The 242,629-nt window shown below is 38.9% G+C and overlaps 20 protein-coding genes and 1 long non-coding RNA gene across 24 annotated transcripts; 10 read left to right on the top strand and 11 right to left on the bottom strand.

The window, feature by feature from the left end:
* The first annotated feature begins 12,658 nt into the window (after nt 1-12,658).
* On the top strand, nt 12,659-18,092 carry LOC105381847 (bilin-binding protein). Its single transcript, XM_011551648.3, has 4 exons — nt 12,659-12,832; nt 15,025-15,238; nt 16,730-16,831; nt 17,660-18,092. The coding sequence occupies exons 1-4, from the start codon at nt 12,725-12,727 to the stop codon at nt 17,833-17,835; spliced, it is 600 nt and encodes a 199-aa protein (XP_011549950.3). The 5' UTR covers nt 12,659-12,724; the 3' UTR covers nt 17,836-18,092.
* On the bottom strand, nt 13,601-16,677 carry LOC125490552. The gene is made up of 3 exons (XR_007267741.1): nt 15,763-16,677; nt 14,165-15,402; nt 13,601-13,722 (listed from the first exon to the last, which is right to left on the bottom strand). It is a non-coding gene; the product is annotated as an uncharacterized LOC125490552 (long non-coding RNA).
* Nucleotides 18,043-20,688, bottom strand: LOC105381845 (lopap). Its single transcript, XM_011551647.3, has 4 exons — nt 20,489-20,688; nt 19,701-19,926; nt 18,862-18,966; nt 18,043-18,419 (listed from the first exon to the last, which is right to left on the bottom strand). The coding sequence occupies exons 1-4, from the start codon at nt 20,600-20,602 to the stop codon at nt 18,226-18,228; spliced, it is 639 nt and encodes a 212-aa protein (XP_011549949.3). The 5' UTR covers nt 20,603-20,688; the 3' UTR covers nt 18,043-18,225.
* Nucleotides 20,689-20,764: 76 nt separating this feature from the next.
* On the top strand, nt 20,765-23,823 carry LOC105381849 (insecticyanin-A). Its single transcript, XM_048630097.1, has 4 exons — nt 20,765-21,740; nt 21,938-22,169; nt 22,929-23,030; nt 23,466-23,823. The coding sequence occupies exons 1-4, from the start codon at nt 21,627-21,629 to the stop codon at nt 23,660-23,662; spliced, it is 645 nt and encodes a 214-aa protein (XP_048486054.1). The 5' UTR covers nt 20,765-21,626; the 3' UTR covers nt 23,663-23,823.
* Nucleotides 23,824-23,918: 95 nt separating this feature from the next.
* LOC105381848 (lopap) lies at nt 23,919-26,850 on the bottom strand. The gene is made up of 4 exons (XM_048630096.1): nt 26,625-26,850; nt 25,931-26,138; nt 25,117-25,215; nt 23,919-24,137 (listed from the first exon to the last, which is right to left on the bottom strand). The coding sequence occupies exons 1-4, from the start codon at nt 26,748-26,750 to the stop codon at nt 23,926-23,928; spliced, it is 645 nt and encodes a 214-aa protein (XP_048486053.1). The 5' UTR covers nt 26,751-26,850; the 3' UTR covers nt 23,919-23,925.
* A 1,098-nt stretch (nt 26,851-27,948) lies between these two features.
* LOC105381850 lies at nt 27,949-32,508 on the top strand. The gene is made up of 4 exons (XM_011551652.3): nt 27,949-28,158; nt 29,274-29,490; nt 29,946-30,044; nt 31,360-32,508. The coding sequence occupies exons 1-4, from the start codon at nt 28,051-28,053 to the stop codon at nt 31,572-31,574; spliced, it is 639 nt and encodes a 212-aa protein (XP_011549954.3). The 5' UTR covers nt 27,949-28,050; the 3' UTR covers nt 31,575-32,508.
* A 773-nt stretch (nt 32,509-33,281) lies between these two features.
* Nucleotides 33,282-61,453, top strand: LOC105381882. The gene is made up of 49 exons (XM_038107420.2): nt 33,282-33,474; nt 39,414-39,630; nt 40,461-40,544; nt 40,780-41,009; nt 41,425-41,647; nt 41,822-41,914; nt 42,531-42,766; nt 43,006-43,231; nt 43,526-43,624; nt 44,240-44,469; nt 44,851-45,055; nt 45,304-45,396; nt 45,646-45,875; nt 46,219-46,438; nt 46,782-46,880; nt 47,112-47,341; nt 47,629-47,854; nt 48,505-48,600; nt 48,809-49,038; nt 49,238-49,454; nt 49,780-49,872; nt 49,980-50,209; nt 50,494-50,707; nt 50,992-51,087; nt 51,346-51,575; nt 51,859-52,084; nt 52,254-52,364; nt 52,618-52,844; nt 52,926-53,151; nt 53,261-53,353; nt 53,478-53,707; nt 53,806-54,019; nt 54,224-54,322; nt 54,461-54,690; nt 54,897-55,104; nt 55,241-55,333; nt 55,484-55,707; nt 55,948-56,152; nt 56,338-56,433; nt 56,682-56,917; nt 57,126-57,342; nt 57,442-57,534; nt 57,729-57,955; nt 58,284-58,491; nt 58,675-58,755; nt 58,844-59,070; nt 59,422-59,656; nt 59,938-60,033; nt 61,037-61,453. Exons 1-49 carry the CDS (start codon nt 33,310-33,312, stop codon nt 61,249-61,251), a joined length of 8,829 nt encoding a protein of 2,942 aa, XP_037963348.2. The 5' UTR covers nt 33,282-33,309; the 3' UTR covers nt 61,252-61,453.
* Nucleotides 61,454-77,773: 16,320 nt separating this feature from the next.
* On the top strand, nt 77,774-84,325 carry LOC105381851 (serine/threonine-protein phosphatase 5; the record flags this gene model as incomplete). The annotated part of the gene is given in 9 exon segments (NM_001309144.1): nt 77,774-78,015; nt 78,161-78,402; nt 78,898-79,045; nt 79,621-79,742; nt 80,020-80,290; nt 80,728-80,958; nt 81,398-81,617; nt 83,278-83,359; nt 83,663-84,325. Coding segments are annotated over 9 exon segments (1,476 nt in total). The 3' UTR covers nt 83,726-84,325.
* A 1,577-nt stretch (nt 84,326-85,902) lies between these two features.
* Nucleotides 85,903-88,605, bottom strand: LOC105381883. Its single transcript, XM_048630055.1, has 5 exons — nt 88,017-88,605; nt 87,518-87,692; nt 87,002-87,164; nt 86,429-86,615; nt 85,903-86,056 (listed from the first exon to the last, which is right to left on the bottom strand). Exons 1-5 carry the CDS (start codon nt 88,091-88,093, stop codon nt 85,903-85,905), a joined length of 756 nt encoding a protein of 251 aa, XP_048486012.1. The 5' UTR covers nt 88,094-88,605.
* Nucleotides 88,606-94,677: 6,072 nt separating this feature from the next.
* LOC119691017 lies at nt 94,678-103,284 on the top strand. Its single transcript, XM_038107315.2, has 5 exons — nt 94,678-95,336; nt 95,562-95,639; nt 95,989-96,121; nt 102,205-102,364; nt 102,677-103,284. Exons 1-5 carry the CDS (start codon nt 95,184-95,186, stop codon nt 102,852-102,854), a joined length of 702 nt encoding a protein of 233 aa, XP_037963243.2. The 5' UTR covers nt 94,678-95,183; the 3' UTR covers nt 102,855-103,284.
* LOC105381853 (L-asparaginase) lies at nt 97,138-117,364 on the bottom strand. 3 transcript variants are annotated; one of them, XR_007267737.1, is made up of 18 exons: nt 117,309-117,364; nt 117,159-117,230; nt 116,268-116,661; nt 115,809-115,934; nt 115,530-115,642; nt 115,000-115,125; nt 114,330-114,454; nt 113,874-114,103; nt 106,059-106,216; nt 105,540-105,653; nt 104,953-105,009; nt 104,707-104,851; nt 104,185-104,314; nt 103,664-103,889; nt 103,235-103,426; nt 97,500-97,622; nt 97,307-97,377; nt 97,138-97,169 (listed from the first exon to the last, which is right to left on the bottom strand). XR_007267737.1 is itself a non-coding variant. In XM_011551656.3 (15 exons), exons 1-15 carry the CDS (start codon nt 117,318-117,320, stop codon nt 103,268-103,270), a joined length of 2,187 nt encoding a protein of 728 aa, XP_011549958.3. In that variant the 5' UTR covers nt 117,321-117,334; the 3' UTR covers nt 103,212-103,267. The 3 variants fall into 3 exon arrangements, 1 of the variants encoding a protein (XP_011549958.3); XR_007267738.1 differs by lacking the exon at nt 97,307-97,377 and having other exon boundaries at nt 117,309-117,334; XM_011551656.3 differs by lacking the exons at nt 97,138-97,169; nt 97,307-97,377; nt 97,500-97,622 and having other exon boundaries at nt 103,212-103,426; nt 117,309-117,334.
* Nucleotides 98,612-101,893, bottom strand: LOC105381852. The gene is made up of 2 exons (XM_011551654.3): nt 101,715-101,893; nt 98,612-101,088 (listed from the first exon to the last, which is right to left on the bottom strand). Exon 2 carries the CDS (start codon nt 101,083-101,085, stop codon nt 98,698-98,700), a length of 2,388 nt encoding a protein of 795 aa, XP_011549956.3. The 5' UTR covers nt 101,086-101,088; nt 101,715-101,893; the 3' UTR covers nt 98,612-98,697.
* LOC125490547 lies at nt 106,696-107,814 on the bottom strand. The gene has a single exon (XM_048630056.1). It carries the CDS (start codon nt 107,802-107,804, stop codon nt 106,824-106,826), a length of 981 nt encoding a protein of 326 aa, XP_048486013.1. The 5' UTR covers nt 107,805-107,814; the 3' UTR covers nt 106,696-106,823.
* Nucleotides 117,365-117,844: 480 nt separating the features above from the next.
* Nucleotides 117,845-121,507, bottom strand: LOC105381854 (N-acetylneuraminate lyase). Its single transcript, XM_048630057.1, has 7 exons — nt 121,391-121,507; nt 120,844-120,973; nt 120,286-120,431; nt 119,785-119,953; nt 119,096-119,241; nt 118,479-118,650; nt 117,845-118,124 (listed from the first exon to the last, which is right to left on the bottom strand). The coding sequence occupies exons 1-7, from the start codon at nt 121,391-121,393 to the stop codon at nt 117,976-117,978; spliced, it is 915 nt and encodes a 304-aa protein (XP_048486014.1). The 5' UTR covers nt 121,394-121,507; the 3' UTR covers nt 117,845-117,975.
* A 1,353-nt stretch (nt 121,508-122,860) lies between these two features.
* LOC105381855 (SAGA-associated factor 11 homolog) lies at nt 122,861-128,543 on the top strand. The gene is made up of 4 exons (XM_011551658.3): nt 122,861-123,279; nt 127,115-127,304; nt 127,490-127,636; nt 127,937-128,543. The coding sequence occupies exons 1-4, from the start codon at nt 122,919-122,921 to the stop codon at nt 128,175-128,177; spliced, it is 939 nt and encodes a 312-aa protein (XP_011549960.1). The 5' UTR covers nt 122,861-122,918; the 3' UTR covers nt 128,178-128,543.
* A 91-nt stretch (nt 128,544-128,634) lies between these two features.
* On the bottom strand, nt 128,635-148,070 carry LOC105381857 (adenylosuccinate synthetase). Its single transcript, XM_011551659.3, has 10 exons — nt 147,818-148,070; nt 145,794-145,896; nt 137,843-137,976; nt 135,613-135,758; nt 133,518-133,723; nt 132,965-133,119; nt 132,331-132,455; nt 131,787-131,913; nt 131,300-131,420; nt 128,635-130,802 (listed from the first exon to the last, which is right to left on the bottom strand). Exons 1-10 carry the CDS (start codon nt 147,980-147,982, stop codon nt 130,732-130,734), a joined length of 1,353 nt encoding a protein of 450 aa, XP_011549961.3. The 5' UTR covers nt 147,983-148,070; the 3' UTR covers nt 128,635-130,731.
* Nucleotides 148,071-150,002: 1,932 nt separating this feature from the next.
* Nucleotides 150,003-156,526, top strand: LOC105381859 (post-GPI attachment to proteins factor 6). The gene is made up of 4 exons (XM_011551661.3): nt 150,003-150,506; nt 150,930-151,178; nt 153,524-154,672; nt 154,848-156,526. The coding sequence occupies exons 1-4, from the start codon at nt 150,212-150,214 to the stop codon at nt 155,582-155,584; spliced, it is 2,430 nt and encodes an 809-aa protein (XP_011549963.3). The 5' UTR covers nt 150,003-150,211; the 3' UTR covers nt 155,585-156,526.
* A 1,517-nt stretch (nt 156,527-158,043) lies between these two features.
* Nucleotides 158,044-159,262, bottom strand: LOC105381858 (SAYSvFN domain-containing protein 1). The gene is made up of 2 exons (XM_011551660.3): nt 158,894-159,262; nt 158,044-158,690 (listed from the first exon to the last, which is right to left on the bottom strand). Exons 1-2 carry the CDS (start codon nt 159,056-159,058, stop codon nt 158,313-158,315), a joined length of 543 nt encoding a protein of 180 aa, XP_011549962.1. The 5' UTR covers nt 159,059-159,262; the 3' UTR covers nt 158,044-158,312.
* A 351-nt stretch (nt 159,263-159,613) lies between these two features.
* Nucleotides 159,614-173,122, top strand: LOC105395623 (FERM domain-containing protein 8). Of its 2 annotated transcripts, none has more exons than XM_048630323.1 (11): nt 159,614-159,809; nt 160,070-160,284; nt 160,594-160,728; nt 161,012-161,251; nt 162,247-162,412; nt 162,855-163,016; nt 163,540-163,725; nt 164,051-164,180; nt 164,367-164,510; nt 164,699-164,816; nt 172,619-173,122. In XM_048630323.1, exons 1-11 carry the CDS (start codon nt 159,679-159,681, stop codon nt 172,801-172,803), a joined length of 1,812 nt encoding a protein of 603 aa, XP_048486280.1. In that variant the 5' UTR covers nt 159,614-159,678; the 3' UTR covers nt 172,804-173,122. The 2 variants fall into 2 exon arrangements, with proteins under 2 accessions (XP_048486280.1, XP_048486281.1); XM_048630324.1 differs by having other exon boundaries at nt 160,594-160,719.
* LOC125490588 (uncharacterized protein K02A2.6-like) lies at nt 167,751-172,037 on the top strand. The gene is made up of 2 exons (XM_048630322.1): nt 167,751-168,165; nt 168,537-172,037. The coding sequence occupies exon 2, from the start codon at nt 168,685-168,687 to the stop codon at nt 171,376-171,378; it is 2,694 nt and encodes an 897-aa protein (XP_048486279.1). The 5' UTR covers nt 167,751-168,165; nt 168,537-168,684; the 3' UTR covers nt 171,379-172,037.
* Nucleotides 173,123-173,209: 87 nt separating the features above from the next.
* On the bottom strand, nt 173,210-182,480 carry LOC105381885 (dynein regulatory complex subunit 7). Its single transcript, XM_048630385.1, has 13 exons — nt 182,472-182,480; nt 181,830-182,024; nt 180,864-181,025; nt 180,350-180,535; nt 179,386-179,992; nt 179,094-179,241; nt 178,825-178,934; nt 177,014-177,167; nt 176,645-176,921; nt 176,244-176,465; nt 174,793-175,002; nt 174,576-174,667; nt 173,210-173,533 (listed from the first exon to the last, which is right to left on the bottom strand). Exons 1-13 carry the CDS (start codon nt 182,478-182,480, stop codon nt 173,380-173,382), a joined length of 2,526 nt encoding a protein of 841 aa, XP_048486342.1. The 3' UTR covers nt 173,210-173,379.
* Nucleotides 182,481-242,629: the final 60,149 nt, after the last annotated feature.

A 242,629-nucleotide genomic window follows, 5' to 3' on the forward strand; every position in this document is an offset into this window, starting at 1 on the left:
GATTGCACCACAGCTCTTGTTCGTTAGTTTTTCGTCAGTATTCTTTTATCTCGAATATTAAATTGACAACTGCAAATTTATGTCACAAGTTGAATATTATAAAATTGGTCATTAATATTTGAGAACTTGACAAAATTTGCATTTGTCAATTCAGTATCTGAGATAAAATAATAGACTATGACAATCTAGCGAACTTTATTCTTATGAAAAATTTGAATTTGGAATGAATTTAACACTAATTGCCTACTGCCTAAATATTTCGTCGTTTGAGTTGACAAAAGACCTTCTCTATGCTAATTTACCTCATGGAAGTAAGAGTTGTAACCTTTTTTTGAGCAATTCCAAATACGAATCGGCGCATCTATTTCCACAACCTTCTTCTGAGTTCATTGTATTTCTCTAGTTCGGGCCAGTGTCTCTTTCCGTCACGGAACTATTTGTATGGGGCACGCGGCCCGCCGTATAATTTTAATCAGTGAGACGGGTCACAGTACGTCTCCATGAGTGGTGTTATTGGTGTTTTGACAAAAACTGCAAAATTGGTTTTCGGTCTTGGAGCCCGATTCCGGACAATCCGGATTAGAACAACATATTTCAGTGTGCAACAACTTTGTTATGCCTTCTTCTTTTACAGAGCCAAAAGTTGCTTGCTCTCTGCTTAAAATTTAGATTTTAATAAGGAAAGGTTTTTGTTTGTGAAACCTCCAGCCTTAGCATTGGAAAGAGGTGTCGTAGTAAAAATATTTTACGTTCTTTCCAAAATAGATCCAATAAAAACATTAATTTTCCATAGCGCAATGCCGCTACACAGACGCTATAGCGCCGGCTTGCACGGAGATTTTTCGAGAACACCTTTAACAAATTCAAAATGGCGGCTTAAACTGCACTTAGTGACATTACCGATGCAAATCGAAACGGCTTGCCGTCATCTGCTCGATAATCATATTATGCTGGAAAAAGCTTTCCGATCGTGTTTTGTTCAGTGTACAGATGAGCTCTTTTGTCAATGAATTACTGATGACGTTTTCAGTTTAATCAGAGGGTCACTAAGTATAGGACGCGGCTGAAAGCCAGTGCCGCGTCAGGTGGGTGGATGCCTCCACACGTGTAACAATGTAAGCTGAGTTGCGAGCCTTTTCTCGACGACACACGTTGTTTTCGTGTAATAAATACCTACTAAAACGTATGTTAATTGTAAGTGCTTTTTATTTTGAATATTAACTTATCAGTGTTTGTTTTTGTATATGGTACTAGAAATTCGAATAGATTTATCCATGATATAAAGCCACATAATATACATATAATCAATGAATATCTCAGCCATTAGTAGTAATTGCATTACCAACAGAAGTTTATATTAATATCCCTTACAAGACCACCAGTCTAGACCATATAAATTCTAGATTTACGCTAAATTTTTACTTGAAATAGCTTTCACAGCTCTGGTTATTAAAACTTCGTTCCCTCGCGACTCATACGTCGACCTAACCGAGCTACAGCGTGTTGCTCCAAGCTGTTTATAACACCCTGTATACCAGCTGTTTATATCACCCTGTATAGAGCTATTACGTTACGAGCTTCAAACGTGTGAATTCAGAACGAAAATGTGCCACTGTTATAGTAGGTATAAACTTTGAGTGTTGAAGATACTCGTATTAAGCTTTTAAGCACTAACCAGATATTTTAATAGGTATAGATAATTATGTCTTCCATACTTATACTTTATAATTCGCTTGACAACCAACAAAGACAGAGAACCTTTCCCAAAAAGGTTTCACCAGCATGTAAAACTGGTAGGTTGCATTTTTGTTCTCTTTTTCGCTCGTTTGTTTGTCGACAAGCGCACGAGATGGACGTATAAACGTAACAGTTCGAAGTGATTTCAGGCGAAAACCTTTTGGCTGTCGTTTTTTTTTATCGCTCAGTAGAGCTATCCGGAAAAAACGCAGCACATTCTATTCGATAGTCTATTCGAAAGTGCTGTCAACCTGTCAACAACAAAATGGCGGTGTATAGATTTGCGAAAGTTTGACAGCTATCATTCCATAGGTCATTGTCAGAATAATATTATGTACTCTGTGGTCATTCTTTTTGAAACTCATTCGAAAGGTAAAAAGTGTTCGAAAGTGCTGTCAAGTTGACAATAGTCGCACTCGCATTCGATTCTATTCGTTAGCTCGAATTTTCGTGATACGGGTACAGATGTTAGGCGGAGTTTCGAAAATACACTATAGGTAGTGTAGGTATTCTTTTGTGAATCACTAACGCAGTAGGTTGGTCCCCAAAACTGGGGTGTTATGAACACACTTTCAATAGGTACATAACCTTCCCCTTAGTGACAATTAATAGTGTGGAATAGTGGTAGAGAAATATTATTTACAAATAATTTTTAATTTTTACGTCGAAGAAACATCATTTGATTTGAGATTTTTTATTTGATTTTTTCTAATATACGTTTTATACAATACAATACTCTTTATTTGCACCAAAATAGAACAACATACAAAATAAAACTTAAAAATAAAAACAGTACAAAAAGGCGGTCTTATTGCTTATAGCAATCTCTACCAGACAACCTTTTATCTTGCTGTATCGAGGCTAAAATGGGTGTGCTATACTAACAATCCTAACAGAACTTATGTTATGATTTTAATAATTGCTAATACTAGAATATTCAAAATACATCATTAATTTTTATTGATGTTTAAAAATAAATAGGCAAAAACATCCTTAGCGTTGGTACATGCTGAAATCCTCAATATATCAATTTGTTATTCTTTTTGTACACAGATTTGTGCCCTGTATGATACAACACACGCGTATGGCCTTTTTATGAGCTCGAAGCTGAATACATAACTGAAATATTTTCCCCGTATTTGCTTCGTTTCAAATATTTTATAACTGTTTCCAAATAAAATGGATAAAAATTCAGTAAAAGCTAGATAGAGGACAAAAAAATTCAAGTCAGAAGATCAAAATCGGAATTAATCGCATGAGGTTCAAATATCTTATGTACCTACATTACATCAAATAGATGATTACGGTGTTGCTTAAGCGGTACAGTGCGAAAAACTTATCTGTAGCGGTGAGAGCGACCACAAGGGCGAATTACCACTACTGGCAAACTTAAAATCTTATACAATGAAGAAATATTAGACATTTACGTGAGCTCTCACCGGAACAGATAAGTTTGTGGCACTGTACCTATAATGAGCCGATAAGGAGTGACTGAAGTCAGGGGGTCATTCTCATTCTAAATACTTTATTTTGTGTGTATGAAGAACAACGGGAGTACCACCACCAATCGACAATTTGCTTATCTGACGTAATTTGTATGGATTCGACAGGTGTTTGACAGATAAGCGATGCTGTGAAGCGATTGAATTGTCAATTGCTAATGTGTCGGTGGTGGTTGGAGGTACAGAGTAGCAGGTGAAAATTTAAAGAGAGGGGAGTGATTGACCCTTGTGATGGCAGGAGAAAGAAGGGGGGGGGGATGTCGTTAACCAAATTCCTGGACGCTTTCATGAGCAAGAGCTGTTAAATTTGAGTGCACTATCAACGGGTGAAATGAGTTCAAACTTACAAGGTTAGTGGCTTTAGTGTGAATAACTTATCTTACAGAATCGAAAACCTGGTATCGTAAAATTGAATTCAATGGACAACATTTCAAAAAACTAAAGCTGCTATAAATCGAAAACCATTTCGAGATTTAGCTCTCAAGGCCACCAAAAAAATGTTTTCGTATTTTTTGGATGTATCATTTTCGAGAAAATCATAAAATTGTAAAAAAGTGTGATGACGTCATGCATCAGGTGCGATGCATTTTGATGATCATAGCCTATAGATTTAAAAACAAAGTAACTGTCACTTTCATTTTTGATTGACGTTGACGTTTTATCGAGTCGTTGTTGTTTATTTGGGTCATTTTCATAAAATCAATGTTCTGACACTTTCTGACAATTTTTTTTAATTTATCATATAAAATGGTTAGTACTTATTAAGAGATGACCTCTATTTAATATGTCCCAGAGCATGCCACCGCCTACACAGCTGAAAAAATCCTTCTGCTTATTTTTTTTCATGATAAGTACCTACTTTGTATCATCAGAAATATCAATGTCATTTGAAAATGACCCATTTGTTGGTTGGCATGTAAACAAAGTTTAAATGTCACTTGTCATTGTCATTTATGTTTTTTTTCGAGACTAAGGCAATAGACAAAAATAAAAATTGAGCCTAATATGTGATGTCACTTCCGGTTTTAAAATAAATAACTTTAAAGTTAAAAATAACATGCAAAAATTAATGTATATACAAAATAAAAAAATACGGGTCCTCTAATTTTTTATAACCTTTCCGAATAGCTAATAAAAATATAGGGTAAAGAAAATGAAATGTTGTCCATTGTCGCGGTCAATGGCCTAAAGAATATACTTAAGAGGAAGTATACCACTTGCTCGTCCATACAAAAAGAGAAAACGTTTTACTACCTCTAAATAATATTATCCAATCTCCATGTTTTTTTAGTATGTTATCGACACAAGGAATTACTAGGTTTATAGCTTTTCCTTTTTTCAAAATTTTCTATGGATTCAAAATTATAGGCACCTCAAATAACGTATTTTTTGTGATAAAAACTTTGTTGAATAAAACCGTTGGTTGCACAATAACAAAGTAGGTATTTTTTAAAAAAAGCGAATGCTATAAACCTAGAATATGTTATGCTCAAGCGATTGACATCAAAATCAAAGAGATTGATTGATATTTAGTTAGTGTAAAACGTTTTCTCCCGAAACCAGAATTTGCATCAAGAAAAGTACCTATTGTCAGTCGCGAGCTGCAGTGCATCTCTATCGCACCCGTGCCAGGGGTATGAGAGTACAAGCGATAGCAAATGTTTTCCTAAATACCTATTTCGCTAGAATCGCGAAGGTATACTCTCCTCTTAAGAAACTAATATTTTTTTGGTAAGTACTTTATAATTTCGAGATTTATGGGTATTAGGTACCAGAGATTATGTCGGCTAAGGTAGCCTCACAAAGACTGTCCGTCAGATACTCAGATATCATTTCTAAAAACATGTGTATTGCGTTAAATATATTTTGCACTGTGATTACTTACAATATACCGTTAAGTATATATACATTTTGAAAAATTACTAAAATTTTACAGCAATGGATATTTCGGTAAGACTATCACACTTATTAACATTTTGTTAATTTTTGGTAAGAGTTCATAAGTTACAACATGCAACATGCATAAAAGAATTAGGTAGGTAGTTACAATTTTATATAAAGGCTTTGTAAAGGAGCAAATGCAGTCCGCCAGTAATTATTATGTAAAGCATTATTTATTTATTTAAACATTGCATACATTACACTTTTTTTAATTTATTCTAATTTGGCACGAGTTTCTAACCTATTCCCCATTCACGAAGCAAATCAGCAATCATAAATGCGGCACGATTGGTCCGCATCGGATCAATTTCCACGCAACATGCCCTCTCTATCAGTTACCATTGGTTCTCAACATACTTACAGAGAAACATACAGAGTGTCCCAGGTCAAAGTGCTGTTGCAAAAATCTGACACAACTCGTCATCGTAAACAACTTATGTAGTACCACTTATAGCAAAATCGAAAAATAAAACTAGTCGCACCATGTAAAAAAGTTACGTGACCAGCCGCAAGCAAAGTTACTATGAAGTAGGAAAAAAAATAGTTTTTTGATGTCTTTAGTTATTTTGAAATTTTATTTTCAGGATTCTTCTAAACGTTGACTAGATAATGTGCATTATTTGTGAACACAACAATTTTATTTATAATTATGGATACGGAAGTTAGACGCCATATTTGTTGTATTCACCACCTGACTGATTTTAAGTCCGCTAACTACCTAGCTGGACGTTTTACAATCAACGTTCGGCCTAGTCATACAATTGAATAGCGCCATCCAATGAACGCGCTAGTGATTCAACCAAAAAGGAGATTCAACCAGATGCCTCCGACATATTGTACATAGGTAACTTACGTAAGTTCCTCTAATATTTTGCAAATATTTTGGGAACCAACGATGTATATTATAAAAAACACTGGTGGTTGATCTGTATCGCCCCGCTGGGATGCTGAATGAGAATTCAGAACAATGGTTACAAATTAAATTTACAAATCGATATTTGTTTAATAAAGTTTGATATTTCTATCGAGTACCTACTTAGTGATATTATGTAGACAGATAAGGGAAAAATATACTTATTAAAAGTATCATTTCTAGAGAAATTCGCATAAGTGCGTCCACTTCATCGACATTGCCAATGCTGCTTCTCCATACATCTATGAGCATCCTACCTTTATAATATGTTTTTCATTAGATTAGATTAGATTAGATGTTAAAATTTACATTGCCAATAAATCTAATGAGACCATTATGTTGGTGCACTGCGGGTGGATGGACTTTCATTTGATCAGAATGGCTCCCCGAGTCCCCGCCGTTCGGCTAACTATACCGTTTTGCAACAGTGCAGCGATCACAGGATTCGATACTATTTTCGAGACAACACAAACATACAGTAAAATAGCAGTATCGTCAACTGTCACTGTCAAAATGTAAGGTAAATTTGTCAGTTTCATATGTGACATTTGTTTTTTTCCATATGTTTGTGTAGATTCGAAAATAGTATCGATTCCTGTGATAGCGCCTCTGTCTGTATAACGACGCGTTACAAACCTCATTCACGCATAATTTTTGCACGAAATATCGAGAAAACGGTCACATGTACCACTTTCATTTACCTACCACTACCTAAGTCCTGTGTACAGACATTCCCACTGGGCTAATTCTCTCAACCTTACTAGATACTTTTTAAGCCTGGAAACCGTTCACATCGCAAGTACCGCACTTAGAAAAGCTATAAAGGAAGCCACTGCTTACACGTTATTCAGCCGGGTTATACCCGTAAGAACCGGGCGTCCACCGATCCGGTTGCCCGGTTGCCGGGCCGGGCAACAGCCGTAAAAACACTCGTAAAACCGAACTGGTATATAAACTATTTGGAAGTTTAGTTGAGGGGTGGGAAGCTGGAAGAAAGGTGTGTGTTTTGAACGTTATACGTAGTAGACTCAGGATATAGGTTTTACTTACCTTGGGTTTTCTAACTTAACTTATCTTCCCTCTTACATATTTTATAGGTTAATTGTACCTACACTTAGGTACTTTATTACGTTTTTTAAATGTTTTTTTTTATATTTTGCAATAATAACTGTGTGTAGGTAGTACCTCTACCTACCTCATAGGGTCACAGGCATAACTTTATTCTTTCGGTATTATTTAGCACGATTCGTATTAACGCCATCTGTCCAATGAGTATTCTCTCTTTAGTGTAGTAAGTATGGAAAGATGTTGGTCTAAAACTCTAAAATATAAGTGCGATAGCGTAGGTGGTTTACACTTTTTCCAATAGGTAGCACTTGTCTAGGATTAGCCAATTTATAACAGTACAGCTTCTGCTTTTATAAGCTTTGGTCAAAGAAGAGAAGACTTTTCGGCCGGACATTTCTTTTCAATTTTCAGGATATCTACAGGATGTCCCTAGAGATACCACGTGTACCAGGGTACTTTCAGGCGAGTGTTAAGTATACTTAAGTACTCAAAAATATATAAAAAATAAGTAGCTGTTAGATCTACTTATGAACTCTCCACCAACGGAACGTCAGTTTAGCAAACACTGTAAATCAAAAAATATGCAAGGACTTTTTGTATTTTATAGTTATCGATTGATAACATTTTTGAACAAATAAAGGCATTACACACACAGCACACACAGTCTTTATAAAGCTAAATACAATAGAGAACCTCCCGATGAAGTCAACCATATATTCTACGCATCATTATTAGGTCGACCATTCTATGGCTGCTGACCTAATATCCATGACTGTTATTTTATAATGCAGGTAGTTAATCAGGTGACGATTGTGCCTGATCTCTTCATGCTCTATTTCAGCTGCGTACTATTGTATTGATTAGTCATGGTACATCAGGTGCATCCATGCCAGCCTTCGGTTCAAGGCTGTTGAATATGACATGATTCATGGCTATCCATAAGAAAGATTAGTACTTTATACTCTGTCCATTATATTATTGGTTTTTAGACATTCGAAATCCCATACATATTTGATCAAAACACAAATCTACATGTCATATAATAGTAGTAGCATAGAATAACAAGAACAGTATATAGTATCGTTATTCTATGGTAGTAGTCTGAGTCGTGAGCACAAGTTTCGATCCTCCGTTAACGTTGCGTATCTGTCACTGTCAAAATGTAAGGCAAAGTGGGCAAAGTTAGTTCCAAAAGTGACATTTGTTTTTTCCATATGTTAGGTGGAATTTCACCAAACGCTACACGTATTAAGTAGTTTAGTAGCCTGTCATACGTCTGTCAGTTAGTACAAAATGTATTTAAAATTTGATTTAATTACGTTTAGCGTTTGGTAAAAGTGACCCTTCGTGTAGATTCGATAATAGTATCGAATCCTATGTTCGCTACACTGCAAAAGAGACGTGTATAACCCCCATTGCAAATACTTTAATTTTAAGGTACTTAAGCGTCCAACTATCGGTATCGTTCGTCGGTCCAAATAAAACGGATTGTGATACATGAGTAATGGTCATAAAGTCCACCTTATATCTTATCATCTTGCATTGCATGACAAATAAACGATACACTTATCGTTTTGCACAAAAAACACACTCTCAACTGTCCAAATACTCCTCCCTAATCTGTAAATTAATATTTTATACTATGTGAGCATATTGAGCATAATAATTATGTAGCTGACACACGGCCATCTGACCCTAAACTAGGCAGAGCCTGTACTGTAATATGGATATCGGACAGCTTATAAATATAATATCTACTCAGATACAATATGTAGATAGAGACATATTATTAACATCCATTACACGAATACACGACTTGATAGACAAATTAATATACTTACCTACTTACTTATTAATTATGGCATATCTCTAAAACCGTAAAACACAAAACGTCACAGAAGACATATTATTAACATCCATTACACGAATACACGACTTGATAGACAAATTAATATACTTACCTACTTACTTATTAATTATGGCATATCTCTAAAACCGTAAAACACAAAACGTCACAGAAATCAGCTGAAACGGGACATAAAATACCTTCAAAAGCAAATCAGATTTTTCGCGATGCTTCTAAACTATACCAGACTGCAGCCAGCCAGTGGAAAGCTGGGAGGAAGTTGATAATACGATAATCTGGCGCATTCAATTGAGTAATACCACATAACCCGCCGACGACGCTTGAGGTCCGTTGCTAGGTCTTTCTAGAATACTGTAGGGGCTTACTATGAATTTACGAATCATGAATCTTAAAGGTAAGCGTCCACCTTTCAACATCGTTCGCAGCGGACGCATCGCATTCAGTACCTATTCTTTTATAGAGAAATTCACCCAAGTGCGTCCACTTCATCGGCAATGCCGACGCCGTTTCTCCATACATTTATGAAAATCCTTCAGTCCAAAAGTCGGAGTATCCCCCGTTGTCCCCTGCTGTCCAGTTGTCGCGTGGCATGCACGTGACCTGACTAGTGCTAGGAGGGTTTCTCTAGCATAAAAAAACGAAAGAAGAATAGCTGGATTGCAATGATTGCAATACAATGTAGATTCAAGGTGATAGAACGCGGCAGTACACACTAAAGCTTCGTTTTTCGTAGGGTAGTGACCCACCATGCTATGGCTTATTATGTCACTCGTACCTGCGTTTCGTCAGGAATCTAGTTTTTCGGGTGGCTAAATTCTACCTAATACTATTGTAGGTTACAAAATATGATGACAGTCATGATATGATAAATCCTGGCCACTTCCAAGAAACTAAAACTCCTTACTCCTAATTAAGTATGTCTTCTGACTTACTCGAACCTGTAATGTGAATATCGCAGGTGCATCAGGCTGGAGTGCCAGAGGTGGTTTAACGTATTTAGCTGTCAAGTTCAAGGTCATTTGGGCCCACACTCCATGCACTATTTAGGAGCTGAGGATACATGTTTTTCCCTCTATATATTTATACATAAATACGCTATAATCTTTTCACTCAAACATGGCGTTTCCGCCTAGCTCCAGAAGAAATTGCTAAAGTCTGCGTTTTAAGCGAAGATGTGAGCTGCGTGCGCCTTGAAGTACCAATAAGTAATATTCTATTACTTAAATACCGCTCTCCTGCTCTCCTACTCTCCGCAAAGCTCGGTGGATTTATCCAAGTCTAATCATCTTTATCTTATCTTTATCTTCTTCTTAGTCCAAACATCCCTTCTCGTCTCCTTCGGCTTTCGATACCTCTGCCTTGGTGGGCTCTGGACTAAAGTTTTTTAGGTATACTTATAGGTATTTTATTATCAGACAGTTAGCCACAACTTAGCTACATTAAGAACCGCAGTTACCAAAATAATATCGAATAATGCTAAAGTATCACCTTAATAATAACAAAAGAAAATATTTTCCTGTTACAATTTATTATAGGTAGGTACAAAATTTGTTTACTGTCAAATAAATGCTCATTTTTGTGGGTTTTTCCCATTTGGTCATTATGTATTTACTTAGCTACTCAAATAGGTAATGGACTACGGTGAAAAATGGCAAAAGCTATTATTATTACACTTAGCAACTCGGACACTGTTGTTATAGCTTTGTGTATTGTCAAATAAAAAAATCATACACACATAATAATTATGTAAAATACTTACCTGTAGATGTTTTATTTTCCTCGGCTGTTGCTACTTGCTAGCTAAACCAGTAAACATATAAATATTGATGAATGATGATTTTATGGCATAGAATATTTTGTTTGTTCATGCCAACGATCTATCTAATATAATTATCGTTAATCTAAGGTCCTTGCTGCGATATTTTACTTGAAGGGAAAGAGGATTTCACTTCTTGAGTGGTTGACATAATATCTTTGCTGTGCCCTTATATTTTCGTAAATTATAATTTACCAGCTGTTCCCGCGCGCTTCGCTTCGCCTTAAAAAGTTTTCCCGTGGAAATTCCGGGATAAAAAATATCCTATGTTCTTTCCCAGGGTCTAGACAGTATATATATATACCAAATTTCATTCAAATCCGATCAGTAGTTTTGGCGTGAAAGAGTAACAGACAGACAGACAGACAGACAGACACAGTTACTTTTGCTAGGATTAGGATTACCAGCAGTGGAAGTGATCATCATAGGTACCTACACGGTAGACACAGTCATTTACAATTCTCTATTTCGCATTAATAATTTATGGTTTATCTTATCATTTATCACGTAAAATGTAAGTTTGTTCTACTTTAAAGTATTATTAGCCGCCATAACGCCAGAGTTGCTAAGTTTTTTTTTAGTTTCTACTGATGTACTTTTTCACTTGCCCGTAGAACATAAACAAGTTAACCTGGAGCCAATTATTTAATCTAGATCTATAACTAAACTATTTACCTCTGCCAAGTTCAATGTCAATAAAATTGAAGATACCTACCACCCTGTGTTTAAAAATACAAGGTTTTTTTTTTGGTATCTTTTGATACTGTTGCGTGTGAAAACTTACTTTTACACCACTAGACACACTAGTCCAGTCCTAATTTTTGACACAGATAAGAGAGATACGTAGACGTGTTGATTATGTTGAAAAGCTAGCGTTGCCGGACCCTACAAGACAAAGAGGACTGTGCGTGGGACTCCCTTTCAGCTGAAAGTAGGTTTAGAAACGTAACTGGGAGGCCCATTTGAAAGAAAAAATAATTACAAAGTTTAAGAAAGTCGCTGCGCTAATCACTATTTTATACAGGGTGGCTCTGTGATCCGAACAAGACAGAGTGGACAGAGACAGATAGAGGACATAATCATATCATGAGTATACTTCGTATTTCGTCAACTAAGCGTAGTCCTATGAGATCCTAAAGTCACGAGCAACGAAAAAGTTCCATCTGCGATTGCCGTTCCATAATATATGTCACTGGAACTTTTTCACTTCTCGTGAGTGTATTTATTTAGTTGATTTGATAAGAAATCGGTTGGGTGCAGTTGTTTGGGAATTTGTCGTGGTTTCAGTTACTCATCTTTGCTGAGCCTATTTGATTTACGTAATCTAGAAATTGACAACCAGATAAGTCTGTACAAATTTATCAAAAACATCACAAGATAGTCAGGCATGACTATCTACATATATAGATATAATAAGATGATCACCTCAACAAAATAACAATTGATCTTGCGGCCTTTGATAATATAAACCAAAGAACCGATTTAATTACCGATTCGTATTTTAGTAACTCTTATAAACTAATCCCTGCCCTATACATTTGCTAGCAAGTACAGGCAAATGTTATTGCATGAATGATTTAGATTTAAACTGCACTTTGCTAAAGGCCCTTCAGCATCAATTGACTGCAATGAATCACTGGTCGCGGTTGACCAACAGAAGCGAACAAAACACAACAAAACTCTGGAAAACTCCACCGGGTTTGACCTCTACGGAGGCGATCGAATCGCCCAATCAATTAAATAATCCTGTGTTCGAAAATTGAATAAACCGCCCGTGACCTCAGCGGGCGCGTTGCTATAAATAGATGAGCCCCCACGGATCTGAGGCAGTATTTCAGTTGCTCTCAAACGTTACGGACACACAGAGAAAAACTATAAACATGCTCAGTCTATTCGTGTTGTCTCTGGTCGCGGCTGCATCAGCTGGCGTCGTCCACGATGGGAAGTGTCCAGAGCTGAAGGCTGTAGAAAATTTTAACCTGACAGGAGTGAGTAGTAATTTTTGGAATAGAGTTATATTCAGCTCATTTCTCTCTCTCTTCTACTTTTTCAGCATTTTTCTTCAGTGCTTGACAAAAAATTAAGTAACATACCTATACATAATTATATGCTCACTGTAGTCAGAGGTGACTAAAATCTAGCGTGCAAGTTTCCTCACGATCTTTTCATTCAATGACTATCACAGAGTTTAAGTCATACAATGGTATATGTATAAGTATTGTACCTACTATACAAATATAGGACATTGATTTTCAAGGAGCAGGCATCCAGGCTTGGTCCCTGACCGAGTTAGCAATAGCGCTTTTTCAGTAGTTAGTTGTGCCTGAAACAACAGGTGTGCGTCTGATTTTATTGAGACTAGCTCAATATCGGATATAACTCTAATTTTGTTATTGGTTTTGGTATAAAAGTATAACATATTAAAAACTATCCAAAAATCTCTGCTACTGTATAATATTGTTAATCGCACATTGATGGTTAACTTTCAAATTATTTAACACGTAAGTACCTACGGCTACGTCCTGAAAAAACCTTTATCACATTTCGTTTCTGAAATATTTTTTTCAAAATAACCGTATGATGGTTACTTCTTAAAAAATAAGAACAGACTTTCGAATGTTTTAAAGTTTTGTAGACCTTCCCGAACTGACCATTCAAAACTTAACACCCTGTATATTATCATTATCGTTATAGAGACAGATAAGAGGATCAATCGAGTGATAGAGTAAAAAAAATCAAGACAAGATCTTTGACAATAATAAACGAACAAGAGGTCTGTGTCGGTGTAAAAAAAAACATGTCGACAAATTTAATAACACCTCGCTTGGCAAGTGAGCTCTTATTTTGAATTAGTTCGTTTAGAAGATTAATTTGTGAACTAATTCGGTATGTTAAGTAAAAAAATTTGATGCTAATTCCAAAACCGTTTCGAGATATTATCTTCTTAATAAGTGTCTCATTCTTAAAAATATAAAATATTCAAGGATTCCGATTATTTTATCAAAAATGTAAATATAATTTGTCCTTCACGACGCTGCGCAAGGTTAAAGTTTCAACCAAAGAGAATAAAAATGTTCAGTTGTTAAATGTCACTTCTGTCAATCTAAAGTGTAAATATTCACAGAGTTACGATCTTGATGACGTCAGCGGCTGCATGGTAGCGAATGACGTCATAAAATCGTCGAAGAGCCGATCTTTAATTATTTTTTATTAAATTAACGAGAGCAGTAAAATAAAAAATATTCAAATTAGTGTCTCAAATTCCAACATACTTCAATTTAAAATTATAAAAACAATCACCATAAAATTACTTAACATACCGAATTCATGGTTGTTACAAGGTTGAACTTAAAATCTCAGTTTGATAGTCAACAAAATGGGGACATTATTTACCTTTGTTTTATCAAAGCTTAAGATTATAGCATGATCGCTTAACAAATCCACGATAAGTTCCGAACTATGCCATGTAAGTCCAAAGTCCTACTTTTACCTACCCATTGTAAGTTCTACTACAGTTTTTTTAAATCTTAGTAAATCGTGTAATGAACCTGGTTCTGAAGCTTGGACCGCGTATTCCAATCCCACCCAGGGCAAAAATTCAACTGATAGTATTTAAGTATAAATAAGATATTAACGACACTGAATTTCCGATCATCGGTTGGTTAAATCGGATTATATCTCAATTATATCCATAGATATTCAGCGTTCAACCGTGAAGGTTGCCGATCATTAACGTACAATGGTTCCGCATCCCATTCAAATCGAACTATTCTAGAGCATTCTATTCTTTGTAGGTATGTATGTGTAGTATTTGGTAATAACAAGTGTTTTTTTTAAATTGTACAGTTATTATAATGGTTAAAAAATATCGTACATATAGTTCACATTTTTTTTTACATATTTTTATAGTTAAGTATTACAATGGTTAAATAACAACAGTATGCAGCGATTGTAAGGTTCGAAACCTCCGTTTACGTTGCGTATCATCAACTATGTATCTTCAGTATGAAAATAAAACAGTTTTCCCTATGTACCTATCGCAAACTTGTTTTCACAACGATTTTCGCTAATTACTTCGTAAATGTTATTTCGTTTTGACTTCACTAAGGCCCTAGAGCATTGTATCACGAATCACGAAAGTCTTTACACTGACATAAACCCACAACCCTCTCTCTCCCAGTACGTCGGCACCTGGTACGAGATCTCCAAGTTCGCGACCCCTGACGAGAAGAACGGCAAGTGTGCCGCCGCAGAATACAACCTCGATGGGGAGGCTGTCAAGGTCAAGAACACGCACGTGGTGGACGGCGTCCAGGTCTACATCGAGGGCAGCGCCAAGCTGGCTCCAGATGCGAACAAAGCCGCCAAGCTCCTGGTTTCTCTGAATGTTGGAGGTATAGTATTTCAAAATCCCCGAAATTTCAACACTAAAAGTCGCATAACTGTTGAACGGCTAAGTTGATATGAAAATTGGCTCCCGGTTCAGCCGGGTGTGGCTGTGGTACGCTACGCAGACAGATACATACATTATAAGTTCTTTTTAAAATCATTCCTGATCCTTTACAATACAATACAATACAAAACACTTTATTTGCACCAAGAATAAAAAAAATTACAAAAAACAAAACTTAAAAATAAAACAGTACAAAAAGGCGGCCTTATTGCTTATAGCAATCTCTACCAGACAACCTTTGGATGGAAGAGAGTAATTCTATATGATTGTGAGGTAGTTGTGGTGCAAGTATATATATACATAAAATATATACTACTTAAACAGTACATACACTAAATAAATAAATAAAACAACAAATAAATATCTAATAACTATATATATTATATATATATATACCTATAATATACTTACATAAATAATACACATTACATAATATTATATTCAACTAGTTAGTCAGTGACTGACCTTTACCTACACCGTTAATAGCAATGAGATATGTACAAATGAAAATTTCAATAATTGTACAAATAGTAGTATGCAATACCTACTTCGATTTAATGTGTATAAATTGGCTCCTATTTTCTTTAAATATAACAATAGGTGAGCAATGCTATGATTGGTTCTAAATGACGAATCATTCCATAAAATTATCGTCAGAATTCGTAATAAAATATTACTCAGATTTTAAAGTCCCTAAATGATTTATATTACTCAGACACCAATAAAATTCACTGAAATAATCTACAATGCATACCTACAATGCTTTGGTATTCAATGAAAATAATCTCATATGATACGAGTAGAAAACCTATGTAAGATAACTAATCTTATCGATGCTTTCAATGTAGGATGTAGATATGTGCAGTATTTTTTGACCGTACAAAATTGATCAAGTTACATAATAGGGGAAAAACCACAAAAACATTTGCGTTGTCTCTGTAACGGAATTTACTTTCTAGGGCAAGTTGTAAGGCAAAAATGGATGCATAACAAGTACTCTACGCTTTTAAGCCTCAAACATGGGATTCTTGAATACCCATGTAATTATTATTTTACATGAAATATTTTAAGCCTGTTAGTCTTCTCTCAGAAGGAAGCTACTGAGAGATTTCCAGAGTACAGTTAAAACTTGGAGATACTTTTTAAATTACACTCCCGGGCAATGAAAAAGTTCCACTCACAAAATGCCGAATCCAAACGATCGCAATTTTTTCAAACATTTTATTTAAAATTTAACAAAATTGCCGTTATTAGTTGATAATATCATGATGCTCTGTTAAATGTACTTCAATGTTGCAGAAGGCGTCATTAAGCTAGCTTTTTCCGTTTAGGAGTAATTTGTTGTTTTTCTCAGTGGAACCTTTTCATTGCCCGTGAGTGTATTTATAAGGCAATTCAGATCTTTAATTTATTTTGCTCTTCATTGTTTCAGAGGTCCCCCGCGAGACCCCCCTGAGCGTGGTCGCCACCGACTACGAGCACTACGCCATCGCCTACAACTGCAAGTTTGACGAGGCCAAGAAGAGCCATTCAGGTATCAATTATACCATTTTTTATGTTCTCATCAAGTATAAACGTCTGTAGTCGAGCTGAAGCGTCCGTAGTAGAGCTAGCTTCAGATACCGCTAATCATTCAATCAAACGTCACAGGACTCGTTAGATTTATTTTACAAAGTATCATTTATTATGTTAAATTTTGCTAATAGATCGCTTCTACAAATCAAAAAAAAAAATAGTGGGGAGGTACCTAACGAGTTCTTGTTCTATTTTAGTTTTTTTGTATCTAAGTGCTAAAACTCCATCTTTATTAGTTTGACAAGCTAATCCACATTTTCGGACGTGTTTATCAGTGTTTAGATAGGCATACATTGAATGCTATGAAAAAATATAAGTCACCGCCATAATTGCAATTTATTGATAGGTTAGGATAAGCGATTGATTAAAAAGGTTTTATCGATAGCGATAAATTCTATTGATTATCCTTTTGTTTTGACACAATTGCAGGTTATATAACATTTTTATGAATCATTCATGAAATAAGGTGACTCAGGTGGTCATACTTTGCAACGAAATTGGAAAACATTGGAATCCATACTTACTTTTCTTATACACACTTTATTGGTAAAGTGACATTTTAGTATGGGGTTTGTGAATCTTTAAATATTTTCGTTATAGTTCGTTAAAATAATTGTTATAACATTTTAAGTAGATACTATTATTTTTAATAAAGCAACACAAACTAACAGCTCTGCATCACCGGAGTCCATCATCATCCCATGCTACCTACCTGATCCAGCTACCGTCCCCAACTAATTCTTTGTAGTAAAATCACACTTATCAAAAACTGCATCTGTCTTTGCAGATTCTCTATGGGTGCTGTCCAGGACAAAGAGGCTAGAAGGTGCTGCCAAGACCGCCGTTGAAGACTTCTTCAAGGCAAACAAGGAGCTTGATGCCACCAAACTGATCGAGACTGACTTCTCTGAAGACGCTTGCAAATTCACCCAATCCAAACCCTGGGCACCAGTGAAGGCTTAAAAACATCCGTCGACTCTACTTAATGAAGACTAAGCAATTCAGCCAGTACAAATTAAACACCTTGAAAATGATTGGAAAGACAATTTGAATGTATTTTTTATACTCAATGTAAAGTTGTTGTAACTTTTTGTTTTCAAGTAAAATTAAATTTCAACTTTGAACATGCTAAAACTGATACACCCATTGCGGTGATAAAGAACAACATAATTAATTTATAATAACTTTATTTAATAGATAATAAATACAATTTTGTGGTATGTTTACTTGTTTCAACTTTTATCGTTTTTTGGAATTGCCTTCAAAGTTTATGCGTCTATTCTTGAATATAAAATTAGTAAACTTTCACTACAATTTATAGTACCAATTTAAATATCCAATAACAACAATGATTTACCAAAAGTTATTGGTGAAAAAATTAGTTTCCATTTTATTGGTAAATCCGCAGCTGGTATCAGTGAAATCCTTGAAAACAAATGAAGTCCGGTGCTCAGCCAATTCTGTATACTTTGACAAGGCACTTTCTACCTTTTTCAAAACTTCCCCTCCAAGACTTTGTTTTACTCTTGACAGGACCCATGTGAACACTGAAAAATATTTTTGAATACAAAATATTGAATCGGATTTGATTCAAATGATTTTTAAGGATAACAGATTTACTAGTTATTTATAGCACACACAGTCATATCAGCGTGTGTTAAATACGCTTACATAAATTCAAAATAACTCATTTCTATACAATGCCAGGCACTGTAGCACAGGGCGCTATTAAAACGTGACAAGAGTTCTCTGTCGCGCTCGCTCTTAACGCTGCGCGATGCGAGTGAGCCCCGTACTAGCCCTTCTGGTTTTAACCCGCATAAAAAGTAGAGCGCTTATGAGATTAAGCTACCACCGTTCTTATGGTTAGCACTTTAGTCTCAGTAAGCTAAACACATTTACTTCGGCTCAGCATTTTCTTTCGGAGCTATTAACACAAAGAACACAAAATGAAGGAAACTAAACTAAGTTATTATTCTAATTACGTACCGTAATGTGTTCGCACTTTCTTCTTCAACGTCTTGCAGGTGTAGGCTATCGCGTAGCTGTCGTAGTCCGTCGACAGAATGTAGAATGGGAACTGCAGGACTTTATCTGTAAATAATTGAAAGAAACTGCAATAGCATCTCCCTCATCATCATCTTTGTACTTGTTCTTCCTCATGATTAGTTTTTTTTTGTTTGATTGTCGGTGCAGCGTGTTGGAGGGTATAAAACACTACGATAGCCTATTTGTGGTCATGAAAAATATGTATATTCTTTGGAGCTATGTCAGTAAACATAGTCTTCTCAGCTTTGGTGGAAAACCGGGCCTTGTCCTATTTTCTTTAGGACCAGAAATTGAACTTTCCGAGTCGAAGTATGCAAGTGGACGATGTGGGAAAGTAGACGAAGTGGGAAAGTGTACGAAGTGGGAAAGTGGACGAAACGGGAAAGTGGACGAAGTGGGAAAGTGGACGAAGTTGGAAAGTGGACGAAGTTGGATAGTGGACGAAATGGGAAAGTAGACGAGTAGAGAAGTAGACGAAGTCGGAAAGTAGGCGAAATAGGAAAGTAGACAAAGTGGGAAAGTGGACGAAGTAGTAAAGTGGCCGAAATAGGAAAGTGGACGAGGTGCCCCTGAAGGCATTTTTCGACCATTTTGAAAAATCAAAGACAAGACACAAGACAAAACTGTTTATCGTCGAGTTTTCACAATTTGCTAGTTTTTCACGTACGAAATTTGCGGCGTTGCGGCAGCAGTTTGCCTACTGGCAGCGCAGCCTTAATACTCTTTAAATTTCTAAGGCCGATAGATGCTTTTATAAATGCTATTCTAACATCACTTACCATTATCCTCGTAACTGACGATAAACTGCGCCCGTTTCTCCGCATCAAAGGTCGGGTCCACCCTAGCGAAGTAGGACTTCTGAGTGCGGTTGCCCTGGTCGAGATCCACATAGGTCTCCCTCATAGTGTACCCAAGGTTGTCTTCCTGGAAGTCCATGGTGGAACAGTCGTAGATGGGTCGGTTGTCGCTGGCGTAGCTTGCCGCATTGTACCAGACGCCTGAAAACTAGAAATAGGCGGCGTTTCAGAGAATATTGGTGTTGGATTTTTTTTTATTTCTAAGCCATTTTTATTTCCAACTTGGAAGTAAACCATTACTACAGTAACCATTACTTTGGATCTATGAATACATAAACATAAAATTGGTTTTATATTTTAATTTAATAATTGAAACGATTTTAAACGATCCACAGTATTAAGTATTCTTCAGCTAAGATAAATTATTTCTTCTACAATAGATGTAAATGTAATGAAATAGGTTAACTAATTATTATCTTGTGTGTTATGTAAATAAAAAATCGCTAGCTGCTATTATGATTAAAATAGCTTCCATAATGTACGATGATGATTAATGAGTACATGGTACAGATTTAGTACATAATGTGTAGGATCACGTAGTAGATCGAAATATGATAGCAGGTTAATCCGGATAAGTAGAAGATAAAACTTGGGATGGACAATATAATTATGCACTAACAAAAAAGTTACGTGACTCTCTTAATACATACAAATAATATAATATTATTTGTTTTTGCACATTATGTAAAAAAAAAAATTCTCAAAATTACCTTCGTAAAATCAAGATTTTCCTGTAGCTTCACAGTCGGACACTCTCCCGGCAAAGTGAATTCTGCAGCAAACGCAAAACTCACAAATAAACAAAATATCAATTTCACGAACATGTTTATATTTTTTAACTTGAACTACAGATGTACCTATCCCGTTCAGTTGTTTCTGTGGAGTGATACGAGCTGCGACCTACGCGGTAATTATCCAATAACATGACCTATGACTGAAATAACTCTATTTTTCTCGTGCGGCGAAGTTTTTTTATTTATTTAACTCGAGCCAAGGTTCTGTACCTGCTCCCGCTTGAATATTATTGAGATTCACTGTAAAGTTCTCTACTTTAACAAATAATTTTCAGAAAAATAAATTACAATCAAAGACCATGGTTAGTCAGATTAATTCCTAAATAGGTAGGTACTTTGAATTCGATAAAGTATCAGATGCGTTATAGGTTTTAGTATTTTACGATTTTTACGTACCCTTTATACAGCAATTTATTTTTAATCAACTCACGCATTTGTACTCTGAAGGTATGTAAAATAATTAATATCCTGAATTTCAAAATAGTTGTTTCAATGTTAATTCCGACGATAAACATTAAGTAATCTGAACAAACACATGTATTTAGTTTATGTATTTACATTTACATTGTCCACTGCAGCTCAATTGGAACACGGGTTTAAAATGGCACATTCTTAGATAAATGCATCCTTCAACAACATACTTGTATTAAGTACGCCATCGTCTATGGCACTTTAGATAATACTCCTGTTACAAACCTTAAATTTTATTACGTTCTTCTGCCAAAATGACTAAATGTTTATTGAAATTAATAAAAACTGTTTGTCGATCAAACTTGAAGAAATTATGAGTAATGTATATGGTGGCATTGTTGACTATTTAGGGCTGCATAAATCTATATCAACATAAGTACATACTGGAGGAAAATCATAAAACGAAGGAAGATCGCTCAAAGTAAACAATTCTTAGAATTATATCGGAGTTACCTCTAAAGGTTATTCATTGACCCATGTTTATAAACAAACAAGCCCAGTGACTCCAGAATTCTATCACTGTATATACTGATACAGTTGAGACGACACTAAATTTTGTGCTATTGTATCAAAACTATTTACAATGTTTAAGTTATTTCTGTTTTTAATTCTTGGAGCATCATGTCATTGTTATTTTACTTTGCCTGGAAAGTGTCCTGAGGGAGTAACTCTGCAACAAGATTTCAGACTAGCAGACGTAAGCAATTCTAGTGCATACTTGATTTTAGTGTACCTATGTATATTACTACTTAATTATAAATCTCTTGTTGATTTCAAACTACTACGACTGTAGGTTAGTAGCTAAGGTTTCATCTTGAATATCATAAAATCACCAAATAAAATCTTTTTCTTTTTTCTTTCTTTCTAAAACTAATTTTGATCCTATATTTTCAGTTCTTTGGGACTTGGCATCAAGCTTTCCATTACGCCAGCGATCATCAGCATCTCAGTAACTGCTCTACGCTAGAACTTCAGACTCAGAGCTCTGGCATATACCTGAACATATCGAGGGTAGACCGTGGTCTCTTCCACCGGTACAGCATCGGTGCACTCGAAATACCCACCAGTATGGATAATGCTGCTAAATTAGACGTCATTTTCACCTTCAAGGATGCTCCGAGACGATGTAAGTTTTCATTTGGTATTACGTCTGCTTCTTTAACATTTAAAGGGTTTCATTGGTCATATCAAGCTACTCTTGTTTGTAAAAAAACAGTAAAATGCTGCTGATTCGGAGAGCTGTCATGTTTCATTTTGTCAGCTCAACAGCGCTCCGTAATTTTTTATTTTACCCTAGAGCAAAATTTAGCACCTCCTTCTTTCATATAGGTCAATGTTCAATCACAAATTTTAAGATGAACATAATTAAATGTCCAGCCCCTAGTAATATATAAGTCAATGTCTAGCCCGTGTTACTTTTATCAAATTTCTGTCTATAACAGTGACGTAAACTTTTATGCTTTGTTTATTTCTAAAGGCCAATCCTGAAGGCCATGGCTGGTCTAGCTCTATCAATGCTCCACTACAACGACAACCAATCAGTATACAAATAACCAAAGTCCACATTGAAGATAAGACAATTATTTTCTGTATCTTTGATTCAATCATTAGCCTTGTAGGTATAGGTTATTAGGTGTAATAATAATGATATTTTTGGGCATTCAAATAGAAATCTAAGAAAACAAAATCATCTAAAAAGGTGTTATTCAAAGGTTCATTCTAAGCAACTTTTGTCCTAAAACTTTAGAGAAATGATCAATCTAATGTAATCATGAAACAAAAGTAAAGCTGTTTAGAATGACACTAACCTTTTGCCATACGCCGAGTTTCTGCAGACATTACTATTATGGATTGCTTTCATCGATATGTTTCTTGTAACTTACAGTGATGAGAAGACAGTATCCGTTCCGTGTGTTGGCGACTAACTACAACTACTACGCAACAGTCTACACCTGCAGCTACAGCCCACTCATTGATAAACACTACAGTGAGTAATTGAACTATTTCACATAGAATAGACCCAAGGGTCACCCCAAGGGAATATTTTAGGTCCCCTGTTTTTTTATTATAGCTTTTTTGTTTCATTGTATTGTAGTAGTGGAAGTCAGTAACGAATGATTGTAAAAAATAAGTACCTTTTCTATTAATTGAATATTTTCTATCATAAAAGTTAAGAATTTGTACTTATATGCCCATAAACATCACAAAATTCGACCTGCCAGTACTCATTTGAATCGATGATAAGATAAGAGTGATAAACACTACTAATTACAACTACTTATAAATAAATTTGAATATTTGTAACTGCTTTGACATTATTGTAAATATAAATTTGATTCGAGCTCTTTGATTTTAACGAATGTATGCTGCTCGACTTTCGTTCTCCTGAACTACCTACCTAATCTTTGTTTTTTTTTTTCAGTATACGTATGGCTTCTCTCGAGAAAGCCCAGTCTCAACGTTGTATCTAAAGAACTCGCCATGAAGCCACTTCAGCAATTGGGGATTAAAGAGGAGGATTTAATTAAAGAAGAAACAAGCAATTGTAGCCCCAAATATTACGAAGATGTAAAATCAGAACCAGTTACTTTCAGATTCCCTGTTGTTGTCAAAGTTTGAATTTCAATTTATGTACATAAAAGTAAGTTAGTAGGTCAGGTAGTCTAATCAAATTATAAAATATGATTAAGTATTAAGAAGCAATGTTACACATATTTTATTTCAATACTGCAACAACAAAAAACAGACCGTACTCTACACGATGTGAAATATTAATACCCCAATAATACGAGTTCAGATTCATTTGAAAAATCAGTCCAATGCCGAAATGATTAAAAATAAACACTGAAGATAATTGTGTGAAAATAAATACACATTCGCGACTATAAAAATTGTGTAATTTCCTCAAACTCGCTCGCAGTCATGTTCTGCGCATGCACATGCGCTGTCCAGATGTGTCCACATTTCCTCTCGTCCTGTTCCACAGACTGCAGGTACACCGGGCTGGACCCGGGTATGGACCTGATGACGTCATAGGCCTCTTTCATGCGAGCAGCGTCGAGTGTTCGCTCTCTTGATAGGATCCAAGTGGAAACTGAGGAAGGATACGTCATTACAGTTTGTGTGTGAAAAAACTGACATTATTTACTGTTTCTTACAGATTGTTATACTATATGGCTGTTTATGTACTGTTGATTGCAAGTTGATTGCTAGTGTGTCAGTGAGGACAGCAGATCTTGCACGCCAAGAATTGTTAAAAATTATAGAAATATTTTGATACCAAGTTAGTTTTTTTTTTCTAAATGAAACCTATTTACTGAAGTCGGCCATAAGGGACTTATTCAGCTTTTCCCTAACTCTGGGGGAGGCGCCGATAGGCGCCTTCATACCAAGTTAGAACAGTTTTTTTCTTTAGGGAACTACTAATTAATAAACTACAGTAATATTTCCATGCTTACATAAGGATTCTCTTACGTAAGAAATAATTAATCAGTATAAGTGAAGTATAATCCATTTAATGATAAAGATTTGCAGGTTAACATTAAGGATTAGCTACCTAAATATGCACTAATTAAATTTCTTGTAATTTAGATAAAATAAACAATCTACGTGAGTAAGGGCCTCTATAAAATTGGAAACGTGTTATTACTCATTGGTGATAAATGTATTTTTGTTGATAAAAATATGCATTCCATTTTGATAACGACCATTATATAAATATATAAAATTATATAGCAATATATACACATGTACTACGAAATCAAACTTTATATACAATTCGGGATAAACCAGAAGCTGCTTCATGAATGCTGCTTCATTACAGATAGGTATTAACGCATATAAAAATGCAATATGTAATTAAAACAATGTAGTGAACACATGATGTTATTAATAAAAGGTAGTGAATAAAATATCATGATATCTTCCAATTATGACGCAAGCAACATACGCCAAAGCCATACTTTAGAAGTCACACAGACAAGATTATCTTTAAGGACTTTTAAACCCGGCTACGGAATCTATGTAAAGCCACATTGGTTTCAAGAAGGTAGCTAGTATAAAAAATAACTTACGATATTTAAGGTTTTCGTCGATATTGTCTACGCAGCCGTACACCACTGCAAAATTAGCATAGTCCGTCGCCACCACTAGGAACGGAATACCGATAGGATCTGGAAAATGATAATACTTACTTGTTTGCTTAAATAAATTACTTTTAATCTGTGGATAATACTTACATAATTTTATAACCTTACTGAATTTTACATGCATGTCTAATGATGAGAATTGAGTTGAATTTTAAACTTTGACCTGAATGTTGGGTTGGCCGAAGATATATAAACTTTTACCCGCTAACTTTGACCTTTATGTCTTAACCAACTATCACTATACTATTGTCAGTTCCTCGATGGATATGTGTGTACGGTCAGGTGCAGAGAAACCTGACCCCCCTCTCATACTAACAATGCTTCTGAGGGGGGTCAGGTTTATCTGCCCCTTACTGTACGTGTTATGCAAGCTGAAGTGGCACGTTATCCGTTTTCTAAATTACTTGATATAATTATAGTGACCTGTAATTCCTGACGACTTGGCCATAAACTGCAGGCAATATATTTCAGTCTGATGGCAGTGGCAGCTGAAGCAAGCTGAAGTGGCAGTGGGCCGGGGAGAAGCGATGACCGGTCGGGTAAACGAGTTATCGAATGGAGTCCACGAATAAACAAGCGTAGTTAAGACAGGTGGCCGGTAGTAGCTGGATGAGGAAGGTTGAGGACAGAGTATCGTGGCACTGCTTGGGAGAGACCTATATTATATGTATCTGGGATGACTATGGCCTGATGATGATGACGTCGGATATAAAGTAAATAATAACCATCAGCAACTCACCAACGTTATTCCCAGCTACCACAAATACCGCCTCAGCTCCCCGGTCGTAAGTGCTGTTCGTATGAAGTACATACTCGATGTCGTCTCTCACGAACACATGCTGTATCGAGATCCGCCGACCACACTGCCTCAGTTCTTTGTAGGCGCATCGCCCGGCCTTCTCGTACCATGCTGGGTACCGCTCGATCTCATACCACCGGCCTAGGAACTGGAAGATGGTGAAAGAAAGAAATAGGTAGGTACATCGTATTTTTTTATTATTCATTGGTCAAGTATATAATTAAGCGAAGAAAATGTAGATGGACTTATGCTAAAAGCATGGCTGATTATTGCTGCTGCCTATATCATCATCAACAAATGCTAAATATGAAAACATTTGAACAGCAGTATATAAATAATTATGTTGTTTTATGTAACATTATATGACGAGAGTGTATCACCATCTTTGTCACAGTGGTAAAAGTAGTATTATTAAAGCTATTTATTAGATGTCAGTCGCTGACCAGAGTGCGCCGGACCTGTATAACAGACGGTTTATACGTGACTCGAGGAGTTACCTTGATACTAGAGTGGAGAGTAGCGAGACAAAAAGGTGGGAAATTAGAAAGCTTTAAAAAAATTACACCTAATAATATTCGTTCGGTTGAACCAGTGATCAAATTCATCTTTACAATAAATATCGATGTAAACCTACCTTTTCCAACTGGAAATATGTAACAGTTTCAACCTGTGGACAGGAACCAAACTGAATCACTTGAGTTAAACTGTACCTCACTGACAATAAACAAGTTAGGACTATAAACAAATTGTTAAATTCCATTTTAAAGTTAAACTTTTCACATTTTCTAATGGCGCCGGGAGACTGTTATGATATCATAACACTAACCGATAACAAGATTGCAGATATAGACAGATATCACTCGTACGATACAATAAAAAAGCCGAGATAGTAACGAATTATTATTCGATGGCAGTTTTTTCTCATGACGTCATTATTGACAGTTTAGTAAGGTACTTATTAGTTATACCAACTGTCTTGGCCAGGCTTGGGCAACATCCAGATACTAATTCATGCACTATGAAACATTTAGGAAGTAAAATTTGTTCCAACGTAATTTCTAACATGGTTTAAAGTTGGTTTCCTTTGTATATCATACATTTCCGTAAAACATTGTTATATCAAAAAATGGCTCCTTCTGGGAGAACTACTATGTCAGTCTGTGAATCAGTGGTAATCCAGCTTTATATATTATAAAATAACTTACAATAGTTACACTCATTTTGTTTCCACTTTACCAAGGTTGCCTGTAAGAGATTGCTCTTAGCGATAGGGCCTATTATACATTATTTCTAGTCTGTAAGTACCTATATTTTACTTGTAATAAGTGGTGTGTAATAAAGTCTAGTCTATTCCAATTCTATGAACGTTTGTCTTACTAGTTCTAGAAGCAGGTAAAAAACACTATCTCGTGAGTATGCTTCCTCAAACTCCGAGACTCCGGGCGTATCGAATCGCGACAGAGGTCAAACTTTTCTATTGTAATTGTGTATGATGCGTTTCCTGAACACCATTTTACTCAGCATTTCAGCATACCTACTACCTGTTTAATAATCAATTGAAACGTTTAAATTGAATTTCAAAAAAATAGCTTTTAAAATTATTACAGTTCTAGTTACTTTGTATGAGAGTTAAACCAATGGCTCACATATACATATGTTACATATAATAACGTACTAAGTTTTAACTTTGTAATTTTAATCGATGACTAGAATTACATAATTAATTGTTATAGGTGCCAGTGTGAAATATCTTCTAAGCTTGTCGGTGGCAAAATCCAGCAGAATATATGAATAATAATTTAATAATACACTATAATATTGCAATCTATGAAGTGTTTCCCTTTGTTGCATCGATTGAAATTAACATACAACTTCCTATTAAGAAAAACAAACATCTTACGGTATTGATACAATTTTGATTGTGAAAACATCATTTACCACATTGTCTACAAGGTCTCGTAACAATGCATCTCTATATAAAACCTTGTTTTATTTCCTTATACTCTTCAGTGGTTTTTGAACATCTATTCACGAGACTTGTGTTGTGACAAGGTTGCATCATGTTGGTAATAGGATTGACTTTTACAACTTTGTTACTTTTCGTCGACTGTGCCAGTTGGAATGCTACGTGCCCGACAGTTAGCCCTAGGCTACTGGATTTGAAGGAAGTGAGTAATGTGGTTGTCCATGAGCTATGGAAAAGTTCCATTTACAAAATGCCGACACTAAATTCCCCAATTTTGTAAAACATTTCATTTAGAATTTGATCAAAATATATACGTTTAAAGTTGGTAATATCGAAATATACAATATTGCAGACGGAGTCATTAAGTTAGTCTTTTCAGTTTAGGAGTAATTTGGTGCAATTTTCACTTAAACTTTTTTAGTGTTCATTAGTGTATTTAGCTATTTATTCAAGGTTAAATAAATAAGTTGGGAGAGCAAGACCATACAATTAGATCGATTTTATTTCATTTGCATTTTATCTTATCATTTAACGAAAGTAGTATTCTATTCTATTATTTTCTATATAAACGATTAAACTCGGGGAACCACCTTGATTCTTATCGATTTTACTTGCATTTTTTTAGTAATCTTTGTTAATCCTCACGATAGAGTTAAAAGGTTGATAATGGATGAATCATCTGTTCTAAAGTGCCACAAAAAAGATTCATAGCCACATAAAATAGGTATTATCAGTTAGGGAAGCGTATTTGGAATCCACAAAACCAAAGGTTAGATTTATATGCCTTTGACTATGGTTTTTGGCTCGCTAAGTTTCATCAAAATAGGTAGGTAGTGCAAGCCAAAATATGTGCCCTTGTCATCATTAAATTAATCATTGGTTAGTTTCTTTTTTTTAAACGACTTCAAAAAAAGGAGGAGGTTCTCAATTCGTCGGGATATTTTTTTTTGTTTCCTTAAATTTTGTGTAAGCACACATACGTCAAATGCAACTAGACCAATAAGAATACACTAACGAGCAAGACGCAGATGGAGCTTTTTCCGTTTAGGAGTAATTTGGTGCTATTATCACAGGAACTTTTTAGTAGTTCGCGAATGTATTTGTTGTATGTATTATTCTTTATGTGTTCTAATATTTGTGGTGATAAAAAAAGATATATTCTATTCTATTCTATGTGACTAAAGCTAAATATCGTATCGAGTGGCGTGCTTTGGGAGAGGCCTACGTCCAACAGTGGACTGCTATAGGCTAATGATGATGATGATGATTCTATGTAACACTGGCCGAAAACAAAAACTCATTTCCTCTCCGCTCCAGCTCGACGGCACCTGGTACCTATCCGCAGCCGCATCCGACCTGCAGCTGCAAGGGGAATGTGCCACCGTCCAGTTCCAGCACGGCAGCAGCAACACCACCAGCGTCTCCATCAGCTGGATCCAGAACCGCACCGCGAGTCATTACAACGGGTCTGCAGTCGCCATCGCTGACCCGAGCAATAATGTCACCGGACAAATGCTTATGGTCAACTATGATGGTTAGTGTTTTGTAGCCCGGCAGAAATCCTTATTTCGGAACTGTCAAAACCGTAATTTCTGTGTTTTTGCTAGCAAAATTTATACTTTAACAGCTTTAAAACTAGAATTTATGCGTTCAGAATCGACATCACTAACTATTCATCATCACGACCCATCTCGTCCCACTGCTGGGGCACAGTCGCCTTCCAATGATGGAAGGTTTAGGCCTAGTCCACCACGCTGGCCTAGTGCAGGTGGACCTTAGATATTAATGATTATATAAAACGTTTTTGAAAGGTTGCATGCATTATTTGTTTTGCTAGTCTATTAAAAGGCAGCCTTTCTTGAGAATCGAGAATTAGGTTCGAGTATTTGGCAAATAAAGCCAACATCCGATAACAAATACGAATAGCCAAGTGTGGTACCAGCATGACAATGATACTGTGGATGAAAAGCATGTCCCTTCTACTTCCAGACCAGAAGACGGAGAGCTACTACTTCCTGGACGTGGACTACGAGCACTACGCGGTGGTGTTCGCCTGCAACAACTCGGCTGACGGGAACAGCAGCACCTGTATGTATTCTATTCTATTATCTGTGGGGGTGCACCTGGCTCTCTCGAGTGGAACCTTTGTGCATATCCCCAAGGTCTAAACTGCCTTCCTAAGCTTGGATGACATCCCACCACGCTGGTCCGCTGCGGGTTCGTGGGTTCACATAATATCTAGATGTGCTAAATCTAGATATGCAGGTTTCCTTACGATGTTTTCCTTCACCGTAAGAGCGATGGTATACATTGTACTTAAATTCAAAGAACTCAATGGTACATGTCAGCGCCGGGATTCGAACGCGCATCTCTGGCGTGAGAAGCAGGCGCTTACCCGACTGAGCTACCACCGCTCCATCTGCTGTAGATATTATACATATGACTTTTTTTAAACAAACGAGTACCTATCTACTGAGTATATCTCTCGCACATTTTCAATATTGACAGAGTGAGAAGGGTCATTGCTAGAACCAATAGCAACGCAAAAAATAATTTCAGTACTCGTTTGTTAAAAAAAATAGACTATGTCGGATGTCGCTCAGAGGAGAGCTTATTTTGTTCTACGAATTTTGGGAATTCATAAAAAATACTTCATATAAAAATTACGTCACGTGGCCAACCAATTTTCATAATACATATAAATATGGAAGCTAAATCTTTTTCTCGAATTTTCAAAAGTCGTAGAAGAAAAGTTGTTTAGGAAAACCCCTCCTGAGTAAAACCCTCTTGGTTTACTGTAAGGTCATAAAAAAATATGCCGCCCCCTTTTAAACTGGAACTAAACCTACTTCTGCTCACCCTGATAGGAAATAGGTGCAAGTTGTGAGTTTTATGTTTTGTAAATTGCGTTTGTTATTTTGCGGTAAAACTTAGACTGAACTGCGTTACTAATCCACTTAGTTTTGTAAGGAAAAAAACTCAATTTTACGCTCAATAATCGCACCGAGAGCACCAGTGCGGAAAACCATGATTAAAAACATTTATTTATCTTGTATCGATACTAATTAGCTGATTAATTGATGAAATCTTTAGAGCAGAACTACATAAACACACCCGAGTCCGCATCACTTGAAGTCATCTATGGAAGTGGACTTCATTTTGGAGAGTTCTTTAGATGACTCCTTGCTTGTGACGCTATTTACATAAATAAAAATCTATTATATCATTAACAGTGTTTTCACTAAAATAGTGACAAACCTTAGTCCTGCTACCGTACCACCACGGAAACATTTACAATTAACAATCCATATGCAGCAACGCTGTTTGTCGTAGTGTGCGTAGTACTAGTCACCTACACCTACACCCAAAAGCGAAGACTAAAATAACAATTTTCTATCCCCAGATGAGCTATGGAAGCTCAGTCGCAGAGCACATCTGAAAGCCGATGACTTGGCCAAGATAAATGATGCCATCACGAAATACGATCTTCAAGACACCGAGTTCATGAACTTTAACAACACAGAAGAATGCTGCAAGAAAAACGCTGGTGATTTTGTCAATCCAGGGTCTCTCGTCATGACGTCAGCTGTTGTTCTCTCGATCTTTAGACGGTTTTAATCTTTTGTGTTCCGTTCTTTTGATGAACCTTCAGTTTTATCCTTATTTAAGGTACCATTCCGTGCATCGCGACAGTCGTATTCCGCGCGCATCATCTATACTCATTCACTCCACATTCTGATATATTTTCTTTGCTGCTATCCATCAGGTGTCTTCTTTTGAAGAATATGAATGCTTAAATTATAGGCCTATTCAGAAGTGCGTTCAGGGGGTCTACTCTTGGCATGAAAAGTACCGATTGAAAGCCTTTACCCGAAGGTTCGTGTTTCATGCATCAACGGTTACCCCTCTGACTAGGTTACCGCTAGCTTTATTGTTAACTTTAATAACTAACTTAAGTAAGTACTTATATTTCATATGAATATTTTTTTGCAATTCAATGTTTTGCATGAACGCGAATGATTTTGTTTCATATCTCATCAAAGGTATTTTTCATCTGTAGGTACCTACCCGAGTATGTTAAATTTCCTTAGAAGAAATTACGTTCATATGTACTTATTATCAGTGTATTCAATCAAAACTAATAATAATACATAGGTTATACTTGTGAATGCACTAAGCACTTAGGGCCTTACCACAAAAACTTAGACAGTATTTAACAGGTGTTTAAAGCTGTCAACTGCCTATAAAATCTGTCAAATTTCGTTTTAAACACTTGTTAAACAGTGTTCAAAGTTTTTTGTGGTAGCACAGTTATAGTTTATAGTAGTGTTTATATAGACTAAAAATAATAACATAGAAGACAGTAGGTAATAAGGTTTTGCTTTGTAACGTTTAAATTATAGTTTATGCTTATTAAAAGTAGGTAAAACTAGTTTGGTATTATTTGTTCATTGTTTTCAACAGACACAATTTATTTATTGATGTATTTTATGAGTAAGAATAAACATTGTTACTTATGTTCGTTATTTTATTAAAACTTGTTTTATTTTTATTTATCGGTGTTTTTACCTCCTCCTAATTTTGAGCAGTATCATTACTTTTAGTTTTTTGACTACGGAACCCTAATATGATAATAAAATACAAAATCACTGCCCTTATTAATTAAGATCAACGTCAAAATTTTGATGGGTATCGCTTCACTACTAATCAACTATTATGCATAGCATCAATATCTATAATAATATTTTATAAACTATGTACCTTTATTTATACAAAACTGAGGAAATTTATTATGAATAGCTGTTCCCGCGAGCTTCGCTTCCCCTTAAAAAGTTTTCCCGTGGGAATTCCGGGATAAAAAGTAGCCTATGTTTTTCTCAGGGTCTAGACCATATGTACCTATGTCAAATTTCATTCAAATCCGTTGAGTAGCAGAAAGAGTATCAGACAGACAGACATACACAGTTAGGTACTTTCGCATTTATAATATTAGTTAGGATTAGGATACTTATAGTGAACCTACCTCAGGTATACCTATCATTCTATGAACACATGAAATTTGAATTTAGCATATTTAGAATATGATGTGATTCAAATCTCGGCCTCGGACGTTCAATGTTTATGTTATTTCGATAATTTTGATATTTCCACCTATCCGTGGCGTGGATGGTAGTAAAAACCTCCAACTTTTGAAGGGTGACCATGTACTGCAGTGGGTTTTGCGTGTATGTGCGAATTTGATTTCGGTCAACTAATCATTATGATTAAAACACCTCTATCTGTTATGGAGATAATAGCTTTTTATAAATTGGTTGCCTCAATGATAAGGAATCATTTAACGATTAGTGGTGGCATGGGTGACGCTAAAATAACATGCCAAGGTCTCAATATGAATAGGCTTTTAGTATTAGTGTTTACCCTTTTGGGGGTGTTTTGTGTGACGAGTGGACAAGTGGTCCAGACTGGACAGTGTGAACAGTTGACGGTGACAGTGTCTGCAGATTTTAATATTGAAACGGTGAGTCTTGTTTTATTTCACAAGTAGGTAGGTACTCACATTTCATTATATCTCGTTTCATTCAGCTAAGATGATTCCAGTGACAGTTCACAATTTTATGAAAATCTATCTGGAATCTGAATCAATTAATTTCCATTTCATTAAATACGACTCATACATACAATACATAAGTATTGATAGACAAAAACTATAGAATTTCATTATAACATATTCACAAAAAATATCATCAACTCGCGAGCCCATGTAGGGTAACGTAACGTACCTTGGGACGCTTGTACCTCGGGACATTGATTGTATTTAAAAAACCGGCTAAATAATCACATTAAAATTCTACCCTAGGCATAGTATTTTACTCGCTTGGCAAAACTAGAGAGTCTCGTGATCATACCAGCATCGAGTGTGTGGTGAAGACAATATGAAGTTTTTTGGAGTCAAAAGTAGCTTTTGTATAGTTTTTTGTGTTGCTTTATCTCATTGAGGCATGCTCAAAATAAAGACATGGATGTCACGTATAACTTTTCAGTTATTTAATTTTATGACATGGTAATTATCTGAAAGATTCCTATTAATTAAAAATAAAGCTATTTAAATTTTGGTTAAATATTGCTTTTTTGTACCTTGGGACACGATTAAATTTGTACCTTGGGACACTGTTTCCTATGGCTTTGTACTATGGAAAATGGAAACATCTAAATAACGCCTTATATCTCTGTTCTTATTAGTGCCAGAGTGAAACTAGACAGAAGAGAGATGCAGTAAATCAATAAGAACAGAGATATTAGGCGTTATTTAGAAGTTTGCATTTTCCATAGTACAAAGCTATAGGAAACAGCGTCCCAAGGTACAAACGTGTAACGTACCTTGGGTCAAAACAAGCATTTTTACTTTTATCTTAATTTAATAAAATCTGGCCACACTAAAGCTTTAGCACAAATACTAGTGATAATAGATTATATATCCTACCGAATAAAGAAATTTTCACATTAATATCTTAGTTGTACGCTGCGATAGCTTCATTCAAAGTTGGGGTAGTCGAAAATGTCCCTAGGTACGTTACGTTACCCTAATGTACGATCAGATGCAAACGAATTGAAACTAAAAAATATAGTTAAATATTGTCTCCCTGGCTGATTAGCATAAGAAGGTACCGACTAGACAGTCGCCATTAAAGAAGATGCTTTGATTTCGGGATAAAGATACAATAAAGCCTATGTTGGAAGTACGGAATGAGACAAAAGGGGATGTGACCTATGACACATGATACCCAAGTTTGCTATCTCTCTCATCCCGTGCGCAAATTTTACCTGTCATAGCTATGTCCTTCAAGTTTTTGTTGCAAAAACCGGTTTAAAGGGTTAAAACGTCATTGTTTTAGTGACGTCGTTTTAGTGTTACTCCTAATTCGAAGCAGAGATGTAGGTACAGTGCATTATTTACAGTACAGCGCAAAAATATTAAAATGTGGCAATTTTTTTAACTGATTTTGATGTATTGTGGGGGTAAGCCTATCATAAATTAACTTTACTATATTACCAAGTCTACTTTGCCGTAATATAAACACATTGTTACGTTTTCGCTCTGTTACCGTTACATTAAATATCGAATTAGCACTAAAATTTAAATCAAATTTCGTTTATTTCATTGGTCAATGAGCAGACCTAACTGTAACAATTACTTCCAGGAAGTTCATCGCAAACATCTAGTAATAAAACTGCACATGAAATCATAACATCCCAGCGAGGAAAGTCGGTACTGCTTCGTGCAGGTTATAAATATAACAAAGATCGAACAAAAAAAATGGTTCCTGTGTTTGGTGGTGTTCGAAGAGAACAGTTAGCCAAGCGAGATTAAAAACTGATTTTATTTTAAAGTAAAGTCCTATAACATACCCTATACATTTTAAGTAGTTACCTTAAGCATAATAAATTATAACTTTTGTGGCTGACTCTACATATTTTCACAGTCGAGCGAGTTGACGACAAAAAAAGTAGGTAAATACGGGAGGGGCAACTCGCGTGTGGCGCGCGAGTCTAAGGCGCGCGACTTGACGAATGACTCGTAACGATGTATAATATAGCGATTAGAGCACATTTTATTACTGTTGATACATTTGGTGATGTTCTAATTGCTTATTAACTCTCAATAGGATTGTCAAAATAAAGACAAACCCCTTAATCATAAAAAAGTTACTGGACGCTTTAGTTTTTGAACTGTTTTGTCGTTCTCTGTCAAAGAACAAATGAGGCGTTTGTTAAAAAAAAAAAAAGTTCCTTTTTGGAGAAATAGATGGCGTTGTCTGGGGTTGTACCAACTTTCAAACCCTCAGAACACACTCAGATCACAATATGTTATTCTGTGAGGCTAACGAAATGTGAAAGTGACGTATGTAGGTAGAATTGTAGTATTATTTTCTCTATGATGTCGATGTCACTGTTGCTTCAGCGTTCAGTGCGATTGTGCGTACAGCCGTTCTTTTCAAGTTTTCTCAGTTTCCTTGTGTTTCTCCTGTATTAATTGAGTTGTAGTTGAGCTATCTGCTCCTCCTCCCTTGATACTGTAGAGTTAGTTTTTACAAGTTGCGACGGCACACATTCTCATCTTGTCTTGTAAGTATTTCTTTGGGATCTTATTTAGGATCATACAATAAATAAAAATAGAAAATCAGTTCTCGCACGCAGCACCCGTTCAAACGGCGCGCATAGAGAAAAGAACACTACGTGACGGCGCGGGTAGAACTATTCACAGAATACTTAGCACTATCCCAAGCCACATGCAGTCTGAGCCTCGGAAGGATGGCTCGCGCTACCACCCGACATTTAATCACAACTAGTGAGTTCTTATTCTGAGTTTAGTACTCTTTGCTCTCTATGTAATTTTTGACAGTTGGTACACTGCGTTTTCACGCCATCTATCGGCTTACCCAAAAGCTCAACTGACAGCTGTCAAGGAAAACGGCTCATTGTTCTCTGTCAGAGAGTGACAGAACAGTTCAATAGCTAAAGCGTCCAGTAACTTTTTTATGAATAAGGCCCATAAACTATACAAGAACTTTAGGTATCTGAGAACTTCCAGTCAGTAGTATAATTTAGCTACTTTTGTTAAAACACTTCCACTGCTTGTCATGTGAGTGGAGTTGCACACATTTCTATGAATATAAAATATAATATAAATTGTCAAGCAGTGTGAACTATAAAAAATATTTATTCAATTAATTAATAACACAGTTCAATGTGCCCGACATACTGAGCATGTTTTGTACAAATTATATAGGACCAACTCTGTGACCGCGAAAAAAAACAGATAGTCCATTATAATCATAATTTATAAAACCATTAATAGATATTATTATTCCGACAATTAAAAACTTTTCTGTCCTGTGAAAATTCCACACTGTATTACTATAAAATTTTGAGGGAAATTGTATTATATTGGATAACAATGTTTTGTAAAAAATATATAAGTAGATTCAATTCGTTACATAACCTACCGATTCATAATTTATTGATTTGGTATTTTATTAATTGACTATCTTGACGTCATGGAATCAAGTACACGATTACAATAAATTAAATAATAAGCCTATGATTAATTTTAATTTTGGAGCATTGATAACGACGATAAGTCCCACTCGGTCACTTCTTAAAAAAGTGCGAATTTGAATCCCTAATGAAGGGTTCCGTATCAAGCATCATTATCCGATATAATAGTATATTATTATCTAATTTTCTGTATTTGTTGTTGTTGTCAGTGTATTTGATACAAATGTTTCTTTATACAATCACGGGCAAGGAAAAGGTTCCACTGAGAAAAGCACCAAATTAGCCTTTATTGCGTAACTTAGAAAACATTTGAAAAAGTAGTGCTTCAATTGTTATGTTAGTAGTAACTTAAAATTAAGAGTTAGTTCTATTTAAATCTAAATTAAATATAGGTAGTTGTTACGCGCCCTTTCGGGTGTAGGCCTCCTCCAAACCGTGCCATGCTTCCCGGTCTCTTGCCGTAGTGAGCCATTCTTTGCCCGCAACCGCCACGATATCGTCAGCCCATCGCTTGTGAGGTCTCCCTTTCTTTCGCTGGCCACCTTCTAGGCCTCTCCACACTGTGACTCTCCTTGTCCATCTGTCGTCATCTATGCGTGCCACATGTCCAGCCCACTTCCATTTCATTTTTGTAATGTGATGCAAGACATCCGGTATCTTCATATAAGACTAATCAAATTCAGTATTTCAAATCTCCCGTTCCCCAAGCTAGAGTATTGTAATTTTTCACTACCGACATAATTAGGTTAGTTCTTATGTTTTGGAAATGCTAAGTAGAATACCTTTTTTATGTTTAACCATGTTAAACACATGATTTGATCACTTGACAACCAATGTATGAGTTGCAGAGAGGAACTTAAAGCTAGTCGTGTTTGTTAATATACGGTCAGAAAGAGTCGTCTGACTCTTTTGTAATGTGATGCAAGACATCCGGTATCTTCATATAAGACTAATCAAATTCAGTATTTCAAATCTCCCGTTCCCCAAGCTAGAGTACTGTAATTTTTCACTACCGACATAATTAGGTTAGTTCTTATGTTTTGGAAATTCTAAGTAGAATGCCTTTTTTATGTTTAATGTTAATGTTAATCATGTTAAACACTTGATTTGATCACTTGACAACCAATGTATGAGTTGCAGAAAGAAACTTGAAGCTAGCCGTGTTTGTTAATATACGGACAGAAAGATTATCAATATTGCATGGGAACACCCAAATATTCCGAAAAACATTTTTCCGAATTTGATAACCCCGAATATGTTGCATTTACAAAATATTGCAATACCGATTTTTTAAAATACCGAATTATAATAATCACGAAAATTATAATTTCGAATATTATAATCACGAATATTGTTATTACGTGTTAGGTGCACATAGATATCGAAAAACAAAGCGGAGCGCAGCGAAGCGGAGCGGAGCGTTTCAAATTTAGAGCAAAACAATTGCTAGGATTTTTATGGTGTTTAAACTTAAAAACCTTAGGACCTAAACCTAAAGATAGGTGCGACGACGAGCAAAGCGAGGAGGAGCGTGTTAGGTGCACATAGATATCGAAAAACAAAGCGGAGCGCAGCGAAGCGGAGCGGAGCGTTTCAAATTTAGAGCAAAACAATTGCTAGAATTTTTATGGTGTTTAAACTTAAAAACCTTAGGACCTAAACCTAAAGATAGGTGCGACGACGAGCAAAGCGAGGAGGAGCGTGTTAGGTGCACATAGATATCGAAAAACAAAGCGGAGCGCAGCGAAGCGGAGCGGAGCGTTTCACATAATATAGCTTAAAAAATATTGTTTTTATACGCATTATGCTGCATTATTCATATAACCATTTTTTGTTATCTAAGAAACATTCGGGAATTCGTATTTTCGGAATATTAAAACTTCGGGATTCGTAATTTTAACAATTCGATATAATAAAAAATCGTATTTTTGAAACATCGAAATAATAATATTCGGAAAATTGACTTTCGTCATTTTAATAAAGGTGTTGTTTGAAATTTCGTTTATAAACTATTCGTGATTTTCGATATTCGGAAACTTAAAATTCGGGATTGTGAATTATTCGGAACTATGAAATTCGAAATTTTAAAAATCGTTATTTTCATATTCGTAAAAAAGTAATTCGGAATTATGTAGTGTACCCATATTGCATAGTATCATAGAATAACAAGTACCTACTAGATAGTATTAATGCCGATATTAGCTTAAAGTTCCTTTGTGCAACTCGGCATTAGATTCATATTATTATTATTATTATTATTTTACTGCACATAATAAATATTGTACCAAGGCGAACTTAATGCTAGAAGCATTCTCTACCAGTTAACCTTTTTTGATGTCGAGAAAGTGATTGAGTGTCATAAATAAACTAACACAATAAAACCATTTCCCTCCAAAACAGTTCACATCTACAACATGGAACGAGGTGGGCCGCAGCCGCGCCAACGTGCTGCCTGGCGGCGCGTGCTCGAACCTCGGCTTCACGGCCGCCACCGCCGGGACCTACGACGCCTCATACAAGGTGGTAGAGAAGAACTTCCCAGTACTGTCGACTGGCACCCTCAGCACCCCCAGTGCGAGTGAGCCGGCGAAACTGAAGCTCAGTTTGGATGGGACCGGTACGTCTATTTCAAAACATTGTGTATATTAAAATATACTTACCTACTAAACTCACGAGCACTGAAAAAGTTTCAAATTACTCTTAAACGAAAAAGGCTAAAATTGAAAAAAATAAAATCATTTTTATATTCAATTCAATGGGGCCATTTTGTGGACGGCATTTTATAAGAAGAGCTTTTTCATTGCTCGCGAGTGTATATCATGTAGGTAGGTAGGTACGTAAAAAAGATTGTTGGAGGTATTTTAGGCAGACGTAGTATAATTGTAGACGGACAACATGATGTTGCTGAAGATAAATTGTCGTACTTGGCTATTTATATTAAAGAAAGAAGAAAGAAAATACATTTATTTCACACACACACGGAAACAACACAAAAATAAATAATAAAACAAATAAAAAAGAGGTTTAAGTAAAGGAAAATGAGCAAAGGTGTTGCTTCCCGGTGCAGAAACGGGTTCTAGCTCAGCTAGGTGCTATGATAAACCATAGCGCTGGTTTTCAGCTAGAACCCTGGGTGAAGTCACGGACTGACTTGACATAAAAGATTTTATTCAATTAAGCACATAAAAAGTAAACAAATAAGATCTATAGTTACAGATACTTATACATAAATTATATACTTATGAAGCGTCGAGAGCGCGAGCATAAAAAAAAAGTAGGTCACAGGGGAACGCGGACGTTATGTTCGTTTGGTTAAATTTCATGCCTTTAGGTGCCTAATGATTTCTATGTATTATGGTAAACTCACGGCAGAGAAACGTCGTCATCCTTTTCTCTTTCAGGCTTTGATTTTCTGAATAATTTATGTTTTGTAAAATTATGTTTCAGAAATTGACTTTTGGATCCTCCTGCAAACTAGCAACTCAGCTCTGGCTTTCAGCTGCCAAAACATCGACATTTCCAGAAGAGGAGGTAAATTTTCTTCACATTTCTGGATCCCTATCACGAAGTCAAAACAAAGTAACATTTACACAATACATTTGAAAATTAAAAATCCTCGTCATAACGTTTAAGAGCACTGTACCTATATATTATTAAGAAATATTATAAATAAATGAACAATAAACAAAAAAAAAAAAAACCAGGTATATGGAGTTATAGGGAGATTGAACCAAATTGTTACTCAATCAAATATATTTATCCGCAGTAAGCGTGTGGAAACTCAGCAGCACCAAGAGCCTCACGAGCATCCAAGAGACAGCAATGGACAACATAATCACCAACCAGTTGTCTATCAACGTTGCAGCAGAGATAGAGAAGATCGATCAATCAGACCTGGCGTGTACAGAACTAGTTGATATACCTGCTGGACAGCGTGTCGTATTGCCAGGCGCCTGTTCCGATATTCCAGCTGTTCAGGACTTTAACGTGACGAAAGTGAGTTACCTAAAACCTTTCAGATGTATTGAACACCAATCACACCTAAACCATACACAAATGTTTAGTCTCGGTACGTTTTAATAATACTTTCCAGCAGCAAATAGATAATTGATTTAGAAATAAAAGCATGCTGTTAATTTTCAATAGGTACAAAGTGTGAGAGAAGGACGAAGGAAAAATAAGTCGCGAATAGCAAATAAACTTTAATGTCTCCAATATTTAATTCAAATTTGGGTTAGTTTATTATCATTAAGTATTCTGTTCTGCGATCTTCCACTTCCAAGATTATCGGTGGACGATCATCATTGCTACTCTAATATTGTTACATGACCGTGTTATTCTTGTGAATCCAAACGTTTACTGACAACTTCTGGCGCCATTATGATCTTCAAAATGACTACTTTTCTTTCAGTTCCTTGGTCGTTGGTACGAGATCCGCAGCTACTACTCCGAGAATTCCGTCGGTAACTGTCCCAGTGCCTTCTATGACGTCTCTTCCACTCCTGGCCAAGTTCTGGTTCAGAACAGTGAGGTCAATGCCAAGCAGTTGCGAGTGATATCCGGTGTAGCTGAAGTGATGAGTTTGGACAATAGCGCCGTACTTAATGTTAGTCTGGAAGTGATTCCTAATTTCGGTGAGTAAAATATTATTACTATGCCCGGTAGGTAGGTGGTAAAGTTGGATTTAAAAAGTTGTTAAGAGAGTGCGGTGGTGATGATTTTTGAATGATTGAATATGAGGACAATAATTATGTGCATGTACTAGTATTAATACATCTTTAACTGCATAATAACAATTTTTCTTATAGTTGTATCTCAGGAATTAAAGGTCCTAGCCACGGATTACGAAAACTACGCTATCACCTACACCTGCGTGGATTTAGAAAACAACGAACGGCAAGGTGAGTCAGCAATTACTACTCACCGTCATTCAAAAACATAATTACATAAATTTATGCCCAGTTTCACGATACTCAAATAGATCATTAATACCCCGGTTACATTATTTGACGGACTGTTAAGGTTAGCAAGTGTTCCACAGTGCTTTAACAAAGCGATGGTTCTGGCCGGTTCCACACGTTGGCCCCAATATATGGGCCCCAACGCTACTAGTCCAACGTGTGGATCGACAGTATCTAGACAATGACATTTGTCCCAAGTATTAACCCCATTTCCTAGATCCACACGTTCGGCGCACAGCCGGCGTAACTCAAAGTAGGTCAATAGAATGCCAGGAATTTTGTGTAATCCAGACCTCATTTTTTACTTTATCCAGGTTCTTCTTCTTCTTCTTCCTAGCCTTTTCCTTATTTAGGGTCGGCTTTGTGCGCCATGTCACGCCATTTTACCCTATCCTCTGTCATATCCTCATTTACTTTATCCAGGTTATCTTAAAGTATCTGTCCAGCAAGATCCAGGGGTCTGGGCCAAAGCTAGTTAATATGACCTCTGGTTTTTATCAGTCAGGTGCACAGTTAATTCGCACGAGTAGTACTTATCATGTTATTATATTTACAGTGAACAGCTGGATTGCCGGCCGAAGAAGGGAACTGCCTGAGACGGCTGCACAAGACGTGGCAGCATTTATCGACACGATCCTGGACCTTAACGACAGATACTACATTGAGGCGAAACGGACTCCTGAAGACTGCTTCTACTACCCTGAAGTGGTTGCCAACCAACCAGTGGTGTTCCCGGGTTCTTGTGACAAAAACATTCCGACTGTGGCTAACTTCGTGGACAACTTGACCGATGTAAGAGTTTGTTCTATTTCCATGTTTGTGTTTGCACAAGCATTGAGTATGAATGGTCTCCCGATCCCGTTCCGCGTTATTATATTCATCTTTATAGTCTCAGTTAAAAATTAAAAACCTAAAACAAACCTAAAGCATTAATAGCGTTTTTGTGATTTTACTTTATGATTTTGAATTTTCAGGACACGCGGTCTGATAATTATACCGTTTTATTTTATTTGTAACATTTTGAATTTCAGTACCTCGGACTCTGGAACGAGCTGGCCTCCTACCCATCCCTGTTCCAACAGGGCACTTGCAACAACGCCTTTTACAGCCCAAACAACGAAATTTCCGGAAGAGTAGATGTTTATAACACTCAAGTCATTGGCGAACAACTTTTGGATATCTACGGATACGCCGAGGTAGCCAGCGACGATGGCACAGGGAAATTGGCAGTCACTTTCCCTTCGGCCGGACCTATGCGTAAGCGTAATTTTTTATTCATAAAAAAACATTTGACACTATGTCATTCCCATCCCAGTTGCGATTGCAGCTTACGTATGTTTTTTCCAATGAAATTGGTTAATTAAAGAAGCCCCTGTTAAACCAGATAAAATAAATTATTGCTTATCAATCATGGCCAATATAATCTAGATTATTTCCATTAGGATTCTTTAGTACACTTCTCCCTATTTGATCATAATAAATAATAATAGGTCTTAAATACACATAGATCACGCAAACGACTTTAATCATTTTATTTTGTTTTTTTTTCAGCTGAAGTTAGCACCAGCTACTGGATCCTGTCAACGGATTATCAAAATTACGCACTAGTTTATACTTGCGAGGACATACCGGAAACTTACGAAAGAAGAGGTACATCCTTAAGATTTTTCATAATAATATCATAGAGGTATACCAATATCCCCGCTCTAGCTTGATTTTTATGAATGTTTACAATAAAAATTACTTTAAAAATTCAGTAACAGTGACTTGCAAATCTATTGCTATCTTGCTATGACACTTTAGCCCCTGTTCCACAATGTCTGGTTAGTCGCTACCTGTCGGATAAAATACATGCTGTCACTGTCTAAAAAATAATAACAGAGAGTGACAGCATGTATTTTATGCGTCAGGTAGCCACTAACCAGACATTGTGAAACAGACCCTAAATATACTTCGAAAACAAGCGAGCAATATATTGAAATACGTTCAATGTTTGGTGGAAGTCATCCTAATTATTTTTAACTTAACTCTAAAATTTTGTGTAGATATATCAGCTGTCCGATACCCATAACACAGGCTCTGCCTAGCTTGGGGTCAGATGACCGTGTGTGAGATGTCCCCACATATTATTATATTATTATTTACTGTATTATGATACTGTAAATAATAATTGGGAACTATGGTTCCCAACTTTTTTTCATTCAGACTATTCCGCGCTAACACTTTTCAATTCCGTCATACCTAAAAGAACATTCCCACTTCCAGTCTGGAGTTGGAAACTAAGCCGAACGAAGCAGTTGACAACTGAAGCCGAAGCTGAAATCGACAGGATCATCGACAGCATCGACGTGCTTGAGCCTCGGTACTATCAGACCCGGGACCAAAGCCCCAGCGGCTGCTTCTACTACCCCCAGCCGGAGCCCGGCAAGCGCGTGGTGTTCCCCGGCAAATGCGATCAGGATATTGCTGCTGAACCGAACTTCAACGCAGGACAGGTAATTTATTCATATTTACGTAATTATCTCCAGTGATTAATGTTCTTTTTGACAGCAGGAGCCATAGATATCGCCGTGATAACGTTTATTTCAGGTGAAAATCATACACTAACGAGCTATGAAATAGTTCTACTTACAAAATGCCGACACCAAATTACCCCAATGTTTTCAATCATTTCAATTGGAGTTTGATCTAAATATTTACGTATTAAGCTAGTATTATTCTGATACGTGGTTGAATGTACATCAACATTGCAATCGGCGTCTTTAAATTATCCTTTTTTGTTTTGGAGTAATTTGGTGCTATTTTCACCTAACTTGTCATCTTTGTCGTTTGCATTTTTTGTATTTATAATTTAAATATATTTTTTTCCCTGTCAGTTCGCGGGCCAATGGTTCGAGACAGAAGCTTACCCCAAGGAGTTCCAGCCGGGCCAGTGCATCAAGCACGACTTCACGCAAGCCACCGGCGGCTACAGCCTGCAGTCCAGCCACGTGCTCGACCAGTTCCTCACCAGCACCAGCGCCACTGTCACCTCCACTGACGGCTCTGCCAAGTTCACTATCGCTGGCCAAACCGGCGCCCGTAAGTATTTTGCTAAGAGCGAAATAGACGTTCGAGTAAGTACGCGTACTTATAGCTTGATGACCTTTTTTGCCGGTTTGTCACCTTAAATTGGCGTAATTCACACCCAAAAGTCATTTTGGTATTTTATATTATTGTATCTACTTGGATAAGGTCGTTAATTAATGAAAGCTGATGAATAAAATTGTTGTTTAGTTTAGAATGTTACATGATGATTACGTTAATAAATGATTATTATTTTGTTTCAGAAAATCCATTCCCTTTCTGGATCCTGAAAACGGACTACACCAACTACGCTTTAGCGTACAGTTGTGTCGATCTTGAAGATGATAGGAGAGCAGGTATGTGCATTTTAAATAATATGTGTAATTAATAAATAAAGACCATTAACCCACATTTGCGACAAAGCATAATTGGAAATGAACTTTAATTTAGTATGCTCATGAAACATAATATAAGCTTAAGGAGTACCAAAACAACATACAACAGGAGAATATTAGCCGAAGTAGCTCTATTTGTACCTGGATAAAATTATTTATAGTATTTGTTTTACCTAAAATAAAACTAACACAATTTTCTATTATTTACAGTCTACAGTTGGAAGCTGAGTAGATCGAAAATCCCGACATCAGAAAGTACCGCCGCTATTGCCGCAGCAATTGAACCAATCGATGTCCTTAGACAAGACTACTTCGAAGATGTTTACCAAACAGACGACGCCTGCTTCAATCTTCCTGAAATACCAGAAGGGGAGATCATCGTGCTGCCTGGCCAGTGCGACCCGACTATACCCGCCATGCCGAATTTCAATCCAGCAAATGTAAGTTCATTAGTCTTCTTCATCTTATTTTGTCGGTTATAAACGCAAGAGTTTGTCACTGTGGTGAAAGGACTGGAAATTCAGCATCAGTCGCTGACTGTCCAGGGTAGCCCGGACGTATAAAAGGAGAAGGATCCTGTGTACCCAAAGATCATCACACAACAACCCCATAAAGGTTATATACCTACCATGGGATAAAATAAACCGATACTTAGTTACTAATTATGAAATTTTTTGTATGTGAATCACATGACACTATTTAATTCACTTGTTACTCACGAGTAACAACTATAAATAAACCTATCTGCATAAAAATAACAAGAAATATTTCAATGAATTTCAGTACACCGGCACGTGGCGTAGTATTGAAAGTTATCCATCTGCGTTTGAAAATGGCGAATGCAGAACTGCCAGATACACCCTGGACGCCACTACTGGAGTAGTCACGGTCCTCAACTCCCAAGTTAACGGAGACACCTTGAACACCATGACTGGAACAGCGGTGGTGGCTGACGACGCTGATGGCACTGGGAAACTCAAGGTCACCTTCCCGGCTGGCCCAGGTAATGAACGGTGGAGAAAAGTGATTTTAATCATGTTCTGTATTCTATTTACTATTCTATGGGGGTGTTTATACCTAAATAAGGATAAGGCAAGGAAGAAGAAGAAGGGGGTGTTTATACCTACACCTGGTTCTCCCGAATTAAACCTTTGTGCATATCTAAAGGTCTAAACTGCCTTCCTACGCTTGGACCATTTCCCACCATTCTGGTCCACTTGGGCTTGAGGGCATCTCGATTGTAAGACGAAAGGCGAAATTTATTGAACTCTAATATAAAATTTGGAGTATCATCGAACCAACCAAAGATTTCAATGAAACAATGATACTATTTTTTGTATTTGTAGGTCAAACTGTGACTACGGACTTGTGGATCCTCGACACTGACTACGAGACATTCTCGCTGGCGTATTCATGCGCGAACATAGGCACGGAGAATAGACAAGGTAATCTCGAAAATTGCGAAATATGCCTTGTGGATCATATTAAAATTTTAAAACCCGCATTCATAGAAATCACAAAGCTATTTATGAATAAAATTGTACACGTAGATATTATTACCTATTTGTTAGCGAGAACGCGTGTTACGCTTAAATATAACTTATCGATAAAAATAAATTAACACTTCGCAGGCCTACGAGTGTATTATTATATCCATAGTCACATTTCCTTTACAGTGCTCAGTTGGAAACTCAGTCGCACAAAGGAGTTGACAGACGAAGCTAAAGCCCGCATGAAAGTGGTAGTCGACAGAACTAACGTGCTGAATGAACGTTACTACGCGAAGATCGGTCATCTTCCCGGTGACTGTTTCTACTACCCCGAGCTCAACCCGACCACCCCTGTCAGGTTCCCCGGACAATGTGACACTACCATCAAAACTGTGCCCGACTTCGATGTGGCTGCGGTAAGAGCTACTGCTAAGAATTGTAATGTGCTATATTTTTTAAACTCTAAGAAAGTCCAACATCCTGTCCTAACTTAAGTCTGTGCCTGTACTGTCCTGAAACTGAAATTAGCAGTACTGTAAAACCACTATTGAGTTTGAGTCACACTGATGAAATTCTACCCTTGCAGTATAGAACAGACCAGCACTGCTTATCATTGATTGATTCTTCCTTCAATTTTGCACCTCAACTAGAACTTAAAACTATGGTTATCGTAAAATGTTTGTACAACGTATCTTCCTAACAGTACCTGAACTACTGGCACGAGATCGAAGCCTACCCGTCCACGTTCCAACAAGGCACATGCAACAACGCTCGGTACCGGCTCAACCCCAACATCGCTGGCCGAGTGGACGTGTACAACACGCAGGTCATCAACCAGACCCTCGACTACGTCGACGGGTACGCCGTGGTCGCCAGCGACGACGGGTCCGGGAAACTCACCGTGTCCTTCCCTATCGCCGGCACTGACAGTAAGTTGTACTGATGATGTTATGAGAACGACTGGATGACAGAGAGAAACCCTAAGAGACTTATCAACGGTTTCTTATTTATCTCCGGCTCATTCAAATAGACTGGTGCTAAAGCAGTCGTCGTGTATGGATTTGACAGATGTTAGACAAGCGGCGACGCTGCTTATGGATTGTTAATTGCTAATGTGTCGGTGGTGGTACGGTAGCTGATGTAATCTAGAACGACTGGATGTTAGTGAGCATCCCCAAGAGACTTTTCAACGGTTTCTTGTATACGTCCGGCACGCCCAAATAGACTGATGCTAATAATGTGACAAAACGTAGAGCAGTTTTAGGGCCAGTTTTTTGATCCCTAGTTAACTCAACCATTGGTCAAAAATGGCTACCATTAGTTAAAAACCAACAAAAATCGTATGTAGCTGTCATGTTTGACAAGTGACTTGACTAATGGTTAAAGTTGACCACGGATCAAAAATCTCGGCCTTAGTGCGCACCGCTATGCTAAGAAGCATTTTTCCATGTGCCGTCGGGTCGTCTCCCTAAATGCGATTATGATTACAATAGAAAAATTATTGCAATGATGGATAAAACTGATAAATTATCAGAGATTACAAAGAATGCGTTAATACATCAAAATGATTAATTTTCAGACGAAACTCAAACCAGCTACTGGATTCTGGCGACGGATTATACATCTTACGCTCTTGTGTACAGCTGTACAAATATTAATGAAGAAGAACGAGTTGGTACGTATTTACTTTCATCAGAGATTACAGGAAACAATAAAAGTACAAAAAAGAAATTTAAACTGTATCGATTTATAGAGGCTAAAGCTAACGAAAAAATCTTAAGGGTTAAAATGTAATAAAGACTTGTAAAAAAATATGTTCTTATGATGATACTTAGTAAAAATCCATTACCATGTGACTTAAAAAATATTTTCCGTTTCCTAAGTTTTCAGTTGGAAGATCGGCAGAACACAGGCAGCGTTTTCGGCTCAAGCTAACAGTGAAATGGACGCCATCATAAACAGCATCGACGTCCTGGACCCTCGCTACTATCAGAAGAGGGATCAATCAGCAGAAGGATGCTTCTTCATTCCTGAACCTAATGGCCGACCGGTCGAAGCGCCTGGTCGCTGCGACGAAACTATCCAAGCTGTTCAGGGATTCGATACTGAAAGGGTATAATTATAATTTTATACGCGGTACAGTTTGATAGGTATTTTCCCTAAAATCAATTTTGCATACCTTTTATCGTATATTTTAGAGACTATAAAGTTTTTCATAGCTTACATTTATGTGCCTACAGATAGACTAAGAAGCAAAACGAATTCTTCAGTTTTACCAAAATATCTTTTTAATATTTTTTTGTTGTTTTCAGTTTGCCAATGTGTGGCACGAAGTGGAGGCATACCCCAAGGACCAAACCCGCGAAGGAGATTGTATTAACTATAATTTCATTACTAGAAGTGGCAATTCAATGACTATTGATGTTAACCAAGTATTTGGTCTCAGCTTAGTAACTACACCCGCTATCTTAGAACCGGCCACGGATGATGGAAGTGGAAAGTTCAACATCAGACTAGTAAACAACCCAGGTTAGTAAAATATAACTTAATCTGCCTTTTTCAATAAGTGTAAGTTAAAGTTGGACGACCGACTGGTGTAATGACCGCTAAGCCGAAGGTCCCGGGTTCGATTCCCGGGTTCGTTTAAAGACTGATATTTGTACTCGGTTCTTGGGTGTTGTTATTTATATTTAATATCTATATATCTATGTATTTGTGTAGATATATCAGCTGTCCGATACCCATAATACAGGCTCTGCCTAGCTTGAGGGTCAGATGGCAGTGTGTAAGATGTCCCCATATAATAAAAAAAAATATTTAATAATTTTACTAAGAGTTTTTCTTTTATTTTAAGATGTTCTAATTCCATTCTGGATCCTCAACGTGGATTACGATAGTCATGCTTTGGCATACAGCTGTCTCAATTTGGACAACGGAAAGCAAGGCGGTAAGTTGAATCATTATGACTTATGGACTGCGCCTAAGGAATGCCAACCTAATATTGTTTATCAGTTCTTCATCTAACAGTTAGAACCTCGTCTTTTTCCTTTACAGTGTGGAGTTGGAAGCTTAGCCGTAGCAAGACTCTGAGCACGGACGCCCAGACTAGCATCTCAGCCACTGTGTCCAATGTAGACGTCTTAGGTGACGACTTCTACGAAAAGATCGACCAGGGTGAGGACTCCTGCTTCTATCTGCCGGAACTCACTCCCAACGAACCGGCCATCTTCCCTGGACGTTGCAACGCTAACATTCCTACGGAGCCAAACTTTGACCCGATACGCGTAAGTGTAAAATACTATTCCTATGAGTCCTATGTGTTATGAACATTAAAGCGCGTGGATGGAGTCTCCTGGATCGAGTGATAATATCTAATGTACCGAACATACATACGTCTGGCGTACTCAGGGTGGTCTTTCACCACGGTGACAAACCCCAGTTTAACTCTAGTATTTCACACCGATACGCTACATAAGATATACGTATATTGGACCAGATCCCTTTATTTACTCATCCATGGTAATCGTATCATAATAAGTATAAACAAACTTAAATCCTGTAATTTCAGTATGAAGGCACATGGTACAACATCGAGAGCTATCACACCGGTTTCCAAGGTGGTGAATGTAATACCGCCCGATACACGCTGAACAGTCAAGGTTCATTCGACGTGTTGAATTCCCAAGTAACGAACCAGCAGCTCCAGACCGTCAGTGGAACCGCAGAGACAGTTGAAAGTGGAAAGTTTGTGGTTACCCTACCCGTGGGGGGCAATCCTGAAGGTAATAAACTCAGATAATACATTACTATTTTACTCGAGCTTAATTATTAGTTCTCTAAGCACAAGCTTGTTTGTGTCGTGGTCCACCAACCTGCACTAGGCCCGCGTGGTGGACTAGGTCTGAAACCCTTCCTTCATTGGAAAGAGACTAGTGGCCCAGCACCAGCAGTGGGGACGTGATTTTAATGATGAATCATATTATTATGTTACTAATATATACTTACATATAAGTTACGAATATATCTGGTTAATTAAATTCTAACAAAAGTTTTTTTTTTATTTTAGTCACAACAAACACTTCTTTATGGTTATTGGCCACTGACTACGATTCCTACGCTTTGCTCTACTCCTGTGAAGACCTGGAAGGTGATAGAAGACGAGGTAAGTTCTTAAGATTTTACATCCTATGACGTCTGTTTATACATAAGCCCAACAGTATAGTTACATAAATATTTCATTAAATTGTATTTGATGCCATGTGTAATCCACAACAAGAACAAAATTAAAAGCAGCTTATGATTCAGGTCATGACACTCATGTAAAAGATTATGATCCAAAGACGAATGTCTCCATTTAATTTCTCCATTTATGTAATCACGGCCTGACTACCAAATTAATTCAACTAACATTCTCCCGCAGTCTACGCGTGGAAATCCAGCCGCACTCGCTCCCTGACGGCATACGCCGAGGCAGCCATCGATGCCAAGATCGCAGAGATCGACGTCCTCGAACAGAGATACTTCAGACGCAGGCAGCACACCCCCGAAGCCTGCTTCTACTACCCTCCCCCCTCGGCCACCACTCCCATTATATTCCCCGGGACCTGTGATCTTAACATCCCTGTTGAACAAAATTTCAATGTTGTAGACGTAAGTAGAACATAACTACAATATTTTTTACATAACAGTTTTACCAATGAAATATTTATATGACTCTATAAAAAGACAATAACTATTTTCTTCTTTAAAACAGTAAAATACGATAATTTAAACCGCAAAGAATATAAAATATTCAATCCATCCCGAATCAGAGACGCAAGGCTTGCTTTATTTTTTGCACTCTAAAACCATAGCTCTAAGCCCTAACCTATCCTTTGCACCATACACCATACATGATTTACTTAGTTTCTTAATTTCTTTTCAACTTTTTCAGTACCTAGGAACATGGAACGAAATCCAGGGCTACCCATCAACATTCCAGCAGGGTACCTGCAACAATGCTTTTTACAGTCCCAACCCTACAATTGATGGTAGAGTGGAGGTGTACAACACTCAGGTTGTCAATCAGACATTGGACGAAATCAACGGGTATGCAGTCGTGGCCAGCGATGATAACAGTGCGAAGCTTACCGTTTCTTTCCCTATCCAGGGAACTGATCGTAAGTCACCTAATTATTATTTATATTACATTATTAATCAATTAAATGGATAATAATTATTGTCGAATTAATTTAGTGCACGGTCTTTAGCAGATATAGAGGAGGACCATGTCAAAAGTGGAGATGGACAATGTGCGACCCACAAATTATTATATTGTATTTTTTACAGGGGAAACTCAGACAAGCTATTGGGTATTGGCTACTGACTACAAGAACTACGCCCTCGTGTACTCGTGTGAGCCTGTCCCGACCACCGTACCAGGATCTGAACAACGTGCAGGTGTGTTACCAAATAATAAATACATGATACAGGCTGTGCCTAGTGCAAGATACCTTCTGAATCGAATTTAATTCTGTAAACCATCTACTTCTATTATCTATTCCATTAATTCCTACCTACTGTTTATTTCTTGTAAACCCGTGTTAAATGGTGTCAGTAAAATGATTTTTGATGACAACCTACATTGAACTAAAATCAGATTAAAAATTTAGATGAAGGACTTGAAACTAACCACAATGAAACCCATCCACAGTATTCAGCTGGAAACTCAGCAGAACAAAGGAACTATCAAACGAAGCTAACGCAGTTATGGACAGAATAATAAACAGCATTGACGTACTGGACCAACGGTACTACCAGACAAAGGACCAGACTCCAGAAGGTTGCTTCTTCGAGCCTCTACCCACCGGCCGTCCAGTTGTATACCCTGGAAAGTGTGATGCTAATATCAGAGCCGTCCCCAACTTCGATCTCACAAAGGTAATTAAATAGGAACCTAGATATTGTAAAAATAATATTGTAGAAATAAAATAAGTAAATAATTAAAACTTCTTTGCACAGTTTGTAGGTGTCTGGAACGAAATTGAAGCATACCCTAAGGATCAAACTCAAGGAGTCTGTATTAATTACGAATATGAGTCCATTACTGGCAGCACCAGCAGTTTGAATATCAACGTGAACCAAGTCTTTGGATTAGACTTGGTGTCTTCAGTGGCCACTTTAACCAGTGCTACTAGTGATGGCTCCGCTAAGTTCGAAATCAAGCTTCAAAACCCCAGCGGTGCAGGTATATTTTTTTTTCTAACATCAATTTGTTAATCACTTTTATGGCTCTTATATTTATCTCTTTGGGGGCTATTTTTATATATTTAGTAACCATGATTGTTTCGTTTCAGATATCACCATCCCCTTCTGGATCCTTGACGTTGATTACGAGAGCCACGCCTTAGCTTATAGCTGCGTTGACTTGGGAAATGATAGACAGGGAGGTACGTACCTTCACTTACTAGTAGACTTAAAAGTCTACATTGAGCATAATTAAAAAAAATGCTTAACCTATAATTGATACATATTATAACCAAATTATAACTTATAATCTAATATTTTTTCTAGTTTGGAGTTGGAAGCTGAGTAGGACAAGAACATTAACTGATAATGCTGTGACAAGCATGAATGCTGTCATTGACACCGTCCCAGTTCTCGAGAACAGATTATTTGAGAGGATTGATCAGGGTGCAGATGCTTGTTTCTATTTACCCGACATTGGCCTGGACAAACCCGCAATTTTCCCCGGACAATGTGACGAAACTATTCCTACGCAACAAAACTTCGACCTAGAACGCGTAAGTTACTTCTACACACTAATAAAATATTGTTTGATTATTGAACTAAATAGGCACAATAGAAATTAATTGTATTGATGTTATAACTAAAATTTCAGTATACTGGCCGTTGGTATGACATCCAAAGTTACTACGATAACTTCCAAAATGGTGAATGCAACGATGCCAACTACACTTTGACACCAGAAGGAGTGGTCGATGTATACAACACACAGGTCGTTAACGAAAGATTAGATACGATAAATGGAGTAGCTGTCACCACAGATGAGAGTGGAAAGCTGCTGGTCACTTTCCCAGTAGCTGGCGCTGATTGTAAGTTTAAAATAAAATCAAATACCTACCTACCTTAAGTAATATAATTTAATAGAATCAAGTTTAAGTACTTTTAAAATGAGACGGTATTATATAATATATTAATAAACCTTTATACTTACATACTCTTATTATGTACCCTGGACTATTCACATAGACATTGAATAATACTTACATATTATAATGTTAGCTTCTTTTTTTCAGTCAATATCACAAGCACCTATTGGATCTTACAAACGGATTACACGTCATACTCTTTGGTCTACTCCTGTACCAATATTCCAAACACAAATACTAGAAGAGGTAAGACTTGTACAAGTATTTCTCAGTTTAAATCACTGCTATATTTAGTAATTAAAAATACCTATATTATTACAAAAACAAAGTTAATACTTAAATTTAACAAGAATTGACAAAAATTAATTAAATTAATATTTACAGTATTCAGCTGGAAATTGAGTAGAACCCGACAGCTCACAGCGGCCGCTAACACGGCCATCAACGCTATTATCAACAACATTGATGTCCTTAATCAACGATACTACGTCATCAGAGACCATTCCCCAACTGCTTGCTTCTACTACCCTGATGTCAACCCTGAGAAATCTGTCCGCTTCAGGGGGCGCTGCGATGAAACCATCGCCGTTCAAAATAATTTCAACATCAATAATGTAAGTCTATACTCGTAGCAAATACAAAAGTTTGCTTATTTAATTTCAGTTGTTATGCAAAGGACGTCCTAGCCCGTACTTCTATATTTTTCATATTTCGTTCATCTATCGATATTACAATAACGATTAATTTATATTTATTAATTGATGAAGTTGGCTTTTGCTATTTGCCTTTTTTTATTTATACCTACTTCGGCTCATTACAGTGGGAAGGAAATTGGTACGACATAAGTAGCTACCCTTCTGACTCAGACCGTGCGTCCTGCGCACTATGGTCTCACAATCTGGAAGGCAACACCCTGCAAGTCCAGGAGTCGGAAGTCCTCCGACAAGAGTTATACCTGAGGAATGGATCTGCAATTGCCCTTGGTGGTTGGAACGGAAAACTAAATGTTCAATACACTGATGGTGATGGTAATATTTTTGAGTGTTTATCTTGATGATATAATATTTATGTTAAGTAGAGCGGTTAAGGAGATAAAAAATAAACTAAGCTAAAAGTTGGCATTTTTTTAAATGCAATCAAATAATTTTACTTTTTTTGTTTCAGCGGAGTCTACGTCTTACTGGGTATTGAACACTGATTACGACAACTATGCTTTGGTTTACTCTTGCGAAAACACTGATGCTGAGTATTACGAAGGTACGTTGCCCATAATTATATTCTTACGGTGATAATTTGAAGTAAGAATTAAGTATATTAATGTAAAGTAATAATCAATATAATATATTTCTTTTAAAAAAGCTGGAATAAATTTTACTTATTAATATAATAATTATTGTTATCCAACAGTTAGCAGCTGGAAATTGAGTAGAACAAAGGATCTCAGTGCAGAATATCTAGCCCAGATCGACAATGCTATATCCAACGTGAAAGAGCTTCGAAACGAATACTACCTAGCAAGGAAACAAGATGCCGATAGTTGCTTCTACTACCCTGAAACCTACGGAGCACCAGTTGTATTACCTGGTACTTGTCAAGCTCAAGCCGTTAAGCCGAACTTCAATATCAACGAGGTAAGGTCAAATTTATGCTTCCTCCATTGTATTTTCGTAATGTAGAGATTATTTTAAAATATGGCTAAGAACACTCGAGGTGACATTACCTATAACCCAAAAAAAACACATCGACAATAGGTTCAGCCGTTTGGGAACTACGCTACCACAGACATATACACTGACACGTTAAACTTATAACACGCCTCTTTTTCGTCGGAGGTGAAAACACATGGATATATTATTTCAATTTGTTTCCAGTTCTCCGGTACCTGGTACGAAGCTGCACGGTTCCCGTCAGAGCTGCAGGATGGTGATTGTGCGTCATTCGAGTTCAATGTCAACGGAGAGGCGATCACCATCAAACAGACTATCATTTACAACGAGAGACTCCAAGAGGTCACCGCCAACGTAGTTCAGAGCACTCCTGGAGTGTTTACCGCTACTTTCCCGGTTCCCAGCGGTGGTAAGTTGATACAGTTGTATTATTAGACAAAACAATTAAGATGTTTTTTATTAAACCTCCATTGTCCAAAATGCAATCAATCTCAAGAATTCACCTGAAAGATACATTACGAAGAAAAGGATTTAGCCTGATTTAGGTAAGGTATTAAATGAATATTTTATATACTATTTCGTGCGTGGTTTCAGGTACACAAGAACTAACTTTGTACGTTTTGGATACGGACTATGACAACTACGCCCTTATGTTCAGCTGTGTAAACCTTGAAGGAAATGAAAAGCAAAGTAAGTCAGCTATTTAACTCACATTGCTATTTTATTATTTTTTAAATACATAGACACCATAAAACTATTAAATACACATCAGCAGTCACCAATATTTAAAACCGCGCTGCTGATCTATCAAAAATCTGTCCGAGGTCCACATAAGTTATGTCAGATGCAGCAATGCTAAAAGATACCTAGATGATTGCTACGCTAACGAAACACCCATTCAATCTGTAGTTCTAAAACAATACATTGTGTTCTCCCAGTTTACAGTTGGAAGCTCAGTAAATCACAGGCTGGATTGACTGCTGATGCCAACACAAAGATCGACGCCATTGTGACATCGAATATCGACTTGTTCGAAAGATATTACGAAGTAGCTGACCAGACCATCAAGGGTTGCTTCTACTACCCAGAGTTTGACGACTCGGTCACAGCAATAGAACTCCCAGGCCCTTGTGACGACAGTATCAAAGGAGTACCAGACTTCCAGGCTGGCGATGTAAGTGAACATTCACCCAATCATGATAATTAGGTATCATAATAATATCCATATTTTAAATGTTAAGGTCTATCCATTAATTTAGGTCTGTATTTATTTATATAAGTGAAGTAAATTACAACATCATGAATAACGTAGTTAATAAATCTTACCCAAACAATTTAAGATTTATTCCAAAGATTCTCAAACCTGCTATTTTCCCCTACAGTATCTCGGCCTATGGTACGAGGTGGCGCGCTACCCGCAAGGTTTCGAAACGGGAGAATGCGCTCGCGCCACGTACTCTGAGGGTCCCAATGGAAGCGTCAGGGTATTCAATGAAGTCGTCTTCAACCAGACCCTGGACACTATTGTAGGATCCGCTGTGGTCGCCTCTGAGGATGGCAGCGGCGTTTTGAATGTTAGCTTCAATGTAAACGGCATGGGTAAGTGCTATACCTAACAATTACATTGTCAAAAAGACTGCTGGGCAGCACGGGTATATAAATAGCTAAAATTATAATTATGATGGTTATTTGTTACAGATACCCTATCGAATTACTACATTCTAAGCACCGACTACATAAACTACGCTCTTGTGTACAGCTGCCGTAATATACCAAACGGAAGGAGACGAGGTAAGGATAAGGCTTTTTAGTGTTAAATTTTTTTTCTTAGTTTAACTACATGCTTTTGAGACTAGCGATCGATACAGCGGTAAAAATTACAACTAAAAAAAACCGATATTTTTTCAAATACATTTTTTTTGTTCAAAATATGATCAAACTTTACAGTCTTCCCTTATTTAAATTAAAAAATATCCATGTTGCAGTTTCAAGCTGGAAGTTAAGCAGAACCAAGACATTGGCTCCCGAGTACAGTGCTGTTATCGACGATGTCGTCAAAAACACCCAGGGCCTCCTCGAAGACTACTATAGTAGGACCAGCCAGACCGACGCTGACTGTTTCTACGTGCCCGAATATGTGCCGAATCAAGATGTCGTGTTCAGAGGACAATGTGCCGAAGTCACTGGAGTGCAAGGCTTCGATGTTACTAAGGTTTGTTCCTTTCCTTATGACTTAAAAACCTTTGTCCATGGTACTCTGGCTCCATGGAATTAATACCTTTACATTCATGTTAGCATATGACATAACATTCCTTTTTGCTTCGCTGTAGTCGGGTAATAATAATATCATCGCATTGAGGTGTGAACTCTCAATGTTCGCAAAATACTCATGCAAGAAGACAAGTAAGAGGGTTCACAAATTCTAGTATTTTTTCCTCTAGCTATGCTCTCCTGTGCCGATTATAATTTATTTTATTTTAAAAATAACATGAATTAAACTCTTTGAAATTAAAAACTAACCTCATTGTTTCTTCCACCAGTACGTGGGTTGGTGGCACGAGATCGAGACCTACCCCACCGAGGCGGACCGTGGAACTTGCATCAGCTCCCAGATCTCCCCCGCCGGAACCCAGTACCAAGTGGTGGACACCAATGTGTATGCCGACAACACTGCTACTGTCAGCAGATCTGCCCTGCAAGTCTCTAGCAACGGACGCTTAACCAAGACCAACGCTGAAGGTACCACTGGTAAGTTCGGACATAATTGACTGTGTAATAAAAAGAGTATCTAACTGTGTAATTTTTAAGCAGTGGGATTAATAATATCCTGCAGATCCTAACGGCTCGCTATGTTAGCTATTTTGACTGATTATTCGTTGAAAGATCTGTGATGGAACTGCCATAATAATTTAATATCTTATTACTTTTCAGAAATCTGGGTCTTGGAAACCGACTACGACAACTACGCCCTTCTGTACTCTTGCGTAAACATCGATGCTGAACATAGACGAGGTAAAACACATCTACATAAGTAACTATGTAAATTAATATACCTTATGATCAGGAAGAAACAGCGTTACTAACATAACATTGCTTTCAGTATGGAGCGCCAAACATAGCAAGGTGCGATCGCCTGGACCCCAGTTGGAGCTGTCACCAGCCATCGCAGCCAATGAAGTTCTGGCCGAGAGCCTGTTCGAGAAAGTCAGTCAGACTGACGACTCCTGCTTCTACTACCCTCCCCAGGAGTACGTGCAAGACCAGGTCATCTTGCCAGGACAGTGCGATGAGGATATTCCTGTCGTACAGAACTTTGACGCTGCTGCTGTGAGTACCTCTTATCTACATTACAACCTACCTTCTTGCAACTGTGCATCTTGAATCATCAGTCAGTTGAACACATTCTGCTAGCATGTCCATCTACTACGGAATCAAGAACAACACCTATCTCAGCTTTTACAACATCCAGGCTTGCTGCTCCAATTTACACGAGAGCTAGGCTGGCTGAGCTTAATTTAAGGGGATGTGTAATCACAAAGGTTCCACTCTAAAGAGCCACGTGCAGGAGCTTTACAACTCCTCAGAATAGAATACAGTAGAACTACAAATATTTTTCCTGTGTGCTCCAAAAATGTTTACCTCTTTCATAACTAATCCAACTGCATCTATAACCCACAGTACACCGGAACCTGGTACCAGATCGAGAGGTACCCTCAACGCTTCGAGAGCAAAGATGCCACCTGCATCGGAGCCAGATACTCCTTGAACGAGGAGACTGGCGTGGTGACTCTCCTGAACTGGCAAGTCATCGGCGACGAACTTGACCAGCTTGAAGGAAACGCCACCATCTCATCCACAGATGGATCTGCTAAGCTGATTGTCAATCTTCCTATTCGGGACTCGGAGGACGGAGGTAAAAGATTTTCTCGATATCACCTACCTTTTTATATGATATCCCACTGATGGGCTAAGGGCCCCTTATCTCTGCTTTATAACACCTAATCCATGGTGATGATTGACTTCGAGAGAATATAATTGGGAAGACTTGTCTTTGTAGCCCTATTACACCTATTTAGAAAATCGATGGAGTCCATTATGGAGTCTCATTCCCCCTACATTTTAAATGTCCTTTTGCTGTACAACATGGCCTATTAAGTTTAGAAATACGGTGCCTAATAGCTATTTATATTGCAGCGTTCACATCGACGAGCCTGTACGTGTTGACTACTGACTACGTGTCTCACTCGCTGGCCTACAGCTGCACCAACCTCAACGACTACCAGAGAACAGGTGAGGATGCCAGTCAGAGCTTCGTTACTAGAGAACCATAGTTTTTTTTTGGATTTCTAAGTATTTGTAACATCCTATTTGAATCCTTTAGGTAATTATAGCTGCGTTCCAAGACATTAACAATTACTATGCTATTCGTAATGGTTTCTAACCCAAGGGGCCGACTTCTGAGGGGTAGCCGACTTTAGGTGTATATATGTCGCAGGCAACTGGTTTAATCTCCTGTTTGATTGAACCACTAGCCCGTTCATTGGATGGCGCTATTCAGTTGTATGACTAAAGGACAACTCGTCAAGTCGTTGATTGTAACGTTCGACGTCTTGACTGAACGTCATTCAGCGAAGTCGTTGAATGGGATATAGTATAGCAACTTTGTAATGTCTGGTTAGGGTGAACATCACCAGACAAGAGTCAACAAAAAGACTATGTTACAAAGCTCTTATCTCACAAATTAACTAAACAATAACAATAAACGTTCCTTCATATTGTTGTTCATAATTATCCATGTTCGCCACTTTTTTTCTTTGAAACTATCCGCCCGCGGCGTAATAATAGGTAAATCCATGTTGTCACACTATTTTAACACAAATAACACACTTTAAAGCTAATTTATTTGCAAAAAACTAACAATATAGGTGCTTTTTGTGTCAGCTGTTAGCTGTTAGACGCCATATTTGTTTTATTCACCACCTGACTAATTTTAAGTCAGCTAACTAGTTGGACGTTTTGTGACGCTTGCACAATCAACGTTCGGCCTAGTCATACAACTGAACAGCGCCATCCAATGAAAGGGCTAGTGGTTCAATCAAACAGGAGATTAAACCAGTTGCCTGCGACATATATACCCTATTAAATAATCGGAATGATCACACAAGGAGAGCAGCCAGGGATTGTATACTTAGCACTCTTAATTACAGCTACATAGGGAAATCTTGCCTTTACTACTCTAAAACCAGAATCATATGCAATAACTTTCTGACTCTACAAATGTTTCTTTCCCCAGTCGGCTTCTGGAAACTCAGCAGGGAGCGTACCCTCTCTGCCAGCTCCGCATCAGCCATCAACAGCTACCTGAGCAGGAGACAGGAGCACCGGGCGGAATACTTCATTCAAGTCACCCAGAATGAAGACTGCGATGAACCCAGCTCTTCTGCCCTGGTCAAGAGCAGTGTACTGATCATTGCCATTTGTGCGCTCATGCAAAGAGTATTTGCTTAGGCTTCTAGGGTTAGGTATTTAATAATTGTAAGCTAATTTATTAACATCAATTCATTGTTAACTGAAATCAAATTCTCGTATGTACCTATTTAGGTGTGTATTCACCTACTATTTACGGATGACTTAGAATTATGTACTGCGTACATTATGTGACTATTCGTATTTGTAGTTAGAACGAATACGATTCATATCGAACTTATAAATATAATAAAAATACAAAATAAGTCAAAACGAATTAGAAGTTTTATTTTATCTCCCGAGTACCTACCACAGGAATTCCCTTAAGTCCCCTAAAGTAGCAGCTGCAATAAAACGATTATAATCCTTATGGATATATGGTAGGTACTCTTGTTGTTGTCTGTAATGTGTGTAAAATCATTTTAATGTTTCTTTGCCTTTATATAAAAATACTACTGGATTATAATAATAAGTAGGTATTTTACAATATTTTACGATAATACGTTTTATTCTCGACAATCTAAATAACATTTAACACAAAACTTATAACTAGATGAAATTAAATATGCACTAACAAACTAAATCATTAAACTAATTCAAATCCAATTATAAAGTCCTGCCTGACAATAGGTGTGTGAAGTTAGCAGCCTAAAGTTAGCAGCCTTTGAATACCCGACCAAATTAAGATGGTCACTTCAGTCATTGCATACTTTATCAATTAAAACACGTAAAAAGCCCCAAAAACATTGGAATAATAATGCTAGGTATTTATATAAACACTAAAATATGTCCTAAAATAAATAAATTCTAAAAAATACGACGTTTACTTACTGACGCTCCTGTTGGTTAATGGATATTTTGTATGGGGGCACCAAGATGCTATAGACCTGCCCGCATCTCACCTGGTTTATTATGTGTGTTGTGTCATAAGAAAACACTGACAGAAGTTTCATCAACATTGAAACGGGATAGCAGGTGTCCAGGAGCCACTTTCTGACGGATTTTGGGTGAAAAATTGACAATATTTCGGGTGCGTATTGCGAAGTATAAAAACGAAATGTATAATTTCACATTAATAACGTTCACAACCTATAATGAACGTTACGTATAACAACAAAATCTGTATTTTCATAAGGTATAAGATTCAATTGGTATAACGTACATTTTATATAAAATCAAAATATATAATACTTACGAAGACTAATATCAATTCGTATAACATACATTACGTATATCGATTAAAATATATACTATCGTTTAGTATAAAGTTCATAATCTGTGTTTAATTACCCAACACCGTCAAACCCCCTAGCGCCAAAACCTAAAGATAGGTGCGACGACGAGCAAAGCGAGGAGGAGCGTGTTAGGTGCACATGTTCGTCGAAACCAAAGCGGAGCGCAGCGAAGCGGAGCGGAGCGTCTCCCCACATAGCGCAATAATAGACGCATTTTTCCTGAAATAAAAATGACATATTATGTATCTAGCCTATCTGAAACCTAGTTAAACATTGTGAGATATGGCGTTTCGACTTTCTCCGTGTTCGGCATCATAAGGGTCACAGTGACAGTTAAATAAAGTCCATTTTTCTCTCCACCTTTAATTTGCAAGGTGCGGGTGCCTATATAAATAGAGTGAGTCGCCCGCGCGCCTCAGTTGTAATATCACCATGCAGAAATGACTAGGTTTCAGATAGGCTAGATACATAATATGTCATTTTTATTTCAGGAAAAATGCGTCTATTATGTAGTCTGAGCCTATCTGAAACCTAGTTAAACATTGTGAGATGTGTTTATTATCGCATGGTGGAGAGAAAACCAACTGTGACCCATAAGCTACTGATGAGTATATCAGTAGATAAATATTTGAATCTTTAAATTTATAATGCATAGATTTCTAGGTAGTAGATATACTAAAAAGAAAGGTATAAGTATACATAAGACTTAAGTACTTCCTTATTATTCCTGACTTGTCAGAAAGTTATGGAAGGTATGTACCTATTCATATAGGTAGGTATTATACATATGGATACACACAGTGCCTCTTCGAAAGCAATACTTATAAGTAATTATTAATCAAAATCTTGTTATTGTCAAGGCAATATTTTTAACATACACTAGCCGAATGGATGGAACCAGTGAAATACTTTGCAACAATATTTAAAAGCTGTAAAATGTAGAATATCGATCCAGCCCGCTGGGGCTCAGGCCAGCACATGCTGACTAGGGTATGTAATTCTGGACTGACCTCAGAAATGCAGCAGCCGACCCTGGAGCCTCGTGGACCTGCTCAGTCAGCCCCGTACGACGACACGGCCTGCAACACCTGGCGCGGCATCTAGTCCTTGGAACGAGGAGTGGTGCTTGAAGGGAAGATAATTTTACTAAATATCTCAGCCTCATCAGCTACTGGAAAAGATTAGATGAAGGCTGTGACACTGGCGGATAACTAAGTATTCAGTTTTTCAAAACACGATGCAGGTCACCATATTCATATTCTAGATTGACAAGTAACACACAGTCTAATTTTGTATTCTAACTAACTCGGCGGTTAACGAGTTCCTGTGCAGTCCTACTAGGAAGGAAAGTTATTTTATAAGCCTTTGCACCGATTTTGTGGGCTACTATCATTCTGTATCATCATGGTGTGAATAGTATGAGCTCTGGCAGCATTCCTTGGTAGATGACATCAATTAATAAAGATTGATTAACACAACAATAACAATTATAATAGTTGATAAATGAAACCCGGCTAACATGTCTTAACTGGGTAAGTAAATGATCAGTCATGCCACCAGGATAAGTAAAATGTTCAGTACTTCATATGAAAAACATTAACAAGGTCACCTTTAGGTATGTTCGTCAACACTAAGGGCAGGTCTCGGCCAAAACCTTAAGGCTTCGCCTTGTTGCAACTTCAAAGGTACGTAGGTAGGTACCTACTTACATTGCTGTAGGTTCGATTTTGAAAACATTAAGTCAACCTAGATAAAACAAAATAAAATAGCTCGGTTAAATAAAGATGGTACGTAAAGATGTTAGTTGTACCTGATCAGACCTGATGCAACGACAGCCAACATAGACTCTCTAATCTGTGGAAGAACAATCATGGTGGCGGGAACATGGACAGTTGGACGAGCCACCTCGAGCCTGACTTATCAAGCAGAACTGACAGTTCGCCAACAGCAGATAGCTTGCGGCTATCTATAGGTAAACTTAGGTAGTTAGCTATACCCAAGAAAAAGTCCTTGGACATCGATATGACAGTGGAACGGCGAATAACTGTGACACTCTTTAAAACAAAAAGGCTTGTTGTTTTCCAGCTAAGGAAGGTTACCTACTTCAGCGACCTGGTATTGCATTCTGAAAGAACTGCGAAGAGTTAATATTATGACTAATAATTATTACTTATTTAGAAAGTTTTCCGCAAACTCTAATAAATCAAGCAGCTACCACGTCACCGCTGCCCGGTTATAACTCTGTACTAGCTTAGTAGATATATATACCAGTTCTAGCCTTCAGCTAGAGGCCAGAGAGCTCCTAAATGAGATGCGAGTACGAGCATGACACAAGTAATTTTTTTACTTGGTAAGTAACTAGTTACGTAACTAACTGAAAGATCCATAAAACAGATTACTCAAAATGGAATTGTGAAAACGGAACGTCTGCATCTTAACCAGTCAGTCTAAGTAGTTTCAGCAGATACAGTGTTGAAAAATAGTTATGAAACGTTTGCGCCAGAATCGAATTAAAAATACATTTTCATTAGAGAAGCCGTTTAGGCATGAATAGGTACTTTCACCCTTTGAATTGTGCTCCAAATGATGACCTTCGAAATTCATAGAAATTTAATGACGACTGCCATTGTTTATTATCTAGCCCAGTAAATTGAGTTGGGCTACGGCTACACGTGATGTGATACACAGTACACAGTAGGTATACTTATGCATGTTCCCAGAATAGTGGAAGTTATAATTTTACCAAAAGGTAGTCGTCTCGTGCAAGAGCACCGTTACTCGATTTATTCGATACACAACTAGTAGACAGCTGCTGCGTAGAAGGTTCACGCATTTTTCAACAAAGAGCTCGGACACACACTCACAATCCACTGGGACATAAGGAAGACAGCTTATATGGTGTCACTCAGAAACCGCGATGACACTCTGATCATGATCACCCGACAGTAGGATCATAATAAATTCGGTAACTTGTGAAGCGGTATGGTATAGCAACAGCGACTTTCACGAAATCAGGAATTAGCTCAGTGCTTTCAGGTTGAACACTCGCCGGTGGGATTCACTTTGCTCACAGCCGAGAAAAGAAAAGACTCAAAGCTGGAATCTGCCGATGTGTCATGACACTTAAGATAGTGTCTGGGGGGTCACTTTATATGACGAAAAACGAATTTTCAGTGCACTGCGGCGCGAGCCGCTCTATCTGTTTGTATGTATTAAACGTGCCGATTGCACGACAGCTCTCGTTCGTTCGTTTCTCATCAGTATAGAGTAACGCTCCTGTACTTACCGTGCGTCACCATTCCCATGAGCAGTCCAATGATCTTTAGGCAGTTTAGAACAAAAGCTGCATTAGACAGTTTTTTCAGCAGAGACATCGAAATAAAAAATTGATTGCACAACTATCCCCAGGAGCAGTCTACAGGTCACTTTGGGCAGTTCAGAAGAAAGCTGCTTTAATAGAATACCCTACCTCAGCGGAGGCATCAAATTGAAGTGCTATAACACTTTTAGAAGCGGTGCACGTTACCCGATTTGTCGTCATCCATGCCGATGCGGCTACGGCGACTGCAGGTGGTTACTCAGGCTTCGTTGGTGTGCCCTTGTATGGCTAACATGACCAACCTTGGCAGTAAACGTTCGTCTGCATATGCCAAAATCACTGATGAATAGCGCACGTTACTCGATACCTTCTGTATAAGTCACTCATAATGATGGCTGATGATGATGATGACCGTGCTAGCAATAGTGAAGGCGGTTCCGCTGAGCATAAAATCTCTTCCCAGACAGGGGGCGTTTGGATCTGGCAACCAGAACAGGAGTGCCAGGTGTGCGCAGCGATGCAGGTGGGACAACACAGCCGCCAGGGCAGGAGTACATGGCTGGGTCTATGCAGCGATGCAGGTAGCACAAACCGGTGGCCAGGGCCAGGACCGGGTGTACGCTGCGATGCAGGTGGCACAAAACGGTGGCCAGGGCCAGGACCGGGTGTACAGCCGCCAGGGCAGGAGTGCATGGCTGGGTCTATTCAGCGATGCAGGTACCACAAACCGGTGGCCAGGGCCAGGACCGGGTGTACGCTGCGATGCAGGTGGCACGAGACGGCGGCCAGCGCAGGAGCACAGGGCCGGGTGTATGCTGCGATGCAGGTGGCACGAACCGGTGGCCAGGGCAGGAGCGCAGGGCCGGGTGTACGCTGCGATGCAGGTGCCACGAGACGGCGGCCAGCGCAGGAGCACAGGGCCGGGTGCAGGTTACACGAAACTTCAATTTCACCGAATCGACCTGCCTACCCTCAGCGGGTAGGTACCGGCGGATCACATTACTCGCCGCACATGCCACAATGTCCCAACATACTGAAACTCGGAGCCACGTGCTTCCTGTAAAAAAATCCTATGACGGTCCTGGAAAGCTCCTGTTTGTAAAGCCTTACATAAGCTATAATCAAGTGCATTATTGTAATAGCAAAGTTTTTATCAACTGTTTTCTAAATATATTAGAAATTGAGGGTAGAAAAATATATTTTTATTATTTTTTCCTGTATAAAATTAACATAATGCTTTACTTAAAGCGGTCATTAATGTAAGTATCTAGCTCAAGCGCCACTAGTAGGACCGGAATATGTGATCAATCATCACCACGACTATTGAATCGGTCCCTACTGCGTGGGATAAAAACCCCAAGCGCCGGAGCATTATGACCAGTGGCTGAGCTTTTAAAAGCAGTAAAAAATAGCATTTTACTCACGGCTTATCAACTCAAACCTTCGTTGCGAAATCCTCAGCAATGGCTGCGTGCGCAGCAGCCGGCAGGCCCCGCGCCGCCTGGTCCGCATCACGCTACAGCTCCTGGTAGCGAGGACTCCGCAAATTCAATATTATATTTTTCCCCGTCGGAGCGAAGCCGACGAGAACCGTGGCTACATTGAGCCATTTTGCCGAAGTGTTCACTTCAAAAATCAAAAACCAACTGAGGCGCGCGGGCGACTCACTCTATTTATATAGGCACCCGCACCTTGCAAATTAAAGGTGGAGAGAAAAATGGACTTTATTTAACTGTCACTGTGACCCTTATGATGCCGAACACGGAGAAAGTCGAAACGCCATATCTCACAATGTTTAACTAGGTTTCAGATAGGCTCAGACTACATAATAATAATAATGTCAAAACCCCTAGTACCAAAACCTAAAGATAGGTGCGACAACGAGCAAAGCGAGGAGGAGCGTGTTAGGTGCACATGTTCGTCGAAACCAAAGCGGAGCGCAGCGAAGCGGAGCGGAGCGTCTCCCCACATAGCGCCAATAATAATAATTATGTCAATACCCCTACTACCAAAACCTAAAGATAGGTGCGACGACGAGCAAAGCGAGGAGGAGCGTGTTAGGTGCACATGTTCGTCGAAACCAAAGCGGAGCGCAGCGAAGCGGAGCGGAGCGTGTCCCCACACAGCGCCAATAATAATAATGTCAAAACCCCTAGTACCAAAACCTAAAGATAGGTGCGACGACGAGCAAAGCGAGGAGGAGCGTGTTAGGTGCACATGTTCGTCGAAACCAAAGCGGAGCGCAGCGAAGCGGAGCGGAGCGTCTCCCCACACATAACGTCAATAATAATGAAAATACGATACGACAATCTTTTATACTTTTTGTGCATTATACATTATGATAATTATATCCGTTGTAGAATATATGTTATAAACGTTATGCATTTTAATCGTTATATCAATTGAAATTATACTTTTTGAACGTTATTCTTAACGAAATTATGTATTTAGTAATTATGCCTTTCGTTTGTTATGCACAGTGATCGTTATACTTAATAAATTTATATCATATGGGCGTATACCTTGTGAATGTTATACCATTCGTTTTTATACCTCGTATTACTTACCCCAATATTTCACGAATATTCAAGTTTGCAGGTGGAGCCTAAACAGGTACAGCTGCAAATGATAGTTCATATGAAAGGTATTATTAATACCTAGAAACGGATTTCAGCAATTTCAGATTAAATGACTTTTGGTGACTCTTCAAGGTGAAAGTCAAAAAATAAAACTTAGCAGCCCAAGGTTAACATTTTGTATGGGGGCACCAAGATGCTATAGACCTGCCCGCATCTCACCTGGTTTATTATGTGTGTTGTGTCATTAGAAAACACTGACAGAAGTTTCATCAACATTGAAACGGGATAGCAGGTGTCCAGGAGCCACTTTCTGACGGATTTTGGGTGAAAAATTGACAATATTTCACGAATATTCAAGTTTGCAGGTGGAGCCTAAACAGGTACAGCGGCAAATGATAGTTCATATGAAAGGTATTATTAATACCTAGAAACAGTTTTCAGCAATTTCAGATTAAATGACTTTTGGTGACTCTTCAAGGTGAAAATCAAAAAATAAAACTTAGCAGCCCAAGATTAACATTTTGTATGGGGAAACCAAGATGCTATAGACCTGCCCGCATCTCACCTGGTTTATTATGTGTAGTGTGTCATAAGAAAATACTGACAGAAGTTTCATCAACATTGAAACGGTATAGCAGGTGTCCAGGAGCCACTTTCTGACAGATTTTGGGTGAAAAATTGACAATATTTCACGAATATTCAAGTTTGCAGGTGGAACCTGAAAAGATTCAACTGCAAATAATAGTTCATGTGAAAGATATTATTAATACATAGAAACGATTTTCAGCAATTTCAGATTAAATGACTTTTGGTGACTCTTCAAGGTAAAAATCAAAAAATAAAACTTAGCAGCCCAAGATTAACATTTTGTATGGGGGCACCAAGATGCTATAGACCTGCCCGCATCTCACCTGGTTTATTATGTGTGGTGTGTCATTAAAAAACACTGACAGAAGTTTCATCAACATTGAAACGGTATAGCAGGTGTCCAGGAGCCACTTTCTGACGGATTTTGGGTGAAAAATTGACAATATTTCACGAATATTCAAGTTTGAAGGTGGAGCTTAAACAGGTACAGCTGCAAATGATAGTTCATATGAAAGGTATTATTAATACCTAGAAACGGTTTTCAGAAATTTCAGATTAAATGACTTTTGGTGAATATTCAAGATGAAAACCAAAAAATAAAACTTAGCAGCCCAAGATTAACATTTTGTATGGGGGCACCAAGATGCTATAGACCTGCCCGCATCTCACCTGGTTTATTATGTGTGTTGTGTCATAAGAAAACACTGACAGAAGTTTCATCAACATTGAAACGGGATAGCAGGTGTCCAGGAGCCACTTTCTGACGGATTTTGGGTGAAAAATTGACAATATTTCACGAATATTCAAGTTTGCAGGTGGAACCTGAAGAGATTCAGCTGCAACTGATAGTTCATATGAAAGGTATTATTAATACCTAGAAATGGTTTTCAGCAATTTCAGATTAAATGAATTTTGGTGAATATTCAAGGTGAAAACCAAAAAATAAAACTTAGCAGCCCAAGATTAACATTTTGTATGGGGGCACCAAGATGCTATAGACCTGCCCGCATCTCACCTGGTTTATTATGTGTGTTGTGTCATTAGAAAACACTGACAGAAGTTTCATCAACATTGAAACGGGATAGCAGGTGTCCAGGAGCCACTTTCTGACGGATTTTGGGTGAAAAATTGACAATATTTCACGAATATTCAAGTTTGAAGGTGGAGCCTAAACAGGTACAGCTGCAAATGATAGTTCATATGAAAGGTATTATTAATACCTAGAAACGGTTTTCAGAAATTTCAGATTAAATGACTTTTGGTGAATATTCAAGATGAAAACCAAAAAATAAAACTTAGCAGCCTTTTTTATTTTACACCTGCTATACCGTTTCAATGTTGATGAAACTTCTGTCAGTGTTTTCTTATGATACACCACACATAATAAACCAGGTGAGATGCGGGCAGGTCTATAGCATCTTGGTGCCCCCATACAAAATGTTAATCTTGCGCTGCTGCAGTTTTATTTTTTGATTTTCACCTTGAAGAGTCACCAAAAGTCATTTAATCTGAAATTGCTGAAAACCGTTTCTAGGTATTAATAATACCTCTCATATGAACTATCATTTGCAGCTGTACCTGTTTAGGCTCCACCTGCAAACTTGAATATTCGTGAAATATTGTCAATTTTTTACCCAAAATCCGTCAGAAAGTGGCTCCTGGACAGCTGCTATCCCGTTTCAATGTTGATGAAACTTCTGTCAGTATTTTTTTATGACACACCACACATAATAAACCAGGTGAGATGCGGGCAGGTCTATAGCATCTTGGTTCCCCTATACAAAATGTTAATCTTGGGCTGCTAAGTTTTATTTTTTGATTTTCACCTTGAAGAGTCACCAAAAGTCATTTAATCTGAAATTGCTGAAAACCGTTTCTAGGTATTAATAATACCTCTCATATGAACTATCATTTGCAGCTGTACCTGTTTAGGCTCCACCTGCAAACTTGAATATTCGTGAAATATTGTCAATTTTTTACCCAAAATCCGTCAGAAAGTGGCTCCTGGACAGCTGCTATCCCGTTTCAATGTTGATGAAACTTCTGTCAGTGTTTTCTTATGACACAACACACATAATAAACCAGGTGAGATGCGGGCAGGTCTATAGCATCTTGGTGCCCCCATACAAAATGTTAATCTTGGGCTGCTAAGTTTTATTTTTTGGTTTTCATCTTGAATATTCACCAAAAGTCATTTAATCTGAAATTTCTGAAAACTGTTTCTAGGTATTAATAATACCTTTCATATGAACTATCATTTGCAGCTGTACCTGTTTAGGCTCCACCTTCAAACTTGAATATTCGTGAAATATTGTAAATTTTTCACCCAAAATCCGTCAGAAAGTGGCTCCTGGACACCTGCTATCCCGTTTCAATGTTGATGAAACTTCTGTCAGTGTTTTCTAATGACACAACACACATAATAAACCAGGTGAGATGCGGGCAGGTCTATAGCATCTTGGTGCCCCCATACAAAATGTTAATCTTGGGCTGCTAAGTTTTATTTTTTGGTTTTCACCTTGAAGAGTCACCAAAAGTCATTTAATCTGAAATTGCTGAAAACCGTTTCTAGGTATTAATAATACCTTTCATATGAACTATCATTTGCAGCTGTACCTGTTTAGGCTCCACCTGCAAACTTGAATATTCGTGAAATATTGTAAATTTTTCACCCTAAATCCGTCAGAAAGTGGCTCCTGGACACCTGCTATCCCGTTTCAATGTTGATGAAACTTCTGTCAGTGTTTTCTAATGACACAACACACATAATAAACCAGGTGAGATGCGGGCAGGTCTATAGCATCTTGGTGCCCCCATACAAAATGTTAATCTTGGGCTGCTAAGTTTTATTTTTTGGTTTTCGCCTTGAATATTCACCAAAATTCATTTAATCTGAAATTGCTGAAAACCATTTCTAGGTATTAATAATACCTTTCATATGAACTATCAGTTGCAGCTGAATCTCTTCAGGTTCCACCTGCAAACTTGAATATTCGTGAAATATTGTCAATTTTTCACCCAAAATCCGTCAGAAAGTGGCTCCTGGACACCTGCTATCCCGTTTCAATGTTGATGAAACTTCTGTCAGTGTTTTCTTATGACACAACACACATAATAAACCAGGTGAGATGCGGGCAGGTCTATAGCATCTTGGTGCCCCCATACAAAATGTTAATCTTGGGCTGCTAAGTTTTATTTTTTGGTTTTCATCTTGAATATTCACCAAAAGTCATTTAATCTGAAATTTCTGAAAACTGTTTCTAGGTATTAATAATACCTTTCATATGAACTATCATTTGCAGCTGTACCTGTTTAGGCTCCACCTTCAAACTTGAATATTCGTGAAATATTGTAAATTTTTCACCCAAAATCCGTCAGAAAGTGGCTCCTGGACACCTGCTATCCCGTTTCAATGTTGATGAAACTTCTGTCAGTGTTTTCTAATGACACAACACACATAATAAACCAGGTGAGATGCGGGCAGGTCTATAGCATCTTGGTGCCCCCATACAAAATGTTAATCTTGGGCTGCTAAGTTTTATTTTTTGGTTTTCACCTTGAATATTCACCAAAAGTCATTTAATCTGAAATTGCTGAAAACCATTTCTAGGTATTAATAATACCTTTCATATGAACTATCAGTTGCAGCTGAATCTCTTCAGGTTCCACCTGCAAACTTGAATATTCGTGAAATATTGTCAATTTTTCACCCAAAATCCGTCAGAAAGTGGCTCCTGGACACCTGCTATCCCGTTTCAATGTTGATGAAACTTCTGTCAGTGTTTTCTTATGACACACCACACATAATAAACCAGGTGAGATGCGGGCAGGTCTATAGCATCTTGGTGCCCCCATACAAATGTTAATCTTGGGCTGCTAAGTTTTATTTTTTGGTTTTCATCTTGAATATTCACCAAAAGTCATTTAATCTGAAATTGCTGAAAACCGTTTCTAGGTATTAATAATACCTTTCATATGAACTATCATTTGCAGCTGTACCTGTTTAGGCTCCACCTTCAAACTTGAATATTCGTGAAATATTGTCAATTTTTCACCCAAAATCCGTCAGAAAGTGGCTCCTGGACACCTGCTATACCGTTTCAATGTTGATGAAACTTCTGTCAGTGTTTTCTAATGACACACCACACATAATAAACCAGGTGAGATGCGGGCAGGTCTATAGCATCTTGGTTCCCCTATACAAAATGTTAATCTTGGGCTGCTAAGTTTTATTTTTTGATTTTCACCTTGAAGAGTCACCAAAAGTCATTTAATCTGAAATTGCTGAAAACCGTTTCTAGGTATTAATAATACCTCTCATATGAACTATCATTTGCAGCTGTACCTGTTTAGGCTCCACCTGCAAACTTGAATATTCGTGAAATATTGTCAATTTTTTACCCAAAATCCGTCAGAAAGTGGCTCCTGGACAGCTGCTATCCCGTTTCAATGTTGATGAAACTTCTGTCAGTGTTTTTTAATGACACAACACACATTATAAACCAGGCGGGCAGGTCTATAGCATCTTGGTGCCCCCATACAAAATGTTAATCTTGGGCTGCTAAGTTTTATTTTTTTATTTTCACCTTGAAGAGTCACCAAAAGTCATTTAATCTGAAATTGCTGAAAACCGTTTCTAGGTATTAATAATACCTTTCATATGAACTATCATTTGCAGCTGTACCTGTTTAGGCTCCACCTGCAAACTTGAATATTCGTGAAATATTGTCAATTTTTTACCCAAAATCCGTCAGAAAGTGGCTCCTGGACACCTGCTATCCCGTTTCAATGTTGATGAAACTTCTGTCAGTGTTTTTTAATGACACAACACACATAATAAACCAGGTGAGATGCGGGCAGGTCTATAGCATCTTGGTGCCCCCATACAAAATGTTAATCTTGGGCTGCTAAGTTTTATTTTTTGATTTTCACGTTGAAGAGTCACCAAAAGTCATTTAATCTGAAATAGCTGAAAACCGTTTCTAGGTATTAATAATACCTTTCATATGAACTATCATTTGCAGCTGTAGGTACCTGTTTAGGCTCCACCTGCAAACTTGAATATTCGTGAAATATTGTCAATTTTTCACCCAAAATCCGTCAGAAAGTGGCTCCTGGACACCTGCTATCCCGTTTCAATGTTGATGAAACTTCTGTCAGTGTTTTCTAATGACACAACACACATAATAAACCAGGTGAGATGCGGGCAGGTCTATAGCATCTTGGTGCCCCCATACAAAATGTTAATCTTGGGCTGCTAAGTTTTATTTTTTGATTTTCACCTTGAAGAGTCACCAAAAGTCATTTAATCTGAAATTGCTGAAAACTGTTTCTAGGTATTAATAATACCTTTCATATGAACTATCATTTGCAGCTGAATCTCTTCAGGTTCCACCTGCAAACTTGAATATTCGTGAAATATTTACAATTTTTCACCCAAAATCTGTCAGAAAGTGGCTCCTGGACACCTGCTATACCGTTTCAATGTTGATGAAACTTCTGTCAGTATTTTTTTATGACACACCACACATAATAAACCAGGTGAGATGCGGGCAGGTCTATAGCATCTTGGTTCCCCTATACAAAATGTTAATCTTGGGCTGCTAAGTTTTATTTTTTGATTTTCACCTTGAAGAGTCACCAAAAGTCATTTAATCTGAAATTGCTGAAAACCGTTTCTAGGTATTAATAATACCTCTCATATGAACTATCATTTGCAGCTGTACCTGTTTAGGCTCCACCTGCAAACTTGAATATTCGTGAAATATTGTCAATTTTTTACCCAAAATCCGTCAGAAAGTGGCTCCTGGACAGCTGCTATCCCGTTTCAATGTTGATGAAACTTCTGTCAGTGTTTTTTAATGACACAACACACATTATAAACCAGGCGGGCAGGTCTATAGCATCTTGGTGCCCCCATACAAAATGTTAATCTTGGGCTGCTAAGTTTTATTTTTTTATTTTCACCTTGAAGAGTCACCAAAAGTCATTTAATCTGAAATTGCTGAAAACCGTTTCTAGGTATTAATAATACCTTTCATATGAACTATCATTTGCAGCTGTACCTGTTTAGGCTCCACCTGCAAACTTGAATATTCGTGAAATATTGTCAATTTTTTACCCAAAATCCGTCAGAAAGTGGCTCCTGGACACCTGCTATCCCGTTTCAATGTTGATGAAACTTCTGTCAGTGTTTTTTAATGACACAACACACATAATAAACCAGGTGAGATGCGGGCAGGTCTATAGCATCTTGGTGCCCCCATACAAAATGTTAATCTTGGGCTGCTAAGTTTTATTTTTTGATTTTCACGTTGAAGAGTCACCAAAAGTCATTTAATCTGAAATTGCTGAAAACCGTTTCTAGGTATTAATAATACCTTTCATATGAACTATCATTTGCAGCTGAATCTCTTCAGGTTCCACCTGCAAAATTGAATATTCGTGAAATATTGACAATTTTTCACCCAAAATCTGTCATAAAGTGGCTCCTGGACACCTGCTATACCGTTTCAATGTTGATGAAACTTCTTTCAGTATTTTCTTATGACACACCACACATAATAAACCAGGTGAGATGCGGGCAGGTCTATAGCATCTTGGTGCCCCCATACAAAATGTTAATCTTGGGCTGCTAAGTTTTATTTTTTGATTTTCACCTTGAAGAGTCACCAAAAGTCATTTAATCTGAAATTGCTGAAAACCGTTTCTAGGTATTAATAATACCTTTCATATGAACTATCATTTGCAGCTGAATCTCTTCAGGTTCCACCTGCAAACTTGAATATTCGTGAAATATTGTCAATTTTTCACCCAAAATCCGTCAGAAAGTGGCTCCTGGACACCTGCTATCCCGTTTCAATGTTGATGAAACTTCTGTCAGTGTTTTTTAATGACACAACACACATAATAAACCAGGTGAGATGCGGGCAGGTCTATAGCATCTTGGTGCCCCCATACAAAATGTTAATCTTGGGCTGCTAAGTTTTATTTTTTGATTTTCACCTTGAAGAGTCACCAAAAGTCATTTAATCTGAAATTGCTGAAAACCGTTTCTAGGTATTAATAATACCTTTCATTATGAACTATCATTTGCAGCTGTACCTGTTTAGGCTCCACCTGCAAACTTGAATATTCGTGAAATATTGTCAATTTTTCACCCAAAATCCGTCAGAAAGTGGCTCCTGGACACCTGCTATCCCGTTTCAATGTTGATGAAACTTCTGTCAGTGTTTTCTAATGACACAACACACATAATCAACCAGGTGAGATGCGGGCAGGTCTATAGCATCTTGGTGCTCCCATACAAAATGTTAATCTTGGGCTGCTAAGTTTTATTTTTTGATTTTCACCTTGAAGAGTCACTAAAAGTCATTTAATCTGAAATTGCTGAAAACCGTTTCTAGGTATTAATAATACCTTTCATATGAACTATCATTTGCAGCTGAATCTCTTCAGGTTCCACCTGCAAACTTGAATATTCGTGAAATATTGTCAATTTTTCACCCAAAATCTGTCAGAAAGTGGCTCCTGGACACCTGCTATACCGTTTCAATGTTGATGAAACTTCTTTCAGTATTTTCTTATGTCACACCACACATAATAAACCAGGTGAGATGCGGGCAGGTCTATAGCATCTTGGTGCCCCCATACAAAATGTTAATCTTGGGCTGCTAAGTTTTATTTTTTGATTTTCACCTTGAAGAGTCACCAAAAGTCATTGAATCTGAAATTGCTGAAAACCGTTTCTAGGTATTAATAATACCTTTCATATGAACTATCATTTGCAGCTGTACCTGTTTAGGCTCCACCTGCAAACTTGAATATTCGTGAAATATTGTCAATTTTTCACCCAAAATCCGTCAGAAAGTGGCTCCTGGACACCTGCTATCCCGTTTCAATGTTGATGAAACTTCTGTCAGTGTTTTTTAATGACACAACACACATAATAAACCAGGTGAGATGCGGGCAGGTCTATAGCATCTTGGTGCCCCCATACAAAATATCCATTAACCAACAAGAGCGTCAGTAAGTAAACGTCGTATTTTTTTGAATTTATTTATTTTAGAACATATTTTAGTGTTTATATAAATACCTAGCTTTATTATTCCAATGTTTTTGGGGCTTTTTACGTGTTTTAATTGATAAAGTATGCAATGACTGAAGTGACCATCTTCAAAGGCTGCTAACTTTAGGCTGCTAACTTCACGCAGGTCCTGACAATAAATAGTGCGATTTTGAAAAGATTTTTTTATCATTGTCAGTTAGTTTAAGAAAAAAAATTGATTGATTATGGCTTTTTAAACCGATAACCGTTGGGGTAGACGAGTTCTCGAGTGGAGACCACGAACAGGCAAACGCAGCGTGGGACGCCCTCCTGCCCGCTGGACTGACGAACTTAGGCGGGTGGAGGGTAGTGGGTGGATGAGGAAGGCCGAGGACCGAGTGTTGTAGCGCTCCTTAGGAGAGGCCTATGTCCAGCAGTGGATGATTATTGGCTGATGATGATGGCTTTATAACGGATTTGTGCTTAAATAAATATAATAGATCGATTAAATACGCTCTTAAACCAAATTAGTTAAGATCCACTTCCGTTTTCAGGACTTTATAGTTGGACTGTATTTCCGGATCCGGGACCGATTTCTTTATCCGCTAAATACAGGACCATAAACAAGAGCAACTACTTTTCAGATTTTAATATTGTCTTTGAATCTTACTGTCTGTTTAAATGACTGACACACACAGAGACAGTTGACTGCTAATTAATAATGTCATGTGACAACACTAAAATATTTTTTTCCAAGGTTGGCATTACTGATACCAAATCATTCATTCATAAATTACATGTCATGAGTATTTCATTCACTCTTCTATCAATTATTTTTTCGGGAATTACGAATCAAATGGAAGTGAAATCACATTTTATAGGATCGTTCCTTGGTTAAAAGCATAAATAATATCAATTATAGCATTGTTGTGTCTGTAGCAATGGCAAGTAACGATGAAATTACCGGTGGACCAATAACTCAGGAAGATATTGAAGCTGCTGAAAAGTTGAAAAATGAAGCTAATGAATATTTCAAAAGTAAGTTCTAGAGTACTATTATGTACATTATTTTTATGCAATTTCACCCATCGGTAGCTGCTCATATCAGCTATAAGTCATAACAACTGTAGCCTTAAATATACGGTGACTGCCATTCATAACCTTAACCTAACCTTACTTTCAGAGCAAAATTACAATGCTGCGATCGAGTTGTACTCAAAAGCGATTGAAAAGAATGGGAAGAATGCAGTTTTTTATGCTAACAGGAGTATAGCTAACATTAGGCTGGAGAACTTTGGGTATGCCCTGACGGATGCCTCCAAGGCAATAGAAATAGACCGCTCTTACACCAAGGCTTACTACAGGAGAGCAGCAGCCTACATGTCCCTAGGAAAGTACAAACTAGCCCTTAAGGATTTCGAAGTTGTAAGTATTCATGATTGTTATAAATACCATGAGAGTGGGTGCATAGTTTTATGATGTGTGTTTGCTGCACTTTTGTTTAATTTTCTTTTATTATTGTTTGGTAGGTGGGAGTGAGAGAGCAAGTGATATTAAAATGAGGGATTTAGATTTAGTATCTAAGAAAACTAATTTTATTTAATTCATTTAAATTTCTGACCCAAAAGCATATTAATTTGAGCTTACCGATACCTACCCAGGTAAAACTATATTCAGCAATTTAATATCATGATTGTAAAAAAATATTATGTACTTATCCAATTTATGTCACAGGCAATCCCATAAAAAACAAAGATTGTCTTTGATTTCTTACCACTGATGTTTATAATAGATCCAATATAAATTTTATGAATTTCACTTTGGATCATCATGTATTTCCAAAGATATAAGAAGAAATTATTCAATCTAATGCTGTTTGTATGTTTAGTTTTCATTATCATATACATATCTATGTTTCAGGTTACCAAAGTTAGGCCAAAAGACCAAGATGCTAAAATGAAATACAATGAATGTAACAAAATAGTAAAGAAGATTGCTTTTGAAAAGGCCATCTCGGTGGACAAGAAAGAAGTTAATATAGCAGACTCTATAAATCTAGATGCTATGAGTAAGTTTTTTTTTTCTATGGATATTTGAATGTTTCATTTAAAGTTGATGAATGGCACATGCTATCCCAAAGAGTGGTTAGTATTATCTGCAGACCTCCATACAACTACTTAAAAGTTTAAATTGGAACACTATCTAATTTTATCTACAAGCATTTTATCAATGGGCTTAAAGATAAAGCAATAATAATTTAAATCTGTAGTGGTTTGCCATTAGCGAGTGATGGCTACTTTATTTGTTTAATTTCAAGATGTGTTGTGGAATTATTAATTTGTTACTCTGTAGACAATCTACAGGAAAATCAGCATCTGATTCAGGTTTGGGCTCTAGTAATAATATGTCTTCTAATATTCTGGGGTTAGTTTAGTGATTAATTATTAGTCTTGCTAAGGGCTTGTTTCACAATGTCTGGATACTGGCTACCTGACGGATAAAAGACATGCTGTCCTTCTCTGTAATTATGTTTTAGACAGTGAAAGCAAGTATTTTATCCTACAGGTAGCCACTATTCAGACATTGTGAAACAGGGCCTAAGAATTGAACCAGAAAATTTTAACAAATTTTATGATGTTACAGCCATTGAAGATGAGTATGAAGGGCCGGCACTTGAAGATGGAAAGGTGACTCTTAAATTTGTGACGGACCTCATGGAGTACTACAAACAACAGCAGAAACTACACAAGAAATATGCATACAAGGTACAAACAATGTTATTTACAACTCTTTAATACAGTAGACACTCATTCTGTTATCAATCGTTTAGGATGGAGCATATTGGAAAGTTGTAATAGTTACACAAATACATAAACTGCAATACTGCATTATTATAATTTCTTAGCTCCAATAAATACTAAGAAATCCATCAACGTAACAATACAGACTCACTCAATACAGGCTCTATAAATAAGTAAATCTAGTTAAAATCCAGACCACACAAAAATCTATATTTTTTTAACAAATCACCACTTTTCACAGATCCTGATCGATGTGAAAGCATACCTGCAAAAGCAACCTTCTCTCATCGACATAAAGGTACCCGATGACGCCAAGTTCACAGTCTGCGGAGACATCCATGGCCAGTACTATGATCTGATGAACGTGTTCAAACTGAATGGGCTGCCTTCGGAGACAAACCCCTACCTGTTTAATGGAGACTTCGTGGACCGGGGCTCCTTCAGTGTGGAGTGTATCTTTGTGCTGTTCAGCTTTAAGCTGCTGTATCCTGACCACATGTATATGTCACGAGGTTAGTATTATATTTAAATGCGTAGTTGTAGAAGGGAACTTTCGTTAGGAGAGGCCTATGTCCAACAGTGGACTACGGAAGGCTGAGAGAGAGAGAGAGAGAAGGGAACTTTAAGCAAATGTCGACATTAAATCTATGTCTGTCTCTTTCTGTCCTTATATATTGTCAAAGTAAGGCAGCCGTTAGCTTGAATTTCCTTTAAGAAACTCAGCAAAAGTGACTCAAAATTTAACATTTCTTATTCATGCGAGCTATGTCACTGTGTGAAAATAAGTACAAGGTACTTAAAGTTTAAAACACAAACTTTCGGCTTTAAAATATTTCTATGTATATTAAATAGAACAATGCGGACTCGGGTGTACCCTTTAAACAATGTTATAAGAAGTAGTATAACTGCCACGGCTAGTGTACGTTCTAAAAGCACCCCCAACTTCCAGGCAACCACGAGACCCTAGACATGAACCGAATGTACGGCTTCCGCGGCGAAGTCTCCTCCAAATACACCTCCCAGATGGCGGATCTCTTCACGGAGGTGTACAACTGGCTGCCTCTAGCGCACTGTATCAACAACCGGGTGATGGTCATGCACGGGGGCTTGTTCTCCAAGGATGATATCACGCTGGATGATATCAGGCGGGTGGACAGGAATAAGCAGCCGCCTGAGGATGGTAAGTTAATACTATATTTTAATGCCCTAACTTTCTACATTTGCGTCGCTCAGCCGAGCTCTTCAAGGAGTCTCATCACCCGACAAGCGCAAGGCCTTTTAATTTTCTGTTATATTTTTAACTCATACATGACAGACCCAACAACAATGCGTAGTGTATCATCAGACAAAACAGAACAGTAGGTAACAAACAGAAGAGCACTTACATAGTGGCATTTTTATTATTATCGACTCTAAAGGTAGCTTTTCAAAGAGAGCCGCCATCTATGGATATAAATCTAGCGTGCAGCGTCATCCACACTGTCGTGCGTTGACGGACACCGCGTTAGAGACGCCTTGTGACGCTGCAATCGAACGGGCACCTTTAAACTTATAAACCCATCTTCCCACACCGTGTCACTATAATTCCCGATCTAACATAAACCCTATCTTTCGCCCAGGTATAATGTGCGAGCTGCTCTGGTCCGACCCTCAACCGATGGCGGGGCGCGCGCCGTCCAAGCGCGGCGTGGGCTGCCAGTTCGGGCCCGACGTCACAGCCAACTTCCTCGCCCGCAACCGCCTCGACTACATCATCCGCAGCCACGAGGTGAAGAATGATGGGTATGAGCTGGCCCATGATGGCAAGTGTATCACGGTGTTCTCTGCGCCTAATTACTGGTGAGTTGGTTTATTTATTTACACTTTATTGTACTCAAAACAGAGGTTTAAAGACCTGCGAATAATTTAATCGCATACGAGTTAGTTTTGAGGTTTACTTACTATAATGTGGCAAGTTACTTGGCGACCCTCCTTGCGGGGTGAAAGAAGTGGCGGGGGCGAGGTAGCACGACATGCTACACACGTAGAAATGTGTGCCCGGATTAATCTCGCGATAGCTTGTAACTATTTCTGACGTAAGTAAAATTTTATTCTATGAGTGTTCCCATAAATGTCATATTTAGCTTAAAATTTATAGTTTGACAGCATTAAAATTTGGATGTTTACCTTCAAAATCTACCAATTTGAATTTATTTATGTAAAAGTGTTTTATTTTATAAATCAATTTCCATGTCACTTTCATGTTCACTCTCTGTTTGAACTTGTTCATCGTCGTCGTCATCCTCATCTTCATCATCGTTTTCATTAACTTCAATTATAAATCTAAGACAAAAACCAAAAAACATTATACCTACTTTGAAGTATAATGTACTAGAGTACGCCAGTCATATTAGTTCAGTGTACACCTATATTTTATGTTTAATTTACATTAAATTATAAATTAACAATAACATACCTGTCCAATACATCGTCAAATACTCTATCAGATTTATAATATTCGTCTTAAATTTTTATGACATGGTCGTCACAATTTCTCCACTTTTCAGGCGAATAATTAGAGAAAAGCAACTCTAAGTCTTTTATCTCTTTATCTAAGTTAGAGTCAATCGACGTTCTTGCGAGCTCGCCTTTCACGTACCGCCACACAAGTTCAATAGGATTTAATTCCGGGTGGTATGGGGGTAGGCGAAGCACGATATCACCATTTTCTTTCAAAATTTCATCAATTTTGTATTTTTTCTCTGTGTTTTGCTCATTAATTACTTTCATTAAATCACATAAATTTTGGTTGCTTTCCTAGTTACAAGAACTGACAACTGACGCACTGTCATATGGACTCTCGTCTTTGTTGTTTACTTTTTCGTATCTGACTGCGCAGTACCAACCTTTAGCCGCGTAGCATGACTGATCCGGTACGCTGTTCTACAAGAAGCCCCTATATTGAGACATTATACGATTTGCTGTTTTTAACGTTATTTTGTTGACGAATTATAGATACCTAATAATAATATACCTAATGATAATATTAAAAAGGCCTCAACACTCATCCTAAGACTAATGGTCTCAGGATCAATGATCTCATGTGGGTCGCACTCAAATTATGACAGACTATATAAGACATGTGGCCGCCTCGGCTGCGCGGCCGAGACTGCCGTAACAATGACATGCAGTGCACGCGTTCCCCTCCACCGCTACCCCTCCCGCTACCCGCTGTCGTCTTGGGTACCTCGTCCCCTCCGCGTCTTTCACCCCGCAAGGAGGGTCGCCAAGCAACTTGCCAATCTATAGGGGTCTTTTTTCCGTGTTAAAACGTAATAATATGATTATAGATTAATATAATAGTTATAATAACTGGACTGTTGGATATGGGGCTCTGAGAACCTGATCTCGTCTTAGGTTGCCGGTCCACGGATCCAGAAGGCGTCCTAAAAGCAATGTTTCCTGTTCGTTCCTTCATTGTTCCATAAATAACTCACTTAAAATGTGTTATCTTTTCCAGTGATACAATGGGCAACCGCGGCGCTTTCATCACAATGAACGGCAAGGACCTGAAGCCAAACTTCACCACTTACGAGGCTGTGGTGAGTGACAAATAAATAATTTTCAATTTGAATTTTTAATTTGTAACTTTTTAACCGAATATTTTTTTTTACCTAAATTTTAATGTGGACATAAATTATCAATTAAACTATGGCAAACTGACGGCCGCTGTATAATAGGAGGAGGGAGGTATATTGCCAGACTTACGGATAGGGCGAGATAGCATGAGTCCAGCCGCCATTGTCATATTGATTCTTTATCTGTGTGCGTTACAACACCTTTCTCTATTTCATGTTATACGTACCACCTTTCACGTAATAATATTTCCCTCTCTTTCTTTCCAGCCTCATCCAGACGTGAAGCCGATGGCGTATGCCAACTCATTCCTCAGCATGCTCTGTCAGTAGTTACCTTTATATATAACCTTATACTTTATATACCGTTACGGAAAATGCCAGACCAATTACAGCCTGTGGTTAAAGATCGTTTTGCTTCGGCCAATATTTGTAAAAAGATTTGGTGGTGGCGAGGAAACATCAAGTTTCGTTTTAATGCTGGCTAAAGTTGAGTTTTCGCGTTAGAAATAAGGTAGTGTTTCCAAATGGCATTCAGTTTTCGGCGAGTCTTTTGAATTATCAGCCAATTTACACTTGTATTTAGTCGCTGTGATTTTGAAAATCTGCGTCTACGATTTTATAAGAATATTATTCTTTGCGACAATACAGTGGATTGAACTTCTTGGTTCTATAATAGTGTATCCTAGTAGTGTTTGGATATTTGTATCGCCTGCTGTGTCGGAAAGAGATGCAATACTCACTGCCATAAGCCAGAGCGAGATAGCATGACCAGTCTAGTTACGTATACAGTAATTTGTTTTGTTATTTTAGCGCTCCTAAGCTCTTTAAAAATGCAATTCTTTTAATGTTAAAAACAAGCATCACGGTCTTGTATATAATTAAGAAATTTTATGTTTTAAATGGAATAATAAGATCACTTTTATGAAAGACGATAAATATGCATTTATTTTAAACAATCTTGTCTGTTTAGTTACCATGTTTCGTCGTTTTAACTGCTATTTTTACATTTAACTTGAACAAACTATGTAATTAGTCGACAAATCGAATTTAAAAGCAATAAGTAAAAAAACATACTCCGAAGTGTGTTTTCTCGAGCTTTTTTAATCTTTAAACACACAAGGTGCAGGCACAGTCTAGTTAAAATTTAAACATTTAAGAAGAAATACAATTGTAATTCGCACCATATTATATTATGCTACCGAAGTCACAATTAGATGCAAAAATAGCCCTCATTGCTAAGGACTGAAGTTCGAATTGTAAATAAATAATATACACCTCTCTCATTGCTAAATTTAGGTTAGTGTCGGTGCCATTACTTAGACTGAAACAACATATTTTACTCTTACTTTACACTAAATTGCCTTGAACTTTTCGGATCTTATGCCCTAGCCTTTCTGAATCATTCATTTTCAAAAAAACCCGACACATATTGTCTTCACCCCAGATAAATAAGGGATATGGGATACTATAATAAACTGCATCGCATGATACGAAACAACCCCTACAACTTTGTCACTTATATATTATCTAAAATGGTATAATTATTGAATATTTAGCTCAAAAGCATAATTAAATTTTGTATCTAAAGGTAAGATAATCTTAATCGTGGTACCTTTCATCGAAGGACACATTATATACTGGAATTTAAGTAAGACGTAGGGATAATAAAAAATAACTATTAAAATTACGTGATTCGATTGGTTTATTCAATTCAACATGGTGGCTCAGTCAGCCAATCACAGCTAAGGCAGTTTTTCTTGATTATATTCATAACATCGCGTTAAATTTAATAGTTAAAAGCAATGGTGTCAAGTCTGTTAAAAAAATACTTTGCGTTAGTGTGTATCCGGTATCGACATAATTGTAGGTTTTTTATAAGCAATAATCTTACTCTAACGTAGGTTATAAGCGAATACCCTTCATTTCCTAACGGATGCGATAAGATACGAATACTACACACCACTGTATAGTAGTTTCTTAGCAGACACGGCCCCTACGTTTTCAGTGTATTATTTACATATTATTTAGTGTAATAGCGACGGAATGAACCAGGCCGTGCCGCGGAGCATATCACAGAGTGTGGATAAGTTTTGGTGTTGACTTTAATTAATAAATTGTTAAATTTGTAATTTTAACCATGTTTTATTTGAGACTTTAACCATGTAGGCCTCGTTATGTGTACGGAGATTCACGAAAGATGACCATAAAATAATCGTAGTGTAAATTAATTTAGTAGAGATTAATGTAGTGGGCTCTTTCATGGACACTTCGTGGCATTTATTCATGTTTCTGCTGTCAGCCGAAAGAAGTAAGCCGATTACAGCTTACCACACATAACAAAATTTGGATATTATTGGTCAAGCTACGTGAACGTAAGTACCTACGTAAGTACTTTTTTTCTAGGGTTTTACTATGTTACTATAGTAAATACGAAACATTATACAAAGCAACAAAAATCAACAACAAATAAAACCACACCTTTACAACAAACAAACATTTATTCCACACTACGGAACGAGTTGAGTGAGCATTTTGACCACAGTCTTCTTGTCCATCTTGCACTTGGGGTACAGTTGCTGGCAGTCGGCTTTTGTGGACTTGCCGGCAGATACTGCGTCGAGGATGGAGGTGCCATCTAGCATGCGACGGACTAGGGAGTTTCTGGAACGTTTTTGGGATAATTAGTTTGTTTTTTTTTAATTATGGAAAATGTGCAACTCATCTGCCGTTATTCCACTAAAGACAACGGCTGGGGTAGGTACGTAAGGTAAAAAAACAGTAAAACACCTTGTCATTCTAAACCACTTATGCCATCAAACATTGTGAGGGTACACTGTAATTAAGGATGTTAGAAAAAACGGATTACTAAACTTTTGTATAATACCTTCCGATTCGATGGTTTGCATAAAACTTTTTATCCCATACAAAGTGGCGCCTCTAGCGGAAAATATAATGAAACTTTAATGTGTGCTGACGACAGCAGCTTACACAAATTTTAAAGGGCATAAATAGCAGTTCAGAAATTTCACTTACGAAGCCATAGTAGACAGCAGCGCATCGAAGTCAGTCGCGTTGCCCGCCACCACGTTCTCATTGGCCAGTTGCACGTACGAGCATGTGAGTCGCTGCATGCAGGCCGCAGAGTCTATGTTGTACCGGCTTAATGTCTCGTCTAGCTTGTTGAGCATGTCGGACACTTCTAGTACGTTCGATTCTGCACCTGAGAGTGGAGGAGGTTAGTTGGTGGTAGTTGAAAATGGTGATGTTTGGGGAAATGAGTTTGGCGAATGTAATGTCTTCTGAAGTCAGCTAGTGATAATGTTACCTATATGAGAGGGGTCAGGTTGGTTTGCTCCAGACTGTACATGCATCAAAGTTGGTAAGTACTAATTTAAAGCTCATTATAAAAATATGTATAGTGCTACTTTTGGGACTATATTATATCAGTTTAGTCACATCAGTACCTAAACCTTATTAAACTTAACTGTGGTAAATATACGAATTATTATACATAATATGTTATAAGCTCGTTCTCCGGCTCTCCCAAAGAAAACCTAAGGATTTAATAATCATAATTTCTATTGCCCTTTACAGAACTAAACTCACTTCTAGCATAGCCCCCAGGTCCGTAACCATAGGACAGTGCGTGTATGATCTTGGGCAGCACCAGCACGGCCCCGAAGCCGAGGATCGAGCCCAGCAGCACGCCTCCCAGGTCGATCTTCAGCGGCCCGTAGAGGCCTGGGGCTGACGAGCCGTACGGGACACCCTGTGGTGAGTTATGCAGTTTATTTATAGGTACCTACCGGATGTTATTGGGAAATTGGTTGACCTACCTGTCACATCCCGTGAAATCAGAGACAGTAAAAAATCTATTGTGTCTGGTTTAGGTACTGGTTACCAATGGGTCACCGGTACGTGAGTGGTTAAAGCTTAGAATTGCTTGAAGCAGGCCCTCGCTAACACATACACGCCAACACGACTTGCTCACGGGATATTTAAAAAATAGGGTCAGCTGAAATGATTCGGACTTTTCAGTTGAAGGTACTTGATTATAAAATAGGTACAGATTTTAAAAACTTCGGCAGCTAAATAGGCTTTTTAGATCATTTTTAAACTAACCGGTCCGCCAGAGCCCGACGCGCCATACGAAGAGATGCCGAACCTCTGCGTCCTTTCCGATTGGCTGTCTCTGTCTCTCGCCAGCTCCTCTCTCTTCTCAACCCTGGCCGAGGGCTCCGCCAGCTGGTCTTCAGTCCGGTAGCTGGGGCTTGGCTGGAAGCCCCTGAAATCGAAGCTGTTACTATGTACTATTAGATTTTTGGGAAGATTAGAAGAGGAAGTTTATGGGAGTCTACCAGAGTCGCGATTCTGGGTACTTTGATTACAACACTGATAGGTTATTATTATTTATGATAAAGAGTTTTTAGCCAAGACAGATTCGTTTTTGGATATTCTTGGCGCTTTCGCAAACATATTTTGTTTGACGCTCTTTGGTTTAGTCCCAGAGGTTGTAAATATTGAAAACGAGTGTTGTGAGGGTTATTCTAGCCTAGAAGGTAGTTGTATGCCTCCCGGATACTTCATGGACACCTATTTCCCAATAGTTATTGGTACTCACCCATCATCCCTATAACTGGCTTTAGCGATGGACACACCCAAAACTAGACACCCAACGAGATAAACTTTAGAAGACATCTTAAGGCGAACTGTTTCACTGGACTGATGCTTTTCAGTTCCGCGTATAGTCTTTAATACTACGCGTTCCGAAGCTTGGTTTCAAACAATTGTAGTGAGGAAACCCCTTTGTCGTATGTCCATACGGTTTTGATTGCGCAATCAATGGTGCCCATACAATGCGCTTGTCTTGCAATCTGGAGATGGTATCTTTGAGGGAAGCTAAGGGAAGAGGCTTAGAATTACTAGGTTTTGGTCTGACTAGGTGTGCTAAAGGGTGCTTAGGGTTCATGCAAAGACTTAGACTATATGTACTTATAGGTATTTAGATATTTCATATTATTATATGAATGGATGTTTATGTTGTTAACGACGTTTTAAGTTGGTGTTAGCGGGTTAGGAAGTGTGTGGGGAAATTAGAGGAAGCATATTATATTGTCTCTTACGTCGCATGACGATGATAGCATACAGTCATTAGCCCAGTTACACATTGAAGTATTTGTATGTGAGCATAAAGTTAAATGAGCTTGTTGTTTTGTGTTTTGTAGCACTTGGAAGTGGCTTCCGGAATCAGGAATGTGCCAATTAAATAGGTAATTTTATTCAAACTAAATGTGTTCCTTTATTTCAGATTTTTCATGTGGAATCTTCAAATTTTGTGTGTGTGTATGTGCTTATATCGAACCGGTTAAAATGGGCTCACATAACAAAAAAAATGTAGTATTTTCTTTTTAAATACGTTTTCTTTAATGGCAAGAGGTACCTACACAGTTTTTTGATATAGGTACCTACCTATACTATATATTTAAAGGTAGCTCACTTTTTTCTTACTCCTTTTTCTATGCACTAGCCTCTAGAAGTTAACTTCAATTCCGCCAGAAACCTTTCTTTTGAAGCTACGTTTTTAACTTGTAAATTATTCAGCGTTAGTTATCAAATAACAAAATCATGTTTATTGTGTCGCTCCTCTCGCGTATGGGACTAAGCATTTTTGCCCAAAATTATTCAGAGCATAAATAAACGCTTGCCATTGTAGAGTTTGTTGATGCAATCCATTCATTTCTAATAGAAACATAGGTAGTCGTATGTATACAAGGTTTAGTTGTGACAAAATCACGTATCTTTGAGTAGGCACATAGCTAGTTACCCAAACTTTTATTTAAGTACTTAATTCAATGTAATTATCAGTTACCTATCAATAATGTGGCAATAAGATAAAGGTTATTGCTTCAATTTAATTCATAATTTTTAACTGCAAAAAAATATATAAATACACTCTTCAACACGGTAGGTAGGTGAGATTTTGTGGTCTAATGAACTTAATTAGATTTCCGATGGGTCTTTAACATGGTATTGGAAACATTTATCAGATAGTTAACTAATTATAATGATTATGATATCTATAAAACTCTGTTGAAGATGCGAGTACTTATTTAACTTTGTGATAAAGCCACCAGTGTTAATTATTTTAAATGCTTATAATGCACCATAGCGTTGAACAAAACAAACAAACAATGATGTTTATTTTGTCCTTGAACAAGATTTGAGAGATTTCTAATAAATAACGTATAATCCTATTGTAGCGGAGATTACGTAGCGTAAAAACGGTACAAATCACCTTATGATTTTACCATAGAGCTAGTAGCGAATAGACAGTAGGGTAAAACTGCCAGTTATTGGCCAACTAAGCGGATTGGCCACTTCAAAGCTGAATTATTTCATACAGATTAAACCAAAATTGACAGATGGTGTATGAATGTAATCTAGAAAAGCTACTTTTGCCTCGCAGTAAATCAATAATTTATTTAGAAAACTATAACCGATAAAAATATATATGTTATTGCAAACCTGTGTAAAATTGCAGTTATTGGCCAAAAAAATCACTTACCGGCCATCCATAGACTGGTTATTGGACACAGGAAATAATTTTATTAAAAAGCTTTAAACCTCTAAAAAATAGTAATAAATGTTGTCTCTTTTAATAAAAACTTTATTAAAATCAGTTGCAGAATAATATTAACTACGGCTAAACTTCAAAAACAAAAAAAAACAATCAACTTTCTAAGAATAAAATACTAGAAATATAACATTTATATACGACAAGTTTTTTGTATACATAATTATATAATTAGTTAATAAACACCGTTCCTGCGTACTTTACATACAACCAATCAAGCAAAGCAAGATCTACCAACGCTGTACGTGCGTATTTTATTCATCGTCATAGAATCATCATCAGCCAATACTCATCCACTGCTGGACATAGGCCTCTCCCAAACATAACACTCGGTCCTCGTCCTCGGCCTTCCTCATCCAGCCACTACCAGCTACCCGCCTAAGATCGTCGGTCCAACGGGCAGGAGAGCGTCCCACGTTGCTTTTGCCTGTTCGTGGCCTCTATACGAGAGCTCGTCTAACCCAACGCTTATCGGTTCTTCGGCAGAATCGGGAGATATGACTGCCATTTTATCTAAGCACATTTTGGCAGCTATATGTCGGTAAGCTTAGTTTTTTGACAGATAGACCCTATTTCTGATACGATCTATCAGAGCAACCCCAAGCATATAGCTCTCTCCATAGCATGTGCACTTTTAATCGGTGCACCAGTCTGCACCATACGTCATCACTGTGCAGGATGCAGTGGTTGACTAGACTTTTGTCTTCAGGCTTTGAGGGATGCCTACAGGTTGAGAAGCAGCATTCAGGCCACTTAGCATCCAGCTGAGTTCCGGCAGACATTCTGCCATATTGACGATGTCGTCTGCGCAGCAGAGGTGTGACATTGACATGTGTCCGTTCCAGTCCAACGTCTTAAAGACATCTTCTAAATTCTAATGCATCGGTCTTCAGTTTCTGAGATATCACATCTCCCTGTCTCACTCCTCGTTGTTTTTGGATAGGTCTTTTCTTGTGGTCCTGTACTTGGACAGTCATAGTAGCAGCATTGTATAGACATCTCAACGCCCCGATATAGCGACAGTCGATTTAGCATCTCTCTAAGGAGTCCAAAACTGCCCGTCTCGATGGAGACGAAGGCTTTCTCATAATCCTCAAAGGCTAGACACAGAGGCTGATTATACTCTTCGGTCTTCTGTATAATCTGCCTTACTGTGTAGTGTGTGTAGATCTATTGTACTAAAGTCTTTTCGAAACCCAGCTTGCTCTGGGGGCTGAAACTCGTCGAGCTTTTGGGCAAGACGGTTCGTCGATCGATATCCTTCAATAAAATATTGTTGAATTTCTGAAAACTATTTTCTATTGTCTTATGTCTTGTCTTTTATGAATTTGAAGGCTTCATTTAAGTCATCTGTCTTCGTTTAGGTGGCATCCCGTTGCTGATGGTTTGCGCATTTAGTAACAAAATACATTTTTTTTTTTTAATACCACTAAATACTGGCCACCTATGCCAGTAACTGAATTTAATTGATAAAAGTGCGTGATATTTTGCCACACGATACTACAACTTATAAATATTGTGAAAACAGTCGATTTTCATCTAAATAGAGTACTTACATTTTTATTTAGTTATTGGCATAGGCGGCCAGTAACATAAAATTTGCAATATATTGATTCAATTATTGGCCACCTCCATAAACTCACCTTCCCAAAGGTAATTGCATGAAACTATAATATATTAATAAAACTTACCATTAACACCATATAAATATGCTAAAGAAATCACTTAAATTGCGTTCAATCACCAATAATGTCAATTTTGAAGAAATGTGTTTCGTTAAGAAATACGTTACTCTGAAGCGTGCACGCAGAAGTCCGACCGCCAACTGTCAGAAAAAGGCGGCATAGTATGGCGCTTTTTTTCATAGTGGCAAAAAATTGTACTAAAATCAAAGTCAGTTAGATAACAAAGTTCTATTAAAAAACACAGATGGCAGGTGATGCCTCATTCCTTATTTTATGACTTTTAAGTTTATAGTGGCCAGTAACTAACGATGGCCAATAACTGGCAGTTTTACCCTATAACGATGTTGATTCTGAAGGCACAAAATTTAATTTTAGCGATGTCTACATACATTTGGCAAGACCATAATGAGATTTAAAAAAACTCATACTGCCAGTTTCTATAACTCTATCTATCTATAACTGGTAGTTACTTTCATAATTTAGATTATTACTTTTGATTATGTCAAAATCGTATGAAACTACCAGTTATGGATTGATAGACATATAGAAACTGGCAGATAATAAACAATTTTTAGGGCCGATTTTTCAATGCTCAGATAGACAGATAGATAGCGTTTATTCGACAGATAGCGAAATATTACATTTTTCAAATGTCAGATAGAGCTTATTCGTCCAATAACTCAGTTAACTGGAGAATAAATCTATCTGCTGCTTGGGCCGCCAGATAGGGCTTATTCGATTGATAATTTGACATTTGAGGTTATTGTAAGTTCTTTTTTGCGTTTATACCAATTCTAAACTACCGAGCGCAGAGAATAATCGTCATTTTCAATGGATATTTTCGATGATATTGATGATATGGCGATCGAAGAAGAGGCAGTAATGAACGAATATATTAATCCATTTGAAAGGAAAGTCACAGTCGTCAAAACGAGGCCTGATTCATTATAGTATGGGGGATGCAAAAGAATTTCATCGCCGAAAGGCACCAGACTAGAAACATTATGTTGATTTATTTTCAATCATTAATTTTATAAAACAGGAATGTAGCAGCACTTCCTTCATAAAAAAATATTAAGGTACATATAGTTTTTCATTTTACGATAAGTAGGTAACCTACGCTATGTATAAGTATCAGACATCCCTCCGGCTTGGCGGGATGATCTTCAATGTCCAGTATTGGACTGCTATAGGCTGAGGAGAAAAGAGAGAAACCATCCAGTACTTGATAATAAAACATAGGTGTTATAATTATTTATTTCAGTTTTTATTTGTTAATTCTAAATTAAGGATATGTTGAATGGTAATGCTGGAGCAAATGCCTAACACCTTTTCTTCTACATCGATAAATGGAGGTGCATTTGAGGGCCCACCTCCAGTTTTGTACATCTCTTGCCTTTGCAGGGAAGACTTCTTCTTCATTGTTTATTTGATGCCCTCGTACTTTAACTTAAGGGTTTTCCATGAGCGGACACTTGTGGTTATACCAGTGGAGTTAAAAGAAAACCCAATTTTCTTCCATGCAGTCTCCTTATCTTTATTTGTTGCAGCATCGGTCTTTTTATTTTCTATGACATGTTTGAATTTATCTACCAAACTCACTACACAGTAACTTCAGCATTATTAAAATTCGCTAAACGCTCTCTTTTTTGTGAAACCATTGTGATTCAAGAATAACAAATTTAAATACCAAAATCAAAACAACCAAACCAAACAGTCAGTGAGGCTTGTTGATTGCTCTTTGCTTGACAGTGATAGTTGACACTGACAATTGAAATAGTAGTCTGTCCTGCTTTAGCACTAGTGTCTGCGCATATACTTGTTTCATCTCTCCTGAGTTCAAATAGAAAAATCGGTAAGATAGTTCATCTATGGAATAAATCACAATTGAAAAATGGTTAAACAACTACCAGGCCGATAAACAGCCAAATAAAATTATTCGTTAGATACAGTGAAACTATAAAGTCCTGAAATTAATGTTTGAGGAACTAAAATTTTCAGGAGCCTGGCACCATTAGAAAAGAAACATAAAAGTAAATAACAATTGTTTATGTCAAAAGGCGGTTGGCTGTTTTTTTGAATTTTCTTATTAATTATAAGGATAATCTAGATAAAAGCAATAATTTACGCTTGGTTGCAATTAGGAAGATGAAGAAAAATATTCGTAGTCAAGCTAGTGAAGTTATTTATCGAGTTTTAATACAATGTTTAGCGGAACATCATGCTGGACACATTTTGTCGAATTTGGAGGATGTTTACGCTCGTACAGCGTCTATGACGGGTATGTAGCATTGTACAAATTGTAATAACTCATTTTTTATTAGTACCAACGCTTCATTTATCGATAAACCTAGGTTTAGAGCCCAAGTCGAACATTGTTTAGATACCACTGATTGTAGGTTTCATCTGGTTTCAGTTGAGTCAAACCTTAACATTTTGATACAAACTTGAAGTTTTTTACTTACTAAATTCACATTGTGTGAATTTGGGAGGCATTGTGTAACTCAAAAAGATTTTTTTATTTTATAGTTATATCGGACCAGCGTGCCAAAGAGGGCAAAATATGGAATATTTCTAACTCCTGGAAGAAACAGAACTGGCCGTCCAAAAAGAGAAATTGATGTCTTTACTAAGTGTGCCCTTCGTCAACAGATCCAGTTTTTTTATACAGTTGTAATAACGTTATCTAAATAAATATTTATTGGTTTCACTATTAGCCTAATTAAAGGCTTTTTTGTGGACGGTAAGTTGTTTTTAAATACATAAATAGGTAGGAAGTTAACAGGCAAAATTTCAAGTATCAAAGTCAGTTATGTTTTGCTATATAGGGTTGCTACATGAAAGATAGCAGTGCCCTCATTTAATTTCAGGACTTTATAGTTTCACTGTAGTTATTTGACGTTTTATCCTGGCATTGAAAAATCGGCCCTTAATAGAATTTAAGGTTTTGACAGCTCTAAAAATATAATTTGTGCCTTAAGAATCCACGTCATATTATTATATTTATTTCAATTTTGTACTAATTTCTGGAAAAGATACTGGAGCTAAACTTGAGATTTTTGACGACCTATCCTACTCACTTGTTCATTGGTCCATTTGATTGTCCACTCTCCTTCAAATAAATAACAAATAGATAAGTCTATCTTGGTAGCCGGCTCTCGTATATCCGACAAAAAGAAACCAAAAATCTGTATTCCTGTCTGACACTCGCGTAACTCTACATTAATCGTAACAGCACCTCAGTAAAGTCTATAATACAAACTTTATTCTCACTTTAGCAGACAATGTGCGGAAAAATGTCTCTCCGAGCACACCCCTTGGGCATTTACTATAAACAAAACATTAGTTTTTTACTCTTTCATTTTTATTGTTGGTGCCTCGGAGCAAAGTTTATTGGCTGCTATAAAGAAAACAAATTGTTTATGCTCAATTAAAAAATATTGAGAGCGGGAAAATTGAAAAGTGATTCATGGGAAATTGTAAAATGTTTTCGAAATTGAAATTCAGCGCAGTACTTGTGTTCATATTAGTTTTCATTTTGGAAAATCGATGTGATGGAAAAATATCTTCGAGAAAAGCGAAATTACTCACTTTCAACACCGATGACGATGACACGCTAGCGGTAAGTATTATATCTATGATTGTAATACTTACTGGTAATTCATTGTTTTTTAACCATCGTTTTATTTTGAGTGTTAAGTGTAAGTTTGGAAGAGAAAACGTGTGTGTGCTTGTGTATATCTACCTACATAAGTACCAAAAAATATTAAGATTCGAACACCTTTCTTTTGTAACCTTTATCCTTATGTACTTAATTCTTATTTGAAGAAAACAAAATTAATTTCAGGTAAACTTAGAATTTTCCATTCCGTTTGTGAAGATCCCTATAAAGAAAACTATGGAGACCTTCGGACCCACCGATGTTGTAAGTACTTACCTACCTCATCACCAGCAATCAGTAAACATGGGCTCAGCTAGTTATGGCTATGGTTAGTACTTAACAATAGGATAACCAAGACGTCACTCTGCAAGTTAGTATCATAATAATTTACGAAGCTTTTATAAACCCTTAGTAAGTTTTTTTCCTTCCTTGAAGGAAATCTTAGAGATACTGACCCCTATTCGACAAAGAAGGAAAAAAAATCGTTTTCGATTCTTTCTGTTAATAAAAAAGTACAAAAAAAACATTTATAAATCTAACGTCATACCACCGTTGTAGGTTCTTACCTTGCATTCGGAGAAACTGTACAAATAAAACAAACCCATGTTTACAGAGCCTACCTTCTATAAACGTGAACCTAGCCGGGCTTGCTATCGGAGGCGCGGTGGTGGCGGCCACCGTGGTCGGCATTCCTCTCTTCATGAAGACCTTCGCGGCCCTACATCCTGAACAACGCTACTCTAGAGGTAAAACTACAAGTGTAACTTTGATAACGTTTATTGCTTTAGACCAACTTGAATTCAGATAAAAACACTCACGATTTGAATTTTATAAAAACGATCTTACGATCCTTTATCCTTTTTACCCGGACCATGAGTAGACCCAGCCTTAGATGCCGCCTTGCCGTGTTTCTTAGGTGCTTTAATTTTAACAGAAGTTGCGGACTTGGCGTTTTTAGATTTACTTTTAGGTGGAGGAGGCGGCGGTGGAGGCTCTGGTATTATAGTATCTGCTTTAACGTACTGTGTTTCAACACATGCAAATTTCTTGGTCTTCCTTGGCGCTAGGTCAAAGCATCCAAACGGGGGTGTGTATTCAATGTCCCAAGTAGCATTGCTGGACAAAGAGCTCAAAGATTCCCCTGCACACACACAGTCTGGATCTCTGAATGCGGGGCACCTTTCTATGACTTTATCAATAGCCGTCAAGTCGTTGCAAAACACGTCCATGTAAGCACATTTGCAGATATCTTCGACGGCTTCAGCTAGCGCTTTCCGAACTTCTGCGTTCCTTTGTCTCTTCAGTTTTGTCATTTTACGCGCTTCCACCTTAGCTTTTTCTTCAGGACTCCGCTTTTTGATGATTTTGAAAACTAAAGGATCGCAATCAACGTACGGGTCTTCGTTTGGAGCTATTGCGTTTAAGTCCTTCAGAGGGTTCACCTGCCAAGTTAAAATACATAATAACATATAGTATAGATATGAGGATTATACGTTAAACTATAACTTCATTCATATAAAAGTCTGATGGTGCATGGTGATAATCATATAAAAGCCTGTTCAGCCATACTTCTCGTACCTGAATGGTAAAAATATCTCCCTTTCTCTGGACCTTCAAAGCTGGTTTAGGCTCGACCGGCTCATCCGCCTCAGAGTCCCCGCGTCCCCCCTCCCATTTTCTGGCTCCCTTCTTCTTCTTCTTCTTGCCCTTTTTCCGTTTACCACTTCCCCCTCTACTCTTAGATCTACTCTTGCTGCTTTTGGATGAACCAGTAGGGGATCTAGCGTTTCGTTTCTGTAAAATATTTTTTGTTTTGTTTTACCTTTTGAATGTGGGAATAATACCTGTATTTCCTCAACAGAGTTTCTAGGTCCATTGAAGTTCGATCAATACAAATGGTAAAAATATTTTATTATGTTGATAATACTTACCCCATCTCTAGTATTGTTTCTACGCCCTCTACCTGATGTCGGTGATCCATCATCTTTTGATTTTTTACTTTCTAAAAAAAAGTTTTAATAATAAGTACCTATAGTTAAGTATAAATTCAGAAGAAGTAAGAATTTAGAACGTATACCGCGGAAAAACTTCCGCAGAGATTTCTTTCCAGATATGTATACTTACTAGGGTGTGTGTCTCCGAAACTGTAACTGTATTTAGAATTATTCTTCTTCTTAACCTTCTTACTAGAATCTTCTTTATCATCAGCCATTCTCGATCAACTTAACTTCAGTCGACAGCAAATTTCTACAGAAAATCAATCGTTTCACTTATATTATTATGACTTCTCAAACAACTATAGATAGGTACAGAGGTACATATCCTTAAAGCTAATTATAACTCTATAATAATTCATGAGAATGAAAACAGCAGATAATTTTACCATTTATTTATTGTATCTGTGTCCAAATGTAGTCTACTGTGTAGGTGTAATATAGATAATCGCACAAAAATATTATTATTAATAATCAGGACATCTTTCTTTTTTTTCCTCATTCACATCCTGATCACAAGTGCGTCCGGTTTTTCCAAAGTTCTGTCCACAATTTGAACAAACTCCTTCCCCTCCTTTGTCTGCATTCCGTAGTCTTGTCGGGCAAGTCGGACGATGAATACGTTCATCCTTACAAATGCATTTTCCACAGATTCTTCTCGTACTCTTATTTTTAATTTCTAATTTCATGTTTTCAGTTGCTTTTTTGTATACTTCCGTGCTCCTAATATAGTTTCTGATTTTTTGAGCTATAACGCAATCCGTGTTTCCACAAGGACCTTTTATATCACCCATCCTTAATTTATACGTCGGATTTGTTTTCTTCGGTTTTTTATCAAATACTGCTGCCCTGAGCCCTTGACACGTCTTTTTTCCTTCATGATCCTTAGTACAAGCCTTCCAATCAGTACAAATTTGTAATTCAATTAGTGGTTCATATTCAACTTCTGGCGGACGATATTCTTGAACTACTCCGTTGCTTCTGTCGGGTTCTTCGTCACTATCCCATTTAACGATGACGTTGTTTCTATCTGGTTCTTCATCACTGTCCGCCATCCTGAATGATGCACACTTGTCTTAATTATAGGTATTTACTATTTTTTATAAAAAGTTCGTCTGGCTTAGTAAAAGTTTTTGTGATTTTATTAAATCAGTCAAATTAAATAGCAGCAAATCCTATTTTTTTTTGTATTCCTAATTACCTACGTAAATTAACCTCCAACCAACAAATAAAAACAGATAATATTTGGAACAAATTTTATTAGGATGGTCAATGGGGCTACAAAATAAAATAATCAAGATTGATCATAGCGTATGTTGTGCTATTCACTAATTGTTTGGTTTCACATTTTTATATTTATCTTTGAGTTCTAGTTTATGAGTACCACAGCAGCCCTTTCCTATCAGAGAATCTAGAATCTGTCCCTTGTCACAACACCTTGTTTCAGTAACCTCTGCGAATTTGATTGCACATCTATAATCATCGCTTTTTTCTTTCAACATGTATTCTTTGATTGCCTTTTTTATTCGTTCATACTCCTTAGAACAGCAAATCTTTCCTGAGTCGGTGTAACTTTTCGGTAACTCTTCAAGAGCAGCTGTCTTATACATCCTGGCAAACCCATCTGGCACTGTGCAGGGTCTGCCCATAACAGGACATGGGCCAAGCTTAATTGGGGGCAAGCCATACGGTAATTCTTCAACGACTTCTTGGTTCTCCTTTTCTTCTTGGTTTTCCTTCTCTTCCTCCTTTTGTAGAATTACCGGACAGTTACTTCTATGAACATATGAGGGACAGTAAGGCTTGTGAGCTTTTCTTTTGGCTTTGTTTATAACATCACTAATACAAACGCAGTCATAAGTATTGCACGGTGGCTTCGGCTTAATAGGTTCACATCTGCATGCATTCTCGTCAGCTATGGTAGTACAAGTCGCGGGGTTAACTTTCACTGTAATTTCTGCTCTGATTTTCTTATCTGACTTTTCCGGGTTTTCTACTTTATCCAGTTTATCAGCTTTTTCAGGCTTATCCACCTTCTCTCTAGCCATATATACTATGGAATTATATCCTTTACGGGAGTACTGCTTGTTTTCATACCTCGCAGCCTGTTCAGAAGTACTAAATTGTGACTGGTTTTGATTAATTATCCTTTGTTTTGTATTTTCATCGGTGAGCTGTTGTGATTGTTCAATTATACTTTGAAGGTCAGGTTGGTTTTCATGCTGCGTGGATTCTTGTTCAGTTTCATGTGTGAGTTTTGTTAGCTGATCTGCGTTTCTTTGATTGTCCTTCATCTTTTGAATAATTGCACGATTACAGCAACAATAACGTGATTTATCAGATAAACTGTCTAGTGATTTCATTTGCGTTGTACAATCCTGCTTTGCAGGATCTACATAATTTTTTCTAGTACCATGGCTCACAGTACAAAAGAATGCGCTAGGTGGGCTCTGTACTCTATTATCTTTAGCTGATGGTGAAACTTGTCCACTTGGCTTCTGGCTTGTAGTTTTTCTTGAAGTATCACTCTTTTTAGAACTAATATCATCAGTTTTGTTTTGATCAGCATGATTGTGAGTTATAGGTGTTTTACTTGCCGTTATATCTTCTATTGTTAAGTCACAGGTTTTTCCGTTTCTCCCGACATATCCACCACAACTTTTACAAACTCCCCTTTCAAAGTTTGGATCTCGTGTTGGACATGTTTCGCGGTGCCAGCGGTCATCCTTGCAAATACATTTTCCACATACTTTTCCCGTGACAGTTCTACTTTCGAGAGTTGTATTTTGTGTGGCTTTTTTGTATGTGTCTAAGTTTCGTATATAATTTTTTATTCTCTGAGCTACTGCACAATTAGCATTACCACATGGGCCCTTTATATCCCCCATTCTTATTTTTTTTATTGGATATTTTGTGTCCGCTCCTGTTATTTCTAATCCATGTGGTGGTATTAAGCCTTCACAAGATTTACTTTTGCGATGTTTTGCACATGCTTCTACATCAGTACATATTTCAATCTTCTGATCACCAGGGTCTTGAGGACACTCTAGGGTTGTAGTTTCGTATATACTTCCGACAACAGTAAAGTTTGGGTCTCCGTCTATCCTTTTACATTGAAATGCACTAGGAGTCTTATCAGTTCTAAATACGAATGTATCAGGGTCTGCCATAAGCTGTTGAAACTCTGTGGTAATACCCTCACCCAGGCAACTGAGTCTCAATATAAAAGATATCTGACCGCAAATTTTACAGCAGCATTCAGCTCGAAGATCGGTAACCTGCTTTACAGTTAGAGGTTGAATTCGTTTGCATCGCTCTGCAGATTCTTTAAGCATGTGGAAGAATTCGGTGTTCCATTCCATTCGGCCTATTCCTACGTAGATCTCTTGTTCATTTGGATCATCGGTCCAGACTTCTATCTCCAGTGGAAACTTATCCATGATCATCAGAACTGTGTCTGAGTATGCCGGGAACAGGTAAGACTGGCCGACTCTAACCGTCCTCGTCCAGGCAGGTGATCCATTAACCCCCGTTTCAATCTCATCGCTGGGTATTTTATCATCTCCAATAAGTTGGTTTTCTTTGATGAGAAATTCAGTTTTAGGTCCAAACTTTATTTTGATTGTGAGTTTTTTACCTTCGCCAGATACTTCAGATTCGTTTGAGAAGATCGTCACTTTGTCTACAAATATCTCTAGCATGTACATTTGCTCCATGACCTGCCGATACATACAATTTGTCAGAATAAATTCCCTACGCACAGTCTTCAGAGGGATCCACACTTCACTCTTTCCTTATTTTAATCCGTTCTATGGATATTTTTTTTTCTACATTTTGTTTATAAGAGTACGCATTTATATTATAGTTTGAAGATATGTAATTATTTATGTTTTAATTCATAAGAGCCTATTTATATGAAAGATGAAACATCAAGAGCTTTTTTTTGTTTCACACAAGACGCACAACAGAAAGACCCGACAGCAAATATATTTGCCCCTGCTGGGGATTCGAACCCAAGACTCCCACAACTCTGTTCGCTGTACTTTTCGGTTGTAAACGTACAATCGTATAATTTATGACCATTGCACAATCAACAAAAGATATAAGCATCCACCATTTTGCAAACATTTTCATTATAAAAGACACAGGGCACAGTCAGATGATTGTAGAATATTTTAATCGATAAGTACAAACACTCACTTTATTGATACAGTAACTACCTATTCGTGCCTACTATCACCCGTGGTCGGTTGATCTTAATATTATGAAAGTGTTGGCACTAGAAGGTGGATTCCCTTATCTATTGTTTACTCTACGTACACCTGTAATAAATTTCGGTACTTACGGAAACTGTAAATGTTGTTGTTTAGGCCTAAAACCTGAATCACATCCAGGGATTGTTGTTATTGAGAATTTTATTTTGTAACCCTTTAATTTTGTTCCTTCATGATCTTTACAAGAATGACATTAGGACTTCACTTGACATTGATATATCGAACGCCATGGCCAACGACAAGGTATTGTGACAAAGGATATATAAAAAGTTTGAAAACCTTTGAGGTTGAAGCTCAGAATAATAACGTCTACGCTTCATGTGTTCTCAGAGCAATAACGGTCTCGTACTACCACATATATCATAATTAATGAATTTATTAATAGATTGCTCTCATCCACCAAGGGCACCATGGAACTACTTAATTAACTACTACCCCATAGCCCCCTTCTTAAATTACCGATTTCAAAAAACCGAGATGTATTGTAGGTATGGAGAAAATTATAACTTTTTTGCTTTTTTGCCCCCTATCCCCTCTATCAGACTCCTTACTTCCTTCCAGTGCTAGACCACACAGAGTTCGGAGCGGACCAGTTCTTCAACCTGGCCAACCAGCTCATGCTGGACAGCCGCTCGCTCCAGGGCTGCGCGCTGCGCCTCGCGTGCTGGTCTGCACAGACCACCGAGTACAACGGCATGGAGATATTGAATAGCATATCGAGGTAAGTCAAAACTGAGCCTAATAGCTAGTAATCGGACATTGCTGGACAAAGGCCAGTCACTACAGACTACAGTCATCAGTGTCAGTATAGTCAGTACGCTTGACTTTATAAACCACATACGAATAGACAAACGTAGTGTAGGTTTTTTGTAGTGATTGGATGAGGAATCATCAGGCAACCCACACTCTCGGCCACTACCCTTCACTACCAGCTAGCCTCATCTCTCCTTCCCTCTTCTAAGAACAAGGCAAAAGCATGCTTTTAGTACAAATTAATGTTATATTCCAACGAAAGATAATATACTTATTCCAGCAACCAGATCCTATCTACCATGGTGAACGTGACAGCGGCCACCGAAGCCCTCAGGTCGGGTCGTCAGGGTGCAGACTGCCTGCAGTACGGACCCTGCGCCTTGCAACAACACCTGGTGCCGGCCTTACTGCGAGGCATCACCAGCTTTACCAGCCAGAAGGGAAGTCGGTTTAATTAGCTCTTTAGTAATACGGTTAGGAATTGCTTAGATAGGAGGATAATTTAGATGAGTTAGATCATGTTACATTATTTCCTTTACGTAAGTTACGTTGACGGAATGTTATAAAATAACTATGAATTATAAGAAGCTAGTGGTAAGGATTCTAAAAGCAGTAAATTTAAATTTACCTCTATGTGTCGAAATTTAACAACTAAATTATTGTAAAAAAATGGAATCAGTTGTAAATCTCATTTTACAATGTTTTTTTCAAATATTTAATTTTAGAATCGACATCATTATGTAAACATACAAACCGAAGACTACTATAATTATCTAATTAAAGATGGGTCAATTATTAAGTAAACGAAATACTATAAAAAAGGTTTTTATTTACTTACTTAAATATCATCAGATTCAAAATACGTCACTCCTTAAACTGAACAAGATTTCTCCAACATTTGTATCATTTCATTTCTATTTAGTTTTCTAGCGTAATCCAGTGGTGTGAACCCCACGATGTCTTGACTGTTGGTATTGACGCTGTGGTCTAACAAATACTTCACAACCTCAGGGTGGTTGCAGACGACGGCCTGCGGACAAAACATTTCATAAAAAACCTTTTAAAATAGTTCTTGACACTTCTTTTAAATACCAACGGCAACGTATCGAGTGTTATTTGTCCTGTGAACATACATTTATCATTAGGATCTAACATACCAGGCGCCCGAACCACTAGAACCTCCAATCAAAAAACCGTGTCCCAAGGGATTCCTTATGACATAACACACTATACCTACGGTACATGGTATAGGTACGGTCTTCAGTACCTGATGTAACGGCGTCTGACCCATCTCATTCACCAAATCCAGGTCCGCTCCAGCCAGTCTCAAGGACTCTAGTTTCTGGACGCAGCCGCTCCTCGCTGCAAACGAATCCAGGTCAGCCACTGACTTCTGGTCTACGTTAGTGAGATGAGCTCCACATTTGAGGAGCAGGTCTATGGCTACTACGTCGTCTTTGTGGATTGCTGTTAGCAGAGGTGTTTCGCCGACTCTGCAAAGGTAAGGTATGGATGGTTACACAGTAGATCTTCATATAATTTGTCATAATAATCATCAACAGCCAATTATCATTCCACTATTGCACATGGGCTATAATCGCTGGAAAAGTATTGAAACTTCTCTGCTGAAATCCTCTTCTCATTTTCTGGCGAACGACAAAGGCAAATTTATAGGAAAAGTTTTTAGGTGCCTCTAAAATATTTGACGCTTTGTACTTAAGTGAAGGGTTGATGCTATTGTGCTTATAGAAGACATAAATAGGAGCAGCAGGAAATAGGATATCTTACTTGGATTTTGCGTGGACACTTGCTCCGTTTTTGAGTAAGTATTCTATAATGGAAATGCTCCCTCTAGATATAGCCTCATGCAATGGGGTTTTACCTTCCGTGTTTTGAGCATTTACATCAGCTCCCATTTCTGAAAAAGTAAATATATACCTACTTGTAAATCAAATCACCCTTCCGCATTTTATAAAAGCTATTAAGAACTTGATTCTTTCACAGAACAATGTGGACTCGGGTATAGGTTTATTTTATGATATCAGTCAGATGAAACGACCCACCAAACTAACACCCTTAGACAAAATAACGTATCCGGTGGGAAGGCGTTAGATGTCGAAATCCGAGGACCGATTTGTGGATTTCATCGGGTAAGGCGTTGCATATTTATGCTAAATTATACGTAATTCAAGTATTTATTACGAAGCTTTAGTACCGGTATTGTTATCATTGAGACGTATCGTGTTACATTGACATAGTCACCTACTGAGATAAGGCAATCTGCACGAGAGGAAAGTAGAAATATCTCACCCAACATTTTCTTAATCGATCTTTCGTCATCGTGCTCAATGGCATACAGTAACAAGGCGCTGAACACTTTCTCAGTGACTTCTATTAATTTTTTCGGCGTCTGTATGTTTAGGCTTTGTGCCAGAGCATCTATCAGGGTGTTGTCCTGAAAGTAACGGATTTAAAACTGTAGGTGATATATAGATAGATAGTGATACATAATATTATTCCGTAGAGTATCTGAAGATCCCGAAGAAAACTCCTTACCACATCTAAAGATCCCGAGGTGCTCGTCAGCTCACCCCTTATATTAGACGACATCATCTGCAAAACACATCCATCAGTTATTTAACATCAATTTAGCGATAACGTGACCTCTCTATTGCTCAAGACTCAAGATCATCAACGTACTAACTATATGAAGATATATATGTAAACAAACATCTATATTGAAATCATTCTCTTTATCTAATTATTCCATTAGACTCATTAGAGTCAATAGTTTTCAAGGCTAGCTGAAAGTGCAAAATGTTTATGAGTCTCGTTTTAACTGGATTTTAATGAGTTGTATTGGTATGAATAAGTACATGAAATGGCTCGTACTAATCAATTAAATTCCTGTCTCTTGACAGGAATTCCTGTCTCTTGACCAACTCTTGACAGGTTTTTCATTTACTTGCGCAAGGCTCATTTCGTTGATAGTTGTTCAACTAATTAAGTACACTTACAAATGGTCTCGAGTAAAAGGAACCGATCAGGTTTTTCGGAAAAATATTTATGAAAGTAATCATAATCATATGCACTGATTCATATATATTATGTAATATAATTTTCATTTTTGTTAACTTACTTACCTCACATTTCTGCGTATAAGTCAGCTCTGTTTTGGACAGTACATATGACAGTTTAGTGAGAGCAGCTTCAGGGGTCATGTCGTACCCGGAGACCACCCCGCACTCAGCAAGTAGCTGGAAACAACGAATACGAATGTTATGTATGTATGTGGCTGGTTATGATTGGATGCGGAAAGCTAAAGATCGCATCCAGTGGCGTGCTTTGGGAGAGGCCTACGTCCAGCAGTGGACTGCTATAGTCTGATGATGGTGATGATGTATGAATAGCTAACACTACAGACAGAGTATAAGTTATGTGCATTATTTTGGTAGGCTACCTGATCTTCAATCTTAACCCAAACGGAAAATGATGACCTCTTGCATTCGGTTTTTAAAACGCTTTCCAGTGGTTACTTTGATTCTATGACTTTGGAAATTCCGGAAAAAACCACTACTACTTTCAAATCAAGATCAATTTATTGATTTTCCAGAATCTTTAGGTAAAGTTGTCTAAATAAACTCTAAACAGTGCCAAAATACCTGTCCAGTTTCATACACCGGCACCGACACAGCTCCGTTGGCGCACTGGGTGATGTTGACAACGATGACTCCCCGCTTGATGGCAGCTTGGATTTCTGCTATTATATCTGGACGATTTGATGGTATATTCCCTGACCCATAACTTTCTAGTACTACACCTGGAAATGGAATTAAGTTTGCTAAGTTGATTTACTTAAATATCCTTCGAGTGGATTGCGACCACTTAGTGATTTAATAAAATCGATAAGTATACCCATACAGTGATATTGTTGTTAGGTAGATAAACGGTAACTACTTAGTAAATATTTTAACGTTACGGAATTTCCAAGAATCGTTAAAGGAGTGATGCATTTAGCCTATCTACACACCATGCTAATTCTTTGATCATGATATGATCATGCATAAGTTTATTTAACAAATGATTACGTTTGTAACGTGACACACCTTCTCCAGAGTCAATAATTACATAACATAAGTAGTAACTTATGTTCGCGATGAGAACAAAGGATGCAAATGAAAGATGCGAATTTCTTTAAATCGTACTTATTTGCCAAATATAGATTACAACAATTAGTTAATTGTACACAGGCGCGTGGCTCGGTAGCCCAAAGGTGAATGTTCGAGAGAAGTAGTGGGGGCATCGGCCCGCTATCATAGATCATGGTAACTTTATACATTGCAAATTTGAATCTTATATACTAACTAAAACAGACTATCTTTGCGGGCGCAGACATCCTCCGGGCCATTGAAAGGTATTGCAACCTTTCAAGTTTTGTTGTCGTCCGCCACCGGCATAGGCAGTAGGCAGATGCGATTGAGAGCGCGGCGCACCACGCCACGCGAGGTAGACACGTCAGCGACGCGCGGAACTCCGTCGGTTCCCGGGAACAACTTGACCACTCTGCCGAGGCGCCAGCAGAGAGGGGGGGCGCTGTCGTCTTTCAGCAGCACCATGTCGTCAGTCTTAAGGTCCGTGCACCTGACCCGCCACTTGGTACGTTGCTGCAGTTCTCCGACGTATTCGTTGGACCAGCGACGCCAGAAGTGCTGCCGAACTTGTTCGAGGCGCTGGTAGCGATCCAAGCGATTGGTGTTGCAGTCCGTCAGCGTTGGTGCGGGCAGTGCAGTGAGTGGCCTGCCAATCAAAAAGTGTCCCGGTGTGAGGGGCTGTAGGTCGTCAGGGGAAGGACTGAGAGGGCAGAGGGGACGGCTGTTAAGGATGGCCTCGATTTGTGCGAACAGTGAGCTCAACTCTTCAAAGGTCAAATGTGCGTTCCCTAATATCCTACGCAAATGAAATTTGGCTGACTTGACCCCAGCCTCATGGTATCCTCCAAAATTAGGGGCGTATGCTGGTGTAAATTTAAATTCTAGGCCTTGCTGAGCTGAGAAATCTAGAACGGCATTAGTGTTCTCTTTCGAGTTCAAAAAATCTTTAATTTCGCGGGCCGCGGCTACAAAATTTCCACCATTATCACAGCTAATTAATTTAGGCAGACCTCTACGTGCAATGAAGCGCTTAAGCGCTAAAATAAAAGCATCCTTGGAGAGTTCACTAACCGCCTCCAAGTGTATGCATTTATAATTGAAACAAATGAAGATGCAAAGATAGCACTTCGTAATTTTACATCCCCTTCCTTTTCGGTCGGTGATAAGGAAAGGACCGGCAAAGTCAGTACCGACAGTAGCAAATGGAAAATCTGGCATAACACGCTCTACTGGTAGGTTTCCCATTATGTTTGTCATAGGCTTGCCTCTAAATCTGCTACATACAAAACATTTACGCGCAGTGCTGCGGGCCAGATTTCGCCCACCTATAGGCCAAAATCGATCTCTTATAGATGTCAGAAGAAGCTGTGGCCCGGCATGCATGAGACGGAAATGTTCTTGCTGAAAGAGGAGCTGAGTTAAGCGACAACTACCATGCAAAAGTATTGGGTGTCGTTTATCATAATCATAATTGGAGTCACCAATGCGTCCACCTACCCGTAGTATACCTTTAGAATCAATGAAAGGATTGAGTGAGGCAATATTTGAGTTTGACTTAAGTGGCTTGTTTTGCAACAACATGCTCATTTCCTTTTTAAACCAAGAATTTTGTGACTGTTTCACTAAAACAATAAGTGCATTATCAAGTTCAGATGCATTTAGAGGTTCTGATAGTGGAATTTTATTATTTTTGTTTACTGACTTCGCATTGTGAAACCATCTTAGAACACGAGCGTATGCACGCTGTGCTATTTTTAACCTTGAGATCCGTGAAAGATTGAGGGGAGCTTCCCCCACCAAAGCGGAATGAGCTTTGACCTCCGGCAAGTCTGCAACATCATGCGAATCCTCCACCGAGGATGGCCAAGAAGATTCTTTTAACTGTAAGAAAGGAGCGCCCTCCCACCAAATAGTTAGATCAGGTACGAGCTGTGGATCAACACCTCGCGATACGAGGTCAGCGGGATTTTGCGATGTTGGAACATAGAGCCAGGGGGCCTTTTCAGTAAGGTCAGTGATGGCTGCCACTCTATTGGCAACAAATGTCTTTAATTTTTTGGTATTCCGAAGCCAACACAACACTACTTTAGAATCCGACCAAAATATATGACGGTTGATTACAAATTTTAAAGCTTGGGTGACTTCTGAGGCTAATTGTGCGCCGAGCAGAGCAGCGCACAACTCTAAGCGTGGTATGGTAGTAGCCTTAACAGGTGCTACGCGGGATTTGGCACAAAGAAGACTCACCTTTACCTGTCCTAGAGCATTAGAAGATTTCAAATAAATACAGCTTCCAAACGCCCTTTCAGAAGAGTCACAAAAACAATGCATTTCGATATAAGTGGGATCATCTACTAAAACGCACCTATTTAATCGCAACGCTGCAATGCTGTCCAGACCTTCCACAAATTTTAGCCACTCCATTCTAATTACTTCCGGAATGGGGTCGTCCCAACCCAGCTTGTTAGCCCACAAGTCTTGAATGAAAATTTTCGGCCGAATAGTACAAAGAGACAGCAAACCCAACGGATCGAAAATCTGAAAAGTCGAGGATAAAATAGTTCTCTTTGTGAAGGAAGTGCCTGAAAATGGACTTATGGGAAAATGGAGACTGTCCGAGGTAGGGGTCCAACCAATGCCTAATATACTGGTGGCGTTGCTGAAAACAAGTGCATCGCCATTATTATCATCACCCTGAGAAGGTAAAGACGGCATATTGGATCTAAATTTTCTTAAGTGAAAGCCGCCTTTAGATAGGGCCTTGGTTATGGATTGCTGAACGTGGAGCAACTCAGCTTCGGACTGCGCTCCCGTGAGCAAATCGTCCACGTAAAAATCCTTTTGTATAGTTTCTTTGGTGAGAACGTCCTCACATTCATCACCTAATTGCCACAGACAACGCGTGCTAAGAAAGCTAGCGCTTGAAAATCCATATGTGACAGTGTTCAAACGTAGAGTACGAAGAGGCAAGGACTCGTTCTCTCGCCACAGTATTAACTGAAGATTACGATCGTGTTCATCGACCATAATCTGTCGGTACATCTTTTCGATGTCGCCTGAAAGAACATATTTATGAGTACGAAAACGTATCAAAATATTAAATAGTGAGTCTTGAATAGTAGGCCCCGTCATTTGTATGTGGTTCATGGAGAAGCCGGATGTGGAGCGAGCGCTGGCGTCAAAAACAACGCGGCATTTAGTAGACTCACTGCTCTCCTTCAACACTGGATGATGGGGAAGATAATATTTTATCTCTGTCGAAAGACTCTCTGTCTCGACATGCTCTGACAAATGCCCTAAATCGGCATATTCGCGTATAAAATCGCAGTACAGTTCCTTGAGTAGGGGCTGCCGTTTAAAACGAGACTCTAGGTTCATAAATCTGTTTTTGGCCAAGCGAAATGAATCTCCTAAACATTCTCTATCATCACGCAGTGGAAGTTTGACAGAAAATCGACCATCTTTACCACGGTTTGTGTGCTCCACAAAGTGCTGCTCACACAGCGCTTCTTCTTCTGAAAGTAAAGATTTACTCGGAACCTTCTCTAATTCCCAAAATCTTTTTAGGTCATTATTGAGCTCTGCAAGACCTTCACTTTGAGAAAAGTTGCAGTAAGCCTGCGTTTTGTCAGCTACAGCAAAAATTTGACCACCTACCAACCAACCTAGTTTTGAGCTACGAAGTATCGGATTATTATCTCCTAAAGAGTGCTGCTCTGATCCTATCAGATCCCAAAAAATATCTGCCCCCAGAAGCATGTCGACTGTGGAGGATTGATTGAAATCAGGATCTGCCAATAAAAAACCAGATAAGTTAAAGCCCTCTTTTTGAAAGGAAGCTCTAGGTATTTGGCCAGAGATAGTCGGCAGCACAAAACAGGACAATGTTTTGTTGAAATTGCTATGCTTCGAATCGATACGAAGAACACAGCGTTTTGGATTTAATTTTAGTGAAGTAGCGCCGATACCAACTATGTTTATATTGGAAGGCTGAGGAGTCAGTTGAAGAGTTTGCATCACACGTTCTGTGATGAACGATGACTGGCTCCCGCTATCTAGCAGCGCTCGTACTGTCATACACTTATTATTAGACGGGTTGCTCAAAGTTATTTGAGCCGTACAAAGTAATATCTCCGGAGTAGATAAGGCGGACATAGAAGAGACTTCAGAAGTTGTAGGAATATCGACCACCTTTTTTTCTAGTACTTCGTGCAATAGGGAGTTGTGGCGTTGTTTACATATCCTACACGCCCCTGGGAGCCTGCACCGCCGAGTGACATGCCCTACACGCAAACAGTTAGTACACAGCTTTAAGTTAGACACTACAGACATTCTATCTTCTACCGATTTAGCCTTGAATGCAGAACAATCATAAATCCTATGTTGGCCCTTGCAAAATAGACACCCAAGTGAAGTAGACGGAGAAGACACCTTAGGAGTGGGACTACTATCACCATCAGTGGAGGAATGCATAACCTTCGAGTGGGTCTGTGCATGTGTTTTAGGCCGTGAATTTTGCTCGAACTGTTTTGTTGGCGCGGGTTTAGCACGATTAACAGTCTCAAGGACATCTGCTCGGCTTCTCAGAAATGAGAAAAAATCGTCTAGCGTAGGAATTTCATTTAACGAACCTTTAGTTTCCTCCCACTTAAAGAGGGTTTTCGAATCTAGTTTCTCAGCAAGTAGGTAAATAATCAACACGTCCCACTTTTCAGTAGGTAACCCTAATGTGCTAAGAGCGCGTAAATTCTTTGTCACGTGATCGATTATAAAACGCAACGACTTTTCCGTTTCCCGAACTGATTCAATGCTAAGCAAAGATTTTAAATGATTATTTATCAATTGACGCGTATTGTCGTAGCGTTCGCGTAAAAGATTCCAAGCCTCCTTATAATTTGCATCATTTACTTCTAAGTTCGAAATAACTCTCGCCGCTTCTCCCTCCAAGTATGAATTTAAATAATAAAATTTATGAATATCTTTAATTTTTGTATTTTTATGTACTAAGGAACTGAACGTCTGTCGGAACTCAAGCCACTTGAAGTAGGTCCCGTCAAAATTGGGGATTTTTATAGTAGGTAATTTGAATCCTAGATAGTCATTATCATCTTGATGATGACAATGAGAGGAGGAACGACGGGAGGAATGGCTAGCCTCATCCGGTTTTGAAGGAGTGTTGTCATCGATTATCTGTTGAGCTAAAGCTATACAGTGATGGAAATCCTGCTCCAAAATTTCCCTAACGGACAACTCAAGTTCCTGCGTGGACACATTAATGACTTCAATTTGACCCTGTACTTCATTAAATTCGCCAAATAATGCTTCGAATCTGATTAGTTGACTTCTAAGTTTAATAACTTCATACGGAGAAATTGATTCTAATGATTTCGTTGTTTCAACCATTTTTTTAAACTTCGTAACACGGCCTTTAATCGAACTCCGCTTAGCATTTAAATCCTTGATACACATTTCAGATTTCGAGGCATCAGTATCAGGCATTTTTTAAAAACAATTAGTTACTCAACAAGTATCGATAAGAAAATATAGCATACGCCCCTTGCTTTGTTGGCACGACGACGCGGCCCACTGTGCGCGCAGTCAGCTGACGATGACGCGGGTGCAGGGAGCTCGTGAGGCCGGGGTCGGCGGTGGCGCGCGGCGCAGCCGGCCGCCCGCAGCACGAAGCCTGGTTAGCCTGGCACTCGCCCGGCTACTGCGACGCTGGAATAGATGGTTGCAAGCGTGTGTGTATCGAAGATAGTAAGCAAAATAGCTTAGAAAGGGCAATGCGACTGTGGCGTAAGCACTAATGTACCACTATATTACGGTATATTTATCATTCATGAAAAATACGTAACAAAATTATGTTGCTATTAAACACTGTAAACAACTATTGCTCTCGTTAAAAAAAAAAGACCTTATTACAGAGGAATATGTGTTATCTAATAATAAATTTTATGATCTTTATTCAATGAAAGGTCATTAGCATAAATACAAAAGAATTCCGATCGTCCGGCGCCCGGACGCTTGGTAACAATAGTTGTTTACTACAAGTGAATTTTACGAATGAATCAGTTGAGTATTTTAATGCAATTATGAATTGGAAATATTTTCGATTGAGGAATGAGATTATTATGAATTAAATGTTCATGAATGAAACCATGAAAACAAATCACTAGCCAAGTGAATTAATTAGGGTGAGGAAATTGCATAATAAGCTTGCATAGGCGTGCTAATTCGAAGCGTAAATCCACTTACAAAGCTGGGGACATAGGCCTTTCACTTATAAGTAGGTGGGTAATAGTAGCACAAAATAGGCACTGCTAATTAAAGAGTTAGACTCACTGAACTCACAAATCAAGGGCTAGGTAGGTAATAGGAATAGGAACGGGCTCACTTGACGGCAAGGCGGTAGCTGGCGCTGGCACTGCCCAGGCACCGGGCATGGACCTCTGAACTTGCTGGATGGAGACTCCCGTCGAGGAATGTGTCACCTCTGGCTGTCACCACTCGAGGCGTGGCTGGATGCGCCACGCGGACTGGCTGTGCACGCTCTGACTAGGTGCGCTGGACGCGCTGGATGCACGCTCGATGCGCACGCTGGATGCACGTGGACATGCACGCTGGATGCGCGCTGAAGATGCACGTGGATGCTGGCTGGATGCGCACTGAAGATGCACGTGGATGCGGGCTGCTGGCTATGCACGGTTGTGCACGCTGGCTGAGCACGCTGGTTCCGTAAAGGTTGTGCACGTGTACTGCACTCTGGATGCGGCTGGATGATCTTCAAGATGTGAGCTTGCTTGGCACGTGGCGATGGCCCTTTTGCGCCGTTCGTTTTCGGTAATGGCCGCCGCGGCCGGCAAGTTCTATAACGCCTTCGTGAAGATGCAGGTGCTGCTGACGGTCGCCAAACTTGTTCGCGATGAGAACAAAGGATGCAAATGAAAGATGCGAATTTCTTTAAATCGTACTTATTTGCCAAATATAGATTACAACAATTAGTTAATTGTACACAGGCGCGTGGCTCGGTAGCCCAAAGGTGAATGTTCGAGAGAAGTAGTGGGGGCATCGGCCCGCTATCATAGATCATGGTAACTTTATACATTGCAAATTTGAATCTTATATACTAACTAAAACAGACTATCTTTGCGGGCGCAGACAACTTAAACGACAAAATATCCTTTACTGAGTATTTTACCCTGAGACTGATAACTCGTTTGTCTCTAATCAAATACAAAATAGTAACTACTAATATCATATCTGATTTAGGAAACGCTGCGGCTTTTAGAACCCCGTGAGAGATAGCGGTAACCTGGAAATTACCTTCCAAAGGCGGTTGACAGAACGCCCGGATGACTCCAGCGCTAATACTGGGGAAGATCCTCAGAAGGCCAACATTCCCTGACATCTCCAACTGCAGATGGCATTTGTCTATGACTGTGGGCTTGAAGATTGCCTTCCTGTTGACTTCCATGTCGATGCCTACCTCCACTAATGGAACGCAGTTGGGAGATTCGAAAGCGTATAAGTTTTGCGAGGAGATCTTTCTGCTCCTGTTGATGAAACATACGATCTGCATCATTCATAATGATAGCATTTTAATATCATACAGGTAGGTAGTTAAATAGCTGCTTTCAATAAATACCTAAGCCTACGGACCGGGAAGAGAAGAAGAATTTAATATATAGCTAATTAATATAAATGCAATGGACATAAAAAAAGTAAAGAAAATAAAAACATTTCACAGAGATAAAGAAACCCAGGATACCTTGGCCTTACCTATTTCCTCTAAACAGTTTGCTTGAAAAGAAGACGGTGACTTCGGGAATGTTGAGCCCACCGGCTATCAACAGCGAAGACACGAAGTTATCAGCGCCATCGCTACGAGGCTCAAATATTGGTATCTGGCAAAATGAAAAAATAGATGTTTCAATAGAAACATCAACGAAAATATTGATTACCTACTGGTAACAAACATTATAAGAAATCCCTCTCCTAAAATTCATGCTTTCCCGATGTGAAGCTAAGCTTAACTATTTTTCTAATTTGTATTATTCTACTTGATCCAAAAATCGTTCCTTGCGCGGCGCCATAACAAACTTTCTCTTTTAGACCGTAGATCTTTCTTCACACACCTTTACTATTTCATTTGATGTTAGGTACCCATAACTAAATACTATTCAAGTAAGTACTTACTCTTAACTCTAAGTTACACTCTCATAAAAAATATTGTCTGAAATATAAAAGTATGCTGATTTTGCTAGTATAGCTGGATATTTATTACTCTTTCACGGAAAAACGGTAAGGAGGACGCTGAAAACCTGGATCAATTCAGCACATACCCTACTAGTGACCCCAGAATTCCGACCAGTAAACATTTTAAGGCACAGCTAGTACATAGTTAAGTACCAACGTATAAAACCATATAACATATAAACAGTGTGTAAACCTGCGAGCCGGTGAGCACGACGCCCTTGCCGATGTTCTCGAACATGAAGGAGAGAGCAGACGCGGTGTACGCCAGCGTGTCCGTGCCGTGCAGCACCACGAACCCGTCGAAATCTTGGTAGTTGTTCTGCAAGATTCCGAATGTTTTTTAACTGGGTAAAAAATGGACCCTGTTTGTACCTATGTGTGTTTGGCCGCGATTATCTGGCGCTTGCTATGAACCGATTCTTATTTAAAAGGGACTGCGGCATACATAGATCACCACTTTATTTATATAGGTATTTAGTTTATGTTTTTAAATGTAAATGGCATATCTAATAGGAACTTCGGCTGCTTTGAAAAATTCAAAGTACCTATTTTGTTTAATTTAATATGACAAGTAAAATAAGACTATCATTATCATTCGCCCGTAATGGCCCATTGGGCGGTATTCGTCTTCCCCTTGCATTTCTTTGTCTTTAACGTTTTTGTAGATAGTCATTAATATTATTATGTTAATTAAGTACTTATATAATTTTATGGTGATCTTACCATTATATCTTTAGCTATCTTTTGCCAATCTGACACTGTTATATTTGCAGAGTCCATTAAATTCTTATATTCCTTAATTTTATACACAATTCTCACGTCCAGCTCTTTTGTTTCTGCAAAAAGTATGGATAGTCATAAATCACACATTATGGATAATATAACTCAATGGAGTAAGTATATAAGTAGAACTAAGATTTTTTACATAAAAAAAAATTGAGACTTTTATAGTTAAAGCCTACCGGTAGCCTACTCCTAATAATGGCTGTAATTAATACGAACCCGGCAAAACCAGAAAATGTGTATCGAATCCTGGCTCCTGTAGTTTTTGCCTCCAACACGCATTGTCGTGCAACTGTGGATACCCTCTTAGTAAATTTTCAAATGCCCCTTTTTGTGGTATTAAGACTGAAATAAAAATATAAAATTCTAAAGTTATTTGCTTAGTTGTTATAAGTTGAACAAAATAAAAATGTTTGCGTAAATTAAGGCAAGAAAGTGGGTAAGAACAACGGCCCTATCAGTATAGTAATCAGGGTGTGTCAAATGTTCTGTCGCAAGGTCGCTGTATTGTCTTTTTGCCAGTATATAAGAGGACCGGACTTTAAAACTTCTGGAAGATTATCTTGAGTTTTACATGACTGACGTGCAGGGAGGCTGTGCAAGGAAACTAACCATTTGGGAGTAAAATGTGCACATTATACCTAAGTACATAAAAATCATAAAATACACCCAACTTACCCCCTTGCCTATTCTTGACCATTCCAATCGTTCCACCTGTGTAAAGAACCAGCACTTTCCTATTACTTCTACCAACATTCATGATAGAATTTCTTCTACCGACACTCATATCAGGATTTGCCGTGCTGTGTGTCAACGACAATTCCAGAAAACTTCTGCTTTTCTTAACTTTTGCCGCTACTTTTTCATCATTATTTCGTCCATTTTGTGGACTTTCCGAATCACCATTTTGTATTTTTATTTCGCGCGCATATTCTTCACTTCCGTTATTTTTTTGCAGCAACGATTCCATACCCTTTATGCCAATTTTAGACTGTTTAGTTAACGGACGGTTTTCATTTAAGACATAAATAGACGTGTGTTTAACGCGGCACGGAAACGCATACTGATATATCTGTGAAAGAAAGACCAATGACCGTCGACTAGGAAGTGTTTTGATTCAATGTCGCGTGAAGCCGCTGATCGCTATCCATTGCTGTTTGCTGTGGTTTTATTCCACGTACTATTCTTGTTCCTGATTGCTACCAAAAGCATGGGCTGAGAGAGCCAAGTAACATTACGATCGAATGGCGTAGTGGTTAGTGACCCTGACTGCTATGCCGAAGGTCCCGGGTTCGATTCCCGACTGGGGCAGATATTTGTTAAAAGACAGATATTTGTACCTACTCGGGTCTTGGGTGTTGATATTTATATTTAGTATCTATCTATCTATGTATTTGTGTAGATATATCAGCTGTCCGACACCCATAACACAGGTTCTGCCTAGCTTGGGGTCGGATGGCCGTGTGTGAGATGTCCCCACATATTTATTTATTTTATTTATTACATGAGGAACACTCTAATGACGAAAAACGAAGTTTCGAAGTCACGAATCTATCTCGTTGAACGTACCGAATGCACGACTGCTCTCGTTCGTTCCTTTTTCCTCAGTATAGAGTAACCCTCCAGGAACTTCGCCCCTCTCTGAATGGAATAGAATAGAAGTAGGTGGGTATACTTATGTAGGTAGGTCTTAAATAATTAATTTTTAGTAACACTTACCCTCAAATTCATAGACCGTATTTTAAATTTACAATAAGGTTAAAAATTACATTGAAATAAACAAATAAACAAATTTCGACTCTTTACGTCAGTCAAAATGATGAAATTCGTGACACACACAATATTAGTCTATGAATTCGTGTGTCACAACTTGGTCACAACGTCGATTTTAAACCTACTGTAAAGTGTCAATAAGCTCTATGAATCATGGAAGTAATAAGTACTTGTCAAGTACTTGTACGTACGTAAGTAGGTACTTATCAAGTACCTAAGGGTTAGAATCTAGAATCTAGACCACCGTAACTATAAAAAGTCTTGAACAATATTTTTTACCTACACTCAAAAGAATAGCTTAATTATTATATTAATGTCTTCTTTTGAAAGTAGAGAGGCCGAGTCCCTTATTATTGCAGTCGGTCGGTAATAAAATACAATTTAATAACGAACTTGATATTATGTACATTGCTAAGTACCTACCCAGTAGGTAAGTATTCAAAGTGTGTTTTGGCGCACTGGGTTAATAATAAAATTCTCACTACTTCCAAATACTTTTTATTTAAGTATAGCTAAGTAGGTACTTAGTAACTGCCGAATTAACAAAGAGATGACACGTAGGCAGAATCTTAAACAGCAACTGTATTACTTAACAGTATTTACAACATGAATTTCACTTCGCACAGAATCCCTGCTTGGTCAGTCGCTCTTGTATCCTCTTCCTGGCTTCAGCAGAAATGGGTCTAAGGGGTAGAGAAGGGGGGCCCATCTTGAGACCAGTCACCATCTCCATGGCAGCCTTCATCACAGGGACCCAGCTGCCTGAAAATTACATTTAAAATATTAAAACACAAACACTGATAAAATTGTCGTATCTACGGCAATCAGACACTTTCACATGATTGTGAATACTTACTTAGTTATTTTGATGCGGTGATGAAAAACTGATGATGTTGATGATCAATGGCTGATGTTGAAATGTTATGAAGTACCTAATCTGAAAGACGTTGAATGCAAGCGATGATTCAGAGTTATGGTATAATTACTTTAAGGGCCGATTTTTCATTAGTTACTGCCTTGTATTTTGTCAAGCGCCGTTACTACCTGATTGGTTATATCGTAGCATTATCTCCATCACATGACGACATCGTCATCTCCCATAATGTCATTAATTACCTTCAACGCTAATAGCTTCAACAGCCAAGCTGAGCTTCTCCTGCAGAGCCTTCGCCGTGGCCACGTCACCGGCCTCCATGGCCTGGTAGATCTGCAGAGGCAGTTGCGGCGCGATGTTGTAGAACGTGCCGATCGCTGACTTGATGCCCAGGAGCGCTGCTGGCGCTTGCAGCTGGAAAATACGTGTTGGTTTAGCTTGTTTGGAAGGAGCCTCCCACAAATTATCTTCTCGAGTGACGTAATTAACCTGTTTCGTATATGTCCGGCGCACCCAAGGGAATCAGCGAGTATGAAGCTAATCTCGCTGGTAAATCTACTTTCGTCACGACGAAAAACCATTGTTACCGCAGGCCATAATTATTATACCGAAGAACCAATAACCGGCGGGGCAAACAAGGTCCGCTGTGGATACTATTACATTTGATCAGCGGCAGTAGCTGGATGAGGAAGCCCAAGGAAAGAATGCAATGAAGATTACGTGCTAATGATGATGATGTTATACTGTATAACTTTGTGATTCCGTCACTATAAAGTAAGTAGGTACCTATCTATAGCTACCATATCTAGGTAGGACATTTATGCAACTATACAGCAAAAATATCAATATAGTTAATTACCGAATCAGCCCCCAAGAAGATCTGCTGGTCGCCCGTCAGCCTCTTCAGGGTCTCCTTGGCCTCGGCCAGGTCGTTGCTGGTGAACTTCAGCCCCCTGAAGTTGGGGATCTGCGCTGTGGCCGCCGTCACGAACGCTGGCATGTTCACTGTAGGAGGAGAAAATTGTTTTAGATCATGACAATGACTAAAGAGTGTTTTTTATTGTGATGATTTTGAAGTCAACAGTTATTAGTTAAATCAACAATGTAAGCTGTGCTATTAGGTATAACTACCACCTATAATGTTTTCAACACCATCTTTTTACAGAGTGTCTAACTCTCAGGGTAGGCCTGGCGGTGCCGTACTACCGTATGACCATCCATAGATCCCTCGATCACTATATCAATTCAATAGATATAATATATCTACTATACATATATGATATATTATATCCAATGGGATAGTCGAATAACTAAGTTTAGTACTTCCGGTTACCAGCTACTCACGTGGTGCTACAGTAATAAGTAAGTATTATGAATTTATGACTATCGACAAAAATATTTTATTTTATAAAATAAAATAAAATATGAAATTTTACGTCGAATAAACTGATATGGACTAGGCCTATAAACCTTTCCTTCATTGGAAAGAGACCCATGCCCCAGCAGTAGAGGCATGATGAGTCGTGATGAAACTGATATTCTACTCACCTGGGACGCCATTCATCCTGGGTATGTGGTAGTAGAGCACGGGCAGGGTGGGCGCGGCCGCCGCCACCAGCGCCACGTAGTCCACGAGCTCCGCCACGTTGGTGGGCTTGAAGTACAGCTCCGGCAGCGTCAGGAGTGAGTCCACACCGGCTGATGCGCTGTAGCGGGCCTGGGGTGGGGATAGAGGTAGGTTGGTTGGTTTTTATAAGTACCATGTTTGATAAGTGCCTGACAAGACTATACCTGCATTTAGAATTCATAATCGCTTGTTGTATTCGACTTTAGAAATGGAACATGGTGGATTTAGGTGATAAGAGAGATGAAGATGAAGAGAAACTTTCTAGAACAATGTTGATAGATTGGTATTATTTGAGATCAGACCTTATAATATCTACAGAATGCACGTGTACCTATCTAGACACTTTTTAGCACCGCTCCTAATCCTTTATCTCTCTACAACAGCGTAAAAAGCCTTCAAGGCTCAAACCATCACTCACTCACCAGCTCAACCACGTCCATGAGCGGCGCCCCGCCCACCTGCACCATTATATGCAGTCCGTTTGCCTTCCCCGCCGCCACCCACGCGTCGATCACCCGCTTCCGATCCGCCACCGTGCGGGTCATGTTCTCCCCGGTTGTGCCGCCCACTGGAATGGAGGAAGAGGGTTAGAGGAGCAATGGATGACGCAGCGGTACAGAATAATAACTACCAACTAGTAATACCTAGTAACCTAGTGGCAGTGGTTATGACTCTCATTGTGGTGCTCGATCCACGGTAGGGGTATATTTGAGTTAAGACATTTATATTTGCTCGGCAACCGGCCTGTTAAGAGTGGAGATTAAGAGACAATAACCTTCCAGTCGTGGAGCGAACCAAACCACTGAAATGCGCTATTTACAAGCTCTGTGTAGTACCTATTTAGCTAAGAAACGACGATTGAAGACTTATTGCATTAAGTTTTTCATCAGGCACTTTATCAATAATTTGCAGCTGATCATATCATAGCCCACTCTCCCTCCGCGATAGTATACATGATGATGATGATGAGGAAACCTTACCCAAGACCCCCTTGATCCCAGCCTTAGCCAGAAACTGGGCGTATCCCGGAATGACTTCGAAGTTGATGGTCTGGTCATCATTCAGCGGCGTGAACACCGGGGGCACTACCCCGCTCAATTTAAATGACACCTGAAAAAATAAATAAAATATAAATAAGTATAATAGGTAGGTATCATTTGTTGTCATAATATAGGTCCCTATCCATTCTTTCATAATTTTGAGGGTGTTTATCCATCTGGATTTTAAGCGTAGGTGTCTACCTACCTAAGTAACTACATACCTAATTGCTAATTAACATACCGGTGTCGAAATGACAATGGACCATCGTGGACTCCAATTTCTTTGCAAATTCCAATGGAACCTGCTTATCTTTAGCTATCCAGGTAATTGAGGTAATAAGCTAAGTACCTAGGTAGCTACTTACTTAGAGATAAGTTTTAGTAGGTGTAGGTACCTTGTGTAATATTATTTATTATATATTGTAAAAAGTAATTTTAACACTTGTTCTCAGCTAGTTTAAATAATAGTTAAGTAACTGTTACTTACCATTTTAATGTATTGCAGCAACCGTGACTATCGTTGAACTAAACGTTATGTATTTCTGCCGCTCTTTACTGTCACTACATTATTATTTATTTATAGTCAAGACTACATAATAAGTAGGTAGGTATGTTTATGTGATATGATAGGAGTGTCTTCGTCACATAGTTACCCTATCTCTTTAACAAACAAATACATTTTAGGCATGATTAAACAATATAATTATTCAAGCCGAGATAAGAAACATACCAAACACAAACATATTTTTACGTGACTACATGGGGGTAATCAGAGGTGACTTGTGGGCCAGAAAATCTCAACGGCATCTATACTAGAATATACAGGATGTTCAGCAAAATCATAATATGACTTTTAAATCAAATTATAGTTAACATATACCTAACCACTATAACCCTGTCTTACCCTGCACCTATTAGCTTATAAGTAGATAGGAAGGGACAAATATTTTGTTAAGTAAGTACTTACTTAAAACACGTTTAGTCCCTTTGCACTCAGGGATACCTACAAAATCCCTCCTAAAACTAACTACCTACTTAATGCAAAAAATAATAAATTCAGTAAGTACCTATTTGGTAGATAGTTAGAACTACATGGTGGCATCGCCGTAGAACACCATTTATAAATATGTGTTTATTTAATAATAATCTTCATCGCCTGTGATGCTAAAACTCCCGAAGTTGTGCAAGAATTTGGCTACCTTGTGCAATACAAAATATTCAGTAACTAAGTGTAGGTACAAGGCGTTCGCAGGCTTGGTTTAGAAATGAATAGCTGATAATTGAGTGGAAACCAACCACGTACGTAGGTAACTTACTTTACTCACGCTGGAAGCTGGATTAATGACCAAGAACCAATACTATCGAACCAATACTAATAAGTTCCTACTATTTCGATGATGAATGACCGAAGGCAGTAGGTAGTCAATATAGGTAGGACCGGTATAATAAGGGGTTACCTTAACGAGTCCCTACCTACCTGAACACTTCATCATCAGCCCTGTATCGCCTACCTACTACTGTTGGGTATAAGTTACAGGCCCCCCTTTGTGTACGCCGATTTTTAGGTCCTGTGCTGCAGTGCCGGTCTAGTCCGCAATTTTCCAGGACATTGTTTTTATCAGTTTTCCGACTATAATGTAATACTTACCAACTAAATAAAAAAATAATTGATGATGGTCACATGAAGATAGATAGGTACAGCTAGGGGGCATTACCAAATCACCATGAAGCGAAATGTCTGGTGAGATGTGGGATGACATGATGGGAGTACAACCACCTCCACTACCACCAAACACTCCACCCATCCACCACGAGAAGTTAATATTCTAAGGGTAAAAATAGTTTTTTTTAATCTGTCAAACAACGCAAGCTTTTTTTTCTTTTCGTTCATTCATTTCATTCATTCAATCAATCAAATCAATCCTTGTTTAAAAAACAGCTGATGGCTGTGGATGGCTGTTGGCTGTTGTGATTTTTGTTCGTGAATCATGTTTTAAAATTGTGAATATCTTAAAATGTCGGTACAAATATTAAGTGGACTTAGCCTTTCCGACTTAAACGTTAGATTCTACGAGTTCATGAAAAATGAGAACAATGCGGTGGACGCTGCAAGCTTTATTTTCGATAGCCTTTTGGAGGATGTCACTACGGGATTCTTGTTTGAGGCTCACCACGGCTTGAAAACCGGGCTCACGGAGTTGATAGAAGGGGAGAAAGAAGATGAAGAGCCGTACAATATAGTGAACTCCCCGGAGTGTGATGTATTTGGCTTTTCAATGTTAAAGAAGACTCCTTTCGACTCCAACTGCTCATGTCCTAACTGTGATCGTCCTGTATCGGCCACTCGGTTCGCCCCTCATCTTGAGAAATGCATGGGTAAGTCCATTTTAAGCTGCGGCTATTACAAATCATAAAACATAGGGTATGTAAAGCAGCAGGTTATGTAGTTACTAACAATTACGTACATACATCCTCACATCCGTCAATAGGGACAAAGGGCTTTGAGAAGATTCCATTTGGCTCGATCTCGGGCAGCAGCAGCTGCGAGATCTTCCCACTCCATCCCCACAACTTGCCTCATGTTTTTTTTTTTTTGTTTTGTTCTCTTTCTCATCTGCCATCGACATTCTGTCTTCATCAGATTGTATGTTCATTATCCCTCGTTGTTTTGGGTGATGGTCCAGTGAACATCATCTCCTTGGTTTCTAATTCCAGCTTATCTCCACTTAGTTTCTGTCACTGAGGGACAGGATGTGCCATCGCTTCAACCGTCGAGTATCCTCGGGGTCACTCATCAGTAGATCTCTCGCTAATTTGTTGGTATGTCCCTGTAACCTGTCCTGATATTTGGAGCTGTATGAGCATATTTCCTCTTTCACTGTGGGCATCCCCAGGTACTCGTGTATTTCAGCATTTCGGGTATACCAAGTAGCACCAGATATGTCCCTGAGTACTTTATTCTGAAAGCGTTGTAGGATTTCCAGGTTGGAGTTGCTTGCAGATCCCCAGAGTTGGATGCCGTAAGTCCAGATTGGCTTTATGGTGCACTTGTACACCAGCAGTTTGTTGTTGAGTGAGAGAGGCGACTGTCTTCCTATCAGCCAATTCAGCTTCTGATATTGTAGGTTAGCTTCTGTTTTTTTGGCTTTGATGTGTTCAGCCCAAGTAAGTCGTCTATCTAGTCTCAGACCAAGGTACTTCACACAATTTTTATGCGGTAGTTGTTCCCGTCCCAAGTTAACAGGGGGGCAGTCACCTTTGCGTAGGGTGAATGTGACGTGAACCGATTTTGTGGCACTGGATTTGATCCTCCATTTTTGCAGCCAGACATCAATATCGTCCAGTTGTGCTTGCAGTTTCTGTGAGGCTAGGATGGGGTCTTTATTGCTCGAGAGACAGGCTGTGTCATCAGCGTAAGTTGCCATAACAACATCATCATCTTTGCAAGGCAAGTCGGCTGTGTAGATGGAGTATAGCACTGGACCGAGGACTGAACCCTGTGGGACAGATGCTTGGATCTCATATAGTTTTGAAGTAGTTTCTCCTATTTTGACTTGGAATTTCCTGCCATGTAGGTAAGATTTGAGCACCATGAAGAAGGAATTAGGTACCAGGTTTTTCATTTTAAATAGGAGACCCTTGTGCCACACCCTATCAAAGGCCTGTTGTATATCTAGGAAGGCTGCAGAGCAGTACTCTTTTTTTTCTAGGGACAGTCGTATCTTTTCCACAATGCGGTGTATTTGTTCAACAGTGGAGTGCTCTTCTCGAAATCCGAACTGATGATCAGGGATAACTTTTTCTTCATCGAGTATAGGTTTTAATCTTCGCAGGAACACCTTTTCAAACACTTTGGATAGTAATGGTAGCAGGCTTATAGGCCTGTACGAGCCAGGATCAGTGGGTGGCTTGCCATCTTTGGGGGTCATACATATCTGCGACACTTTCCATAGTTTAGGATAATATTGTATTCGAAAGACAGCATTGAATAGCATTGTCAGGAAAACTACTGGCTTTCTAGGAAGATGCTTCAGAATTTCCCCAGTTATGAGGTCAAAACCCGGTGCCTTTTTGTTGCTTAGCTTCATTATTGTTCGGTGTAGCTCGTTGGGTGTCACTAGTTTTATTGGAGGTGATAGTTGTTGGTCACTATTTATCACTTGGTCTATTTCTTTTTCAAATTCCATCATATTTGAACTGTTTGGTGTGAAAACTTGACTAAGGTGCTCTGCAAAGACATCAACTTTCTCTTGTGGTGTTTTAGCCCAAGTACCCTGCGGTGTTCTGATAGGAGGAATTGGTTGCTGTGGCCTTTTAAAGTTTTTTGTTATCTTCCACAATGAGTAGTTGTCTTTCTTTGTGGCTGAGAGTTGAGATAACTTATCTTTAAAGGTTGCATTTTGATTTTCTTCTATTATCTCCTTTAGTTCTCTAGCTGCTCTATTTAGATTCATTTTGTCTTGAGAAGATCGACTCAGTTGCCACTGCCTTCTGAGTTTTCGTTTTTCACCGATTTTTCTTCTTATTTCCAATGGTATGTTTACTGGTTTTGCTGAGAATTTGATTTCAGGTGTTGAACGCCAGGCTGCTTCTTGTATTTTATTTGTTATATAAAAAGTGGCTTCATCAATATCTTCTTCTGTTTTCAGTCTCACTTTTAGATCTACACCTTCGTTGAGATACTCTGCAAAGGCGTCCCAGTCTGTTTTATGGTTGTAGAGTGTCAATGGAGGCTCTCTATAAATTATATTTGTACTGAACGTACCTATGACAAGTGAGTGGTCAGATATTGTGTCTAGACAGGATTCCACGTCACAGTATAAATCTGAGAGACCCTTTTTTATAAAGAAATCAAGCAGGTCGGGTATTTTATTTGGATCTGTCGGCCAGTAAGTAGGTTCACCAGTGGATAAGGAAGTCAGCTTGCAGGAGTCTAAGCACCTTTTGAGTTCACGCCCTCGAGTTGTGATTAATCTTGAGCCCCAAAAGGTGTGCTTGCTGTTCCAGTCGCCGCCGCTGATAAATCTGGGGCCCAATGATTTGAAATAGCAAGCCCACATTCCCTCACTCACAGTGTGTTTGGGAGGGCAGTACACAGCGCTGACATTGATGGCTCCACTTCTACCTTCCACTGTAACAGTGGTAGCTTGTATATACTCTTCTTGGAATGTACTATGAAGGTGATGTTTTATACTGCTCCTTATTAGGACTGCTGAGCCACCTTGTGAAGTGCCTTTAGGGTGATTACTAACATAAATATTATAGCCATCCAAATTAAACTCCTTGTGGTCATTTAAGTGGGTTTCCGATATAAGCATTATGTCAATTTTATTTATTTCGAGTATTACTGATAGTTCATTTTTGCTTGACGTAAGTCCGTTTATATTGTATGTTCCAATTCTCAAGTTATTCATGGTAGTTTCTGCACAAGCGTTGTTAAAAGGTTCATAAGAATGACCATGTTGTTCAGAAGGAGTTCTATTTTTTCAGCTTGTTTATTCATTGTATTCATTAGTATTGAGTAGTAACAAGGTAAGAGGTGAAGTAGTTAACATTCGAAGGAGAGGTACTAAAGAACCATACAACATCTTCATTGTCAATGTTGAGCAAAATGAAAACAACAAACTGGTAAAGGAAATAAGATATATCTTCCACCAGCGAGTACTCATCGAAGACCCAAGGAAAAGTACCATTATTCCTCAGTGTACAAGGTGCCAAAAGTATGGTCATACAAAAAATAATTGTATGAGGCCATACAAATGTGTAAAATGTGCCGAGGATCATAAAACTACAGAATGCACAAAGAGTAACAACACCCCTGCCAAGTGCACCTTATGTGAAGGCGAACACCCGGCCAATTATAAGGGATGCAATGTGTATGTTGAAATGATGAATAGGAAAACCAAACGTAACACTTTGAAGCATACAGCGGACAAAGTAAAGGAAACTGTATCTAGAAGCAGCGTACCTGTCTCCATGGAACAAAACAAGAACACTACTACCATGTCCTACAGAGATGCTACGGTGTGTTTATCTGCTAAAGAAACAAATCCACTATCATCATCATCATCACCAGCTGTTGATTCTACCAGACCGCAGCCAAACATCCAAATACATCAAAACCATGATGACGGCAACAATATCTACTCAACTTGCCTCATGTGCATCAACTTTTGCCTTTTACTAACAATAACTTTTCATTATTACGCAGGTATGGGCCGCAACAGCTCCCGCATAGCGTCCCGGCGCATCGCGTCCAACAGCCGCGAGCCGACCTCCTACGCGGGGCTCCTGAGCGACGACGAGGACGACGCTGACTGGGCCGGGGCCTCGCAGCCCGCTGAGAGGAGGAAGAGACGGATGAAGAACAACAATAGCAAGAAACCTAAACAGATGCATAAGTGAGTCTTTTTCATCTGGTTACAGATTTAAGGCTTAAAACGCCTAGCCATCCAGGTTGGATCATGGATAAAGACCCCTGTATTCATTGGCATGTAATGTAATGTTACAGTTTTTAGCATTACACACTCTAGTCCACTTGCACACAAATACATGTTACATAATCTTTTTCCAAAATTAATTCCAGTGGCAACAACAAAAGCAACAACGGCACCAATGCAGATGCCAATGATGGTGGAGCGACATATGAAACTATGACGGCTAACGAGAAAAAGAACCTGCTATTGGCCATCTGCGGTGTGGTCTCAGAACACACCAAAAAACTCTGCACCAGGTAAGGCTTTTGAGGCAGTATTCTTCTTATCATGTTGGTGACAAAAAGAAGAGCTGAATGGGGCTTGTTCTATTACTTATTCTGTTACTTTAAACAAACATAATTACACTACTAGGACAAGAGCATTTCTTTGATGATATACTCATTTGTTTATCAGTTATTGAGTTTAGACATGTGAGGATTTGGGGGATTAGATTTCTTTGGAGGATTTGGCTTAAATCTTTCTTTCTCAACTTTGAAATACGAAATATGATTATTATACATAATATATGACCTCAAGCTCATCATCTGCACCCTCAGGTCGACCCGCTGCCCACAACACACGGAGGAGCAGCGCAGGGCTCTCCGCAACAGTGTTCTAGAGCCTTCCACCCCCGAGTCCCAGACCATGGGCCTGACAGCCGAGGAGGCGGGGTCTCCTCCAGACTCCTCCCCCTCGTCGTCCTGCTCCTCTTCCAGCAGAAAGAGGGAGAGGCACCGGGCACCGAGGAAGAATAAGGCTAAGAAGGATAGAAATGCATCTCCTAATGGCAGGGATTAAGATTTTGAAATGGTTTCTGGTCAAAAGTTGCAGTTTCGTGAGGGTTTTTAAAATGTAATCTAGTAACTATACATGTGTGTATCCACTGCACTGTATAACTAATTTTAATTATGGACTTATCCCTGTGCTGACAGGCATATTATTTAGGCATCATCTATGTGTATCCTTAAATTCCTCTTGGTTAACGGGATCCGCTGAATTGCACCTATATTTTGACGTGTAACTACACAAGTGTTGCTGATTTTCCAAGATATGGCTGCGACAGCGGAGGCCCTAATGATCTGAGCTTTGAATTGATGAATTATATATACTCGTAGTAGATTTTATTGGACTACTTATGGTAAAAATAAATGTGATATTAGCTGACGATTCGGTTTTTAATTTGAGCGAAAGTATTATAATTTCTCTTATCTAGATAGGATAAGTAGTGGGAAAATGGAAATTAAAACAAGCTACGTAAAAGAATAAACCATCATTTTAATGACAGACAGCTGTAATGAAACATTTACATTACACAAATACATAATAGATATCAATATATCACATAGAAACACATTTCCGAGAATGCAGAAGCGAACGGCGATACCAGTGAGCCTTCAAGATTGTTTTAAAAGATCTTTGGAATGGGCCTATGATATTAATAATACGATAAAGGCCCTTACGTGTATTAAAAAGTTTATGTCAGCATCCACACAAAACAAGCCAAATAGTCAAAACGTGTAACAGTTTTCAATGTACAAAAAATATTAGTTCTACACAAGACAAGACACAGAAAGAGGCAACTTTTCAGTTGTTATTATTAGTAATTATCCAAAAAGGTCTTTTATCATCAATTGTATTGCTATTTTATTTGTGATTGTGCTGGCTGAGCCTACACTTTAACTTTTATTACAAATTAACTCTTTAGGAACAAATTAGATACATCCAAATTTACAACATCGATACTATAATACTTTAAAACAGTGAAAAGAATATTGGAAACTAGGCACTAGATACATTATGTAAATACATCAACCTACGGGATTAAGTAATATTTTATATAGTAAAGGATATCACGAGGCAAAACCTATTATTTATTGATTTTTTTATTTAAAAACTAATTCTTGAAATGTAAATTGGTTATTTCAATTCATTTGCATTCAGTAAAGTTGTTGTAGAAATAAGACAAGATTTTTCTACGGCATTGTAATTAATTTATGAGGCCACCGATCTTGAATACCTAATTATATTTAGTTAATAACTTACTTTTAGTTATTCCAACCAACTGCAAAGTTATATTCCAAAAAAATATACGCCATCTAATAATAGTAATTGTACTAAGATGATACATACGTATTTCTAGGAATTAAAAATTACTTCAGTAACACAAGTAGATTGTATCTACATCTTTTGTTTTAATATTACACTTAGCTTTAGTTCCAGCTATGAAAATAACAGAGTTCTTGGAAAATGCGTTCTATCTAGTTGTGTTACAGATCTTAATTATCCATTCGATATATTTTGTACTAAGCACCAAGTCGACGGGTTCCAACCGAGCTTTTCAGGTTGAAAACCAATGGGAGACAATTCCATTAATATTTTTTCAGTTATTGAGGTTTTGCTTCAACATGCTTGACCGTTAAAAGTGCCGATTGACATGAATATTCGTAGTTAAAAAATATCAACGGAACTGGCTCCCTGATACAATAACAATACTGATCCTAGATTGAACTGTCGGCACCGTCTATTTATTTATTTAGTACAATTAAAAACAAGTTTAGCAACAATGCTAGGTTTCAGCCGCAAAGATAAGTACAATAATCTTAAGAGAACTAAAATGATTCTTGCATGAAGAACAAAGAATAACGCGGACTTAAGATGGAGTCGTGAATAAGTGGCGCTTTCACGCATTTACATTAAGTATTAAGTAACAATAAGAAATACGGCCCGATCATACTTTTGCTAACAATACTCGCATAAGGACTAAAGATTTAGTGGGAGTGGAGAAACTTTTATTTTAAGTATATTGCTATAGGTGATAGTGAAGCTAGATATTGAATGGAGACACTCAATGTGTTCCTCCAACTCAATATTTTAAGGCCTTACATAGTTGTTCTATTATTCGAGGTATTCAGAGACACATTTTACGTGAATAATCAATTCCAAAGGGTACAAATACTATTCAAAGTGACATACTCGTATTTAATTGACATAGCTGCAGGTGTCTTATTCCTTTCAACTGAGCGTTTCTAAAAGTGCAGTGAATTCGTCATGCTTGGAAGTTAAGTTGTCTATTCTTGAGATTTTAATAACTCTGTATGCATTACGAATTCACTACGCTTTGAGCCAACTTTGAGTAGCATTAACTGTATAATCGGCTATATAAGTAGCTATACACTTTTGTACCTTGTCAATCTCACAAACAGCCTATTAATTCATTCAAAATATTGATGGTTGTCAGTTTGACTAGGTACAAGTTTATAAAGCTGGCCATACGGCGACTGCCCTTAGTCCTGTAAGCGAGGATAGCTGACCCGTCGCTATCCAGAGGTTTGAGACACTAATGGTCCGTTAGTTACTCGGGGCAGGAGCACTCGCCGGCGTCGATGATCGAATCCCGGCCGGGGCCAACCCCTATGTACCGTACTGTGGACAAAAGAGGTTTCATGTTATAGAGCACAGACATTAAATAAGGAAGGGATAGTTTGCGGTGACCGGTTTTCACAGTAGGTATACACTTATTTTGGCAAATACAATACCTATCTTGAATCTAAGCATATTACCCACAAGACAATGAAAGAGTTCCACTCACAAAATGTCGGAAATCAAATGACCGATGACCCCAATTTTATAAAACTTTTAATTTAGAATTTGGTCAAAATATTTACGTTTTTAGTTGATAATATTCTGATGCTAAAAATGACGATATTGCAGACGGCGTCGTTAAGCTAGCCTTTTCCGTTTATGAGTAATTTGGTGGTATAGTCACTGGAACATATTCATTGCTCTTGAGTTTAGTTATAACAATAGTTAGTTTATTTCAGATAGTAAAATCCATAAAATGTGTTAGTAACAATGTGTCCTTAGTATAATATGTTAGTAAATTATGTTCACAATATATTGTTTAATGTATATGAACTCACCGGGTATCTGCAGGAAGTTCTGTATGCTGAGCACGTACGCCTTCGCGTTCTCGGGCAGCTCGGTCCACGTGCGCACCGCCTCGATGCTGCTGTTCCAGCCGGGCAGCGTTATGTACTCCACCTGAAAGATACAACATTCATAATGAACACTCAAACATACCGTTTTCCCTTAGTGCCGTGTCTCACAAAGACGTTACTGGCGAAGGTATCCAAGCAGTACCCATAAATAGTTAGTCGGTAGAACAGCCTGGCATGTTAGTGTAGACGTCTATGGGAAAGCTACTTGGGTGGCCATTTATTACGAAAGATGGCGACCCTATTCGTTTCCACTCTCTAAGGTGGGGGGCAGACTGTTGTGGCACTGCATGGGAAAGGCCGGAGGCTGAGTGGGCTGATGATTATGAAACTTAAATATGTATACTTGTTTACTAAATCTACATTAATAATCGAATAAAACTAGATACGCGTTCAACAGTCGTCAAATTACCTCAACATTGCTGAGCTCTTTGATCGAAGAAGGGAAGTAGTCGATCTTCTTCCCGTTGAGCTTGTAGCCGACGCCCACCTTGATGGAGTCCAGCGTGTCCAGGATGTCCAGCTTCGTGAGGCAGATGCTGGGAAATTACGGAAACGTTTGAATGTAATATTGTTAAAGAGAGGGCAAGATGCTTTGACCACTTGACTTGAGCGGTGGTACTGCAAACATATACCTCTAGCAAACAAAATGCACGCGTATTCAAATTATTTAGAATAATTGCACTGACTGGATATAATAATATACTTTTAACTCGGTGACAAATTCTAGAAAATATAGCAAGGTTCCGGTGGACAATAGTGGTACTGAACCGAAAAAGTTGTCGAACTCAATGAAGGCCCAACAGTGGGCGATAGAGGCTTCTGATAATGATGGCTAGAAGACATAAACCAGTGGTCAAGAGCGTGCCAGTCAATACTACAACCTGAACATGGGGCGATAGAAGGCTGATGATGAAGAAGATGATGAAGATGGCTAGAATTTTTGCTGTACTCACGAGGTGTATCCGTTGACCATGGCGGTGTACCGCACGACGACCAGGTCGAGCCAGCCGCAGCGCCGCACGCGCTTCGTGGTCACCCCCACCTCGTGCCCGCGCTCTTGTAGCAGGCGGCCGGTCTCCTGGAATTATAATGTGATGGTTGTTTTTAAATAAGAATTATGTATATAGCGACAAGTGTAAAAATATTTTGGATTGTACTTCATTAATACCGAGAGCTCTTCAGTGAAAGGTCGTTTAAGTTTGGAATATATAAATGTGGTGATTCAGTATGAAGCTAAGATTAACGATATAGTTCTAAATCGTAATCGTTAATCTTAGCTCTACACTAAATAATAAATTCGCTAAAGCTAAAGTGTCAGTAAGCCAGTCCTATCCGTCGCTATTGCACCGAGGATCTAAGCTAGTCTTAAGTGGATGGATGAGGGAGGTCCAAGACGAGAGAATCATATTTGTAACAGTGGATGATTGATAAGTATACTAAGCCGACAAATAAAGTGTGCAGCATGTTATATCTATGCCCGGAAATGAAATCAGAAGAACGTCAAAATTCCCAAAAAGAAAAACATAGAAACTTTGTTGGTCACATGACTTTTTACTATGGAGAATGTCACCCTGAATAATTACTCACATCGCTAAGCTCAGTGGGGAAGGGCCCGTCGCCCACCCTGGTGGTGTACGCCTTGACGACGCCCAGCACGGAGCCGATGACCTTGGGCGGCAGGCCCAGCCCCGTGCACACGCCGCCGATGCTGCAGTTCGATGACGTCACGTAGGGGTATGTGCCTGGAATGAGGGTAAGGAAGGGATTAATTTGGGGTTAAAAAAAATAATAAAAGTATCTTTCCCAGCGAGTTCTCATGATATAACGGACCTAACAGGCAACAGCTGCCCCTGTATTTTGTAACTTTTTGGGCGTTAGCAAACGGTGATAATTTTTATCAACTAGGAGACTTATTAACCGAAAACACAAAAAATCTTAATGAAAAAAATATGAAAGAAGATTTATAATACATCTTTACATTCAACATAAACGTTTTTGAAATACGATTAGTCAGTTAAAAGTTATTAAATAATAATCCTCTAATTTGACAGCCATTTTATAACAACCAACCCCACACGCAGTTACAAAATACGGGGACTGGACAACATTCGCACAGCGCCATCTACATCCCAAAACTCACCGAAATCGATATCCAACATGGCGGCGTTAGCCCCCTCGACCAGCACTTTCTTCCCGTTCAATATCTCACTGTGCAGATACGACACGGTGTCTTTGACCAGCGGTTTGATCTCCTCGGCGTATTTGCGGTACCTCTGCAGCTCCGCCTCGGTGTCCACTTGGATGTCCGGGAAGATCTTCGTGTAGTTCGTTGTGAGGGTGCGGAATCTGGAAAAGGGGGGGAAAGGATTTTAGAATAGAATATAATTATATTGTTACTAGCTGTTCCCGCGAGCTTCGCTTCGCCTTAAAAAGTTTTCCCATGGGAATTCCGGGATACAAAGTAGCCTATGTTCTTTCTCAGGGTCTAGACTATCTGTATAACAAATTTAATTCAAATCCGTTCAGTAGTTTTGGCGTGAAAGAGTAACAGACAGACACAGTTACTTTCGCATTTATAATATTAGTTAGGATGTGTTTATTGGTGACTAAAATAACAAAACAGACAAAAAAATAACTAACTTATAACAATAATAAATTACGTTATAAACCAGGAACAATAAATAGCTAATGCTAATAAATACCTTATCGCTAAGAGCGATCGCTTACAGGCAACCATAAGGCTCGGGTGGAAATAGAAGAGAGTGTAAAGTGTGATGATTGTGTTTTATTCTGTGGAATTCGGGGTGACAAACGGATGATTTTAACTTATTTTACTTTGGTGAAACTAGGTAATAAATAATCTGCCTATTTAAAATTCCCGCCTATAAAGGAACTTCTAACTCAAATAAAGTTTTAGAGACCAAAAGAACCTGAAAGACTTTCTTGGCAGAGCGTACTATCTTTGCGGCCAAATGCATAAGCATTTTGCAGCATAAAATTTAATATTTACTAAGACATTTACGGTTTCCTGCTCAGAAGAGGAAATTTTATAACTTCCTAACGTCCATATTATAGCAGATTAGATTAAAAGTGCTCTGAATTAAAAATATTTTATGTAATGACATGGAATTCCAGAAGATTTTTATCTCGATTTTGGCTTTAACTTTAAGGTATATCCTGCAGGGATACCGGGATAAAAAGTAGCATACGTAACTCAGGCTGGGCCTTCTATCTATCATTATATCTAAAACATTTTCCCAATGCTCTGATTACTTATAATACTTAGGGCCTGTTCCACAATGTCTGGTTAGTGGCTACCTGTCGGATAAAATACATACTGTCACTGTCTAAAAAATAATGACAGAGAGTGACAGCATGTATTTTATCCGACAGGTAGCCACTAACCAGACATTGTGGAACAGGCCCTTAATGTAAAATAAAGGAATACACTGCCACTTAAAATATTAGTAATACCTATGTACCTATTGATTTCCAAATAACATGACTAATACTAATAATATAGATTATGTCTGAACGAAACTACGCAAATACCGGCGGGTTCATTGACCTTGTCACGTGAATGCTATTAAAAACACTATTATCTCACCGAATGTTAGCCGCAATTACTTAGTCTGTCGCTAAACGCATTATTTCTGGTTTAAACGAGTGTTTCATTCTAGATCTACATTATCGTCATATGCGAGTAGCGACAAAACTGTCCATTGTAAAATATTTTTATAAGTCCTTGTGGTGTCCAGACATAGTGAAACCAATTCTACACACACTAAAGGGTCTAATTTTATCGTGTGACGTCGTGGCAACGTCGCCAAGTTAGGTTGTTACACAGGATGTTGCAAAAAGTGTATACTAAGCCGAAACCTTAGTATGCAGCGTGTTATATCTAAGCCTGGAAAATAAATCAAAATGTTAAAATTGGAAGGACGCCATGTCGACGTATCCAAGCAGTTCGTATTGAAATGTATGGTACAATCTACGGTGAAGAAACCTGACCTCTTTCGGAGTACCGAATGCTACTCGAGAAGGGTCTGGTGACTTCGCTTCAGACCGTACCTTACATCGTCGCCAAGTGAGGTTGTTATTCAATTCGTCGCTGCCATAAATTCGTTAATGCCATAATGTTGTCGCTTTCAATGTCGTCGCGTCGTCACCATGGCGTCCTAGTGAGGTCTACACGACAGTACACTTACTGTAACATAAGCAACTAGTAAACTCACTTCTCCTCAAACAGCTCGAAGTCGCCGATGAGGTCGCCGATGCGCACGCCGTTGCGGGTCGCCTTCGACGAGTACGTCGGCCCGATGCCCTTCTTGGTGGTGCCCAGCGAGTTCTTGCCCTTCTCGGCTTCTTGGAGACCGTCCACCTGCGGGGGAGAGGGGGGTTAGGTGTGGGAGCCAAGAGAGATATGTGTGAATGAATGAATGAATATGTATTTATTTCACAAAAAAATTTAAGATACAACTTACAAATTATTTTACAATTAATGATGTATGACAATAGACTGTATTCTTCATTGACATGTAGTAGCTTCAAGCAACCACGCTAGGTCTAGATATGTGTCCGTCCCAGCGGTAACACTTGTTATGGTACGTTTACACGCTTGCCAAGCCTTCGCAAGCCCCAACAATCACAAGCGTGTAAAGAGGGCGTTTGGCTTGGCTTGCGTGAGTTTGTGGGCGCTTCCTTCCGATCCAGTCGAGTGTCGGTTTTTTGACGCAGATCAAAGGGCGTTTGCGGCAAGCGCTTGCGACGCATTTACACGTTGGTCCGCGTTCAGTGGGCATTGTGATCTCGCGGCGAGTACACGTTTCCGCTCTAGCCCGCACGCTTCCGTGTACGCAAGTGCGAATTAGCGAGTGGGCCGTTTTGGTGTCTCGTAGGGAGCCTACCTTCTGGTACTAGATTTATTTTGTGCTAGTACGGACAAAATAAAAAATGAGTAGCTGGTCAAATGACGACTGTCTTTCTTTCCTCGAGCATTACCAGATGGTCATTACCATCCATCCATCCATCATCATGGAGCATTACCAAATAAAAGTACGATAAGCCAAATGCAATAGCCGTCACAAGTTCGGTGTCCGCCATGCTTGGATCTATCTTGCAGACTGACGCGTTCCCAAGCGTGTAAACTCCTTTCAAACGCCAAACGAGATTTGTGGAGGCTTGGGGCTGTTTGCCGCTTGCGAAGGCTTGGCAAGCGTGTAAACGTACCATAAGATTCAAACCTAGGATTATCGGGTGTTTGGAACTGTAGGGCTAGCTTACAAGAAACAATTAAACGTATTTAAATCTATTGCTTGCTTGCTTTGACAGTATACTGACTGAACAGGACATAAGTAGATTTAAATGCGCATAATAATGTTTCGTGCAAGCACCTTAGGTTTATCGGAAAAAGGAGTTTTACTCTCCTCCTAAACCTCTTTACAGCGTTTAGCATGTATAACTTTTGTTATAAACGCAAAAATAAATAACGATAATAAGCAATAGGCAAAGCTTTATACACGCTTTATACTTATTTACATCCAAATAACTGATATACGGATTTTTCAAAGCCTTTGAGGAGAATCGAAGATAGCGAAATAAAGTGGAGTAAGAGTGAAACTATACTTTCGTAACGAAAAACCAATCAGAATTCGTGACCGAACAACAATAGAAAAAAAAAGTTCGATTATTTATTCACAATACTGTAGACTAATGGTACAGCTTGGCCTGATTTCCAACCATTTACAAGACTTTCTTGCTAGCAAATAAATAATATGTTTCATTTCACAAAGTCAGTCGCCTAATTTTCTTCAATTACATGAAAATCCGTAACTACGAAGTACGAAGTAGAATGTCAAATTCTCATGGCACAAGGCCAATGTTATAACGTAATGAATGCCATTTCTCCGTGTACTACACAGATACTATAGATCTTTATTACGTAGGCACGTGATAATAAAGAAATGCTATCTCCTGCCAAATGTTTATCGTCAAACATGCTTTAGTTCGTAGAATCTGGACTTCTTTGACTGAAGTGTCAGCAGACTGCTCCTGTCCACATCCGTGTCATCATCATCAACTCAGCCATAGGGCGTCCACTGCTGAACACAGGTCTCCCCAAAATTTTTCCACCTTGTCCAATCAGAGGCGGCTCGCATCCAGCGCTTCCCCGCGGACTTGACTAGATCGTCCGTCCATCTCGCGGGGGGCTGCCCAACGCTGCGCTTGCCGGTATGTGGTATCCACTCGAAAACTCTTCTGCTCCACCGACCATCAGGCCTTCAAGCAATTTGTCCATTGCTTTCACTTCAGCTTTAGTGACTAGAGCTGTGTCGGTTACTTTGGTTCGTCTATGGATCTCTTCGGCTTCTACTGATTCGATCATGTAGAAACACAAAGAAACACACAGCCCTTTCCATAGATCGCCTCTTACAAGCCTCTTGGTACATATCTCAGTACAAGTACCTGTTGGTGTATGTCGAAGACGAGGTGCGCGCGGTCGGAGATGATGAGCCGGCGCTGCCAGTCCGACATGCCCTTCGCCTCGTTCTTCTTCAGCTCCTCGAAGAGGCCGGGCAGGTGGATCACCACGCCGTTGCCTGTGGACCAGATTGGTACCGTAAGAAAGAAAGACAGAAATATTTATTTGACACACTGAACAGAAACAAAAAAGAAAAAAAAATACTACAAAAAAAAGACAAACATACACCAAATATGGGTAGGTAGATAGTAGATACCTACTACTGCGAGGGCACCAATTTAAACAAATGACATATAGTATCATCAATGTATGAGATTCAGAAGATGTTTTGGACAGTGCAACATACGTAGGTGGTCTGAAAAGTTTCCGACCTCAACGTGAAGATGGTAGCACACATCAATGAAAGTCAGGGAATGTAATTGTGCATCTTTTGAAAGCAACACTTGAAAGTTTCAGCCATTTTTGACGCGCGGTTTATATTTTACAGTCGTTTGAGTGAGTCGATGTGAGCATTTCTGTTAAAATGGAAAAAATCGAGTATCGAGCTGTCTTAAAATATTTGTTTTTGAAAGGGAATGCCCCTACGCAAATCAAAGATGAGTTAGATTCTGTGTACGGGGACTCTTCACCGTCATTTACCACAGTAAAATTTTGGGCAGCCGAATTTAAACGTGGCCGTAAGAGCTTCGGAGATGATGAACGTTCGGGACGTCCAAAAACTGCAACTACTGACGATAACATCGCTAAAGTTCACCAAATGGTGTTAGATGACCGCCGAATTAAAGTGAGAGAGATAGCAGAGGCAATGAAAATGTCCAGGGAACGTGTTTGTCACATATTAAATCAAGATTTAGGCATGAGAAGGCTGTCCGCGCGTTGGCTGCCGCGTTTGCTAACGTCAGACCAACGACGTGTTCGAATGAACATTTCCAATGCTCTGTTGGGACAGTTTAGGCGCAATAAATCCGAGTTTTGGCTCCGCCTAATTACTATATGAGAGACTATGTAGAAGAATAAAAATAAATTTTAAGAAAAAAAATCTTGTATCTATGTTAGGTCGGAAACTTTTCAGACCACCCATAAGATGAGCAGCAGCAGTAGGATTCTACAAACCCAACTTTGAAACAAACGATGACACCCCACATACTTATTTATTATCAACCAACTTTTACCCCTTGCATTGTCGGACTCTATCTAGTGCAATAGAGCAGTTGGTCGGCTAATCGACAACGAAACAAACCTGATAGGGTAATAATAATAATAAAAGAGACCACTATAACTATATTTGTCATGTTCAAAGCTTTGATTATGAAAGCAACCTTGAAAATGTCTTAAAAGGCAGTTAAACAAAAACAGTCGTATTCCCCGAGTTTAGTCAACATTGCGGTACCAGGTATGCTACGGTACAATAATGATTAAATTACCTTCGGTATATCTACAGAACGGCAAATGATAGCTAGAATTAACATTTTTATTACAATCGGAAGTTTTGTTTTATTCCAGTTAAAGAATTTGACAAACAATGTCTTTAGTTACTGTAACTTTGTAGTTATTTCGGTTAGGTATAGCCGGTATAGGTAGGTACAGGTATGGATGTTTTGGTGGTCACCTACTAATGTCGTCTTTACATAATATCTTACCGATGATGATTCCATAGACTGAAGCACAAAACTATTGAACGGTATAAGAAATAAGATTTTAGCAAAAAAATATTAGTTCTATTCATTGGTCCACGTAGGACTGATGTAAACAAATTTCTTTCACATCATCCCACATCTCTGGTGGTGATGGCAAGGCACCCTTATGGTACTAGTTGATCACAGCTTTCACAGCCCACATACAAGTTGCGGCAAAATGCTACCCATCTTCTGCAAGCCGTTTTCCTAGGTGTGTCCAAACATAAAGCGGCATTCGAGCGCGGCTGCCGCGCTATGATTGGACGATTGCCGCGCGCGGCAGCCGCGAGCTACCTGCCGCGCGCGACGATCGCCGCGAACGGTGTTAGTGTTGGTTCGCCAGTGGTTGTGTGTGGACGGACGTATTTTATCAAATAAAATGGATAATGAAACAGCAATTCGTCTTATTGAAATTTATGGCTCCCATAGTCCATTATGGGACACTAGACGTAAAGAATATCACAATAATAATGTGAGAGAAGATCTATGGGATGAAATAGCAAAAACATTCGTACAACCAAAAGCAGCTTTAAAATTGAAAATGAAAAGTCTTTTGAGTTCTTATAGAAGGGAGAGAAAAAACAAGTAATGTCACCGGTTGTGGTAAGTTTAATCTTATTACATTTTATAACAGTACTTATTAATAAATCTCTGGCTGTTTACATTTTCACTATACTAATTCTTAATTATCTCTAAACGCGTGGACCGAGTTACATGATTCAAACTGATAAAATGGTTTTAGACCTAGACCTTTTATTTGACACCATAATCATTAAGATATCTCAACAAACAAAAAAATCTAATTTTCAAGTTACCCTCGCGATTATCCAACATGTATGAAATGCGTAATTCAATTCTTTAATAAGACACAAAATCAGCTTATGTTTTAGTTGTTATAATGTTCTTTTTTCTGTTGCAGGTAGAAACGAGGCCTATAAATCTAAATGGTTTGCTTATGAAGCATTTAGTTTTTTACATGACAGGAATAACCCTATTGATGCAGTGGTAAGTACCTATTTCTTTTATATTTTTTTTAGACTATAGCATTCCGCCAGCGGCTTCGCCCGCGTGGTCTGGTTGTTTTTTATAAATTATAACCTAATGTTACTCAGTGAAGATGTAGCTTTGTAATAGTAAAAAAAAAATCAAAATCGGTCCAGTAGTTTTTGAGTTAAATCGTAACAAACAAAAAAAACTTTCCTCTTTTCAATATTACTTTAGATGTAACGGCCATATTATACATACAGCCCGCATACTGCAAAATCTATGAGATCAAATAATGCTAAGGGGCTGTTTATTAATTTTGGCCATTTTTTACCTAAGGTTATGCAATTATTAATATCTTTCTTGCCAATCAATTGATCCGTTTGTCATAAAATATCTTGACAAAAAAATACGAATATCAGAGGGAGTGGTAATAAATTGATTTGGAGTAAAGGAAGCTGTTTCAATCGTCGAATCATTTGTTTTTTAGGATTCCGTAGCCAAAATGGCAAAAACGGAACCCTTATAGTTTCGTCATGTCCGTCTGTCCGTCTGTCCGTCTGTCACAGCCGATTTACTCGGAAACTATAAGTACTACAGTGATGAAATTTGATGGGAATATGTGTTGTATGAACCGCTACAAAAATATGACACTAAATAGTAAAAAAAAGAATTGGGGGTGGGGCCCCCCATACATGTAACTGAGGGATGAAATTTTTTTTTTCGATGTACATACCCGTGTGGGGTATCAATGGAAAGGTCTTTTAAAATGATATAAAGTTTTCTAAAAAACATTTTTCTTAAAGTGAACGGTTTTTGAGATATCAGCTCTCAAAGTCGTAAAAAGTATGTCCCCCCCCCTCTATTTTTATAACTACGGGGTATAAAATTCTAAAAAAAATAGAGGTGATGCATGCTAATTAACTCTTTCAACGATTTTTGGTTTGATCAAAGTATCTCTTATAGTTTTTGAGATAGGTTGATTTAACTGTAATTTTGCTGCTACGGAACCCTTTGTGCGCGAGCCCGACTCGCACTTGGCCGGTTTTTTTAATAAAGAGTCTCTGCGAAGGAAGTTATGCAAGTGAACAGTAGCTAGAACTATGGTTTTGGCTGATTTTGGGCTTAAAATCATTGTACTTCTCAATACTCTAAATTTTGCCGACATGATTCCAAAAGCATTTTCTACTACTCGGCGTGCTCTTGATAGTCTATAGTTGAAAATCCTTTCTTTTGACCCTTTTGGATGAATTCCTGCAAATGGTGTCATCGAATGTGTGCTTAATGCAAAAGCTTGATCTCCTAATATTACATATGGTATTTTAGTTATGTAGGGTATTTGTAAAATTTCTGGCGCTGGTACATTAAGTAGATTATTTTCTACCTTTCGATACAATTCGGAATGTTTATAAACTCCTCCATCTGAAATTCGACCTTGGCTTCCTATGTTAACATACATAAAATTGTAGTTTGCGTCTACTAATGCTAATAGCACGATACTAAAGAACTTTTTATAATTAAAATATTCAGTGCCGCTACGAAAAGGAGCTTGAATATTTATGTGTTTTCCATCTAACGCCCCAATAGTGTGCGGAAAATTCCATTTTTCCTCGAAGTCTTTAGATACTGCTTTCCAATCTTGCTCTGACACTGGTAGCTGAAAAAAAAAATAATAACGTTTTATTTATTTTGTTTCAGGATTGTGGCTCACCCTCAGAGCCGGGTAATACAGAACAAGCTATTCCGGTACAAGGCATTTCAGAACAAGGCACTTCAGAACCAGGAACTTCGGAACCAGGAACTTCGGAACAAGGCACTCGAGACCAAGATACAAATACCAAGAAGCCAAGAAAAGAAATGCCCGCTAACAAGAGGACATATCAAGAGTCAGAGTATGATGCTGAAAATCAAATGATAGAAGAAGCATTAGAAGTAATGCGAAAACAAAATGACAGTAGTAATGATCCTTACGTTGCTTTTGGCATGCACATAGCAGCCGAACTAAGAAAATATGATGCCACTATGTTTACGAGAGTCAAACATTCAATAAATACTATACTATACGAAGCTGATATGGAGCTCCTCAATCAATCATCAACACAAGAATATAACGTTGAAAACAGACGAGGATATTTCACTTCACAGTTTACCGATCATGACTCATCATCTTCTAGTACGTAACATGGGTACTGGCCTTACACAATTGATTCGCGATTTAGACACGGATGTAGATTAATATTGTGAATTAGTTGAGAACAACTGTGATTGACGTATGATGATTGTGTTGTATTTAATTACTACTTAATTATGAAAATAAATAAATTAAAAATCTGTAGTTTAAAATATTTCACCAAATAATAAAAATAATATAAGTAATAAAGTTCATAATAATTTACCTGTACCATGTCCTTAAGAGCTCTCACTATGGCATCGCACACTTCTGGAATTATTGTTGATATTGTTTGCTTTGATACGTGAAACGTGTATTGTAGGCTGGAATAGGAGTCTCCTGTAGCCAAATAACGTAACGTTATTGCAAGTCTCTCCTTCGACGTTATTGCCGTTCGCCAGTGAGTATCCATTTTTTTAATAAATGGTTCTACCAATGTATGTATGTGTTCGAATTCTTCCAAAGATAATCTTAAAAACTGTGGCGTTCGGTAGTTGATTTCGTAAAAGATCCCTTCCAGATTCTTTGTCCTTTGTTGAAAGAGTGGTCGCATCCAACACTGCTTTTTTTTAATACACTTTCTTTTATTCCTTCTTCTACGTAATTTACGAATAATAAGCACAGCAACAACACACGCGGCCGCTTTCATTGTAGTTTGAATAAATACGAAATAAAGAGCGCGGCGTGTCTCGGACATGCCGCGCATCACTGCCGCGCAGAAGGTTTAAACTAGGCGCGCGGCAAATTTGTGTTCCGCGAATGCCGCGCGTAGCTGCCGCGCACCTTGCACGCCGTGTTTGGACACACCTTAAGTTTACTACACCTAGTTGGTTAATTCTGTTTACATTATTCATGCATGTATTTTTCCATTGAAAATGTATTTTATTACACACTGAATACGACTACACTAATAACACAATATTAGAAAAGGCAATCAATTTAAATTACGCGTAATTTAGTTAGTAAGGTAGTCATTTGTAAAGCATGATGAATTGATGACGATGGTTGATTAATGTTAATCCTATGTAATGGTTTTCAAGGTTGTACTTTTTATTGCTTTACTAACACCATGCTTATCTGCTTTAAAACGTACATAGTATGACAGGCTGTTTATAACATGGGAATTTCGACGGGAAACCGTTAAAAGCAAAGCTAACAGATAGTAACAAACATAAAGGATACGGAACGGATAGTTTCATTATCATTACAGTATCGCAGACGAATTGGTGTCACCTTCCTAAATATTCGACCTGACATGAACCAAGTCTTTATCTAGATTAAGGGGCATTGCTACTCGCACACTGTGATAACACTGCACAAGATAATAACACTGTGAATCACCGGATAGCAACCAAAGTTCACTAACAACTTGCCACTTTTCCTACTTGGTCATGAGATGAGTCATGTTTGCTATCAACATCAACTTATGACCCGAATCGTTTACTATACCTAGTCATTCTAGTTATAGTACCTACGCAGACTCTAGGTCTCGACTGGAGTCTAAAATCTGATTCTTGAACCCATTAAATTTCCTCATGTATGTACTTGTACATTCTTACATACAGTTTCAGAAAAGGGACGATCACCGTGTAGAAAGGATTAGTTACTGTTTTCATTCCTGCATAATTATTGTATGCGTGGAACGCCGACAAACCGTATTTTACTGTAACTACGTCTATTGACGACCGAATGGCGCAGTGGTTAGTGACCTGACTACTGAGCCGATGGTCCCGGGTTCGATTCCCGGCTGGGGCAGATATTTGTTTAAACACAGATATTTGTTCTCGGGTCTTGGATGTGCCCGTAAAATGCCCCCTATTACATTGGGACTAACATAACACTCTGGCGAAAAGTGGGTGCAGCAATGCACCTCTGCCTACCCCACAAGGGAGTACATTAGTACAAGGCGTGAGTGCGTGTTTTTTTTTTACGTCTATTAACTCTTTTCTTGTTGCCTCTCACTCCCGTTAACAAGTTACATCGAACATTTCACTAGCAAAGAAGCAGTAGCTAGTGTGAAATGTTGGATGGATCTTCTTTTAGGTTTTCCTAGGAGCGGATCACATCATCATCAGAAAAAGAGCCATCAACCAAGTCATTCGGTACAGTACTCCTGGCCCGAGCATGTGCCAATCTAGCTTTTAGCAAGCATTCTGATATCATTGGGAAGACGCGTTTTGACCGATAGCTAGTATCTGACTCAGACAGACTCGAGTATCTTCATAATCTTAAGTAATAAGATAGTAAGTATACCTGTAATGTAAGTATGTATTAGGTAGCGTACTTATTTGCGTGTTTCAATCGCGGGGACGTACTTCTTAGTTGTTGAGATACTTCTACAATACAATAAAATACACTTTATTTGCACCAAGAACAAAAATCACAAAAAAACAATAATAAAAAAATAAAACAGTACAAAGAGGCGGCCTTATTGCTTATAGCAATCTCTACCAGAAAACCTTTGATATCTTGGTATTTTGTTATTGGTTATTTGGTATCTTCTGGCAAAAAATATTTACTCCAACCCCTATTTAGTGTTAAATAGGGGTTGCTATAAGGTATGGGTTCTGGACGAGGCATCATTAGAGGTTTCCAGATCAAAACTCCCAGCTCCCGCAGTGTTTAGTGTATTTTTAATACTCGCTTCAAGGATTCGTATTACCATAAATAGAGATATCACGCATTAAACTCGATTGCTCTCGACTTTAATCCATAAAGAGTAGCGAAGGTGATAAGTGAGCTATCCACATTTAGCAGTATACTCTGTGAGTATACAACATAGGTACATGTAATACACACGACACGTGATAGGTCACGAGGGATTTCACTAGCTTAACAAAACCGAAAAATCGAGAATCCAGGGGCACGCCAAACGGTACCTTTGACCAAACGGAGTCGGCAGTGCCCATAAGGTGTCACTTGTGTGAAATTCTATACAAAGGATTCATAATTCGATGCGTCCGTTGCGTACGACGCCGAAACGTGGGTAAATAAATAATAAATAAAGACGTGGTGGAAGGTAAGCCTTTCAACATTAGTTTTTTGCGGTGTAGACACTAGACAGTTATTAAATCACCTCATAAGCTGGCATAATAAGTAGCTTACCAATGACAGAGGTGCACTTCTGGTTGATGATGCCGCTGGGCAGCAGATGGAAGTCGAACTCGCGGCCGTCCACCACCACCGTGTGGCCGGCATTGTTGCCACCCTGGCGACAAGAAATACCAAAATGAAGTCGAGGAAGAAGAGGAGACAGGAAGTGTGTACTTAACCGTGTAACTTGTTGTGATGATTATGTTTTGTTTCATGATAAGAGAGGTTTCGGAACGCTTTCTTGACGTCATAGATAAATAGCGTCACGCCGGCTCCACAAGTTGGACCCAACGCAGCTTCAACGTGTGGATCTAGAAAATGGCGTTGAGACCAATGCCATTGTCGGTCAGTAACATATGGTCTGTATTAAAAACAACGTGTGGAGCTGGCCTCAGAGTATCCCCGCACTTTCAAGGAGATCTAATCTAAGGGGGCCTTCTGCGCAATGCCATGTTACGTTTACGTGGTTTGCACTGTACCACCGAAGTATACATAAAACTACGCTTGCTGGCGAGAACTAGTGGAATCGTAAGTCAAAAAGTTAATAACAATCATTTTACTGTTTTCCAAACCATCGTTTTTGTGTCGCCACCGCGCCTTAGTCGCAACAATAGGGCATATTTTTTTTATAAAAGTAAGCATTTTGTTTTAGAACAGTTCCTGGTATGAGTGTTTGGAACCCAGTGTTCATGTTATTAGAATAAATCTACTAGTAGTAAACGAGTATGAAATCATTGTGACATCATCACAGCATGTAAACAATGGAAGTTCACTGTAGTATTGTACTTGTGTGCCTCTTTTTATTATGTACACATCATGTACATAAAGGTACATGATGTTTTTATGTAGGTATATGATAGGTATTTAATGTTTTTAACAGAATCTAAGCCAGTTAGCAAGAAGCTAATAGCACTTCCATAATAAGTACTATGTGCAACACCTAATTTGATGATTTACTTTCACACTTTAAATTTAAAAGTAAAAAGAGTTCATATAATAAAGCAAACTCAATACTACTGGACTAGGTATGTATGCTGCAACTGATGTTTTAAACCAGTATTAACATAAACATTAATCAGTATGATTCAGATAAAACCAGAAAAACCATAACATGATAAGGAACTACTTGGTACAGGTTAAATCCATAATATGAAATATTTACATATCTATATACACTTTGGTACCCTCCTGTGAATACCTAACATCACTGACCCCCAATAACATAATTGGTTGATTGATGTTTAGATATTTATGGATTTTACTACCTACATAATGTCAAACATTGTGTTCACAAATAAAATTGAAGTGTTCACTTAAGTTTGGCTGATAATGTAATCTGAGATAAAATCGCCAATCTCAATAATAGTTGATTGTTTGAAAATAGAATGTTTTGACTCCAAACAACCAGAGGACACAGAAAAAACATCTCAATAGCACTATGCTACGATGAATGGCCCAGACCTTGGCAAAATTCCACAATTAGCTTCCACACCGAGGTCTATTTATGTAGATAAGTGTTATGTCAGTCATTCATGCTTGACTGCATCATTGCCCAGTCACATGACTGCAATAATGCTTACAAAAAAGTAAATAAAAGTATTAGAACTATGTTACATAACTTCTGTCTACAACTTAACAAACGAAAGGTGTGGGAAATCTGTCTGTACCCGCCACAAAACTTAGCACAATCCAAATCTTGCAGGATTTCATGGGTAAATTTCACTAAATGTTTTCAAACAAAATCTGGATGTCAGCCAAGAGAAAAAGCTTTACAATTAAATCGTATTTCAAGTTCAGCTGCGGACGCTCGACTGAAAATAAACAGATTTAGGTCCTAGATTTTTTATAGAGTAAAAATAATCGCGTATTATAGTTAACTTGCTAATTCGCATTGTGTTAGACATAACCTCTGAGGTCAAGTTTAATTCATAGTTTTCTGCAAAAGAGTAAGTGCTGGAGTAACTGTTTGTGGTGATTACTGTTCAGTAGTGCAGCCTACACATGTCAGGCCCAAGTTGGAGCCGGGAGGAGCTCACCTGGCATCGGCACACGATGTCGGAGTCCACCGCCAATAGATCCACAACTTTTCCTTTACCCTCATCACCCCATTGCGCTCCCAACACAACGGTCACTTTGTTACTATCCTTTCTCGACTTTTTCACTGGAGTAACTTCTCCGTTCAACATGGTTTGTGAAGACATTTTTCGGCTTAATTTTGGAATTTTTAGTATTTTTCACGAAATCAAACGCGGTTACGCGCGCGCATGCAGCGCAGCTGTCAACAATTAACTGAACATGGGCTTTTCAGCTAATACAAAATGTCACTCTTATTTTTCAAGCTCTAATTTTTTGTTTGTGAGCACATCTATAGATGGCGCTGTAATGAGAATTATAATAATGATAATTGAGTCCAAATAATATCTGGCAACATTATTTTACTATTATTTATTTTTAATACTGGTAATTATTAAAACTCCGGCAATGGTACGTTTCTTTACAGTCAAAATATTACGTCAAATTCAACTGCTATAATAGTTATTAAATATTTAAGTATCTAGTCATTCACGAAAATTTAATAAAATAAAACATTACATATATATTTATATTACTAATTCTGACATCAATATGTTTAAAAAATATAGAATTTGCATACTACAAAATATTTCAGTGTGTATATGTCATTCACGCAATGTGTGCATAATACGGAACGTTATTTGTTATTACGGCCGCCATAATACAAATAACTTTTTCGGATTTTTGTGATTTTATCGACAACTCTAGCTTTTTCGTGGACTCTGATTTGCCTCCTCACCTTCTGACCTTTGCGAGTACTATAATTGACCTTGATTTGCCTTTTGATTTGGATTTTGTACTATGGCGTCGAAACATAAGTGTTTTATTCCTGGTTGTGACCAGAATGAAAAACGTAAGTACCTATATTCACTAATTAATGTTCCGACTTTGGACGAGTGTTGTGTCTACCGTCGTAAAATTAAGTTTGATGTAATCTAGCTGAAGGATTGGTGCTTAGTGGCGGCTTATCAAGCTATGTACAACTCGGTTGCCAAAAGAATGGACCTGATACTCGGGCCGAGAATGGATCATAGCAACTCGGCGATACCGTAATGGATCGCGTTCGTAGTTCATCGACGCTCAAGCGAAACCAAGAGTAGAAACCAGTATCCCGCGCGGCATTAAACTATGAACTCCATATCATTGGTACAGGCCAGGATTTGAACCCACAGCCTCTCGATTGAGAGGACGAGGCCTTATCCATTACGCCACCACGGCTCTCCGTCATGCTGGTTAAATATAAATGTTTTTATTGCAGGTGAAACCACCAGTACCTTACATAGGTTACCCAATCCTGATAAGGATGCTGGAAGATTCAGAAAATGGACCAATGCTATTGGTGGAATGTTATGTGTGGAGTATTATAAAAAAAGAAATAAATGTCAAAAACCTTATCCTGATGTATTAATTTATCCCCGTTATTTTATTCACGTAGGTATTTAATAGATACAAATAGCTAGAAATAAATCAAAATACCTATGTATTACCATTAGTGCTATATATACATATATGAAATTTAGTTCCTGGGCACATCTACAGCTGGCGCTGATATCATCGTGGGACTGATAGCTCTATTCTCAGAATAATTAATGTACTCTGTGTAACTGAATGGTCTGAATGATGAAATGAATGACTGAATGAATGAAGAAATATTTATAACTTTTTCAATAGTCTTGCCACTCTTGCCTTTTTGTAGAAAAGTTTCTACCATTTTTGGGTTTACAAGCTATTTTGTTATTCGTTGGAGATAGACAGTTTGCATACTCAGGTTGCATAAGAGGGTAAACTACCTATTTAAGAGGGATGCGCAGTGTGGCTTTCTAAAACGAATCAATCAAAGTTCAAGACCAAATGGGCACTGTTGAATCATCCTGGTTCGTGTGATGCAATCTCTGTCTGGAAAAGATTTTATGGCTAAGCCACACGGTGTGCCACATCACTGATATTTAGTAGGTATTAAACGGTGATTTTATTAAAACCACAAGGCGAAATCCATTAGGCTCCGCCTGACCCTTAGAATAGAACGGGCTCCTAATTTTGTTGCCATAGATTATACGGCTCTCATTGAGGGCTCTCTTCTCTCTTCTCATATAATATTTGACATAAAATTTATTTGACATTGACAGTGACACTTCACTTGATAAATAATCGGAAAGCGGTCGGTAGTGGAAGTGTTTTTGGTTTTTTGGCCGATCGAACCAAAGATTCTTCTAAAACAATAAAATTTGTGATAAAGTTTCGGTTCGAACTTAAAATCAGAAACCATGATCGGTGCATCAACAAGATAGCTACACAATTCACCACCGTACATTTAAAAAACACTATATAACGTAACTGCGGTAAGATAACATCGTGAAATGAACATTGGCTTATTTTTATTTGTGTCACTATTTGTTTATAACGCCGCGAGCGATGATTACGACAGTAAAGTGGACGAGGAAGATAAGGCGAGGAGGAGGATTCTGGATCAGCTGACGAAAACCCACACAGTGTTAGCTGATGGGTACCACCTGGTGACCAGGCAGACCGCCACTGATGTATATATGTACAGGGGGTATCGCTCTGTCGGTGTTATATTTTACCCAATAATGCGCGATGTTGTCGATGCACGGTTCACATTCCAAGCTGAGGAGCTGCACTTCAATAGTATTGGTGGGTTTATGTTTTTTTAACTTACTAGCTTATCCTTGCATGCATTGCATTGTAATTATAGGGATTTTCCGTGGAAATTGTGGGTTAAAATATAGCTTTAAGCATTCAGGAATAATTTAGCATTATTTGTCATATTATGGTGAAAGAATTTTAAAATCGGTCCAGTATTTTGATATCTATGTAATTCAAACAAATATGTAATCAAGTCTTTCCACCTAATATTTCACTGCTTATTTTATCCATGCCACCGTAAAATATATGTACACAATGTTATCTAGAGACTATCAATAATGTATTTATCCATTCACTTAATTTACATTATCTAATCACTTTATCTATTAAACATCACATTGCATGATTCATTAGTTCATATTGGTATGAAAACAATTTAAACAACTTTTAAAGTGGTATTACTATTTTCAGGTTCATGCAAAGCAGAACATGTGATAATCAAGTTGAAGCACGGGTCATATCCCGCTGTAAACCCAGATGGGTATGCATTCCCAAAAGACTTCATAGATCCGGCTAAAAGAGACACCATTTATACAGTTGAATTTCTATCTGACGGCCAGAGCAACATATTTTCTGTGGAAAACCCAAAGCCAGGAAATTGGTATGCAATAGCTTACATCCAGTGGGAGGATCCAAAGACTGAGAGCATTGATCAGCAAGGTAATTTAATTTCCCTGACCTTAATAATATTAGATAAGATATATTCATTAAGAAAACTTATACTGAAAGAACTCTTTTGTATTTGGCTAAATTACGGTTGAATCTAATAATACTGACCAAGTATGAAATATTTCTTCATCATTTAGAAGAATACAATGTGGTCTTTGAGATTATGTAAAACATTAAGATTTACACTTACAGCTGAAACTGGCATTGATACATTTTAAATCAGTCTTGAAAGGTCAAAGAGGTCACTTTACATGTGCCAAATGCTAAATTGTATTCATACATCAGAATTCAGCATACTCATTGTGATAAGATCTTGGTTTGCTTATTTGGTACAGTACACTTAAAACTAGATCGTAATAGATATTTATGTCATTTGTGGTTATTAAGCTATTCTAAAGTACCTACATTGTATAAATTTCACAGTGAGGTAATTACATACTACACAATAGCTAGTAGGATATGGATGATTGCAGCAGATAAAGCAGAAAATTAGAAAACCTTCAGAGATTACAATGATGATGAGAAGGAAGCCTAGTTAATTAAGACATAATGATCTTGACTTGATACTGAGTTCAGACAGGCACATACACCAGGGTAGCTGTTCCGTGATTTATAATGTGTGCCTAACGTAATAATAACAATATTGTTAAGATATAGCTTTAAAATTTTCTCTCAGTGCTATTCCTACAGTAGGGATAGTAACTATGCATGCGTATGCGAATACCCATCACGAATAATCACGATAAATTAAGCGTACAGACCGGCCAAACGAACGCCAACGAACGGGTTTCGTTGACCTTCGTTGCTGCAATCTGCCATGTATTATGTATTTTAAATATCCATCGTTGGGCGTTCGTTGGGCCGGTCTGCACGCAGCTTTATAAAAAGCAGCGAAACTATAATGTAGCTAACCTATCTACCTACCTATATCTATGTACTGAAAAGGTACCAGTTACCACGCAACTGTAGGCTTATTCTGGGTATACATACGTATTTCGTAAGTAAACATTTCTTTTTACTTGCCTATTTAGAAAACGAGAGTTGCTATATGATAGGTTTCTATAGTTTGTGCAGCCATGCACCGCTAGAGTAGTGGTTAACGACGACGCCAACTCTAGTACTAATAAGAAAATAAACCTTGTTTAAATCAAAATTTAAAATATTTATAAAGCGTTTGATAGCCAATTCTCAGCGTTCAGTCTTCGTTTAGCATGTGCCTCTCCACGTCTATCAAGTGTTTATTGTGAGGCCGCAATAGTTTTATCTCGATAGAGGACCTCACGATCGCATTGGATACGCCGACTGCTCCAGAATAGCACGCTGCAGCCGTGCATCGAGCTCATTATTCATTTGGCTTCATCCTGTCAACCCAGATTCGAATGGCCACCTCTTTTATTGAGTTAAATTATATTTAGGTAAATGTAGTTGTTTGGATAGTAGGTAGGTGCACAGATCTAGATAACATACCTACTTGAATTCAGGTAGATATTGGATACGGTTAGTAACTTGTTCCGTCACTACAAATGCTGCTCCGAAAGTCGACCGCTTACGAACTATCAAGAATGTTATAAGAAAGGGCCTATTTCAATATTAGGTATACAGTAGAAAAATGCATGATTTCCGTTTTTTTTAAAACTCAGTTACATTCCAGACCAAGGCAGACTTTCTATAGATATTTTCACTTTTAAGTCCCCAAATTAGTTATATTATGACCAATGTAAGTACATACCTACATCGGTCTAGGTATAGGTTCCTCTGCCAACCCTGTTCTTTTATTATTTAATTTCGTAGCGAGTAGGAGTCTGCAATCTGCATCCCACGCAGGTCAAAAGCAGCATGCACTTTCTGATCTTCTGGTCGGATAATTCCACAGTCAGTTGAATTGTCTGCAACTAGATGTGAAGGAAACCATATCAATGTCAGATATAAGTACTTACTCCACACTTAATATCACTATCACTTTGTCAATCATCCATTGGTGAACATAAGTTTCTCTCAATAGTCCCAATAATATACTTACCTCACTTTTACACTATTATCTTACATAAAATTACTTTAGTAACTTTTATTATTTATTTATCTATTATTACAAAATACTTACACCACTATTACACTTCTACTGCCTATATTAAATAACTAGGTACTCTGCCTCTGAGCAAGTAATACAAGAGATGGGAAGAACTGACGACTACCTAGACTTTTGTCTACTCTATTTAGCATGCAGTTTGACTGAATGTCTCTACATTACCAACGACCTCGACACTGTACCTAATGAATGTGATAATTATGAGTTACGACTACTTACGACTAATCTATTTAATTACCTTCTTTTCCAGGCCTTGTGGCTTTGTGCCAGACCATACTGTATTCAGACCTACAAGTGAAGAAGCAAGAAGACGTAGAATTAATTGACTGCTACTCCGAGTTATCTCTGAATTACAACGAAATCGGCCATCCGTCCATATTCAAGTGCATGTCCTTAGACATAGTGGATCCTGTTAGCCTAAATATCACCGTCAAAAATGACGACTCGACGTCGCTTCAAAAAGTAGCCGTTAAAATAGAAGCTTTGTCGATCCCCACCCAGACTAACTACCTCGTATCGTGTGCATTTGACCCGTCGTCAGAAAAAGCGCAAGTCATCACATTCTACCCGCATCCAAACTCATGGCACTATATTACCATAGAAACTATACCTGAGAACTACACTAAAATAGCCGATTGTGAGTCGTATAGAACAGTGGGCGAGGAGGAAGAAAATGTTTATGCACTCGATGACCTCATGCGGGACAGTAAAGGCAGGTTCTTTACCTTCGACTATGGGATACCCACTACCGACCTGCACGAAGCCACAAGCCTCGTCAATCTCACCTCAAACGCTGTCTCGAGTGTCCGCTTCAAACTCAACCAGTTCCTCGACATCGGAGGCACTTTGACCATAGAGGCCAGTCTCTTGATGAGCCTGAAGTACTACATGGGATACAAGAGGGAAAAGAAAGGCAATCTTCTAGCGTATACCGATGAGAATCAGTTCTTTCGAGTGGTAATATGTATGGACATAGGCCACGCCAGCCTGCCGCTACCTGACGGCCAGTGCAAATACAATGACGTCGTCAAACCAGCGTTATTCATACTGAACAGTACGGATTCCGACACCATTTATGAAAAGACAATGATACCATATCCAGAGAGCGGCGACTGGTATTTATCTATGAGGATATTCTGCGACGAAGTGGTCTGTCCGTGTAATACCTCTGACAACGGTACTAAGTACTACGCGACGGAGGGTTTAGTCAGCGGTGGGAATAGCAGCGAGGGTACTAATGCGACGCGGATGGGTGAGACAGAGTGCAATGCCACGGTAGTTCTGTCTCTCTCTTCCTCGTCATGTGTGAGCGGGAGGTGCAGTAATCACGGGAACTGTATGCTGAATACTCTTGGCGGGCTGGTGGTGTCTTTCTGCCATTGCTCTTCGGGTTATGGAGGTAAGAGTCATTTTAGAGTACCTATTCACATACTTTTAAAAAATATATATTTTGGCAAGCTGTGGATATTATAACTTCATATAATTATAACTATTATAAGTAATAAAGTAAAGTAGAATAAAAAGTACCTATGTAAAATACACAGTTCTTTTAAAACCTACGTTTTCTTTTACAGGTTGGGACTGCTCGGACGATTCACGGATGGACTCTCAAACGGACATGATATTATCAGTTATGCTCCTAACCCTTAGCAACATACTCTTCTTCTTCTCAATCTACGTCGCGATCATTCGCCTTTACTACACGGAAGCGGCCATGTATATTCTAACTATGATCTTTTCTACTTTCTACCACGCGTGCGACGCGCCGCCACAGATACACTACTGCATCATCAAAGGTAACCTCCTCCAATATGGCGACTTTAATTGTGGATTAATGTGCTTCTGGCTAACCCTCCTAGCCATGAGCCTTATCTCGGACAGAACCAGAGCTAATTTGCAACTGTTTGGTGCCATATTCATAGCGCTGTTGACTTTCTGGAGTTTACACTCGATATTTACATTCTTCGCGCCGGTATCGGTCGGTATAGCCGTGGTTTTGTTATCGTGGTTCATTGATTATAGAAGAACTAGGCAGTTTAGCTTACCACGATCGTATTATAGAAGACATTTCCCTATTGGCCTAGGGCTTGTGTCATTTGGTTTGATATGTTACGCGTTTTTGCAAACGGAGCAGAATTATAAGATAGTGCATTCTGGTTGGCACATGCTGATCGCTTTAAGTGTAGGGTTTCTGTTGCCAGATGTAAGGAGAGGGAACGAAGGGAATGCTTTCTTACCGAATGCGCAGAATAAAATAGCTCTTCCTATATGCATTTATCCATTCCGCCGCGGCGCGGGATCGACTCAATAATATTGATTCCTAAGTATTGTGATCGAAATCATGTGTAGGTAGATTATGTCAAATTATCCTTTTTCATCGTTAGGGTGCCCGTTCGTTTCTTATTTCGTCAGTTATAAAATAGTGCCGTATTATTCAAAAGCCTTTTGATCTCATTTTATACATTGGTGGGGTAACTTTGTAATTTCTACCTAAAATGTTTCTAAATTACTCGTAATCCTTAAGGTTTAAACTTTAGCCACATTCCTGTTTTAATTTAATGTAGAAATGCTTTTAATAGTGTAATTTATTTTTGAAAATAAATAATAGTTCTATTGTTGCAAACACTATCTTAACATCACGTTTCGTTCGAAAAACCTTAGTTCCAAATATTCAATCTATTTTTTACACTGTCTACTTGGTTACTAGCATCTATCTCCTCTTTCTTGATTTCTTTGAACAAAAATACGTAAGATTATGTCAAGCTCGTTTCATTGTCCTAGTTATAAGTAGTTTGTAAGCTTGCAATATGTTGTTGTCTCATAGTACACCTACCTACTAGTCCAATGATATTCATTTCACATCCAAGCTGATTTCTGAAGCAACAAATTATAATTTCATCCTTTCAAACCTACAATCCTCAGTACATATACATTTAAATACATACTTTTTACGGTTAAATTTTGAATTGGTGCTTCAGAATTCAGGTGCTATAGCCAATTTGTCCATAATCTCATTTTTCAATGATTTCCATAACAAACGGGCAGGTTTGTAATAATAATAATAAGTGTGGTGCCTTATAGAAGCCATGTCCATAATAAATAATTATATTTAGAATTATATTAAAGCAAATACTGTGCCATTGTAATTATTGTGACATTGAAGTACCAAAAATGTTGTGTTATACACTGATAAAATTAGTCAACCTAGTATAATAAGACTTTAAAAGTACCTATATGTTATTGAAAGGGTGTATATGTCGCAGGCATCTGGTTTAATCTGCTGTTTGATTGAACCACTAGCCCGTTCATTGGATGCCGCTATTCAGTTGTATGACTAAAGGACAACTCGTCAAGTCGTTGATTGTAACGTTCGACGTCTTGACTGAACGTCATTCAGCGGAGTCGTTGAATGGGATATAGTATTGCAACTTTGTAATGTCTGGTTAGGGTGAACATGACCAGACAAGAGTCAACAAAAAGACTATGTTACAAAGCTCTTATCTCACAAATTAACTAAACAATAACAATAAACGTACCTTCATATTGTTGTTTATAATTATCCAGTTACGCCACAATTTTTTCTTTGAAACTATCCTCCCGCGGCGTAATAATAGGTAAATCCATGTTGTCACACTATTTTAACACAAATAACGCACTTTTAAGCTAATTTATTTGCAAAAAACTAACAATATAGGTGCTTTTTGTGTCAGCTGTTAGCTATTAGACGCCATATTTGTTTTGTTCACCACCTGACTGATTTTAAGTCAGCTAACTAGTTGGACGTTTTGTGACGCTTGTGCAATCAACGTTCGGCCTAGTCATACAACTAAGCAGCGTCATCCAATGAACGGGCTAGCGGTTCAATCAAACAGGAGATTAAACCAGATGCCTGCGACATATACAATGTATGGTCATTATAATAAGTAGCTACACACCTTTGTCAAGCAGGCGGTGAGTTTGACAAGGTCCAAAAGTGTATAGCTACTTATGAACCTGACTGTACAAGTACATGCCCTAAGTTGGTATGTTGCGGACAGAGACAAGATGATAGTTTGATGTCGAGCTAGACAGCCAGATTACCTAGTCTAGACTAGACCATGCATAGACTAGAATAAATAAATACTTGTATAACGCGTACGGAGAATGAAAAATCATGAAAATGGCGGCAGTTACATACATAAGTGGGATGAGGAAGGAGTATACATAGCTAGGATCAGAGTTAGGCTTTGCACGCACTGCAGTTTTTTTTACGCGGTACTTTTCATCCGCCATTTTTATGTTATTTCTTTATCTACGTGTTATGAATATAGCATCAGCAGTCTCCTGTCTAATTAGATGTAAGCTTTATGTTTCTATTTGATCAAAGATTAATTTATGTATGTTATTATATTATTATCTTAAATTTTAATTGACTTACATTGTCCATTGGCAATTTTTCATGGAATAATGTAGCTGACTCTGAGCAATGTACAAGAATATTAATTATCTGCTCTCAGAATACTACCCCATATACTCTATACTCAAAATTTTAATTGGGTTTAAGTGCCCCAAATTAAGTTTTCAAAGTTAGTTTAAGTAACATTCCATCAGAAATCTTTGATTTTGTAAGTTATATAGTAGTATGATTTGAAATCACATAAAGCCATGACTGATATGCAGAAGGAGGTTTGATTGTATGTTATGTTTGTAATTAAAAATAATGTGAGTTTGAATAGTCACATAATATATACCATAATAATAAATAATTTGTTAACCAATCCAAACAATTACAAAGATATTCTATATATTTAATAAAAATAAACCTTTCAATGCACTCAGTCTTTTATTTCATAGCAATCATACATTTTAAAATATTGCTCTCAGTACATAATCCATCTACTCAAGCTATGTATTGCAAAGCCTCAGTATGATTAGCCAGTACAAACATGCAAATGGAGTCTTAAATAATTTAATCAATAAATATCAGAAAATATGATTCTTAGCAAAGAAAATCTTCATAAAAATGTATACAAGGCACATTATTATTAGTAAACATAGACCTATCTAACACTAGCAGGCCCATAACGAATTTCCCTTTCAAATTGCTCAGCCTTGAGAGTCCCATCTATACTGACACAGTTCTCATTAAACACACTATATGCTGAGACTTCCCCCTTTTTCCTAGGACTTGTCCTAGTATTCAAGTAGATGCCTATTAAGCATGAAAGTACAAAGAATACAGCACCAAACTGTAGCTTTAGGAAGAAAATGAACAGTGTCAGCCATGTGATGAAGTAGATGGACCATTTGGTAATGAAATATTTCCAAGATTCCTGTTTGACTTCTTCCAGGGACTCGACTTCACTGACTTCCGAGGCCACTTCCTGTGTTTCTTCTACAAGAGGTATCTCGTGATGTATTTCTTGCTCATTTTCTATCTGGAATTAAAATATTTATAACCTTAGCTCCTAAAAGATATTAAAAATGAAATCAATAATATTATCATCATAGATGAAGCAGATTTTAAATAACAGATAAAACTCATGAAACATTTCGTTTTAAATAAGTATCTTTTGGAAACTATAAATATTGGCATGCACTGTGCAAGTTATCACTAGCGGCATTCATTGATTTTACTTACCAACAGAACTTCGTCATCGTTTTCGTGTTTCTCCATATTCTTCATAAAGCTTGGTGTTAGTAAGGTGACGACTTTCTCCTTGGTTCTTGCTAGTTTCTCCTTTGTGTTTTCTATAAGTTCTTTTCGACGTCGCAAAGCACGGTATTCCTTAAGTTTTGCCTCCATCCGTGATTAAATAGTCAGTGTAACGACGTCAAAAAGACTCCGTTACATTAAATACTACACTTATTTTAACGACACACTCGGTTCTTGATGTTTATGCTATTAAAATGTTATGAATGTGGAAAAAACATGAAATAAAGATTGAAAACCTAAATAATACCGCTTCACACACCAACACCGTGTCTTATTTGTTGACATTTATTAATTGTCAAAGTGACATTTGCCAGCTCAGCTGTGATTTACGTTCCGTTTGCCCATTTCAATGTCGGCATAGTATAAGTATACATTATGAAATATTATTAGGTATATAAATGTTAAATAAGGCTTCCAGGCTATTAAGTTCAGAGAATATAAAAAAGAATCAGTAAATAATCTGATAAGATTCAAACATATTAAACCGAACAAAACATTGAAAATTATATAGCCTAATGTTTGCAAGAGTGTGTGGTCATAATTTCTGGAGGAAAGGGAAACGTCCACAACGAAACGTCAGAGTGGGAAGGCGCGAAATCCGATCGATAATTTCCCCAACTTTTACGAAAGCCTTGTAAACCTAGTTCTAAATAAAAAAGTTGCACCATATCATAAGAAATACTTAGTTAATTTATCGTGGGCGGATACTAATGGAACACCAATCAGAAATGGAAGGCTACGGTGAAAATGCGAACGTTCAAAACAGTGGAAATTATATCACGATTATTCCGGTAGAATACTCAAGAAGACGTTATCCGATGCAAGCTGAATACCAATACAAGTAAATAAATATTTAATATTTAGTTTTATAAAATTAGTGAGCTATCTCTTCTCGGATAGATCTGAGAAGCTAAGCACACTCTACGTACAGATTTTTAAATTTTATTAACTAAGTAGTTAAGTAAGTACCTAAAATGTTAGCATAAGCTATGATTTCAACCAAAATTTATAGATTTCTAACACATTCCTTCAATAACTATTGCTACGAACGTAACCAATCCACTAACAAGCTACCTTACCTACCTTACCCAACCTTCACAGCGAATACAGATCACGCGAAGAGTTCTACAGCGTCCAAAGCCAGAAGCTGCAAGCGGAGGTGAGCGCGCACCTGTACTCGGTGTCGCAGCGGCTGCCGCACCTGTCCTACAGCCCGCTCGGCCGCCGCGGCGAGTGGGACAAGCATGAGCACAAGCCGCTGCAGACCGACTCTAAGGAGAGCAACAGCTCGGACTCGCTGGAGAAGAGCGTTATGGGTAAGATTTGTTTAGGTATTTATGTTTAGGTGTTAAATATTCTGAAGTTTGATTTGATTCGGGTTGGGGCATAGATGTCAGATTCTACCTGCCTAAAGTTTGTGTCGTAAGCAATTTACCTATAAAGATATAGGTATGTAGGTAACTGTACTTTACTTATATGCTATGAACCGCGAACCTTGGACAATCACGAACTGACGCTAATCAGGCTGCTGGCTCATCCTTTCACCACAGTAACAAACTCTAGTCCCGCTCTAGTGTTTCTCACCGACACCCAAAACAATAAAAACATCTCTTACAATATTTCAGGATCCAACTTGAGCAGTTGTTCGAATCAGACAGGCTCCAGCAGCATCGCCGCGGGGTCGTTCAGCACAACGGAACCCATCACTAGTGGGGGGAGCACTTCCAGCGCCATATCACCTCCCTTACCAGGTAAACTAAGTAGGTATTTCAAACCTTACAACTGAGTAGGTACTTACTACCTACGAGTATAAACACACATACCTAACTTATTATTTTATATTGTGCTGGAATTTTATCACGTGTGTTGTCGCACTGTGTTAAGTGGAACAGTAATATACAAACAAATTAGGACCTATTAAACTTTCTTGTGGAACACCTGGCGTTAGCACAATTTATTATCATGATGACGTATCTCACACGTTAATTTCTCATACCCCATAACTACCTAACTAATAATAAACTTTATATCCAACACCCAAAGGTTCATCAGGCAGCACGGCATCATCATCAACAGCAACCTCCAACCCGGTCACATGCGTGTACCTCATGTCTCGCACCGCCATCATGGTGGAAATGAGCTCCGAAGAGAACCCCACGTCAGTCACTGCGTCAAGGTTTCTCAACGCCGTATTGGCGACCGAGGAGTTGGGACTCAGTCAACCTACGGTCAGGGGGCTGGCGCAGACGGTGTTCGCTTTGTGGATGTGCAGTCCTTTGTTGGGTAAGTGGTAAAAATAATAATAAATTGACACTTTTTCACGTAAGAACTACTAAATGGATTTTCATGAAATAATTATGCAGTAAGCATAATATAATAACAACTTTTTATGCCGGAATTCCCACGGGGTAACTTTTAAAGTGAAGCGGTGCTAACAGTAGGTACTCGTCTAAATATTTGTAAGTACCTAGTTACAAAGCTGTAGAAATTAGGGCATGCAATACCGCAATACCGGTATTGCGTAATACCGGGATCCCGGACAAAATCACGCTTTTTCAATACCGGTATTGAAAGTTAATACCGGTATTGAAGTAATACCGGAATCGGACATTTTTTTGGCTATAAATCAAGCTATTAAGGTTATTTAAGATATAGTTAGCCTTGTGCTCCTATATAATATGAAAGTGCACTTGTTTTCAACCGTTACATGCGGTTTTTGGCCTTTAGAAACCTACTTGTTGTCCATGCGTTTAAAATTTTAACTCTAATACTCAATTCTCGTAAAAAATATTACATAATACAGAATTTGATTGCTTTTTCTTGTTGTATTTTGCCCTATACGACCTTTAAACAAAATATATGCCATTTCTATACCGGAGTTCTAATACCGGAACTCAATACCGGTATTGAAAATATTACCGGTATTGCATGCCCTAGTAGAAAGGTAAAGGAGGGAAACATCACAGCGTACATCCTAACTATCCTAACTAATATTATAAATGTGAAAGTAACTGTGTCTGTTACGCTTTCACGCCAAAACTACTGAACGGATTTGAATGAAATTTGGTATACAGATGGTGTAGACCCTGGGAAAGAACATAGGCTATTTTTATCCCGAAATTCCCACGGGAAAACTTTTTAAGGCGAAGCGAAGCTCGCGGGAAAAGCCAGTATATTATAATAATCAATAGCTTTGTTTTCCACCTTTTCGAAACTCAAAGCATTATTATCCCTTCAAAAAGTCCGTCCTACCAACTGACACCTCCCCTCCCCTGCAGAGTTCCAGCTGAAGCCGCACCACTGCCCGTGGCGCATGTGGGCCAACTGGCAGAAGCTGCTGGCTCGCTACGGCCACGGCTCCGAGTCGAGACGGGCCAAGGACCAGCCGGTGTTGAGGTTGCAACGGAACGTGTTCTTCCCGAAACATCTTGAGGAGGAGATTAAGTTCGTGAAATATGAGGCTGCTTGAATTTACTAAAATATATAGTTATTATGTTTTCAACTCTTCTTGAGCCTTTAATTGCTCAGTGCTCGCCCTCTAGCTGTGGGTAGAGCTACTCTTGCTTGTACAATATTATGTGTTCGGAGCGCTGTCGTGCAATCGATACCTAAACGATTAATGCAACAAGATAGAGTCGTGCGCTCCGAAACTTAGTAGAGGTAGACCGATAGTGGTTAGTTTTCCTTTAGAAGCCTTGGAAGTATTATCATCATCAATCTTTTATTTATGCGTTACATGTTTATAGTCCTTATATTTATAGTAACACAGGGCTGGAACAGTTGGCATAGTCACTACTAGTAACTACGCCATTTTTTCCAGCCCTGTAGTGCTCTACTGCCATCCCACAACAACTAAAAAATACTAAATCATCAACACATATTCCAGAGACTCCCGCATCCAAGAGCTGCTATACGAAGAGGCGCGTCACAACGTGGTGACGGGCCGCTACCCTTTGGAGGCGGCGCAGGCCGTGATGCTGGGCGGACTCCAGGCCAGGATACACCTGGGGCCATATGACCCTCATCGACATACGGCTAAGTTCTTCAGGTAAGGATTTAAATAGTTTTAGAAGGTATGTTTGATGTTTTAGGATGGATCTTCTGGACTAAAGACGTTAGAGGAAACGTTGTAAGAAGTTTTGAGGGATGTTTTGTCATGGAACTCCTGGAATAAAAACTCGAAAGGCCATCTTTTTGTGATGGGGTGGTATTCACTGGAGGAGGAGCAGGCCGTGATGCTGGGCGGACTGCAGGCCATGATACACCTGAGGCCTTATGATCCGCATCGACATAGGGCTAAGTTCTTCAGGTAAGCATTTAAATGGTGCTAGAAGGTATAGGGATGTTTCGGGATGGATCTGCTGGACTAAAGACGTCAGAGGAAACGTTGGAAGAAATTTGAGGGTTATGGGTACACCCGTATGATACAGTCCGGCTGCACTATATCGCGATTTATTTATTTATGATTCATGTTAAACAAGTTTACTTAAGTAGTTACGTCGATAATTAATATCAAAACTAAGTAGTTATCTTAAAACCTATTATTAATTTATCCCTAATCCACCCCACAGAGAGCAGCAAGACAAGTACCTCCCAGCGCACGCGCGCTCCGGGCGATGGGCTCAACTACTACCAGCCGGGCGGAAGGGCTCCCCCGAGGCGAAGCTTCTAGAACAAGCGCAGCGACCTCCGTCAGCGCCTCCCAGGAAGCTGAGACACAAGTACATCTCTCATTGCCGGTTGCTGCCGACTTACGGGTGAGGGAAATGGACCGTATTTTCAGGCACTAAAAGTCTAGGTTAGTGAGGAAGCCTTGAAATGAGGGGTTCCTCGAGGTGAAGCCTTTAGAACAAGCTCAGAGGCCGCCGTCCTGAAATAGGGACACAAATGCTAACTCTGATTTAAACGCTCAACAATTCTGCTATTTGTTTATAAAATAAGAGGTTTCCTTTGGTGACTTAAAACAAAAATCTTGCGGAATGTGTTAAAAATATCAATATTTCTGGACCCATTAAATTGACAAATACAACACCAAAATCTTCAAACAAATCTCTAACTTTTCTCCACATTCCTGCATTCCAGCGCGGCCTTCTTCCAAGGTCAGATCGAGCAGCCGGTCCGCTCGCTCACCAGCCTGCTGACTCACGAGGACATCCCCGTGCTCGTAGCCGTCAACGCTAACGGCGTCTACGTTATTGACGATACTGAGAGTGTGAGTTATTTTAGCAGTTTTTGCTAAAACTTCCTTGAGAGCTTTTGCTTTGTACTTGTTGTTACCGAGATTTATTTTGAATGTTACCTTATCAATGATGCTGCTGTTCAAGTAACTGTTGTACATGATTGAGATTTTACATTATGTAAGTAATATTAATTGTTTAAAATAAATCTTCAATTTCAGACGGTTCTACTAGGGTTGTTGTATGAAGAGCTTTCTTGGGACATTGGACTGCCGTCAGAGGAACCGAACGAGGATTGCCTTCCGTGTCTCTTCCTACAGTTCATGGTGGTTGAAAACGGGCTGAGGGTGTCTAAAATATTACAGGTATGTCAAATTCACCATTTAAAATAAGCATTTTGTTGAGTCAATAGGCCTTAATTCATGCTCCTCTCCATTCCTTTCCTTATCTCATCAAATCATCGCAGAAAGTTTTATAATTATATTTTTTTATCCATATAAACATATGAATTAAGTTAAGATTCTTGGCCTTTATATTTGTTTTATAATTTCAGGTGTTCTCAAAACAAGCTATCATGATTGACACCCTCATCGAATATTTCGCCGGCGAATATCGTAAACGTCTCGGACAAGATACTCCAAGTGACCACGCTAACTATGACTATCATTCTGGTGAGTAGTAGTTACATTTACACAATTACATATGGGTATCATTTAAACGATCGCCAATTAAATCCGTTTTGAATTTGCTAAATAATAGGTTTGAAGGCAAAATAGTAGATTTGCCAGCAAATTTTTGCCCCCAAACAATTTTAAATCAATTCAACAATTAATCACTTAAAATTGCCGGGATTTATGATCAAGTGGCAAGTTAACATTTATGTATATATTTTAATAGGTATGTCCACATAACTCAATGTTATGTTTAATATTTAAATGAAACAAAAAATTAAGTTTAAATCATCAATATTCTTAATTAAAAACAACATAAACAACCTTCTTCTAATTATAACTTAAACCTTAATCTTCTTCTAATCAAAAGCAATCTTATTGTAATTAAAACTTAAACTTCCTCTTTTCATCATCATCATCATCAGCCAATAATCATCCACTGGTGGAGATAGATCCGCTCCCAAGGAGTGCCACAACATTCGGTCCTCTGCCTTCCTCATCCAACCACTACCGGCTATCCGCCTAAGATCGTCAGTCCAGCGGGCAGGAGGGCGTCCCACGCTCCGTTTGCCTGTTCGTGGTCTCGACTCGAGAACTCGTCTACCCCAACGGTTATCGGTTCTTCGGCAGATATGACCAGCCCACTGCCTCTTCAGCTTGCATATTTTGACAGCTAAGTATGTCGGTAACCTTGGTCCTCTGACGGATAATCTCATTTCTGATACGATCCATCAGAGAAACTCCAAGCATAGCTCTCTCCATAGCACCGTCTCCGCTAATTTGTAAACTCATGTATTAAATTGCTAACGAATTATAATGTTTTAATAACTGGATCAATCATAATGTAACTACTGCAATGCTGATTGTTGTGTATGTGGGTTCAGACATTATAAATATATGTGGGTATGTAAGGCAGTTCGTAATAAACTACTAAGAACCCGAGACGCGTTTTACTTAACAGTGGCGACGAGGATGGGATTTTAAAATAGATAAAAGTGCTTTACGAACTCAAATTCGGTGGATTACGTTACTGTAAATATTATAAATATTAATTTTAAAATGGCGAAGTTCGGTGAATTCGACATAGTGGGCGGAAATTGGAATTCATATTGTGACCGGTTGGAGATGCATTTCCTCGTAAATAAAGTGTCAGAAGACCTAAAAGTGCCAACTTTAATATCGATTATGGGGGACGCCGCTTATGAACTATTGCTTAATTTGTGTAACCCTAAGAAACCTTCAGAGTTAAAGTATGAAGAAGTGAAAAAGATGATGCAATCACACCTAGTTCCGAAAACATCAATTTTAACGGAACGTTATCGGTTTCGGCGATGCCACCAGAAAGAAGGACAATTAATCTCAGAGTATGTAGCTGATTTGAAAAGACTTTCGCGTTACTGTGACTTTGGTACAGAGCTCGATGAAAATATGCGGGATCAATTTGTTTGTGGTTTGTACCAGGAAGCAATGCGGCAAAGACTTTTCATGGCAGATGAAAACATCGATTTCGAAAAGGCGGTGGCGTTGGCGAATTCGTTAGAAACGGCTGAAAGGGAGGCGTCATCGGTATCGGCACAAACAAATTCGGCGGGTAGATACAGCGGCGGCGGAGAGTGGTGCGGGGTCGCCGACCTCGGGCCGCGCGGCGCCGCGTGTTTTGAAACTATACAAGGCCAGAACGCAGAGGTTGGGACTGCTCGCGTATATTTTCAAATTAAAATGGTGCCATGATTTACTTGAAAGTATACAAAGCCATTACGCACTAATCGCGTATATTTTCAAGTAAGTTGGGCCAAAATTATGGCTTGAAAATATACTGCAGCAGTTACCACTGCGTACTAATCGTGTATATTTTCAAGTGCCAAGCGGCCATGCGAGCACTTGAAACTATACGTGATTAGTTACCAGGTAGCCCTTTTGAATTGTTGCTCTCTCTTTCTTTCATGCGAAATAGTAATAAGTCTATTGCTTTCTAAACATTGCATCATCATTCCGCACTTGGCATTGTTTTCGTAACGTGTTTTTTGTTTACATCGTACAGTTAAAAAGTAAAATGATTTAAATTAAACTGTAGAACTGTTGTAAATAGTAAAAATAATCTCAAGAGGGTGTAGAACAATTCATTAGAGAATAATTACGGTGAATTCAAAACTTGATGAAAAATATGTGTGTAAATAGGTCTATAGGATAATACCTACTACACTCACGAGCAATGAATAAGTCCAAGTAGCAAAAAGTCAACACCAAATCACCCCAATTTTTTAAAACATTTAATTTAGAATATGATCAAAATTTACGTTTTTTGTTGGTAGTTGGTGGTTATAATAATATTTTGATGCGCTGTTAAATGTTCTTTAATATTGCCGACGGCGTCATTAAGCTAGTACTTTTCCTTTCAGGAGCTATCGTCACTGAACTTTTTCATTGCTCGTGAGTGTAGTAGGTATAACTCTAAATTCATATAAATAATAAGATATTAGTATTCTTACTTGCAAGTATGATTGCTATAAATATCAACTTATCAATCAAATTAGAGCAATTGTTTATCTTTATTTATTAACATTCTATAGGTATGACAGGCAGAACAAGTAAATTGTAGTCATGTACATTTACCGAAATAGTTAAGTAAATCAGAATCAGCATATAGGTATAAATTATATGCGACAAGTACGCCAGTCAAGCAATGTGCGTAATAGCAATGTATATTTTCAAGAACGATTCAGTAAATCCCAACTTGAAAGTATACGCGATTAGTACGCACAAATCGTGTATATTTTCAAGTAAAATATTATTTTTTTTCACTTGAAACTATACAGTGCTAGTACACTATGGGTGCGTTCTGGCCTTGTATAGTTTCAAAATACGCCGCGGCGCCGACGGTTCTAGACGGTCAGTGGGGCCGCGAGCCAGCATGGATAAAATAGAAGCAGTGAATTATAACATTACGGCGTGTAATGCGTGCGGTGACAATAGACATCGGTGGAACGAGTGCCGTTTCCGTGCGTATGTGTGTGACCACTGCTCGAGGCGTGGTCACTTGAGGCGGATGTGCCCAGGAGATGGAGCACCAGGCGCAGCCAGCAACGAGGCATGGCGCCACTCACGGCGTGGTGGCCGCGGCGCGGGAGGCGCGCGGCGGCAGCCGGCAGGCAGCGGAAGCGGGTCGTGGGCGAGGCGCGGCGCCGCCCGCCCTCAGGGCGCGGCCCGGGCGCCCGCCGGCGGCGAGGGCGGCGCGCTGCATCGGGCACACTACGTGCAAGATGCACCTGAGCTGAGCCAAGAGGAGGACAGAGAGGAGGACTACGAAGATGAACCTATTTTGCAAATGTCATTAAAGGAATACAAACCGGTCAGTCTATCATTAATTGTAAATAATACTTTGTTGCAAATGGAAGTCGACACAGGATCGGCATTGTCGTGTATCAGTAAAGAATTATATGAACAAAGATATTCACATATTCCTTTGTTACCGTGTCGTTTGACGTTATCATTTTATGATGGCACAAAAATAAAGCCAGCTGGGCTTATCGAGGTTCAAGTAAAGTATGGAAGTATTACCAAACAATTAGATTTGTATATAATTGATAAAGGTACTACCACTTTGATAGGTAGACAGTGGCTAGCATTGTTGAATATTCAAGTACCTAAGATTACAGTAAATAATTTAAAATGTGATCAGGAGCTGCACCGAAATATTCATGTGAATGAAATAATTTCCAGATATAAACCGCTGTTTGACGGAGGGCTGGGACGGTTCACCGGTGGAAGGGCCAGCCTGCGGGTGCGCGGGGGCGCCGAGCCGGTGTTCTGCCGCGCGCGGCCCGTGCCCTACGCGCTGCGGGAGCGCGTGGACCGCGAGCTGGACGCCATGCTGGACGCCGGCGTCATCGAGCCCGTCGACTGCTCCGACTGGGCTACACCACTGGTAATCGCAAGTAAGGCCGATGGAGGTATACGAATATGTGCTGATTTCAAGGTTACATTGAATCAGGTGTTGTCAGTAGACAAATATCCATTGCCTAGGATAGATGATCTACTATCTAACTTAAGTGGTTCTACATGTTATAGCAAGCTAGATTTATCACAGGCCTATAATCAGATTGGGTTAGATGATTCTAAACGATACACAGTAATTAACACACACAGAGGTCTGTTTATGTATAATAGGCTTGTATATGGTCTGTCATCGAGTCCAGGCATATTTCAGAGAATAATGTCAAATTTACTTCGTGAAATACCAAATGTTATCGTTTTTATGGACGATATTTTGCTGTACGGAAAAACAATGGACGACCATTTACAAGCTTTACACAGGGTGCTTCAGAAGCTTCAAGAAAATGGGTTAAAAATAAAACTAAGTAAATGTACCTTCTTTGCTAAAGAAGTGAAATACTTAGGGTATGTAATTGATAAGAATGGAATAAGGGTGGATGAGGATAAAATTAAACCAATACTCAACATGACGGAACCAAGGACAGTATCCGAATTAAGATCTTTTCTTGGAATGGTAAATTTTTACGGGAAGTTTATTAGAAATCTGAGCACTCATGTAGCTCCATTAAATGATCTACTAAAGAAAAATAATAAGTGGTTATGGGGGAATAAGGAGAAGCGAGCATTTGAAACTGTTAAACAGATGTTATTGAGTTGCGATGTACTGGCGCACTACGACAGCGCGCGCCCCCTGGTGGTGACGTGCGACGCGAGCGCGCACGGGCTGGGCGCCGTGCTCACGCAGCCCGACGCGGCCGGCGCCGAGCGCCCCGTGGCCTACGCGTCCCGCGCTCTCACGCAGCCCGAGCTCAACTACTCACAAATACATAAGGAGGCGCTGGCGATTATTTATGCGGTGAAAAAGTTTCACCAGTATCTTTTTGGTCGAGAATTTTTACTGAGGACAGATCATAAACCTCTTTTAAGCATTTTTAACCCGGAGGCGGCTATCCCAAGTATGACGACAAGTCGCATGCAGCGGTGGGCTTTGACTTTGTCAGCATATAATTTTAAAATTGAATACATTAGTACAGACAAGAACATTGCAGACGCGCTGTCGAGGATGATCGCGGGGTACCGGGCGGACCGAGTGGACGATCACGTCGATGTTCCCGAACAGACATACTTACATTTCGCAACAGAAGCGCTTCTACTAGATAGCAATGTTATAAAACAAGAAACAAACCGTGATCCATTACTCGGTCGAGTTTTAAGTTATATTAAACAGGGATGGCCGAGGGAGGTGGAAATTAGAGAGCTAAAACCATATTTTAACAGGAAATCTGAATTATATATTGAGTTAGGATGTATTATGTGGGGACCAAGAGTCGTAATACCTAATACATGTAGGGAGAGAGTGTTGAAAGAACTTCACGATTCACACATGGGTATGGTTAAAACAAAAAGTCTAGCTCGTAGCTATGTGTGGTGGCCGGGTCTGGATGAGGCTATCCAGCAGACGTGTGCGGCGTGCGAGGTGTGCGCCGAGGTGGCCAGCATGCCGCCGCGCCACGCGCCGCGCGCCTGGCCCTGGCCGGACCGCCCGTGGACGCGCCTGCACGTCGACTTCCTAGGGCCCATAGCGGGAGCTACGTACATGGTGCTTGTTGACTCCTGTTCTAAGTGGATCGAGATAGTGAGGATGAATGGTACTAATGCATCGAATGTCATTAATAAATTAAGAGAAATCTGGGCCAGATTTGGAATTCCTAAACAATTGGTAAGTGACAATGGCCCGCCGTTTTCTAGCATTGAATTCGAATCATTTTTGAGAAATAATGGCATTGAGCATATATTTTCATCTCCGTACCATCCATCTTCGAATGGTGCCGCCGAAAGTGCTGTTAAGATTTGTAAACAAATAATAAAGAAAGCAATAGTAGAAAAGAAAGACATAAATGTGGCTCTGTGTAGGTTTCTTCTCATGTATAGAAATACGGAACATAGTGCGACCGGGGAGAGTCCAGCACAGCTGTTGCTGGGGCGCAGTGTGCGCACGCGACTGGACCGCGTGTTGCCGGACCGGGCGGCCGCGGCCCACGCGCGCCAGGAGCGCCAGCTGCAGGCCCGGCTGCTGCCGCAGGGCGCCCGCGCGCTCGCCCAAGGGGACCCTGTCTGGTATCGTACCTACGGATCTGCACAGAAATGGGCTAAGGGTAAAGTGATAGGTCCGCTAGGGGAGACTGATTACGAAGTTGAATCATCTGACGGTGGTAGGATACATCGGCATATAGACCAGATTAGGAAACGATTAGAAAGTAGTAGTAAAAACTGTAAGCAAAATCACCAATGTAACCTTGAAAATCCGTTAGTATACTATCCATCCATACTTACCAGTGATGATAATCCGATTGTGTGCTCGGAAGGAGCGTCGAGTGGCTCGGCGGCGGAGGTGACTGCGGATCCCGCCGAGCTCCCCGCGACCCCGCAGCGGGGGACACCCCCGCCGGCTGCGGCGCCGGCGGAGCCGCCCCCAGCGGATCCGGAGCCTGGCCCTTCCACGGGGCTGAGACGTTATCCAAGACGTGATCGAAAACCAGCCACCCGTTACGGTTTAGAAATAGATTAAATTTAAAACTAAAGGGGATTTACCTACTTAACTATTAATTAATTAACCACCTACTGTTTGATTTGTGTTTTAATTACTTACATAATTAAGTGCATTTAGTTAAGAGTATTGTACTTACTTATATGTATGATGTTAAGCCGCTTGATAGAAAAGTATCTATGTAGATTAATATAGATAGTTATAAATATGTACTTTGAGTCCCTGCCTATACAAATGCCAAATGGATATAATATTTAGTTTAACTTTAGTTGTAACCTGTTATAACTTGATACATTGTTATTAAAAATGATGTATTGTAAAAGCGGGCAAAAGGTTATTAATTTATTAGTTATATAAATAGTAAATAGTTGTGGTCTGAGATAAATGTTATAAGTAATTATAGGATAAAAATTAAAAGTGTGACGAGTTATAAGTAAATAAGCAGATTACATATAAAATCTAAGTCAATAACAACTTCTTATGGCAGGGAAGGGTAGGAGTAGGTAAAGTAGTAAATAATAGAAACTTGCTTGTGTATAATTTTGTAAGATTTAAAGGATAGTATTCAGTAAGGGTGGAGGTGTTGTGTATGTGGGTTCAGACATTATAAATATATGTGGGTATGTAAGGCAGTTCGTAATAAACTACTAAGAACCCGAGACGCGTTTTACTTAACACTGATAAAATATGAATTAAAAAGAAATCGCAACATGCGACCTAGAGTCAATATATTTGCTGGCAAATCTACTATTCTGCGGGCGCAGTTATTATTTGAGGAGCAAAAATAATATTCTGCATACAAAGTTTTTATTTATGTAATGAACTCAAATTTTTTGGCAATCCATCTATTATTTTAGATTTTTGTATTGATATTATTTGCTGATTCATACCAGAGGACACTTTTTATTTATTTGAGGACAAAAATATATTGTTGCGGTTGATCTATTAATTTGCTGATACAAGTTGATGACAAAAATAAACTTTGCTGGCAAGAAATATAGTTCCCATTACATATTTACTTACATTAATCGTAAAGATCCTAGATAACAGTCATATATATTTTATTCTTAAAAAAATCATATCGGTGACGAATTTTAGTGATTATCACCGACAAGCTAAGAAGAATAATCTTAAAATACCTAAATACCTAAGTACTTCATTCTACGCATAATAGCATATGGATATAATGCATTATCAATAAGCAATTCAGTCTATTTTGCATTTATTGTATGCTTAAAGTACTTAATTTTTCCCTTCCCAGACTCCGGCAGCATATCCCTACCGCCGCTCTCCCGGCCGGACTCACCACAACGTCGTCTATCTAACAAACTGTCGCGCCTCGCGCTCGCCACACACGATGGTCGAGGCAACTTGCTCGGTGGAGCTGGGGATTGGAACACAGACTTGCACAGGCCGATGCCGTCTTGGATATTGCCGAAACATTAGAATCTCGTTAGTATGTTTGATGTTAGTAAGGTTTTTTATACTTATGTTATTTGGTAAAAGCCGTAAGCTAGATCCATTTACGACTGTACTTTTTGTCGCGTATATTAAAACAACGTGTACTTATAAAAAATACTCTATGGGAGAAAATAACTTAACGCAGGCCAGTATACCTAGTACCTGATGCTGAAGCTGAAATGAAATGAAATTTCATGAAACATGCACTTTAAATCAAAATATGTATCTCTAATGATCATTGTTTATAGGAAAATACATAATTTATCGGTAACGGTTAAGAAATAAAGAATCTCATTTAAGTTAATTATTGTTTCTTTTCTTTCAAAATTTAGAATAACCTATTCATCTACAAAACAAGGGAAAATAATTGCATGTATTGCATACACCAAAGGCAATTGAAATAAATATATTGAATAGAACAACACAATCTGTAGACTAACTTTAATATAAGTATTAAATTCAATAGAATAGTTAAACAATAAATTCATAAACAAACTTAACATCGATAGTAAGAAATTCTTTTTAATGATTTGTGCACAGTAATTTCATGATTCTTTCTCCTTAGTTGTATTTCGACTTCTGTTTTTTCTTCAACTCCACAAGCAATGGATGTCGGTCCAGATACTCCACTAGAGCCTTATACCGAGGGCCTGATAGATCCCTGTGTCTTGTCAGCCTCACTTCCAAGTTATGAACTTCAAATGCCATTTTTGCGCTGAAAATTTAGGGTGCGTATTGCGACGTATAAAATCGAAATGTATAATTTCACATTAATAACGTTCACCACATATAATGAACGTTACGTATAACAACAAAATCTATATTTTCATAAGGTATAAGATTCAATTGGTATAACGTACATTTAATATAAAATCAAAATATATAATACTTACGAGGACTAATATCAATTCGTATAACATACATTACGTATATCGTTTAAAATATATACTATCATTTAGTATAAAGTTCATAAAACATACTAACATATAACATTCTGTGTTTAATTACCCAACACCGTCAAACCCCCTAGCATCAAAACCTAAAGATAGGTGCGACGACGAGCAAAGCGAGGAGGAGCGTGTTAGGTGCACATGTTCGTTGAAACCAAAGCGGAGCGCAGCGAAGTGGAGCGGAGCGTCTCCCCACATAGCGCCAATAATAAAAATAATGTCAAAACCCCTAGTACCAAAACCTAAAGATAGGTGCGACGACGAGCAAAGCGAGGAGGAGCGTGTTAGGTGCACATGTTCGTCGAAACTAAAGCGGAGCGTTCTCCCCACATAACGTTAATAATAATGAAAATACGATACGACAATCTTTATACTTTTTGTGCATTATACATTATGATAATTATATCAGTTGTAGAATATATTTGATGTTATAAACGTTATATATTATGAACGTTATGCATTTTAATCGTTATATCAATTGAAATTATACTTTTTGAACGTTATTCTTTTCGAAATTATGTATTTAGTAATTATGCCTTTCGTTTGTTATGCACAGTGATCGTTATACTTAATAAATTTATATCATATGGGCGTATACCTTGTGAATGTTATACCATTTGTTTTTATACCTCGTATTACTTACCCGAAAATTTATGGAACATTTTATTTAAACTTCAACTAATATAGGTACAATTATAGGAAAGATACATCTTACATCTTTAGTAATATTTCAGAGATTAGTGTCTCTTGTGGTTATCACTTTGATAACGCTTATTTATTCCATATGCAAATAATTAAAATACAAACCTTTCAGTGAAGTAGTGGCTTTCTTTCGCTGGTGTCAATATAAATTGGTTTGCCAAGTACCACAATTTCTTAGTTTTGTATTCGTCATTCATCTGAAAATATTCAGATATACTATAATTATTTTCCAATAGCAACGGTTCATACCTACTTGTATTTGCTATGTGTTCGGTACTAAAGTAATTTGAAATCTGTAAACTTAATTCTATGGTTAAATTACCTTCTCGAACCTCTCCATAACAATATTCTGACGCATCAGCTGCCTCGATTTGAAATCGTTCAAGCATTGCTCGCGAACTAGCGTGGATTCCATGAATGTCAGTGGCTTCCCAGTGCCGTGTCCAGAGCCGAACATGCGAGCCAGGTACGGAGCCAGAGGGTCGATCTCGGCTTCCTTCTCCCGTTCTGTCACTTCTGCTTTGGCCATTTCCTGAAAATTAGAAAAGGTCATAAAGTAAATATTTATAAGGAATTTATTTCATTAGTAACTTATATGGTAATCTACGGTGTAGTTTTGGGCTTGTATAAATTTGGACGGTCTTTGATGTCGGGTGCATGTATTTATTTATTTATTTATACTTTTATTGCACAATATACAGAAGTAAATATGTACAATGAGGTGGACTTAATGCTAGAAGCATTTTGTTCATGTATGTATACTATATCGTATCAGGTCAGCCGCTGATAGAATTCTACTCCGCAAGTAGGTACCTAAATAATCAGCAGGCTGTAAGATTTTTGCATCTTCTTCTATCTAGGGCTAGGTTATACAGGGTGGCCCAAAGAGTGACGTCCAAAGGAAAATGTTTGATTCCTTAGGTCAAGGGGTAGCCAAATCACCCCCATGTATGTTCAGCAATTTTTAGTAGTTTAGGAGTATGATTTTTTTTCCTAATTTTATTGTGAGTAAATGTGTAAAAGAATTATTAGAGTTTATTTACTTATTATTAATAATGCAATTATCTCATAAATCTTACTACTCAGACTAAAACATTTTTCTATGAATTTACATTCAAAAATGCAACTTAATTTTTTTTAAAGTAAATAATTTAATTTTCCCTTTAATTTGATACATTTTCTAACTTAATTAGTCCTTTTAGTACTGACATAACAGGAATATTTCAACTTTCTGAAACAATTTACTAATTAGGTAATTTCCACCCAGGTACCTTTGAAGGCTTTTTTCTGCAAATAATGCCCTATTAAGCAATAGTTTATTTTTATTTTTATGTAACTTTGGAACCTTGCGGAGTTTTTAAAATTAATAAGGGACCATTAGAATATCTTTTTCAATTTTTAATTTCAAGTTGAAAATTCAGAGCAGTCTAGCTCGATCGTAAAATTCGAACTTTCGATAAAAAAATAACTAACTTACATTACAGCTAGGAAGCTGAAACTTTTATGGTTAAAAGAACAACTTAAGAGAATGACACAAAAATAAAAAATACTTTAAAAAGGTTATCCAAAAAAATAATAAAACATAATTAATCCACTGAGGTCGATTTTCGTAGAAAATTAGGATAAAAAATCATAACTCCTAAACTACTAAAAATTGCTGAACATACATGGGGGTGATTTGGCTACCCCTTGACCTAAGGAATCAAACATTTTCTCTTTGGACGTCACTCTTTGGGCCACCCTGTATATGAGTTACATCTTGTAAATACTTACTTGTTCCTTCCATCCGATTTTAGCAGCTTCATTCTTCTCCGTGTCAAATAGAGAAACATACAACTGGGGCTCAGTTATTTCAGTGTTTCGCTCTTTCAAATAGCCAATGATGTCACTCTCTCTGTCACGAATATTTTTCATGCTCTCGTTCTCCCATTCCATGTTTTCACAAAGACCATAGTACACGTGGAGAGGACGAGGCTCTTTGGCTGTGGGATCTGCCTAAATTAGTGATTTTCAAGTTAGTACTTATTTGTGGTACAAAAATCTGAATGAATATTACAGGAAGGAGGAAATTCAAATAGCCATATGATCTCCTTAAACAAGAAGCCGATAATGATTGACGAATGATTTATGAATAAAATGAATCAAGTTGCTTTTAGGGGTAGCTAGGTACTTACAATATAACCAGAAGTTCTTTCAGGGTAGAAAAGAATATCACCACCCGTTTCTGCTATATTAGGCTTTATATAATTCCTGGTGTAATTGGTCACAAAATTGTATGCATAATGAAACAACAATTCTATAGTGTTCTCCTGAATGTAGAAAATTCTTTTCCAGACATCCTTTTCAGCTGCCACATCTGGATTTCGGCTGTATGTCTCCGTGATTGTCAAAAGCTGTCGTTTGGGCTCCGATTTTGTTGGTGCTGTGTAGACTATTTGCCTTGATTGTAGCCTAAAATAATTAATTAGCATTTTAGCAAAGGTTTTCATTTCAAAGGTTCATTATATAGGTAGGTAATTTGTTATTTTGAATACAATACTTACCTGTCTTCCCGGTCAGTAAAATACTCGTCAAAAGTTAGAGGAGAGCAGACAATCTTGTTGAGGTGATCGAGTCGTGCGTAATAATTGAATTCCAGGACTCTGTCTACTTCCAACGACGAAGGTTTCATTCGAGCATCGAAAGCATAAGTGTGCTCTAAAAGTATATCAGAATTTACTTTAAGACTAATATATGATGGGTGGAACTTGCAACAGTATAACTCTACTGAAAAAGGTTCCAAGGTCCAGTGTTACAAGTTGTTAGAAACCTTAATTTATAACTGAACATTAAAGAGTAGAGAATCATTGAGGGCGTGGCAATCTTAGAAAGTGGCCACACTATTATAGTATAGAAAACGGACAAAAGTATCACGATACTTTAGCAGAAAAAATCAAAACGAGAAATGTTTCAAATCCTAATCCTAACTAATATTATAAATGCGAAAGTAACTGTGTCTGTCTGTCTATTACTCTTTCACGCCGAAACTACTGAACGGATTTTAATGAAATTTGGTATACATACGCTGTAGACCCTGGGAAAGAACATAAGCTACTTTTTATCCCGAAATTCCCACGGGAAAACTTTTTAAGGCGAAGCGAAGCGCGCGGGAACAGCTATATTTACTAATTATAAAATGCCACTTTTTGGGGAGGTTTATGTTAAGAGAAGAAATTAGTAGGGGAGAGGGGGGCAGTCTTGAATGAATTTCATTAAATCAAATCAACTGTAACTTTTATTTCATTGTGTATTTCATAATGTTTGTTTGCACTGAAACTGAAACACGTGTTGGTTATCCCATTATGTAATTACTATAGGAGAAAAGTGATAGTATCGACATCGGGACATCGATATTTTATTACAGTTTTTTCTTGCTCAGGAAAAAGTTCAAATGTGCCCCGGCAATTCTTCTAAAACTGTGTTTACCGATTTTCCTGCAACAAATTATTTAATTGGTCAGAAAAGCAGTGACTTGCAAATTATTTTGTCTGGGGAATTTATACCGACTCCTACACTGAGTTGCAGAAAGGATCTTTAAGTTAATGTCGGCATTAAATGTATTGTTGCCTTGCTCTGACAGTATACGGGAGAGAGAGACAGACATAGATTTAATGTCGACATTAGCTTAAAGTCTCTTTCTGCAACTCGGCATTACATATTCTTACACATATTTTTACAATAGGTACTCTAACACGGAGAGACCGACACACATAGACACCTACAGCTGTAAAACTTATCGATACCCTTTTTGAGTCGGGGGTTAGTAAAAAAGTATCTAGACCTGATGTTTTAACAACATTAGCATCCAGACCCTGATGTCATGTAACGTTTGACACTAGTATTTTCTAACCTCTATAAGAATAACAAATACACATTAAAAGGCATTCTATTACATCAAAATAGTACTTTTTTACAAGAAATATAAGCAATGTATGTTAATGGTTAGAAATTAAGTACCTACTCACCAGTATAAAACGCTGCTCTTTCATAAACATCGTATATATTGACTAATACTTCTCCAGCCTCATTCTCCGCCAAACATCGTAGGTAAACGCTGTAAATCATCTGTCTAGCTTCGCTGCGAATGGTTTTATTCATTTTCACCTCGTGAACAAACTCAATAATCCACAAAACTCCAAAATTAAGCAAAATTCGATTTGTTTATACAGGAACAGGGCGAGTTCGACATTCAAACCATAGAAACAGACCACAAATCACAAGTTTTTTTTTATTGCCAGGTTTAAATCTGTTTAGTTCTAAAAACATTAATCTCTACTCTTTTGTGTTCAGCTATAATCATATTTTAATGACTTACTAATGATATGATCTTTCCTCCCTACGCGAAACCTTTCACGAATTTCGTTGGTCGTATAGTCGATTTTAACATCTTCCATCAGGTCGACTCTATTGTCGTAATATTCGTATCTGAAATAATGAAAAAGCGAACTTGAACTTCCAAACGATACGTACTTATATGTAAAATATACACAAAGATTCAATTGGAACACGAGGCATAGTGTTACTCATTGATTACCTACTTACAAAGATTTAGAAGACAATGTGCAGTTCATAGTTCATACATACGTGGTTAAAGGCTTATCCAATGCATAATCTGCGAAGATTTTGACTCTTTTGACGATTCCATCGCGTTCAGAATAGCGTGAGAACTTTTCCAGAAGCACCTTTTTGTAATGGATCACCTTATGACTGCCAGGGTAGCGCTGATAATATTCTGAAATAAAGATTACATGAATGCTGAAAGATTAGAATGCTGTCTTCCGTAATCCTCTTGAAAATTATGTAAGTAATATTCCCACGATCAATACTTTCACTTTTTACTTTTTAATAAAATTAAAAAATCCTTGGTATAACTTACCAGGCGTGCTAATATCAAGCTTCTCCACCCAGCTAGCAGGCATATCCAGATGCTTATCTGTCTCCACAGCTGTTGCCTTATCGGCATAGTCCACACCTTCCATCTGTCTTCTATGGAACGGCTCGCCTGCCAACAGGTGTTCCCAGCAGTTCAAGTCTGTTACGTCATAGCTGATCTTGTCCAGACTTTTAATGGAGTTTCTGCCTTCAGTGGAGTGTGTGCTTTTGCTGGAGCTCAGGTCTTTGACAGAGTTAAGGCCTTCGCTGGAGTTCAGGTCTTGGCTAGGCTTCGGGCTCTTGGCAGAGTTTAGGCTTTCGCCGGATTTTAGGCCACTGGTGGACTTTAGGCCATCAGTAGAGTCTAGGTCTTTGATAGAGTTTATGGCTTCGGCAGACTTTAGACGTTCGGTGGAGTTCGGACCTTTGGTGGAGTTTCGGCTTTCGGTGGATTTTACAGCTTCGGCGGAGGTTATGTCTTTGGTGGATTTAAGGCTTTCGGCAGATTTTAAGGTCTTGGCGGAATTCTGGTCTTTGGTGGAGCTTACGTTTTCAGTGGAGTATTTGCCTTTGGTGAGGTCCAGAACTTCGGTGGAGTTTTGCAGATTGACCTGCGGTTCAGTTCACTCGGGTGACTGCTGATTCTTGGCTAGGTGAGTGAAGAATGGGAGATGATCGGTGATGAATGATGATATAAATATAGCTTATGCAGAATAATAAAGTAATGGCTGCTTCTACTTGTGATCACTGATAGATGAAGATTATGTGCTGGTGTGAAGAATGATATCGTTTAGTTATCGTTACGTCTACAATGAATAAAATGAAATAAATGAAAAATCTTAGAAAACCTGTACATAATGTATAATTTTACAGAGTTACAAGTTTACAACTCTGTAAAGAAAATACCTACATATAGGTACCCTGAATAAATATAAGTTATACGTAATATAAACCGTTCAGGAACTCACATAATAATTCTCATGGTTGTATATGCAGTCCACGCGCTGGTACCTCGGGTCTGACACCTCGTATCTGTTCCCTTCTTGAGGTTCGATGAAGAAGGGCTGCTCAACCCCCATGGCGCCGGGCAGGATGACGACCCAGGCGTGGATGCGCCAGCCATCTATCGCGTCTGGTGGCGGGGATTCTAACTCCTGGGTTGTTTTTTAGGAAAAGGTAATAATGCTGTGTGGTTTAACATTGATCACCTGGAGCGGACGCTGTAAGGCCAATATGGTTGAACATGAACTAGGTAAGTATGTAAACAAGCATGTAAGGCTTCAGGTTATGCTAAGAGTGAAGTCATTCCCTTCACTACTAGCATCAAAAATGTAATTTACCCTTCATTGTATATTTAAAATGTTTTCTACAAAAGGATGCATAGAAATAGGCATACTGTAAGGCACTAGAGTAAATCACCCATTCAATTCATACAAAAAGATCTCTACCTCAACGGACCGAAACCAAACTAAAACCACAGACCTCAATTTTCTTCTTCCTCTCTTCATCCAGCCGATCCTGTTCATCCTTCTTCTTCTTCAGCTCCTTCTCCTCCATGGCCTGCACGTACTTGGAGGTGAGGTCCGGCAGCGGCTGCAGACGGTACCGCGGCTCTTCCTCAGGAGGAGGAGCCTCAGTGATTTTCTGGGGAAGGGTTTTGAATGATACGAGCCGTCCCAGCTTCGCCTAAAAGTTTTCCCGTGGGAATTCCGGGATAAAAACTGGCCTATGTGTTAATAGGGTCTCGGCTACCTCCATACCAAATTTCGTTAAAATCGGTTCAGCCGTTTTGACGTGAAGAAATGACAAACATATAGGTACTCACAAACTTTCACATTTATAATATTAGTAGGATTATTATGGAGTTAACTTTGTTTTATTGGAATGTCGTTTTGACTTTATAGGAGATTGCTAAGCTGAATAGCGAGTGATGAAATTTTCCGATCCTCGTGAACTCGTTACCACATCTAGTATAATAAAGAGTTAGATAATATGAGGGATAGGGCTTTTCAAAAAGCAATGGTATAAAGTCTACTGACTGCCCAAGAATTCGCCACAGGATGTCTTGACCTTTTATTATGACTAATATAGGTACTTACTTAGGTAGTAGGTACCAAACGAGTTCACGAGAGTAAACGTTTAGCAGTTAAAACTACTGCCTCTAGGACACTGAACCGATGCTCAACGACAAGTAGATTGTAGTAGTTGTAGAGTATTAGCACACCTTGGAATTAGAGCTGATGATAATCATTAGTAAATAGCACCCTGTAGTGGTTGCTGGATAAGGACCGAGTGTTGTAGCAGACCTTAAAATTCCAGCAGTCTAACAAATACCGGCGGATGAATTCAAAGTACCTCAAGCATCCCCTACTGGTTGAATGAGGATAGAGTGTAGCGCACCTTGGAATTCCACCAATCAACAACTACCGTCTCATGACGTCACAGTACCTCAGTCTCATCCGGCACGTCCGGACACTCGGTCCGGTAGCGGATGCCCATGCAGGTGTCCCTCTTAGCCGCGCCCACCGCCACGCACGCGTCGTAGCCGGCGCCCACCAGCCACGAGACACACACGTGAGCCAGTTCGAACGGGTTGCCACTGCGACGGACGATGGTGGTGTAGGGGGAGGTTATGCGGTCCGGCTGCGGAGGTGAAAGAGGGATGAGTAAAATTGCGGTCAATATGACTCCGTGCGAGCAGTTAACTATGTGATTTTCTACATGAGAGTAGGTAAGGGTTAACTTTGGCTTAACTTGGGAGGCTTTGGCTTGAGGTTGAGAAGTGGGGCAGAGACAAAAGAAACTAAGTTACTTAGTGTAGGGTTGCTGCAGCACAGTTGCAGTCTTTGGTTATGCGAAAGGAAACTCTTCCTACGAATACTTGGATTAGAGCTTCTACTATTCAACGGTAGATGGCGTTTATTTATTTATTTATTTTATAATTGTCGGGTCACTAACAGCTATTCATTACACAGTAAAGTATTATAATTATAGAATCAATAAGCCATTTAAAAGAGACCACTGATGGAATACAGAACAAGAAGAAAAAAAAAAGTGATAAGCGCTTACTTAGTAAAACACACTATTTACGAGAAACATAGTACACACGGCAAAGTCAAATGGTCGGCAGGGCACACTAACGTAGTGTATGTGTGCACACTAACGTTGTCTATGTGTGCATAAACGCAGAAATCGGTTTACACACCAGTAACAAACCACACACACACACACAACAACACAAACGAGTTTGTGCGTAGGCAAACGCCCGTATACCAGCTGTGACATAAAAATATCAACCAGTAGTGTTAGTGAAACAGTTATAAAATTGATGTGAAGCAAAATTTCACTACCTGTGTCTATACACTTCGTAGCTCATTGGTAGAATGTTAGACTAATGAAACATAGGTCGTGAGTTCGAGTCCACGGATGGTTATTTTTATTTAACTTAATTCAAATTTTGCGTTAATTTAAACGCTGTTGAGTATAAAATTAATATATTTGAAACTGACAAATGACTACAAGCTGCATAGCTGTCGACTATTTCTCTTCGCCAAAAATATATGATTCGTTCTTCATTTGAGAATTAAAACCATTCTACCCTCATATAATATGAATAAACGAAATTTGTTTTTAGTTTTAGTGACAATTCACCTCTGCGTCTGCAAAGTGATTCACTTTGTGATTTGTCAATTTAATTAATTACTCTTCGCAGTCAGTATGGAAAGTCACTTAACCATGTTCAAAAAGGCGGAGATAATCGTATTTATATGAACAAAACATTACAATTAGTGAAATCGCAAGACGTTTAACGGTAAGTAACATAGAATTGTAAATATTTTATTTGACTGTTAGAATATTTGTATTTGTATAAGCTAAGTATTTGTTTTTTTTGTTTGCAGAGGAGAACTGTTCAATTATGGGTTCACCGATACGCAGATTCGGGACATGTAGACAGTAGTCGTCTATACGGATGCATCACCACGCCATCGAGAAATCGTAGCTGCACATAGCGCTGATCCGTTCTGCAGCACCCGTTCTACGGTCACAACACATAATCTATCCCTACAAACCGTACGGGTTCACTTGCGTGCTGCTGGGTTGCGGTGTCGGAGGCCAACCAAGAAAATTGCTCTAACCGATCAGCATCGTCGAAACAGAGTGCGTTTTGCGACTGACTATTTTAAACTTTGATTGGTGCAACAATGTGGTGATATTTAGTGATGAAAAGTCCTTTAAGTCAGACAAGGATGGATGGTAAGATATTATGGCGAAAAAGTGGTGAAAATTATAGTTATTGGGGTTAGCTCAGTAATTTTTATTTTTCCATTTGTATAAGATTTTAGTTATTTTGTTAAATACTTATTATTATTTACAATTATGGGTAAGCCAATGTGTTAATGATGTTATTGTTACTGAGGTTGGAATAAGTTATCTTATTTCTAGCTAATTAACATGTTGATTCATATAACTAATGACTTGCCTATTTACTTTAGTAAAACAGCCAGTCCATCCTTTTCTGATGTTTATTATGATTTAAAACTGCTAATTGAAAATTTTCCTAATGAATATAAACTACAACTATGTTTTAAAACGAAAAACAACAAAAACGTAACATCCTTAATGTTTATGTTACGGCAAGAATAAATTTTGTAATTTTAACACTTAATAACTTGTTTCATTTACTTTCTGTGTTGCTATTATTCGTATATACTACAATACTATTATTAGCCATATTAAAAAATAAATTAAATCTATAAAAAAAAACAAAAAAGGAATTTTGTAAGTTCAGAGGGATTTGAACCACCATACCGATTATTGTAAGTCTTGTATCATACCAACTGAGCCATTCAATCTATTACAATGCATTGCAAAATTTTGCTTCATATCATAAAAACAATGAATCATTGTCACTGGCACAACTACATGCTTACAATATCCGTGTGTGGGTTGCCCAGAACTAAATAATTACGTCGACGTCGCTGACACACAAATACACTACCTACGTTAGTGTGCCCTGCCAACCATTTAACGTTGCCGTGTGTACATACTACTATAATATAGTCACCTACTATATAGTAAAGTAATCTACTGGTTTACAAAATACAAAAAACAAAACTTAATTATGGTTTATCGCTTGCACCAAAAAATTGTCTGCTAATCGCCTGCCTCACCTTTGGAATGCTTGTGAAGAATAGATCCAGATCTACTTCGCGCTCCAGCTTATTGAATTTCCTACAGGATCGCAGGAGAAATGAGTTTGCTCTATAGTTTGTAGTAACCGAATTGGTATGGAATGTATGCGTTAAAGGGAATTCAGCACGTTACATTTTCAGAGATTATGGCGAGTGTAGTTCTCGGTTCTGCTACTTGATAACAGATGTCGTTAACTGTTTTTTTTTAAAAAGAGACCTTGTTTTAAATAGTTTCGACCTTTGGACTTTTACTAATACAGCCCAGCTTCTACATTATTGAAAAAAATAACATAGGGAGCTACGGTTAGGTATAAGTTAAAATTTATAAAACTTTTACAGGTCTACCATTGGGGAAATGTATCGTTTTTGAGCTTATCGAATTCAGCTGATTTCTTGATAGTACCTACGTACACCAAACAATAATAATGATAACAACTCCAAAGTTATTGTTCTAAATCAAAAACAAAACAACTATTATTGTAGTCTATGGTGAGTTTAACAATGGCAGTTGGAAGGGTGGCGCCCCCTGCCACAGACAAATTGAAAAGTTGAGAAAACAAAGTAGGTTGGATAGACACAACTTTTCCAACTTCAACTTTCACTTTTCGGACGAAAACTTTTCAGAGCTTTCGCTTGTTAACTTTCTTCCCTATTTTGTCGTTTGCTTTGTTTTGTTGCGTTTGGAGTTCTAATCTGGGTTTAAAGCCATTTCAAAGTTGATAAACATATTAAACGTGTGTGAAGTGTGTGGAATAAATCTGTAATTAGAGATCGTATATTACCGGGAGCAAAAGTGATGGATGGTCCTGAAAAATTCAAACATACCTACTTAACAAATATCTACTGGTCAAACAGAACCATTTTCCCAAAGTTTGATCATTTGGTTGAATTTTTCAGAAGCATGTTAGTTGTATACATCTGATTAGATTAGGAAAAGATAAGTAGGTAGGTACCTAGTTAGTTTTTTATTACTTTATTTATGATTGACTCCTTTACGCATTCAGGATCGAGTTTTCTTCGAGGAGAAGGATGATAATTTTCACAGACCAATACCCATAGAGACGCTCAACTATCTGTCTTCAAATAGTGTCATTCAAAATTATTTGAATTTGAAATTAGAATTGGAACGCCTTCTCGTGTCACGGGCTAGGCATGTACCTACCTACTTGCATATCGTTATCGATGGTCTCACGACTCGCAAGAGTATCGATTGAGGTGGGGGTGTCCAGTGAAGGGGTGTTAAGGGGGCAAGCGGGCTTACACTCGTTGGACTGAAAGTTTAGTTGCTTAAAATATTATAAAGTTGTTAAATTATGGTTTTTTTGTAGTCGAAAGTTAAGTTAGGGTAAGTAGGTAGGTTGATGGCTGCACAGGATGCGCTGGACGCATAATTATAAAGAATGGCTACCTTACCACGACAGACACATTAGCAATTAATCATCCTTAGCAGTATTATTTATCTGACAAAAAATATTTTCCAGATCCATAAACAAATTACGTAAGAATTTACAGATCTGATTAGATTTATCAATCAAATCAAATCAAATGAGGATGATCGCTTATTTTAAGTGGTGGTGGTAGTAGTAGTAGTAGTTCTAAAACGGTAGACTTATCCCCTACAGCAGTATCTCTGTGGTTCCACCCCCGCGGTCGGACGGGGCGCGCGGGCGCGGGCCACCGGCGACGCGCACAGACGCCGCTCATGCGAGACATCGCGCTGAGCCTCTAATTGAAACCGCTGCGCTCGCGGCAACCGGTCATCGATATCGATAGTTTTCTTTTTTTAATTTATTTTTTATCGATAGATTTAATTAGTAAACTAAATGAAAATTGATTCTATAAAGATTTTATTAACTAATTTGATAAATAACAATAATTATAAAAGTTTAAGATAGTATTCCACCGCGCAGTAAAGTAAAAATATATTAGCTAGGTAGGTACATACTAAAACTACTTAAGTTAACATGATCAAACGTTAAATTTGGACGTACGGGTTTTGGTGATATCTAAAGATAAAATGAGGATTTGTTTATGATTAACATATAGGTATTTGAAAAAACACACACACACACTCACGCCTTGTACTAATGTACTCCCTTGCGGGGTAGCCAGAGGTGCATTGCTGCACCCACTTTTATTCGCTAATAAATTGTTGTCATGTATAAATCACGAATATTACGATCTACCTACCTATAACAAGCCTTCATATAACACTGTTATACCTACGACACGACGTAATATAATATACGCGATTTTTTATCGATACATTGCGGACGCACAGTAGCGGCCCTGTCCGTTCTTTGTCCTACTTGGAGGGCCGCGGCGGCGGCGGCGGCGGCGGCGGCAGTCCGCGCGACTGATTTGCACCACCCGCGGCCGCGACGCGCCAGGGATGGGCTCCAATCGGTCCGATGCTTATCGATAAAATGTCAACCGTTTGTTTATGCGTTGTTGAGTGCGGTCTAAGAATGCGGTGGAAATATTGAAAGTATTTTTTGATTTATTGACACGTTTATCCCAGTTAAACTTTTTAGGTAGGTATTTGTACTATTTCTGTTTAAATATAAATCTTACTTTAAGATTTCCAAGGGACTTCGGGACTGTGACTAATTAAAATGTCGGCAACATTTATTGACTACGTCATGGGGATAAACCGGGCGTTGGACTCGCAAAAACGTTTTCTTATCTTGGGGCCGCGTGTCTGGAGCGCCCCGCTGCGGCACCTTGACGTCGGGAACAAAGGGGCTGTTTTTGTCGTCGCGGGGGCGCCTCGCGGCCGCGGGCTACGGCCGGCGGATCGATAGCCGCCTGAGATGCCGGCCTACGCGCCCGAGCCGGCCATTTGCCTACCTCGACGCCTCAGGCTCGTGTGTACATAACCCGACCCACACCCCCTCCCGATACACCCCACCTAGATTACCGCCTACAAAGCAAACTTCATTGGTACGTGCATGCAATATGCGCAAGGAGCAGGCCCGAATTGCGCCTCGGACCGCGTCTCTGTAGCCCGGATTGCTTTGATATCCTACCCGGCCCCGTACATAGCCTATTACGGGCCTTCGGCTAGGTAAAGGCTTATTCTCCATCTCGAATACGGTTTCCTGTGGATACAAGACCGTTCGCAATCATGTTAATTACTCAGACGATGTTCTCAGAAGGAAACCGAGAACATTCGCGAAACACAGCTTCACCGCAACATCACAAACAAAGCCTATGTATATTCCAGCACGAACGATGTTCCTTACTCTAGATCTTGTAATCAAGCGTTATGTGCTTGCGACTGTAATCTCCGAGGGGTGGGTTCCGCTCATCTCGCATAATCTTTATTGACCAAAACTCATTTCGCATAACTCGTATGGTCTAAACTTTATTGGCCGAACCATCACTTTGCCAAGACTTATGTGGCATAAGGCTCGTTTCGTCTAAAACTCTTTAGGCACAATCTCTAAACACCTAAGTTTCGTTTGCTCAAATTTATGTTCGTCTATACCTATGTATAATCTTGTTTCTTCTAATGTTATCTTAATAAATAATATATTAAGTATGTAGTAAATGTACAAATTGTGGTATTTTTCTCCTACATCCCGAAAATCACGATATTGTATGATCAAAAAATCGAAAGTTAAAGACCAATATAATTATTACAAACCCCATGAGATCGAAACCTAAAAATAGGTGCGACGACGAGCAAAGCGAGGAGGAGCGTGTTAGGTGCACATGTTCATCAAAACCAAAGCGGAGCGCAGCGAAGCGGAGCGGAGCGTTTTCCAAACAGCGGAAACAATACAAGGCACCAGTTTGCGCTTTGTAGGGAGACGCTTCGTCAAAGTTAAAGCCAAACGAATATTATTACTTTGTATAAACCTATGCCATAGCATTATTAGGCTATTCAAGATTTGGCAATACCATTATTAGGCTAAACAATGTTATGCGAAATAACTTTTTACTAAACGAGATTTATGCCATACGATTTTCGGCGTAACGAGACTTTGACCAAACGTTACTATGCAATACGAGATTAGGCAAATAAATTTTATGCCAAAAAAGGTAGAACCCCGAGGGGTACATAGTTAGAGGTGAGTCGCGTTGGTCGCAATCGCTTTTCACTGTAAATTTGTACTCTCCTATCGTTCAGATACACATGGCTTCAGGAGAAATCAGTTCATCTATTAGATAGATTCCTGCTACTTATAGATGAACTAGTTTCCTCCAGATGGCATGACTCTTCTTCAGCGTATCGGTGACAGAATCAACATGAAAGCTAGCCAGTCAGATTGCTGATTGCCCAGGGTTTGACAGACGTACATACTTATAGTAATTAGTTATGTGAGCATATATATGTATTTACTAATAAGTTTTTCGTGCACCCCATGAATAAATAAAATACATGTGAAACGGCGGTTTTTCCCAACTGATGTCCCCATAGCGCCTCTTCTATTCAAAATACTGATCTTAACAGAACCTATAATGTCCGTGTGCATAGAACAAAAAGTTTCAATTGAAAAGTGGGGTGGTCCGGGCTCGTAAATCGGCCAAGTGCAACTCACGAAGTTTCTTCGCCCGCCCGCACCGGCGGCGAAAGTTCACTTTTGCATATTGGCCTCAAAGAGCGCTGAGCACATTCGCTTAACAACTTTACAACTCTGCAGAAGCATAACTTTCATCCATGAAGGTGATGTGGCTAATATACACATACGGAGGGCTTTGTTAGCTTCGCGTTATGGAAATTTTCAAATTGCTTTAGTGCATTTAGGACTTGGTACTTTCGTAATAATTTTATTACTAAAGTAAGTACCTGTAAAATTAATATTATAAAGAATATTAAGACATCTCAATAACAATGAATTGGACAATGAGAACGAGAAAAAATTCGCCGGTCAAAAATCTTCCTCAATTATTTTTAATAGCGTCCACGTAATTAGAAGCTACACAAGTATCGATACCGGCATCCTGTTATTATAAAAAGACGGACTCGAATTAACGAGAGAACACGCCTTTAGCTTTCGGCGTCACAAAGCCGGACAGAAAACAAACAATAAAAATGTGAATGAAATGAGAACGAGTGTTGAATGTGAATGGAGAGGCATCGGCGGAAGGGCCGCTGCCGCGGGAATATTTGAGTGTATTTCAATAAAGGCGCGACATCTTTAATCCAGGGCTCGGGTGGAGGGAATAAATCTTGCAGGTCCGGGTGAGTTTTGAATCATTTAGCGCGGTGCGGCCGGCGCCCGTGCGACTTCCGTCCGGCACGTGCTGCGCCCCCGCCCCCGCGCCGCACGCCCCCGCGCCCCCACGCTCGCCGCTCGCGCCACCCACACACCCGCGCAGCGTCTGTCTTGTCGAGACAAAGGGGCAATAGGGGTGTTGCTGGACGTGTTGGTGGATCGTTTACCGATATCGATAGGTTTCACGGAATTCTTATAGTTCCTATAGTAAAAAGTCGCATGACCAACAACGTTTCTATTTCTATGAAAAAGGATGATTTTTTCACAATTCATCATTTAAAAAAAAACAAAGTTCCTTGAGATGATCTTTAAGTATCAACTATCGGCTTAGTATACCACCTTTGCAACACTCTGTATATAAGAAGTTTACGAATCTTTCTCACCTCTTCTTGATTATGAAGTACCTACCTATATCCACGTAATTACAACATTTCAGGTTAATTTTGCATATCTTAACTAGGTGTTGTGAATCTTATTCTCTTAGTGATAAAATATGATCTTCAAAACACATTTTTGAAACATCGATATCTAAAATAAAGCATCAGTTCTACCCCATCCCTATCATACGACGTCCGAGCCGCCCCTAATTTGAATTCACGGAGACTCCGCGACGCGTCCGCCGCGTTGGCCGCGCCCGACTTAATGAATCGCGAGGGGGTGAGGAGGCGCGAGGGGGCAGGGGGAGGGTGGAAGGCAGCAGGGGGCTATCGGACAGCCGCATCCTCTGCGCGGATAAGTGACGCCTGTGTTGCTCCGTACATACGCCTTATGTACAGCCACGAGCCGTACATAGCGGCTGGCCGGCACGCCAGCTACCTAGAACGTAACACCAGCCAAATTTATGTTCCGCACATGTCTGGAGACCGCGGTGTACCTTTCGGGGGATTTTGCGTGTTTACCTACCGGCGACCGAAGATATTCGGGCAAGAAATTCTTGTGAACCCTCATCGTCGTCATGTTGATGGACCGTTATTGTAGGTATCGGGTTGCTTTGAGCCGCGGCCTTTGTGGATATTTGACTTTTGTTTATTTCTGGCCGACATAATCTGAAGCTTAAATTCATAGGATGCTAGGTCATGTAGGCGTAAGCGATTCAACTTACATCAAAGGGTAGTGACGTAAAAAGTTATAATAAGTTAAGTAAAGTATAGTTACTTGCTTTTATTATAAACCTGAAATTCCTGTAAAATTTATAGATAACGGTTTGTAGGCACTTTAAATATAACAAATTGGTACTAATACCGCCTAGAGCCACTAAATTGATTCCTGTATCTTAAACTTTACTATAAACAAAATCTCGCTTTGGGCATTATGTAAATGCTTAGCGTGGGATGACCGATCAAAACGCAGTAAATTATTCAGGCGATACTAAATTCAAAATATTTCGAATACGCTGGGGGCTGAGTTGGATCGCGGGTGAGTTCATCGGTGTTTTTACCCTGCCCTCGCGTCGCCATCGCGTCGTCGCACGAGAATTGTTTGGAATTCGTCATTATGCGCTCCCCCGTACGTAATGTTCCAATTATCCGGACAGGAGGCACAAATCCGTCAAGCGGGCGCGCGGCCCGCGGCGTGGGAGCGCGACCCGCCGCCATTATTGTCGATAAGCAAGCACGCGATATCGATTGACGGCGTGCGTGTCCTGCCCTAATTTGGACGCGGGAATTACGCTCGGCTAGCCGCGAGCCCGGCCTGCTCCGCTAGCCGGTGCCGGTGGGGTCCTTCTCACAGATCATTGTGATGTGAGCTGCATTTATTTTTATTGGGGTACGTACGCGCGAAATTGCGCCTAGAAACCTTTTCTGCCTAAGAATTGTACTTACAGCAATTTCAACAAGGCAATTGGCAGTTGTTAAGAAGATTAACTCTAAGGCAACTTATTGGTATTCCGAATAACACAAGTTCAAATCAGTAGTCATGGAGTCGAAGTAGAAACGGCGAAGTTGAGTGGGTCCGTTTATTGTAATTTAACAACAAAACTTTGCCGAGTCAACTAAACTGGCGGCTATGAAATGAATTCAACAGGTGCCGTCATTACGGGGCGTTTTATGGCCGAATGTCAGGGCTTCCCCGCCAGTTTTCAGTTTCATTCGGCAATTTAGTGTAGGGGAGTTTAATGGAATTAGCCGTACGCATGTTTTGTTTACAATTAAGCGCGCGGTTTACTGTCGCTTTACATGAATTTTTATGCAACGTAAACATAGCGTTGTGATAATGAAATTAAATTTATGATTCTGAAATTGCTACTAATAAAAGAGATCTTTAAAAGCATATTTGTTGGTAGGTAGATTGATTTACTTCAGCATTATAAATAAGTAATACGACATGTAAAGGGTATTCAAAAAGTCTTTTTATAAAGCCAGCGTCAGTGATGAATTCTGAAGGCTCACATTGTAACTGTAGTACTATCAAATATTAAAGAAATAATAAAATAAGGTTTACGCAGGGGCAGCCGATGAAAAAATCGAAATTCGAAGAATTTTACGTTACGACATTCCTAAATATAAATGTCGTGCCTAGAATCTCAATCTCTACCATTACCTATGGCCTAAAAAGCTCTCACCCCTTCGACACTATTCTAAAACCTTATTCAAAGTGGCCTTCGCGTTTCTGCCCTTCCACAGCCGTGGTCCCTCGGCCCTCGGAGTCGGTGCTTGGCATGGCAATGAGCCGGGCGCTGTGGTCTGGCCTCTGGGGCGCGACGTGCCTGCCATCTGGTGGCTCGCGCATCCGTTATGCTCAAGGCTTTGAGGGGAGGCAACTGGCTCGCGATGTTTTTTAATCGATAGGAGCTGTATGTGTAGACTATTTTTTTAATCAGTATTACTATTACTGCCGTTAGAGATATAATCAAATATCTTAATGGTTAGATACTTAAGAAATAAAAACTCATTATATCAATATCAGACGATCAGTTAAAGTTTTAATGCATATTTTTTGTGTGAATTAAGTAGGTAATATACCGATTTACGGTACTAAATAGAAGGTTTGCACCGGCATTTAATTGAATATTACGCATTGCTAATTCAACCTTCTAACAGGCATAATTGCATCGATATCGATATATCGACTATTATCGACACTCTCCGCACTACCCATCCCTACCGCGGTTTCACCGGCGACAAGCTATCGCGTGAGGCCGCGGTCTCCACGGAGGCGATATCTCGCGGCTCACATTACCAACCTAACCATAACTAACTACAAAGCAATACCCACCTTATTTACTGGTCATAAAACCTACTAAAGAGAGGAAAAAATGGCGCGCGACCACATCCTGCAAGCTTCTGCGCACGCAATCCTGCGCTTCCGGCGGCCAGCACGCCATGAGAATATCGTGTCAACTGGTCCAAGTAGGTTGGTCAACTTGGTTAGATACTTTTTTTGGTTCGCCTTCGTGGTTTATGAAAAAGTGACGGTGAATAAATTCGATAACCGGCCAGTATCGTCCATTCTCCAATGGTTATTTATCATTATTTAGGGCTTGTACACAAAACTACGTTGCGGCGTCGCATCGCAAAAACCTGCGACAATAATCAAGCATTTGCCCTGCCTGAAAAATTTTCAAAACAGTCGCAGATTTTTGCGTACAAACCCTTAAGTAGGTGCCCACCTATTCACGTGTTAACTACATGCCTGCTTGTAGCACCGTATGTTTAATAGAAACACACTTACACACCGCTAGGTTGGTACAATGATCAAAAGGTCCCATTAATGGGCCTTGCGGTCAATGACTTGCTGCGGCAAAACAAAGATATATTATTCGTAGGCAGTTGAATTATGATATATTTCCTAGAAAGTAACTCGATACCTTCCACGTGATGCCATGGACTAAAATTTTACATCGGCTATGAATGTGTACATATTTTTAACAGATAACTAATAAAACGCAAATTCGTCGGTTATGTCTCGGTGCGGTTTATTGACTTAGTAGGTATGTAAGCTTAGTTATTTTTATTTTGCCTGTTAGTTTTAGTTTTGTTTTTATTAATTGTAAATTGTATGGAAATAAAACGCAAATAAATAATGTGTAGAATAGCAATCTCGCACCATTTTATTTTTTACATAAAACGGCATTGAAAAGGATGGCTAAGGTGAAAGTTCAAACATACCTATCTCGTGGAAAGAAAAAATATATACTACTTATCGCAAAATCGCCGAGTGTGACAACCTAGACAGAATTTATACACGTGTACCGTAGTTACCAGCCAGATAAAAAAAGAAACACTAAATTCAATTTGATCCAACGAAATTGAAGTAGCGCTACAATTACAAAGGTTCCGTTTAATCTTTCCCTTAAAAACACTTCGAATATTTTGCGAGCGAAGTGGCTACTGGCCGACGAGAAGAAATAAATAAATAAGAAAAAGTAAGATATCTACTAACGTATTTGAAATTCGAACCACCTACTCAACGTACTACAGAATTAAATTAGCGCTCTGCACTCGACCAATTTGAGCGGACGCAGTTTCCACGCTTTTGCAATTCTTAAAAGCGTCGCATCGAGTCTCGCGGGAGTCGCATATTTTTCCGCGGGGCTCAACCCCCCGCCGGGGGGGCGGGGACCACCCCCGGCCGAGGGGGGGTTAATTAGTCGCGAGCGCGGTCCGGCGCGAGCTCCACTCCATCTAACTTGTTTCCTTCGTTATTTGCCCACTTGAAACAAATGTGGGGATGAAGCCCAGGGCTTAATGTAAAGGCGCATTTTCTCTCTGTCTTTCGAGTTTGAGTTTCGAGAGCGCTGATATAATTGAATAATGTATGTGTTTGGATTACTTTGAATACTTTGTTCTGTTTTACTCGCGTAGCTGGGGTTCGGTTGCCATGTGGTTGGCCGGCGGGGAATTGTTTTTGTTCGAAATTATTGAGGTGCCGACCGTTACTTTCAGGTAATTAATTTTCTTGACAAATATGTGAAATTTTTGGTGATTGACCCAACCCTACATCTAAACTCTATAATAATTGACATTGGATAGGAGGATGAAAAACTTAACATAGGTAGGTAGTATAGTAGTGGCCTTTTGTAGTCATCCTATTAGACATAGTCATTTTATGTCATTAATTTTTATATCGATGAAGGTAATGTCCAACTACTTAGATTGATTTAATCTCAAAACTGCCAATGTGCTAATCACTGCTGGACCCGTGTAAAATATCTATACAATCCTTATTGAAATAACTAGCACTACTGCGCTGTGAACTAGTAATTTATAGTTGTACCTAAGCTACCGAATACCTTTACAAAATATTCGTCGAGTACACAGCGAATAACTAACTCACAATCATAAGCCAGTTACGAGAAGTTGCTCGAAATTGCGACCCCGCGGGGTTTTAGAACCCGGGGTAGGGTTGCCAGCTGTAAAATCTTTCATTATGACATTCCTGACACTGAAAAATTCTACTGCACCAAGATATTTTTTGTGGGGTTCTTCTTCCAGGCGTTGCTTGGCGACGCTAGTGTTAAAAGTTGAACACTAATGTTTTATGGATTTGATAGTCAGCTGATCAACACCCATAATGCTGACGCTGCTTTTGTTGTATGCTTATTGTTATCTTGTCCATAAAATGTTTTTTCGAAAACTCTTGATAACACTAAAATCAAACTATTCATACATTACCACTGGCAACCCTACAACGGCTAATGAACGAGAATATCTTCTTGGGGTCCGTGCGACCGTGTCCGCGGGGCCGGGGCGACTCCGTCCAGGGGCGAGACCGTCCAGGGGCGAGACCGTCCGCTGCTGAATGTTTAACGCGGGTCGCGGTCAGGGAGGGTCTCGTAGAATTATTACAGCACCCGCTACATAATGGACACGAGGAAAAATTTAAAGGCGACGATCAGCATTGATACTTCGCAACAGACGTGTTTTGTAAACATCAAGTGGACTGTGTATATTTTTAATGATTTACTTTCGTTGGGCATAGTTTGTTCCTCCAATAGATGTTGACTAGCTACTACTGGTTTGGTACCTTAGAATTCTGTATGCGGGGTGTTAGAATAATTATTTTGTTATGTGATAGGTATATAGGATTGAAAGGTAGGTAACCTTTATAAACCTTACGTATTTACTCTGTACCTGCTTTACATGGTACTAAAACCTGTTCATTACTTTTGACCGCCAACTTACACAAACAAATTAAGTCTGCTGACCATTTGAGCCCCGAATGCATGGATGAAAAAACAACTGTGTAGGCACCTCCAACTTTACCTGACCACACCTTTAATTATACGTTTTATAACAAGAGCATTACAGTTGAGATTTGTTTGTCCTTGGTCGGTGTTGGTTTGGCTGGTTGTACGCGTTTAATCTACAGCAACACTTAATGCTGGGTGTACACTACACGGTTCACGTCCAGTGAACATTATACCTCGGTAGACGTCAGCTGTGTGGACTGCACCCCCTCGCCCCCCTTCGGGTGTAACACCCCCCGAACCATTCCTCAGGCTCTATAGAGCGTCACTAAAGGACAGGCGCGGTGGTATTCTGAATATCATATCGGTAATGCCCCTAAAGATGCTGACGTTTTAACTATTTTCTGAGTTATGGTGTGAGCTCGTCCAGTTACAGGAAACCTTTCTTCGCTTAGGAAACTGATTTAGGAGACTAGTTGGATGGTCTATTTGAATTTTTATGGCGGCTGATGATGCCTTGCCGATATTTATGGATAACGCTTTAATGACAGTATTCCTTATCCCCCAAACACCCTGTCCAATCCATACAAGTTGGGTCAGTTTTGACTGTTAAAAGATGCTGCTTAACGATTATTCATTGCGATGCTGGTACGGAACAGGTGGCTGATTCGTCTTATATCATTACGATTTCCACCAAACAATGAACACTTATAATCTTAGGCAGTCGAGTCGAGCAGAATCGGTCAGTTTCCCGGTATCGCAGTTCAAACGATCTCGGCAACTATAAAGGACATCCAGGCTCCTTTGAGCTGGACCGGACAGGTCTTCCAAGAACGACTGGCCAGGTGTTCCTTGTGATATGAAGCCTGAGGTTGATATCTGCGTTAATTACTCTGCCTCGTAGGTCTATGTGATACGTAATAAGTTTTGCTTCTGGATCGTTATTAGTGTTTAGGTTATTGAATGACAGGTGAACCTTGCTAATGACATCTTAATTATGTAGCTAATGTTAAATTATTATGTGTTTTTTTTTGTTTAGGTAAATTATACGTGTACCTACCTACATGTGTAATCAAAGAGCAAACCTTATACAAATAATTTTACTGAACATTTATATTTGTTAGTGCCTACATAGCACTATACTTACTAATAAAACCGAAGGTACTTTATTTCACATCACACCTTACACCTAAACGGTTGAATCTATTCTGATTCTGACACAGGCATAGATTGAATATTGGACTGTCACATAGAGGCTTGTTATACTGAAATTCTATCGATAGATGTGCAATAAAAGAATAAATAGATTTTGGCATGTATTATTATGTTGAACTTCTCATGGTTGCATCCTAATCATATTGTGATTCGACGAAAAACCCCTTTGCGGCGATGCGAAGCTCTCATCCTCACCAAAGAAAAACATTTTCAGCCAAAACGAAGCTCGCAAGAAAAGCTACTGAGTTCATATACCTATAGCAATATCTCCTACAAGCATATACATAATATATATTACACAGCTAGGTAGATATATTCGGCACACGCTCCCCGCGGCCGCTGAAGCGAGGCGGCGGCGGCGATACGGTCGCGCGTCCGCCCGCGCGGTTCTAATTAAACCCCCCTTTAGTTACCCCCCGGCCCCCGCCACCCGCCGGCAAGGATGCGAGCTGACACTGCCAAGACGCAACGGAGTGTAGGCCCGAATTTGTCAGGAGCTGATTTGTCATGCTGTTGTACGTTGAGACTTGAGAGTTGCATGGGGTTTTCAAATGCTGGCTGATGATGAAAAGTCTTTAAAAAAATACAATTTAAACAGGAATGCGAAAATATTATAAGCACATTAGGTATACTTATCATTTATCATACAACTAATCTGATATAATGTCATCTTTCAAGATAGTAAACATAATTTGTAATCACACCGAAGTAAAACATATATACTGATTATACTGAACATGAAATCCTCCGTCAACCCATTAAATTCCCTATTGGAAACATCTCGCGCACACCCGGCCAAACAGACCCCCGCAAGCCACGTAGAAAAGACGATAGGTTCCAAAAAAGTGCAAGCGCGCTTTCCTGCAGTTTTTACTCGAGGGAGAGAGAGGAAGGGGGGGAGGGGCGGGGGAGGGCACTGTCCGCTTGTCCGCCAAGAAACGGACAGATAGATAAGAAGGTCGCAGCGGTAGAGCCTAGGCGAGGCAGTGTAGGCGACGTGGGGATGGTACGCGAATTAAGATAAATTGGTATTGTGATCAACTTTGGAGGATGACAATCAAAATATTTTTACTACTACCTATTTGGTTTTACATAAATATTTTTGAAATTTAGATTTAGATTTCTGTAAGTTTAAATGAGCGTTGTGTTTGAGTAGGACTTAAGTTCAAAACTGGGTGGATTTAATGAAGTATGAAACTGGGCCCGTTTCAGTTTTCTTTTAATTTCAAGCTAAAGATGGGATTTAATTATTACTTGTTCACTTTCAGTAGACGCTACACAACAAGTTTTATTTCGCACACAGTCAGTCGGCTTTTCCATCACTCTTTTGCGCAATTAAATACCACATTTTTCTCGTGTCGACTGTATTAGACAGTGTACGAAGTTCTAATAATATTTATACAGAAATTCAATTCGCAAATAGGTGTATTTACCTAAAATCGCTAAATACATGTTACAAGTAAATTATGCATATCATGATCTGGAATTGATACTTTCTTTGCCTTGAATTTCAACCATCGCGCTACCACCAGCATTTCGACATTTCTGTCGCCCTCCCACAGCACACCGACCGTCAATTAACAACTTAACATTAACTATCCTATCTGCCCGGCATTCGCAGCTCCCCAACAAAATAATCTTCCAATAGTTACATAAACAGTGTGTGTATGTGTGTGTGTGGCATGTCACGAGCTGGCGCGACTGTCGAGTGGCGAGCGCCTAGATAAGGGCGGCCGTCGGATTTCGGCTGACGGGGCGCCCACGGGCGGGTGATTACCTCGCACCGTCGAATTTAGGACCCGCCGAAAGGCAGAGCACCTTTCAGAAATATCGCAGGTTTAAAATTTAAGCACTGTGCGAGGTGGGAAAGGTTTGGATTGGACGCTGAAGCGTTAGGACGTCACGATACTGACAAAGGAATTGATGATATGCTGGAACTAGAACCGTCCTTATAAGGTAACAAGTTTGTATTACCATATGGAGCTTTTCAGTATGACGAGTATAAATGTTTTTCATGACTTTTCATTGGCTTACTACATGCCGCTTTTGCATCATTTTGCGACTTATGAGTATATCTAAAGTCTGTTTTTTAATCTCAGATACTAAATTGAGATTATGAACAGTTCATCAACAGTCGATTGTCGCGTCAATAGAACAATACGTCACTTCATCGCGAGAATCAGACAATTTAGTATCTGAGATTAAAAAACAGACTTTAGAATCTGAGTTTGAGAATATGCTAGACAAGTGTGGTATAATAGATAGACGATTAAATGGGATCGTTAGGGTTTTCACTTAGTAAGCAGGCAGTTACTCAGTGCCGTCGCCAGGCCGCGCCGCGCACCTACAGATAATGAGTACGTGCACGTTTTACATAATGAACCGCGAGGCATGATGCGACCCTCATTGCGCATGCATCCATCCACGTGCAAAAATGTAATGCCCGTTTTGGATAACCGAGTACTTAATTAATTGTCATTTACAGATAGATGGACAACAAATCCGAATTTCATAATGTTATCTATGCTAAACAGTTGTTGAATTAATTTAAATAGCGAATACTACAAGGTAATATTTATATTTCACCACAGTGGACTATTTATTTACATCACTCCACTGTTTTATTTTAATATCAAAACATTTAATGGATATGGAAAAATATTGGCGCCCCAACGTGGGCGGCAGTTTCGTAGTTGGCGCCCAACACGGGGCCATATGGCCTAATGAAACGCGAAGTGATGCGGCATTGATGGCGCATGGACGGATGCATCCGCGCCACGTGCACTCAATATTATGGGCTTGGAAAATAAATAGTGAATACAGATACGAGTAGACATAAGTACAAAGTAGAAGTTTATCTAGAAGATGAGAGAACCTAATTAGCTCATGCATAAAACCTAGAAATAAACAATTTACTTTATGTTCCTCGTGTACTCGCATAAACAGATGTAATACGGAATTGGCACCCAACATGGGCTCCATCACGTATATTTGGCGCCCAACGCGGGGCCGTTTTTCAGATATCGCCAACTACAACTCTTCGACCCAAAACTGTCGCGTCCCCTCGGACAAAACGTCGGCGGGTTATTTACGTACGTCGAGCGTCCCCCGAGGTGGTTCCAGTAAAAAGCGGCCGTGATCGATACAGTCCGCGACACGCGGAGACCCGAGGGCGCGTCAATTTGCCCTCCGCCTCGTCAGCGCTAAATTATCCCGACATCTTTAAATGGAATTTCGCGGGCAACGTGGGCGAGAAGTCCCTGACCGTTTTCGTCAGAGATCGCGTTGCGCGCTGGGGGTGGAGTTTCGGACCGCTTTAAGCCCCGGTCTGACGGCGCCGGCCGCGCTCACGCGATACACCACCTGGCTGCGGCATTTACTGAACGAGGCACATAACGATGGTGTACTCTCAAGCATTTTCGGGGAATTCTCCTCTGGATTTTTAATTCTGCAAAATCGTTAAAGTAAAACTGATCTTCCTTTGTAACACTAGTCTAAGTACTCATATAAACGGAAATAAATTTTCTGCTAAACTTGAATAAAAAAGAAGTGGTCCCCGTAACCGTGAGGTTAATCAAATGCCTTTCCTTTTAGTTACTTAGGCCAAATTAAGTTGTCTCCATCAGAGCAAGAACAAAGGCCGAGTCTTACTCGACCGCGGCGGAGTTCCGATCCTAATGTCATTAGACATTGGCAGCGCGGTGAGAGTGGGGCTAAAAACCAAACACGCCGCTGGATTCTACAAAAACTTTGAATACTGTTGAATATTTAATAATAATAAGTTTGTTTCACACCTTACGGACTAGCCTGTCTGGTACCTAACTAATGGTGTTGAAAAAAAGTATATTGGTGCTTGTCACTTAATTTGAAATCAATTCACAAGAATACTTCTTCATCGAAGGAGCAGAATTTCTGCTCGTTCTGTCAAACTTCCCTCCCGACATCCTTTAAGTACCGAGACCTTTCTTGGGCGTCCGCCGCGTCCCTTGTTAGCTGGAGGGCTGGAGGCTGACAAAGGCACCAACCGCCAAATCCAATATCCGCGCAAGTAATAACAATCGTGACCGTCTATCGGCTACGCGTAAATTATGCAACACCTTTGCCAAACACGCTGACTGAAGCCGTTCCGAAATCGGTCTTAAGCTTGGGAACTAGGGGTCAGGCGAATGGTAAAGCTAAGTTGGGTAAAGGACGGTCGCCGCGGCGTCGCGCTAATGGTCCTTCGAGCGGGTGACCCCCCCCCCTCTCTCGGGCCTCCCTCACCCCCCCTTTCTTGATGCTTCGTAAGCAAGCACACGATTAGAATGTAGGGGCGCTGCCGCTGTGTGACTGATTTGGGCATTTCTTTACGGCTCTACAAAGCTTTGTTGTGTTAGGTTAGGTAGGCTGTGTTAGAGTCGATAAGGTTGGCCCGGAGTTTTTCCATTTTTGTTTTGGATTGAAGTCGTATTGAATATTATATTTTAGGTATGTAAGACATGTAGGTGTGACGTGGCAGTCCACGTTTGCTGAATGATTTGATCCAACTTGTATGAAACAATAAACATGCGTTAAAACTTATGTACATTGTACTCGTACAAGTTGAATTTAATTGGTAGCGAATAGCGATAGGCCTTCTGTATCTGACCTAATGGTGGCGTCAAGCAATGTCCCCGGTGACCCAATAAACTTTATTCGCAAATAAGTTAATGAGCGGCAGCGACCTAATTAAAACTGCGGCTGCGGTTTGATTCGCGGCTGCAACCAGCCACCTTTCTTTCTATTGATTTCCATAGAACCTTTTAGATGTTTTTTTTTCAAATCAGTAATCACCGCACTCTCTACGTATTTCAAAATTCATTCCTCGCTTTCAAACTCAAATCTACAGATAACTTACAAAACAATTAAGACAACAAAGCTCAATATCGCACCATTCTGATCTATTAAATAATGTACGCTGTATAGTGCCGAAAACAGCGATGTGCATTAGTCGGCACGAGCTTTCGATTGCTGAATTTCAGGAACAACCCGCAAGCCACTGTGAGCAAGCAATGTACGCTGAAGTGCATATTAATGGCTACAGCGGGGAAAGCCTGGCTTAGGCTGCCTAACTGACGGCGAGTAAGACCTAGCCGGCCTTGAGAGGTATTAAAACATTCGTCGAATTCATAGAATTGAATCGGGGATGGTACTGAGTAAAGGTACGACTATAATACACCCATATAATATACGACTTGTATATTGGGCATAAACTTATGAGCTCATAATTGGCTAAGAAGTAATACTAAGCGTTTTTTCAGGAAGGGTCTGCGGTGCAACCCATACCCGACAATATATTATGTTTGTTACTTACAATTTCACATAAAAATACACCTTCAGGAGATAGAAAATAATCAATAAATGGAGGACGTACTGGACAACACATAGCAAGGGCCATTAAGTAATTAAACTCATATTACAGCTGTACAACTATACGTACGAGTATAAACTAAAATTCATAAAAGAACCCTCGTAACCACTAGCGTAGTCTAGACTCGATGCGTCATCCGAACCAAATCCCCAGCCAAGTCCAGGCCGTGATTACGAGCTGACAAAAGAGCCGTGAGCACAGCTCCAAGTAATTACTCTTCCCTGAGGCGGCAGCGAGACGTGACTGCGTAATCGCCGGCGAACGCCCGGCTGGATTAAGAAGGGATGGCCACCGGTCAAGCCGGGGGCGCCGGCGGGGGCGCCTAGCGGGGCGCAGCGGGGGCGCTGGGGCCGCCCCCTCCGCGCCTAACGAGCGGCGACCGCACTGCCCGCGCGCTCGCTCGCGCCGCGGCTAATGTCTTCATTTGTATTCAGATCTACGCAGATATCACGATGCCGTAGGTGTCTACCAGACAGCATTATCATCGGACGACCCGCACACAATCAGCTTAAAAGCTTTTTGAAGCTGATGCGTAAAAAACGCACTAAAACTTGAAACTACTCACCCTTATTTAATAAACCGACACTCGACTCGGGGCGAATGCGGGCATTTTCTGGCGCGCGCCACTCTTGTGAGAAGTGAGCAATTAAAATTATGAATTCACATCACGCCGGCTGGCAGACGGCATCAGCAGACACATGAGCCGTCTCCTGAAAACTGTAGCCATATACAGATACAGACCTACTTACATACGTCGCGCCGCCCGCTCTCGCAACTTTGACCCACTTTGGGCGACCGAACAACTTTTTACTGAGCGCAACTTTTCGGCTTAGTCGCAAGTTTTTCCAGCATCATTGCAGTTATTTTACCAGGTTAACAATATAATTATCGTATTTTCATTACTACTTAAAGTGTAACTGTACTCAATAGTTCAACTTAGAAGTAAGTAGTAGGTAATGCAATGAAAAGCTCTTCATAGACTTTAAAAGTTAGCTTATTTAATACATAAAAAATCTAGTTCCAATAATGAACGCAAATTTTCGCCCCCTCTAGACGGGAAAGCCTGTCTCGCAACAGCCGAGGCATCGAACACATTCTTTCACCCGCGTCGTCGAGGGGCGCGATCCGCCGTCAGCATAAACAAACAAGCGTCGGAAAAAACTCTCAGAATAATAATTAGGGTTCAAGATTAGGCGGCGGCGACACGCGGCGCTTGCCTTTCGCTATTAATTACGGTGCCCAAGGCGGGCTCTATGTGCTCGCTGTACATAGGCTCGAATTTCCGGCCATATACCTAGTAGATACGTGGGCAGCGTCTCGCGCCCCCCGAGACCCCCCCGGTTAATTGACGCCGCGCCGGACGCGGGCGACGCCGCGGGGACGCCGGCTTCCGGTTCCTACAACATCGCCCGATAATCTTTTTTTGATGACGCGCTCCGAGCCTTTGGAGGGTTAAATAAATCACGGCCTTGATTCGAGAGTCTTTGTTGATCAAGAATGGGGTAGGCGGCTTAGGTACGTAGGTTGTTTTTATTAGGTCGGTGTCACAGAGCGCTCGACGGGTGTCCCGTCGTCGGCGCTAATTAAAAACGTTCACAGGCAGGCTCCGGTCCGGAAGCGCGGGGGCGCGGGGGTGCGGGCGCGGGGGGCGGGGGGGGAGCTCGCGGGGCGCGTAACTAACGCACTAATTAATAGGGGTCCGTCGATATTGATTTATTAGCTCGCCGTGTGTGCCGCCCGCCGTCTTCGAGACGAGATGAGAAACCTTCGCTCGGGAAATCAATAGGTCGATAAAAATATCTTCTACACGTCGACAGATAGATTTAAATAAAATATTACTTAATTTTAACATAATATTTATGTTCATACACAAAAGCACTGAAGGAAAGTAGCTTGCACATGACATAATACACCTAGAATATCACTGGTCAATGCAAGTTGAAACACCATCCACATTTCACATAGAGCCAACTAGAACTAGTTGCAAAATTAACAGGGTGTTTTTAAAAAAGGTAAAGAAATTTGCAATTTCCACTCGCCAGCCGACTCGCTGCGAAGGTTCGAGGAGAGAGAATGTAAAAAGAGCAAGGAGGCTTTACCCCCTTTAAGGTTAGGGGGGGAAATATGTCATAATTATGTAGAGAGACCTTTCTTTCAATGGTTGGTTACTTCAAAGAGTAGGTACCTACCTACCATTAATGTTTTTAATTGTGTAAGTAATACTTACGACGATTTAAAATCGATAATATAATCGATATAAGAAAGGACCCGAGGGGCCATGTGTAACGTAACCTACATATACGTAAGTACTTTACGTGGGTACTCCACGTGGAGATATCAAATAGAAGTTCAGATTTCAAACAACTTTGGAAAAGCTTTCAAGCAGTTATGTTAGTACCTTATAAACCCACCTAGGACCTTTTTGTTTAAAAAACTTTGGATGATTTACCTACCTACGTAAAAAAAACTCCGGATAAAAACATTCAATCCGAAAAATCCAGCTTAATAGAGACTTAACAGCACGTATCAAGTTTATCACCTTTTTCCACGTCAGCGCTGCGCCGATCGTCTTCGCGTGCTAAAACTGGGAATAGTTTTATTTATGACAACTTTATTATTATGAGTGAGCTCGTTAACTCGGCGAGCGCCGTAAAACATGTGAAGGATGAACGTGAAACGCGCCACCAAACTTTACCGCGCAGTAGAGTTGGGCCACGAGTTTACAGGCGTATACTGCAGCGTGTGTGTGCCGGTTTAATAAAAATAATAAGGCGTTGTTGTTGGAATCGGGCCGGTCATTTGTAATATTACAATATGGTTTAGTATTTAATAATTGTTAAAAAACCTATTGTTAGGCACTTCTTGTAACCGTTGATCGGTTTGCAATCATAGTAAATCAGCACAAGGGATTCAATTGGATTTGCTAGGAAAATTTCCTTTGGTACAACTTGATTTACACTACTAAACAAGTAAACAAGGTGAGAATAATTTCTAGCAGGTAGGTACGTGATTGTGCATGCGCCCTAACTACTTGCGCGAGCGGCGGATCCCCATTGCATTCAAATGAGTGCTGCAGCGGCCATCGCCGCGCCAAACGAAACTACTAAAGCGAATGAATATCTTTACGGCCGAATCTCTCGAGACGAGCCATAGAAATGAAAGCCGGAAGACGGATCCGAGTTTACAATCGCGACAGCTTGAGCGGGGCTTTGTTCGCCTCGCAACAATCCAACTATAAAGTGGCGCGAGTGCAGTCGTAAACCGCGAGCGTGGCGCCGGCGGCCGCGGCTCCCGGCCCCGGCCTGAACACATTCCGGGGAACTAGTCTCACTCGCATGCCGCGGCGGTCCGAGCCGCCCGGGTCATTAAAGCGGCAACGTAATAAAACCGTGCTACGACTCCGGGCGGCGCGATAAACGGACCGGGCGCGGATCGTAAACGTTCGATGACGTGACAAACACGATAGTTCCGTTGTTAATCCACTCGGACTCTAATTATCCTTTGTTCAAACGTTATAAACATATTCTCGGCGCTCTAGTTCAGTTCAGGAGCGGAATAATTAAACGCTTCAAAATATCTGGCCGTCTCGTGAATAAAGCGCTTGCTCGGGGCTGGGTGCGAGAAGCGTTCGGAAAAGCTTCTAGTTTTAATGTATAATTGACATTTCTCATAGAGCTGGCGGCGTGGCGGGGGGCGCGGGGGGCGGGGGGGACACACGCTGGGCGCGCCGCGGCGGCGTCCGAGTCTTGCGACACAAACTGTCGCCATCAATATAGGGGATCCACTAGCTTAGCGGTTTACGCCGCCTCGTGTGCGAAATATCCGAAGGCGTCAATTCTGCTTACAAACTGAGCCGTGCTGCACGCAATCTCTACTCTCCTAGTACATATCTATAACTAAGTAAATACGTAAGTAGGTATGTTTCATTATTTATCCGGCTTATGCAGGGCATTTGGGAGGAAATAAATTTTATCATACCATCAACAAGGCACCAAAAAAAGCCCATCTCCTCAGGCCTATTTAAAAACAAAAGAGCTCAATCCAAACGTAAATGAATCTTGAACCAAAAAAGTGACTTCTCAATTAAGAAATCAAACAGTCCAATCAGAGCCGAAAATATCGTCTCTGTTATCTCCGAGAATCCCACGTCTAGCGCCATTAGGCGGGCCAGTAATATCGGAGGGGTAGTTAGGTCTCTAGGTGTAGAGATGTAGTGTAGCTAGGTCTCTAGTGTACCTAGTATACCTAGGTGTAGAGATGTCGGGCGGCAGCGTGCTGCACAATCGGGATGGTAAGACGAGGACCGCAGTGAGCGAGCTTTGTGCTCCTCGCTGCTAGATAAGGGTGGTGCTGGGTGGCACGCGACGCGAAAATTTTTGGTCGCGGTCGTGCGTTTTGATAATGGAGGACAGACATATACATAAGATGTTACAGTATCCAACTAAGTATGGGTATATTATATTATTATCTTTGAACGACATCGAAATCATTGTGATGCCGCATATCATCAAGCCCAAATGTATAATTTTTTTCAGGATGTTAAGTTCTTATTAGTTAATGTTATGGGTGGCTACGATGCCTACGATCATTAAAAATACACGTGGCCATTATTAAACGTATTCGTATGGAGTTTTACAAGCTGTTTACCTATATCCTAACAAGTAAGCATAGCTTTCCGTATGTTTTTCACTGGATGGCAGAACATGGAATTTGCTGTTTCCTTTTTGCAAAAACGAAACAATGAGGAAATGTTCAAGCAACCAGCAGTATGAAAAAATTACCACATATGTAACTGTTTTTAAACTATTTTTTTGTAAAAACAAATTCAAATAAATAAAAGTATCTTCTATAATTGCTAATCATAATTATTTATCTAACTAGATTAAGGTGATGTATTATATTACCTACCGTATAAAGACAATTCACCTAAAATGCATTAGAATGTAGAAGGCGTGAAATTCCGCTCCGCCTATCACCACCCGCGCAACCCACAAGTCAGGCGCGGGCGTCAGGTGCCCGTATTTTGGTCGAAGCAGCGCCAAGCCATCGCACAGTTTATGTAACAGCTATATACCCTAATATACCACGTATATATATCCAGTATATACCCCTGTATGTAGAGTCCACCTCGGCGAGCAGTGTCGGTTAGTGCCGCCCTAGAAGACGTGCCTCTGTGTCAGACGTGAATATTAGGACTCTGGGATATTTCCGTCCATGTTCATTAGAGATATGGGTTTGCGTTGTAATTACGTGGTATTGATAGTAGTATTAACTCTGTGATACAGGATGGTGGCAGTATTTTTGTTATGAAACGGAATTGTCTAATTTTTGGCTAAGAAAGATTGCCAATCTACAGCCAAATCATTCCGGAGGTTTTTAAACCATTTGATTATTTTACGCGATTTTTTCAACTCTTTAAGGAAAATCTTAGTGCACGATGTTATGATGCCCAAACGTATGTTACTTTTAGAAAAATAATAATGATTGAAGGTCCGCGTAAAAAGAAATTTAATTATCTTCTCTTTTGTAGAACGTCGTATAAATAAACATCACAAAGTATTCTGACAAAGCCGAAACGTACATTGGGACAACATATTCCCTTGAGCCTCAAGCCAATGGACATGTGAAAGAAAATCAATAGGGATGTCCACGGGCACTTATTTGTCGATGGAGAACCAAAAGAGATGGCTGTCGGCTACTTATTTATCGATAGAAATAAATTAAGTCCGTATTAGTGACGGAGATATTTGGACTCGCGTGTTGACAAAGCCGATCGGTAGTGGGTATAGGGTGTGTCTACGTTGGCCTCTAAAATTTTTTTTACTATTGTATAATGTCGATATACTTGCGTTACTTTACTCGGTCTAAAATCAGCGAGTATAAAATACCTAATAAAGAATATATTTCATGTTCGCGACCTTCTTTGTTTTCTACGCACATTAATAAAAACATAACCTCCAAACAAAAGCGTGAATATTCCGCCGACACAGCGCGCTTCGCGACTGTCTCTCGGAAATATGTGACCGTTCCGCGTGTGTGCACCTGCCCTTATTTACCAACGCGGACGCGACGTGACGCCCCGTCGGACCTGCGGAGTGGACCCAGATTCTAGATCACGATCACATAGTGCTGATTCAGGATTTAGTCGAGGAAATCAGCGAGGCAACGGAAGCAGCCTCCAGGGTATTGATTCAACGCTGAATACCTATAAAGATTTATCTTTCTGACTATTGTTTAAGATCGAAAAGAGGTGGGAGGTGTATGGAAAGTATATTGATAGGCTATGAAGACATATTGGTAATGAAACTTACCATAGCTCAAATATACGATTTCTTGATATACATTCAAGTGGTGGATACTGTAACGTTTCGCCCTACCTCCTGCCTACTTAACGGATTTACCTACTAAGAAGATATTTGAAAACACCTAACAAAACTAAGTTGAGTGAAATAAGAGTGAAACAAATACTGCTTTAGATTGGCCATGAAACATCCAGGGAGCCCCTACATTGTGTTGTAACCCAATAAACGAAAGAAAGTCAATTAAATAAAACTATGACCTAGAACTGATTACATACTTTCTACCTGCCTATAATTATTGACCTATATACTACAACTTTGATGTATAACTTTTATTTGTATGATAAATACATATTTACATGTAAGTACATAAAGATAATAATATAGATAATAATGTTTTTTGGTGTTGGTTAATAAGGGAAGCCCCTCCATACGCTTTGTAGGCCTTGATCACTACACCCGATTGAATCAATATATAAGACTCTAAAATAGATAAATAATAGCAAATATTCAATCGGAGCCCTCGTGGAACACAACCATTGACTTGGACATTCCTCCGACCAACTTATTAATCACTTCCCTTGCTCCTAACCTTATATATTTACATGTTTTATATTTATTTCATGTAAATAAATCAACATGAATACATGTTGTCAAAGCTAAAGGGGACAATCATATTTATAATCATAAGGTAACTGAAACTAGAATAGTTCCATAATTTATAGTAGGTATAGTAACTTTATTAAATCATGAATTTCATAATAGATAAGTATTAGATAAATACATATTACTCTAATTAATAGCCAAGTGGGAAGTGATTTATTCTTTTTAAATTACTCAATTGAAAGGATAATTATTATGAAATAGTTAATATTCTTTGATCTTATTGAAATATGTTCTAAATAGTTGTAGTAAACATATAAGACAACAAAATATCCTAGCTTTATTTATTTACATAAGAATATAAAGCTTTATCAAGGAAACAAATACTTCTGTTGGTTAGAATTTACATAACTTTCTGAAAATATGGAAATTGGACAGGAATCTGATCTACCTTCAAGCTATTTGTATTTATTGAGCAATATAGGACCAGAAATGATTTAGTTTAAGTATCTAGATCCCTTATTTGTGATATCTTGACACTTAGAATAAATTTCTCCGTCAATCAATTCTTTCCCTGCGCTGTTACTTGTTTTTAAACTCAAAGTCAAATAATCTTCTCTGCCATATAGATACTACAATAAATCATCTTTGAAAAGTTTATTTAAGTATGTATCTACTTTATTCTTTGAATAATTACTATAGCATAGATTCTATAGAAGTATTTATTTACCTAATGAAAAATCAATAATTTGAACAAAGAACCATAGAACAAATTTGAAGGTAGGTGTATATTTTTTTATTTAATAAGAATTTATTATTTTTGAAGTGAGATCTATTGTCAGGTTTTAGTTATTTGATAATCATCATCATCATCATCATCACCAGCCCGCTTCTGCCTATTTGTATCTATCCAGAAGTCCCTATTCTAAACTAAAATAAGTTGAACCAAAGCTAGGGAATGTGTAATGTGTAGGTTTTTCTCTAGCTAGCTAAATACTGAATGAGCGAGGTAGAAGACCTTTAGTGTACCTATCTAATCCCTATACCAGTGTGATGGAAATTGCAGCCGTGGGTTAGCGTCCTTCAAGAAATAAAATGTATAACTTCTCAATCATATACGAGAGACAAAAAGTAAGTAGAAAGGTGACCTAGCTTCGCACACGGTGTTCCGCCTCGGCTCCACGCGCCTGGTCCTCAAGCTCCCACGGCACCGATCACTCCCTCCATCTGACCGTCTGCTCACCACGGCTGCTCACACAAAAGTCAAAAGTGCCCACGCGCTGCTCGCTTACGTGGATATTATCCTCTACCCTCAACTCGCCGATATCAATATTAAGGCTCACCTACACTCAGAATAATTATCTTGATTATTCTGTGATCCGAAATCGGTACAACGAAGCTTGGCACGAAGTTAGCCGACACCCTGAATGATTTAATAGACAACTTTTCCAAAAATCCCACGGGAAAACCCTTCCAAAGCGCAACAAATCCCTCGGAACATCCAGTCGTAGTTTAAATTCATTATTTGCGAAATAGTTAATGTTTCGGCATCGATGGAACATTACATTCAACCCCTTATATTTTTGTAGTATCGCAAGTATATTATATAATTGAGATATGGAAAAAATATACACAATAATATACACCACCCTTTATTTTCGCAAATATCAAATTCATAGAATTTAAACGATGAAAAATTTGTAAAAGGAAATTCCGATCATCACCTCAATATGTCTGTGTGTGTGAGTGTAAAATGACTCAGATGATTAGCCAACAAGATCCCCAGAAATTATCAAAAATCAACGACCATCCCTATTATTATTTATTATTTACATAACTATTGATCGAATACTTAGTAGATTATTCATGCTCCAATAAACCGGGAACAAGGGGATACCCTGTCGATCAGAAGGATCCAATGCTAAATGAGAAACCACAGAACCTTAAATTTATTTTTAAGAATTTTGTAGCATCTTTAACACGCCCTCTTAGAGCACGAACTCTCCCACGCCCAATGTTTTCGACGATGCATCATCAATAGAAATTAATAAAGTTCAAGTCTCATTCTAACAATCCCCAGGAACAATGTCCACCAATCTCCGAGCTTGATGTAGAGTGTAAAAATATCAAGTATCATTTTACCATAACTAGAAAGAGAATTATTATTGTGAACCATTATTGCATTCATGTTTACAACTGATTCACAACTTTTCAATCCCCCTCCAATCCAGCAAAATGACAAAATTTTGAGTTGAAAAATATATATTTTTTTTTCTTTAAGTAATTACATGTTGAGTATAGAATATTATGAAGATACTAGGGCATGCAATACCGCAATACCGGTATTCGTAATACCGGTATTAGGAGCAAAATTCACGCTTTTTTCAATACCGGTATTGAAAGTTAATACCGGTATTGAAGTAATACCGGAATCGGACTTTTTTAGGCTATAATAAAGCGATTAAGATATAGTATTCCTATGTACTGTGAAAGCGCACTTGTTTCCAACCGTTTGATGCAGTTTTCGGCCATTTGATATCTACTGTTGTCCATGCGTAAAGGGATACTGGATGTAAAAAAAAAAATTATTGTAAAATTTAAACTAATACTCAATTCTCGTAAAAATCTATTACAAAAAACTGAATTTCATTGCTTTTTCTCGTTTTATTTTGACCTATACGACCTTTAATCACAATATATGCCATTTATTACAAGGAAATCTAATACCAGTATTAATACCGGGATCCCGGTATTGAGTTGCAATACCGGAACTCAATACCGGTATTGAAAATAGTTCCGGTATTGCATGCCCTAGAAGATACTGTACATACAACAGTATAATTTGACTATGCTGTCCTAACCTAACACCAAAATCTTCATAAATATTCTCTTTTGTATAGTGTTGTGTGATTAAGGTGAAATCGGAATCTTTCCTTCAGTGCAGGAGAACAGCCATGATATTTTACTAAAGCCACTTTCACATAACTATATGTTTGTAGGTATTTTTTTTTCAATCCATAGGTTCTTAGACATTCGATTCACCATAACTCTCATCCTCTTTCTCTGATTCACGCCACTCTAATAAACATCAAGGCCTTCTTCCTCCCCACTGATTAAATCAATAAAATATCATGTATCTAATTATTAATTTTCTTTTCTATCATTTACCTACCTAAATTGAAAAGAAAATACATCTAGTTTATTTACACTTCGATCAGAATGTGTTTTTGGTGTAAAGTGTATTTGTTTTCCGTCATGATCAACTTTTGTTATGTAGGTATTTTTCTAAGCAAATTGTTTCAAAGTAATTTTTTTTTTTTTTGTGTAAAGTGTAGTGTGTCGTGTGGAGTCTGTAAAAGGTACTTTGTAAAAACATCTATAGCCTGTATAGACGTCTCATGTGTTAATGCGTGCATAGCTAACTTCAATAATAAATCGACTAAAGCGTTTGTACCACGTTTGTGCCCGAGTAGAACCGCCTTTCTTCGCCAATTTACTACAAAAGCAAGACTAAGAGTGTATGGTGTGTAAATTACTTGAACCAATTTGCACACTACTAACTGACGGTCCGATATTATACCCATATTACAGGCTCTGCCTTATTTAGGGTCGGATGGTCGTGTGTGAGATGTCCCCACATATTATTAAGCTAGTAGTTTTAAAATGGAGTTAACAATTTTAATAAAAAAAATCTTTTAAGATTTTACTCAGTTTTTTTTTATTATTATTAAAATACTTGTTACATAAGTAGCAATAATTCTTGTATCTACATTAGTTGATCATTTGGAAAATATTTGTGAAATAAAGGTAACTTTTGGAATAAATTACTTTTTTAGCTAATTAAGTACCTATATAATAGGTAACTACTCAATCAAGTTTTACAGAAACAATATACCAAAGTTTCCCTTATAAATGTGTGTGTGTGTGTGTGTGTCTGAACGAAGTATCAATAAACCCTTCATTTCCCAGTTGTATTTGTCATGATTATAAATCGCACTCAATATCAAATAATTAAAACTTCATTCTTCATCATTCTTTAATCAACTATGTAAGACCTGCAGGTACCTTTAACATTATTATCATTCAGACTTTAAAATTACCTTTAAAGTGCTTTTCTTCCTTCCACATTCTTTGCTCTTTCAGTTTTTCGAAACATTATAATCACGACATAATCCCCGGGAAATGGCTATGTAAATAACCTACCCTTTTGTTTTCTCTATAAAAGAAAATTATTACAGATAAATTTTACCAAAATTGAAAGTTCCTACTCTCATGTAACAGACAAATCCACCCCAATATTCCATCGATACCAAAACATCAAAATACCGCCATCTAGTTTTTATTCTACAACCTAATACACTATTTATTTTATGAAATAATATGTCTATTTAACTAACTACTACTTCTACTTCAACTATTTTCCTACCCTCCGTAACTACCTAAGTCGAAAATAATGTTACTAGGTAACTAAAAATATTTCTGAGATATTACAACTCTCCCTCACAACCCCTATTTGAAAAACACGGTCTCCATATCCTTTATTCCTATTCAGGCTGTTTGTGTAAATGTGCCTTACCTGTCTAACTGTCAAATTTATTAAAAAACTAAACTGTCAATGTCAACCTGACATAACCTCACCCTGTTTGGCTGTTTTTTTTTCCGCACTAATCAAAACAAAAGCATGCGTCGTTGTGTTCAACAACATCGATCGCACGAAGAAATCTAAAGTTTACCCGATTAAACTTACGAAACTCTAAAATAATGAGTGAATCTTACAGGTAAGTGTCATTATTCTTTCAAATACCCTGTATGCATGCTACTAAACTAAGTCCTCATGTCCAAATTATCGTGATTCAAAATAAACAACCTCTGAATTGTTAGTTATTTATACATACAATAGCTCTGTTTTACGGATCTTGTGTTTATAATAGACCTATTGTTATAAAAATCTAACTCAATTAAATATCTCCCATACAGTTTTTAATTGATACTGACAAGACTAACCAACATATTTTAACTTATTGTCAATCCCTCACCTTTTAAATAAGTATCCTAATCATTTGCTCTTCAACTTCTACATTTACCTACGTAATTTTATTTGAATTATGCCTATATAATTATTTGTTTTATTTCAGGACTAAACATAACAATGCAAAACCAACAACACTCCTTGTTTGGACTAAACCCCATGATAGACCACTGATCAAACCATCCACTGTGACAAAACATTCACAATGCCTCACTACTTATAGACCAAAGTTATTTTTCTTCGATAAGTAAGTACTTACCTATTTCTTTTCTATGTGTTGTAATACTTTTTTTTTTATTTATACTTCCTGTACTTAGATTTTGTTAGACTGTTATGAAAATCATCATAAAACCATTCCCTAAATGTATTATCCTATTAGTCTACTTAAGTTATATTGAACTTAATAGTCATTTCCTGAATTTTTATAATTATGTAAATCATCACAATACTTAGCTTTTCTAATTAAATTCTATTCTTCTTTTCAGGATATGACATACTTTTTGAATGCTGATGATGATGATGATGTTCCCTATTTGACAACCAAACTCTGAGACTATATGAAGTAAACATCCTGACTCAGGTGATGAAGTGGATTGCAACGGCACTCAAAATAGGAACAACTAGACTACCCACATAATTCTTAAGTTACAAAGAATATAATAATATTAATACTAAGTCTTATTGGATAAAAAGATTACAATCAAACTCCTAACCTACTTTACCTAGTTTAACACTTTATCAACAACAGTAACTTGTTCTACATTAATCGTTTTCTAAATTTATTGTTATGTCTGACCGCTACGCTTTCATCACTATTTTTTTCAAATGATATTATTGTTATATTTTCTTTTCTTTATTAACTGTAACTCATACTTGTATTTGTTTAGGGAAATGTCTGATAATATCTGCTACTAATTGGCTCTCTGAAATCTGATAATAAGACATTTGGACTTTTCCGGTTACTCTAAGTTAGCATGTTAGCATAGATGGTGTTACAGTTCTATCCCAACTCCTATGATCAATGTCGTATAATATATCTATTCTTTCAAACTTTCAAGTATAATAATTTAAGAGCCTAGTTTTTAAGCACCTAGTCGATGACAAGCAAAGATCCGATCCAGAAGCACAATCAACCACATCAACAAACCAAAGAACCCGCACAACAAAACTCATACAACCAATACCAAACCGAACCAACCCAGCCAAAAGGATGATTAATAATTATAGACTAGTTGCTATAACTACCGATCCCCCCCCAACCAGGCCAGTCCAATCCAGCACCAATCATACAAGCCCCGCCACGCAAACTCCCCGATCCACCGATGCAGCCGACCGCACCTCCAGACCAAAATCCCCACCCCTCATCTACCTGGGCCAGAATGTCTATATCTATTCTAATAATTTCAGGTTGTTCATAAGGACTAAAATGCGTCGTCTTTTCGCTACATTTGTTTTTTTTTTATAAATTTTTATTTTAATAAATCTACTGCTTTTACCTAAAATAAGACCATATCATTATTTTACCTACAACCCCTATTCACTTATAATTCCCTAATCAGCTACATAATCAGAGGAACCGTTCATAGTGATTCAGACCAACACTAATATGACCTACCTACAGATAAATCAGTCTCTATACAACTATGTTTTATGTTATTCTCTTTTATACCTTTACCTACCAAATAAATTTTATAAATAATGTCCTGAACTAGAATCCATTATATATCCAACCCCTGATAATGATGACGATTATTTCCTCTTACTCAACGAGGAGCATAGCCACATACATATACAATTCCTGATGATGATGATTATTATTTCCTTTAACTCCACGAAGAGCATAGCTTAGCCTTATACAACCCCTAATCTTTTGTAATTCATTAATGAGCTACATAACATTACTACAACCCCTACTTATTAAGTAAATTTTAATAAATGGATTAAGATTTTCCAAATCCGCATTCTAACTTTATCAACTACCTACCTATCTATCTTCACAAATGCTTCCCTAATTACGTTCCGTTCCAATACAAAACCTAGCCTCTTGCGCTTCCTATTTCATGATAAATAATTCTTTCGTTTATAAGTTCGATCACTCCACGGCAACAAATTGTGATTATATCAAGGATATAATCACTTTCCTACCCCTAGTATGTAACAAATCATTACGAACAAAACGCAAGAGACTTATTATAACGTTAACATCTTGCAGTGATTTTGTGCAGTCATGAGTGTGCATTACACTACCAAATATTATACTAGTCTGTGACGCAATAAAAGTTACTCTGTAAAAAAAATAACCTTTTGACTTTTTATTGTTTGTGGTGCAATGCTGCATAAAGTTTTTCCTTCCAACTAAAAAAACAAACTTTTGAAACTTTCTTCTAGCCAAAACTTTAAAAGAAATGCCTTTATGTAAAAACTGCCATATTGAGTAAATATTTACTTACTAATCGCAAAGGCAAACAACAAAACTCAATGTCGAGACAAACGTAAGTTACCTATATACTATGCAAAAGAGTGTTCAATAATGTGGTTTATTTGTAAATAAGTACTATGTTAATCAAATTTACTTGTAAAATTTCAGATAAAAGAACAGAAAACTAGCTGCCTGACACCTAAAATGAAGAGATGAAATATCCTGGTCTTTCGGTACCAAATTGTAACGTTTCGCCCTACCTCCTGCCTACTTAACGGATTTACCTACTAAGAAGATATTTGAAAACACCTAACAAAACTAAGTTGAGTGAAATAAGAGTGAAACAAATACTGCTTTAGATTGGCCATGAAACATCCAGGGAGCCCCTACATTGTGTTGTAACCCAATAAACGAAAGAAAGTCAATTAAATAAAACTATGACCTAGAACTGATTACATACTTTCTACCTGCCTATAATTATTGACCTATATACTACAACTTTGATGTATAACTTTTATTTGTATGATAAATACATATTTACATGTAAGTACATAAAGATAATAATATAGATAATAATGTTTTTTGGTGTTGGTTAATAAGGGAAGCCCCTCCATACGCTTTGTAGGCCTTGATCACTACACCCGATTGAATCAATATATAAGACTCTAAAATAGATAAATAATAGCAAATATTCAATCGGAGCCCTCGTGGAACACAACCATTGACTTGGACATTCCTCCGACCAACTTATTAATCACTTCCCTTGCTCCTAACCTTATATATTTACATGTTTTATATTTATTTCATGTAAATAAATCAACATGAATACATGTTGTCAAAGCTAAAGGGGACAATCATATTTATAATCATAAGGTAACTGAAACTAGAATAGTTCCATAATTTATAGTAGGTATAGTAACTTTATTAAATCATGAATTTCATAATAGATAAGTATTAGATAAATACATATTACTCTAATTAATAGCCAAGTGGGAAGTGATTTATTCTTTTTAAATTACTCAATTGAAAGGATAATTATTATGAAATAGTTAATATTCTTTGATCTTATTGAAATATGTTCTAAATAGTTGTAGTAAACATATAAGACAACAAAATATCCTAGCTTTATTTATTTACATAAGAATATAAAGCTTTATCAAGGAAACAAATACTTCTGTTGGTTAGAATTTACATAACTTTCTGAAAATATGGAAATTGGACAGGAATCTGATCTACCTTCAAGCTATTTGTATTTATTGAGCAATATAGGACCAGAAATGATTTAGTTTAAGTATCTAGATCCCTTATTTGTGATATCTTGACACTTAGAATAAATTTCTCCGTCAATCAATGAGCCGTTTTCCTTGACAGCTGTCAGTTGAGCTTTTGGGTAAGCCGATAGATGGCGTGAAAACGCAGTGTACCAACTGTCAAAAATTACATAGAGAGCAAAGAGTACTAAACTCAGAATAAGAACTCACTAGTTGTGATTAAATGTCGGGTGGTAGCGCGAGCCATCCTTCCGAGGCTCAGACTGCATGTGGCTTGGGATAGTGCTAAGTATTCTGTGAATAGTTCTACCCGCGCCGTCACGTAGTGTTCTTTTCTCTATGCACTATCTCACAAGAGTCACTATCTCAAAAGAGTCACTATCTCAAGTGCACTAACTCTACAGTATCAAGGGAGGAGGAGCAGATAGCTCAACTACAACTCAATTAATACAGGAGAAACACAAGGAAACTGAGAAAACTTGAAAAGAACGGCTGTACGCACAATCGCACTGAACGCTGAAGCAACAGTGACATCGACATCATAGAGAAAATAATACTACAATTCTACCTACCTACGTCACTTTCACATTTCGTTAGCCTCACAGAATAACATATTGTGATCTGAGTGTGTTCTGAGGGTTTGAAAGTTGGTACAACCCCAGACAACGCCATCTATTTCTCCAAAAAGGAACTTTTTTTTTTTTTAACATACGCCTCATTCTTTCCCTGCGCTGTTACTTGTTTTTAAACTCAAAGTCAAATAATCTTCTCTGCCATATAGATACTACAATAAATCATCTTTGAAAAGTTTATTTAAGTATGTATCTACTTTATTCTTTGAATAATTACTATAGCATAGATTCTATAGAAGTATTTATTTACCTAATGAAAAATCAATAATTTGAACAAAGAACCATAGAACAAATTTGAAGGTAGGTGTATATTTTTTATTTAATAAGAATTTATTATTTTTGAAGTGAGATCTATTGTCAGGTTTTAGTTATTTGATAATCATCATCATCATCATCATCACCAGCCCGCTTCTGCCTATTTGTATCTATCCAGAAGTCCCTATTCTAAACTAAAATAAGTTGAACCAAAGCTAGGGAATGTGTAATGTGTAGGTTTTTCTCTAGCTAGCTAAATACTGAATGAGCGAGGTAGAAGACCTTTAGTGTACCTATCTAATCCCTATACCAGTGTGATGGAAATTGCAGCCGTGGGTTAGCGTCCTTCAAGAAATAAAATGTATAACTTCTCAATCATATACGAGAGACAAAAAGTAAGTAGAAAGGTGACCTAGCTTCGCACACGGTGTTCCGCCTCGGCTCCACGCGCCTGGTCCTCAAGCTCCCACGGCACCGATCACTCCCTCCATCTGACCGTCTGCTCACCACGGCTGCTCACACAAAAGTCAAAAGTGCCCACGCGCTGCTCGCTTACGTGGATATTATCCTCTACCCTCAACTCGCCGATATCAATATTAAGGCTCACCTACACTCAGAATAATTATCTTGATTATTCTGTGATCCGAAATCGGTACAACGAAGCTTGGCACGAAGTTAGCCGACACCCTGAATGATTTAATAGACAACTTTTCCAAAAATTCCACGGGAAAACCCTTCCAAAGCGCAACAAATCCCTCGGAACATCCAGTCGTAGTTTAAATTCATTATTTGCGAAATAGTTAATGTTTCGGCATCGATGGAACATTACAATACCTAATCGAAAATGGAAGAAACATATGAAGTCATTGGAGAAGAATATGGGGCTACTAAATACATAATTATATACCCAACCTTGGACGATTACCGATAGATGATGAGGTGGCCAACGGACCACGGACAGACAACAGACCAGGGGTGCATGAAAGCCTCCCAGAGTTACCTAACAACTGTATTATATTCGGCTGGAAGACACTGGACAGTCAGCGATTGTCAACATATTCTGTGTGTCTGATCTATTTACCACAGTTATGGGTCGATTACACCTAACGAGTACAGTGGTGAGACAGTATCCTCGGCCGATCCTCGACCAATGAACGTCTAGCAAGTGACCGAGTGCGCGGCCGAGGACACTGACTCGTTAGGTGTAATTGACTTAGTGGTTGGTTTAGTGAAAATTTGAAGAAGAAGAAGGTCCATAATGGAGGTCTTGATTGGTCCAGGGCCCGGTGATATGTTCCGCTGACTCACGCGGCGTCGCTGCGGACCCTACTCAGCGATTCCTGAATCGCCTGAAAGAAATACCTACGTGTTATATGTTCTAAATGGTTATTTTCCTTGGCCGGTTTAGGAGAAGCTAGCAGCAGCTACTGGCTATAATAACTCGTCCCTCATACGTCATAATTCTCATAACCTAACAAACAATATTATGCAATCATTATTATGCAAGAGTTTCGGTTCCTGTACGTAAATCACTCGAATAGAACCTTTTTAAGGTATAACTCCCAGCCCAAGCTTGAACTGTTTTCCACCACACTAGTCTGGTATGCGGGCAGGTGGATTCACAGTTCACACATCAAGTTGTCCAGGATTTCTTCACCATAACAGCTATGGTTACATTGTACCTAAATTCCAAAGAACCTTATTTTCCCGCATCTCTACAACCGCTCTATCTAAAATGCAAAACAAACAAGTTTACTGCCAAAATATATCTCCATGATCTATGAATTCTGCCACCATTCCACTAACTATTTGCGACTCAATATTGGGTCTATTAGCGAGCCAAGCTGTGATATTCATGCGAGTTGATGTCAGTTTGAATATCTGTTGAATAGGACCCAAACTGTATCACTGCTTTACAGGGTGTTGCAATAATTAAAAAAAAATTTAAAAACCGACTTCAAATTACAATACATTTTAGTGGTTTTTTGAAGTCGGTTTTTTTTATTATTATTTTATTTTATAGTTTTTAGTTTATTTGCGACAATTTTCAATCAAAAGTAAGGTGCAAATGATACCAAAAAGTCCTACTAATCAATACGAATCATTCAAGCCTAAACACGAAGTAGTTGCCATATACCGTTGAGGAGTTCCCCTGACTGCCTTCCGTTTCCATCATGAGATCAGCTCAAGGTCACCATCATATTTTTTTGTTATAAGAACTATATTTACGTTCTTAATTCCATTAGAATCGGTTAATATGTGCCCAAAATGGAAATTCATACCCTGTTTTTACCCCTTTACCCACCCTTGGGGGTGAGATAAAATTCGGAAAAAAATGGAACCACCTGGGAGCTCAACCCAATACAACAAAAAAATAATTTTTAAAATCGGTTCATAAACGGCGGAGTAATCGGTGAGTGAACATACATTAAAAAAAAAACCCGACGAATTGAGAATTTTTCCCTTTTTTTGAAGTCGGTTAAAAAGGGTATAGTAAGCCGAAACCAGCATGTGCAGCATGTTATATCTAAGCCCGAAACTGAAACATGCTGCACATGCTGGTTTCGGCTTAGTATACCCTTTTTGCAACACCCTGTAGACATACATACAGAGGCTGCCATGAAAAGTGGCCTATTATTCAGTGAAGTTGATAAACCGTTTTTCCGAAAATAAATTTTCCTTTCCAGGAAGTGTCAAGTCTTACTTAATTCTATTTCATAATTTTATCGCATTATTCTTGCAAAGTTTAATCTGAAACGCTTTAAGAACATGGAAGGGAAAGATGGCTGCAGTTAACCCTTAGTTACTTACCACATGATGCCAATTCAATCCATTGTCGGTTATCTAACCGACAGGGATTGATTTATAAATTAAACGTCATATCCATATAAAATTCATGACAGATGTGTCAAAAGTTAACCACTACTCCCTGATTATGCTCTAACCGAGAATGGAGAAATTGGTACTTACTGAAAGATTAACCCTGATTTTCTAGCCGATAAAACAATTTCTCCACATTTTCGCACCCTCAAGAAAATACTCAAATTATTACAATACAATGTTACAAATTAATATTACCACAACCGTCTGTTTATTACATTAAACCATTGCCTTCTTAAGTACATCGAATTTGCCGTGATAACATCACAAAACACAATAACCCAATTGACTCAAACATTTCAATTACATCGGCGGCGCAGCGCGCATTGAACAATGTCTTAACTCTAAACACAACAAAATTGAATGCAAAGCGTATAAAATATAAAAATGTGATATAAATTGTAGAGCAGCCGGGGCGGGCGGGGTCGGGGGCGGGGGCGGCAGTCTACAACTCTACTACGCCACTCTCCGTTTCATTCATAACTTTTTACAAGTTTATCTGCTGTGATACCTCCTACATATTTATGTGTTTGTGACTGCGATGCGGCATAGAGTATGTGGGTCAGGAGATATGACGAACGTTTGACACCAGAAAAGATCACCACCGTTGGCACCGTCAACTCATTTCAAATGGCTAAATATAGTAATTCAAGTTGCTTCGAGTTAAATAATTTGTGAAAAAAAAACACTTTTCTATCCACTCTTTTTTGTATCAGCTTGAACTGCAAAGCAGGCTCCTCCTCCAGAGTGAAGTAACTTAATTTTACATACATACAAGTATTAGTAGGTTCACTGGCTAATACTTTCAGGTCCTCAGTCTTAGTTTGACGAAATTAAGAAGGATACGCTTATATTTGGCGAATGGTACGTAGTAATGTATTGGTGCGTAAAATGCTTTCTATTTGTTGGCGTTTTATTAATTCAGATATCAATGCATGCATTAATAAAACTTAAACCTACAAATAATGTATAAACAGTGAGGTAAGTAATTTAAATGTGATAATGAGGAAGATACGTCGCACTCAACTACGTGATTGTTTAACATTGTTCATCGTCGAATTCAAGATGCATGTCATCAATTTTTCAATTTGATATTGGCTTTGCTTGACGATTGACATTGATCGTGAAATAATCGGTTCATTAATTAAAAAAATCACCTAGCCAACCCTCAATTGCCTGTGAAATGGTTGTAGAGTTATTAGAGATTATTAATATCGACAAATAATCCAAAAAATAATCGTCGAAAAAACAACATTTTTATTTCAATCGTCCGTCTCATCTCCACCTGCCCGCTCTATGGCGCACCCACACAGGCGCGGGTTCACCGACACGACGTCTTTGTGTTGATTCACTCGCACATTTATAAATTGAAATAACTTTGTTTTAGTTGGAATGAAAGCGAAAGGGCGACGTAGGCAGCATACCATTGTTATCAGTGTGACACTTCTGCGGAATAAACTGTTTATATTTCAGGAGTTGCCATTGCCTGTATTAGATGAGAAAGAAGGGTATGTGGTGTTCTCTGGGGGAAGGCTACGGCATGTCCAACCGAGGCTGCTGTCTATTGAAAGAAAACAATGTTGTGTGAGGTTCCAGATTTCAAATATTGTACCTACATAGTATCAGGTCCAGGTCTGATTACTTGATCTCGGAAATGCTAGTTTAGAGTGTTTTACTGCCTATACCTATATAAAACTTATTTCTCATGTTACAATACTAAACAATTACTTATTATTAAAACACTTGCCATGTGTAATACGCTCCGGTGTTGCGAATAAGATAAGGGCACATTTAAGGGTGATGGTTTTATATAAATCATAGGCGATCAAGAAAGTCAGAAAAGAGTTATGTACACCTTGTGTAACTGAGCGCACTTGGTGAATCATCTTTGCATGCAAGGGTAGGTAATATTATTTTGTGATCTCACTTACGGGCGTGTCAATAAATAAATAGCAATTTGAAGTATACCTACTGTATCAGTTGTTTACAGTGTAAACTTTACACCATCACCATACTTGCCTAACTGCATACAAACAACTTTTTGGCAATATCTGCAACCAATCGCACAAAGGGATTAACAAACCGTCGAAAGACGCGATAAATTAGCGAAACAGAAGAGGCAACGCGAAATCCGATAATTAAGCGGGAAAAATCGGTGGAATTAAGCGCAGGCGGCGTGACGGCGCGATATTTTTCAGCTGTCAACGCATTTGCATGCAGCGATTGTGATCGCCACGGTCCGCCACTCCCGCCAGAGGTCCTTTACCTGCATTATTTATTATGTATTAAGTATAAATAATACATGAAAAATATAGTTGCAAGTGGGTAAGTTTTCGATGGTGGGGATTTTCCGGGTGGAACCTGAAGGTCTAGCACGGGGCGCAATTAAGACGTAAAAGTTTGGCATTGGGCTCATTCACATCGCGCAGCCACAAGAGTCAACTTTTATCACGTTTTAAATGCGCCCCGTGCTAGCTCTTCAGGAGTAAGTAATTTATTTCGAGTTGGGTAAGTCGATTCAGATTTTCCTCGCATTTCAATATGGAAGATAGTGTAGATACATGTATCTAATGTTTTCTTCAGCCTACAGCTTCTATCAAGTCCATACAAGAACTAGAACTAATAATAACAACAAACACTAATGTGTCCGCTAGCCTCGTGGAGCTGACAGCGGCTCGTGTGGCGGGTGCGTGACCGTCGCGCAGCAACGCGCGGAGGGCAAAAGGACGCGGAGGCCCTTATTCCCTTATCCCTAGTGTCCACTGCTAGCTGAACTAAGTTAGTTCGCATAGCTGAGCCAGTTTTTCATACGTATAGTGCATAGTTTGCGGTTGAGGCAATATATCAAAAATTATCAAAAATTCTCCACTTGCGAACTAACTCAGTTTAGCCGGCAGAAGACGTTCGGCCGTTGTTGCTATGAATTAGAGGGTAACTTGCACGAAACATTTAAACGTATTTAAGTCTATTGCTCGCTTGTTTTGACAGTAAGTATAGTGTTAGAGCAAGACAGTGAAATATTTAAATACGTTTAAATGTTTGGTGCAAGCCGTGCAAGGTCAGCCTAAGACGTCGAATTCCCAGCCGTTTATCGCTGTGTTTAGCGATAGCGATAAGTGTAGTTCGCAGTGAATACGGCTACCCGCGAGGTGCCCTTGCGAACTTGACGCGAGGCGCAATTAGCGCGCGGTCATTCGCCGCGGCTGGCGCGGTGTCAACGATTCCGATCATCCCGCCGATAGCGGACGCAGGGCTGCCACTGACGAACACTGATAATGACTATAATGAGCGACATTGCAAATACGCGATGCGCCTGACTTAAATACACTGAAGCTGCGAGCAATGAAAAGGTTCCTGTCACATAGCACCAAACTACTCCCATAAAAGACACTCGCAACAATCGCGACAGTCGCTAGCAATCAAAAAGTTCCAGTTACAGCACCAAATTACTCCTATGCGGAAGAGGCTAGCTCAATGAAGAATATTTAACAGAAACAGAATATTAATACTAACTGAAAACGTAAAACTTTAAATTAAATTGCTGCCATTTGTGTCGACATTTTATTGTGGTTGGAACCTTTTCACAATACACTAATTCAGTATGTGGCTGCGCTTATCAGGTTTAGCTTTGTTGAACTGGGGACGAATGAAATCATTGCGATTTCTTTGTAGCACACGGTAATTGCATAAACCCTCACGCTTGTCCTGAACGGTGGGATATCGATTCTCTCTTTTATTCATGGCAGCCTCGTCATTTGAGCTATCAATTGTCTCGCCCGCATTTATGCAATCCTGGTATCTAACTATACGCAAGATAATGACATCGTCTTGCGGCTCGGATGACCGTCATTTGGATTTATGCATGGATCACCCGTTCAGCTTAATTGCCCGGGGGGTGTCTCTACATAACGAAAAAAGAAATTCCGGAGCGCTATAGCACGAGCCACGATCTCGAGCCTCTATCTCGTTGTTTTAAACATGCCGTACGATAGCTCTCGTTCGTTCGTTTTTCGTCAGTATAGAGTAACCCTCCAGAGCCTCGCTGCAGGCGGGTCCACCCACGTAACTCGCTAATCCATTAACTGGACTATTTCTGTATGCCAGGAACTTAGGACCTAAAGGGGTGACCTTTTTATCTGAGTATTTTTAAATATTCTCGTAGGTACTTATACTCGTATTTTGTAATGGTATCGTAGGTTACATGGACAGTATGAATAAGTTGCGTTTTGCATTTATTTATTTTATGCAAAATCGTTGATGCATATGAACATTTGTCTTAGAAACCTGTTTAGTATTTATCATCAGGCGCTATACTTCCATCCATGTAACTACCTCGTCATTTCAACAATCAGCTACTTCTGGATATTATTGGCCAAATAACATTACGTCTATAAATTTTACAGCTTGATAGCGCTGTAACTGTAATGTAGCAAACCCGAACTTTGTAAAAATTCACGTACGGATTTGGAAAATCGCTGATATTTGCTGGTTTATCGTTAAATGCTACTTAATTACTTCATAAGTAAAATTGAAACGACCCAAAGTTAAAACTTTACATTATTTTCTTTTAACCCCCGACAAAATAGAGGGATGTTATAAGTTTAACGTGTCTGTGTACTCGTATCTGTATAGTCTTGTCTGTTAGTGGTAGCGTAGCTCCAAAACGGGTGAACCGATTTTTTATTGTTCTTTTTGGGTCATAAGTAAGGTTACCCCGAGTGTTCTTAGTAGTGTTGCCCAAATTCAGTCTTGGTCTTGCAGTCTTGGTCTTGTTCTTGCGTTTTTGCAAGACCAAGACCAAGAACAAGACCGCGTATTTTTAGCAAGACCAAGACCAAGACTGACCGTGCAAGACTTGAGCAAGAACAAGACATAGCCTGCAAGACTCTTGCGTCTTGCAGAGCGCTATTTCACTGAGTAGTTAGGTGTAACAGTTCGGTGTATAGGTAAGTACGCTTAGGAATTCTATGAGATGCAAAAAAACTGTATCAAAGAAAATGAAAAACTGGACCTATGCGCATTACGACTAATACCATAAACATAGCGAATAAAAAAATATCTATTAAAATCAAAAAGTAAACTTTAATAAATAGTAATAGACTAATAGGTAATTGCAAGACTTGCAAGACTCTTGCTGCAAGACCAAGACCAAGACCAAGACTGGGAGCGCAAGACCAAGACCAAGACCAAGACCAGGTGTATTGGCGCAAGACCAAGACCAAGACCAAGACCAGGTGTATTGGCGCAAGACCAAGACCAAGACTGGCTAAGTCTCGTCTTGTTCTTGCATTTGGGCAACACTAGTTCTTAGCCATATTCTATCAAAATCGTGTTAGTCGTTCAAAAAGATAGGCGACTTTTAATGTTGAATGTCGGGGATTTTCAACGTTGGTCAATATCGTTATCATATTAAGTTATTGTTAGTCCTTGAAACCGCCGGTTGCACACACTGACAGCCCTACTCAATCAGCGGCGACTGCGCCGCGGTAAATTGCGCGTCTCACGCGCGCCGTATCAGCGGCGCGCAGATCAAAGAGTAGACAGGGAGGAGTTTTATCAGTGGACATCTTGAAGGACAGGTCAATGAAGCGTAAGCAGTTACAGCAACCAGTCTGTAATCCCGAAAAACAACTTCTGTTCCATACATTTTATATGAGGCTGTTGAACTTTACTATGGAACGGCTGTCAGGCACCATCATTTACAGCCCGTAATGGTCCTCTGCTGGGCATAGGCTTCTCCAAAAGACGCTACAACACTGCATGTTCTGCCTTCCTCATCGAACCGTTACCGGATACTTGTCTAAGGTTGTTGGGCCAGCAGCAGGCAGCGCATCGACGGGCGTCCCACGCTATGCTTGCCAGTTCGTAAACACCACTCGAGAACTCGTTCACACCACCCGTCATCAACGTACCCACATAATCTGCCTGCGGGATGTCCACTAATTAATTTCCTCCCTATACAACATAAGAACATAACCAGTAGGTATAAGTACGTTAGCCGCTGATGTCCGCGACAAGTCATTCTAGGACGCGGCCGCTTCCTCGTGCGGACCGCGCGTGACGCACTGAGGAATGCAAGTGGAGCTAAATAGATAAATAATAATAAATGCTAAAGTATGTATAGCCTGGTAAACCTGAATAATTTGTAGTAGTGGTTTGCTGCCTAAGATGTAGGTAGTGAAACTATAAAAGTATAAAACTCATCATCTGTATACCTACCTACTAGAATATCATAATATGTAACTATAAACTATAAGCAGAAGTACCTACTACGAATTATAAGTATTTGAGCATACACTAAGTGAATATCTGAATAAGAACGAGCTGAAGAACCGTACTGATTTTCAGCATCTTTCAGTACCAAAGCACAACAGACCATCATGCTTTAGTTTTTTTTTGCTTTCGCCGTAGCAAAAACTCTTTTCGGATTGCGGTCATTTAATTTAATGCCGAGTGCCCGCGGCCTGCCTGCAACACGCGGGTCCTCTCAGGGGCCGTTTGCGAGCTCCAAAAACAATTCTGTAGGTAAAGCTTTTAACTCTGAAGCAAATATTACTTACACGAAATTCAGGAGTCGTCACGACTCACGACAACTCCTTTTTGGCTGGACTTGGGTTTCAATTAGCGTATTTGCGGTAACTTATATGCTATTCTATCTATCTATCTCTGTGTGGCGGTAGGTACTTACCTACCCACTATACCAACCAACCTACCTACCTGAGTGAAACGCGAGAGCGGGCAGGTGTCGCGTGGAGTCGCGTCGCATCGATCGATCGCGATAAAAATACACACGCGATCGCCGAATAACACTCGCGCCGTAAACATCCACCCCCGAGTCTGCTGGTTTATCACCGCGCCAGCGACACGCCATCCGGCCGCGCATTACGAAACGAATTCAAGAAAACTCTCAGAATTTTAGCAAAATACCCACATTTACTCTCATCCAAGCTCGGAAAGAAGGCAGTATAAAGTTTACGCGCGCCTCTGTATCAGATGGGGAATTAAATATATCCTCGGCGCAGGCGGCCGTCGCTGCAAGCTCATAAAAAGCGCGGCTCGCTTGATTACGCGCGGGCCTCGCGTGGACGCGGCGCGAGGGTAGTTTTTCAGTCGCCGCCGCGCCGAGCCCCGCCGACACATAAATAAGTGATCACGCGCCTCCCCCCGCCACCCCCCGCACCACCCCCGCGCACACCCTCGCTCGTAAACTAAGCGCAGATAGCGGAGGACTTAATGGCTGATCGGATTTTGATTAGCGCGGGCCGGCGACGGAGCCCCCGCTGGAGCCCGAATTTGAATAGATAAGTGGGCACCCGAGGACGGCGCGAGAGACCGTCATTTGAATACTTTGGGCTTACGGCCGAGCAGCAGTTGGACGCGAAAACGATAAAGTTGAAATAAAGCGCCGGTCACCGATCGGGCGACGAGGGGTTTTTACTGACATTCTGTTTGTTATCGCGCCGTGGCCGTTCCGCGCAGGCCGGACCAAACACACGCTTTTTGTGGCCCTTAATCAGTCCATAACTATTGAACTTCAGGCCAATACGCCCCATATCGACAAAAACTATCACTGCCTAGTTGTTAGCAACAAGGACTGATTATACGCCTCTATACTTTGTTATAATTTATTGCTAACCATTATTCAGACGGTCAGTTTGAAGCGGCATCTGAATTAACGAATGTTTTTCTCATTATTATTTCAGCAATTAGTGCGTCATTGACCTTCAAGAACTATATAAACATTCTAGCATGACAAAAACTCTTGGAATTCGGTGTGATTTACATAGTGAGCCTTCCATTCGTATTGCGGCGCGGCGTGCTTAGCCGCCGGGAAAAGTAGTAAAACTTTGTGACAAAGTCAGGACCAGCCGGGGACGCGGTTCACTTGCCGCAAATCTGTGCGTTGTCGCGACGCGATGCGAGCGACGCTCGTTGGCCCAATGGGTAGGTATATTAGGAATTATGAGTTCTGTAGTTCTAGGGCTCCCCTGCGCGGAAGGGAAGCGTTAATGAATTCAAAATATGCCAAGCGATCAGATGGCTCACAGACCACGGTGTTCAGTTCAACACGCGGAGTGACCGCGCCGCGCCGCCGCCGCCGCCGCCGCCTCGCTGTGAATAATTGAACGACGAAAAGGAAACGCTATCGACAGAAACGACGACGAGTGGACTCGTAATGAATAAAATAGATCGTCGATACAACTAAGAGCCAGAATAACCTTTGTCCTGATACCAATTTGGGGTTTTGTTATTGGGCAGCTTTGCGGCTATTTTGGCTGGATATTTCAGTGTTTCAGTACATTACTGAGATTAGGACTAGCTCAAAGTAATATTAAAGTTATAACATAACTACTGGAATAGGTGCGCCATTAGGCGTAGCTTAAAAGCGGCGTTGCGGCATTAATAAGTCGGCATCGGCTGGACATAACAATTCCATCTTGCAGTGTAATTAAACTAGCGCCGGCGATGGCTACGGTCAGCATCTAGCTATACGTAGGCAGTAGGTAGGTACACTCCACACGACCTCATTGCATGAAAACCATCGTCCCCAGGATGCGCTGTTTAAAAGGCCATCAAAGAGCGCCGCGCTCCGCCATACGACCGACATAAAACTGGTCCTATTTCACATTCGGCCCGCTGTACAACGCGGGCTGAGGCTAAGTGGACCTTGCGCGGTGATGATAAGGTTTAAATAAGCGTGGGGGAGTAACACGCGAAGTTTATAGCTGACGAGAATTTCTATCCGTAATGAGACGAGGCGAGCGGCCGCGGGCGTCGTCGTCTCGGATCAAAGGATTTGGACCGCGCGCCGCCGCGAATATTGGTAAAGTGATTAAAGTATCGAGTTAGCGTAAGATACTTTTAAATACCCTTCGATACTCACCATTATGATGTAGGGTCGGTTGTGGTTTCGTCAATAGGGCAAAATTCATCTTTCTTCTTTGAAGCACTTTCGATAGTGTTAAATTAATTCGACCTAACATATGCTTTGAATACAGTCCACCCCACATGCTTAAATGAACTATTATTAACAAGCCTATTTCCCCCTTTTAATTGAAGCAATAGAGGTACATGTAACCTCTTCAAGAGGGCCGACTGCCTAGGTCCGTCGAGTCAAGACCTAGAACCAGGGTCGCGCGTTATCTGAGTCGATGGAGTGTTATACGTTTACTTCCTGCTTCAGATTAAAGCTGCTCAGACCGACATAAGATGATATTATATTATATTTTGTATTATTATTATGTATTAGGTATATTATAATATAATGTAGGAATATATTTATATATGTATGTATATAATTTGTATAGCTATTATGTATAAGTAAGTATATCTCTGTGTCTCGATTAAAGTAAATAACTTCTCTCCTCTCAGCCTATCGCACTACCAACCACTTTCTCGACATCACCAAAGGTTAACTGGTAGAGAATGCTACTAGCATTAAGTTCGCCTTTGTACAATGTTTTTATGTGCAATAAAGAATTTATAATAATAATAATAATAAGACACATCTACTTGGTACCTAACCTAGGTATCTAGGTATTACTGTGAACTTCTGTACGAGCTCCCGCGGTTTTCAACGTACATATCCGGTAATATTGTAATATGTATACTATAATAATATATTATATTTTTGTGACGAAATCCTAAAATAATAATACTTAATATGTTCATAAATAATGGGAGTGGGAGGCCTGGAAACAGGTAGGTATTCTATTCATTTACTACCTATTTCTCAACTCTATCTCTCTACCTCATGATAGTAGTTCAGAGTAGTATATTATGTCTTGCAATAGGTATATTATGTACTTATACAATGCCAATAATATAAATGTGCATAGAACATGCATTTTTCAAAAGTATAAGACCTTTACCTTCGGAAAAAACAGCTACCGAGATTGAGGAAGAGGAACTTACAGACCTATGTATTTCATGCACTACCGCTTTTACTGCCACTGAAAATTCAAGATTATCTTCAAGTAGTTAAAGTCTAAAATGGACGGCAGCAGGTACAGGTGACCTCGTGCGAAATAATTAAAAAAATATAACATGCACTGCTCTAAAGTTTCAACTACCGATGATGGAAGCATCTTTGACAAGAAAACTTCAATTAATATGGATGCAATACACATAAACATGCTAGATAGACAATATCTATTACAGGAAGCCTACATGCTAGCATTGGCCTAACCACAGTATTTATACTCTGGCCTAACCTAAACCAACCTACACAAGTTACTTACAAAGTTCTTATCAGGGCTTTTACAGAATTTACTGCCCAATGCCGAGCACCTGTTGACCCGCACTTGGAAGAATGTGCGAAAAGATAAAATAAAATTCAGTGGCGGTAACAAAAAAACATAGTATTCAAATATGTTTGATAGAGATCTTTGTTTTTTTATGTTTTAAATACTTCGTCGCCAACAGAGTCGACTACTTAGTTATGTTAGGTATGCGTTGTTAGGAATTGAAAAGAACGTAGTATTAACCCTACCTATAAGTTTATACATGTATTTATAATAAATTAAGCCATCTATGGCATCTTACATACCTAGGTCATTGATAGATAAGTGTTTTTGATTCCTAAACTAATTTAAACTTAGGACACCATAATATACAAAACAGTACAATGGTTTTATGTGACTTTTCTGTAAATGTAAACTGAATATCATCGTAACTTTCCCAAGGGTTTGGCTTCTTACTGGTTCATCGCAAGAACGATAATTCATGTAAGGTTATTATCGACTGATTGACCTTGAACTCTGTGATTTATTGGACCTTATGTACAATCTCGTGCCGTCTCTGCGATTGTATATAGGGGCTAGGTAGAGTGTAGGTATAGTCTGTAGGTGTGTGTATGTGTGGGTAAGTTGTGTGTGTGTGTGTGTGTGTGGCGTGGGTGAGACGTTTATGGCCGGCTGGGTCGCTGCGCGAGTGTAGGGGGACTATGTTTTCTGATAATTAAGAACCTACTTACTTAAAATAATACACGAAATTAAAATAAAACTGTGTGTCGTACTCTCGTACTCATCCATAAATGGCGCTGGCCGAGGCACCATTGACTACCTCTTCTGGTGTTCCAGGCGTGAGTATATGTATAGGTACCTAAGTATTTCATTAACATTAAATCCATCCCAGGGTACCGAAGCCAATGGCTGTCTATGCATATTGAATTCATATAGGTAGTCACTTATTGTAGCACAACCGTAAAAACATAACAGCTCAAGACATAGAGACCATACTTACTCAGCACTCCAAAAAAAATCAACTAAAGATTTAATTAAAAAGAAAAAAATATGTCTTCAGAACCTCGCGCTCATGGTGCCCCTACTCCCGCAGCAGCAGCGCGGCGCGGTCGCCCCTCGCGTCGCCAATTAATTACGGGGGCGATCTTACCACCCGCGCCCCCCCCCCCCCGCCCCCGCGAACCCCCGCGAACGCTCGCGAACACGCTCGGGACCGCTCTGCTTGCTAAACGGATTTGCCCGTCAAAGGCGTACTCGGACTTGGCTTTAAGAAATTATTTCAGCAGGTTTATATGGATACCTACTTTAATTGGTGGCATAATCTAGGCTGTCAGTTTCACACAGACGATACCAATATTAATCGATTTGTCTCTACCCGTTAGTTATAATGGTCAATGAAACATAATTAAATTAGGTGCCCTATCGATATCACAACAAATCTTACTTATCCAACCCTTAGTCAAACACATCTACGTAGAAATTGGACCAAGGAGGTCTAGAGGACTTCTAGGAATCGTAGCAGAACAGAATAGCTATTTGTATCGCTCCGCAGCGTCCCCCTGCCCCCCTAGACCGTTGACGGACAATAATTGCCGCGGTCGAATCTATAGGCACACCCTGGCGATGGCGTCGACCTACTTCGAGGCTTAGACCGCGGCCTCAGAGCAAGGAGGTTGCACACTGGACGCGGCAAGGAGGATTCATACTTGCGCCTGCTTTGATAAGACTGGCTGGTTGTCATAGACAAACTTTTTCTTTCAGAAAATCAATTTTGCGTTTTAAACTTTTTTTTAATTTCTTTTTAAAGCAGCCAGCACGCTATTTTGTTTCAGTGTACAATAATTTAACAAATATTCTCAACACTTTAACCCCGTCCAAATCTCTCAGATTTCATTAACGCAAGCCGGTATTCAAAGTGCAGTACCGTTGTCTCTGCAAACAGATGGAACGTGACTTCTCAGTAGAAGCAAGGCGCTTTATAGACGCGGGTTTACGGCGACTGTACGGAGAGGCGAGCTCTGCGGTGGACACTGAACACACACCCCTATGTATAACTAGCCATGTGTACGTATATACCTAGGTGTATTTACATAGCGTACGTACGTAGAGGTATGTTGTCAGTTGCACGCGCCGCGGAATAAGGGATTCTGCGAGCAGATTAGATACGACTATGAGATAAAGACGATTCTAAGGATTATTTGTTAGTTTTTTCCTTATTTGGTGGAAAATGGGGACTTTTCAACATCATAATTCATAACTAAGTACGTGCGTATATATGACCCACAAACACATGATATTATGTACACAAACTACATCAAGACACATTCATCACTCAAAAAGCCTTACTTCACAGCCGTCCAATCAACGCTGTTGCATTGTTTAAAACATTCCCTATTAAGAGAAACACCGTTTCAACAGCAGGCAGAGTGCAACCTTTCACACCGCATTATTACATCATGCGTGAGCCGAGCTGCGCCTGCGCACCGTACTTGGGCCACTCTAGCTTCACAAAAAACTAATGAGTGAGAGCTCATGCAATAGGCACGTTAAATACAACATGATAGGGGTGGTTAAGGCCGTATACAGATAGAAAACTGGAAACTTATAACTGCTTACCGTAGCTTGTCAGAGCTGGTCCGTTCTACACAAAGGAATTAGACCAAGCAAAACAAAACATTAAAACCACGCAAATGAACAAATGGCATGGCGTATATAGGTATTATTTTGCGCGGGTTACCAGCTCTGACAAGCGCCAGTAAGCGCTTATAAGTTTCCAGCTTTCTTTCTGCATACTACCTAACGCAGTAGCGCAGTAGTAACTTTTTTCGTAAGCTGAAGTGACCCTGGTGCGTACTGGTGGGTCCACCGTGCGCCAGATGTGGCACGAAGCGCCCGCGGCGGCGGCGGCGCAAGGGCATAGACAATTGTGCAGCTGACTGTACACGCAGTCGCGTGGAAATTTAAAAGAAGGTTGCAAGTTAAGGAGTTTCGGTAAGGTTTTTTTTTTCAATTTAACAAGACGATTCTAAAACTAGGACCTTAAAGACTTGCACCAATACATGATGATTTTAAATTTTAAACCTATACTTCACTTTAAGTACTATTACTTAGTTGAATAAAAACAAGCTTTGTTAAAATAAAATCACTACATCAACTTACAAAATTTTGCTACGAAATTTCCTCGTAGCCAAATAGAGGGGCTACGACTTCCGGTAGATTCTTTAATAAAAGAGTTCAACGGGTTGTGTGCGCTTTCATTTTAGAAGCGTTTATTCTCCAGAACATTCCATTTCGAAATTCGAATGTTTTACTCTTATTTACTGTCATGTGACTATGCTTTTATTAAATTGGCGAAAAGAGGTAGCTTTGAAGTGTATTTCGCGGGCGTAAAAGCTTTTTTGTTATATTAAAATAAAATGTACATTTATTTTCGCTGTTTTGCGATAACATAAAACAAATAGAAATTCAATGACAGCGGCGTATGTAAGCTGTCAGAGGTAATAACATCTAAAGCGTCTCAGTGACACCGATTGGGGGCCGTTTCTTCTGTTTGAGTTAATAAGCGTGGCTGAACGTGCGCTAGCAGCGGCCTTACTTACTGAAAAATGAGTACAATGGAGATGCCAAAATAATACATTCTCGAGCAATGCAAAAAAATATCGCTATTTTTTTTTTCACACAGTGATTTGAAATGAGCTTCCAAAGTATAATCAAGTATGGCAGTATATGTATTGGAATATCTTTATAATGAAATATGTCACGTCGTTATTGGTATCAAGGACAATTTTTTCCGGTCCACCTTTGTCATAATTTTTGTTGTGGTGTTGATTAAGGATTTCGCATTTTCATAGAAGCTATATAATTATTTAATTTCTAATTTAATCAATGAAACTACTTAATTTATATCCACCAGGATTTACAAACATAACAGGTTTTTTTTTCTAAAATTATGCTATTTACGAATTGCGTTACCTTATGAAAAAAATAGTGACGTATCTAAACTACCCAACCCCGCTCTCGGGTTTGTTGGCGCCAGCGAGGAATGGGCCCGGGTCAGCAGCGGGGGTTTTTTGTCACATCCCCCCTCGCGCCCCGGGGACCGCGCCCCCACCCCCGCGGCCCCCGCGGCATCTCGGATACTGCACTACACGTGCTGTGAGACTGCTAGCTCGCGTTGTGGAGATTTTTTGGGTGTGAAGAACTTCTGATTGTTTAAAGTTTTATTTCCTTTAATGGGAGTGTAAAATCATACATGCACCAACCAGCCAGTTCAGTTAAATTAGATGAGAGATATTTAAGTTGGTTCATTTTAATTTTCTATCACTGAAAGTTTGGAATTATCTATTCATAACAATTTCGTTTCTGTATTTTGATTTGCCTTTGTGTATGAAAATTCCACGTATAACCTACACCCGTTTGTCCTCGACATAATGAAGCCTTGAACACTACTCTCAACTCACCTTTACCAACATACTTTTTCATTTACCTTTGAAAAAAAACCATCTCGCGAATTGAATATCGTTCGCTTTGAAACCAAAAAGGCGATCGCCATTTGAGCGCCGCCGCCGCCGCCGCCGCCGCCGCCGCCGCCGCCGCCGCCGCCGCCGCCGCCGCCCGGCCGAAGCCGTCATTGTAATACCGCGTCCGAGGCCGCGTCGTCGCTATAACAACCCCCCCTGCCACCCCCAGGGCGCGGGGGGGCACTCCCGCCCCCACCTGCCTTCATTAATATGTACACGCTCCGCCGCTGGTCAAGCGTCTTGCGAGAGAATTAGCGAGCGCCAACCCTGCGCTAGGGCTGCCCCGTGCCACTCGAATATTTAAAGCTCTTGTTTGCTAAGCCGATCGGGAATTCGGGAAACGATAAAATAAATGCGATGCGTCCGCTTCTACGGTAAAGGACGCATACTAATGTTGGGTGCTTTGAAAATTTATGCCGGCCGTTTTCGTTGTGATCGTTTTAAATATGAAGATCTTTTTGTTTATTCATACCTTTCCCACCTGCACAGAGCAAAAAACGTGAATTTTAATCAAAGATAAAGCTTTTAGCGTAATTAATCCCAACGCCATTACTGGCAGCCCTATGGTATTTAAACAGCGCAAGTAACCCTAAAACCGTGCCCGCAGCGTACCTACCCATCCCTTCATTAATAAATCCACGACCGTTAGCCCAGACGCCGCCGCCTTGCGCAGGAATAAGCAATTTGCTAGACTAATGGCCGGCTGGATAACCTTCGCTGTAGTGCTGGCTGCTGCAGCGAACATTTTAAATTTGGAATGCGAACAGAGCTGGCCAGTGTGGCAGAGCTCGGAATATGGTTTGGGTTCTGTTTGATGTAGTTGGCACGTTAGAAACATAAATACTATATTAGTTACAGTATACGAGAAAGAAAATCTATAATTAACGAAGACAATTTTTCCATTAATTAATAGATATTGAGAAAAGACTGTATAAAATTTTGGATGAGTATAAAGTAGGGTATTTTTAGTAATTGTTTGCTCCTTGGTTGTTTCAGTGTAATGTTAGGAAACTCAGTGTATACTGCGATTCACGTAACTTGACCATGGCTGGTGAGGCGAAATAGAAAATGTTTTCGTTACGTTAAAATTCAGTCAATCAAAGATTACTGTGAGTCGAATGTAAGTACAAAATTCAGAATAGGTAGGTAGGTACTAAGTAAGTACACATAAAACCTAATTAGGCTAAATACAACAAGCACAGACACTCCTAGCTTAAACAACATAGCTAAGGAAGGCGAACTTATCGCAAATAAAGACTTCATTCAGCAAACAGTCGAGTCCATTAACAAAGTTGCTAACTGAGCGCAACAAGTGGTGCTATTCGTTTCAATATCTACAAAACTTTCGCAGTCTACAAATCGACCAGTCCAACTTGCTCTCTAAAACTCACTTTATCCACCCCTGAATATCCATCTGTCCTTTGCAGCTAAAGAAGGGAGGGAGGCCAGAATAAACTGGACATGTCTTTACCGTGTTGTTATTATCATTTGAGAAACATTTTTAAAGAAACTTGAGCTTTATTGTCTTCAGACAGAAGCTACATTTTCGTCGGTTTTAGTAACAGATGTTTATTCAAACGGCGCGGCGTCTTAGTTTTGGGGTAGGTCAATGGGGATGATTAAGTAGTTTATAAAATTCAATGTCTATGCTTATATTGCAAAGTTTTGCATGGACCCGAACCCGCGAATATGGAGGAAGAACCAAAGGTGTTAGCTGTACTTAATTACTTATACCTTTGCCCAGAGTGATTACTTCAAACTTTTTAAATTATTATAAAACAGCACTCCAAGTGGATATTCAACTTGATTACAACTTTACCAGGCAAAAGATCTGTCAATCAAATGTCATAGAACTCATGGCTTTGTGTAGCAGGTCTATGCATGCTATAGTTTACATAGTACCTACCTATAGCTAGGCAGCTATTAATCTGTGTCGCAGACCGCGCACAACAGCTGCACGCGTAGTTTTTGTCGAGCGAGGGCGTCGGTACCCGTCACAGATAACCCAAAATGCAACACACATTCTTCTCTTCCTGTAGCTACTTTAACTCTTTTCTATTAATTTCTTGGCTATAGGAATATTTGAAGATGACTTAAAGAAGAAGGATAGTGCTTCCGAGTAACCAATCGTTATATAAGTACCTAAAACAGCTCTTTCCACATTGTAAGTAAACCATAAGATGGCGAAAAAATACGGAAAATTACGCTCGCTCGCGGGCCCTACTGCTAACAGACGTAATAAAGTACGCACATAATGTGTCCGCGGCTGAAGGCAGGCCAAGTGCCATCCACGTGGATAACTTCACGGAATAAAACTTTGAAACTTATTGTTGCAATGTTGCCAAGAGCCTGCGCACAACGCCAAACGCGCAAAAACAACCGAATCGCTGGATGCAAACTACATTGATGCGTTTGCATTGCCAATCTCTGCACGTGGACTGTTTATAAAAGCAATGGAAAGCGAAATTAGCGAAGATATGTTTACGAAAAGTGCAAGATAAACCCACGCGGAACTAAAAGTTTTACGGCCTCGCGCGGCAATATACTTTGTTTTGTATGGGTTTCGTGACAATAAATTAGCCCTTAAATTACGCTGCAGGTGGGGCGAGGGTTTGGGCAGCCAAATAACAACCAGATGAAGGTATTAGCCGTGACGACTTGCAGGACCTGTACGGGACCAACTTGAACGTAATTGAAACATTTCCAAATGAAAAGTGCATCATTCTGCACAGTAAATTTCGAATAGGAGTTTAGGAACTTAATAAGGACACCAACCATAACTAGTTCATCGGATTGATGCTGATGATGATGATGATATTTATCTCAGGCAAATTTATCTGATACTATTATAGCTAGCATTATTCCTACATACGAGTACCTAACATATTTTATAGAACACCGGAATCACCGGATCGTCCCATTTTTGGGAGACACACAATAATTATCGCATCAGGGTCCTGCATTGTGTGTACCTATGTATGATAACAAGAGGACTACACTATAACTATTACAAGCTAAGTACCAAGTGCATAAAGAGGGGAATGTGGAAGACAATGCGCGCGCGCTACGTGGGCGGCCGACCGCTATCAACAACACCGCGGAGAGGCGATAGAGAAATAAGCGAATCAACTGAAAATTGAAACCTATAGCTTGAATACTCGTGGGTACTGCTAAGTTAGGTAGGTAGTTTATTAATGTTGTAACAAATCGAAATACGGTACGGAGGAATGTTAGGTTAGCTGCTGGTGAAAAAAAACGAGTCGATTGGTAGTAGTCGAAAAACCCAAACCAAGGCTTAATTCATTGCTGTTTTAAAAAAGGCAATTCATTGTTGGCATCTACAGTTCTTTGACTCCTGTGGGGCTGCCACCACCGAAACACTCTTTAAGCAGCGTCAAATCGAACTTAACTTGTAAGGATCTGGCAGATCACAGGCGAGCGACGCTGCATGTAGGTAGATTGTTAATTGCTAAAGTGATTCCTGCGTGATATTTGTATCCAAGGATACGCCGCGCCGGCGGCGACCCCGCGACGGCGCGGGCGCAGCTATCGCGTCGTGATCGATCGGTCTATATCCGTTCCACGCGGTGACGCAACGCGCTGCATTGCAATGACACCGCGTGTACACGACATTCGCGGGGTTATTGTGCGATTAATTATGTACTTTTACGTCAGTAAAAGTGAAGGTTAGGTGGAAAGTAGAGGATTGATTTTGCAATATTCTTCATCGATACACAGCGTAGCTGTTTGCGTACATTTTGCAGGTTTGCATGTAATGGTAACATAGAACGACGCGGACTCGAGTTTGCCTTTCAATTATTAGTAACGTTCAGTTTATTGATAAAACGAGCAATTTATGTGATTGCGAAAACTGCTGATTATGTAGTTTTGCCTATTTACAGGCAAGTCGACAAAATTATGTAGCTAAACACATCAGCAGTGTACATTAAACCACACCCAACCACCAATCCAATTAGTGCCTACTTACTGACGATCACACAAAAAACGAACAAAGGAATGTAGCATGCCAACCCGCAGCGCAATATGTCGCGGGCCGCAGTCGCGAGGTCACACGCGCGCGCCGCGTGATCGCGACTCGCTGCATCGCGGCTCCTGTTACTGATGAGTTCCTGGTACTTGCCGGCTTAGCTAGCTGCTTGCTTAAGCTGCTTTTCCATTGGTTAGTGTCGTCAATGTGCGTGGTTGCACTTCTGTTTGATACCTATGAGTACCTAGTAACAATTAGCAATATGCGGTGAAGGTTTCATTAGATCTTAAACCAGTTAAGGAACTATGATAGAAATTATAAAATTTACGGTACCTAACTAAGTACTTAAAGCACAGCTAGATACCCCGTCTTATAATTAGGAGTGTAGTGAACATAGGTACACAGACATATTATAAATCAATGTGGTTCGATGGTTTCCCGATATGGAACCACACACACTATCATCCCACCCAAATTCCCCTAACTAAACAATATTGTAGGTGTTGAAAAAACACGGGCTACAGAAAATGGCGAAGTATGCGATCGCAGCATGAATAATGGCGACTCGCGGTTAGACGTCCCTCGAGCTATAATCCTCCAAAATTGAAACTCAATAGAAACTATTTTTGATGATGCCAAAAAATAGTCGTGAAATAGTCATAAATAGTCGTGTTTTCCAAAAAAATAGTCGTATCATACTTTCGGAGTTAGAGCTATACTTTATGGAGGATTATAGCTGGAGGTCTCCAGCTATAATCCTCCAGTCTCTTCTGAACGAACGGTAAGGCCTATCGACTTGGTTAAGGTCTCAAAAAATAGTCGTGAAATAGTCGTAATGACATGCCAAATTTCAGAAATAGTCGTCAAAAGATAGCAGAGATATAAAGGTACTTTGCTGCAGCCCTGGTGGAGGATTATAGCTGGAGGTTTTGAAAATATCGAATATCTTTGGAACTACTATGACTATCGGTTTGAATTATGTCTCAAAAAATAGTCGTGAAATAGTCGCTTCTATTTATTATAATTTTAAGCTTGATAAAAGCTGTTAAATAATGATATCAAATTCTTCATACAAATCAAAGTGGACGAGAATGCCAAAGCAAGCCAGTACACAAAAATAATAGCACCGTAGCATTGAAGTACTCATGTCGAATTTATCTATAAATCATTTATTTCGTCATACTTTGCATCAATAGTATCTAAACTAATCTTGGGTATGACATTTTATTGCTTTTGCTCTTAGCCTTTACCTTACTGTGTACAGAGAAAACGTGTGCCTATACACGCACACATTTATCTCTGTTATCTTGACAAACGATAGCGATGACGACTACGGCGATGTAGTACCTAGGTCAGTTATTGACATCCCTTACTATCCCGTGATCAGACAAATATTGCTATCCTTGTCTCTTTTCTAACCGGCATGCATCGCACGCATAGAACGCGTGAGCGACCGCATAAAATCTTGACAAGCTATAGCAAACCGGTATTTATTACGTCCCTTATGTGACCGCCGCCGCGCGCCGCCACCGGTGAAGTTGGGGTTAGTATTTTGCATGTTTTGTTTGATAATTTGTTTAGTGCAAACTATGGTCACGATCGGTGTTATTGTTGGTTGTTAAAATATTGTGAGTGCTCTATACGCAAATGAATATTCAAGATGTTATATTCTAAAAGATATTAGTGGATGCAGATAAGAGTGTTTAGTGAGTGCTATGTTTGAATATTGCAAGTAAGTCCTTTTTAATACTCAATATCAAAGCAAGCCATCCCATTTTGTTATGCTCAGCTTATTTATTAACATGATTTTTTATTGAAGTAACGTAGCCAAATTATTTTTTTAATATCTATGCTTAATATGTATGGGGATTGTTATTAAATTAGCAATTTTACACTATGAGCGAGTAAATTGTGCATACATGCAATAAAGGCATTCATGTACATATCTTAGTAGATA

Source organism: Plutella xylostella, chromosome 25 (genome assembly GCF_932276165.1).
Source record: "Plutella xylostella chromosome 25, ilPluXylo3.1, whole genome shotgun sequence".
NCBI classification, from domain to species: domain Eukaryota; kingdom Metazoa; phylum Arthropoda; class Insecta; order Lepidoptera; family Plutellidae; genus Plutella; species Plutella xylostella.

What these genes read in the sequence shown, in the direction of transcription:
- LOC105381847 (XM_011551648.3), top strand. Translation starts at nt 12,725, where the DNA reads ATGCTCAGTCTATTCGTGTTGTCTCTGGTCGCGGCTGCATCAGCTGGC. An exon ending in GGTTTCTCTGAATGTTGGAG is followed by an intron (nt 15,239 to 16,729) that starts GTATAGTATTTC and finishes TCATTGTTTCAG; the next exon opens with AGGTCCCCCGCGAGACCCCC. An exon ending in GGCCAAGAAGAGCCATTCAG is followed by an intron (nt 16,832 to 17,659) that starts GTATCAATTATA and finishes CTGTCTTTGCAG; the next exon opens with ATTCTCTATGGGTGCTGTCC.
- LOC105381845 (XM_011551647.3), bottom strand. Translation starts at nt 20,602, where the DNA reads ATGTTCGTGAAATTGATATTTTGTTTATTTGTGAGTTTTGCGTTTGCT. An exon ending in AAAATCTTGATTTTACGAAG is followed by an intron (nt 19,927 to 20,488) that starts GTAATTTTGAGA and finishes GCCTATTTCTAG; the next exon opens with TTTTCAGGCGTCTGGTACAA. An exon ending in CGTCAGTTACGAGGATAATG is followed by an intron (nt 18,967 to 19,700) that starts GTAAGTGATGTT and finishes AATTATTTACAG; the next exon opens with ATAAAGTCCTGCAGTTCCCA.
- LOC105381849 (XM_048630097.1), top strand. Translation starts at nt 21,627, where the DNA reads ATGTTTAAGTTATTTCTGTTTTTAATTCTTGGAGCATCATGTCATTGT. An exon ending in AAGATTTCAGACTAGCAGAC is followed by an intron (nt 21,741 to 21,937) that starts GTAAGCAATTCT and finishes CTATATTTTCAG; the next exon opens with TTCTTTGGGACTTGGCATCA. An exon ending in CAAGGATGCTCCGAGACGAT is followed by an intron (nt 22,170 to 22,928) that starts GTAAGTTTTCAT and finishes TGTAACTTACAG; the next exon opens with TGATGAGAAGACAGTATCCG.
- LOC105381848 (XM_048630096.1), bottom strand. Translation starts at nt 26,750, where the DNA reads ATGGAATTTAACAATTTGTTTATAGTCCTAACTTGTTTATTGTCAGTG. An exon ending in CATATTTCCAGTTGGAAAAG is followed by an intron (nt 26,139 to 26,624) that starts GTAGGTTTACAT and finishes ACCATCTTCCAG; the next exon opens with TTCCTAGGCCGGTGGTATGA. An exon ending in CGACGAAAACCTTAAATATC is followed by an intron (nt 24,138 to 25,116) that starts GTAAGTTATTTT and finishes ATCCTTCCTCAG; the next exon opens with TTTCCACTTGGATCCTATCA.
- LOC105381850 (XM_011551652.3), top strand. Translation starts at nt 28,051, where the DNA reads ATGTTGGTAATAGGATTGACTTTTACAACTTTGTTACTTTTCGTCGAC. An exon ending in GGCTACTGGATTTGAAGGAA is followed by an intron (nt 28,159 to 29,273) that starts GTGAGTAATGTG and finishes TCTCCGCTCCAG; the next exon opens with CTCGACGGCACCTGGTACCT. An exon ending in GCTTATGGTCAACTATGATG is followed by an intron (nt 29,491 to 29,945) that starts GTTAGTGTTTTG and finishes TTCTACTTCCAG; the next exon opens with ACCAGAAGACGGAGAGCTAC.
- LOC105381882 (XM_038107420.2), top strand. Translation starts at nt 33,310, where the DNA reads ATGGGTGACGCTAAAATAACATGCCAAGGTCTCAATATGAATAGGCTT. An exon ending in CACCTTCCCGGCTGGCCCAG is followed by an intron (nt 46,439 to 46,781) that starts GTAATGAACGGT and finishes TTGTATTTGTAG; the next exon opens with GTCAAACTGTGACTACGGAC. An exon ending in AAACACAAATACTAGAAGAG is followed by an intron (nt 54,323 to 54,460) that starts GTAAGACTTGTA and finishes TAATATTTACAG; the next exon opens with TATTCAGCTGGAAATTGAGT.
- LOC105381883 (XM_048630055.1), bottom strand. Translation starts at nt 88,093, where the DNA reads ATGTCTTCTAAAGTTTATCTCGTTGGGTGTCTAGTTTTGGGTGTGTCC. An exon ending in GCCAGTTATAGGGATGATGG is followed by an intron (nt 87,693 to 88,016) that starts GTGAGTACCAAT and finishes ACATAGTAACAG; the next exon opens with CTTCGATTTCAGGGGCTTCC. An exon ending in CGTCGGGCTCTGGCGGACCG is followed by an intron (nt 87,165 to 87,517) that starts GTTAGTTTAAAA and finishes AACTCACCACAG; the next exon opens with GGTGTCCCGTACGGCTCGTC.
- LOC119691017 (XM_038107315.2), top strand. Translation starts at nt 95,184, where the DNA reads ATGGGAAATTGTAAAATGTTTTCGAAATTGAAATTCAGCGCAGTACTT. An exon ending in ATGACGATGACACGCTAGCG is followed by an intron (nt 95,337 to 95,561) that starts GTAAGTATTATA and finishes AATTAATTTCAG; the next exon opens with GTAAACTTAGAATTTTCCAT. An exon ending in TGAACAACGCTACTCTAGAG is followed by an intron (nt 96,122 to 102,204) that starts GTAAAACTACAA and finishes ACTTCCTTCCAG; the next exon opens with TGCTAGACCACACAGAGTTC.
- LOC105381852 (XM_011551654.3), bottom strand. Translation starts at nt 101,085, where the DNA reads ATGGAGCAAATGTACATGCTAGAGATATTTGTAGACAAAGTGACGATC.
- LOC125490547 (XM_048630056.1), bottom strand. Translation starts at nt 107,804, where the DNA reads ATGACAAACATAATGGGAAACCTACCAGTAGAGCGTGTTATGCCAGAT.
- LOC105381853 (XM_011551656.3), bottom strand. An exon ending in ACATTTTCTGGTTTTGCCGG is followed by an intron (nt 115,643 to 115,808) that starts GTTCGTATTAAT and finishes TACTTTTTGCAG; the next exon opens with AAACAAAAGAGCTGGACGTG. An exon ending in AAACTGTTTAGAGGAAATAG is followed by an intron (nt 114,104 to 114,329) that starts GTAAGGCCAAGG and finishes TTTCATCAACAG; the next exon opens with GAGCAGAAAGATCTCCTCGC.
- LOC105381854 (XM_048630057.1), bottom strand. An exon ending in CAGGATGAATGGCGTCCCAG is followed by an intron (nt 119,242 to 119,784) that starts GTGAGTAGAATA and finishes CTCCTCCTACAG; the next exon opens with TGAACATGCCAGCGTTCGTG. An exon ending in TCTTCTTGGGGGCTGATTCG is followed by an intron (nt 118,651 to 119,095) that starts GTAATTAACTAT and finishes CGTATTTTCCAG; the next exon opens with CTGCAAGCGCCAGCAGCGCT.
- LOC105381855 (XM_011551658.3), top strand. Translation starts at nt 122,919, where the DNA reads ATGTCGGTACAAATATTAAGTGGACTTAGCCTTTCCGACTTAAACGTT. An exon ending in AAACCTAAACAGATGCATAA is followed by an intron (nt 127,305 to 127,489) that starts GTGAGTCTTTTT and finishes AATTAATTCCAG; the next exon opens with TGGCAACAACAAAAGCAACA. An exon ending in ACCAAAAAACTCTGCACCAG is followed by an intron (nt 127,637 to 127,936) that starts GTAAGGCTTTTG and finishes CTGCACCCTCAG; the next exon opens with GTCGACCCGCTGCCCACAAC.
- LOC105381857 (XM_011551659.3), bottom strand. Translation starts at nt 147,982, where the DNA reads ATGTCTTCACAAACCATGTTGAACGGAGAAGTTACTCCAGTGAAAAAG. An exon ending in TTCGAGCTGTTTGAGGAGAA is followed by an intron (nt 133,724 to 135,612) that starts GTGAGTTTACTA and finishes CCCCTTTTCCAG; the next exon opens with ATTCCGCACCCTCACAACGA. An exon ending in AAGAGCTCAGCAATGTTGAG is followed by an intron (nt 131,421 to 131,786) that starts GTAATTTGACGA and finishes TGTATCTTTCAG; the next exon opens with GTGGAGTACATAACGCTGCC.
- LOC105381859 (XM_011551661.3), top strand. Translation starts at nt 150,212, where the DNA reads ATGAACATTGGCTTATTTTTATTTGTGTCACTATTTGTTTATAACGCC. An exon ending in GCTGCACTTCAATAGTATTG is followed by an intron (nt 150,507 to 150,929) that starts GTGGGTTTATGT and finishes TACTATTTTCAG; the next exon opens with GTTCATGCAAAGCAGAACAT. An exon ending in TTGCTCTTCGGGTTATGGAG is followed by an intron (nt 154,673 to 154,847) that starts GTAAGAGTCATT and finishes TTTCTTTTACAG; the next exon opens with GTTGGGACTGCTCGGACGAT.
- LOC105381858 (XM_011551660.3), bottom strand. Translation starts at nt 159,058, where the DNA reads ATGGAGGCAAAACTTAAGGAATACCGTGCTTTGCGACGTCGAAAAGAA. An exon ending in ACGATGACGAAGTTCTGTTG is followed by an intron (nt 158,691 to 158,893) that starts GTAAGTAAAATC and finishes TTTTAATTCCAG; the next exon opens with ATAGAAAATGAGCAAGAAAT.
- LOC105395623 (XM_048630323.1), top strand. Translation starts at nt 159,679, where the DNA reads ATGGAACACCAATCAGAAATGGAAGGCTACGGTGAAAATGCGAACGTT. An exon ending in GATGTGCAGTCCTTTGTTGG is followed by an intron (nt 161,252 to 162,246) that starts GTAAGTGGTAAA and finishes CCTCCCCTGCAG; the next exon opens with AGTTCCAGCTGAAGCCGCAC. An exon ending in CGGTTGCTGCCGACTTACGG is followed by an intron (nt 163,726 to 164,050) that starts GTGAGGGAAATG and finishes CCTGCATTCCAG; the next exon opens with CGCGGCCTTCTTCCAAGGTC.
- LOC125490588 (XM_048630322.1), top strand. Translation starts at nt 168,685, where the DNA reads ATGCTGGACGCCGGCGTCATCGAGCCCGTCGACTGCTCCGACTGGGCT.
- LOC105381885 (XM_048630385.1), bottom strand. An exon ending in GAGGAAAGATCATATCATTA is followed by an intron (nt 177,168 to 178,824) that starts GTAAGTCATTAA and finishes ATATACTTTTAG; the next exon opens with AGCACACTTATGCTTTCGAT. An exon ending in TTATGGAGAGGTTCGAGAAG is followed by an intron (nt 174,668 to 174,792) that starts GTAATTTAACCA and finishes GAATATTTTCAG; the next exon opens with ATGAATGACGAATACAAAAC.